Raw genomic sequence first — 210,221 nt, forward strand, 5'->3', positions numbered from 1 at the left:
CTTACTATAATATTCCACTACTATTTCTATAGGGATTTAAAGTGAATTTCTATAGGGATTTAAAGTGACCTAAATTGTACTAGGGTCTTTTAGATCTATAACATCACTAATCTTCCCATATCATTTCTTAATTCCTATTCTTTTATTTCATGGGTTTTACCTGGACGGCTACTCTCCACTTGTTCTGGATACTATAGATTTTATGGAAACTCACTGCAATTTTTCTCATGTGCCTTCAAATAGTGACTCATTTGGAATTGTATCTGAAAACACTCCGTGTAAATGATTATTATACCTGCCTGTCTGGAGACTCAATGTTAGTTGTCTCTTTATTGTAACTCTTTTATTAGTCATGCTGTGACCATGTGTTTTTGTCATGCGTGAGTTGAGAAAGCATGGAATGGCCAGACTAACACACCTATAGTCATATAGTCCTTGTTTACACACCACTGACTTACTGGCTGCTTCAGCAGGTATGAAGGTTGCTAAGGCAAGCCCCGACCTGTTGTGTAACCAGCTACATACTTCAGGGCATGTTTTTTCATTTGTGGAAAACACCCACTTCATAGGAAGTCTTACAAATGTGTCCAGTCAAGATGTCACCTCAAGAACATGCAAATGTGCATGTTTCTCTCTCTACCTCAGCCTTCTCCTCAATATTGAAGCCTGATTTAAAATAGTGCATAACAGTCCTCATTCCTTACTGGAAATCCATCCAGGCTTCCAGATGGATCTTTGCAGACAGAGCTGCTGCCAGTCAGGCAGCTGAAACAGAAATTTGGCTCTGCGTTTTAGGCTTGGGGAGAATACAGTGTAGGCTATTTCTCAGAAGGCAAGGTTCCAAATTCATGTCAGCACTCCTGCAGTGTGCTGTCTGGGCACGACCCAGAGAGACAGAGAGAGAGAGAGGAGGCGCTGGAGCATTCACATGGCCTCGTCTTATCACTCCAGTCTGCGGAGGAAGATTAAAGTGCTTGTGCAAACATGAAGCTAAGGATACGGTGCCTGAAGTTTGATATTAACTTTGCCCTCTGGTTAATAGGCCTGCCACATTCAGGATGAGGCAGTGAGGCTTCAACTCATCAGTGCCAAGTCACACTTTGCCAGTCAGTTACTAGTCAATAATAACTCAATTAGACTCACTAATGTAATGGGATTGTGAGTCAGAACTTGAATACCCAGAGGGATTTTCTGTCAGTGGAACACTATGGGCATTGTTTCTTGGCAATTCTAAAATAATAAAGTCAGCTTCATACACATCCCTTGTCCTGTGCCCCCTGTATTGTACAATACCACCAGTATTTTCCACAATATACTGTACATTATATTGAGTATCCTGGACTAGATGCAGATCTACATTTAGATTACACTTATGGGCCAAGAGGCAGTAAGAAATGAGATAGCACTGAAGCAAGCAGAGGTACAATGTGGTGAATGTGATGTTACAGCTTATCAGTTTGATTCTATGATCCCCTATTAGAAATTGCTGTTATTCCTATACCCTAGGTATTACTGTTTTATACCATGGATGCATATTTTCCTACAAATTTCTAATATTCATGGCTCCTACCTTCCTCACAATCCTAAAACTAACAATTATTTCCTCATGTCACCCCATCATTTTTGCCCAGAATTGAACCCCCCAATCTCAACTGCAAATCTCACTGTTTTATTACTCAGCCACTGTAAATAAATCTGTCATGCTGCATTTGTAGGAATACAACTGACCTTAAGGTGAACCACCATTGTTTTAAGAAAGTGAGAGTATTGAATAAAACAAATAAGTCTAACTTGATTTTCCTTGCTACAGTTAAATAGAAATTCCTTCCATTTGACTTGGTTCAATACGACTCTTAATGATCCAGTGTTTTTTTTGTGGTTGGCTGATCCCATGTCTTCTAGACCACAGATATCCTTGCCTAGATTCCAGCAGAGGACATGGGATTTTTAAAGTGGGCCCAGTGAAGCAGTATTATGCTTATTATGGTTTGTTATGCTTTCTCATTTTGACTCTATATACTTCTTTGTCTCTTTTAGAAGATTCACTGGAGGGGTATAAAGGAGTTTTAGGCCATTCTGTCCTACTGAAGAAGATGTTTGATTATCATTGATGTCCTTTCTGATCCCATCTTCCAGGACAGATGGCTCCTTAAGGAAGTCGTTAACTCTGTTGTCCTGTCACAGTGAGCCGTTTTATAACATAGATTACAATCCTGCAACATTGTAATCCTATGATAATTCTGTTGCAGTAGAGCCATTGATGTTATTCCACAGTAGGCCTACACTCTTTTTTGTGCTTGCGTTTTCAAAAAATCCCACTGTCAGCCCTTTGTACAATGGATTTAGGTTGTGCAACTGTTTGGGAAGCACAATTAATCCCTATGGAGGGGCGTTCCCATATTGCAATCTGAGTAGAAGCACTACACCCTCTTTGCATTGCCTCATGCACTTCAAAGAGGTGTCTGTTTATGTGCCACTATATATAGGCCAATATATAGGATATTGAGTCTGCACTAGGCAGAAACAATCTACTTTCTCTTTGTTTTGACCATCTCATACCCACATAAACATAACACAAATATGTAGCATATTATAAACTCTGTGCCCTTCTATTTATGCTTCCCCTCTAAGCTTTTAGACAGCAAATAGCTCAGGGCATGTAGGTCTGTACTGGGTTTACTCTGAGGACTGCTGCATCAGTATCTGACAATGAAGCTGATTGTCTTCTGTCTGCTAAGAAAGGAGCAGTGGGACTGTATGAATCAGTGGCTCTGTAGTCTGCTAGCCTACTGTTGCTGATCCTGAACTGAACCCTCTTAGTTTCCTCTACAGGCTTCAGCTCACTTCAGTATAAAAATACTTGCCTTGAGCAGCATGGTTCAGTTCATGATGGCTTAAAGATGATTATTGGAAAGTTGTTTGTTTGTTTGTTCTTGTTGTTTTGTGAAGTTATTGTACCACATCCATATAAACTACCCGTAAATCATTTTAATGGCTTATACTATGTTGCATCCTTCATAAGAAAAAACAGTATCTGAGTGATACAGCATGGTTGAGCCAATGCACTCAGCACCATTCCAATTTGAAAAGGTCCACTGGAAAGTATTTCCTTTGCCTTCTGTGGTTATACCCAAGTTACAGCCTTGTAAATTACCCATGAACCACTGTGAGGAAATTAATGCCAAGACATCATTGCCACTATAAACCAAACTGTGAGTATAAAAGACTATCTGAGAGGCTGAGGAACCAGAATACACCCAGGTTCCCACAGCCAGCAGGCCAGACACTTCAACCAACGGCTTGTGTTTTGTTAGTTCAGCTCATTGTAAACTACTGTAATTTCTTACTCTAGGTCAGTGAGTCTTAACCTTTTTCATATCAAGCATATGATAAAGGTTAATTTAGTACACATTAGGGCTACGGACCCCCATTTGATGATATTTTGTCTCTGGGATCCAACTCTGAGAATATTTTTATTGTTGGATATGATTTTGTCCAGAATTCCATGACTGTCTGTGTTATAGGTAGGCCTAGAGAGATAAGAGGGAAACTATGATAAGAAAAAATAGTCATTCTTCTACATTCTCTAATTGTGTTAACTTCTTGTAAATGAAATAATGGTGAAGTTTAATAATTTATCAATTTGCTGGGGACCCCTTGGAACTCCATCAAGGACCCCTGGTGGTCCCCGGACCCCACGTTGAGAATCACTGCTCTAGGTTACGATGATTCTTAGCCTCCGTTGTTTAGCTATGTTCCCCTACAATATTCTGCTCTCTGTCTTTTTGCACACTGGTCAGGTCAGGCCTGATAGTGGCTATCATGTGCTTAGAGTAAACCCGTCAGTGCATTGATCTTCAGTCACATGCTTGCTTCTCCTTCTTCAATGCTAACGTGTTGTACTTCTTTTTTTCAAAGATCAGAAGACTTTGTGTTACAAATCCTACAAGATCAATAAGCGTAATTGCGTAAGTGACTGTGCTTTATTATGCTGTAGCATGTGCCAACTGTGTTATGCTATGGGGAGGATTTATTGCACGCTCGGCTAGTTCTTGAAAGCCATCTTTTATCTGAAGGTGTTCGGAGCCAAAGGTCATAAACCTGCAATGCCAAGAATCCACTGTAACCGGGATTAGAGACAGTTTTTCAATTCTCTGGTCGAAGGTGTAGTCATATTAAGCAACTACATTTTGTAAGGAGGTCTCTCAGGAGTTTGTTAGCTTATTGTGCACCCATTGTGTTCATGTAATGTTTATTATTTGTTTGCTGGAGGAAAGGGAGAGTAAACACTTGAGAAAGGATTCAAAACCACCTTCTGATCTAGGGAAATGCATTACTGCAACATCTAATTTCATTAAATAATACAGGATTACTTCATTTCCTCATGTTCCTCATGTCCCCTGAGTGTCTTGCTGTCTGGCTGAGAGGTTTCAGACTGTATGTGGTTGTGTGTGTGGAGGCGTGGAGGTTGTGATAGGTATGCTCACACACACCCACCATCTGTATTCCCACTGGTCAGTCAGTCTGTAATCACCGTGGGTGTGGGCGGCGCTCCACAGGAAATATCTCTCAGTATTCAGAGGTAGATCTACAGTCTGCGTGCGTGCACACACACACACACACACACACACACACACACACACACACACACACACACACACACACACACACACACACACACACACACACACACACACACCCCCCCACACACACACACACACACACACACACACACACACACACATACCAATCTTTCAGAACCTCATTCAAACTATTAGTGAAAAACTTCAGTTTCCAAACGTTCCAGTAGGTGGAGGTAAATGCTAACAAATGTTTCACCCATGGAAATCCATTCAGTAACTGCTCAGTATTCACTGTTTGCTCAGTATGTGATGAGAACACACACAGAGTAATGGCATCACACTGTATGTTTGCTCCTATATTAGCCTATACAGTAGGGGCTGGTAGATGATGTAAAAAATGTGTAAGCTTGTCAGAGGAAGTAAACAGAAGTATTATGATGCTTTTGCTTGTTTGATTTTATTGAATTAAGTATGATTATTTCAGCTGTAATGGGAGGATATACTCTGTTGTGTAAATTGATCAGAAATTACTCCTTTCTTAGTCATTGCTGTTTGGTAGAGTTGTGATAGAGTTAAGACATGATGTTGTGTTGTTCTTGTATCTGAACCCCTGGACCCTACATCAGCTTTCTCTTTACTACACACAAACACACACAAGGGTTTGACCGATACAGGTTTTTTGAAAGCCAATAATGATACCAAGATCTTTGTATTGAAACCGCTGATAGCTGATATTTGGTGCTTATATTCAATATCTTGGAGACTAGACAGATAAGAGCTTACACTCACAAATAGGAAGAAATAACTCTTCAAGCCGAGCTGTCCAAATTAAATAAATAGCCTTTTTATTTTCCATCTGACAAAGTTGCAAACCGTTTTCGAGATGTCCCATCATCAGTGCAAAAGAATCAATCACTGTCTTATGTGCAGCCAGTGACAAAGGCGCAGATGCACTCTCCGTAGTTTTTACATATTCAGTATCTTTAATTTTTTTTTCATTTTAATGCCAAAAAATTTAAAGTATTCAGTGTTTCCCTCAGAATTTCATTCTTGGCAGGGTGGAAAAGCCTGGGACAAAGCCTCTTGGGACACTAAAACTCTCCATTGAAACTCGTACTAGTGAAATTCTTATAGGGTTAGCAGCTGTTTGAGGCAGGGTGACCCACTGCACCTATTCAATTGTAGATTAATTTAGGGATACATTACTATTGAGCTATTAAATGGATTAATAAAAGAATGAAAATAAAATTTAATTGCAGGTTTTACAGACTTTTTATGTAGCTGTGGTTAGAGAAGAACCTCTACTGACTGGCCGATATCTGACATTTAATAAAAGCCCAGTATCGGCAAACCAGTATATCAATCTAACCCTAACACACACACATACACAAACACACACACACACACACACACCATTCACCCCATTCTGGGAAGACGGAACATTTCTCACAAAGGCCTGGGGAAAACAATGAGGAGGCGGAGAGAGGGAAACAAACAGGGAGCTAATTTTGGACTGTTTGTATAGAAATGTGTAAAACTGCTGTAATGTGGGTGGAGGATAAGAGTAAGGCCTGGTGACACACTTCCTTAATCAGTACCCCTGTGTGTGTGCGTGTGTATGTGTGTGTGTTGGAGTGAGTGTGTGGCACATGTACATATCACATCACATTCAAGGCCAGCTTGTTTTCCAGTTAAATCCTCCTTAATTTACTGTAAATCTATTTGTTATTTCCCCCCCACACACACCTACCAGCTCCCTCTTTTGCTACATTGAGTTGTGGCAAACATTCTCGTTGCCAAGTCAAGAGAAACATTAAAAGCTGTAAGCCACAGGCCCGACGCTTCCTGCATCTGAACCTCTGGTAGTAAAGTGTATTTACATTCCCGGAGATCACTCTTCTAAAAACAATCAATGCTTACTGAATCCCAGTACACCCATGCCCAGTCTGTTCCAGCCAGGACATACTGGGCCTGTTTTTCTTTCCACACGCCGGCCAGTGTTTCCTGACTGCAGTGTGTCGTTTCCCCCCCTGACTGACATTGTTAGCCTGTGAGGTGCTTCTCCGAAAGTTATTACAGTCTGCGAGCTCAGTCTGAGCTCAGCAAAGGACAACACAGACCCGACGCATTGGCTTACGGGACGCTGAAGGACCCACGGGCACTTTGAGGACGCAACTGTACAGAGAGGAAGATGTGAAGCGCTTGTGTCACCCGTCCTTTCTCTCGCGCCTCTGCTAGGGCGTCCCAACTTGGTTTCGACTAGGACAAGACCCCCGAAGGATGTAAACGTGTTGGTGGTCTACATCGGTGTCCTCCTCAGTAGAGAGATGGTTTGAGGATAGTGATAGTGTCCACTGGCCCAGCCAAGGAGTCTCCTCGGCCTCTTGTTTCACTGGCTGAGGTGGAGAAGCAGGAAGGAGAGAAAGTAGGAGAGAGAGAGTGGTGTATTTTGGGCCGCCATTCCCATGCAGGAAGTGAGACTTTGGCCCCTGGTTGTTTTCTGATGCACTTTCCTTCTCCCTCTGCTTTTCATACACCTCATTCTCTCTCTATATCTGCCTTCATTATACTTCTTTCTATTGCGTTCTGCCCACCGGCTGGGACTCGGGATGGACTGCCTGGGCACCGGTTACCGGAGGTCCCGTCTGAGACGTGTCGCCTCGGGTAGGTGATCCTTACGGGCAGGGGATCATGGGAGCACGGGCTGGACAGTACAAGACAGCAGTGAGGATCAACATTGTCATGGGCGTATTAGTTGAATATATATGTTAGGAGGAGGGTAGTGGGGTTTTTTTGTTTTTGTTTTTTTTCTAAATTCAAGACTGGATTTTGACGATGAAACGACGTCGCAAGTACTGGTTTTGGAGAGGTAAAAACACAAAGATGTGTCTGCTCTGCTGTTATGGTAAGATCTGGAGACTCTGTGTTTGGCATTTCATTGAATAATCAAATCAAATATGATTACCAGGAATAAGTTGATACCAGAGCCTGTGTGTTAAAGTGTTGTTAGAAAGTGAAGCTCAATGAAGAATGAAAATGAAAGAATGCAAATGAGTCATGGTGTTAAAAGTTGGAAGACAGTTAATGATGTATAATCTTTCCTGTTGGACAAAGCTGACTACACACACACTACACATTTTTGAACAGATTTGGCAATCATATACTAATTTTGAAGATTGGAAAGAAAATTCTCACTGGCTTTCTTACTATAAAGGTGAAAATTTGGCTCACACAAGAATTGAATTGTTTCATTAGTTGAAATAAATCTTGCATTATAGAGTACATTCATCCTTACTCAGCACACCCATGAACCCAGAAATGGGTTTTCTGCTCATCCTTTCACAAACAATATATGAGCCAACTCTTATTAGAACATTCCCCAGTGTTTTGCCTTTCCTGTTGCTCTGTTTTGCCCATTTGACTGGCATTTAGCTAATCTCTATTTTCTACCAGCGAATGTTATCTTCTGGCAACTGTCCCAAATGTTGGCTGGACCTTTTATTTTCCACTTTGCTGATGTGCTGCTGCTCCCACTGACCATGTGGGTTTTAAAAGTGGCATAGTTGCACAACAGAAGAGCAAATTATCCTAAAAGGTTGCTGACATGAGAGACGGCTTGAGCAACAGGAGAAATAATGTCCTGCCCACTAACCCCTGCAGTATATAACTGTCTGTAAGTCTTATTTTGATTAAGTAGGCCTACTTAAAAATTACATGACATTTGACAGACAGCTATTGCATGCAGTACAGTTGCCTCACAGTATGCTGTGATGACATAATATCGTACACAACGGTTTACCAACAACAGTGTTTTGCCATTATATCCTCTTATGTACTGGTAAATGCATTCATTCATTTATCAGGGTCTCAGATAGGGTGACAGTTGTTGGAGTGAACACGTTGATTCATTGGCCCCAGCAGTAAGCAGGCATGTGTGTGTGAGCCTCAGCCCGGTGCTGTGGAGCCATACAGCAGAGCATGAGAGATCATTTAAATCCACCATCCTGGGAAAAAAGACAGTTTTGTTCTCAGAGGCCTGGGAACCATTCCCCCCTCTCAAGTCCCCGTTCCAACCACTCTGGCCTTTTGGCAACATCCCCATTACCCAACTATGTGTGTGTGTGTGTGGGTTTGTGTGCAAAGATAGTGGGGCAATAGAAGAGAGAGGAAGACATTAGAAATTAGTGTGTGTGAGTGTGTGTGTGTGAGTGTGTGTGTGTGTGTGTTGAAACTCTGTAACCGTGCACCTTTCTTAGGGTGGTGTGTGTTGCTGGTGAGCTTGGGCAACTCTCCCTCATTTCGGAGCGGAGGAGAGGAAACACTGTGAGGCATACATTCTCTGAGGCAGGAAGGAAAAGGCTGGGAACACCAGCAGGCCCGGCTCCTTTCACCACACTTATTGTTCCAACGTGGGAGAGGGTCTCGCCATTAACACAGCCTGTCAATATCAAAGTTATACACTCCACTGTTTAGATTAGATGGCTATCCACTATTTTATTTCTTTCCACCAGAGAGAGGACAAAATGTGTAAAACAACTTGCACATTAACCCCCAATGTACTGTATTAGACCACTATACAAAATGTCCATCATATTTCTCCAAACAGCTCATGCAGCATAATCCAAGTGTTTTGTAGACAAACGATTAGACTGGGGGTCCAAAGATCCAATATTTACTTCATTATATCCTATATTTTTCACAGTGTAACTGTTTGACGAGCTGTTTGGAGAAATTTGATTGACATTTTATGTTTTTTGGGGGCTGTAAAACATCAGTTAACATCAATAGTTTGGGAGTTGGCTGAGATGAAACTGCGGGTGTTTGGCGGTCCTATGAAGTTCAGTAGAGCTTTGAATAGCATGGGCGTGAGTAGATTGTGACTGAATTTTCATTTTGAGTAAAACCAAAAAAAAAACCCCAAAGTAAAACCACCAATGCTTTTGATTCGTAGCATATATTATATCTCTACAGGCTGGAGCCCATTCAGTTCTTTCCTGCTTATGGAGTGGACCTCTACAATATGAAGTACAATATCTGTAAAAGTAAAAAAGAGAGCAATTACAGCTAGGATAATATTGTTTCATTTATGGAGGAGAAGATAAATGTAATATATTAGTGGTGGGCCCCAGGGCTTTTTGTGTTGCTCTGTGTGTGTGTTTGTTCTCCTGAAGGCCAAGTCTCCATGACTGTCCAGCTGTGCTCAGTGTCAGCTGTCTGGCTGATAGTTTGATGAGGGATTTGAGTCATAATGACCAACAGCTGAGAGAGCAAAGCATCCTACAATGAACTGAATTGTAGAGTAGATCCTATTATTATTATTGGTATTAGTATTATCTCCATCAGACATTCTATAAAAGTCATACACTGCTGTTAACTCACATTCCCCCTGAAGTACTTTGTGGTTTTGGTCACATAATGAGTGTTCTTAGCAGGGTTATTTATTCATTTCCTCAGTGACTTCCCTGTGTTTGCTCTACAGCAGTCAACATTACAGTATAATTCATGTTCAGACTGGACAGGACTGGTGTGTGGATGCCTGAGCCTGGAGGCTAAACTAGAAAGTCAGGTAGTGTAGTGTGTAGTCAGGTGAAGATGCACTGCCTGCTAATGTGGAGCTAAATTTAGTGCTGTCGTCTGTTTCTCCTTCCTTCTCTGACTCTTTCTGTGCTTTCTCAAGGACAGTCTTTGTCTCACTATTGCTGTTTCTCCTCTTTTCTAGTCTCTTTCTCTTGCTTCATTATTGCCATTTATTCTTTCTTTCTCTGAAGCCTCTCAGTCTGTCTGTCTGTCTGTCTGTCTGTCTCTCTCTCTCTCTCTCTCTCTCTCTCTCTCTCTCTGTCCTTCCATTGATCAGCATTCCTCCCAGCATGCCTGAGTCCTGACATCATCTCCAGATCTTATTACAGACAAGAGATGCGTGCTCACACACATACTAATAAACACCTTGAGAAATATATCTGTCAGTGAGACAGACTTAAGGCATAATGCTCATGCATATATTTACATTCTCATACACAGGGCAAATGTTCACCTGTACTCACACACACACACACACACACACACATACACACACACACACACACACACACATTAAGATTTACAAGACCCATTTGCAGACTAGACAAATATACAAATGAAAAACAAACCTACTGTACCTACTTACATTCTTCGCACACCTGCAGTGAGAGGTTTAGTGTGTGTTCTGCGTCATTGTCTGATATGGTGCATTCAGACTACAAGCAACACCATCAGTCAAAAGAAGTCTATTTACTTCCTATAGAGCTGATCGGCCAGGGAAATTGGGGTTTGTGGAAGATCAAGTTTTTCGGCCAAGAAAATTCAGCCATGGCTTAACTTTTCATGGTCATTGGCTGTCAAACAGTCAATCCACGCTTCCTTGTTTCTCTACCAATGTGATTTCCTTCAATTAAAAAATGCAAAATGGGCAGTAAATTGATTATAGCCATAAGACTACAGGAATAAACATCTCAAAAACAATGCTTGGAGAATGGTTGCAGCCATCTTTGGGGTTTTCAAAGTTGAAAACAATTTTATCGAGGGTTTTTTTTTTTCTATTTATTTTCAACTTGGCACTTACCAGCTTGCTATGTTAACTCGTTACTCATAATATTATGACAGGCAATACCTGAGCTGCAAAAATACATGACTTGCCTGTGCAAACCTTTGTAGCTGCACAAGACCACTACATGGATGCAATTGGAGATCGCCCTGTTAGGGTGTTAAATGGTGTAAAGCGGAAGGAATTCATTTATCTTGGTCAAGGTGTAATTTATTGAGCCTGCCGTGGGCTGAAGCAATCGAGAGGATGATGCTCCCTGCAGAGTAGAAAAACGTTTCAAAGCTTTACTCCCCACCTCCTCCAGGAGGCAGCAATCTGAGGTCTGTGTTGAAGCCATACTTCCTTTTCCTAGATACAGGTAGACTTGCATGCCCAGACCTGGATAGTATCACCTCAGCAGCTGCATGTGTCTCCACAAGCTGTCAGTGTTTTTGTGACCAAGACAGGTGAGTCAATAACAGATAGATGATAACAGTCACAATCAATATGATTAACACGATAATTAAACTGTAACTGGCCTGCCATAAGGTCGGGAGGAGCAGCAGTAAAATAATAAACCTTTCACTCTACTTCATAAAAAGAACAGAGTATAAAAATCCCCCGTTTATACTGTGCACACACAAACACATGCATGCTCACACACACACACACACACACACACTTTCCCTGACACACTCACAGACTTGGAAACAATGAAGTACTTATCACTCTCAGTGATCAGTCTCACCTCTTATTGTTAACTGAGGGTGGATTATAATGGGATTTAGTTTGTGAGTGTTGTGGGTTCAAGGAAAGATGAGAAAGATACGGTGGATAATGAAAGCATCCAAGCGTCATCTCATCTGCGCTGCGGCGGTTTTCAAACACTCTCAGTAACCTAATTGTTTAATCAATTTGGTGTCTAGATAAATGCTGCTGCGAGGCGGCGTTATTATCTATCCAGCAGCGCTGCTCCCCCCAGTCAGTGGGAAAGTGCATCGATTTGAGTAGGGTGTGTGTGTGTGTGTGTGTGTGTTTTCGGGGGCAGATTGACCGCAGGGATGGCACAGCGGTGTGTGTGCCAGGCTGGTACCAGGCTGATTATGGGAACCAATCAATGTGGTTGCTGGCAGATGCCATCGTTGCCACCATGTCCTGGTGCCAGATGTGGCCTAGTGCTGTAGAAATGGAAAATCTTGTTTACTGCGTCCTTGTACATTTTGCTCCCTCTCTTTCTCTGTGTACACATTTGTGTATATCTGCTGGCAGTACTCATTCATCATTGACCTTCATAATGTGAAAGGCGTAGAAAGCAAGAGAAGGAGAAAGAGATGAGACAAAGACTCAAATGCAGTGTGTGTGTGTGTGTGTGTGTGTGTGTGTCTGTGCTCGCGAGCATGCACATGTGTGTGTACATTTGAAGTGATGTGGGTTTAATTAATGATGTGTGTGTGGGCGGCCCGCAATCCCTTGCTCATAGAAATGCGGTGGGTAATGGCCCAGAGCCATGCTCCTCTCCTCTCCTCTCCTTTCCTCTCCTCTCCTCTCCTCTCCTCTCCTCTCCTCTCCTCTCCTCTCCTCTCCTCTCCTCTATTCTCAGAGAGAGAGAGAGAGAGAGAATGAGGGGGAGAGAGAGAGAGAGATGGATGGGGGGAGGGAGGGAGACATAAACTAGTTATGAACGGAGTGGTTGCGATAGAGAGAAAGAGGAGATGGGATGAAAGACAGGAGGAGGGAGATTGTGTTCTTTCATCCATTGTAAGCATGTAGAGAGATTTTCAGTAAGCGCTAGCACAGTATTACTGTGTATAACTGTGTACAAAACTTTTCCATAGGTTAAGGCCATTGTAAAATTAAGTTTTACCAGGAATTGTAAAAGCACTTTGAGAGAGGGAGGTAAAAAAAAAAAAAGAGAAGGTGTGGGAATTATCCCCATTAAATCAACCTGCTATTAAACTGTCCCTCAAGCCTAATCCCCCCCACAATAAGAGAGACCCCTCACAGTTTATAGGAGTGTTTCATCGTGTAGTATGCTCCTGCCAACCTGCTGGAAGGTCTTTATCTCTGCCTAAGCACTGTCCACATAGCAGTTATATGGATGGCTTCCTGGACTCAAAAGCTTCAATAAGGATCTCTATAAAAATAGATTTACACTTGGAGGAGGCTTAATCCATGTCTAGGAAAGCCCCGCCCATCCAAAAAATGTCTTAAAGCAGAGGCAGTTATTCGCCCTAAGACTGTTCTTATGCAGATAATTCTCACTCCACACATTCTTCTGGAAGTGGGTTGCCAGAGCGGCCGGATCCATATTTTGCAAGCATATGAGAGATAAGACTTTACCTTCTGCTTCCAGCATGTCCACACCCCCGGAGGGTATGAGGACGTCTGCAAGGCGGGGCGTGTGAGAGCTCATGGGTCACCCAAGTGTGGAGTGTAGTGGGTGTTGCTGGTAGCAGCTGGCAGTAAGAGCGTGTGCAAAAATGTCACACATGGCAGTCTCTTTTTCATGGTGTGTTTCATTCACTGTGTGAATTTTAACTGGATACCAACAGAGGAAATTTAAATCCACAGCTCACTGAAAGTAGGCAGGAGTTTGTGCAGTGTGTGTGTGTGTGTGTGTCTGTGGTGAGATACAGCAAGGATTCTTTAAGCTGAGATTCACAGTGTGTGACAACGGATTGATCCCCGGTTGCAGAGCGACGAGGAAAGGGCTTATCTACCAGCAAGCAGCGTGTGCATTAAGTGTTTGATTGCATTTCTCATACTGGGCAGTGTGTGTGTGTGTGTGTGTGTGCGTGTGTGTCTGTCTCTCTGTCTGTCTTTGCATTTGTGTGCCTGCCTCTCTCAGTATATGTCTGTGTGTGTATTGTGCATGAACCTAGCGTGAATAAGTGTATGTGTACCTGCAGTATCCATTTATGCATGCACGTGCTCAACGCATATTGTACAGGGAATACTTAAAGAGTCACATTACTCACTGTCTGAAAGCCAATACTCCTGTTAAGTGTCACCATGGAAACAAGAGGTCATCCTACTGATAATAATCAATGAGTGCATTGGCTCAGAGGAAGGGGTTTGATTTGCTGACGTCATATTCAAATGTTCGCCCCACCACAGATGCTTGACATTCATCTGAAAGTCATTTCCTTGTGAAATTATGCTCACCGCTGCAGAAAAAGCCAGATGGGGATCCTTTTATTGTCACATCAATTCTATTATGTGTATCATAACATTATTTTGAGATAATTGACAAAATTGTTTCCCAAATTGCCTAAATGAGGCTGAACGTTGGCTGGGTCATATATGGCTGTCTCATTCATTCTCAGCCCCTGATGTGCAATCCCATTCACTCATGTTATACAAACCCTGCAAGAATCGTAAGATTTAGTACCAATTAGGCTGATTAGGGTTAGAACGTTGGGATAAACATAACATCGGTTTTCTTAGAGGCTTTCTCTGAATATCCTGACTTGGCTGTTTTGGTTGGGACAGCAACTGCGGTGCTTAATTAGGTCCAGAATCCCTGTGTCTAGCCTTGCTTGCAGACAGTATAATCACCCTGTCAGATTCATGGACTTCCCCCAGTTTAACAACAAAGTGCATGTTCGCTTTATTATCAAGTGTATGCAAATATATATAATGCAAGTGCCTGCATTAGACAACCATGTAGAAAGAGGAGAAGTATGATAACATACAATAAGACCAACATAATGAGAATGGAACTGAAGTGCAGTGTGTGTGTGGGTGTGTACCATGTCCCATAATATGTCTCCATATAAGTTCCTGTCCCGTACATTCATCAGCCTAATGTTTCAATCTCTCCTAATGCTTCTAATGGACTGCTTTTTAACTGTTGCTGTTTTATGGGTCATATAAGCTGGGCTAGGAGCATGGTCCATCCTGTCTCTATGTGTCTGTATGTACGTGTGTGTGTGTGTGTGTGTCTGAGTGACTGCAGGGCTGTGACCTTAGAGCAGCAGTTCTGACCTGTTGGCGGTAATGGCTCTCCAGTAAATAGTCACTGTGAGACTGAGGATACAGTTATTTCTCTAGCGCCCTGGTTACTACACGTGATACACACACACACAGTCCACAGAAACATTCTGCGTATCTGCCATAAGGTGCTGCTGATGGTGAGGTCTGGATGTAGTTATTGCTCTCTAGGCCTTCCGGTTAACTAATTACCATGTTCCTTAATGAGGCCTGCACAGACACACAGTGTGTGTCTAGGTGTGTGTGAGACCAGGAGTGTGTATATGTATGAATGTGAGTGCATGCATGTGTGTTTGTGTGTGTGTGTTCCTTGGTTTTTGCAGCCTGCGGGGGCCCTGAGGCTTCCTCCAGGGGACTAACTCTGCTGTATGGCTCATTGTGTTGCTAATAGTGTTTAATTATAAAGGATGACCACGTCCGTCACTGGTTACAAAGGGTTAACAATGAAGAGTCTATGTTGAATCATTATGTAGAGCCCCAGGCTGAAAACGCATCTGGGGGGGGTTGTTGGAACATTAGAAAAGGAGGGAAAAGGAGAGGAGATGAAGAAGGAGGTCAGCAAGGAGTAGAGGAGAGGAAAGAGGAGGAGATAGAAAAGGTTACAGGAGTGAAGATAAAAGGATGTGGTGATGGAAGAGTTCAAAAGGAGACAGAGAAAGATGTGAAAAGAGAGACAAGATGAAAGAGAGGGGGAGAGAGAAAGGAGGTCAAGGCTGCCAGTCTGAATTAGAACGGAGATGAACTGGGTGAAGCCCCTCGATGGCACATAGGTCTCTTTACCTCTGTGTGCCCGAGGTGTGTGTGTGTGTGTGTGTGTGTGTGTGTGTGTGTGTGTGTGTGTGCATCTAACTGAGACTTTCATTCAAAGTGTGTTATTTCACACAACTTGGAGGTACAGCACCTCTCTTTATGTGTGTATGTGCAGCTACAACACGTAGCGGCGGCTGCAGGTCATTTTCACAGGCAGTGTTGACAATTTGAGGACATGTGACAGCGCTTTCTCGCCATGCCGACTCCATGTGTTGCTCCAGCCGACCACAAAGACGATCTGTCTGTTCTGTACTCTACTGTACTGTACTGACGAGCAGGGTTTTGACATGGGACTACCGAAGAAGAAGAGACTAATCAACATCACAATATTCACTACTTCTCTTCGCACAAGGATGCAGTTGTGTAATATGAAAGGACTTCCGAAGGTTTTCTGGTGCTCCTCAGAATCCCTGATGCATATACATTGTTGTCATGTGAAAACCTTGTAACTTGGTTCATGAAGCTCTTTCAAAACCCGTTGGATAATGTCAGAATGCAATCGTCATCAAGCTAAAAATAAGGCTGTTTGTCTTAGTTCCTGAAAAGTTGACATTTTGGAAATTTTCAATATATGACGCAATATATCAAAGTTGAACAATGGAGAAGATTTTTTTTTTTTTCTATGTATTTGAAGAAAGCAAATCTGAAGCATTGGCATCACGTTTTTCCCAGATATTGTCACTTTCTTAAGTGCTGAGGAAGAAAGTATTTTAGTGATGCGGTGTCTACTTACGTATATCGTTATATATATTCCAATCACAATATTCACCAAAACCCACTGACTATTATGCACCTCTAATTGGGAAGGTGTTGCCATTGATTTGGTTGTCATGGGAAGCGAGTGGGTGGCTTTTATTTCCACTTCTCCCTCTATCTCCGACCTACATAGTAACACACACACGCTGGTCTGGGTGAACCCTGGAAAGAGGGAATTTTAACACATACCGCACAAAGACACACTGAAGATGATAAATGATAACTGAGATTCTATAAACCTCTACCTCGGGGCCTCTGCCTCTCTGACGGACTGATCAATTTTTCACCCGTCTCCCTCTCCGCGCCCCACGACTCCCCTCTGTCACCCCCTTTCTCTGTCTTACACACACTCTCAATCTGTCTCCCTCTGTCACTACCCCCTCTCCCTCTCTCTCTCTCTCTCTCTCTCTCTCTCTCTTCCTGGTGGGGGTTGTTTTGTGTGACGGTCAGCACCCATATCAGCTATGGCCACTAGCAGCAGGGACAGCAGATGAGCGGTGGCCATTGGCTTCTTCCCCTCTGGCTGGCCCTCCCCTCATCCCACACAATGGGACCGATTGTCCATACGACACACACACACACACACACACACACACACAATCACAGAGGGGGCTTTACTCTGCGGGCTGAGTGGCTCTCCCCCGCCATATGCCCCGTCTCCGCTGGAATGTGATTATCTTCACGCGCTGTAGACTGGAAACACACACGATTGAGAAAGGCAGAACGAGAGGGACGGAGAGAAAGAGAGGAAGGAGGAAGAGGTAGAAGAAGAAGCAAAGCATGAGAGAGAGCAGGCGAGCATGAGACGGGCGGTTGGGTGAAAGGGCGAGTCACTCTGTCACTGAGCGTGCGTGTGTGTGAGAGAGAGAGAGAGGGAGAGAGAGAAGGTAGGGAGGATGCAACCAATGCAGCGAGGCAGCAGTTTAACACAAGCCTGAACCTGCCAGTGTGTCTGTGTGAGCGACAGAGCGCAGGGGAGGGAGAGAGAGAGAGAGAGAGGAGGGAGAGGTGTTTTCACTTCATTCTAACATTGGATATTAATTTCTCCTTCTGGACTTCCACATTCATCACCACCTCACTGGACTGGACCCAGTCTTTTCTCAGGTTAGTGCTTCTCTCTTTTAGATAACGCAGGCTGGTTTACCAATCTGTGCCGGTAACGCTGTGGCCATCGAGGGCACAATGCAGGCGCGGCGTTTATATCAGATAACAGAGTGATAGACAGATAGAATGTGGGGTTTCGTGACCACAGAGGCGTGGAGGTGCAGCTTGGTATTCGACACACACAAACACCTACTGAGGCTGAGACGGTTAACAAAGGGAGGGGACACACATCACAAAAGACAAACCCTACATCTCACCACAGGATGTTCCTCTGACAGATACCGTAGCATGATAAGTGTGGCGGAAAGGAGGTGTGTGTGTGTGTGTGTGTGTGTGTGTGTGTTCATGTGTGTGTGTGTGTGTACAGTGCGGGTACTAAGCATTAGGAGCTGTACTAGCTAGAGGGGGCTATTAATTTGCTTTAAGGCGTTGTTGACTGAGCCTTTCAGCTGCAGGCTGTCTCAACATAATGCACTACAAATGTATGACACACACACACACACACGTAGGGTCTACTGCTGTTGATTTCAGTTAACTCTGTTTGCCATGATTGGTATAATCGCCCTCAGCTCTCTCCAGTATGTTGTGGGCAAATGTGCGAGTCTGTGTGTGTGTGTGTGTGTGTGTGTGTGTGTGTGAGAGTGTGTGTGTGCATATATATATGTAGTCCTTGTGTGTATACTGTGGCTTGCTGTTTGCACCTACAGTAATACATTCAAAACTATATTTTTCATTTTCAGTTTGGTTGATTTTAAGTAACATTTTCATTACAGTTGTAATACAACTTTTGAATGATAAATGTAATTCAGAAACCTAATTGCTTGTAGTTGCTGTGCCATATCCAAATCCCAAACCTCAGCAAAGCAAAAGGATTATTAAATATTACTTATCAAACAATAGATTAATGTTGGCACAGCGCAAATTACTTTTTCATTACTAGGCACACAGAAGAGAAACTCTGCTGCATGTTTCTCTCTGTATTTGCTTAGTCTGTGCCCACTCGTCCCCCCGCTGCGCGCACTCACTGTAACTCATTTGGATTGCTACTGCCAGCTATCTCTGCAGTTGAAACCATTAACTTTATCTGCAGCAATATATTTTCTGTAGAGCTTCCTGCGCTCTCTACAGCCCAGCTTCCAGTGCAGCCGGGCAGGGGCAGGCCTGTTATCTGATCCTGCTGTTTGTGTTGCGATGGAGATGGAGGCAGCTATTCAGCGGCTCTTCTACTAATGAGGCTTCTTGCCGGTCCTGTGTGTGTGATCCCACTGAGGGTGTTTCTCTGGGACCCAAAGAAGACCCCTTATACAAATTTGGGAGCTCAGTGGATTAAGCCAGGAGGCTGTAGTCTGAGTGGTACAAGACTGGGAACGTCTGAGGCTTTTCTGGCTTAGATATCGATCAATACAGGCTTTTAAATGGAGATTTGTTTATTTGGTAGCCGCTTGTTGTCACTGTGCAGGTTGTTGGCTGGAGGATAGTGGAGTACAGGGGTTTGGGGTCCGAAGGCTTTTGATGTTGAGGCTCACGGCACCGACGTGCCTCATCTAACATATCGCAGTATCACAGCCTTCATCAAGGAAGTGGAGTCTTTCAGATCATGAGAAATCAGACGGCAATCTGTGAGCCAGTAAAGCCTGGATCGCAGTCTGAGATGCTCAGTACATACAGACTCGGGGGCGGTCTGGTGGTTTAGTGGCTCAGTGCAAAGGCACATGCAGATTTGTGGGTTCCAGTCCATGTCATGACCTAAGGCATGGCCCGTCTTTCCTGTCACTTTCCACCTTATACTGTCTACTCAAGTGGAAATGGTTGGGGAAAAAATACCAGTTCTGAGTTATAAGGGGCTGCATGTGAGGAATACAGAGGCTGGGTCTTAGCTGGCTGTGTTTCTGGGTGGGGGCAGGGAGACTGTCACAAAGGCTGCAGGGGCAAGGGGGGCCCAGTGTGACCAAAAATGAGATTAAAACAGAGAGAGCATGTTTCTAAAGAGGAGCTAAGAGGAGGAGGGGGGTGATAAGACCCTCATCACAATGAATATTAATGCACGTAAAGACACACACACACACACACACACACACTGTCAAGTCTTATCGCTCTATCCTGCATGTGTGTGTGTGCATCTGTGTGTTTATCTGTGTGTGTGTGTGTGTGTGTGTGTGTGTGTGTGTGTGTGAGAGAGAATCTCTCCTCTGCCCAGTATCAGACACTCTGCCATGCTGTGTCAGCAGCTGCAACCTAAGCATTGTGGGATTCCTCCTCCTCACCTTGCCTCGACCCCCTCTCCTCCCTCCACTCGCTTGGCTTATTATGCATTCCTCTCCAAATACAAAAGTGAAAATGCTCAGTCACGGCAGCTACACTATTGACCCTCTAATCTCATTGTTTCATTTTTGGGAAAGGATTTTTTTTGTCTTCTCTGTGTATATCAGTGGTTTGTCTTTCTCCTGAGCCTCCCGTGACACAGACCAGATATGCTGATACCATGTTTGACATGTTTACCATGTTTGTATGTGTGTGTGTGTGTGTGTGTGTGTGTGTGTGTGTGGGCAGCAGACTGAGTGGACATGCTCAGTGGGTTTGAGGAGCATGCGGATGTGGTCTAAGAGAAATGAGGAAGAAAGCAAGTTATTTCAGTGTGAGTATCGAGGGTGAAAGAGGAACTTTTTGTGGTGTTAAATGTTAGACCTACTGCCTCTCTCTCTCTCTCTCTCTCTCTCTCTCTCTCTCTCCCCCTCCCTCTCTTTCTTTCTCTTTCTTTTTCTCTTTCTCTCTCATTAGCACCCCAGCCTTGGCTGCAGGCTTGCCTTCAGGCTTCCTTTCAGGATTCCTGGGCTCTCTGTGCATTCCAGCTCCGCAGTGAGAATACGGGTTTCAGTGCCTCCAGTCAGAAGGGCTCATTCATACCGAGCACAATGATCCTGCTTGACCCACAAGTTTTTACCCACGCCGTTTGATTGGCGTCGCATTCAGCATCAATTTAGTTCATCCATAATGCATCGAGCCAAATCCGACTAGCATTATGAATCTCTGTTGCTTACTGTTTTCCTCTATGCTCCGGGATCAATGGAAAGAGATAAATACAGAGAGGCATTCAGACAGACTGATAGAGGCAGCGATGGAGAATTCAACGGGGAGACATGAGCTGGGTTTCCGTCCAAGTATTTTTATGCAAATTGCGCTGTGTTGGATTAGCCGGGCTGAACCGAAACAGCAAATTTCCATAACATTTCCTCAACACCGCAAAAAGGTTTTATGCTCGCTTGAGGTGGCAAAGGTTTTTGTCAATAAAGAAATGATACAGCAATGGAGACATATTTCTCGGATAAATAACAACATCGGCCTGGCGTGAACGATTCAGTCTCCCTGCACAACAGTTTGAAAGTGGCCATTCTGAGCTGTTGTCTGCATCTGACCACCATGACCTTCCAGAAATGTCATGTGATGCCACTGCCATGTATAAGGCCCCTGTTGTGGTTGCATTACTTGGTGCATTAGAATATTGCCGAGGGCATTGCTTTGTTTTCGGCTTCAGACAGCGTTGAAATGTGGCCGGCATTAACTGGCATGAAAGAGCAATGACAGCATCCCCAATAGTTACCAGAACTCATTCCACTTTCTATATGTGTATTCTACTTTCAGGAAGCCTGTTGTATCACTTCAGCCTAGCTGATGGAAATAGTCCCTTGTTTTGTTTGCTTGTAGTTATATGGAAGTTGGATGGAAACTAGAAGCAATTAAGTGAGAAATACCCTTTGCGGCTTGGGAATAGACAGGGTTCAACTTCACTAAACTAAACAAAATATGAGAGCACAGCTGTGGTGCTGGTGTTTACTGCAGTTTGTTGCTTTTTATAGAGCCGGTCTGATTGCTAAAATACAATAAGGGTAGAGGGTCTGTTTTTGTATATAGGCCAGTTTCACATATCTACACCTTTTCTGTAAGATGTTTCATATCAGTTGGTTCGGTCTTATGGTGCTGGTGCACACTGTGGATAAGCAGCTCATTGTGTGGTTTAATCATGGACAGTGTAGCAGACCGGTCTGCTGGGGACCAGTCAGACGTGCTGATCGGACGGACAGGCTATTGATTGACACATTTGGGAGGCTCCTGCCCAGCAGCTGTGATCTGTTTTTCCAAGGTAGACGGGTCACTGGAGGATGGAGGGAGGGGAAAGAGGGAGGCGAGAGAGAGAGAGAGAGAGATGAGAAACTGGTCAAGAGAGAAAAGAGGCACAGTGAAAGGGAGGAAGTAAGAGCGATAGAGGAAGAGAGAATGAGTAGTTGCCTGTCGATGTCATCGCATGCTCTCATTCCACCAATCGATCCCGTCCACAGCGGTCAGTGTTCGCAGAGTTCACTATCTCCATACTGCTGTCGGGATCTCAATTACTGTACTCTCTCTCTCTCTCTCTCTCTCTCTCTCTCTCTCTCTCTCTCTCTCTCTCTCTCTATCTCTCTCTCTGTCTCTGTGTTTCTGCCTCTCTCTTTTTCATACAAATCCAGTATAAATCTCATGCCTGCTTAGACCAGCAGGTGTGAAACTTAATGTGTGCATCATGCAATATTCCCCCAACCACAAATTCAACTTAATGAGCTTTTAGTGGCATGGCATACGTGTGTACCTTGTACATAATGACAAAGCACACAACAACAAATACAACAAATGTAAAACCACGCATTTTTTCACTTTCTCTTTCTCTCTCCTGTCTTGACTTGTTGCACTCCCTTGTTCCAACCAAGCAACCAAGAAACACCTCTCTCTCTCTTTCTCTTTCTCTCTCTCTCTCTCTCTGTCTCTCCCCCCCTGCTGTCTCTCTCTATATGTCTTTTCCCGTCTCCTCTAATGATTTGACAGGAAGTGTTTAGGCAGTTGGGGGGGGGGGCGTTTAGGTTCAGGATCACAGCACACACACAGTCGGCCCGCCCTCATTAGACATGGGCCAGGGAGCGTGGTGGGATCATACTAAGAGCTTATTTTCACATGCTGGGGCCATGCAGGGAACATGTGGAGAACCGATGAGCATCATCCCGTTGATGATGCAGACAGCGCCGGCACGTAATGTACAAATTGTATGGGGAACAAGCTTAAGTTAGCGGTGTGTGAGAAAGAACAAAGAGGAAGAAAGCATACAGCATGCAAACCGTGTTGTAGATAAGAAAAAGGCATGGGGGATTTGGTGTGTGTGTGTGTGTGTGTTTACCATGTCATCAAGAGGCAAATACTGTCCAGTCAGCCAGGAGTGAGTCCTTTATACCTGTGTGCTTCATCATAGGTTACAGCACTTGACAAAATTTTCATTTAATACAAATCATTCCTTATTGAGTCATATCTAAATCAAAGTAAGCAAGCATTCTGTCAAAAACAGGAAGATAATTTTATGCTACTTCCATAATCCTCTTCTCAAAATCAGAAAGAACTGTCCCTCATCACAACTTACAAGCAATCATCACTCTGACGTGTTATAATGTACATCATATGACAATGTTTAACAGTGTTGTTGCTGTCATGTTGGAGACCGGGGGCTCATCTGGCTGCCTAGACCACATTTAAAGGCTTTACAAGGCCTTTTAATTTTCACTCTATTATGTTTGCGGCAGAAAACCATAACTCTTTGGTAATTGTCCATTATGGTGGAACAAGAGAGAAGGGAGAGGGCCTCATCTGGTCTGTTTCAACGGCCAATCTCCCCTGTATTGAGCATGTCAACCTTGAACATGCATGCACACACACACACGCACACACACACACACACACACACACACACACACACTCACGTTATTACCAGGGTGGACACCCAACATGATTAAAGGGGTGTGACTTGGCATATTAACATGTTCTTCCCTTTCCATTATTTATGAGTTATCGTCTATGGTAGTTATCACTATCTAGGGCAGCTATGCAAATGAAGCTTAGGCTAAGGTTACTTTGCATTCATATGTCCTTATGGTGGAAAGAGTCTTTTTGGAATCTAATGGTCTCTATTTCTCAATGTAATAGCGTGATGACTGCAGATTCCCCTCTGGATTGAGATTATGTTATATTTCAGATTCAGAGTATGTAACATTCACTTCTAACGCAATATATTAGGACTCAAATTAGATTACATTGGGCTTTGATTGAGCGTGTGAGAAAATAGGATACACTGGCACAAGTACAGAAAATAGGCAATAAAATGATTTATCATAGCAGAGGTTCTGTTTGATCATGGGTTCCCAGATGATTTGGCAGGACTTCAGATAGAGTTAAATATTAACCCTCCTCCTGCATTGTTCATTTTAATTTCCTTCTCTCCCACCACAATCCCCCACTCCCCTCATTCCCTCTCTCCTCCCAGCTTCCTCCACCTTCCCTTACCTTGGTGAAGCATTAACAGCCCTCCCCCAGCTTCCCCCCCTCTCCTCCCACTCCCACAATTTGTCCTTGAGTGCTGACTAGCCCCCTACACGTAACAACAGTAGAAATTGTAAAAACCGAGTGACCGCGAATCAACATCGCTAAGGGCAACTGCACCCTCCTCCTCCTCCTCCTCCCTTCCTCCTATTCTCTCCCACACCTGGTGACTCTGGTTTCCCGGGAACCGGTTTGTACAGTGAACAGGTAGGCTGAGGGATTGACGGGTAAATATGACACAGAAAATGCAGCAATCAGCAGATGAGGAAACTTGTGGCTGAAGAAAGGACTGTAACTTCCTTGTAGATGTTGTTAAAACTGAGCTGAAGCGGTTCCGAGATGGAGGATAGAGACCATGTGAGTGACGGGACGGGGAAAACCCAGCCTTACTGGAGAGGAGGTCACTCAGGTACTGTGGAGATGTGTGTGATTAATTTCCTCAGACACTGTTCATATGTGCCAGTGTTTCCTCTATCATTAGTCAGACAAAAGCAGTTGTGTTGGCTTCCGTGTAGAAGGAAGCACCGGTTTAAACAGATGCACACACACACACACACGCATGCACTTTTGTGCTAACTACAGTCACTTAGAAAACATTCTAAACATGCAGTGTGCCTATTGCAGTTTTACCAAATAAGAGTTTGTCAGTCATGAATAGGTAAATTGAACAAAACCTACATTGCAGCTAAATGAATTTGTCTTGCTCAAAATTACCATAAACATGTAAACATTAATGTAACTACAATACATGAGTGGCAGCATAAAATCAAGGAAAAAATCAAAAGTGAGTACTGCAGTAAAGTACAACCTGTATTGCAAAGCCACAGTCTTAGCTGGTTACAAACCCAAAATACATTAAATGTTTGAAGCATTTAATGTGTTTTGGGTTAGGAATAACAGCCTCGAATGGGTGTTGTCTGCACGCAATGCACCGGGAAGCCGAGTTGAACCCAGACGATGTGTGAACTGTTTTCGATTGCCTTTGGCAGAACAGTGTTTGTTTTTGTAAACCTTCAGACCCATTTCATATTTAAATATATTGAATGTATCTACACAGCAGCATCAGAGCACATTGAAGCAAACACTTTAAAAGGCTTGACTTCACTTTTTCTGATGTGAATTTCGAAAGGTCAGGTATGTGATGCATGATGTATAATGCAGACACTTTATACTAGTGAAACACTGCAGACACTGCTGGAGAAAAGCAAGACAAGTGGGGTTGAAGGAGGAGTGAAGAAGTGTAGCGAAGGGGAGATTGTTGATGATGAAGAAAAAGTCATTTTCTCTGTTGATTGATGCTGTGATATAGGTCAGAACCTATTTGGTGAGTCACAGCAAAGCCACTAAGAACCCAGTTGCTATAGAGCAGCTATATGTAAACAGAGACAGAGCTGCTGTCTCCACATGGCTGTCTGGGAGATGGACTGATGCGATAACAGGTTTGTTTACAACACACACATAGATAATGAGATATACACTATATACACACGAACACACACACAAGTTGTGATGAATGCCAGTCTATTAACTGTCCTACAGAAGCGGGTCACAGCAGCCAAGGAGGACATGTTGCTGTGGTTTTTTATGGTTTAATCCTTACAGTATCAAAACAAAACACAAACCACCGAGTCATGTGCGGTGGCAGGCACCATGGCCACCATAAGTGTCATACTGATGCCGCATTCATGTCATATCAAAAGTCACGAAGGAATGAGATGACATCTTGTTACGACGAGCGTTCAGGTGTGTAACTCGTTGGAACGCCCATATACAAAATCATTTTTATTTATGAATTTAAAATCAACCATAAACACATTGCAGCTGGCAGACATTACTCGCTTTTCATAGTACAGTTGGTTGCATTACTGTGAATATGACTGATAATTTAGATTTTTTTTGCTGACATTGGTGGATTTACTGCAGTGTTTCTCCCCTGTGTTGACACACTTCATAATTTGTGACACTGAGTGGGAGATATGAGTCAAACCATCAGCCATACATTGTAAAATGACAGAAATACATGGATGTTGGTGGGGGAAATCAAGCGTGCTTTCTCAGTTCCTGCAAAGTTAAGGTTGCGCTTTCTGCAGAATAATGATAATTTTTTATTAGACCAGAGAGTTTCAGAATTCCAACAGTATCAGTAATTTGTAGATCATCTGTCTGCCTATTCCTCCTTATTAAACCACAGAGTTTGAGTCACTGCTTTACTTTCACAACTTCACTCTCCATCCTCAGTGTGTCATTGCCATCATCATTTTTTTCAAGACTCACATTGAACTGAATGGCAGCTATGGATGTGCTTCTATCACTGTTTCAGTATTAGTAGGCCTCACCATGACCTGTGAGTCACATTCCCAAATCCTTTCTACTGTGTCTGTGTGCGTGTGTGCGCACGCACATGTGTTTTCAGGCAGCAGTGTACTTATGTGAGTCTGGTCAGAGTCTTGTTATGCTAAGAATCCAGATCTCAGGTTTACACAATTGGAAAAACAGGAAGTTGATAGACAGGAAGAGGAAGTTTGGGGTCAGACCAGTAGGTGGACCAACAGACTCTACCCCCACCAAGACAGCATCATGGGAGATGCTGGGTTCCCCTCTCCGTGTTCTTGCATCTGCAGTGCTATCTCAGAAACAGACAACCTGAACATCCCTGATGAAGCTGGTTTCATATCGGCTTGGCTTCTTTTTTAAGGTGTTGCCACGTATGAGTATGTGCCATTTTCTTCTTTGAGTGTGGGTGTGTTTTCACCGCTGCCATAGTGACACATCCCCCACTTGAGGAAACAATAGGCATATGATGATGTTGATCACATGGCCTGGAGTCTGTGAGGGTCACAGTTGAGTTACTGTGTTGCATCTGATATGTATGTAATGCTTTGGATAAGCTGCTTGTATATGTGCTATACAGCTATACTCACTAGGGAACCTAGACAACAGATTGGGGTTCAACGACTGCACCGTAAAGTAAGTAAGTGTGTGTGTGTGTGTGTGTGTGTGTGTGTGTGTGTGTGTGTGTGTGTGTGTGTGTGTGTGTGTGCGAACAGCAGGCAGGCCTGTCATGAGGAGTCCAGATGGTGGGTGGAGAAAGCCCTCCTTTAATCCCTGAGCCAGGATATTATACACTCCCACCACATACACACGCACACACACACACACACACACACACACAAAGTCATTTGTACCTCCCCTCAGCCGTGTGCATGGGCCCACACTGAGTTTGCCCACTTTTCCTCTACGTGGCATTGTTGTTCACACTCCATCATGGCAGTCTGAGTGTAACACTGGTCCAGTGTTGTCATGTTGTGTGTCACATACATCCTCTGCTGACTGGTATTGTTGTGACACACTGCTATGGGCTGCAGCAGGGCCTCCATGTTATTCAAGACAGTCATGTTACCTTCAGATTACCAGCAACAAAGCTACAAACCAGGCAAGTATAGCCAGACACAAAATGGACTTTGTCAATGTCTTCACGAGCTTGTGTATTTTTTATTGTAAGTGAAATAAAAAGTAACAGTAATAACAAGTGTTTCATGGAGATTACAATAAATGATGAACTGAATAACAAAGTATATGCAATAGAGTCAGCTCAACTTTGATTAGTAGACTTACACACCAGTCACACAGTGCTGTGTGTTGCGTGTGTGTAGCTCCCATTGACAATGACTCGGAGTGTGTGTGTGTTTGTGTATGGTGGGGTTTTGTGTGTGTGTCGTTTTAATTGTCTGAGTTATATGTGTGTGTGTGTGTGTGTGTGTGTGTGTGTGTGGAAGGGGGGCGAGTAATACACCATACTGTGTGGGCCCATCATTGTTTTTACTACCGTTGCTATTTTCTCTTTAATCTTTTATGTGCATATTAAATGGCTGTGTTGAGAGACTGTTAGCTCTCCCCATAGAGGATGCCCTACATATCACAGTCAGACTAATTAGACTTTCAATCTCCAAGGGGCGGAATATTCCTTTTTTATTTTCAAAACAAATACGAGACTACTACCAACACTGATCCCATTAAATGCAGCAAGCACTGGAGCGGGCCAAAATACCAGCGGCTTTTTCCCCCAAATTTGAATATCTCCCTCTCCATGCATGTCCAGCAGACTAGTCTTGGCTGTTGTTTATGCAAAATAATCTCGGACAGTATGTCACGCTTTTTCTCCCGCCCCTCTTCCCTCCATCCCCTGCGTTCTACCCCTCTCTCCCTCTCCGCCGTCGAGCCGGTGCCCCTCTTAAATAAATCATGCCGCTGCCTGGAACTACATCAGGCTCCTGCCCCTCTTCCCTCAGATGCAGGTTGAATCTTAAAATATCCTAATGTTCTCCGGTAACCGCACGGCCGTTTGCTCAGTGAACGTTGTGCTCTGTCGTTCGCAGAGAAGAAAGGCAAAGCCAGCTGTTTCCAGTCCAAGAGCGCTGACGAGGAGGCCTGCGTGGCGGTGAAAATCGAACACTCCAGAGGTAGGAAGCAATCGCCTTCACTTCACTCACCTCGCTGCCATCTGCCTCCTCCTTCCGCTGCTCTGCTTTCACTCACTTTGCTACATTCTCTTCTTTCAAGTTAGTTATTTAGTTTTTTTTTTTTTTTAAGCCCTTTCACCCTTTCTTGCATCTTTTGCAAAATGCAATTTTACAAGCCCGGTTCTGTTCCCAAATCTGCTTCTCATGTGATGCACTGTGGGGGAAAAAGCTAGTCTAGATGTGCCACCGATGGCTATAAACTATTCAGAGCTCAGTTGTGTGTAGATGAGGAGGATGTTCTGTTCTGTGGTTTGCATCTATCTATCTTGGTGACAACACTGTCCATTTTTACTGCTGCTTGACCTAAGCCAGTGTGTGTACGTGTGTGTGTGTGTGTGTGTGGGAGGTAGCGCTGCCACAAGCCATGCAACGCTTTTTTTTTGCCTGTCTGTCACCGCTTCTGAGTCACAGCAGGAGAGCTGTTCACATTTGCATTCGAAATCAATATTGCGACAGGAGTTTACAGCGTGCCCTTTCGCTCCTTTCTAAATTTAAACCCGATTGAGTGAGATCCTGGACTTGCAGGACTCTTTAAGTGAGGTAATGAATTCGGCCTCACTGAATTGAACTTTAAGAAGAGGCTGATATGCAGAGAGAGAGAGAGAGAGAGAGAGAGGAGACGATGCTGTGAAGGGCAGAAAGAACACTCTCCTCTGCAGCTCACAGCGATGCAGGGGTGTGAAGAGAGCTGCTGGTCTCTGCTCTATTTTTATATCAAGCTGTGTGTGTGTGTGTGTGTGTGTGTGTGTGTGTGCGCGCGCGCACTGCATTTCTGTGATGAATGAGCACTTCCCCTCGGCCCCCGGTTTCTGCCTCTTTCTCTCTTTCGCTCTCTCCATTCTCTCTCCTCCTTTCTTTATCCCATCTCGTTCTCTCCAGTTAATCCCTCTATCCATCCTCTCCCTCTCTTCCTGGGTACATCTGGCCACTCATCTGTTTGTCCTCTCTCCGCTTACCTCTCTTCATCACCCCCCCTCCCCCCCTTCCTCCCTCGCTGTTTCTCCCTCCTTTTCTTCAAGCTGTCTCGAAGCCGTCTCCCTCAGCGTTTCTCTTTGCTCTTCGCCCACTCCATTTTCCCCATCTTCACCTCTTTCTCTTTCTACCTCTCTCCGTTAATCGCCTCCCCGTCCAGTATTGTGTGTCTCCCCCTCTCCCCGCGGTGTCCCAGGCTGCCCCGTGCCTCATGGCGGAGCAGACTGGGGTTCTAATCTCACGCTGGCCCTCGGATTAGGGGATGAGGCGGGGTTAATCTGAAGAAAGTCTGGGGTGGTTCAACAGAAACGGCTAATCCCTGTGTCTTGCCATAATGGTTAGCTGTCGCCCTGTCTGTTACACTGGGTCACACACACACACACACACAGTGCCAGCATTATGGCCCTGATGAAGGCTTTGTGTACTACAGTAGACGTGAAGCCAGACGTGTAACTACACACTCTCTAATCTCGTCGACTGATGTAGGGCAGCAGAAACTGTCAGGTTGTGTGTGTGTGTGTGTGTGTGCGTGTGTGTGTATGTGTGTCTGTCGGCTTGTGTATGTGGTCTTTGTGTGTGGCAATGTAAGGTGAGAAGTAGCTGTTTATGTGTTAGGTTTGTCTCAGTAGTTTGCCTCAGTATTTTGCCCACTGCTACTGTGTCAGCAAAGCTTTTAACTGTCAGCATCCTACTGAAACCTTATTTTTTTTCTGCCTTAATCTATTTTGACTGCTGAAGTTGCCTCCGACATGTAGTAAACACTGATTGAATAACAAAGTATGTGCAATAGAATCAGCTCATCTTCGATTAGTAGACTCACACACCCGTCACACAGTGGTATGTGTCACCGACTCTGTCTTTCTGAATTCCTGAAAGGTTTTCCTTCTGGGGATACATACTTAGGAAACACTGATGCGTATGAGGAAGAGGTGAGAGCGCAGTTCTGTACGGCTGGTTGAGGTCAGAGGTCAAACGCCGCCGTCAGCCTCACTGACGACTCATGTGAACTCTGTCTTTATGTGTCAGCTTGAGTTTTGACTTTGCTGCGGCAACGAAATCGTCTGACATTGCATTTTTGGTCGTCGTTACACAATGTTGTTTTTTTGAGCAGTGGTTTCGCTTCAGGAGGATTAGACTTCAGCCTTCCATATAGCTGAAAACATGGAGTATGGAGTTCTGTGCTTTTAATTAAAGGCAATTGAGAGAGAATTTAGCGAGTGGAATCCCTACTGGTCAGACTGGTTTTACTGAAAGAGAAAAAATAATACCTGTCATTCCTTCTAATCCTGCGCTGTTCACAAAGGCCCGTGTGCACGCAGCGGTGCGGACGTGTGTATGTGTACATGCAGCCACACGTAGATGAGAACACACACACACACATGCCGTACACACACCCACAGAGTACAAATCAGGAGCTGACGCGAGCTACGCTTACCATTCATTTACCATTTATAGCCGACAGCGTGATTTAAATTAGAAATGGTTTCCTGTGTTTTTTGTTTTTTTTCTGTAATCGTCTGAGGGCTCAAAGCTGATATACAGCGTTATATAGCATTTACTCAGATGTGGGACTCTCTGCTTGACTGTCACACTCAGACGTAAGGGAGCAGCTCTGCAGCACAGAATAGATACAGAACATGGAGAAGCTCAAGTCACAGTTCCCCGTACAGACTTCTGCAAAAGGTACAACGTGTGCGTGGTCTTAAACACAGTCTGTTCTCAGGAACCTTGTTTCATTTTCATTTGAATTTTGGACTTTGTATTTTTCACTTGAGATCACAAGTTTTCAGTTAGTTTGTGGTTATTTACTGAGATCGTCAACTGGTTTGTCTTGGCCCTGGTGTTTATATGCCTTGAGTGTTTGGCCAAGAAATGTGCCTGAGGAGGGAGCGTTGATGGAATAGTGGTTTAGAATAATAGCTTGTAGGCTTTGGGCTTCATTCTGCATTTAGTATACAGACAAGAGAATGGGTGCATGGTGCCACAGGCTGTTTTAACATGGTGTTTGTTAATCATTGATCAGATGAACTGACGCCCCGGGTAGACAGAACAAGAGGTGCGCTTAGCTGGTAAACAAGAGTCTGTCCTCTTCTGGTGGCCTGTGTTTGCATCTATCTTGCTGTCTGTATACAGTATGTCTCAGTTCCTCTCTCTCTCTCTCTCTCTCTCTCTCTCTCTCGCTCTCTCTCTCTCGCTCTCCCATATTGCCTCTCTTTCTCACAATTTAATACTCGCGCCGCCTTTCTCTGCTTCGTGCTTCCTGTTTAATTCTTTAATGAACAGATTAAAACAAATCAGTTTAGCAGCAAGAGCGAGAGGAATCTGGTAAACACTTTTATCAAGTTGTATCTGGAAGGTAGAGTGTGTGTGTGTGTGTGTGTGTGTGTGTGTGTTTGGGTATTCTTATGAGAGTGTGTTTTCACTGAATATACTGTTATATATCGCATTTGCTGTAAATCCACAATTCATACCCGCTCGCTCTTCCTAACCAGTTTAACCTACTATGAGTATTCCTCATTCCTCAGAGTTGAACGTCATTCAGGGAAGGAGTGGCTGCACTTAAATTAGCTGTCACTGCTGCTATTTGTGTGTGAATCCAGGCAGCTTCACGATAAGTTCATTGACTCACACTCGTTCCTGTCTAGATTTGCGCATTTTGCCGGATTACAGCGCGAGCCTAGCCTGCATATCCTGTCACGGCCAAGTCAGGCCTGTCAGAGTAGAGCTACGGGCCTGTGTGTGTGTGTGTGTGTGAACATCTGTGTGTTTGTGTGTGTGTGTGTACTAGTGTGTGTGTCGCTATGTACTTTTTTAAAGCCATTTCTAGTACTTAAAGAGGGGGTGTGTGAGAGTGAGAGAGAGAGAGAGAGGGGGAGGGAGGAGTCTTCCGCTGGTCTGCGAGTCCCTTTGCTGCGCTCAGTCACTTCATCGCATTGCCTGGGAAGATCGCGTGGAACCACTAAAGTTTCCCCCCCCGGCCAGCGCTCCTCTGGGACACACACACACACACAAACACACACTGAGGATACACCCCGCAGCTGCTTTGCTCTCTATCTGAGGCCCTGGGTGAGTTAATTCACTGGGATTGTTAATTTTTGTTCTCTTTCTGTCTCTCTCTCTCTCTTTTTTTTTTTTCTTTGGCTTGTCTCTCTCGATTGTGGTTTTCTCTCACCTCTGGTCGCGAGACGGTCTTGTTGGGGTTTGTGTTGAGATGATCTGCAGTGCGATTCGGAGCAGACCGCCCCGCCACACTGTGGGAATGACCGGGACAAGCTTGCACGTTCCCACGTTGACTCTCTGCCTGATTTGTGAGAGCGTTAAAAATGTTTTTGCTGCAGAACCTGGCTGAGCCTTTGATATAACACTGTAGCACAATAAAAATGTATTTTATCAGCCTGCTTCCTTGTCAGGCGCTCCCATAAATTCTACCCTCTCGCACTTCAGCTATGATGTAACAGCAGTGGACTCATTTATGGCACGTCTGACAGATTTGGATTAGATATTCTGTTGTTTTTTTTTTTTCCTGTGTACTTCCCCTGTGACACCATTTCTTCCATCCACTGTCTTCGCTCCTGCACCTTGAAGCGACTGCATCTGCGCTCCCTCAACTAGAAGCCACCCAGAGGATCCTTAATACGCTCGCCCATTTATTTAAGAAGAAGCAGAACGTATTAAGAATTCTCTCAGACATTCTTTGTGATCGGAGTGTGTCGTCCCCTCGGGGCGGGGGCTCAGATCTTTTTTAGGCGAGAAATATGGAGCTTTCGTGTCGAGCGTGTGTGTCAGACACTCCTCTGCTGCTCCTCTCGGTCTTGGCGCTGGCAGGGAGGAGGCAAGCGCAGACAGACAGGTGTGCCATTGTGTTTTTTTTTTTTCACCGACGGCTCTCATGCTGGAGTATCGGCGCGCACGTTGCCTCGGGGGTTTAGTGGGAGGGCAGAAGGGAGAGGAGAAGAGTTGAGCGTTGAGTGTAGGCAGCGGCAGACAGGTCGGGTCGGACGGGCAGCCCCGCTATCAGGTGACGGTGCTCCGGGGGAGGCGGTGATGTCATGTGTGCAGCCGACACCTGTCTTCCAACATTCACTTAATTGTGTCTGACTGAGGAGCTGAGTGGAGCTTAGCTGGCCGAGCTGGCACACCTGCCCTCGTGCCAAGCGATGGCCGTTACAGTTCACTTTTATGCTTAGGGCAAAAGGTAAATAAGCGCATTGTTTGTCCCTTGAAAGCACCGTTAGATAAGATAAGAAAGAAAAAATAAAGATAAGAGAAAGACTTTTTTAAGCTCCTTCAGTTAGTAGGCACTGGGATGATTCATTCAGTTATTTTTACTGTGTTTTTTTGCAGAGAGAGACATTTTTGTCTGACTGGTACATTCCTTCAGCCTGTGCTGTGCTAGCCTGGCAGTAAACAGGGCATTCCTGTGTACTGCTGTCTGTGGCAGTAATGCTGTAGGCACCACTGACCACACACACACACACACACACACACACACACACACACGCTGCCCTCAGGTAAGCCTCTGAGAGTTGATTCTCAGGTCATTCTCTCTCAGCAAGAAAATGGAGTGGATGGATAGAGAATGTTTGGTCTAATTCCAACACTTTTGCTTTTGATACTTTAGATCCTTCTGTCTCACCGACAGACAAGGAAGGTGCTGTTCATATATTTTAGATAGGTGTAGGGGATATTTGGGAAATCACAAACCTTGAGGTGCTTAAATCACAAATAGTTGTTGTCTAAATAGCCAAAGCAACACTAAGCATCTAACGGTGCTGCAGATATCTGACCTTTACGGAAGCATTTCTCATCCACCCCCCCACCCCCCTCTCTGTGCTGTTTTGGATTTATTGGGATAGAAGCAAATGCCTTCGGGCTCAGTCTGCTCAGTAGTAAAATACGTTTTCGTCTCCAGAAGATAAAAGGCGAGTTGCCATGGCAGCACGTCTCGCCATCATAAAGCAAGGACAGAGCCAGAGGTTGAGTTTCACTTTGACTTATCAACTCCTCACTTCCTGAGCTGCCATAGGAAGCTTAAAGTGTTTCATTTGGTGCTCAGAGCAAACTTACCAGTATATCATGTACCTCCATGTCCTGTTGGGTTAAACACAGTACCTCAGGCTTATAATGTAAATGTGCAAGTTGTATGTGTCAAGTCCATTGATTTGAGCCAGATCTGTGAAGCTGTTTTTGGGAGATAAAATCCTGTCATATCATATGCTAGGATATAAAAATACTAACAGCTATTCCTTATGATATTTCTTTGGTGCTATAAAATGCACTGAATAAATGCTATCTTCAGTTTGGTCTGGTCATGTATCAGAGGGAGCATGCTCACAAACCCCAAGGCTGAATGGCAGAGTCCTTGCCTCCACTGTTCCCCAGAAGCTCCTGTGTCCATGTGTTTATATCATCCATATCAACAAGTCCCCCCCCCCCCCAGACACCAGGGGTTCTTCCCTATCGCACAGATGGAGGGAGAGAAGGAAAGCCTGCAGACTGGGGCCCTTTGTGCCACCTAACAACTTAATGTCCACGTGCTTTTGCTTCAGCAGGGCGATGGCTGCTAATTTGCATGGGGGTCGATTAGCTTTGCCAGGCCAGTTTTAACGAGAGGATGCGTGTGTGTGTGTGTGTGTGTGTGTGTACTGTGTGCTAACCAGGAGCAGCTGTCCCTGCCAGACATACTGGTTCAGAGAATGGAAGTAGTTTGTCTTATGTTCCCTGACACAGACCTGGCTATCTTTTGTTGCCCTAATGGTTCAGATAAAAGCTTTGAGCTGGGCAATCTGATCCTAGATCAGATCTCCACTTTGTCTACACAGACATTTGATAAAGAGCGATTGGTATACTGCAGATTTGGGCCAAATATGCTTGCATTTTTAAATACTTATCTCCCTATATACAGTACATCTCTATATTTCTATCTCGCACACTCTATCTTGCTTTGTCACACTTAACATACTTGCACAGCTTGCTCTGGTTCAGGCTGGGAAATCCTACAGTAAAGAAGTGATTTACAGCTAAGGGACCAGTGTTTGACACAGTTAATAACAACCCCAGGAGAGAGAGCCAGGCTGTGGAAAGCAGACCCTCTGCAATCTACCAAGACGAATGTCGTATGTGGGGTACGATGTGTAGGTGGAGACGCGAGTTTGAGCCAAATATGTATAATATGAGACGAAACTTGTTTCCTTGTGATCCTTAATGTGGCCGCGAGGGGAAGCCAAGCACGTAATCAAGAGGAATTCCTGAGGCCGCCGTTAGAATTGATCAGTAATTTCGGGGCCGTGTTTAGAAAGTTAGCTCCCGCCCCCCAAAGCGCAGCGTGGGACCGCTTCCAGTCAGACGGTCGCTGAAGCTGTTGTCTTTAATTACGGTCAGGTTGTAAAAATAGAAACTGTCACTATATGATTCTGTGGTATTCTTTCCTCTTCCTGTTTCAAGATCGGTAAGATAAAGATCACTGTAGAGAGGATAAATACAGGGCTCTGAGCAGCACACAGGCGCATAGTAACTCTGTCTCCGTACAACATTTTTGTACACAAATTACATCTACTCTATGTGCCTGCATACATGTTGTACCATTTATAAATAGAGGTGCACACCACACTCTACTCTGACACCAATCCTTCATATTTTTCAGTATTTCAACACAAGTTCAACACAAGTTACATGCATGCATGAAACAATTTTCTGAAAGAGAGTTAGCTTACTTTATAATGTAGGAGTCTGAAATTTCACATCCTTTCAGCGGATAGAGCTTGATCTATTTTTAAAAAAAGAAGAGATTGCGTGTATCAAGGAATTAAGGCCTCTTCTCAATGATTTATGTCGCTAAGATGGAAAATCTCCAGCGCCAAACCAAGGGAAGGATGACCAGGCTGTAGACTCTGTAGAATGAAAACTGGACACACTTGCTTAGAGACATAAACAATAGTAGTCACAGGTTTCAGTTGTGGCCAAAGTGTAAGTCTGTATGCTTTATGCTCCGCTCTCCAGCCTAGGAAATAGACCAGCACACACAGATCGTTTATCCATACAAGGCTGGTCAAGCACAAACAGGGTAGAACAAAGCTGCATCGATTCCTGCACATAACCTATGCATCAGTGCCACTTGTTAAATCACACACAGCCATTTAAGTGGCCGCTGTAAATGGAGACTAATGCACTAATAGAAAACCTCTTTGCTTTTAAAATAATGAGACCACCTACTTTCTCCCTGGCAAGATGGTACCATATATGGATGCTTACCATACTAGGCTACATGTCTGTGTAGGTTGGTGTGTGTGTGTGTGTGTGTGTGTGTGTGCATGGGGTCAGAGAGAGGTAGATTTAGGCTACTGTAAACATTGCCAGTCTGTTCTGCCTGTGTGTCTGTCGAGCCATTAAATTAGTGCCTGGTCTATCTAAACACCCTGCTCCACTGATGCTGTACCATCTGTGGCCAGCTGGTTGGGTAAAGCCTCACTAGTGCCGATCGTCAACTGGATCATTAGCTGGATAATCAACTGCACTGTCTGGGACTCAACTATTTAGCCTTAGTGCTGTTCATCACATGTGGACCCATGTGAATATATGCTGAACGTGCAAATATAGTTCCACTGTAAGTAAGGATGGGTTGTGGGTTTTATCACTGTATGGGACACAGTGATGCTTATGATGGTGTGTGTGTGTGTGTGTGTTTAGGGAAAGTCAGAGGGTTCCCACGGGAAAAACAAAATAAGGTCTTGATAGTGTTTGAAGGCGAACGCATGGCCTTGAAAGTACTTGATATTTTCGTAAAGTTTCACCCAAATTAATCTGGATTTCTTGACTTGACAAGATCATGAGTAAAAAATTAGGCCTCAATGAATTTTGAACAAAACAAGACCTTGAAAGTCATTGAAAAGTCCTTGAATTTGATGTCCAAGTGAGCGTGGGAAACCTGAAGGCAGACTAAGTGCATGTGACCATCACAGACCAAATAGTTTGTCTTCATCATCAACAGTACGATCCTGTCTCGCTCTGTATTAATGGACATGAATGGTCCCCCCCCCCCTCTCTCTCTCTCTCCAGCTCTAGGCAGCAGCCCATCGTGCGAGCACAGCAGCCCGCCCAGCGTGAGGGCTTGTCTCAGTCGGGCGGGCGGCGGGACAAGCGAGAAGAGCAGGGGGGCAGGGGTCAATGGAAGAGGCTCTGGCAGCAGGCCTCCGCTGCAGCCCAAACCACAAGGTACACAATGGCAACAGCCCACCACGACACAGCCAAACAATGTGTGTGGGGAGGGGACGGGGGGGGGGAGAAAATGACACAATTGTCACACGCTGCCGGACACAAGCGTATCAGAGTGTGAGTCATATGTGAGTCTTAGCAGTAGCTTTCTCACCTGCGCTCACTCACTGTTTAATGTCTCTCTAAGCGAATCTGCTGTCACTACAAATGCTGTATGTTGTATAATTCACAAGGCACCCATGAGTCAGTGCATGTATGACTAAGTGCACGTTCACGCCACCACAGGGGAGCAGTGAAAATCAGAAATAGTTACATAACATTGGTGAACCCTGAGCTTTGTTCCTCTTTTGTTTGACCGTCGTAAATCATTCTCAGCAGATAAGACACGAGAGAGACACCGGACCCTTCCGCAGCTCTAAATCAAACTTCAATTCCAATAATCTCTATGAAGTTTGTGCCAGAAAAGTAAAAAATTAACTCTTCCTATTCTCTAAGCTACACCAAAAACCTGTCTCTTTCATTTTGAATGTTGAATCCAAGGTCAGTGTCCTTGGTCTGGGGTCAGGATTTTAGCTGAGATAACTTGTGCTGCCCCCTTCAGTTCCAAATTGGCATTACAGTGAAATATTCCCTCATGGGCCACCGAATCATTAAGGCTCTTTCCACCAGCATCTTAAATGATTCCCCCTAATTACTGCAACTCGTGTCTGTCAGTTGCAATCATTCCTGCACTGCAAAATCAATATTTAACAAAGATACTGGTAGAACTCCCATCCATTTCTCCTTCCACCCCATACATGGATTGACTCTCGAACCTCTTCTGTCTTCTCTCCAGTGCCTCCGAAGCCAGCGCACCTCCAGAGCCCGGTGACGGAGCTCTCCTCCCCGCTGGGCCGCATCCAGAGACCGTCGTTTAAAACCAGCATGGAGGAGGGAGGAGGAGGAGGAGGAGTGGGGGGCCTGGCCAGGGAGAGAGCCAGGGAGAAACAATCCAAAGTCTCACACCTCATCAGCCGCTTTGAGGAGAACAGGTACGGCCCTTTTCACTTTTAAGGTAGCGTGCGATGTTATTCCCTCTATCTTTACTGGCACCCATCCCATCACTGCTTTGGATAAGTAGAGGTGTGTAAGGTGGCGAGGGAATGAGTGGAAAGTATATAAAGATGAATTGAGGGGTTAAGGGATTTGAGGCTAAGCAATTGCTCTATTCTATGCACAGTCTATTCTATTCTATTATTCAGCACCAGTGGCTCTTCAATACTGCTCTCGCTCCAGAAAGAATTTTGCTGACTCAAAACAGGTCCGCGTTATCTCACTCTGGCTATGTAATTTTACAACAATAGATCGGTTCGGGTCAAATAATTCCAATATACGTCACTTAATAGCTTTTGTAATAGGACGAGCCCATTCAGGCTGTTGTAATCAGCGTGTGACGTCTCGGCCGCGCAGAAAATGGAAAACTCTTGTCTTTCCCAACATTTCCTACCACACTATTTCGAGGATGAAAAGCAGAAGTCCTCGATTAAAGCCTCTCTCTCTCTCTCGTCGGCCTGACTCATTGATGCGAGTTCAGACGCGAGCCGTAGACAGAGCGAGGGGAGATTAGCCCGTGCTTCACGAGCCAAAGCGTTAGCGAGGGGATGAAAGGAGATTTGTACAGGCGGGGGGAAACACAGCTCCTCATTCAGTTGTGGGACAGACCTCACTGTTGTAAGATGAAACCCAGGAGAATGAGGTAGGATCTCTACAGCTAACTGTTCTCTCATCTTTAATGTCTGCTTTGTAGTTACATGCTGATTTAAAATACACAGTTGGCTGCGGTTGTGCAAGGATTTCCACTTGAATCTGGAATTCTGTTTCTCATGTATAAATAGACGTCGGTTTACTGTAAGGCTTACTTACATTTTGCAACCGATCAAAGTTGGCTTAGTGTATTTCCCTATTGTTGTTTCTTTTATTTCTTATTTTTTTCAGCTTCATGTCTTCTTTCATGGCAAGTCCAAGTGTTGATTGTAGCTGCAGTCTTCTCTATGTTAGGGAGACCCATGGGTGGTGGTGAGGGGCACAAACAATGGTGCCCTTGTCCCAGCCGCTCATACAGTAGAGTCAGAATCCAAAAGCATTCCGTCAGCAGCAGTAGTGCACCAAAGATTCACTCCAGTCTGTTGCCACTTATTCCTCAGCACTGAATCAACTGTGATATACCAGCTCTGTCTGGTATTATCATTTTAACAAAATGTCACTGCTGAATCTAACCTTGTATCCCAGGCTACCTCCTCACCTTTCAGTTTGGAGGTTCGCCACACGGAACCAGGTTGGGCATATCCTTTCCATTCAGACCCTGCGGGGGCTGCGAGGATTAGCCCTCTAGTGGCCCTGGAACAGAGGAGAAAGGCCCCCGCAGCCTCCAGGAACAGAATTAGCCTACTAATATACTAATCTGGTTCACATGGCGCTGGCTGCCTTAAAGGAGCCCAGACTGCCACATGGCGCGTGAAGCTGTTTTTAATGTGCCGCTTGTCTAGTTGAGCCTGCAGAGGCTGTTTTAAAACGCTGTCATGTACTGGAACACCTCCTGTGTCACCAAACGGTTTATTTATATGCAAAGAGGAACTGCTGCATGCTTCTATACAGAGTGAACTTGCAAACACTTCTGCGTGGAGTGTGTTCACGGTCTCTGCCAATAGTATTGAATATACTCTAATATGTCAGCCAATCATAGCAGATTTCTGTCTTCCTCTGAGAGGGAAAGAAGATATTGTTTCACACTGAAACACCTCCAGTGGCCTACAGCCCAGAAGTGATTCATCTGTAGAGTGTTTCACCAGCCTGTTGTTCCTCTATTTATACATACTTCCTGTTTCTACCGGACAGTGACACTCAATGCAACTCAAACAGTTCAAACATCACCTGCTTGCATGACGCCTGTTTGTCCCAGAACTGTTTTACAGTAAAGATTATATCACAGGTATCTCTTGTTTTTGTTGTTCTGCTGCATATTGCTAATGCAAAAGTGTTAAAAAATATTGCCCAGGCAAAAGAATTGAGGCTTCAGCGAAAAGAAATGTAGTGAGATGAGATAACTAGGTTACTGCCTGCTGTAACACCGGAAGCTGTAGTGGAGGAGGAGCCTCCAATGTACAGAACAAGTCCGGTGGGTCGCAGACAGGGAAACAGCTGGACAGACTGCCAGGGCAGGATGCAGTGCTACTGAATGGTCAGTGTGTGTGTGTGTGTGTGTGTGTGTGTGTTTGTGTGTGTGTGTATGAGAGAGAATCCAGCTTCCAACTCTTTACAGTATATCAACTTGTCTTGTGCAAATTGTTTTTCCATATCGTTCATGCTCAAGCAAAGGATGGAAGAGAAAGAAGGATCTTACAGCACAGCATACAATATGGATTTTGTGTGTGTGTGTGTGTGTGTGTGTAGAAGTAGGGCAGCAACAGGGTATCTCCAGGGAGTAGTGTTGTACCTCTCCTCCTTCTTCACTCCTCCGGTCCTCCTCCTCCTCCTCTCTCACACTTCCCCTGCATTATCCCAGCTCTCCGCAGCCCCACAAGACAGAGGGAAGTTTGTGCATCTCCACAGTTTTATTTTTAACTCTCTCACACACACGTGCAGAAGCTCGCTGCTCGCCGTCGCTCCCCACACTCCCTGTTCGCCGTGCCTGAGCAGACCTCCGCTCTCTTTCTCCTCAATCTTTCTGCCACAACCCCCCCCCCCTCCCCCCTGCTGTTTCCTCTACTCTGTTTTTTTCTGTTATTTAACTTTTTCTTTGCCGCGCTGACCGACTTCCTCCTCGTCTCTTCCTCTGTTCCTCCAGCAACACGGAGAACAAGAGAGACGGCTCGCCACTCAAACAGATCAGCAAGTCGGCCAACTGCAGCCCGGCTCACCGCGGCTACCAGAAGCCGTCGGAGAGCAACAGGATACAGGAAAACCACTCGGCGGCGGATTCGGCCTCGGCCTCGGCGCCGGGCACGCCGCGGGATGCCCACAAGCCGGCGGCTAACGGGGTGCTAGCCCAGATGGACCTGGAGCGGGACAAGGAGAAGGAGAAGGAGAAGGAGAAGGAGGAGAGGAGCAATGGAACTGTAAGGATAGAGACTGCTGGGCTAGTCAATGGAGATATGGGGGAGCAGAGCGGTGATCACTCACCTGCACACACAGACAGGACTGGTACAGAAACCCACACAGGGAATGAGGACAGTGGGTCTGCAGCAGAGACGGAGAGTGAGCACAGCAAAGAAGAAGGGAGTGCAGAACAGAAGGTATGTACATGTGTGTGGGTTGGTTTTGTACAGCTTTAAACTGTGTGTGTGTGTGTCTCTCTCTCTGTCTTGCAGCCTGTAGTGTATTTTTCTATCTGTGTATGCTGGGAAAAAAAACTGCTGGTATGTTTACTTACCAGTGCCATGTGTATTTATATCCCCTATGTCAGATATTTATGGCCTCTGCACAGAAGAGCTATGGTATCTGCTGTCTCAATTCTCTGACTTGGCAACATCTCATGATAGACAAACATAATTCCCTCAATAGAGACACAATGATGCCCCAGCCAACCAGCTTTCTTCTTTATCTCAGCTTTGTGTGTGCAAAAACTGTGCGTTACAGTTAAATGGAGATCTTCTCTGAGCTACTACTCCAACACTGTGAGGATAGAGTTACAAGCGAACTGTGTGTGTGTGTGTGTGTGTGTGTCACTCAGTGCTGGTGTGTGTGTGTGTGTGCTTCTCGATCTGTCAGCCGGAGCATGCCCTGTGATCCGATGTAGTACATACTAGAGGGGTTATTTTCCGTGAAGGCCGAACAGATGTCGAACGCTCCAGCAGCTGAGTTCGTGCCTCGGCGGACCCCCATGGGAGCCTGTGGTGCCTGCTGTTGTCTACTGATTATAAATATCCAGAGTTCAGATCACTCTCTGCTTTCTCAGGCCTGAAATCACTGCATATCTCTATGGCATGAGAGGTGGCCAAAATGGTACTAAGCTATGCCACCATTTGAGCTAGAGGCTCCACAGTCGAATGCTCATACTGAACACGTACTTTTACTTATACTTTTACTTTGTCAAGTCGAAACTTACCACTGGTTTTTTTGGACATGGAGCCATTGCGTATGCTAGACCAGTCACGTCTCTACTACCTTCAGTTAGATTTTAGCCAGTTTACCTCTATGCTTTGATCAAGATATTTGATGGACGGAGTTAAAATTCAGTTCATGTTACAGTTATTCCATTTTGAAAAATCAATTAATTTTTCAGTTTCTGATGATCTTCAGTTAATACATCACAACTGGACCTTAACAACTGCTTAAATCCTTCCAGTCAGGTTTGCAGCAATTCAATTGGTTTGCAGCAATTCAGTTGACTTTGTGGTGTGCCTCCACTCAGCAAGGACACAGCATTTAAATTAGCGGAGCTGTTACTGTCACCCAGCATTGTGACTGTTCTGCATGTGAACATTTGTCCTTCAAATTCATTCAAGAGAAATATCCCATTAAATGAAGCCTTAGTATTTGAAAACCATTATGAAGCACATTATTCTCATTGTGAGACACAGTATATTTGAAAACAGATTCAAGAAACATGAAGAAAATTGGACTTTTAACTTGAGAAAAAGTCTCAAATAGACTCACCAAACAAGCAATATTGTGTATTTTCTGAATAATGAATTATGTGGAAATGTGAAGCTCTTGGGATGAGCTAGTTGCCCTCAAGGCTTATAACCTGGCAACTGAGAGAGTGATACTGTTGCTTGTGGTTATGCAAAGTGTGATATATTCTGCTGCCATGTGACTAAAACCCAAACTTCATCACATGAGTATGCCTGTGTGAATTTATGTTTCAAAAAATTTCATACAGTTTGGAGACTTCCAAATGTTATTGCCTGATATGATGACTTGTTTTACTAATTGTCTCTCACACCAAGCCCAGTTATACAGAGTTGTGTCTTTTGTTTGATTTGGTCTCATTTCCCTTCTTCCACCTTTTCATTTCCTGTTCTGAGAGGCCCGTCTACACCGCAACACAGTCAGTGAAGTCACACAGCCCATCATCACCACACTGCTAATAACACACACCACAGTGTTAATATGCTGTGTAACAACACAATGCCATGCAAAGTCACTGAGGCACTGAACATGCAGAGGCCTGGAGCAGCATGAGTACAGTCATGATTTGTGATGAACATTTTCTCATTGAAATGCAGGAAATACAACATGATGTGACTCTAAAGAAGCAAGTTGCTCTCTGATGACTATTAGCTTAGAGAGTAGTGAGTTTTTACTGTTGACTTCTAAGGAGATCAGAGACTTGAAGCAAACAGGAACTTGCAGAAGCATGGAAAGAAACCTACAGTTGCAAATGACAACAATGTGGAAGTGAATATTGAATAGGACTGAATCCATGACCTTCAGACTTTGCCTCCAGTTTGTTCTGCACTCCTGCATTAAATGTTCCAGTCAGCGCTGTCTTAATTCTGTCCAGTGTGTTGAGTAACATACAAGGCCCTATTTTAAGAAAGATCTCTATAGAATATAATATCCATTATTCATCATTAGTGAAGTATTGGACTGAAACGGTCATCATGCGGACTATGGACCATGCTGCTGACTTTCTAGCACAATAAAATAAGATCACTTTCACACTTCACTAATTCATTAATGATTAGAAGTTGTTAAGAAATAAGATCGCCATGTTGTGGTACACATATATATCAAAATTCTCACCATTGTACCTCATGTGCCATTTTCCCAGGAGACAAACGAACAGAAGCTGTATAAGATTGCCAGCGAGCTCCTGCACACAGAGAAGGCCTACGTTTCACGGCTTAACCTGCTGGACCAGGTGAGGAACTCCTGTCTACTGTGAAGCTCCAGTTCACTTTTGCATTCTGATAATGTCACTCAGTTTACTAGGTGAATCAAATCTATTATTTATCACTTATCACTTCTATGTACCAGGTGTTCTGTGCCAAGCTAACGGAGGAGGCGGGTAAAGGAACATTCCCCATAGATGTGGTGAAGAACATCTTCTCCAACATCGTCTCCATCCACACCTTTCACAGCCAGTTCCTACTTCCAGACCTGGAGAAACGCATGGGAGAATGGTGAGCTTCAACTCACATTAAATGAATGGTGACTTCATTTGTGGTCATTATTATTATTTAAAGAGTGCTTTTAACCAATACAATTGTCACAAAGAGCTTTCGGGAAAACAAAGGACACAAGCATAAGGATAATAAAAAACAAGAGATAAACTAAGTACATTACAAACAAGCATACAAGAGATGGTGGAAGAAATGTGTTTTATTTCTGGTCAGTTTTCTCTATTAATTGAGTTCTGACAGATCGTGACAATACGGGGAACTTGTGGTCTCCCAAGTTATGGTTAAACTCCGCAAAGTCACATGGTCCACTTGTGAAGGATTCCCCCTGCTTCCCTCCCTGCAGGGCGTCCACACCTCGCATCGGGGACATCCTGCAGAAGCTCACGCCCTTCCTGAAGATGTACGCTGAGTACGTGAAGAACTTCGAGAAGGCCATGGAGCTGCTGAAACAGTGGACAGACCGCTCACCTCAGTTCAAAGCCATCATTCAGGAGATTCAGGTACTGTGAGCCAGGATCCAGTCCTGACAGACTGCAATTAGATCTTACAGAGTGGTCGAGATTCAGAAAGGACACGGGCATGGAATCATACTGAAGTCTTGTAATGTGCAATAATGTACTGCGACAAAGTTTTCACAGTACAGCAAAGCACTATAGTTCACATTTTTGTATGAGTAGTTGTTTTTGTCGGTAGCTAAATATGATGTAGGTTAACTATAAGTATGTTTCTGTGACCTTTGTCCCACTAAAATACGATGCAAAAGCATTATGCTATTGTATGAAATGTGTATTAAAAAATATCTGGGCTTTATGGTTATTGCTGGACAGAGCCAAGAAGCGTGTGGCTGCCTGACGCTGCAGCACCACATGTTGGAGCCGGTGCAGAGAATCCCTCGCTATGAGATGCTGCTTAAAGACTACCTGAAGAAGCTTCCTCAGGACGACTCCGACCGCAGAGATGCCGAGAGTAAGTAGAAAAACGGAAACCCAGGCAGGTTTTTCCGGTGAGATACTGTCTATTATGTTAAATTTAAAGGTTACCCATCACTTGTCCTTGTGTTTTTCCCCAGAGTCATTAGATATCATTGCCATGGCAGCCACTCACTCCAACAGCGCCATTCGAAAATCTGTAAGTAGAGACACCGATACAACCAGCTTCCTCAGCCTGACGCTTCTGAACCTCTGCAGCACAGTCAGATCCCACTAAAATAAAATGTCCCATCCTCATTTAGGAGAATCTGAAGAAACTGCTGGAGATCTACGAGATGCTGGGCGAGGAGGAGGACATCGTTAACGCCTCTAACGAGTTCATCAAGGAGGGCCACATCCTGAAGCTGGCTGCCAGGAACACCTCGGCCATGGAGAGATACCTCTTCCTGGTGAGACAAACTGCCGAGCATGGAAAACTTTTACTTGTCTGGTGGAACGCACTGCGGGGAAATAGATTGCTGTGAGACTCCATCTGCACAAGTCAATTGAATCAAGTGACTCATTTCGTGCCAGGAACACCTCTGTGTTAGGATACATTGGGGGCACATGAGCAAATCTCTCAATTACAGATATTGCCAGATGATGCAATTATCTTCTGGCTGTTTCGTATTAGCTAGAGGCCGAATGTGTCCATCTGCATGATTCAAGGTAGAGGCTCTGTTTAAGACTGCCACCTGTTGGAAGAAAATAATGGCACCAGCTTAAACTTAAACTACATCCAGTGTCAATTGATGAATCAGAATATTGCTTATCCATCCAGTCACATGTGAATCTATACCTACAGCTGCAGTGATTTAAAGTACTTTTTGCATTTTGCTACAATGCCACAACTTGCTGATCAGTGCCACAATCTACATGCACTATGCGACTTTTTGCAACTTTTTGCATCTTCTTTGGGTCATTCTGGTGCATACACATAATATATTTTTTTTTATTATTTTTGTTTCCTTCTCTGCCAGTTTAACAACATGCTGTTGTACTGCGTGCCCAAGTTCAGCCTGGGAGGGACCAAATACACGGTGAGGACGCGCATCGGCATCGAAGGCATGAAGGTCTTGGAGACTATCAACGAGGATTATCCTCACACCTTCCAGGTGTCTGGGAAGGAGCGGACACTAGAGCTCCAGGCCAGGTACGTTATCACACACATCCAAAAGCTACATCCAGTAGTTTGAGTGTAATTAAAGAATAGGTTTAATTAAAAGAAGGATCCATTCTATTCAATTTGATCCTATCCTATCAAGCTAGCCTTAATGTCACATCTGATCTGGCTGCTGGAACTAAAACCAGCACTTGATAAATATAAACATTCCTCTCCTGTTCTCATAAGTATAGAACTGTAATTGCTGTAAAAAGGTGCCAAAAAATTCAGTCCCAGACCATCCCATGTTGATGTATAATTTGCACCCTACATAATTTCACTTATATAGACCACTTTACCATTTTAACTCTTAGAATAACTACACCCAAGTTCCAGAACTATAGAAAACCATGAAGCTTTAAGTGTGTAAATACACTCTTTGACCACAGCTAACTGCTATGTTGGTATTCCGTAAAAAACGTTCCTCGGATGTATTTTGTAAGCTGGTTCAACACTAGGACTGTCACATAAACAACCAAACTTATAGATATACTGTTTCACTATTATGACATGTTTGTTTCTGGTTTTATTTTTCCTCAGCTCAGAACAGGACAAGGCAGACTGGATTAAGGTACAGACAATTTCTGTTTTATTACCTGCTTATTCTCTAGTTTGATGATATGCTGCTGTAGGCATATTCGGGTGCGTCTGGCTGATTTGATGTCTGTATGTCCTTCAGGCTTTCCAGGAGACCATCGGGATCTTTCAGCAAAAAAATGAGACCTTCAAGTCCGCATCGAAGGACGTGGAGGAAGTATCGGTTAGTGCTGCTTCCAAATAGTATAAAACGTCGCCCAAAATCATATTAATTGGGTCAAATGTCTCCTGTGTCTAACCCATTTCCACCAGCAAAATACGCTGCTGCGGTTGTACTGAATATATTTTGCGGATGTGTATGTGTGCTTTTCTGTAGACGGCAGAGCTGGGGAAGCGTGCCCCACGTTGGATCCGTGACAATGAGGTGACGATGTGTATGAAGTGCAAAGAGTCCTTCAACGCCCTGACAAGACGGAGACACCACTGTCGAGCCTGTGGCTATGTAAGTGATCAGCCTCTGTGCGATCATGTGCCTCTTCCTTCTCTATCGACCTTGATGTCACTTTATACTCTGGAGAGTTCTGTAGTGAGAGAAGAATCCACGCCATGTTAATTGACTGTTATCTTAAAATCAACATCCATTTGAATGTAACGTATTTTAATTTGCGTGAGAGATAACTGTAGAAGTGACAAGGATGTTCTCTACCTCTGCAGGTGGTGTGCTGGAAATGCTCAGACAATAAGGTGCGGCTCGAGTACGACGGCAACAAGGTGAACAAGGTCTGCAGAGACTGCTACTCCATCCTGACTGGAGAGGAGAGAGCCGAGGGCAAGAAGAAGGGCATCCTGGAGGTGAGAGGATGTTTGGACACACACACACAAGCCAAGATCTAGCATCGCTTCACTGACCTTGTTCTAATACGTGTTTGTCCTCCCTGTGCAGATCGAGGCGGCCCAGTTCACCGGCAGCAGCATCATGTGCGGCTTCCTGCAGTACTGTGAGAAGAACAAGCCCTGGCAGAAGGTGTGGTGTGTCATTCCTGAGAAGGAGTGTCTGGTGCTCTACCTCTACGGAGCTCCGCAGGTAACAGCCCGACCCTGGCCCTTCAGTTCATCATTGCTGAAAGATTATTGAAAGCTGGCATGTGTGCAAAGTTGCTTTGGAAAGTGACCACTGCAATAACTCCAATTTTGGTTATTTTCATGTTTTAACTTAAATTGAACATGCTCCTCTATAGGTTGAGATAATTCTACAACCCTTGGGTTCATGAAAACCTTTTCAGAACCAATTAGATGAACTGAAAAATGCCAGGTGATGTCACCACCTGTACTCTATAGAAGGTGACATCACCTGGCACCAAAGATCAGCCAATAGCAGATGCCAATTTCAGTAGCATGCTTTTTACCCTTAGATGTCGGGCTTTACTCAGATTTGGGTTTGGTGTTACATTACTCTTTAAGAGCCATCCATACAGACTGTTCTCTCTCCCTCACACCCTCCCTCTCCTCAGGATGTGAAGGCCCAGAGCACCATCCCTCTCCTGGGCTACTTGGTGGAGGACAGCCCTCGGCCCACCGACCCTCCGGCCAGCTTCCGCCTCTCCCAGTCCAAGTCCGTCCACAGCTTCGCCGCCGAAACCGAGGACCTCAAGCAGCGCTGGCTGAAAGTGATCCGGGTGGCGGTGACAGGAGAGGTGCCGGAGCCCAACGACAGCAGCGCCGGCATGATGGACAACATCAGCGCGCAGGAGGCTGCTACTGACAGCTCATAGATGTTTTGTACAAAGCAAGAGGCTGTCGGACTGCTCAAGAAAGACATGATGTGCAGATGTGTGCTGCACCAACACAACAGAGGAACTCCCTGAGCTGTCCTTGTGGGTTTGGATCTCGCATTCAAAGACAAAGTGGAAAATCAGTGCTGGATAAGCTGCCTTTCCCTGTTAATCTCTCTATTTCTTCCTGGAGTTTTTTAACAATCCCATGCAAGAACGCAAGAACTTCGATCCACTGCTAGAGCTGTGCTGGAATGCAAAAGGACATTTCTGGTGCAGTCAACACTAGAGCAGGGGGACCTCAGGATTGTTTCTGCTTCCCTCACACAGGCACTATTAAGGACAGCTTAAACTCAGTCTTCAAGGACCCTCGACTCCTCTTGAGCCAATGGACTAACCACAGACTTACACAGTGCCCTATACAGTATGTGAATCAAATCAAACTATCTAAGCTCCCACACACTGTCTGCCTGTGCTATAACTCAGCTCTGTGTTCCTGTACAGTATAAATGTTACTTTTCTTTTTTTTTTTTTGTCAAAAAGGAACAAATGTGTTTTTAATGTACAGAAATAATCAGTTCCAGACCTTGTTTTGATAATATAGAAAAACACCTAAGTATGATATAGAGTATCCTCAGTATTTCTCTCTTTTTCGTTGGTGGAGTAGATGCCTCCAGAACTGGGAAAATGATCAGCAATGAGTATTTAAATCAAATAGTTTCACATCACGATAGTCCCGTCTTGCCTCACTTCTCCCATCAGTGGAAATGCACAAACACGGCCTAATCAAACTATGGAGGCGCCATGGCTCATCTGCCTGCCTGCCTGCCTGCCTGCCTTGCAATTAGTAGCACCCACCCTAAGTTTTTCTTACGTTAAGCTAAAAGAAATAACATGCAAATCCTGTCAGTTTTGAATATAATACATAGACAGCTGACAGCAAAATACATGGAAGGTTGTAGAGTTGCTTCAACCTACAGGCTTCATAATGTCACCATACAAGGAAGGCAATGTGAATGCCCAATGTCCAATCAAACTGCTCCTTTGGTGTGTGTCATATTTTACTAGGACTGAGTAGTGCTGTTTGTAGTAAAAAAGCACGACAACCCTGTGTATTCTAATATCTAGTAGAGCATAAACAACGAGACACACTCAGTCATGTGCAGTACTGCGGATGAATGATAAATGGTTGTCTGACTACAGCAAATCAAGGATAAATGGGCTAGTAGGATTATTATCAGTCTTTGTGGCAGGGTCTTCTATGTAGGTGCATTGGGAGAGAGTCGAAGAAAGCCTGAGTGTCTTCCCACCATGCAGCACAATCAGAGACATAGACGTAACAAGGCGGTGTGAGCAATGTAAATGTGTTTTTAAATGCTGTAATTAATTTTTATTATTTAAAAGTAATTTATAGAATATTGATGAGCATGATCTTAAAAGAAAAGTAGCACAAGAAAGTTCTATCCCCCGATTTGTTCTGTTACTCTCAATTCACGTTAAACTAAGAAGTGCAGTAGCTAGGTTTTATTTCTTGCTAGACAGCAATGCAGCCAATCATTAGTACTGGAATGACTTGGGGGGGGGGTAAATGTGCCTATTATTATATCCACAGTGAGTATGTTCATTTACATGTTCCCATTTGCAGAATTTCCCCTTATGCTCGATGCTGGTGCTCACCTGAGTCTCACCCGTCTAACTCTTCTCCCCTCGCTCCTCTTCCTCAGTATTACATCCAAAGCAAGAGCACAAACTTCCCCGTCTATAAGATCTGAATGTACAGCCAGATTTTTTTTTTTTTTTTACGTACACTGTCCCCTCCTCTACTCCCTAAAGGTTTGAGAATCAACGCACTTTACAGTCCTATATAAAGTGTACCTTGTAAGAAAATAAAACAAGATGAAATATTATGGAAGTGGGTCTTGCCTGTTTTTATTGTTAGTTTTACAGGTTGCTGCTATGACTTTCCCTGATACATGTACAGTACCCGATACAAGTCTTTACTTTTGTTATCACCCCCTCTAAATATCAGATTAAACTTGATTTATCCAATAATTGGTCATTGTCCTCTAAGTTGAAGCTGGCTTGGATGAGAAATGTTAGAAAAGTTTACTCTCTCCTGCTGAAGTAGCTTTACTTTGATTTTATCAAGAGGATGGATCAATTTTGGGGGTGCAGCGGAAAAGTAATATTAATTTTGAAGCTAGTCAGTGAAATGAGTCATGACTAATACATTGCTTTTTTGAGTAACAAGCATGACACTGTCGATCACTTTTTCAGTCACTTGTGATTCAACTTCAAGTTTATCACTAACTTCACAGCTTGTGCGTTGCCTGTTTTGGTTCCTTGTTTTGCTTCTCCTGATCGTATTCAGAATGAGTCAGCCCAGACACCCCGCTTATAAAAAGGGTGCAGTTAGTCATTTTGTGGTGTTTCGTCAGAAGTGGTTGTGGCTGTAGTAAAGAGCTCCGAAGGCCTTGGATGCTTCTGAATTAGAGGCAAGCACATGGAGGCTGCTGGTTCATGGCAGAGAGCCCAGGATTTACTCCACACACAGTTCTTGCTTGCAAAAAGGGAGATAGGGTCTACCTAAGTCTCCTGTCCAGTGCTTTCTGGGTGGATGTACAGCATTGGCTATGAGACATTAAGGCTCTTTCTAATCTGTCCACTTCTGTGGTCACAGCTTCACAGGCTCATTTCACTTTTTGAGTTTTTCCATTTCCGTTTTCTAAGAAATCATCTCACATTTTCTGTGTTTTGGGATCACTGCCATACCAGGAAAATGTATTGATAAAATTAATGTATCACCAAAGTGAAATTTCTCTTTTAGTATAGCAGACAATTGGTCATCTTTATTGATTTGAATGGGAGGCCTTTTCTATCCACACACACTGTGTATACTGAGCTAAATGTTGAGTACACTCAACTACTAGAGATCTAGCACTTACCAACATTTTCTTTCACTTTGAAAATGCAATTTAAAGATCATACCTTTAATACATGCAAAAAATGACAAATGGTAAGATAATGTAATTGTGGTCTACACTTATTATTACACTCATATTTCCAAGTAGTAATTCTGCCTGTTTTCCATTATGGATACTGAGAGTACAGCTAATCCCCAAGGCAGTTTATGTTGGAGGTTGAATGCTCCCCAAACGTGTGATAAAAAGTGAGAGTATTACTAAAGTGAAACACCGTTTTTGATTATTCTGACTCCATACTCTTTTGATTTTTCCACTAGACTGTGTACTTCAAGTGGTTTGTTGTGTGTGAACCAGACAAGTATTTAATTGATTTAGAAAATCGTTTTTATTCTCACAATAGAAAAAAAAAAAAATCACAAAATATATCATACCAAATGAAATAATAATCAAATTCTCAAATCTTTTTCAGTACAAATTTCATGAGTGCCTTCTGCGAGTTACATTATCCCACTTCTCTGAGGAGCACTCATTGCACAGCGCTAGTCAATATAATCATCATTGGTCGCACAATTACACAATGTTGTAATGGCCTTAAGACCTTATAATACACAAGACAGGAGATTGAACAGGCCAGTAAAAAGGAGTGAGGTTGCTCAGAGTGAGAAAATCCATATTAGACAGAAAGTCTGAGTCCTTGTAGTAGTTTTCCTCCGTCCGTTTTGTTTGGCTGGTGTTGTTCCTCTAGATGCTGGGAAGAGCTTTTGAAAGTGTTTTAGAAGAAAAAGGGCCGTCTCAGCTTTTGGGCTGTCGGAGCAGGCCGCGGATCCTGCGGACCAGGGCCTGGATGAAGGTGTACCGGGAGCGGACCTGGCTGTACGACCCCTCCACCTCTAGCAGCTTCCTCTGCAGAGCCTCCCCGAATCCTGCAGCCATGTCGCTCTGCAGCTGCACACACACAAACAGGAGGCGAGTCAGAGGAATCAGGAAGAGTGTAGCAAGTGATGTATACATACAGTATGTGAACCAGCCCAAACAGACAGAGGTTGAGCACAGTCTGTCTGTGAACGTACAAACAAGTATTGTTATCATGCCCATATGTGCAACATGAACACACAGCTGGCTTCCAGTTTACAGCCATTTCTTACCAGGTCTAGGTCTTGCTGGCTGACCCGGGACAGACCCAGACCACGGCCTCCACTTCCCTGCAACCCACCAAACGAGTCTGAAGAAAAAAAAAAATTACTATCAGACTAAATTCTACTCCCAGGACAAAACATTAGCTGTGCAGGTGAACTTTCCTAACTAGGAGGTCAAAAAGAAGTTTAGGTTTACTCTTGTCAGCAAGTTAAGAATTAAGAGTTATTTCTTTATAGACTGAATACAAATGAAAGTCCTAAGCAATTTCTGAGCCTGGGTCAAATGAACAATCATCTTTTTCATCTTTCCTCACCGTCTGTTAGGCGTGATCTGTACGCACTGGCTCCAGGCAACAGGGAGTCCTTGGGGTCACTGGGGGTACAGTACAACAAGTAGTACTCCAGGTGGCGCCACAACACAAATAAACAGGTCTCAATCACATCTGACGGGGAGCCAGGTCAAGGCTTTTCACCGTACCTCATGACATTGTGGCTTTTCTAAAGCAAAACCCATTAAAGGCTTTTGGGTGCATTCCTAGTCAGTAGCGCCAATATGCTAAGTATAAAGTATTAAGCCGTTCAGAATGAAAACATGACAAGGACAAGACTAAGATCTATGCATAAATGCTTTTAAGTCATGAGAAACACCTGCTAAATTATTTAAGAGAGCTCAAAATATTCCCTAACCTAGTAAGGAGTTGCCAGTGGATAGCTGCGTTACACAAGGATGTTTCATTTTTTAGTTCATGATGAGGAACTCATAAAATGGTACTGCTTTGGTTGTGAGGGCATTTCGTTTTTTACTCAAAAGAGGCATAACATTAAGTACAATTTAACAATTTGGCACACATAATGACTTTTGCGTTTTCTGGCCACTGGTAAAATGCAACAGTACACAAGGGACAATTTGGCCATTAGTCAAACCATCATTGTGCTCACAACGCCCAGCACAGTCAGGCAATTAAATCATTTCTCCACAAATTCCAGGGTAATCTAAGGTGCTTCCATACAGACTGTGGGATTCCATCCCTCCATCTTAATCCAGGTTTATATCTCTTTTATCTTAAAAAATGTAGAAATTTGTGAGAAGAATATGTGCAATGCTGTTTATACTGTATATTGGACTCTCCTCTTTAATAGCTCACAGTAAGCCCAGGGAATCATTCATATTTAAGTTACGGACACAGTAGAGCATATCTGCAGCTTTCATAAGCATTGTAAATCCCTCTTGGAGCTACATCACGTAATTAAGTTTAATGTAATGTAAAAGTAATGGTTACTCTTTACTGAAAGCTAATCTGAGCATGCTAGTCCAAACACTTGGCCACTACATTTAGGTGTTGAGTGTTATTTTTACTCCTAAACCTACTTTTGAGACCAAAACATACATATATGCCCCGGGAAGCAGAAAAACTTCACTGGACTGAAACCTAGTTAGACAATATCGGGGAAACAAAGTCTGGGAAAGGTGTCCTTACATTCCAAAACATCAATCAAAGTCACTACACCTCCTGTGCCTGTTCTGGATTAATTCCCGATTCTAGTGTACAGTAAAGGGATCAAATAACTCTTTTGGTCTAGCACTTGTTATTCCTATGACTGCAAGTCTTTAGTTAAGGGGCAAAAGGATACAGGAGCAGAGGGCCAGCAGCTTGGCTCTGTTGTTGATGAACTGGACCAGTCGTCTCTTGGCCAGCAGGCTCCTCTGGACTGACGAGATTTTCTCCACCCCTCCTGGGCCTGACACCAGGCCTTGGCACAACTACAGACAAGACATCTGTGGTAAGACTTGAAGCAAATGCATACTGGAGCCAATAAGATGGCTAAAACAAAGCTTACTTACTTATGTTTGTTTAACTTAAAGTGTCAAAACTATAGATAGACAGAGGGTTAGGAAAAAAATCCAGCCTAAGGGAAGAGTTGGAATTTGATAAGGGATTCAGAGAGGCAACAGATTGAGTTTGATTGATGTGTGCTGCAGTGTGCTGTGAGTGCCATACGAGAGTGAGTGTGAGACAGAGTGAGTTGGTGTATTGGTCCATCCTTACCTCCTTGAGCTCCTCAGGCGGCAGCTGATCCAGGCTCTGCAGTTTGCCCAGACTCTGTCTGTGACTCTGGTGGAACCGGAAGAAATCCGCAGCGCTGTTCTTCAGCAGGTAGAGCACCAGGCCCAGGCTGGGGGCACGGGAGTACGCCACTGACGGCAGGGTGGAGGACAGGTCTAACGCAAAATAAGAAGAAAGGTTCAGTTGCATACTTGTGGATAAGTACTTTTAAACTGAGAAGCTAACGTGCATTAAAATTTGAGACACTGAAATAAGGTGTATTCACAAATGGAATAGAGGACTAATACTGTGAAAATGTATGGCCTGTTTACAGTGTATACACATTTTGAAACTCTAGGTAAGTGGGTACAGAAACATGCGAGTCAAATTCTCCTCCCTCTCCCTGAGTAGGAGCTGAGTATCACTGACCTGTGCGTCCTCCGTCCCTGCCAGCTGGTTCGTTGCCAGAGGGGCTGAAGAGGCAGATGCTGAACTGGGCCTGGGCTGAGCTCTGCAGCAGCAGGGTCTGGCAGTACTCCATGATGTTAGCACACACCTGGGAACAGAGGGCAGAACCAGTCAGGTCACCGACAATGGAGAACCGGTGAGTAATGATCACAGCAGAATGAGTACTGACTCCACATGCATTTTTTTCAGGAGGACATTTTTCTCCCCTTTCTCTCCTCTTTCTTTCTTCTGTCCATTGTGCTGTAGGAATACAGGCGAGTGGTTGATTCATTACTATTTAACGTGGAGCGAATCATGCAATATACAGCATACAGCGGGTAGAACAGCTCCCATAAATAACACCACTGTTGGAATTACAATTTTGCACGGAATTACAAAGTGGTTACCCAATAGCATTTGTGATTATGCCACATCCATCATCTCCCTCACCCATCCATCCCTCATTACTCCCTTTATCCAACTCTTTTTCTCGAACCTGTTGCATGGCCACCTCCATCTCCTCTCGTCGGTCTGCTGAGTCTCCGGGTGCGGCCATCTCAGCCTGCTTCAGCAGCCTCTCCCTCTCGCTCCCCGCCAGACGGCCGAGCAGGGACAGACACAGACGCTGCCACAGAAAATAAGGCATTTTAGAACGGTACATTTCACATATTGTAATGGATAAGCACCAGCGAGCATATAGAAACTGGCATAGGGAAGGATGAGCTATGTTGTGCATGATAAAAAAGGAATGTATGATGTCTAACCTGGAATCTGTTGATGTGCCCCTGGAACTCCATGAGAGCAGCACTGTTGACCTCCCCTCCCATCTCAAGGGCTCCTGATACAGACAGAAATCAAAGGTATATATTAGCAATATTACCATTCACCGGGTCACTGATATGTGTGAATACAAATAAAAAAGAGTATTCAGTCACTTTCTTGAAGTAAGAGGCATTTTGGCTCATGGTTTAGTACTCAATCCCCAAACCAAAAGCTCAGGAATGCTTAGCTATGTTTGACTGCGTACCTGGCAGAGCTGTCTTGCTGATGATGCCAGTAAGCAAAGAGAGCTCCTGTAAAGCTCCCATACTGAGCTCCTGACAGCGCAGCAGGGACTGGATGGTGTCTGCATGGACAATCAGCCACTGGAGAACCTACACACACACACACACACATCATAGAAAGGTTTTGTATTGCATTAAGATGCACAGCATTTAATTAGCGGTATTAAAGTAACACATTAATGTCTGATTCAAGATGCACTCATTTTCAAATCTTGCTTTCCTTTGGCTAGATGGCTAATCAAAGGAAACTCAAACCAAACCGTTAGCCCCAGCCAGGGTGAATAGAGACACAAGATAGCATTTCAAGAGGTAATGGGCTCATTATGAACACACAAACTTCTAGGATATTCAGAATATGATGCAGAAAATAATAAAAAAAGATACCTTTGTGATATGTTATACTGTATGTTATAGGTAGATGGTGTGCTTACCTGTGCCGCCCCCTGCTGGTAATGCGTGGTGGTGGAGGTCAGGATCACCTGGAAGAGCCTGAGGGTCGGCAGAAGGATCTGCCTGTAGCGGTCCAGAGGGCTGGGGATGAAGCCCGATGGGTCCCTCATCACCCTGTAGCACAGAGCGAACAGACACAGAAAAATATCCACATAAGCATGGTTGAGATACTGTAAAAACAGAGGTGTTTGAGTCAGTGAAATACATTGAAATTTAGCAAAATAGGATATATGAAATATGCATCAATGATGTGATGTGATGTGATATTTTATTGTAGGGAAATCCGATGACAATCACCCAACCCACAATGCCACCCTGTCGCACCATTAACATATATTCTAAAATCCTCTGTGCCTGCCTATTTGCAGCTAGGATGCTTTTAATTACATTGCATTAGCAAGGAAGTGTCATCGTGACAGATTTCGTTCATTACATCCGTTTGGTCAATCAGTCAGCTCAGAAGAGGTTTATATTTCTTCATGAGAGATTTTTTTATTTCAGAAATGACCAACTGAGGTTACTCCATCCCTCTCTCCCTCCATGCCCCCATCCTTACCTGTGTGCGTCGCTGTCGGGGACCATGTCAAACACCTGGCACTCTATCAGCTGGGACACCAGCCCACAGCGCAGCAGCTCCACGGCCCCCTGGCCTGTCTTAGCCACACGGGTCAGCAGGGCCTAAAAACACACACGGAAGAGTCAATACCTTTACCTTTATAATCCTGCAAAAGTAGAGTTTTTAGAAACAGGATAAAGAGACTTTGTAACTGTACCTTGAAAAATCCTTTAACAAATAAAGATTGGTGTGTGTGTGTGTGTGCACATGCGTGTATGTGTGCGTGTCAGTGGTGCAAATCTCCTCACCATCTTACTCTCGTAGATGTAGAGTGGTTTGAGGAGGGGAGGCTGGGGTGTGAGCAGGCTCTGCAGGGCGACGTCATCCTGCCTCAGACTCTCCACCAGCACCCGCAGGTAGCCGCTGTTGCACACATACACCAGCCACTGGCTCTGACGGTCTATGGACAGGATCCGGTCCAGCACTGCCAGGGCCAGCATCTGAGAGGCAGGGAGAAGAGAGGAGGATTACAAAGGAAGCACCTGGAGAGGTGGAGGGGGGCAGAAAGCGTCTGGCTGGATGCATGTTAAAATATACAGGGGTTTTATCGCAGCTATTTCGACTGAGCCATATCATTTTCCTGTAATATACAATTCAGCTCTGATTTTGATGTGACACATTACAAAGCCAAACAATTAAGTTTAATCTTCCATTTTACATTACTCATCCTCATGACTCACAAATTCTGTCCATTAAATATTTTGTTGCTTTACTCCTCATTTTGACTACCTGAATTAGAGATGACTTTAATGGGAATACATCATGTTACAGGGAATCTGCAAGTATCATTAAGGTAAATTTAAGACCTTTTTAATGCTAGTTACAATGAAAAATAAGACCAATTTCACAGCTGACAAAAGGTGAAAATGATAACTGTAGACCGAGCAGAATTTATTTTGGATGACTGGCTGACAAACAGTGTACCAAGAAACAACCTATAAACTGAATTGACTTAAATTGCATTTTTAACTGCATTCAAGATCATTTCAGGCCTTAAGTTTAGATAATATAATTTAAGACATTTTATAATATTTCAGTATCCTGCAGACACGCTGTTGAAATCATGTCAGTATGAGGCTAAAACAGGCAGATTGAGTACATGAGTCATATTGTTATAAGCACTGCATGTTTTGGCTCTTACCCTGCCAATCTCATGACCGTCGCAAGCGTCCCTACACACCACCTCCATGAGAGCCGTGCCATAGCTCTCAATGATAGCTAGGTTCTCTCTCTGCAGTTTGGAGAAACCATCTTCAGGGGCGGTCAGACGCTCCCACATGGATTTCCCTGCTGTAGGGACGGAGGGAGAGAATGGTTTAGATGAATAGACAAAATCCAGATATTGTCTCTTTGCTATGATGCAAAGGCCGACTTTCACCCAAGCTAAAGAACTGTAAAAATACAGCCGACATGATTCTTACACAGTCTACACAACTAAACAAAATCTGTAGTTCCATTTATACCCGAACAGAACAAAAATGTTTCCATATTTTTGGGAATTCTCAGTTTTCAAGACCTGAAACTGATCAAATTAACAATCCATACTTTTCCAGACTCCACATCACCATAGGAACCCTGAGCCTTATTTGCTGTAATACTTCTGTGTGTCTGTGTGATTGTGTTGTACCTGTCTGCAGAGTGTCTGGTTCTTCAGGTTTCTGGGCGATTTGTAGGTAGTAGAGCAGAGAGCCGTACAAGTGAGCACGCAGACGCTGGAATCCACCTCCTTGAAGTGAAGAAGACAATAATAAGTCTTAAACTCTCATTTCAAAGCCAAAGTGCTTATTTAAAGACTAAAATACAGTGCTCCCATCCTGGGTCTTTTCCATAACTGTTGCATGTCAGCTCCGAAAAGTTTGAAAGAAATAATAAGCCTGGTTTGCATTTTCTCCTAGAGGCACAAATTAATTTCTTCTATGTTTCATATTTTACATTTTAGCAGATGCTCTTACCTGGAGCGACAGTGAGTGCAACATTAGAATAATGATCAATTGTTAGCAACAAAATAGCAAGCAACTAATACAAAACAAAAACCTGCAGTGATTTATCAGCGGGAATATATATTCAAATAACTAATGTTGATTTTGATGTTTTCAATCCTTGCTCTGTTCAAGTTGCCATCAAATGTAAAATAAAGTTGCTAAACCACCATCTAATGCAATGAAACTGAAGTTGGATCTCTCATTTAGAGGCGTGGGACACTCATTGCTCACCAGTACAGAGGATGAAGTCGAGCAGCTTGCGGAGGATCAAGTGCAGGGCGGAGTTGGCGATGGAGGCAAAGCCAGAGGACGCCACTCCTTCTAGTCCCGCCCCCTGCTGCTGCTCAGACAGGACTGATTGGCTGAGGTGGGCTGTCAGGGTGAAGACCGCCCCGGCAACAATGGGCATCAGCTCTCCTGCTGCATCCTCAGATAACACCTGGAAAGTACATGGCAACATTTAAATGTATTTCTGCTGTATTAACTGACTGCATAAAACCCATAATCCACTTGAGAACGTTCCTTACTGTGATTATGTGGTGACTCCAATAGTATTTAGCTAAACCTACTGCATCACCGTTGTATCCATAATCACAGTAAAGAATGCCTTCTCAGATATTATTTCTGCAACAATTTCACCCTGCATATGACACAAATCTTCCCGGACCTTATCATGCAGGTCTAGCAGCAGGTCTCTGATGATGAGCTGCCTGTCGTCAGCAGGGATGAGATCGGCGGGGCAGGCGGTCAGCAGCGTCTCCACCAGGCTCCTCCAGGACTGCAGAGCGTGGCGCTTGGCACTCAGGCTCCGACGGACGCGGTTCCGCTCCACCACCTGCTGCAGGATCGAGTTCACCTCCTAGGAGAACATAACCAGGAACAGAGAGGAATGTAGGGAAACAGTTTCTACAGATGTCCTTCAGCTTTTTCCTCCAAGGGACTAATTAGCATTATTAGAATTACTTATGTCAAGATTGGTTTCCATCTGCCCATTTGTTTGTTTGTCACGTGCCATTTCAGACACCACTGATTGGATTTTGATGAAACTTGGAGGAAATGATGCATCTCACCACGTGTTCCTGCTACGTAACTGTAGCACTGCACTTCTCTTCTGACAGAGTAGGCACAGGAGCTGAATCCTACCAATTACAACTCACTCACCTCCATTAGCAGGGGCCTTTGTCCAATGGCTGCCATTCCTTGCAGTGCGTTCACCTCAGCAACCAGCACTCTATGGAGTAACTGTGAGGAACATTTCCAAAATTTAAGACAAAGGATCGCATCAATTGTAGATGAAACACTAACAAGCTACCTATACCTTGAAACAATACAATAAAGTAGAGGATAAAAATCATTTTCAAACTACAAACCTACCTTGACATTGCACACAGTGTGTCCTTGCTCGTTGACATGCTCACAGTTAGAGATCACCTGCTCTATCTGAGCGCGCTCAAAGAAGTCTAGCTGCAGCAGCTCAGGCACATCCTGGCTGAAATCGATGGTGTCCAGCACACTCAGCAACTTCCTGCGCACTGATGACACGAAACAGGAACAGGAGAAAAATAAGAGACAATGCTAATGTATTATAATCCTAAAGAAATTAGCAAAATCATTTGATTTATATGTGTACTAAGGTGCTACAAACCTTTAGAAACTGTGTCAAAATGCAGGAAACCACTGACTGATCTGGTCTCTTCCTCTATTCCTGATTCCCCATCAGCTGGGAAGAAAAATGGAGAGGCACTTATGTTCATGTGTTAATAATCTTTGTTGTATGATCATGGTGAAAGCGAGTTAGACTGGGCAATTTTTGCATGTTTGAGTGTGCATGTGTGGGTGTGTGATCATGATCATGGTGTTATGTGTCAGTGTATGTGCAGGCTTTGGCAAGCTCTTTTTTAATTCCATTAAGAATGGAATTAAAAATATAAACGTAAAATAATAATAATAATAATAATAATAATAAGTAAATCATTTTAAATCAAATTCAAAATTATACACTCCATCATCCACTGAAATTAACTGCTATTTAAGGCCTTAAATTTAAAAAACAAATAGGAACACTTTTTAAGGACCCGCGCACACCCTTGTATGTGTTTGACCGCACATCCAATACCTGTATGCCGAGTGTGTGGCTGGTCATCCAGCAGAAGGTTGACGAGGCGCTGTGTATGTGAGCGCTGGCGGTTCAGTGAAGTCACTCGCAGCTCGATGGCCGCCGTCTTCATGAGCCAAGACATCTGGGAGAGGGCAGCGATCTGGTTACCTGAGGAGAACAGAGGGCAGGGCACAGATCAGGGCGAGGAAACTGAAAGGACAATGTACATTCATAAACAATTAATGAATCACATTCAATCAGTGGCATTTACTGTTTTGTAAAAAGGTGTATACTATTACTACTACCTTTTGAAAGGAACTACTATCAAACAATTCCTTTCACATTTATATTATATATTCAGGGATGTGATTTTTGTTTTTACTCATGATTCATTTTTCATTAGGATACAAAACACCCACTAATTTCTATTGAAGGTTCTGGTTTTCGTATCATCCCCTTAGTGCAAGCTTTTGTATGCTCGCACGACATTTCTAATACTTATATTGTGTAAATTGTATGCAATGGGGCTGTGTCGAGCGGCGGGGAACCTGTACTCACTAGACAGGATGAAGGGAAGGTGCTGCAGGTGAGAGAACAGGAAGTCCTGGCTGGTCCTCAGGTAGCGCATGGTGGGACCGGACGTGTCGGCGCAGGCACACAGCTGGTAGATCACCTGAGAGTTGGAGACGAAGACAGAGACACGCAAACAGAAAAAACATTTAACCCAGGACTTCAAAAGACATACAGTATATACATTAATCCTCCTGAGCAGGGAACAAAAAGCAAAAGCCAACGTGGAATTTTGTTTTGTTTGTTTTTGTTCATACCGATCCCTATGTCATGGTGTCTAATCTCCTGGTGAGTAGAGGACGAAAGTACCTGGTAGCAGAGCTCAGCCAGGTGTGGAGCCAGGCGAGTGAGCGCAGGTCCAGATCTCTTCTCATTGCCTCTCTGCAGCAGACTCAGGATGGCGTGCAGGCAGCTCCGAGGACATCCCAGGACACCTGTAACACACAGCAAGCACTGCAGGGTCAATTTGTTGGGTCATCTAATTAAAAGGCGTGGTTCTGACAGCACTGCTGGTTTGAATTAAATGCTTGCATAGCAGAGCCATAATAAACTCAGATTACATCTTTTGAATGTTTAAGTCTCTAGACTCTCTGGAAATCTACTTTGTACAAATTTGTTAAAGGCTGTTCCACTATCGCCTATCTCTGAGCACATGTCATGGATATTCCTTTCAAGTAGGCAAGAAAGTCCCTATGGTCTGACAATTGATACTAAAATCATTATCATCGTCCCAATCATGTCAATAGCTGAAGCCCCGGTCTGACCTGGGTCCTGGAGGTTGGTGGAGGAAACAGGCTTCTTGACCTCGTAGCCCAGAAGATAGAGGGCCAGGTTGGGGGTCTTCAGCTCCAAGGAGGTGATCAGCAAGTTCAGGATATGGATCTGGGTTTCGTGTTGGATCCTTGCCACCTTCTTCAGTGGGTCTGAGTCTGGGAGTAAGGGTTGGGAGATGAGGATGGTGAGTTTTGGCATGACTATTGTAAAGGTTTAATACTTGAGACAGGATTGGCAGAATTTCAATCAAATACAGAAGATTAGGCTAATTAAAAGGTGATTAAAGACAACAATGAATGGATGAGGACCATCTTTCTCACCATCTCCTTTCTCGATGCCTTCCTCTGCCTCTTCATTGTCCAGGCACTCCACAAAACCTGCCATCAGCTTGTCACTCACAATCTGTAGGACAGAGATACAAAAGTGATGTGAAGTTTTAATACATCAATAAAGAGAAGGTTACTAAGGTTACTGAAGCTGAAATAAGACAATAGTTAAAATTCACGAAATCTACCTTGTATGGTTAAGATATGAATCCAGTCTCAGTGTAACATGTTAATAATTGTGTAATAATTACTAATCTGTACAATATTTTTGTTTACTTTTTTCTTTCTCTGTTGACTATTATTATTTTACAGTTTGTGCTTTTGAAATGCACTTTTCATGAGAAGTATCTTAAAAGTGATTAGACTTGCACATACCTGGTCGTGTGTGAAATCTCCTACCAGCCTAGTCTGAATGTTTGGGTAGCGGGCGATACGACGCAGGATCTTGGCACTCTGGAAGGCTGCCTCTGGGTTGGAGCTGCTGTGGTACAGATACCTGCAAGGGACAAATAAAACAAAACCAGGGAATGAATATGGATACTTCAGGGGTGTGGTGTGTGGCATTTTGGGCTAGGGCTGACACTCAGTTACACGCTTTCTGTGCCAACTAGCCTTTGAAAAATAATTTTTGCTGTTCCACTTGGCTGCCCTTACCTGGCAATATTGACGATGTGATCAGCCCTACGGGTCTGAGGACTGACGCCCTGGAGGAGCTGCTCCAAGGGAGAGGCCAGCAGGGAGGCCTGGCTCTCCCTCAGCAGGTCCATGAACAAAACCTCCTTCTGCAGAGCCAAGTCTACTAGGCACAGGCAGTGCAGCACTGCCGACTCCAAATGTTTCTTTCCTGGAGGGGAGAAATAATGAAGGATGCCATCAGAACACACACACACCAAAAAAACAAAAAACAAAACAGACAATCTCAATTACAAATGTATGGGAGTAGTGCGTCCAAAAATCCAAAAGAGAGATAGGACGAAAGAGAGATCAACAGAAAAGGGTGAACTGGGTTTGTCTGCACATGTATGTGTCCTGACTGAAGAGTAAGAGGGTTTTTGTATGCATATATGTATCAGGAAGACAGCGAGTTTTGGTGTGTGTTTGTGTGTGCTCCTGTCTTTCTTTAACACAAGCTGCATATGCTCTCTCACCAGGGAAGGGTGCGTAGGTGTCCAGCTGGCGTACGCCTTCCTCCAGCAGGCTGAGGCAGAGTGCCAGCATGGGCGAGTCGTTGAGCAGGTGGAACATGATGCTGTGGCCGGGGGGCTTGTGGGCCGGGACCTGCTCCCCCTGCAGCTCCACCATCTCCTGGACGAAGTCTGATGGCTGAGGCTCGTAGTCCCGCAGCAGCTTGTGGAACACCTCCAAGACGGCGTCGGCTACCTCCCACTGGAGGATGGAAAAGGAAAAAGAGGAGGAAAAGTGGAGAAACAGAAGGTAAAGAATAGCAGCAAGAGGGAAAAGAAAATAGGAAGTTTCCAAAATTACCCCGAATAGGTGGTTTCAAAAAATCAGTTTGTTATCCTTAAGAATATTTTATGTTTAAATGTAGTTTGGTACGTTATCTAAACAAAATCTCCATGCATCATTCATCTGCATTGGTATTTTATTACCAGGTGTATATGTAGTTCACTGGAGCCACACATCTTCAATAGACACAGAGAGCAAATTACACGACACTATACCTTCTCAGCTGGACGGCGATACGCTCTGGTGGGGAAGGGGAGGAACACGGCGTCACGCAGGAAGGTCAGGTAGGGTTGGAAACCCGGCACGCGTAGCCCCGCCCCCAGGTTGGCAGGCAGGCTGCTCTCCACCAATGTGCTGATCAGCTGACTGAAGGCGCGTGTCAGAGGGTATTCCTCACAGCTCGACTCGATCTCGTTCAGCTCCACCTAAGAGCCGGGAACACAGGTCAGAAACACAGGTTTGCCAGCCAAGTGCACACACTGCTTACAGACCACACAACTTTTAACAGACCACACAACTTTTAAAATCTCAGACTGAAAACTTACACGCACTCAGAAAACAAGGAATCCGGACAACAGACTCACCTCAATCCCAGCAGCCTGTCTCTGTCCTGGGACTCGCACTGTCTGAAGGATCTGCAGTAGAGGAGCATGGAATTATAGCACTTAAGCAGATCTGATGATACAAGACCAGCTCTAACAACACAAATTACAAAATTAGTTTCAATTGAGTTTCATTCCAACATAAGATATCTACCATTTGAAGATCTACCATTTGAAGAAAGTGACACTTGTGACACATTGGCATGCACACAAAATTAAAACCAAAAATTAAAACAATTCTAGTAACTTTTAAGGTATAGTGGAAGGACTTGGGTGAAGCACTTCAGTCTTCTTTTCAGTCTACTTTTACAGACTGGATCCTCTATATTGTAGAGATAATAAATAATGCACTTTGAGTAATGTTTCTTTTTTGCTATACAGCATTTAATAACAAAACATTTCATGTGAAAACTGTCCAGCATGTCCATCCTCTTATAACAGCATAAAGACTAAGGCAACTCTATTATAGTATTCTATGTATCCCAGGCTGACCTGAGTGTACTCCAGTGACTGCCAGAGTGAAGCAGCGATCTCTGGTGACTTCCCAAAGGCAGCCAGGCAGTGCAGGAGCTCAGCCTTGAGGACCGGTGGAATGCTGCACTGTAGTAACCCCAGCATCACGACCACTGGGGTCCACTGGGGGTGCTCGCACAACGCCAGCCGAGCGTTTTCACACTGAAAAAACATACAAAATTCCAACACAGTTAGATAATACATTACCTAAAACATCTCAGCCTACTGAAGGGAGCTTCCCTAGAAGCAAGGAGAACTTTCAGACTTTAGGATAGACCAATCACACTTGACACTTTCCTTAATGATGTACTAGGTTATAATAACTATTAATCAAAGTTTGGCAAACCAGTCAAAATTCCATGAGCTCCAATCATATTTTCATGATGTCATTTTACAGCCAAAGCAATAAGAGCACAAAACCAAATAGTCTTGGAGCTCCAACAGCATGTTGTAACATACCCAAGTAACGATGGTGGTGAGCAACTGCAAAAAGGAGGTGAGTCCGTCCAGCTCCCTCTGCGTGATGCCCCTCAGTGGCGGGTGGCGGTAGTGCGCTGCATCTGGATTGGGCAGGTCTCTTCGCAGGTTCTCGTGGTAGAGCATGAGGGAGTGAAAGAAATGTTCCCAAGAGACAGGGTTACCTGCCACTCCCTGGATGTTGTCGCCTGTATAAATGTACACACAGTTAGTTGGCTTTCATGCGCATCTGCATAAAACAATAATAGCAATATGCTGCTCAGTAATGCTACCAGTCTAAGTTAAACTAGAAGACACTCGGAGAGCACAAACCTCTGCCAACACAATTTTCCAACTTGCTGTTACACCCAAACACATCATTCCTATCAGTTAAATTTTAAGTTAAATTGATTTCTTGACCTTGCAAAAAATACCCTTAGGATTTGGAATCAATCTCTATCTCTGTTAATTGTAATTAATCTCATTAATCTTTTCTTCACTTGTGAAATACATATTGAAGAAACAAGCCGATCTTACCGTGTGGGGCTCCGTTGGTTTTTAGCAGGCTGAAGCAGTAGTGTGCACACTGTGGCCCATTGGCGAGGCCCTTTAGCATACGCAGATACGAGATGTAGAGGGTGGAGGGCAGAAGGTCTCCCATCTGACGCACAAACTTAGACAGAACCACCTGCAGCATAGCACAGGAAAAAAAAAAAATATTTTACCAGAATGAAGTAAAAGGTATACAAAAGGCATAAGTATATAACTTAAGCTGGATATGTTGGAAATTTTTTGATCCAGAGTAGTATCAATACTTTAATATATGCATCATTTCTGCATGCCATTTTTCTTTTCTCAACATAATCGGACCATGCTCAATTGCTTTCCTCCCGAGAAATTCCCATAGGCTATGATAACACCAAGATCCCATTGCAAGAAACTAACATTTTGAAGGTTTTTGCTATCTTTCAATACACTTCTGCCTCATCATCAACATAGTCAGAATTTTCAGTACTAATAAACACAGTTTTTCAATCCCCAATTCTTTAGCAAGGTGAGACTCATGTCCAGAAAAGCCAGCCCCTACCTGTTTGTGCGGAGGCCTCTGCAGGGCCATGCCCAGGTAGGATCCCTGCAGGGAGGTATGTTGGAGAGACTCTGTGGGACACCAGAACTCCAGACCCAGCTCCAGGCCAAACAGGTCCTTGCTGTAAAACTCTCCTATCTGGAGAGACAAAGCATAATAATCACTGTGACTAGCAAGTTAACTCAAGGGGACACACTTCTAATTTTTGGTGAACTGCTGATGAATGAAGAAGTTCCTCGCTGAAAATTAAAATGTAAAAAAATGTGTTTTGTGTGTGTGTGTGTGTGTGTGTGTGTGTGTGTGTGTTTAAGGAAGACTGACCAGGAACATGAGCTGGTCTAAGTCTTTGCGTAACGTCGGAGGCTCACTGCCCATCTGTAGGGACATATGCACCAGGCGGGCGTCCTCATCAGCACGGTTACGCAGCTGTTTCACCTACAAAGACAGTAAACCGTGTAAATGACACAATATTTAAATCAGTATACAAAATAACAGAAATAAAACCTGATGACGAAGAAAATGTCTAATTCTGACAAGTTCCATGACAAATCAACCTCTTACTCAAGTAAAAAAAACCCTGAAAGGAAACACAGCACTACTGGCACCTCTCACCTTCATTGGCATGAGAGCCAGGAAGTCTGTAATGAGTGAATGGAGGCGGCGGATGAAGAACTCTTCCTGGGCAAAGTTCTCACATCCCAGCATGCCCTCCTTCATGAACAGGAAGACGTCTCCCAGGAGCGCCTGGTCGGCCAGAGCCTCATCTGCCTCAGTGAACTCAACCAGGGCTGCACAGGACACACACATATGAACAGAAATTAGAAAATGTATGGCTATAACATCATGATCGGTATGCATTAACAATTAGAATAAGCTACACACTGGACCACAACATACACAATAACAATAGATTTAATACAATCATCAGTACTTAAAACAATCCACCAATATTCTTTTTTTCTGAGGGTTAGAGGCCTTACCGGAGCCCTGTGGCAGCTGGGACAGGGCCCTCAGAGCCAGGGCCCAGGCCAGCCGGCACACAGCCTGCAGGCCGGGAAGCTTCCATGGCTGGCCCTCCATCAGACGACTGTGCACTGCAGACACATACTGCCTCTCTGTCAGCAACGGCAGCGCTTGGAGCAGGTCTAGCAGAACGCAACGCATAGAGATTATACTTCATTCACTGTGAAATACTAGACCTGAAGGCATTCTTGTGCATGAATACAAGTAGTTCTTATTGGATTTAACCACTGACTTGAATCAAAGTTGAACTCGTGGAAAATCATAAGCGTCAGAGTTCGTAAGATGCTAACAAAACCATGAATGAGCAAACTTTCATTTCCTCTCACCTTCTCTATCTTCCGTGCCTTGCTCTAGGAAGCTGACGTCCAAGCAGTAGAGCAGTGACATGACCAGAGCCAGGTTCACGCCGTCCAACGAGCCATCGGCTTCAGCTGTCACCGTCTCCAGGTGGCCAATAAGAGCCAGGGTGTCGTCTTTAGTCAAAGGTGACTGGCAGGTCCATGAAAACAAGCTGTCTGCCAGTGCCTGTCTGCTTTCTTTGATGAGGTCAGATACCTGGTGACAAGAGAGGGAGGGTATAAAATTGAATGCTGTCCATATTCCCCTCTGCAATCTTCCACTACATGATGTTTCTACCTCAGTCACAGCCAGGAAAGCACTGGCTTCGGTTTGGTCAACAAGCATGATTTAAAATTAAGGCCCATTCGCTCTCACCTCTTTCCTGTGCTTCTCGTTGCCCAGGCCACGCTCCTTCTGCAGCCGTTCGAACTCCCGTGTCACGTTGATCTCTGACACCAAGCTTAGGATGCGTTTAGTCAGACCCTGGCTCATCAGCTCATCTGTAAAACGTGTCGTCAAAGCCACCAGCTCTCCACTGAGCGAGAAAACAAACAACACAACAATTCAATGAGTATATCTGGGTTTTGGGGGGAAAAATGTTTCAGTAGAGGACAATATGGTCATGATGAAAACCTTTTTAATCATCGCAACTTCGCAAGCGTGCCTGTCAATGTTAGAATGTGTAAGCTACTTGTATGTGATTGGCTCAGGCACTAAAGGGAGTGGTGTGGGAAGTGGAGACGGTGTCGATACCTCAGCTCCAGGGTGAAGGTCTTGCCGTGGCGTGACTGGATGAGCGAGCGCAGGGAGTTGGCCACACACAGCTTCCCGTCCCAGTAGAGCAGCACGGCCACTAGCCCTCGTGTCAGGCCTGGGAAATGGGGCTGCTGGTGCTCACCTGGAAAAACACAGAGATATTCAGAGAATCCACCTTGTGAAATGTCACGCGTCTGTAGTGGCGTTCATACAAGCCCTTATCCCGAGATCATAGATGCGATCAGGACAATACAGGAAGCGGGAAAACAAAAATCGCTATTAAAAATGAATAGGAGTGTTGTGTCCATAAGGCATGAAAATCCTGGGGGGAAAAATCTCAAGTATAATATCTCAAGATAGGGCTTTTTGTCCAAAGGAGGACCCATTGGATGACCACTGAATAAGAAAACAGATAGCTAGTGTTGACTGTGATGTGCACGTAATACCTGGTCACCAAATTCACAATATAACTTGATTGACAACTGTGAAATTAGATACTAGTGTGCTTATAAGTCTTGTATTTTCATTGTGTGCACATTACCTGCCAATAGCAGCTCCAAAGCAGCCAACTCTCCGATATCAAACAAATCACTGAGGATGAAAGCTTCTGTGAGGAGCTGCTCAGGAAGGAGGCGCGATCCCTGTTGACCCTGGATGGCAATGCCCTCTGTGCTGGCTTTACGCACCTTCTCTCTCTGCTCTGCACTCTTTGGCTGAAGAACATGAGAAAACCTGTTTGTTAGAAATAAGACTAGAGACATACTAATGAAATATTCAAATGCAAAGTGATAGTGGTTTGTGTATTCAAACATCTCACAGGGTTCTTGTAGAGCGACAGAAAGTGCGGCTTGTGTTTCTTCAGCTGCAGGTCGAGGAGGTGGACGCTCTCCGGCTGTCTCCTCAACACGGCACCCTCCACCGTCTCCCATAGCTCCTTCAGCGGCCCCCACAGACTGGCTCCTAGGAGGGTACATGAACTGTCAAGGGCCTTGTCTCATCACAAAAAAACACTTATACAGGTTTAGGTGGCAGAGGTGAGTATGTGGTGAATCATCTATTTTTTTTTTTCCTATTGAGGTTTTTGTGAGAGTTTTTCCTTGTCTTCAGTTGAGGGTCTCAGGTTGGTGGGGTCATTTTCATTTATTGTTTTCATAATGTTGTGAAGCCCTTTGAGACTGTGATGAGGGTTATACAAATAAACTTGACTGGACTGAGTGTTAACACCTGATCGAGGCTCATTGATAGATTGGTTAGCAGTGGGTAGTTAAAATTTTACACGAATTAAGCAGTAGGCATGGCACAAAGAAGTGAATTTGCGTTATGCCAGGCAGTAATGCCAAACACAACAACTTTGCTTGATCAATTCAATTTTGTTTCACTTTTGCTTCCGAATAACTCGTCTGCTGACAGCTGTGACTGTCACTGGGTCTGTTACACTGGGTCAGTTTTCAAATCCACATGGCCTTGGTTTTACTAGGAAAACATAAAGTACTAAGCGTACAGCGTGAGACTAGAATATTTCCTCACCACCTATCAGTTAAAGTAAACAAATTATTAGCTAGCTAGGTAACGTTAACTTGCAAGCTAGGCTAAGTTAGCCTAGCCGCTCATGCCTGAACTTGACACAGATCCACAACCATGTGGTCGAAACCTGCGACATGGGATGGAAGAGGCGCTTGAAAGCAAATATGTATGTGCTTGTTTGGGCAACAGCAACTAAAAGCTACTAGTAGTAATTCTCGTGATTTTGTTATAATAGAAAGAAATATAGTTCATACCCGAATTTACCGCCATCTGCGCCGCCATGATAAACACGGATTTGGAAAATTGGACAGAAGCTTCCGGCCTTGTGCCGGTATGAAATTTAAATTAATTCATCCTTTAAACATATTTTGTTCACATTTCCTGAATAAAAGTTTGCTAATCGAGCTTTTATATGTACACTGAGTACTCAAGCTGAATACATATTTTGAAAATTGATGAATTTGTGGACAATCTCTTCAGGCGGGGTCCTTGCACAGTTCAGCATAGATTTGCTACATGGGAACTGTAGTTCACAAATAGAAGACTGCAAGACGTCTTCATTTGACTTTCTGAGGTTTCTGTGTTAATTTGTTATTTTAAAATGTAATTTTTTTCAAATATTATTTTTCATTAAAGTTGTAAATTAAAAAAACAGTGCTTTTGCCGTGCTGAAACGCTTTCCTGTACCACAAGCGGAACCATCGTTTGTCCTGCTCTGTGTTGAGCGGTACTGTTTTGTCGTTACACCAACATGTCCATGCTAGTTTGACAGTGGTGGAGCCGTGACCGCTGGGATGAAAATGTGTCATTTATGACTTGAAAGATGCCGGTACCACCATAAGTCAAGTATTTAATTGAATAAGGGGTGTGGGGCATTTCGGACGACACCATGGCCCGGGTTGTGAAAGTGTTTCGGACTCTGCGGAACCACTGGAAGAAGTCCACATTCGCCGTGTGTGTTATGTCTTACGGGGGACACTGGCTGTATGGTAAACATTGGTGGGTACCTGCATTCTCCACACTATCATAAACATGAGAAATTAACTTCAACTAACTTGCTGTAGATGATCGATAGTTGGTCAGGATCAGCACATCCAACATGAAGGACCAGACGGATTAGATGGGGCGTGGGCCTGTCCATGTGTCTTATATGTGTTGTGTGTTGTGTCTTATCAGTGACAGTCTTCTGCGGAGGGAAGCTTGTCTAGAGGCCAGGGTAAGAAATCACTGCTGTTTGTGTACATAGTGTCTCCTGCCTCGGCTTGCACTAAATTAGCGCATTCTATAATACCCAAACCTTCCTATGGTGTTTATAATTGTCATTTATGTGATAGGAATTTGGGCGTCAACAGATAGCGCCACAGGAGCAGCTGAGGAAAGCAACCGTTATTTTGAACCCTGCAGCTTGCAGTGGGTAAGACACAAATCTCAAAACATCTCACAAAACTCCCAGAGACTCTTGTCTACACTTCTGCCACCTATTATTTCTCAGTGCAAGTGTTATATTATTATATTATTACAGTTTTTCTCTGCATTTTTCTAGTTTCCTGTCTCACTCTTCTCCCTACTCTCCTCAGAAAAGCCAACAACTTGTTTGAGAAGAATGCTGCTCCTATTTTACACCTGGCTGGTGTGGAGATTACAATCGTCAAGGTATCGTTTGGTGTTTTTCCTGTTTGAACACATCAGAGCTTTTACTGACACTGGCAGGGAACACCTAGTGTAATATCAAGATTAAATACAGTGTATTATTGGATTCCTCTACAGACAGACTATGAAGGCCAGGCTAAGAAGCTGATAGAGCTCATGGAGCAGACAGACATGCTGATCGTGGCCGGAGGGGACGGCACCTTGCAGGAAGTCGTCACTGGTTTACTGCGGAGGCCAGATCAAGTAGGTGTCACACAGCAAGTAGGCTACACTGATCTATTATTGCCTTACCATCTATTAATTGCTACTGTTTGTTTACCTAGGTTTAGTTTAGTTTGAGTTTGTTTGCGCATACAAATGATAAAGACTGAAAAATGAGACAAGGAGAAAATGAGAAATACAAACTTCTCTTCTCCTAATGATGTCACTCATAGATGTTTTCTTGACAATAGGAAACATTCAGTGAAACACCAATTGGATTCATTCCACTAGGCTCTCGCAATTCCCTGAGTCCAAGTCTTCACCTGCTTAGTGACAACAAGGTCAAGTAAGTATTTTATTAAAGTCACTCTTGAAGATACATTTTTATATCTTTAGATGGTAGCCCACAATGACTTAGATATGCCTCATCAACAGAAGCAAACACTTTTTCTTTCTTTCTCCTTCTCTATCCTCCACACTATATCTTTTTCCAGACACATCACATCAGCGACTCTGTCCATTCTGAAGGGAGACACGATCCCTCTGGATGTGCTCCAAATCAAAGTAAGGAAATATACTCTTTTACTCTGAAAACTCTTCAAGTAACAAACTTAGTGTTTGTCTTGCATGCAGACTCGTGCTTATTTCAGTATTTTAGGTAAAATTGTCTTGCTGCACCAGCAGATAATTGTGTTGCTTTGAAAAAAAAAAAAATCACTTGTCATAATATGGCTTGTTTCAAGAAGCGTAACAAGTTGAATTGTCATGAAAGTAAATGCATTGAAACATCAAATTCATCTGATAATTTGACTCAAGCATCTCAAAATAAGCTTGATGTTTAAATACTAGATAAATCAGTTGCTTTTATTATTTTATTTTTGCAATGCACTGAAAAATTATGTGTCATCAGTTTAGCCTTGACAGAAATTTGAATTTATTTATTTTTTGTTGTTTGTTTTGTACAGGGGGAGACAGAACAGCCAGTGTTTGCTCTGATGGGACTGCGTTGGGGAGCTTTTAGAGATGCGGCTGCAACAATCAGCAAGTGAGAATATAGTGTTTCATTCAAATTGTAACCTTGAGTAAACAGTGACATGATTCCTGTAACTACTACCTAATAGCTGATGTCAAAGAATAATTATCTACGCTCTTTCCCCCATAGATATTGGTACCTTGGACCACTGAAGACAAGAGCAGCACATTGGTTTAGCACTCTACGGGTAAGCCTGCATGTTTTCCCTAAACATAATAGAGTTAAAACGATGTTGGTCTTTTATTAAATATTGGATATCGTCCATTCATCTGTCAGCAATAGGATGGAGGTTCCACCCTGATCACAACTACATAAAAAACAGGCTGTAAAACCTTCAATAAAATTATGTTTTCTTTGGACATTTTATTTTTTTCGTCTAATTGTTCAATAATGTTTTTTGTAAATAAATTCTTCCTTTAAAGGCAGTAATATCTCCTAAAGTTTCCCGTACCATTGAATAGTTGCAGTGGGTCAACCAGCCTTACACAGCTGCTAACCCGAAAATAATTTGATAAGCCTGGGTTCAATGGAGAGTTTTAGTGTCCCATGAATGCTGTTTCAGAGGCTTTTCCATCCTGGCAAGAGTAGAAGTTCTGGGGGAAAACACTGAATTTTTGGGCATAAATTTGGATCAAATTTTTTAAATATTCAATATCACAAATTATTGGCTGTTGACAGCTTCAATAAAAAAATACATTGGAATATGCTTTCAAAACCCATTTGGGGCAAAACCCTAAAACATAGATGCCACCAATGTTTTGCTGCTTTTCAGATTTCTCCCACTCCCACATTTCTCACCCATGTCTGTGCTATAATCCTGAGCCTGATGATGCAGTTGGGTCCCGCACTGTGTTGAACTGTCCCTCACGCCCCTCAGGAGTGGCCCCTGGTTCGGGAAGCCTCTGTGTCCTACCTGGCCCCCAGCCTCCGGCCCCCCGACCTGCCACCTCAGAAGCCGCCCAGGCCCAACCTGCTGTACCGCATCGTCCGCAGACTGAAGAACTACTGGCACCCGCCTGTTGAAGGTAGCGTGTGTGACAGATGCGTTGATACTGCATCATATCAGTTAAATGTTCTGAGGTTTATGGTTTGTGTGTGTTGTTTACTCAGAGCCTCCAAAACCCGTGGAGCCAGAGAAGTGGGAGGAACAGCAGATGTCCACATTAGAGCTGTTGATTCAGACGCATAACAAAAACCCTGTGGAGAGGGTCAGTTCAAAAATAATTGTTCTTACAAAACCTCACGAGTACACGAATGCTGACGTCATCCGATTAAACCATCTGTCCTGTTTTTCTTCCCCTTAGAATTATAATTTCATATTTGTTTGTCCATTTCTCTTGCCTCTCAGCGCATAAATGATTCCCTGACGATCTGTGCGGAGCCAGACAATCTGACTGTGGGCGAGTTCATCACTGTTGGGTCAGTAGTTGTCTGCTACACATGCACCCACACTGTCGAGACAATAAAAATGAGGTGGGTTTATGCAATTTTAAGTAAAAGAATGTATATGTTCTTCATCCTAGGAATAAAAAAGAAGAGGACCCAACTTTGTTCACTAAAACATCCACAAAACTGGAAGCCGGCGCTTGTCGACTGCAGCTGCCAGAGGTCAGAGACTCCCTACCTGATTTGATCCCAATTCATTTTCTCACATCAAAGCAAATCAAACCTCTGTGAGAAAAGATTGTGCCAATATTAATGAATCTGCTTCTAAAGCTTAGTGTATTTTTGTGTCTTTACATTTTACTTTCTGGCCTGACCCTGCAGGGCGGAGGTGGCTTCTACAACATCGACAACGAGGAGTACGAGGCCATGCCCGTCGAGGTGAGGCTGTTGCCACGGAAACTACGCTTCTTCATCAGCACCGAGCGCAGAGAACAGCTCCTCGAACAGATATAGTGAAGAGAAAACTAAGAGCAGAAACCAGGAGACACAAACAGCAGGGGAAAAACTGATTTAAAGAGAAATACGAGAGCAGTGGGCCAGCTGCCTTGAACCTCTGAGTTCATATTGAGAACGGATGTCTGCAGTTTTAAATTGTCAGAAAGTGCTGTTGGTCTGAAATATAGGTCTGTTTTACTACATGTACATGTTCCCAAAATATTCATTTGGAGTTATTGTTAACAATTATGAATGAGGACTACATTACATGCTGAATAAAAGGACCAAGGTTTTTTTTTTTTTTTTGCTTTTTTCTAAGCCATTAACCTGTACAGTATGTCTCTCTAGTGGACTTTATGTTTACTGAATGGTTTACTAATGTCATCACATTGAAATTCAGTCAATAAAAACAATATATGTCCAATTCACAAAGTCCTCTACCAAGTTTTTTTTATACCAGTTAAAAAGAGACTTGCACTCTCAGCATATTTTAGTTACAAAGTGATCAAGTGATAGAAACATTTCCACTGAGATCTCAGCTGCATCGTTAACACTTATACAGTATCAATGTTTTATTGTTTTAGAATGGCAGTACTGTGGAATTAACAGTTGCTCATGCTATTAAATTCATGTGTACATTACTGACATCTCTTACAGTGTTTCACATTAGTAAAAGTATAGACTGGTTTTGTTAGTTATTGTGCGAGTACACTTGGTTTGCAGTTACAATCGAGGAGAAATGGTTACACTAATGTGCTGCTGCATGTGTGTAATACAGATTTGCGTTCTATTGACATTCAGTGGGGTGACACACTGTACAAATAAATTCTTATTAGCTAATGCTGGTACACATCTGTGAACAACTCCACAAAGAAGGCATTTTATACAGTGGTGTGTGTTGTGTACATTCCCTTTTCCATACTACATACACCTGTAAAACAAACACTGTCAGAGGTCAGAGAAAGCTTCTGTGTGCCGACAGCAACATGAACCGGTCAGGATCAACAGTTTCAACTGGAGACAGTAAGATCAGTCACAAGTGTTAAGAACAATACACTTAAATCTTTTAGCAAATACCTTAACGTACATAATAAGTCAGTCAATTTACAGTGGCACAAGTCTGAGAAACTTTTTCCTTAAGGCCCCATTTTAATACCAGCACTGAAACCAAAGTGCCCTTTCTCTTTCACATACACTCACTGCACTGTCTTTATTCTTTTTAAACCAGCAAGGAAAACAAATATGGAGTGAAGTGAAGTTACAGGCCATAGTCTATGCCTGCTCTCTAAATCAGTGGTTCTCAAGCTGGGGATAAATATATAAATTTGTAATATACAAATTTCTGATCAATGCCCTTTCCTTATGAAATAGCGAGTATTTGAAACCTCTCGTCTTCTTCCACTGAATTAATTAGGCAAAATAACCTGAAAAGAGAAAATAAAAGCCATAACTTGGTGTCAAAGTTCTTCATCCTGCAGATTTACACTTGCACCAGGGAGTTGTGAGTAGACTTGTTTTATTTTTCAAGGGGGGGGGGGGTGTCACAAGCTGAAAAGGTTGAGAACCACTGCTCTAAATGAAGCCAGCATCGGCTTCAGATGTTCCATTGATGTACACGGAACAAATGATCAATCTGGACGGCGACTGGATGCATTAACTTAATGAGGCGTCAGTCTGCCAGGAGTGTTCTAAAGACACTCATCTCCAAGTCGGCCCATCTCTAAAGCTGGATTCCCTGAATGGGACCTCGATGAAAAGAGTGAGAGGAACCCTCAGCCGGAACAGACGGGGCCTTTCTGTGGATCTTCCCAGAGAGGAGGGGTAAAAACCTTCTCCTCAGCCCCGGCCATGACATCACCGGATCTCCACGCACACACACACACACAAAGGGATCTTTGTCACGGACACAGACAAGCGAAGAGGATCTGTCTGAAGCTGATCAACAAGAAAACTGCAAACAGCTCTATCAAGATTCTCCAGTCAACCAGATCCATGAAATACATTAGCTCCCACTGATGAACCAGATGCTGGTCTGAGTTAAAAAGAAAATGAAAGCCGGTTTTGAGTGTCTCTACAGCACACACACAATCACACACACACATACACACACCCTCCACTCCAGAACCACTTGTTGGCTCAGACTGTACATCAGTAGACCTCGTGTTGGCAAAACATTGGGCCATAAACAGAACACACAAACACAAAAAAAACAACTTTACAGTTCAAGCATGAGCGTGTGTTCATCAGGAAATAGTCCAGTGGCGGACAATGGTGCAGCATTCATGATAAGTTAGTGTTACAGAATCACATTCATTGACGATTCCCAAATCAGCACCGCTCACAGCAAATCATGGTAAAAACATGTGACACTACACTGCAAAAAGAAAAGAAAAATCATTTAGAGAACTGTCACATGATGTGCAGTGTGACGAGGATCAAACACAGAAGCCACATTATCAGACAGCACTCTAACTCGTGTGTTGAAGGTGCAACTTTGAGTGAAATGTTGAACAACTTGTCCCTTCTATTTCAGTCAAGCTTCATCATAAGTAGCCATCCCCGTTGGAAGAGGATATCACACTCACTGGCAAACGTATTTCAATTTTATCTCACCTCTCTCACTTTCAAATATTGTTGTTTAATAAATTCACGCAGCCACACAAGGTCAAATACAGACGAAAAAAGGCTGATATTTCGACAAACACGCATACTCATATTGCTTCCTCTTTGAAAGGCAAACAGAGTGCATTCGTTTTGCAAATTCCAAAAAGTACATGAGGAGCGTTACCAGGGACGATATAACAGGAAACATCCAAGTGTGGTATTACAGCAGAAGTGTTGGATCCAGTCAGTCATTTTGAATGCGTTGCAATACACGAGCGGTAGAATGAAAAGGTATTTTGAAATGCAAAGATTCATTTCCAGGAGTGTGACGCTTCCCAAATAACAGGAATCTATTCTTCAGACAAACAGTAAGTGAACACTAGAGACTGTGTCAAAGCCAGTGACTTCCCCATAGTGATGAGTGCAGCAGAGGACGAGGCACGTACAGATCGACCCATCATCCTGCTGTGATTTTGGATCGGACCTGATCGAGAACTTCTATATTTTCATACGATGCTCCAGCCAGGATTCACACGTGACGAAGCGAACAGACAACACATGGTGGTGGGTGAAAAGATGTGAAAGGCGATAACAGCCAAGCCAACAGGCAAGCTAGTTCCTTAGCCGCTTTGGGCCAGTGCACCAAGTTAAGTGTCCTCATTATCCACACTGGTTAGAAACAGTTCCCAGAGGCCAGATGAGACACACATAGAAGGAGATAAGAGACCCGGGGGTGGCGGGACAGCAGGCAAGAGATGAGAGTCCCAGGGTAGAGGCAGTGTCTTCAGTGTGTTGGTCCGTGGGCCCGGAAAGGCGCAGATAATCCAGCGGCACCCCCGGGTGCCCCAGCCCAGGGGTCCAGACTAGGGGGGGTTCAGGGGCAGCAGGGGTTGTCTATGACCAGCATGGCGTCGATGCCGTACACCTCCAGCAGGTCCACCAGGAAGGAGCGGTCGCCCTGGGGATCCAGCCCCATGGCCCTCACGTGCTCAGCGGTCAGGGTGGGGTCGGCGCTCCCCGCTACCTCCGACAGCGTCTGGAAGATGCGGTTATTCAGCTCCATGAAGAACCTGGGGCAGCAGAGACGACTGCATCAGTATAGACATTACAATAACATCTTCATGCTGTGATCTGCATTACACTGAATGATGAAACCAAACTGCAATAAAGGAGATAATAGTACACTCCTTAAACGTACTGCCTTTGATTATGACTCTACAGACATTTTTGGAAATGAATAGACCCATCAAGGAAAGACTTTGTAAGGGACTCACAGAATGAAGAGATCCTCTTCGTTTGATGTGCAGTCTCCATCCACCTCCTGAGAGTAAAGTAGCATTTGCCTGGAGAAACCAAAAAGTCAACATCAATCATCATCATCAAAAACTGTAAAAGAGGTTCCTGTATATTTTTACTGATCACATTCAGTGATTCTCCAATAGCCAATACTGATCAGCATCCATGCTCATTTTTGTTGAATGTCTTGGTTGATATCTTCGAACAAATTTCAATTACATTTTCAAAACTGTATTGCATATATTATTCCATAACTTTTCCAGGCCAGGAAAACACAATTATCAACTTCCATGACTTCTAAAAGGTTTTCAATGACCATATATAAACCAACCAATCGCTAAAATAAAATAAAATACAATGTGTTGTCTTGAGTATCTTCATAATAATGCGAGTTATTTTCCAATAAAGATGATGCTACTTTGACAGTATTTCGCAGTGTGTCATGTACCTCTGCTCGCTCAGCTTCCTGTATTTCTCCTTGTCGGCTCCATTCAGCCGGAGCAGCGGCTGCAAACTGTCTCTGTGCGTTTTCACATTCTGGTTATCAATGTAGACGTCGTACAGATCCTTCTTCTCCTCAAAGATCTTCTCTGTGGTGCCTTAAAACACATGCAAACATGCTCATGCATAAGAAATCATTTTCCAGAGATGACAAGCCGGTTAATCACACCATTAGCTATCAAAGGTCACTCACAGGCCACGTACGACAACTCGGTTTCCAGGGCAGTGATGTCGGCTATGTTGATGTAGAAGAAAGGACGGAATTCAGGTACAGAAACACCGATTCCAGGTAAAGAGACATTGGCCAGGCAGCAACAGCAGTACACTGAGGGAGCAGCAGAACATACAGTATTAAATGAAACATCCCCATGGAAAGAGACAAAAAAGGATCAGGAACATATTTAGGTTGCGGATAAGATAACATGGCAGAAGCTAAACTAGAGACATAGCAAACATTCAAATAAAAGCAATTAAAAGGCTGTGTGTGTACGTATGTGTGTGTGTATAAGCTTCTCACCTCTGTAGCAGACCACGCCCACAGGTGGGGGGGAGAAGATGAGGATACGTTTCCTAAGAAGTGCAAACTTCCACAGCACCATTATCTGCTCCCCGAAAAACCGGATGAACTGGGACATGCAGCCAGCTGGGTGGGTGATCTGCAGGAGGCAAACAATGAAATATGATATAAAAATGTTGTTGCTGTTGTTGAGCGGAATCACAAGCAATATGATGTTGAAATCCTAACAAAGTGAGCATTTGTAACTCTCCATTTAGATCCACGCTTGAGCAAACAAATTCTTTGGGCAAACAAATTCCACCTTGAGCGCACAATGAAGTCAAGCTTCAGAGCTTTAGCAGCAGATAGCAGTGGACAATGGCTAGCTACACCAAAAATAACATGAATGATCACAGAGCATGCGTTTGGATTGTGTGTGTTCTGGTGCTTCCTGACCTTCATCTCCGGGTGCATGCAGCGGTTGATAGTGGTGACGCTCCAGGTTGGGCAGGAGGTGACTAGGCCGTTTCCTGCTGGGGGAAGCACAGCCTTCTTATCCTCATAGAAGGCCTCCAGAGGAGAGTACTGACCAGGGCACTGCAGCTGGTGTCTACAAGAGGAGGAGAAGAAGCAGAAGAAGAAGAAGAAGAAGAAGAAGAAGAAGAATTCAAGTATGAGTGGGCTGAGACTCTTCAGGTTTGTATAATTAAGCAGAGCAGGCAAAAGGAATTATGCTTAGTGTACTTAGTGAACAAATCATGAGCTTGGAATTCTAAGGTTCTATCTGACTTTTTTCTTGATCCTCAATATCTCAGAACTGCAGATAGGACTCCATAATTCCAAGGTCAGGAAAAAAGGCACATTACAAGACTGCTACTGGAACCGAGGAAAGGAGATGTGCTTTGCTCAAAGACATATTAGTGGTGGTTGGCACCTTGTGTTATCAATGCCACCAACTGCCCGATACTTTGATGAGGCACACTTACCCCTACAGTATTTTCTATTCTTTACACTGAAGTCAGTAGGTGTGGTATGGCAAGTGTAAATGTGATGAGAAAGACACAGTCCAGTCTATCATCCAAGATAAGTCCCAGACTGAATCCATTTGCCTTGAATACAGATTTCTGCCACACTAAGGCCGTGGTGACCCTGCAGAAACTGCAGCCTAGATTACCACACTACACACAGATTAAGCGAGATCCAATAGTGTTCGTCAGTAACCTGAGCCCTCCGTACTTCTAACTTGAAACAGTAGCTGTGTCATATATTTATGCATAGTCGATGAGGAGATAAGCTTTCGTGAGAGGAGTGAAGCAGAAGGCACAGAGCGACTGAAGAGAAGAGAGGCTGTCAAGGTTTCTTCCATTTCAGCGCTTAGACTTCATACAAAAAAAGAAAAACTGCATATAAATGGGCTCTTGTGACGATGGCAGTAGCTGGGACTCGGGGTTCATGTTTAATAGATGAGAACATTTAAAAACACAGACAGAAGAACAGGAGGAGGCAAATAAAAGAGAAATCTGCGAATGTGGAAGGGTGAGAAATAAAGAGAATGGAAATAAGTTGAAAAAAAGAGAATGGGGGGGGCCATACAAAAAAAGACAGAAAGAGAGAGAAACAACATACACACACACACACACTCAGCATGTCTCACCTGACTTGGTTCTCCAGGAAGTGCATGTAGCGGTAGAGGAGAGTATAGGAAGGGGACAGGATGCCCACAGACTTCATCCTGGCTCCCCGCTCCAGCTCGCTCTCCACAGGCATGTTAGCAAAGCAGGCCAGCCCGAAGTAACAGCCTTTACGGAAATATCTACGAAAGAAAGATCAGGGGTAAACATGTTGTGACATGGATACAAAGATCCGGATACAACAGACGGATCAGTAGTCAGTTGTATCCGTAGCCAGTAGTCCTCTAATCAAAAGGTCTGTACTGTTCCACTGAGCGGGGAATACTTACATGAAGTCATTGGCGATCCGGTGGGAACCGCTGGCCATCGACTTGAATTCAACTCCATCTAGATTCATGTCGTGAGGCAAGCACCACTCGACCATATTGCCTACCATTCACACACACACACACACACACACACACACACAAAATAAACCATGTGATTACTTTATTCCTCATATGTGTCAGTACTTTCCCTCATCCTGGCCACTTCCCCTAATGTTTTATATCAGTCATATAGAATCCGGAAGTCAGGGAAAATAAGAAAGCACCGACTCATCAAATGTTAATATCCTAACACTGACATATCCCATATGAACTGGAAGCTCTGCTATGTTGCCCCGTTTAATTATGTATTGATTATATCTTGTCTGAACAACAAAGTTCAATTTCTATTCTATTCTCAATCCCACAGGATGGCTGCTCCTTTCTAGCAGCTTGGGGCTTCAGTCACTCGCCAGCAAGCGTTCTGGCATGAGCTTCTGTTTGAATTTTGATAGATAACGAGACTGAAAGGCTGGACTAGGCGAAGGCCTACTGAAAGGGGCCAGGAAAAGAAGGGGTGGTATAATTTCACCATTATTTCATTGCTTTTAAGATAGATCAATGAGAGAATGTTATAGGAAGACTGTTCTGATTAGAGGTGTCACTCTCCCCACTGTCGCTACCTCCCCATCCACAGTATCAACAGCACCAAATCATATCCAACAACATAATCTTCCCAGATGGGGGTCCCTCGCACCATATGGTATCAACTGGGGTGTGTCGCCTTTTTGCTGAGGCCTTCAAAATGTGTGAGGACCCCTGGACTGGGCTGATAACAACATGCATCCTTCATCCCGTGACTCGGTTCCCATGCAGCTTTCTTCCCCCTCTCCTCACTATAACAGTCAAAGTATATACTTCATATTTTATTAGGATCCCCATCAGCTCCCCAGGTTCCCCCCCAAAAAGACTTTGCAGCACAGCTAACCTCACAAGACAGACAGACAGTGAATCATGATAAACATTACTAGACAGATATAAAACTGAGAAATATTAGACAATAAAGATGAAAGATTCGATGAACTTGCTGCTGTCTGCTTGCTTACCTGATCTCGTATCAAAGGTAACGACAAACACAGCCACGATCTGGTCCTTTTCCTCCCACTGGTCTCTCACCGAGAGGCCGGGGAAGGTCCGATCAACACCGCGGGGATCCGGGAGATCCCACCCGGGCCCAGGGTGCTCCGTTCGCGGGCGGGCCGGGCTGGCGTCCCCGCTGGCAACAACAACAGCTGTTACACTTGGACTGCTGCTGGTGCTGGTGGCCGTGCTGCTGCTGCTCCTCCCAGCACCGGGCGCAGTGCCAGTCGGTGCGCGACCGTCTGGCGGTGAACTTTTCCCCGCCGGTGCGTCTTCCTTCCCGGGCGGCGGCGGCGGAGGGGCCGCCTGGGTCGGGTCGGCCGGCGGGATCTCCTCCCAGTCCAGCAGCGGGGCTCGGTCCGACTGCTCCACCATGGTGCCGCTGCTGCTGCCTCCGAGGACAGGGAAAGGGAGGAAAGGGAGGAAAATAACACACAAGTCGGAATATCCAGCCGAATCGAGCTCCCTAAACACACTCCTCGGGATATAGCATGCTTTCCTGCTGCGCTCCGGGTTGTTTTCTATCTATTTGTAAGCGTGTCACATCCACTGAGGGGCTGCTCTTCCTCCTCCTGCCTCACTGTTTTGATGACGTTGCCGACTTCCGCCCACGTGGGTATATTAATATTTCATAGTGGCCTACTTTTTTGTAGCATATCGCTTTTTCCAACGGCAAATAATCATTACAATATCCCCATAGTATTCATATAAGGATGTAGAGTGCGTATCTTGTAAACAATAATGAGTTTATAGTGACCTTATAGTCCTTTATGGTATTTTTTATTATCTTAATAGTCCTATGAAGTTATATTTTTGCTGTGATATTCTTATAGTATCTTTTTCAAATTTTCACATACACTTTCACAAACAATCACAATGACTATAAGAGAAGTTGTTTTTGTTATCAGCTGCACATTTAAGGTCAGGTGTGTCGCTTATGTCATTCAACCAATCAGAGAGCTGGCTGTGTCAAACCGGATGCATAATTAGTTTAAGCAGGAAGTCATTTACATACGCGGCGCGAGATTCAAGCGTGGTGGTGCAAGAGGTGATTTGGTCGTGAGTACATGATTTGAACTTACACTAAAATGAGGCTACTCCTACGTTAAAATTAGACTAAATTCAATGTTATGTTATGTGTGGCTTTGCTATGGAGCGCCTTTAGAAATTATATCTATGAACACAAAATGACAGGACTGGAGTGCTGCATTTCACATGCCACCACATGATATGTTTAGCAGAGGGTCCCTAACAATATATATAATATAATATATATAATATAATATAGTGTGTTTTAGGTACTCTATAGTGAGTTCATAATGAACTTGTACATGTAGAGAGAAAGCGAGAGAGGTAACTTAGCTCATACTACATCTCTTTTTATCTCCTATGGTATCATCATAATATCCCTAAAGGGAATTGGTGTATTTGAATAATATCATTCTAAAATAAAAAATAAAAAATAGTGTAGGATCACAATACTGCCTACAAAACCAAAGAGCAGTAACTACAGTAATGAAACTGAGAAAAAAGACTTCAGAATGACTTGATGACTGGTGACTGTTAGTACAGAAGTGGACTGTGTATTGTTATTGAGCAATAAGGGACAGAATTTTTGTTGACATGAAATCTAAACTCTGGTCATGACCTTTGACCTTTTTTAAAATGCATAAAAAGTAGGTACCGCTGTGTGCCCATGTAGGGCAGTATAGCTCTTCTTTATTAGGGACAGTCAGGTGTGGGATTAAATGTTTGTTTTTGTACCTGGTCATATTGCACTAACAGTTTTTATCCCTGAGCCCAGTCAGGCCCCAGGCATGGCGATGCTGTTTGATGAGATCACCCAGCAGCTGGACTTCTCTAGCTGCGGAGAAGAGGGCTGCAGCAGCGACAACAGCTCCGACGACTGCGCCTCTGGGATCTCCGCCGTCCGAAGCCCCAGCTCCGCCTGTAGGACGCCCCGGGTGCAACGCCACCGCAGCAGAAGCATCACCTTATCCCCCTCCTTGCACCCCACCAACCCCATCCCCTATGCCGCCTGGAGGAAACTGAGGCTCTGCGACTCCCCCAGCACGCCCAAGGTGGAGTATGGATCAAACCCTATACATCCACCGTTCAGCAGTTTGATTAAGGTCATTACCAGGGTCGGGGCCATTCATGAATTCAAATGAGAATGCATGGTGAATTCCTATTGGAATGTCACCCAGCTGTAAGGAGGCAGAATTGGAATTGAATTGAATTGGAATGACAGGAAACAGAATTGAATTCCATTAAAGTCCATGAAATTCCACTTCTAAGAGAGTTTGTCTTGACTTGCTAAATATTATAAATCAGACCTTATGAATCAAATAACAGACAGTTAAACAAATCAAATACATACACTGATAGGTCAAACCATTTCTACTTTAATGGCATGAATTGCATGCCTCTTCCTCCCCTGCAGAGTCTGCTGTCTAAGTCGACCCAGCCTTGCTCCAGCACTAAGGTCAGTCGCAGTCAGAGGACGCTCCGCTTCGCCTCGGCCGCCACTAACCTCACCCAGTTTCGCAGCCAGGCGCCTTCTGTCAATGTGAACCCCTTCACCCCCGACACCGTGCGCAGGAGCAGTGAGCGCCATGAGAGGAAGAACTGTAGGAGTGATGATGATGATGATTATGGGCACAGGTAAGGTTAAACCTCTTTGTGTAGTAGAGTAGTTCTCAGGTAGGAATTGTAAACCCCAGTGTTTCCTCAACATTATTCAGCAACAGTGGTTGCTGAATAATGTATATTGTATATTTTATAACATTTCATATGACATAGGGAAATTACAGTACTATTAGTCCGCTTGTATCGTGATACACTACCAGTCAAAAGTTTGGACACACAAATTTTTCTTGATTTTCACTATTTTCCACATTTTAGAATAATAGTAAAGACATCAAAACTATGAAATATCACAAATGGAATTATGCAGTGACAAAAAAAAGTGTTAAACAAATCAAAACTATCTTATATTTTAGATTCTTTGAAGTAGCCAACCTTTGCCTTGATGCAAAGGCTTTGGAAAGAAATTCACACATAGGCATCAACTTCACTATTTATATTTGTCTAAGAAACAAATTTCAAGCATTTAAGCATAAGCCTTTAGATCAAAATGGCTTTAAGATCATGAAAAACATAGTAGATTGAGTCAGGTGTGTCCAAACCTTTGGCTGGAAGTGTAGGACTAGGGTTGAAATTGTTTTTATTACATGAAATGTTTGGAGTGCTGGACAGTTTTCTGTTTTTAGTTTTTTTTTTTTATGCATAGTCTTGACCTGTGTGAGTACAAACAGGTTGTGCTGCCTGTGAGATTCACGGTCCGTTTCTCCTCTCAGATTGAAACACAGCCTGACGTCATCGGAGGAGGATGATGAAGCATTTCTCCCACCAAAGGTACAGCTATTTTTATCCATGCTTTCTGGTGAGTAATTCCCCTCTCAGATGCTTAGATCTGATTTCATCATCAGGCTTTGTCATGTTCGACTGCCTCCACACTTCCTGCCTTGTCCAAAATTACCGTGTTGCCACTCAGTCACGCTTCCGGGTTTTCTCCAAGGAATCTCCAGAGAAAAGAGCTGTCACATGCCTCTCACAAAGCACTCGACGCCTGTGGAAGCGCTACCATATTTGGTGCCGCGTCACACAGAAATCCACTGCTTCTGCAATAGAAACTCAAAAGACTGAATTGTGTGACGTCTGCTCCTTCTTTAGAAATTCTTTGATTTCACCACAAGGCCCTCCGTCTGTTTATTTGGCAGAGGCGGGCTGTCCAGGCCTTCATGCTGTCGCGCTACGAGAGCGAGTTCCTGGAGCTGGAGCGCATCGGCACGGGGGAGTTCGGGGCGGTCTTCAAGTGCGTGAAGAGGCTGGACGGCTGCTTGTACGCCATCAAGCGCTCTCGCCGGCCCCTTGCAGGCTCTGCCAACGAGTGAGTCGACGCGCATTGGCTCTCCCTGCCAAGTTATAGACGGTGCCCCTCTAACTTGGAACAGATCGATCCCAGTTTTTGATTTAAGTAATGACGAGTATTCATGATGTGACGCTCAAAACAGGCACTCACTGGAGAATGATGCAGGGCCTGAGGAGAAGATTTAACAGTGAATATGCTTTGTGCCCTCTCAGGCAGCTGGCTCTGAAGGAAGTGTATGCGCATGCTGTTCTCGGGCATCATCCACACGTTGTGCGCTATTATTCAGCATGGGCAGAGGACGATCACATGATCATTCAGAATGAGTACTGCGATGGTAAGCTGCAGGGCAGTGAGGGAAGATTTAAATTAGCTGAGATTATAAATGTCTCTTGGTGAGCTAGACTGAATGGTGTAGTTTGGATATTGGATATCAACGTGTGTGTGTGTGTGTGACCCAGGTGGGAGTCTGTATGATGCCATTGTGAAGAAGGAGGTGCAGGGTGAGCTGTTTTCAGAGGCTGAGTTGAAAGACCTGCTCCTGCAAGTCTCTATGGGTCTAAAATTCATCCACAGCTCAGGCCTCGTACATCTGGACATCAAACCCAGTAAGTCTCTTCATCCTTTTTTTTTTTTTTTTTTGATACTTAACATGCCAATCACGCTAGTATTTGCTTTGTTTCAACTCTCCCTAGGCAATATATTCATCTGCCAGCGGCCCAGCACAAGTGCAGCGGCTGAGGGGGAGAGCGAGGAGGAGGAAGGTGGCGGCTCTTCAGCGGGAGTCCTTTACAAAATCGGTAAATCGTGTTCCATGTGGTGTAAAGTTTCATTAGCTGGTTGATCTGTCTCTGGCATGCTGCTGATGCTTGGTGTTTTTTGTTTTTTTTCCGCAGGGGATCTGGGTCATGTGACGTCTATCAACAGTCCTCAAGTGGAGGAAGGGGACAGCCGCTTCCTGGCCAGTGAAGTCCTGCATGAGGTAGAGTGCCACTTGAAAGTCCTTGTGAAGTGTTATATCACCGGTAGGGTTGAAGTAAACAAAAACAAACACCATCTCTCTGTTTCCCCAGGATTACAGCAATCTCCCCAAGGCGGACATCTTTGCTCTGGGCCTCACTGTGCTGCTGGCGGCCGGCGCTCCTCCTCTGCCTCAGAACGGGGACGAGTGGCACAGCCTTAGAGAGGGTCAGCTGCCCAACCTGCTGCAGGAGCTCTCACCTCCCTTCAGAGGCCTCCTTCAGGTACTCCTATTTCAGGACCGGTGTCTCTGCTGTCATATGAATGAATGTTTCATCGTAGAATAATTTAAGAGATTTGATTTTATGCCGCCAGCAGTATGACTAACCAGTTGAAATGCATTCTTGTCCCTGGTGTAGCCTGTTGAAAATGCTCTCTGTCTTTGTGTCAGTTGTTGCTGGATCCGGAGCCGACCAAACGGCCCTCTGCCAGGGAGCTGTGCAAACACACGGCCCTGCGGGAGGAGAGGACCGGCAGGCTGGCTGCTCAGCTACGCAGAGAGCTCAACGTGGAGAAGTTCAGGACAGCCATGCTTGAGAAGTGACTATCAAATTTTGTGACATGATTAGACTAAGTAACTGGCCTTTTATATAGGTGGTGGAATGTTGTAATTATGAGAGAAAGATGTTTTTGTATTTTTTTTTTTTTTTTTTTTTATTGAATGAGCTCACATGGCATCAATATGGCCCATGGTTTGTGAGATGGCTTCATTCCTGTGGCAGTATGAAGCCATTCATTGATATTGCATCCATTGTACAAAAACCAAAAAGGCAAATATGAGATGCTAAAACACAATCTGGAGCTCTACCCCTAGATTGAATGGCATAGATTTGACCAACAGGTGGTGCAGTTCTACATTTAATTTAAAACAAATGACATGATGGCTATTCTGCAACCTGCTTTTCTGCAACCTGGCATATTAATTCTCATATGTAAATGCTAATGAAACAAATTTAACTCTTATTCCATCCATTTCCTTTTCCACAGGGAGCTGAAGGAGGCTCGTCTGGCAGCTGTGTCCCCCCAGCAGAGCCTTCCCCCTGGGCTGCAGCCGCCTACTAACGCAGGCTCTCTCCCCAGAACGGGAAGGAGGCTTGTGGGTAGGAGCACAGCCCGATCCATGAGCTTTGGCTGCCCAGGATATGGAGTCTGATGTGTCTCTGTCAGACCTGTATGCCAACCCCCTTTGCTCTCACCTGATGTGACGGCTCCCCCCTGTGACTAGGTTTTGGCGGACATTTTCCAGCCCTCATGATAGGCATACAATTTAATTTAGAGGGGCAAGTAACACCAACCCAAACTTCTGTATGGTGGCCATATGAAGAGGCACTATAACCAGATTCCCCTTTGAGTGGATTGATGCAACTGAAAGACTGGAGAGACCTGGACGGACCTGCTCTTTGTTTTTGTTTTTTTAAAGATTTTAAAGACTGATCTGATTCAAACGCTTTTGCCGGGTGATTATTATAACTGGTAACTGCTGCAGACAACTGTATGTAACATCATATGAACAATGACTTGTTTGATTTTTTTAAGACTGTGTAAATAAACATTTTAAGGATTTTATCAGATGGATTTCCTGTTCCTAACTTGATTTTAGCTATGCCAGTCTGGTTCACACTTAGCTCAAAGGCACACTAATCCATCCAAACCAGCACATACACAAAAAAGAAGTACAGTTGGAGAAAACCACAGTGAGGGACTTTCCAGGGAACAGTTCTTCAGGTTATCTGTAGCTGCAGAACAACTGCATGACTGATTACAGAAAATGCAGTCTGGACATGCTGTGGGAAAGTATTAGTCATCATGAATAGCAGATTTGTTGTTTTAGGTAACTTGATACACAAGTTTACTTTTTGTTAACCTTGTTTGTATATCCTATTGCCCCTTTTCATGTCATGTTGCCATTTAGTCCGTAGGCTATATCAGTACTTCTCCACTAACCCTTGTTTTAGGCCGTTCTTGTTTCCCATGTGATGTAAAACTGTCAGTCGCATGCATCAGCTTTTTGTCATCCATTTGGCAACGAAGTACGTTTGTTGAAACTACGTTAGTTGCATATGCTTTCCGCCCCCAAAACACCACATCTGAGAAACTCGGGTAGCACAAAAAAAGCCCCACTTTTCAGGCGTATTTAACATGGAAGTTGTAAGAAATTCTATGGAAAGCACATTTCCGACAGCTCTTGAAGGCAGCATCATTTGCTTACTTGAAAGACCAAGACCCACCCCCACTCCAGACTGAAGACACACACTCGACCAAAGCTCTTGTTATGTTGTGTCCAGATTGGACTTCCTCATTTACTGTCTGTGGCGTCCCAGTTGAAGAGGCAGTAATAGACATTTGCAATTGTCATTTGCTTGAAGCTGCAATCTAACGTTAAGAGCCAACGAGTCAAAAGTGAGTGAAAAGAGCGAACTTTTGTTAGCGTTAGCTGTTGTATTCAGCTTAGCGCTAACTGTTTGTGTGCTAACTATGCTGGAGAGCTAACTTATTGTTAGCAACAGCTAGCTAACTGTTATTAATAACAGTTAACAAATACGCTATTAGCTTATTTGTTTTGGTTCACATGTTGGGCAAGTGTTGGATGATTGATTCACCAAAGACCCTTTTTTAAAATATATATATATTTTTTGTGTGAATGAGTAACTACCTATTAGGGAGTTGTGTGGTGCCAAGCTAACGTTACTATTCGTCGTTCTTGCTTTAATTGAACTTCAGCAAAGGCGCCAGTGATCATCGATGGATTACTTCGGGAAAATGATTGGTGGGCCAAACGCTAATCTGGTCATCTTGAGCTTCCTCTATCAAACGGACTGTGGAATTCGAGAGTTCCAGAAGGAGCTTCACTCCCTGGGCGAAGAACTGAACATCACCCGGATAGACACCTGTGAAGATGGGCAGCTTGAATCTGATGGTCACTGTCCCAGCAACATCATAGGCTCTCTTGGAGATATTCTGCCTCAAGTGGAACTGGACTGGCCTGGTGAGTTACTGTCTTATTAACTGTAACAATTTAGGCTGGATTATCAATCGCACAAGCACGACAAACAGTGGCCATATAATAGATTAGTTGTTTCACTTTCCTTGCCAAAACTCACATTTGTAGATAACCCTAAATCAAAGTTTCAGTCCATTGCAATATATCCAAACAAATGAAGGTTTCACTTTCCTTGTAAACAATGGCAGTCTAATAAGCATAGCATAAAACCTACACTTTAAACACACTAGTGACTTTCCATGTCATTGTGGTGTCTCATAGGGAAAGTAAACTGTATCAGACAGTCCAGAGGTCTTGGTGTTTGCTTTCAGTTTAACAAATGCTTGCCTTGTGAAACCAGCAGATTCACGCAGAAGAATAGGATGTTCCACCAGGATAAACAAACTCAACAGTGACTCAAAGTGAAAGGAGGAAGTGACGATAAACAATTCGATGAACCGAAACCATAGTTGTTTTTTCTCACACGATAAAGAAAAATACCCACAGACAGACTGCATTCTTACTTGCATCCAACGTTTCTGCATTTCTCTCTAACGTTTTTCTTTTTTGAAACCTGCACACTCAAATGATATTTGTTACAGAGGTTGAATTGGTTGTCATATGAGTCATATCTAAATTCATGCTTGATTGAAATATTGTGTGATGATGCAACAGGCTCATTAGTGTATGTTCATCATGCGTGAGTACATTTCTCTCCTCTATTCTCCTTCCTGTTGAATCCAGAATCTGGATTAAACTTTGAAACCTAAAACTTTAGGATGACTAAAGCTTACTGATGTTCAGCCTGTCTGTTTCCCTCCAGTGAATCCTGGAGAAGCAGAGGCCATTAGGCAGGTCGCAGTGGAGCTGAAGGAGATTGCAGACCAGCTTGAACACAGCGTTGTGGCTCAAGCTACCCAGAACCTGTCCAGGAGCCTGTCAGACTCCCCCATGGTAAGTCTGCCCTGAGCTCACAAAGTTCGGTATTGTTGCTGCCATGATGGTCATTGTGTACTGTAGATATGGCATACAGTCATTCATTAGTTTCATCTGAATAATACTAACACTGAGTAGTTGTCTCAGCGAGGATTTGCAGTATCGTATTCTCATTTCTCATATGTACAGTTGATTTCACTGTTGCTATTGATGTCTTGGTTTATGATCTGAGTGATAGATGATTCATGCTCAACCACAGTCTTCGTTGGAAGAAAAACATCAGGGCTTTTTCTCAAACACAATCGGGTGCTAGTAGTTCTACAAGGTGTTTAAACTAGTTAATCACAGGTGTGCAATCACTGGAAAAATAGACCTAGGTACAGAGTGACGCTTCCTCCACGACTACTGAATAGACAGGTTTGAATAGAGGTGAATGTTAAGTATGAAGTGGTCAATCACCAAATGCATGGCTGAACACTGGTTTGAAAAACAAATGTGCCCAGTACACCGTGAAACCAACACATGAATACTGCCCATTTTAAACTAGTAAACATTTTTTTTCCTTCTCAGAAACACATGTTTTTCGGGTACAGATCCCCCTTAACCTGTCTGTCTGTTTCTGTTTTTTTGCTCCCCAGCAGTGGAAGGAGCTCCTGACCCGGGAGGTGGAGCGGGCTGTGAGACAGGGCCCGTATGTCGGGCTGGAGCACCTGCCTCAGGAGCGGATCATCGTGGCCCTCACACTCACCCTGGTGAAGGGGGTGTGCGAGCGGGCCCCGGGGCTGCTGAGACACCTCTTCACAGCAGCATTGCAGTACATCAACCCCGCCATGGCCAGGTGACTGTTTGAGCTACAGGCTGGGAGGAAACAAACTGAGAATCTGTGGTTTACAGAACCTGAAACCAGCATCTGCTCTTCATGACCAGTCAACTGTGAGAGGAGCTGCATCAACTTGCAATTGCCAGAAACACTCGCCAGCTGTCTTAAGGAGGCTGTTCAAGACAGAAGATGGGCACAAGGTATTAGATAGAGAATTTACCGTTATGCTTTGTGAATGGCAACTTGAACTTTGAATTTTTGACACTTGAAAATGATGTGCTTGGAATCTTTTGAATGATGACAGAAATGTTAAGTCTCAGTTTTTCTTTGCTTCAATTTACCTTTGCTTAAAAATGCATTCTTTCAGTTTATTTTTATACTTGAAATATTTTAGTTTATTGTTCCATTGTTTCGCTTTTGGCAGATGCATCGAAAATTGAATATTTTGTAATTGTTTCTTTGAGTTGTTCTGGGAAAAAAACAGTAATTTCAGTTTTTTGAGTTGCCTTGTTAAATTGTAATATGTCTGCAAACAATATTAAACATACCTCATTCATTCATTGTATTCTGTGGTGATGTTTGGCAGTACATTGTAATGTGCCCTCTGAAATTAAACTGAAATTTACACATTAAGCATGTTGACAAACCACCACAGACACGTTCTCTTCAGTTGTTTTCTTTATTTAATATTCTGGTCTCAAACTGTGTATTATAGGAAACTGAAAAGGTACAAAGTGCCAAGTTGGGGCAATTAATATTCAAACTCCTCTAAACTTTTCTAACCACACAGTTTCCCTTTGTATGCACACATGTAGTTTCAGAGTCTGGGCATTACTATGCATAACACTGACTGACATAACATGAAAGCATCCTTTCACTTTCTACAGTGTGGAAGATAGTATCTACCCAAATCCATAATGTTCTTAGAGCCATTCATGAATTTGCATAGTCATACCAGTCATAGTAATTTCCACCCCAAAGCCTGAAAGACAAGTTATTTTGAATTGGCCAAGCGGCAGCGGTGAGGGATGTGTGGCACCTTTGCAATGTCATTTCATATTGACATGACTCATAATTCAGTGATTAAGCTTTCTATTAGTGGCTGAGTTTGTAAGAGGATGGGATGACAGATTTTCCAGCTAAATTGATTACTTTTGTGTAGGGACATCCGGTCAAGAACTCCCATACAGTGTTAAATATTCCTGTAAAAAAGTAACTCATACCGTTTGACACATGAGGCCTTGTGTGTATATTTACTTCTGGATTCACATTTCCATCCAAAAAGAAATCTGCTATACTTCATTCCCCGTAAGTGTAAAACAGTACAAACAGGTTTTATTGATTGTCACAGAACAGATGAAAACTCATTTTGTTTCTATTACGGGAGTGTGGAAACCCGACTTCCTGATAGTAGAGAAACAGCAATTGGGGCGGGTGCACTTATTGGCGAGTTGTGGTACAAGGTAGGCACATGATGGGCTAACAGTGGAATAGCAAGGCAGTGTTGGAAGGGCAACAGGGGCCAGTACTGAGGACAAACGACACCTGGCTGAAACAGTAAGCGGTCGAAGGAGACCGCAGTGGAAAGGAGGTTGGCCCCTTGGGAGGCTTTTGACCCATAAGAAGACTTTGGAGGTGGGAAATACAGCATAGGTTAATTTCAGAAAAGAGTCATTTCAAGTCTGGCGATGTGCCGGTGCACTAAATGTCCATCTATATTAAAGGGAAGGTTAAATTCACACCACACATACATGCTGCAGTCACATTACTGCCTATTCTTTCCTTAGTGAGTGTACCTGGATTAGTTTTGCTCACTTGACTCACATGGTAAAGCTGGCATCTTTTAAGCAGTGGCTGACATTTTTCTTTTTTAACTCATGCAAACAAAGTGTAGTGTAGCTTACACAAGGACTGTTGAGCATAGCCAATTACTGACAGTTCTACATCAGATATTCTTACTGTCCAAGGATGAAACTTGACATATTGAATGACTGTCGACCCACCTATGGGAATATCCCATTCTACAATCCCAAAAATATAAAAATATAGTTTGGTTTAGAGTCCTTCAGCCAACTTAATGGGAGCTTGCAGTATGCTTGATGCATGCATCAGTTCTACCAAATGTAGAAATTGATGCTCTGCCACTTATATTTTTCCACCCGTACTATTTTAGCACCAATAGTAGTAATTTGGAACACATTTGCAAAGTAAAAATAATTTTTCATCCATCTTTGGGCAAAATCTTTAATGTCTTTCAATATGCAAAAAAGGTGAACTAAAACATCTGCTGCACATTTATCAAGTGATGCAAATCATATGTGCCATATGGAAAAGAAATATTTTGTCCACAGTGGGAGTCAAATAGAAACAATGGTAGAAAGTAATTTCACCTGAAATGCTTAGGGTCTCAAGTACATAAATTAGTGTTTCAATTTGTCAGTTAAAAACTCAAATCGATAGTTTCATTTCCACATCATATCAGGATTGCATATCAGAGATAATATCAGAAGCATAACAGTTACAGGTCAAGGAATATGCAAATAGTTACCTTTTATTTGCAAAGTAACTGATGTGCAGGAAATTGCAAGCTCTAAAGTCACACTGGGACAGCCGCTGTGGGTTTTGAGGTTTACCTCAGCCACAGCCCAGCCAAGAGAGAACTGTCAATACACTTTCCATTTGTGTGCACTGACGGCACAGATGGCACAAAACAACTGAAATAAGCCACAGAGACACAACGGAAAGCGAAACAGGCAGACAGGAAAATACACAGTCCAAAACACTTTCCAGTTTGAGAGGTGAAGGGTTGGAGTCACAAATAAGTGTAGGCTCAAAATCTCAAATGAACATGAGAAGATTGGAGGGGAAGAAAAATACAACAACAAAAAAGTAGTACAAAGGAGTACATTATTTCCCCTTTTCTGTGCTTGCACCTGGTGGATTGTCGTGAAGGTAGGTCTGCAGGGAGCGAAGCAGCCCAGGATCCCAGCAGTAAGCCTGGGGGTGAGGTGAGGTCTCGGGGTCTTGGGTAGGGGGGGGGGGGGTTGTTTTCACAGATTCTAAACCTTCAAACGCATTGCAAATAGAAATGCAGCCTAATCATGATACAAACACAATTTGTCAGGAGAGACCCACCATGGCTGATCTAATGAGCTTCTTTCTGCCTCAGCGTCCTGTAATGTTGCATTCTGTTGAGAAGGCCCTCCCCTGAGAAAGATACTGCCGCCACTATTCTACTTCCTCCTGTAGGTCAGCGCACCGTATGCCACGACAGCAGCTAGGGCGGCCAGGGCAGCACCTCCGTACAGCAGCACCGGGAGCTCCGACGCTGGGTCAGGCTCTGTCTGCACTGGGGGCTCATCAGCCAGGGCCTGTACAGGGGCCTTTACAGGGGCCTCTGGGGCCTCTGGGGCCAGGGGTGCAGCCAGCGGGGCCTCCGGCTCTGCCACAGTCTCTGCTTCAGGCTGGGGCTCCTCTGGCTGGGGAGGCACTGCGACTGGCTCCAGCTCTTGTTCTGGTTCGGAAGCTGGTTCGGGCTCCGCTGGTGCTGTGGGAGTCGGGGTCAGGGCGTCCTTGGCTGGGGATGGGGGTGCCACCTCGACCGGCGCCGGCTCTGGCTCAGGGTCTGGTTCTATTGCAGGAACAGGTAAAGGTGCTGCTGGTTCCGGCTCAGTAGGTGGAGCAGCAGCTTCCGGGACCGGAGGAGGCGGCGGCTCTGGTTCCGATGAGGTGAGAGACGGCTCTGCCGACAAGCTTACGGGCGTCTCTATTACAACTGCCTCCTCTAATGAAACTAGGGAGGCCGGGGCTGTAGAATCGGCCTCGGAGGACGCTGGAAGAGGCGGAGTCTGGTCCCTACATGCCGCCCGGAGCTCAGCCAGCTCGCTCTCTGTACCTAGAACGCTCATCATGCTTTCCTGAAGCTCCGGCTCCTCTATTGCTCCGACTTCGCCGCCCTCCTCAAGCAGCTCAGCCTCCTCGCGCTCGACGTGAACGATGTCCGAGTTCGAGGAGTTATTTTCGCTGCGCTCCTCGGCCAGGGCCGCGCCCTCGTTGCTGTCCAGGCTCTTGACGTCTTCGGGGTCCATCATGCCGACCTGCGCCCAAGACTCGTGGCCGGCCAGAGACACGGGTAAGCTTTCTGTCTGCCAGGAGCTCTGCCCACTGCCGTTGTCTCCGGTGCAGAGCAGCGAGGAGGGGGGGCTGAGCTGGTCGGAGTGCTGCTCTCCTGACAGGATGTAGATATCGTTGCTGTCCTCAGCGATGATAACGCCTCGCTCCTCCTCTTCCTCAAGGTTAAATACTGCACCCTGAGGAAGACAGACAGGGACAGAGAACTCATTTACCTTATGTTGTTTTACACAGGATTGTTGTACTACGAATGATTATGCAGTTTGAATAGTAATGAAGACATTCAGCAGGGATTGCGTGTAGATGTACTGAAAAGTTATGAAAAAAGACAGAAAAGAATAGAAGATAAAATCAAATTGTGTTGGCTATGCATCGGCTTGGCATTGACAGACTCCGCCACTTGGGTTACAAAGCTCACTAAGGAGTTACAGGTTACGAATTCTAGTTATTAAGACAAAATAGTAATGACGTGCAATGTATGATGACTTCAGCTTGGAAGCTACTATAGCACAACACATGCAAAGCATAGAAATTGAATCATAAAGCAAATTCAGTCACAGAGGCAATTTTTATTATGCAGGAGCATAAAATCCACTTATGCCATCTGAACTAGCTAAAATGAATCAATTTTGGGGTTTAGGTTATGAAAATGCTGCAAAACACTGAATGAAACGGTTTAAACTGAAAAAAAAGGTTCTTTTTTGGAGAAGTCTTACAATGGAAATTTGGATGAATTACAGGAATCAAGCCACAGCACACAGTAAATTACTTTATACCTTTGGCTTGCCTTGCATGCCACCTAGTGGTATGCAACTACCACCCATAGCTGGCTGAGAGACAATCTGTATAAGGCTCTCCTATTATGCAACAGACATATCTGATGATCATGTGGGTATATCAAGTGACAGAGTTTAACTTGTTGTAGCGAAATACAGTTAAATCAATTCACTCAAATGGTACTGTTTGCGCTGTCCTGTATGAATATTTTGACCTCCATCTATTAAAAGTCAAACTATCCCCTAAGCCAGTTTGCCATTCCGACATCTGATATAACCGCAAGGGAAAAAAAATTCTGTAGATAGCGTTAACATCCCATTCTTAGTGTGAGTGAGTGACCATTAGCCCTACCGTTTTCCTCCACTGAGGGTATAATGTGATGCAGTACTTGGACTCTAAGTGGATCAAAAATAGGCCAGTGAGTGAGTGTGCACAATAAACACACAAGAATAAGAGTCAAGCTGACATGCTTACTGCCTCGGGGGCACACAGCTTCTGTTACATGCTTTCAAAACATTGGATAAACGGACAGGTTTGAGGATGAAGATGTTGTTGTGGATGGCTGTTTGCTACACTTGCTGGAATGTATCCCCCCCAGTGGTCAAGCAGTAAATTCTAACACCCTAACAGCCCCCTGCGTTCAGATTTAACCAGGCCTCAACTTTGGCCTTGTGCACATTCCCATCTCTCCTCATATATCACAAAAGGATGCTCCCCATCCCACACTGCTCCCGGTGGTCAGAGCACAGAGAAAGACAGCCACATTAGTTAAAGTCGGTGCTTCTTGTTCAAGATGCAGCATTGCTCATGTCAGAGAATGGAGAAATCTATCATAGTTTTTGCTATTCTAAAAACAGTCACATCTGTTTGAGCAGAGACAGCTAGCAGGTGATCTGGACACAAACGCAAAAAATCGTATCGTGACCAGGCTGGGTGAGCAAGATGAACAATTGTGTGGCCTAACGCTGGTGTGCCAGATAATGAACTGAGCTTGGTTGGGTTGAAATAAAATTTGAGTCCGTCATGGGCGGACTTCCCCCGTTGCACCATAGTGTGTGTCGCACAGTTAAATCATGTCCTGAACAGACCAGATTGAAACAGACAGGGGCAGAGAGGTCTGTCTGAAACGTTGGGTGCATGTGTGGGGGTGCGGGTGGGGGCAGACAGACAGGATCTGACAGCAGAGAGCAGCTCCCAAGGCAACACTGTCTGACCCAGCCGCAACACAGTCAAGCCTCATTTTAACACATAACTATGCGTCATCGTGTTCTTCAGTGTGGCCCAATCTACCCCTATACTACACTTAATTTAGGCATAGCCTACAGCTGACCATCCATTTGCATCTGATCCACAGACCATTTAACTACCATTGAGGCACATGTAAACTAGAATTAATCTATTTAAACTAGTATTTACTCAGTGCCTTGGTTATGCTCTGAAGGTTATTTTCCTTACAAGGACACTCTCTCAGTGTGGTGCATCCTGGGAGCCACGCAAAGGGATTACATCGAACGGCATCCATCTCTACCCAGCGTTCGCTTCCTCCATAAGCTGATTTGCATGTGGGAGAGAGAGAGTGTTTTACATCATATTTGTATTAAAAACCCTCACTCTCAGGGTACCGCCTCCCCAGTGGTTGGACAGAACGGGACAGGTCTGCCATGTGGTGCAAAATCCAGAGGAATTGGTTTCTGATCCCGTTTGGAAACACCAAAAAGAATCCTAATCCTGCATTTATCCTTCCATGTCTCTATTACCTTTAAGTCATTACTGATTTAAAAATAAAGAAAATACCCCCAAAATGACACAAAAACTCAAGAAAGAAGCGGATTTAAGATGGGATTTTAATGAGATGAATGTAAAGGTTTGCTTTACCAAACAAATTATTCGGTGATGTCATTCAAGGAAGGCTGGTGAAGAGAGTCTGAGATATGAAAATGATGCCTGGCTATAGAGAAGGCCAGCTGGGTGTCCTTAGCTTAGTTGCAGTGTAGTGTAAAAACTATGATCAACTATAGACCATTTCCCACCCAAAACAGCTTAAAGTACCTGAACTGCACAGGAACACGTATACCGAATGTTGCTAAAATGATAAGACGAAGTGAAAGTGTAAGCAAAGTTATTTGAGCCCCTGCCTACTACTGATCTGTATCGCCATCTAACCAGGTACAGTACAACATCAATAACCGCAACAATAATTCCACTTAAAGGAAATAATAATGAAAAGAGAACGCACCTGAGAAGAAAATCCACCCTGAAGTTACAACTTTTGTTCGCTCAATACTTTCCTTTCTTTAACTTTCCATGTCGTCCTCTAGCACGGTTAAAATGAGGAAACACACTTCGGGACTAGCATAGTTTTTAAAGGTGTTGTCTGTTGTCAGGCGTGTTCCACAATTCTCCACCTTCGCCCCAAGACAAACACACACTGAGAACACAAGCACACATTCCTGTCATAGGGCCAAGGGTGTACAGTGCTGCACCCATCACTGCATTGCTTTTTCCCCTCACTGGGTAGCTGGTACTCTCTAACACAATATTAAGCTGCTCCGATAGACAATACTGCACCAGAGAGCCACCACTGATGTTGGAGGACTGAGTAGAAACAGCAAATCTCTCTAAACAGAGGTTTTGGGAGAGGAGAAGAGCTGCCAAACCTGTGTGACTGTCACAAGTACTTGTTACTTTGGCACTATCCAAATATGAATGCCACACATGGTCACCATGTTGCATCCCTTTGCAAATCCAAACATTAGATGTTGGATCTTAAAAACGCACGCTATGCATGTCAACAACATTTCAGTATTAAAACTCACAAGTATCCAAAAACAGGATATGAAGTTTTGTGAACCAATGGCATACGGTATCTAGATCATTTCGGTCTATGTAATGTGAGATAAGCACTCTTTACATTTATGAGGATTATGTCATCACTGTTCCCAGTTAACACTAGCATCAGGCTCAGTGAGGCCTCAGCAGCTGACTGAGTTGATTAAGCCCCAATGATGAGAGAGAACTGCTAGACTGTTCATCAGCATCTCCATCTTCGTTGTGCATTATTAAATGAAAATGTCATTAGACTGCAGTGATTTACAGATAGCTAATCCATTTGGCAGAGGGTGTGTGTGTGTGTGTGTGTGTGTGTGTGTGTGGACAAGAGGGGTTTAACTAGTATGCTTCTTGCTCTTGAGATTGCGAGAGGCTGACCTACAATGAATCGGTTTCACCTTCAGGGCCTCTTCCCCACAGTAATTCTCAATTAGCACAGAGCGAGGACGTAGGTGCCGACTAACAGCGCACTTGATTACATCAACCTTGCCATTATTAGCAGTTTATTATTTCGAATATTTACTTGAGACTATTCCAATTTGCTCCCACAGAAAATGGAGCTAAGATCAATCCAACAGAACTCAAACAGAGGTTGAATTAGTTGGAGTAGGAACACAGTTGAATTCAGGGTAAATTAAATGGATTAGGAATACAATTGGGCCCAGGTCTGGTCACTAAACTAACTAAAAATGTCTATGGAGGCTATGTTCAGTGCTCTTACACAGTCAGTAAGGTCCTGTCAAAAGAGAGAGACTTACATGATGAAAAAAAACTCACAGGAGGAATGTCCATCACCACAACCACTGATCTTATTTCTCCCTACTTCATTAGAAAGTCTGCACTCCCACTCGTCTGCACCAGTCCAGTACACAACAATGAAACCTTATTATGGGAGAAGCCTTAATCTAAAACAACCTCACCGTTAAATCAACAAATAAAAGCTATAAATCACACTATCAAACTCTCTGATTCCCACAGTCTCTCTGTGTTCATGATAGAAACGCAAATACATTGTTAGGATGCGAGACAAATGATTGTGACTGGGCGCTCTGTATCAACCAGTTTAGTACAGGAGGGTTAATGTAAAGCAGGTGGCTAGGTGACAAGAAACATTTGGTTAGACAAACAAATTCAAAACTCAGTCCCTCCTTGTAATATACAGTAGACAACACCACAAATTGGAATTCACATCACAGATAATATTGCATACATTATGACACTGAACAGCACAAAATGTGGTGTTTTGACAACTAAGGATTGTTTAATAGCTAAACAGACAGACTCTGATCTGACAACTTTGGCAGGGCCTTGGGCCAGCTGCTTTAGACCTGAGGTAATGTGTGCGTGCTACACAATTTGCATCAGAAAATATTGATTTCTGGCCAGTCATCATTAATAGTGTTGTGGCAGGAGCCAGACTGATGGATAGAGAGGCTAGAGAAATGAAAGGATAGATAGATGGATGGGTGCCCTGTTTAACCTTGGCAGTGGTCCAATGTGTTTCTGCCGTGGCAAGTTTTTAGCAGGCTACAAGTGGGCCAGTCAAGCCCCTGGTGATGATGTTTTTAGAGGATTATGAGGTTTATTTCTGGGTTTCTTCAGCCTGAACAAGCACTCTACTCTAGTCCAGTCTCTTTTCACTGCAGTGGCGCAGTGATGCACATACTGTATTTCACCCTGGTGCTGGCGAGGTGCTTACATAACATGGGGGAGCACTGTTTCTCTGAGCAGGGTGCAGTGTGACGTGCCCTGACATAGCCCAGGCTAGAAACGTTGCAGCACCTTACCCCTAAAATGGCGACCGCCTCTTTTGTTTCTAGGAAACAGAAGCTGTTGCCAATATAAAAACTGTAGACCTTTATAGTTTAGTTCACAGCCTTCACGGCACATGACATGCAGCTTTGACTATCAATTTCCTATCAATTCACCACAATAAAAGGTATGCATGCCTATTCATTATCCCTACAGTATCCCTATGGTATCTCTATGGTATTTTATTTCAGAAGAGGCTGAAGGCAGCAAGACAAAAGACTGCTCTCTGGTTGCTCAAAGGCAACACAAGAGGGTAAGCTAACCTGGTAGCTAACATTAGCATATATGTCCCGTGTCGTGCAATAATGACGATTCTCTCTGACCAATCCGTAGTCTGCAGTGTTTTCACGTCACCTTTTGGTATCGCCTCAGCTCGCTTGGCACCTCGACGGAGGTGCTACCAAAAAAAGTAGCAGGTACCAGGTAATATGGTACCTGGTACTTGCCCAATGGAAAACCAAAAAAGGTGAGTCGAGTAGAGTTGAGCCGGTACCATGCGGTGGAAAAGCGGTGACCTTTGCCAAGAGGTCAGGTGGCAGTTGCAATTGTTGGTGTGCCATTTCCTGGCCTCTGGAGTCGCGTTACATCACGTACAACAAGGTCTGTAATACAAAATGGCTGATGTGCCCGGTCAGTCCTCACGCAGCAGTTTTCACTGTCACACTTTGGAGGTTAGCCTTCTGGTCCCTCGAGAGGAAGGGCCAGGAACAGCACACAGGTGTACAGAGAGACAGGAGACGGGCCGGGGACAAAACAGAGGAGACAGCCGAGGCCAGAGTTGGGTTGGTAGAGGCACGGAGCTACAACTGTCCCTATTCACCATAAGTTCTATTCTGCCAAGTCCATTTTGTGTTTGTCGCACACCTCTGATATTTTACAATATCTTTTCTGTGTACGCCATTTGCTTGCTCATCACCCTCTCCCCTCCCCCTCCATCATGGCCCCCTCTCACCCCTCTTTCTCCCCCCTCCCCCCCCGGCTGTGCTCGGTTTATAAGCTGCGGTTTTGTTGCTGCCAAATGAAGTGTACACCACATTAGGGTCATAATCCTTATTGTATTCTGATGTAACTAACAAAGGCATTATGAGAGCCACCCATCCCCAACACTTTGTGTGTGTGTGTGTGTGCTTGTCAGTTGCACTACAGCCACAAGTATAGGAAGACAGGACACAATGTCCTAGGAGAGGAGAGGACAGAATATCTGCACTTCAACAGTCAATACTGAAAAATAACTGATCGCTCTATAAACAATCTTTGAATAAAGAACTACTCTTTGTCGTCATTTCAACAAAGGTTTGTGATAAGGAATGAATCAATAAAAGAGATATACATATAAAAAAGAAATATGTCTTGTCCATTTTCTTTGTTTTCTGTATGGACGAGCTGCAGTTTTTTGCTCCATATATGCAGCGATAGGCTTTGTATTGTCGGCTCTGTGCTCGATAAGTTCACACATCTTGGGTTGAGGTCGCTGTGCTAAAAAAGTCAAGTCGTATATTCACATGCTTCACTTAACAATGAAAGCGGTTGAAACCAGAACCAGAAAGGTGACCCCTTCCCTGCTGACGAGAGTTCATCCTCTACTATCCCTCTGTCTCTCTTACAGTGTACACACACACACAGATCGATGTTCTCACTCTGTCTCTGCTTTAACACTATAAAAACACAAGTTAAACATCCTACCTGAATGCAAAGTCTTGAACGCCCCGGGTCTACACTGGAGAAGACGGACAAAGCTCAAAAGAGTCCAAAAGACAGAGATAGGGGTAGAAACGGAGTAGAGGTAGTGAGCCAGCTGGAGAGAAGTGTGCATGCAGGCAGCTGTCAAACTAATGGAGATTTCACTTTGCTCTCACTGGCTCACCGTGCCCTCCCCTTTTCTCCCTCATCTCTCACCCCTCCCTCCTTCCTTCCCTCATACGCCCTCCCTTCTTCTGTCCTTCCTATTCATGTGCTATCTCTCTCTCTCTCCTCCTCCTTTCTCTCCCATCCCTCCCATTGCCCATCCTGCCCCAGCCTCTCATCCGCTCATCCCCTGTGACATAACGCAGAGTAAGAATGTGGCCTTGTTCGGAGCCGGGGGAACCGTGTTCACGTTATACGGCACGAAAGAGCGGGAGAGAGCATCATGGCCATGAGGTAATGGCGACCGAACCAGCGGTTAACGCATCTAGTCACATGACCGGTGTCAGCGTGACCTGGTTCATGGGGAGCCATCTGTGACGCAGTGCTCTACTTATGACAGCGGGAAAGCACTAAAGTCTCGCAAGCATCGTGACAGTCTAGAAAAAGAAGGCGAGTCGTCTACCGTCTCTGTGATGTGACAACAGTAAGTTTGTGGACCAGCATCCCAACTAGTAGAACTATTATTAAAACATAAGAGGAACAAGAGGACAACGTGAGCGTCGAGAAAAGAGAATTCATGATGTGGCTCAAATATCAGGACATGTTCCTGTTTTTCCTGTCTAGGCGATACTCCAATGTGATTCAGAGTTAACATGTTTAATTGTCACCATGGTATGTTGTGATGTTAGGGAGCCGATAGCTGCACCAGCACAGACATTTGCATAATGAATTTATTGAGTGAAGGACGGAAAGGAGGGGAGAGATGAACTAACAAACTCTTTCACTTGTTAAAAAGCAGTGAAGTGTAGAGCTATGTCTATAGATTAATTGACAATTCATTGCTTACAAATGATCAACTCAGCATTAGGTTTTGTCCAGGCTTTAACCCTGCAGACAGACATGTAAAACCTGAAGTTAGCACCAGAGAACAAACTCCCTGACAGCCTGCTGCTGTAACAATGTTGAATGATAATGGCCTTCATTTGCTAGAGTAAATGCTGTACTGGAGTTGAACTATATCAGGGTGTTCTTACCAGAGGACATATCAGTCCCAACATGCACAGCTGAACCAGGCTGGCTTTACATGGTGCAACTTCCATGCGAGTTGCAAATAAAACTTTTACTGTTGCCATGTCCCCAAACCAACCCTGAACATTCCAAATAATGATATAAACCCAATTTGTGATTGCTGTTACGTTGCACTCAAGTTGCATCATGTAAAGCCAGCCAAACTGCCAACATGACTTCTGTACTCCAATAATAAAGATCCCATGAGCAGAGTCGATTTCTAGATATATTTAAACAAGCAAATGTGCAAATAATGCCATTTTTCAACTACACAACCTGAACAACAGATTGCTGTAGGTGTAGGAGTCAGCATTCTAAGTGGAGGTGTTTTTTTGTTCATAAAATCTAAAAACTTTAAGTAATTTAATAGTCACTCTGGGGTAAGCAACATGTCTCCAGGTGGCTCTCTGATGCCCTCAACTGGCCTGTTTGAGTACTGTGCATCATCCTTTTTTTGTTGATTATTTTTTGGCCATTTTTTCCTTTATTAGACAAATGTCCCACTGAGCATCATCCTTAACCATGTAGGGGATTTTCCTGTCCAGTCCACATTGCCTCTCCCTGTTCCATCAGTTCCCCTGCCCCCTCCAACAATCTTACATAAAGTTTAGTCATTGATGCATCTAAGCCAAGTTTGTAGTTGTTAAAGTAACTGCAGCACAGACTTAAAATTATTTGAACGTCTTTTCAAATTGATTTTTACCTAGGCGTCTACCGAGGAATCAGGATTACTGTTGCCTTTGTCATTTGTAAGAATGATGAAAATTTCTGAACACAAAGTTCCAAAAAACTAAAACTCTTGCTTAATTTGCCAAAACATTCTTAGTATAAATCAGGAGGTTACAAATAATTATTTCTGACAGATATCTGGGTAACTCAGTATACCTGCTCCCCCCCCCCCTACCAAGAACAAACTAAACCCCATACATCCCTAAAATTTGTTTTTCACGCTCCACACCAAGTGAACTCACCCATCCCCCTTGGTGGATGATGTAGTCGGCCTCAGCCTCCTCTAGGAAGCGCACCCCCAGAGGCAGCAGGGCCGTCAGGGACTGGCCTTCGCTCTGTAGCGCCTGTAGCAGCACCAATGGCACTAGCACCTGGGGGAGAGGGGAGGAGAGCAGAGGAGAAGAAGAGAGCAGAAGTTATGAGGGAGTCAAGAAAGGACAGAAGAAAGAAAGGAGTGCAGAGAGCAGGAACAGGCAAATTCGAAAAAGCAGCAGTGGGCAGATTTCTAGCACCTTTTGCATGTCTTGGGCTGACTGTCAATTTTTAACTGGAGTTTGTAGATAGAAGATAAGAGAGACTCCTGGTTGCCTCACCTTGCTCCAGCCTCCCTGTGTGTGTGCCGAGGCATCCAGCGTTGTGTCCCTGAAACTCTGGTAGTCCAGAGGGCTGAAACACAAACAACAATGTCATGGTATAAAACACCAGAGCAAAGTACAGGCTGCAAACATTGAAACCCACACACAGCTGTATGCACCCATCTTCAATAATATGAGAAACCATGCCTAATGCAAGAACCATGCAACAAAGTGTGCTTAGGACTTGTGCTGGTTACAGCTAGGTGGCAATCATATGAGTTTTAACTCCCGCAATCAAATTATTATTATTAATCCTCAAGTGACGTTAGGCTAGTTAACCATCCAGGCAGTGGAGAAACAGAAGGAAAAGTCAATTTGTGAAGAGCTAGTTTACCAGGCAGCCAATCAGGAGCCTGTTTGATACAGAGCCATCGTTTAGCTTTGATTTGATTGGCCCAGAGTGTACAATTCGCCCTCTCCAACACAACTTGGAATAATGCTCTCCACAAGGACACAAGTATTGACTTGGCGTTCTGGGATTTGATCTCTCAAATCCTAAACCCTGGTAGAGTTAGTGCCATGTTCTACTCATTGAGCTACACTAGATCTGTGTCACTGGGTGTAAGCATGTGTGTATCATATACGTTAGTGGGCATGTGTTGGTGTGTGTGTGCATATCTGATTGGGTTTATGAGAGAAGGCCTGTGAGAGGATAAATGGGGTATGTGGATGGGCAATTAAATGAATATGTGCCAGTATGCACTACAGTATGCAAGTAAGCATGACATTTTTTCTTGCAAATTATGTCATCCCTTAACATTTCTTTTGATTTATATAATATTTGAGTTCATATAATGATGTTTTGTCAATCATTTTGTTTTTACTGATCTCAAAAATAGCTAAAATTTAACACACAAAGGCTGAATTAATTTCATGCCACACATTTTCACACTTAACTGCTAGACTGGAAGAATTCCCCGAGGTTAAAATGAGCCACACCATTTAACAAAAAAGAAAAAGAAAATCAACACTGACTTTGACATTCCTTACAGGTGAATGAGATTGCAACACTCACCTAGCTGGTACACACATTTTCCTCATATTTCCCCCATGTATTCTGAGCGCAGTGTGGTGTGGTACTTGCTGCACTGCAGTCCAACTATGTGTGTGTGTGTGTGTGTGTGTGTGTGTGTGTGTGTGTGTGTGTGTGTGTGAGAAATATAAATGGTGGGAATCAGTGAAAGGTATCGATCACTTCTAAGCAATCAAGTATCTTAAAGTAGTGAGTGTTGATGGTGATCCTGTATGTGATTCTACACCAGCATTACCATGAGAAGCATGATCTACTAAAAAGAGGCTTTTTAAACAGAGATCCAGAGCAGAGGACTGACCCAGTGAGGAGTGTGTGTACCGCTGCGGCCAGGTGTGTGTCCAGGTCTCTGGCCACCCGGTCTCCCAGGGCAGCGAGGCAGTCTTCAATGGAGCTGTCCGGGTTGGCTGGACTGAACACCAGCGACGTATGGCGGTCGAAGCCTGTGCTGGAGAAGGCTGCAAACATAGAGACCATAGAACAGAACATTAAGAGTTTGATGATAATTAAGAGGCCAGTTTGTAAGACTGGATATGACTGAGGGGATGTGGAGGCTTGACGATACTCAGGAACCGTTGAGTCGTGTGTTTGCGTGTGCCCACTTACAGGCGGAGATCTCGTCTTCCAGTTGTCTCAGCTCATCCTCTATCTGCCCCTTTATCGCTCTGTTCCTCTCTCTCTCGTTCTGGGCATCTCCTGAAAGAGATAAACACATGACTCATCAGCCAACTGTCTCACACACACACACAATGACATGGTTTAAACACCATTCACACTAGTATACGAGGCACAGCAGTTCATTTTAGAAACTAAGCTAACTGATAAGCAGCTTATTCAGTGCACTGTCCCGCACCTTTGGCTGCATTTATTTGAGTGCAGAATATGAACTCACATAGCACACGTATAGTGGGACGGGCATAAGGTAGAAAATGAAACGTATAAATGAATCTGGTTGTTCTTCAGAAAGATTTGTCTTTTGTTTAGTCACTTTATCTTATTTCAGACACAGTTCAACTGTCACTTCAAAATAATGTAACAGACATCCATATCAGAGATTTTAAGAAACATTACTTTACAGGCCAATTATCAATTGGCCTTTAAAGTAATGTAAAGTATGTAAAAGTAAATTAACAGCTTTGTGATGATGATGGGTCTAGCGCTAAAAATTGATGAATGATGGTGGCGTGACGTCAAACAAGACTAGGTGCATTAAGACTAACTGCATTATTGTACTATGTAATAAGTATGGGTCACACACACATGCCCAGAGCCTTCTGTATGTGATGTAATGTATGTGCGGTATGTTGTTTACAGGCAGCTTGTTAAAGGGTATGGGCGAATTGTATGGAAAAGACTTTTGGAATAGAGTGAGGAGCACACATCAAGCGTCTGTGCTTCCTTTCATCACTAGGTCACCAAGTATCGACTTGGCATTCTTGGATTTGATAATCAACCCAGGTTTTCAATTCAACCACACACTACAGCAGGTGATTTCACTGATTAGCACACCTTCAACCAGAGAGGGGAAACTAATCAGTGAAATCACCTGCTGCAGTCTGTGGTTGGAATGAAAACCTGCAGACTCGTTGCCCTCCATAGCACATGACTGTCCAGCCCTGCATTACAGGCTTCATCTCAGCTAACACCTCACTTATTTTCAACTCATTAACCTACTCCTCCTCCTCAGCTTGCTTTTTGCTCATCTCCAAAAGAAAAAAAAAATAGAAACGGTGCTCTCTCTCTCCCTCTCTCATTGCGTGCATACAGGCAACAATGCACAGCTCATGCTGTAGTAAAATATTCACAACAAGGTTCAGTCTACACCGCTGGGGGCATGGAGAACCACGCAAGGGGCGCCACAGACACAAAGGCGACAGTGTGCATGAACATGAATGCATGAACATTAGTGTATAAATACACAGTCACACACACAGAAACATTCTGAATGCAGCCATTCAGCTAGGAAAGATCCAGTGTTCACTGAAATAAGGAAGGGTAACACATCTGTTCACACCCTCAACCTAAATGTATTAGTTATTTCCACTATGCTGAAATCAAATAGTCAAATCCCCCATTACTTCCCTTAGTTTGAAATAGCACAGCTGAACTGAGGACTAACAGCCAATAGAAATGAAACACAAACGACCCATAAGAATCATTCTTCACCATTGATTTAAGGGTCAATTGGATTTGATTTTTCCTATTCATGAGGGAAGCTTTTTTTGGCCAAATCAAATAGTGATAATATTCATTATAGGGAGGAGGATTCAGTCCTCTCACTGCCTCAGCCTCGTCCCCTCTCCCTCTCTCTCTCCCTCTGGCCCTGCAGCTCACACATCAGCTCTCGCTCAATGTGGGTCCGTGTTGGTTTTTCCCGGGCCGGGTGCTGTTTCAGCACTCAGTCCGGACAGACAGCCAGCTAGCCAGCCAACTATTTTGCTCCGGCCCATCGGCGTGTGAGTAATCCTATGGTGATTACACATGACAGGCTGTCAGAACTCGGACCGGGTCAAGCGGAAAGCAGGGATCAGGAACTCATCTCCCTTTCTCCGCCCATTCCTAGCACACACACAGAATGACAATAAAGGGGGACAGGAAATATAGGGGAATCTCCCTCTCTTTTTTCCCTCTATCTCTCCCTCTGTTTCTCTTGCTCAAAGTGCCTCAGGATCTTTTCGGATGGGCCAGTCAGCTCTGTTCATATCCTGTGAATGGAACGCACGGCCTAAAATGGTCCTCCTGTAACTGCCTTGCCTTCCATGGTTCTCTCCCTGGAATCAATAAGATTTATTTCACCACAGAAATGCTGTGGCTATGGCTTCACTGCACAAGGTTATAAACATGACATGTTGGTGGCTAGTGTAACAGACACATGCAGCTCTCTTTATCAGCTGGATTTCTAGGGGAAGTGTTTAAGTAAGGAGATTTGAGGAAGCATTTATAATAAGAGTGACATCATTGTGGCGAATGGGGTCAAAGAAGCATTAAAAAAAACAACATTGCCAGATACATGCTTTTTGTCTGCTGCACGCATAGGCAAAAAGATTAAGTTCAGTCTCAACATAACTAAAGAACAGGCGTACTACGTGCCTGGGGGTCATTGCACAAGGCTGCCATAAAAGCCTCTCTAAAGACAGGCCAATAGTCAGCTAGTCTGGACACATGTTAGGCTAGCATGCATTAACTGTCATGGAAGGACTCTAGGTGTGTTTATAGGTAGCTTGACTTAACAAATGCTGTTTATAAGCACTGGCTGTTCCACTCACTGTCATGTCTGAACGGGCATACTAGTCTCTGGATATGTTTTCATGCCAATGTCAGAGACTGCTAAATCCAGCTGGTAAACATGTGACAACCTGCCTACCTAATCTGAATATTTTTTTGTCATTGCATGCATGTGAATGCACGTCTATTTGTGTGCTGTGTGAATGCATGTGTATGAGATTAGCCCTTAGATACAAGTCTGACTACCTCCAGATGAACAGGATTGTAGAAATGACAACTGCACATAAAAATAAGAGTGTGTAAGAGTGTGGCCACTAGTTGCAGTTCACTAACAAGCGGTGCTTCCCCTCTGGACAACTGGCAGTTTCATTTCTTCATTTCAGTTTCAGATCCACACTAGACCTCAATCCAAATTAGAAGTAGCAACATTAAGTGCAAAAAAGAAAGATGACACAAAGAAGTCTTTCCTCTCACCTGGAGCTGCAGTGGGGGCCTGTGACCTGGAAGCAGGTGGCAGTCCCAGGTAGTTGAGCACAATGTACTTGGTTTCATAATGGAACCCCTCAGGCACAGTGGTGGTGGAGGTCGAAGAGGTGGAGCCCGAGGCAGCCATTGAACAGACGTCTGTCAGACTCTCAGGCACATAGGTACATACAGTCAAAACTGGACAAGTGTAGCCTGAGGAAAATAAGAGCCAGAGAAAAAAACTGTCATTAAGGCACTCCTTAAAAAAAAGCTGTTACATGCACAATGTAAAACAGATGTCACACTCATTGTCACATGCATGATAGCACATGGTCCTGTTATGCTCGCTAGTCCACCTGGCAAAGGAGTCAGGAAGGGTGAGGCTAAAGTGGTCACTGCATCACTCGACCACATGCCTATTGATTCATCTTCATTCAACAGAAGCCACAGAGGGGGATCCAGACGCACAGGGAGAGATGGATTTCACATGCATGTCATGACATTATGCTTGTACTTTACTGAGCCTCAATCATAAAACAATTAACTTCACAAAACACGTGGCAAACTCTGGAAGGTGAAAAAAGTTATCATAAGAGTTTTTTTTCTAAACAAATGTTCTGGAAACTATTCTGAAACACTGTTGTGCTATATATTGTCTGTTTAGTTTCCAACCCCGCTGACTTCAGGTAACTCTGAACTGATTAAGTTGGAAACGGAAGGTTTACATACGCTGAGCCTATTGGTGGTGGGTAACTCATCAGCTCACATCGTCCTCCAAAGAAGCTGTTGCAGAACATAGGTCATACACGTGTCAAGCCCACCAATTTTTTTTAGAAAATAAAACTTCCGGAGGCACCTTTCAAAATAAAACTCGAAGGCGTTGCAACGATTTTCGAGTAATACCAAAGTTCTTAAGTTAAAATAAAAAAGTATATTGAATGAGGAATCTGTAGTGAATTAAAATTGTAATAAATACAATTACTGGTCCTTTTCCCAAAATGACCCTTTAACAGCATGTCTATTCATAGCTCTAAGCCTATGCGAGATGCCAAGAATACCTACAGACTCAAAAATAAAACATTTAAGTTAGCGTTATCAGATAACTTGGAAGGATGTCTCCTACCATAAAAAGTCAATTTTAACCATTTTAATCCACCGAGTCACTGGCTACTACAAAACTTCAAGTATGTCTGCAAGCTAGCTAGCATGGTTTGACACGTTATGAGGCGCTATTGCCGGGACACAAAAAACTTCAATTTGACTTCAGTTGAGCACAACTGGAGCCAGTTCTTACCCTCCTTGTCCAAAGGCAACTCGGTGCTGACAAAGGATAGTTCGAGGGGGAAATGTGCGACACGCTCCCCGGCTGCAGTAGCTGGAGAGAGCAACCCCACGCAGTCAGTAAAGGAAGCACTGATAGTACACAGTGTGCTTTGGGAACACACAGCGCGTGTGTCAAGTTAGCTAAAATAAAACACCACTACGTCCGGTCATAACTTTCAAAATAACACCCACCGAATTTGAATTTGATAGAACGGTCATTCCCGTTAAAACCTACACTCTCGAATGCTAAGTTGCCCATTTGACTGATACACTTACAATGGCTGCCATAGAAAGTTTGATAATGCCGATTTGGTGCATGAGACTCAGCTAATGTGTTACCATGGCAACTGCATCACATGGATGAACATTTCAGTGGCAGATGTGACGAACATTCGAACTTTCTGAGTCCCATTGTGTTGGGGGGGGGGCGATACAAAGTACCAAATGAGAGAATAGAGAATACTTAAGGATCAGTAATTTGTAAGTACAATTAAGTAAAGCTATAGGCTCGTCGAGATGCCATGTATGGCTGTTAAAACTACGCAAAGAAAAACTCAATGACAAAATACACTAGACCACTTGGACGGATCTCTGCTACCTCCTACCTATAGTCAACGTCAATTAATCCCTAAAAGCTATGGGAGCTCAAGTTTATAGAGTCAAGGCACCCTTAATAAATCACAACAGACATGACCTATGCTTTACATAGGGTTGTCAGAATACACTAAAAAATACAGACAAAAAGGCAACTGCACAAATGTATGCTTTTAATTTGAAGGCAAAATCGCCTGAATTCCGGTGTTATTGTTGCTATTTATGGTTAGCTTGACACGAAGAGAACCTTGACGGAATACAACTTGTTCCACCAAAGTAACGTTTCCCATCTCTTCAACCAGCGCAAACTGTTCTCTTTTGGGGATTTTTTTTTTTAATCTCTTATGTATCATTATAACATAATATTCCTATCGGCAGTGATGTGGTAAATAAAAAGGTTGATAAATTATGATCTCCTTGTCTCTGGTCATCATAAGTAGCAAAACGCCATTATTAACAAAAATCAACTATAGGCTACTTTTCAGAAATAAATATACACCCTTTTCCTTGAAAGACCCTATCCAAGATAACAGATATGCAATACAATTAGAAAGCTATATTTTGCTTGAGGTGCTGTGGCTGACAAAATCATCTTGTAAATCACCTTTAGCACAAGCATAATGTAATCATTTTCACTGCTGGAATGTGTCTTATTATGCCCATATTATGTCCATAGGCTACAGCAGAATTCAGTTAAAAAATCCACAATCGCATCACTTCGAAAGATTCACAACACAAATTGAAATCGCATTTTTATTAACAGGTTGTTAATAGGCTAATTATGGGTTGAATGTTCAATGAATCTAAATCCTCACGGTGATGTGAAATTAACTAATCTGATAGCATTACAAGTTGATGATATATTTAGATGTTCATGTCAAGCAAAGACACTATTGCTGGTTCAATGTCGCTGATTCGAGATACAGTAGCCTACATGTAATTTGGCGAACGAGCCAAATTATAACACTAGATTCCTTCCATGGCTGAACATCAGTAATTGTGTCAAGCCAGTGTCAAGAATTATACCGGACGTAGCCTAAGGTTAGTTGAAGTTTCAAAATGGAGGCGTAAAATTCATGCCCACTTTAGTGTAGCCTATTTGTTTGAGTATTCTTTGTGTATTTTATGTCAAGCACCATTTCAGCGGTGGCTCCTTCTGGCTGACTTGACTCATATACTGGTAGTAGAGATGTGTTTAACTGTGTGTATTTTTGCCAGCCCTATGGCATAAACGCATATGGCTATTACTATGCTGTGAAAATGTTTTTTGGAGAACATAGCAATTGTATCTCCATTTACTACAGAGTTCTCCCTGAATATATTATTTGTTTTTAGTTTGTCACGCCATTTTACTATGACTAAATGAACATCGCAAAACGTTTGTCAATAACGGTTTTATTTTGAAAGTCATGACAGGAAGTCCTGTTTCACATCCTGTCTGACTGACTTGAGAGCTTGACAGGAGAGAGAGAAAAGTTTTTGCTCCTAACTACTTTGTCAAACCGGAACAGCTGTCGGGGAGAGGGATTTGAATTAACCTTTTAAATAAACAGGCTGCAAATAAAGAAAACATATTTAAAAACAGCCATGGCGCTCAGCGATGCGGACGTACAGAAACAGGTAAGGACATATTAGGCACGTAAGCCTGCTAGCTAACACTAATTTACCCCGCTAACGTCAGGCAAACATAGCTAGCTACTGTTAACTAGCTGGGGTTAAAAACAGCTGTTTACGTGAAAATCATTGTTTGTTGTTTTAACCTGGATCGGTGATTTAGTCATTTTAATAGCATTGTGTGTCAAGGATGGAAAAGTTGAAACAACTAGCAAACTATTGGTAATAATAAAGTAAACTTAACTACGTTGTTCCCTGTCAACGGGAGTGGAAGAGGATCTAACTAGTGCTAGTGGTAACACTTGCTGGACGTGCCAAGCCAGGTTATTTGTTTATTCAGGAAATCAGTGCACTGTTCAAAAAAGACGCAATTTTTGACTGTTTATTTGACTTTTTCATCCATCACCTAGTCGTTTCCACAATTCTCCCGGCCACTATCATCACAACACCAACACCTGTGTTGATATAGAAATAGAATATCAACATCCTCGAAATATGTAAAAGATGGTTAATGTTAGTGAACTACCAGTCAGAACCAACATTTACCAGCACTGATTACTGTTTATTTCCCACCCTGGTCCACTTTAGTAAGCTCGTGAATATGCTCAGATAAGTTTCACATGTGAAAGAAATCACTCATCCTCTCCTTTATTTTGCATTTAATGATCTTTAATACTTAGTGCAATTAGAGAATATCTAACTTGATAAGACTAATGAGGATGAGCTAACCATTGCTCATCTTTCCCTCTGTTGTCTTGTTGTGGAAGATCAAGCACATGATGGCCTTCATTGAGCAGGAAGCCAGTGAGAAAGCTGAGGAAATTGATGCCAAGGTAATTGAATGCTATTTATCTCTTTTATCTACAAGTCATATCAAGAGTACTGTTTGTGATTTCTACTGCAGTGACACATGCCTCATCTAACCCACCTGTTTACAGGCGGAGGAAGAGTTCAACATTGAGAAGGGTCGTCTGGTGCAGACACAGCGGGTGAAGATCATGGAATACTTCGAGAAGAAGGACAAGCAGATTGAACAGCATAAGAAGATGTGAGTTGTTGGTGAAATGGAAGGGTGGTTTGGGCAGGTTTTACACAGACTCCCTGAACTGTGAAAGTGGCATTTGGTCCACAATGACTTATTCCTGTTCATTTCTGTGCATTTATGCTGCCCACATACAAGCTGTCTTTGTGTCGATCTTTCACCGCAGCCTTTGTAGTTTTACTCTGAGTTTTTGTCCCCGCTATCTCCAGTTTCCCTAGATCATGGCTGCCTCTTTCAAATCAAGCTAAAGGTTTTGTAATGAGAACCAAGCGTTACACAGGAAAGGCATTTCACAAGCTTATACTCGATTGCAATTTAATATGTGCAGTGCAGCTACTAATTTACTCGTTCGCTTTTCCTTCCGCTCTCCGCAGCCAGATGTCCAACCTGATGAACCAAGCGAGGCTGAAGGTGCTGAAGGCTCGTGATGACATGATCACGGTTAGAGACCACGCTCACTTCCTCAGCACATATTCAGTTTGTGATGATACATGACTGACACACAGATTCCTCACATCTAGATATGCAGTTTTAATATTTATGCTTGTCTGTGCATGCATACAATGTGTACTGGATGTTAGCTTAACATATTCAAGTGTGAGCAGGTTGCATTCGTGCTCAGGTTATGTACACATGCATGTTATGTGTAACATGGTGGATACTGCACAACATAGCCCGTTGGTGAAGACTGACTCCTAAGTTGAAATCCCACCATTTCAGTTGGATCCTTTTGAAGTCGCACACTGGATAAGACTGTGCTTGTATAACTTTTCTGAGATCATTAGGGCTGCAAGATATTGACCAGAAATCCTGTTGCGATTCGTTGATTCTTTCTTCAATGAATATTGCGATTGCATTGTAAATTGCACTACATGTTGACACAGCTTTTTGAACATAGGTTTGTTTTTCTGAACTTGAAAACTTCAGATCATTTTCTCAGATTAGATCAGCTTTAATATTAAATTGAGTTGAGTGGACCAGGGAATCTACATGAGAAAACACTGTTTTGTGCTCTATCTGAAACTTGCCTTCCACTAAAAAGAAATGCAGCTTCTTGTGATTTGAAAAATGCAGTTGTCAGTACTGCAGCTTTGATTGTATTATGGTTAATGGTAAGTGCCTGCCAGTGACCATCGGTTACAGTGGCGCTTGCTGACCTGGATAATGTGTGTAAGCCCGGTTTCCCAGCCGTGGTTGCTGTGGTGTGAAGAGTGAGTTTTAATGGGTTAGGGTAACTTGACTGATTCCCTGTGATGGAACAGTTGAACCAGTTGAATTGGATCCTTTTTGAGTGGTAAATTGGAGTAGTCAGCGCATATTAAACTTTTGCGGTGATGTGCTGCTGCTGTGTGCTTCAAGCAAGGCACTGGGTGATTGCTGAATGTGAATTGTTACAGCCTGTCAGTCACCACTGACAACCACTTACACATTACTGCCTATGTATTTCATGTATGTGACTGATCCTTCAGTACCTGAATAAGAGTCTTGGATGTACATATGGATTGAGCAACCGCAGATGCATGACATTTAAGTCAGTCAAATTACAGCATTTTGTGTCTCTTACTCCCAGGCTTTTTCTCTCCCTGTGTGTCTCAGGATTTGTTGAATGAGGCCCGTATTCAACTTGCAGATATTGCCAAGGACCCAGCGAGGTACTCCACCCTGTTGGAGGGCCTGTTGCTTCAGGTAAAATCTCCAACTGCTCTCAGGAGTGATCAAATATAAATTCAATATTTGATCAAAACTAGTTCATAACTAACTACTGGTTTGAACTAGTTTTGATTTCATGAGTTTATGCTTCTCTGTTCTCAGGGATTCTACCAACTGCTGGAACCTAAAGTGACCATTCGCTGCCGGCAGCAGGATGTGGAAATGGTTCAGGTGAGATTGAGCTAAAAACAATTTTGTATGTTGTGGTTACTGTGACAACTTATTATGAAAAGCACAGGTCACCCTAAGAGTCTTTGTATCATTCATGATGGCTAGTGGTATTTTATTTTTATTACCTTTGTTTTATTGCCTGACAGGCTGCAGTTAATAAAAACATCCCTATCTACAAAGACGCTGTGAAGAGCAACATCGTTGTCAAAATCGACCAGGAACGTTTTCTTCCATCAGACATGTAAGATGATTATTATTCATTTCAACATGTTACATGTCTAAAGAAACCCTATATCGTTGATATTTTAACTATACTGACAAATTCCTGATTTTCATTTATTTTTGTGATTGTGATGATGATTGAAGACGGTGAACAAGATGAATGCTTAAGCTGAATTTGTTCATCTCTCTCACATATTGAAATAAGTGTGTTTGTCATTATTTCAACAGCTGCGGAGGAGTTGAAGTGTACAACGACAATGGGAAGATCAAGGTTTCCAACACCTTGGAGAGCAGGCTAGAGCTTATGGCCCAACAGGTGGGGAGGGCTTTTTTATTGAATAGAAGGGTATTTTATTTCTATGTATTTACAACAAGCCTATTATGTATGTGTTATGTTATGTGATCAAAACATTTTTTTCAGCAAGCAAAAAGCCTGTACTGACAAAGCTAAAGAATTAGAAGGAGAATAGTGTGAGCAGTGAAACAAAGAAAAATTACTTATACCTTTATAGCTCCCGTTCTGCCAAATATATTGTTATAGAAGTGGATCGCATATTGTTTAATAGAATTTATGGGTACAACTTCACTTGACATTAAGTCTAAAACCCAAGTCATTATTTTTGCCTTTAACACACACACACACAAAAAGTAGTATCTGCTGTTTGCCTTTGGAGGGCAGTATAGCCCAGTAGGTAACATTTGGTTGTGAATGTGAGAAGTTGTTGGGTGGGCAGAAATCCAGATTTGTTGAAGTTTTATAGACAAACACCTTTGTCAGGTGCTCTAGTGAGCCTAAGCAGAGGAAAGTATAGGTTCTCATTTTTCATCAGAGAAAACTCTTAGTGGGTTTCTTTTTGTGTCTAAAATAGTGACAGATGTTCAACAGACAACAGCCTTGTCTCATAAGATGCAAAGCCTTGCATAGACGAAACGACAGCAAAGTAATTGCAATGTGAGAAAATCTTGGATGTATGAAATAGGCAAAGGGCAGCTGCTGCAGTGTGCTTTCCTATTTGAATGAGAGCCATATATATCCAGTGTACAACTGCAATAGATCCAACCATTTACGCACTGTTACATGCCAGATGCTTCCCATTTTACTTTGGATAAGCAAGTCTTAAAGTATAAAATGGATACATGAAAAAGCAATTCTAGGTTTTGTTTTCTTCATTTTTTTTTTTTTGGAACAGTGATATTGAGAAACGGCAACTGTCACTTCACTTGTTGCTATAAACTAGTCACATAACCTTTTGGTGTGAAGAGCAATAATTGATAATGGAGATTACCAAACTGCAAACGCTTCATGTGCATGTATCCTATCATTTCTTTATGAGCATTTCACCATTTACATCCTACATCTACATCTCAACCTGACAGATGATGCCTGAAATCAGAGTGGCCTTGTTTGGTGCCAACCCCAACCGCAAGTTCACAGACTAACGCTGGATTTGGACGAAGCGGTACAGACGCAGGTGGAATACACCAGGTGACCACAGACTGTTCGAGGGACCCATGACTGTATCACTGTACTGAGCAAGAGTGAACAGTCGCCTGCTCTTCATCAGGGTCAAAGAACACCCAGTTTTAATGTGATGCTATGGATGTTCAGATATTTGTTTACGTGTTTTCGTTCAGATGGATTGAATGATACCCAACAAGTGCACTTTCACATACATATAAGTGCCTGCCCTCTTCTCTTTTTTTTTACCTTTTTACCTCTTCAGGCTCTGTCCCAAGGCAAGAGACTGCCTTATATTACAATGTAATTGCAAATATGTGTTTTTCAGCTGTTTGGGGTAACTTGGCGTATTTTAAACCTGGAACCTACTGTCCCTTTCCATTTGATTTACCTCATAAAAGATACATATTTAATCTACACATGTGTTGTCTACATCTTTTGTAGACTATACTGCCCCTCACCAGATTGAGTTTCTGGTGCGTTTGCCAACCAAATTGTTTACCTTGTAGGAGAAAATAAGTGTGTGTGTGGGTATGAGATGGTGAATGGACAGAGAATGGATGTTTATCATTGCTCTGAAGCACTTAACATGCAAAACCAAAGTAATAAAAGAGTGTGAGACGGAGAAATCTGCATGTTTGAGATATCTTTTATTTACAGCTTGTAAACAAACCATTTATTCTTTTCACGCTATGTTCGCTCTACAATGAGGAAAAAATGTAGTCGCCTAGGTACTCTAGCTTCACCAAAATGAGTCTGGCATTAAAAATGTAAAAAATGCTTTTAGTGCCACCCAGTGGACTTAAGTAATGGCAAACGGTTGGCAAGACAAGGTGCCATACTTCTTCCATGGGTCTTATCAATTATCATTGTCCTCGCTAAATTGGAGCGAAGTACCAGAAAAGAACATTTCAACACCTTGAATTCCACCAAACGGATTGAAGACTTAACACACAAGTTGTGATGTTTTATGGGCTAGAGACTATCGGCAAAGATAAGGCTTTAATTGCATTTTTCTTAATTATTGTGCGCACGTCATTCAAAGCAACAGTTTAAAAAAAGTTAAACTAAGCAGTAAATGCAGCCCTAGGCTTCTCAAGGGTTTGGTTTAAGCTCTTCCGAGCCGCGGAGGAGAGGAAGTCAAGGCCACGAGAGAGTGGCCCGGCAGTCTAACCTGTGGCCTATACGCAGGAAGAGAGCTGTTTGTTAGGTTATACAGCACACAGAGACTAGGATTAAAGCATTACCAGCAGATTAGCAAAATACCTTTAGAGTTACTGGCAGGCAGCACCTCGCACTCCAGTGAAGGAATCCAAGATTACAACTCAGAACTCGTGGATGGAGGAGGCGGAAGGAGGTTAAGCCCCTTTTTCCAGAGAAAGAACTCAAGCGTTGAAATCTAAATGATTGGCATCTGAATTCAAGCCAAATTCTCAGTTCATGCTCAGACATGCCATTAAGTCAAGATTAAACAACATTATAATTATCTTTTGATTAAGATTGAAAGGGGAATTTGTCACTTGCAATGGATGATGCACAGTTCCTTTGTCACACGACCATACATACATACATACATGGTGTGATTGCTTGGCAATTTTTGTCAGTGGTCTCAATCGACTTGCAGCAGCTCTCGCCTTAACCAGACAGAATAATCTCTCAGGTCAAAAAAACAGCCCCAGACATACTGAAACAAGCAACCTGGGATAACCCAGACAACTTGGGACACATACCCTCAGATTAGTCACACACACACACACACACACATACACAGGACCCTGATTAACCTATAGAACCCTGTTGACAGCATGTATAAATCTAGAGAAACATGATTAGTGTGAACCGTTGGTCCACATATTAGTCATTAGAGCCTCCTCATATCTCCCACCATTCTTTTTTCCTCATTTGGTTCGCTGATTGTGACCTCTCTTTCCCTTTCTCTCTCTCTCTGTATTCACCGCTCACTCAGTTGGGGTCTCTGATCTGTTCATTCGCTGCCGAGTAACGCAACAAATTATCAGAATAGGGACAACAGCACCACCGCAACCGCCAGTGCCAAGTGCCGCTATCCCAGAAACCCTAGCACCGTCTCCCCTATCCCGAGGAAGTAGACGCCCTGCGCGATGCCAAAGAGGGGAGCGATGACTAGAGCGCGACACGTTGCCCCCTTCAGGAATGCTGATGGGCCCTCCCGCCTCATGATGCGCCTGTAAAAGCATGAGGAGAGGACAAAAGGAGGGGAGAAAGAAAGACAGGAAAGAAATTGTGAGGAAGGCTCTATACACTTCCAGTGAATATCAAGGGAGGAAATGTTATTTTATCATAGGTCATTGTCTTACCGTGTGCAGTCAACAATTCCTCTGTATGAGTCCTCCCCCTCCCCCTTCTGCAAGGTCTGCAGGCGAGTCTTTATCACTGTATAGGCATTTCACACACACACACACACACACACACACAGGAATACATAGTCATTACATAAACTCAAGGATGACTGAATGCTTGTCAGGTAAAATATATCATCAAAGGAAAGCTAGACTTTAAATATTTACGTGGACATGCAACCCCACACCCCATCTCTCTCTCTCTCCCTCTCTCTCTCTCTCTCTCCCTCCCTCCCCCCTGCTCTCACCATCCAATGGTGTAACAGCCACAGCTGCCACTGAACCAGCGGTGCAGCCTGCCGTGAAGGACTGCAAGAACGGGGCCCGGTCCTGCGCGTCGCCCTGGCAACCCGGACCCGCCCCTCTCCGGCCCAGCGCGTTCAGGTTGGCAAACAGGGGGAAGTAGATCATAGAGAAAGGGACGTCCCTGGAAAAGCGAGAGTTAGGTTGAGTGAACTAGAAAAGAGAGACGCTCAGAGAGAGAGAGAGAGAGAGAGAGAGAGAGAGAGAGAGAGCATGTATTACAGGTGGGGCAAGGAGAGAGAAACTGGAAGGGACTGAGGCAGAAGTGGGACAAAAAATGAGCAGGAGAGGGTGAAGACAGGAGAGAAGCAGAGAGAGAGAGAGAGACATGCCCTCATTCAACTGCAGGATTGCAGCCAGACATCGCTGCAGGGTTGTATTGATCAGTATTGATTAGCAGAGGTACCAGGACATACAGCAAGCACAGTATGAGTTATGCAATCCAAAATCAACTTATTAACACAGTGACAACAGAGTTCAATGGAAGGAGAGAGAGAGAGAGAGAGAGATAGACATAATTGTGCACGATCATGTACTTTTCAACAAGAGGTGTTCAACAATACAAGGAGAGTATAGTGTACTGGGGGAATGCTGAACTGTGTGAAGCAGAGGATGAACTGAAATATGGTGGCCAAGTTCAACTTGGGTCAGTTAAAGGTTATTTCAATCAGATTTATAACAGTATACTTTTCTTGTGCTGCTGTGTATGACTGTATATATGTGTGTTATCAGGATGTCTCTCTTTCTGAGTATCTTTATATATAGTGCTATATGTATAGTAAATGTTTACATGCATTAGTCCTTTATTATGAGCTTATTCTCAAAAAAGAAAGGGAATGCAAAGAAAGCCATAAAAGAGCTAATAAGAAACAAAATCAGTAAGTAAGTGGGTGAATATGTGTGTATGTGTGTCTGACCTCATCAGAGTGGCTCCTGCCCCCCTGTAGAGGCCAGCCAGGCCGCGGGTCTTCAACAGCTCCATGGTGATGCCAGTGGCCGAGGGCCGGGGCGGAGGCTGGGCAGGCCGGGGGGCCACCAATGATGGAGCTGGATCAGGAGCAGCAGCCTGAGCTGGAGATGGGACAGACCTCTGGGCAGCTGGGGGACAAAGACAGACAGCTCCAGTACAGAAGACAGAGAGGCTGCTGGGCCCACATCCCGGTGAGTGATTTTTTTTGTAATTCTGTAATCAGGTGGGTAGCTAACCTTTGGATTTCCCTAACTAACCTGAAAGGTCTATGGGGACAAGAAGAGACATGAGGGATGCATTTCATAAGCTGCACAAAAAAGGATGGGTGCCATGCCTTCCATCTAATTTCATCTTTATGTTTCACTTCCTCAATAAGGTTTTTCCAGACATTTCCAGGCAACCTTTTACACTCATTCAAATTGATAAATTAAGCCTAATATTGCTGCCAAAAAAAATTATTGACAAGAATATTCAATACAATGACCAGCTCACCCAGCCTTCCTGCGTCCTGCAGCTGGATCTTCAGCATCTCCATGGGAGTGGTGACCACCACCTGACAGGTCCCAGCCCCGCACCCTGCCAGCACCTCCCCCCACAGCGGCAGGTGCCTGGGGACACAAAAGGGTGTCAATGACAGATGCACACCATCATCACCAGTAGGCCTCATAACTAGGCCTATATCAGTATAAGACATTATAAGAGCAACCAAACAAGTGTCAGTGATGCAGTGATAGCAGTTCTAAAGGTGAGTGGCCTGCCCACTCCAGGGTTATTATAGTTTTGGACTTTTCATCAGCTTTTATTTGTATATCATTTTCAATTTCAGTTTAGTTTTCTTCGATGGCGTATTAGAGCCGTTGTCAGTGAATTTTTTTTTACTGCAGCTGGAGGGAGGGGGGTAATATTCTGAGAAAAAGAATCTGAGATTAAAGTCAGAAATTTACGAGAAAAAATAAGACTCTGAAATTTGTGAGAAAAAAAACCCCCTCAGAAATTAGCGAGAAAAAACTCAGAATTTCTGAGATTAAAATCAGAAATTTATGAGAAAACAAAAAACTCAAAGTTGGTCTGCAGGATAGCGGCATCTTGTGGCATAGATAGTAAGTAAAACTAGCCAAAAATTATATTTTTTTACCCTGCACTTCAACGAAAGGTTGAAGATAGTTTTAGTTTTTCCACAAAGTCTAGTTTTTATTTTCATTTCAGTTTACACCTGTTTTTTAACACCTCGTATTCACCTTAGTTTTAGTTTACTATAATAACCTTGGCCTAATAAATGATTAACATTAACATTAAATAGCTATCTCATCTGTGTGCAGTGTAAATTAAAATGTATATCTAATGTCATGAATTTGAGGGTATATTTCAGTATTTTCCATCATAGCTTCAGATAGTGTGTATGTGTTATATGACATGTCATTGAAGGATAAAAACCCAGTTACCCGTCCTTGGAGAGCTTCTGTCTGAAGACATCATTAGCAGCCAGTTTGATGGCTTTTTCTGGTGTGACAAGAGTGAGATTCACTGCTGCGCCTGGAAAGGGCAAATAGGGTGAGGGATTGAAGTGACACACACTACAGCTTCCACTAAGCCACACAAACACAACACGAATCTACACAGCGGCTTATGGCCCTTCACCCTGGGCTAATGGCAGTAGACAGTGGCGATGATAAAAAGATTGAGGGCTCACAGTAGAAACAACAGCGTAGGTGGTCAGATTAAGCTCATAGTAAAGAATAGCTGTAGAGTGGTTTGTTACAGGGATTAGAAATGCAAAGTATACCTCTGTAGCATCCAAAATAGCCTTCTGAGCGCACCGTCTTTGCCAAGCAATCCAGCCTTTCAAGACAAAAAGAAAGGGGTGAGATTTTCAGGTAAGAAACCCTTCTGAATCAGGGAAATATGTCCCCAATTGTCTGAATCAGGGAAATATGTCCCCAATTGTCTGAAACAGGGAAATATGTCCCCAATTGTCTGAATCAGGGAAATATGTCCCCAATTGTCTGAATCAGGGAAATATTTCCCACAATATCACTACACCAGAACAATCGTCATGTTAAAACAACTTATTTTTCAACATTATACTATACTGACAGGCACGCATGGCTACCTCACCTATAGGGATACAGTAGTATTACTGTTTAACATGCTCTGTTGTACAAAGTGTTGTGAATTATCTATGGCAAGTGACCTATAATAACAAATTATAATATTTTAGAGACATTTCCTCTTGGTTAAATAGTATGCAGTGAAGAGTGGCAGGAAAGATGGAGAGACCTAACAAAGGTCATGAACCTATGATGCCACAAGAACATGATGCATGGCGCTGTAGCACACTGAGCCACCATGACACTCAGAAATGTATTATTATTATCAGTGCTAAGTTGGCTATTATCAGGAATGGGGCAATTCATGAATAGAATTGAGAATGCATGGTGAATTCCAATTCAGTTCCTAGAGTTGGAATTTCAACCAGCTCTAAAGAAACAGAATTGGAATTCAATTGGAATGACATGAAACAGAACTGAATTCCATTAAATTCCACTTCTAAGATAAGATTGTCTTGACTTGCTAAGCTTTATATTGGCTATTATATATTTTATTTTATTATAACCTAGTCATACTTATTATGTTGAGAACCACAGTCTGACCACATGATTGCCATACTCTACCAACCAGCCATGTTTGATGCTTTCTATTACACATATTACTGAGTTATTGACAGTTCAGACAGAATCAGTCACCATACTGCGCCACCTTGCACAGAAGAGGGGGAACCCATGTCCACTTTTCAGACTTTTTTCTGTTATGTGTCATCCAAAAGCATCATCACCAGCTAGGCTTTGACCTAAATACACCATGAGTTGATCAGATGTCAAGGGATCACCCTGCAGCCAAACACCAGGTTGACCCAACGCCCTGTCCCAGCAACAAACAAACACCAAGCCTGGATAGAGATTGTGTGAGCAGACATGTAGAAAAACTCTGTCTCTCCTTGCAAAGAGCAACATATTCAGCCTCATAAGTGGGCCTAAAAAGATCAGAGTGACCAAAGCTATTTTTTCCATCTCTGACTCATAGTGGAAAACCATAGTCTGGAAATGTTTGTGCTGCTGAACACATGACTGCCACACCCCATCAACCAGCAATATTGATGCCCACCAGATGTGCGCAATAAAAACACTCAGGGTCTTTTAAGGACACTGAGTCTCTTTGCTGCTCTTTGCTTCTTTTAATTCTGTTTCTACTTATCCAAAGCTAATTACAAGATGAGTTAATGGAGTATAAAAGACTATAAGAAAACTACTTTTTAGTCCATTCATATGAACATTTGTCAGATGTTAAATAATTTAGCGAAGGCAATGCACAGATATCAAAACATTTCAAAGTTATTGTGCTAGTTCAGCAAAATATACTGTACTGTCCAAGATACAGCCACTCCATGAACAATACACACTGAAATCCCATGACTGTGTTTTGTACAAACTTAGACCAAATATGGGAAGAGCGTGTTTAGCTGTGCTCCACCCTTTGAGATTCATCGGACAAGTATGTGAGACATGGTAATCTGAACAATTTTGACTTGTTTATAGTTCAAATTAGAGTGCAGTTAACCCTAGAGCCCATATTTAAAACCATTTCTAATCAGGATGCTGAGATTTTGTGCTGTCTTCAATTTTTTGATGTCTGTTTTGCATACTTTTCTGTATGCTGCCTTTTTGAACAGGACTTGAAAAAGGATAGGCTTATCTCAATACCTCTTCCCTGATCAGATCAATGTTTAACTAAAACAAAAAAGTGAAGACAAAGACAGAGTCCTTTTCTCATAATTGATAAATAATTATCAGAAAGTCCAGAGATGCTGAGACTAAGGAAATGACAAATCAAATCAGAGTGAAAAGTGAAAGTTCTCATCTCTGTCTCTGTGTATCTGGCACATCATTGACATTAGCTGGTTAACTTGGGCCAGGGGGGAGCGCTACTCACATTCCTTTGTAGACTTGGGCGCCCTGCTGGTTCTGTAGGCGGGTCTTGGCTAGGTCAATAGGAAATACACATGTCACACCGACCAGGCCTGCCACGCCCCCATTAATCAGCTTAGCGGGGAGGCTGCAGGAGGATCAAAATACAGACACACAAACACACGCACACATGCATGCATGCACAGACCCATGCACACAGTCACCCACGCAAGCCATGCAAATGACACATACATCCATGGACAAACACACAAATAAGGCACAGGTTTCCCAAGGACACACACACACACACACACACACACAAAGAGTATGTTAGTATATAAAGACACCAACATGTATTCCCACACTCTGACCCCTCTGTATTAAGCTAAACAAATAAGGCAAAGGTAGTTACCTAACTTTCCACTCTGCCATCCTGCGTCTGGCTGGCCTCCAGGCCCAGGCCCACTACTCTCCTCCTCCTCCTCCTCCTCCTCCTCTTCCTCTTCCCTCCCACACGTTGGCAGGCAGCCCAAGTCGTCACCACAGCCCAGCCCTCACCTGCCCACCCGTCTCCAGCACGGCGCCGACGCAGCTCACCACTTCTCTACCGTGGCAGCAATGGACTGCCTGCTTCTCCCTCGCACGGCACGGGTGGAGGCCCCCCCCCCTTTTTCTTTCCTTGTGGCAACAACCACTAATGTTGGATCTGTGTCTTCTGGCCAGCCTTTCTGCTGTGCTGTACCTCACACCGAGACCTGGTCTCTCTCCCGCTGTCTGGAACAACAGAACACATGCGGTTAATATGGATAAGATACTTCAGTTTGAATACAAACGAGGCCAGTGTTTCTCTACTCTATATGCCACAGAGGTATTTTCTCCCTGAAAGCCCTGTTGAATAGACATTTGCAATGGCTCTATATGATGGTAGGAGGGCATGTCATGGTGGAGAACTGACATACCTCATATTGAATCTCAGGGCCTATAAAATCCAGACTTGGTAATTCATACTTGTGAATAGTAGCATATTCTGGGACTACCACACTGAGACAGAGCATCTTAAGTCTCCCTAATCTGTCAGTTAAAATGGATAAGACTATTTGATCTAGCAAGGAGGGCAGAACTGAAAGATGAGGGGCTTACCGGTATTCTTTTTTCTGCATTTGAAATCCAGCATTTACAAAGGACTGAAAAAGAGATTTGAGGGGAACTTGGAAAAATCGTTTGACAAGTTTTTTTTTCCTCTTTTTGTTGGAACTACAATAGTCTGTGGTCTATCCTAAGAGGCATGTTGTAAAGATAATACAAATACCGTTGAAACCCTATCTGCAGTTAACAGTCCTTCCCCCTGCTTTTACTTATTATGTTCTCAATTTCTTCCATTCTGTTTCTTCCTTTCCCCCTCCTGACTTCCTCCCTTCCCTCAGCTCTCTAATTAATCTCTCTCTTAATCTCTCCACCTCCATTCCCCCTCTGTCTATTTTTACCACTGTAAACCTTCGCTCTATCCTTGCCTGTCTCCTCCTTTGAAAGCAAAGGAAACAATCAATTTGGCCCTCTCAACTTGATTTTTTTCTTTTACCTCTTATCTTTTGATGCCATCTTCCATCATCTCTCAGTGAGTTTCTCTTTTTCTATCCCTTTCTTCTTCTGCAAACTCTGCCTTTTGCAGTGCTGGATATCCTCGTCACATTCTACACATGCCTTTCACTGAGCCTCTTTCTGTGAAACTTTCTTTCAGCTCGGCTCCTTTCACGCGCACTAGCACCCCTGCCAAAACGCAGACAAGGGTGTCTCACTCCAAGGCAACCCCCAGCTCCCGGACCTCTATTTCCCCAAACTGCACTGGAACACCCCAACTCACACCAAACTCACACAAGCTCAGCCCCATGAGACAGCTTTCGAAAAAACTTAATTTTCTTCCATCACAGAGCAGATAGCAGTGGGGCACGGGGACTTACCTCTGTCAGTGCATCCCACAGGCAGGATCAAGCTGTCCACTTTCCTTTCACTTCAACAATGTGTGCAGCAATGGTAGTCAAGCGAGAGCGATCTGAGAGAGCCAGCCGCCGCTCAGGGGCCGTTGCACAAACACCAGCATTGTCCTCCTGCCTAAGTCCCTCCCTCTCGTGGTGACTCCCTGTGTGACACAGCCCCAGCAACACAGCTCTGCACTAACACAACTCGACATAAACTCATGCCTGTGTAGCCACAGCACATGCAAACAGACACAGCAGACACATTCAATTCCCTATAATTGTAATTCAGTGTAAGTTTCTTTTTAAGAGTATATACACAGCATGAACAGCAACAGAAAAGGCTTCCCATCTATAATGAGCCCTCTATTCAGCAGCCCTGCTATTACATAATACCTCAAGGCACATTATATGCCACGAATGAACAGAGACTCACAATTACTACCAAGTTGAACAATGATATACCACTATGAATACCACTGTTTCAAATGATTTATTGCTGGAAAATATGTAAAAGATGGTAATTAAAGGAGTAAAACATTATACAAGAACATCAAGTAAAAGAGCATGTGGCCACATCAGCAACTTCTCTGTTGCCCTTAAACTATTTATTCATGAGCATTGATTGATGTATTGATTCCTGATAATGGAAAAACAACTACTATCAGTGATAATTTGTCACACTGGCGGGGGAATTCTCGCATTAAACATGCTTTATAAATTGGTTTTCGCATGTAATATGCGGTTATATTATACATTGTTTAAAAAAACAAAGAAGATTATTTGAGGTGAAAACATAAAACTATTTGCACCTAATGATCTATCACTATGTGTCTCTCTCCCAACCCCGTTGTAACATCAGCTCATCGGCCCCGTAGACATGGCACTCTTTTCAGGTGTAGGAATCCATCTAACCTTATTTACCCAACTCGCTCCAGCAGTCCTTTGGACGCTGGAACTGCCAGTCAGCAGTTAAGAAAACTGAGACCATCTCAGCCCACACTCGGTCTCAATCCCTCCACTTTCTGGCCCTCACTGAGACCTGGACCATACTTGAAAATGCTGCCACTCCAGCAGCCCTCTCTGCTGCTTATTCTTTTTCTCTGTGGTCGTCGGGGAGGCACTGGACTCCTTATACTTATACTGTCCTTCCTCTTTCACATCCTATTTTTAATTCCATGCAGTTTCTGTACCTACCAAGCTCAACGTTGTGGTGATCTATCACCCCCCTGGTCAGCTCTCTCCCCAGAAGATGTCCTCACACTTGTCAGGTCCAACCGAGCCACCACCTGCCCCCTTAATCCTATCCCTTCCACTCCTCTCCAAACCATTTGTAGTGACATCATTCCCTTCCTCACTGCCCTTATCAATTCCTCCCTGTCCGCAGGCCTTGTTCCAGTTGCTGTAAAGACTGCCAGGGTCAAGTCTCTACTTAAGAAACCTTCCCTCAACCCTGCTGCTATCCATAACAACAGACCTGTATCTCTTCTCTCCTTTCTATCCAAAACCCTTGAGCGAGCAGTTTCCAATCAACTCTCCCTCTATCTCTCCCAGAATGACCTCCTGGGCCCACTTCAATCCGGTTTCAAGGCTTCTCACTCTACCGAGACTGCTCTCCTTGCTGTCACAGAGGCCCTGCACACTGCCAGGGCTTCATCCCTCTCCTCTGTCCTTGTCCTCCTTGACTTGTCTGCTGCTTTTGATGCAGTTGACCACCAAATCCTTCTCTCCATCTTATCTGAACTGGGCATTACTGGATCTGCACACTCCTGGTTTGCATCCAGCACTTGCATACTTAACACTGGTGTCCCTAAGGGCTCAGTCCTGGGGCCCATGCTATTCTCTCTGTATACTAAATCCCTCGGCTGTGCTTCTCCTATCACTGTTACGCTGATGACACTCAACTCTACCTCTCCTTCCCCCCCTCAGAAACACAAATTGATGGCCGCATCATTGCTTGGATGTCTTTGCACCACCTCAATCTCAATGACAAACTAATGGTGGAACACAATTCCACAATGGTGGAACAAGCTCCCCCCTTCTGTCAGAACGGCTGAATCATTACCCATCACGTAACGATCTTCTTCCCCTTCAACTCTTAAAAAAAACAAAAAAACAAACCAAAAAAAACCTCTGATTCTACAAATGCTACTTATTCCTATTAAAAGGCTTAGCTGATGAAAACTGTGATTTAAAGTTGGTTTCACTACTGTTAACAAAATGCACGTATTGTAAGTCGCTTTGGGCAAAAGCGTCTGCTAAATGATGTAATCTAGGGGAAATAACAGGTGTGTGAACAGCATGTCGATGTGCACTGTCGTACAACACTGATTGCTTATGTTTCATGCACACTCTTAACAAGAGCTTCTTTATCCTGAATGGAAATGTGATGGATCTGGTCTTCTGTCGCAAAAGAGGCGTGAACATTTCTGAGCTGGCTGCTGACCCTCTCAGCTGAAACCAATTAGAGACAGGCTCTCTTGTAGTTATTGCAGTTGGTAAAATGTGACCCCCAGACTGCCTGGTGTTGGACTGCAAAGCCCTCACCCTCTTTAACTATTTGTTGAGGGGGATTTCATTTTCTGTGGATTGTTGAAGTTTGACGATACTTGAAGTTTACGTATAATTAAAAGCAGAGTTGGCAGAGAGATAGACTAAATTGCACACTTGCATTATGTCATTTGGGAATTGAAAACGCCCCCTAAATGCGGGCAGTGTTGGTGCCACACCTTATCCATTGAGCTACAAAACCACAAAGAAGACCTTTTTGGTGGCTCCCTGTATCAATAGATAGACAGTCATTCACACCCACATTCATACATGAATCGAGGCCGGGACCTTCCTGCTGAGAGGCGACAGTGCTAACCACTGCCTTATGTAATAATGAGCAAACCAAAAGGTCCTGTCTCCATGTACCACATCAAGAACTGTATTGCACTACACAACCACACTGGACAATGGCACCAAAAATGGACCAAGTAGCACCAAATGGACAATAGCACTCTACTGCTGGTATTAAGCATCTGCACCTACTGTCACACAGTTCTTAAATATTGGCTGTATAGTTATATATTTATACCTAAAATACTCTGGATCCCAGTGCAATGTTCTAGACCTAGACCTGTATAGATTCCTGCTTACTATAATTAACATATTATTATTTCTCTACCACTGACTTCAGTAGCTTCCCACCAGTGCAATATGCATAGTGTGTAGATAAGTTTCTTAAATAAGACACCCTTAGTTGGAACCTTTAGCTTTCCCAAGCCACTTAGCTCAGGTTTTACACTGGATGGCCACTGGATTGCTCTGTCTCCTAGCAACATGTCCCACAGCCTAAAGTGGGACTGAGGTTCCCAAGGGAGAGGGCCATCACTGCACTGACAGCACTGTGACGGCTGAGCATCACTGCCCTGCCCCACTACTGACAATCACTGTCACCTTATAGCAGGGATGGGCAATCCTGTGCCATCAAGGGCCAAGAGTCTGCAGGATTTCATTCCAACCAAAGAGTACACACCAGATTCCAACCAAAGACTACACACCAGATTTCACTGATTATCACACCCTCAACCAGACAGGAGGGACCAGTCAGTGAAATCACCTGTATTCTTCAGTTGGAATGAAAATTTGCATACTCTCAGCCCTCCATGGCACATGGTTGCCTATCCCTGCCTTATAGGGTAGTCAAATCCAAAGGCAAGGTCCTTGTCAGAGAAGGTGGCCATAGTGATAAACAGGGATGTAGTGTAGGATTAACCCATCTAAAGTCTCAGTTTACCCACCTTTTTATTTGCCGAACAGAGTTTACCCACCTTTTTAGAATGTATCTTTTGATGAGGTAAATTCAAAGTATACATCATTCTAAGTAGTATCAAACTGATGTGATATTGGTGGTTGTTTGTCTTATGATGATTACCTACCTTTTTATTTACTACTATACCACTGGTGATTTATCTTATCTTTGTGGCAGTCGCTTTTGCTCATTTACCTGAACTAGAATGGACGAAGCAGTGTTAGGTCTAATATAGTATGGTCTTTAAACACAGCAATGACCTTTAATAGGATAACGGGGAAACAGACATCTAACTCTAGAAACGCGATGTAGCAATTAACCTTGCCACTCATTGAGCATCATTGTACCTCATCGCATGCACTTTTCGCCTTTTGCGATGGGGGGAGCCCCCGCGTAATATATTGCACAAACCTTACACGGTGGTGTTGTTTACAAAAAACAATTATACCTCGCAGTTCACTGCACTCGACCATGATCAGCTGCTCGAACGCAGTTGGAACTATTCAAAACTTGCGCTGCTGCAATAGTAGTATTGCAAATAATAACGAATATATAATGGGGGTGACTTCTACGATTGTCACCTTCAGATGACTCAGACACAAAAGAAAAATAACCAATTCAGCCTAAACCATAACGACTGGAACCTTATCTTCACACACCAACAGCGTGCAGATGATGCTAAATGAAAGTTAATACCTAGCTCATCCAAAACTTTCAGGACTGTAGTTCATTCACCATTCATAAGTATTCCCTTTAAACGGCGACCGCACTATCAAGTCGAAGGGGGACTACTGACTATAGACATATACGATAACAGCAAACAGCTAACGATAATTGCAAATGTTCTTAATTTTGAATCATACAAGTTAAAATACTATCAAGTCGTATACTATGAGAACAAATTTTATTCACGTACACTTTTACATCCAGCGCAATGTAACTGTCCACCCCTCCGTGTCGTGCGGTGGTATCGCCCTCCCCCATCTGTTCAGCTCTGGAGATACTCTGATTGAAACAGATTGTAGCGCTCCCCGGGTCGCAATGGCAACTGTCCGGACTGGACGTCAACGGCAACTTTTGTCATATTTTTAAAGGGAGTTTGACGTTACGGAGACCTTATAAGTCATTGAAGAAACTACTTTCTAATGTGAGAAACAAACGTCACACCATTTCTCCAGTCCGAAAATGTCCCAGGGATGTATAATTTCTGTGGAAGAGATCCAGTCTTGGTGGGAAGTCCCCGCCATAGCCCACTTCTGTTCGCTGTTCAGGACAGCGTTCAACCTTCCAGACTTTGAAATAGAGGTAAATGAATAATGGGGTTACGTGCAGTAACATTAACGTCTTTTATCACGTAAATTAAAAGTTGTTTTATGTCAGCTTTTTTCACTACATGGTCTGTCAAGTGCAGTTTGTATAACGAGCTAACTGGTTAGCCAGCCTAGCTGTGTGTTCTGTGAACTTCTCGTATGTTAACGTTACTAAGGCAATCCTGTTAGGTAACGCGCTAGCCAGCTAGTTAGCGCTGCTAAAAGCTAGCTTTACTGGCTAATTGCTGATTCTTGCAGTTGAAAAATATGTCACCAGACCAGTCAATTGAACATAAATACTTAGTTTTTTGGTCCGACATTCGTAGGACAGTTTAGTCTGCCCAAGGATGCTCGAGTGATATTCACTACGATAAGATTAGATAGAGAGGTGTTCTTGTAACAGAACCATGTGCCACCCATTTGTTTTCATTTGGTGAAAGACTTACATCGCGCTCGTGTTTATGTTGTGGAGCGGTTAGTTCAGGTCGTCTTTGGACAAAAAGTAAATGCCCAGAATGTTGCTGGTGATTGGAATAAATTCACAAAGCAATACCAAACTTGTGAACAGTCAAGTGATAGTTGAACTCTTATAATAATTTAATTGCTACGGCTTACGATCTGATGTAAATTTCAGTCATAGTGCAATAAGTCGCACTAACTTGAATAGCAAACTGGTTGTTGTCCTGATGTGTGAGTGGTCTACGTTGTGTTTTTATATCAAATAAAGTTAAGTTCATGGCGTGAGGTTCGAGTTTATTGTCTTGCAGTTTCAAGCCATCTGGCTTGGGTAGCCATAGGGACGCAGATGCCTTTCAGGCATTGTTTCCTCGCCCTATTCTCGTTTTACCCCAAGAAGCGATGGTTTAAACGCTTATTTTCTATATCAACTGGGTCCTAAAAGGTGTGAAGGTGACACCATCCGCTCATATCTGTGCTGTATCACAGAATAAACGAGATTTATTACACCACGATTACATAATTTAACTTTATCACTCGATTCTTCTCCTTTGACACTAAATTCAATTGCAATTCATAGAGCACTTTTTTTTTCCAACATGCATCTTGTCTGGTATCACGTTACAGTTAATATAGATTGTTTAATCCATCGAGGAATGATTGCACTTAAAAGAAATTGGTAAGGTCAACATCACGCATCAACAGTCTCCATCACTCATTCACCCCCACCCCCTTCGGGAGAGAAACACACGCAGGCACCGCTTTGTTATTAGATGAGGGGCAAAGCAGATGGGGATCGCATTGCGCCTAGTTTACATGAAAGTTGAGGGTCTCATGTGCTGTTGAATTTCGCTTCACAAAGGTTTTTGGTTAATGAAAAATACATCGCACTGTAGTATTTTAAGTACACAAATCAACTATTTATAGGTTTGTTGCAACCGACCGATCGGTCGAGTTTCCTTGATTTTAATTTTACAAACATCACGTTTCTGTGACGCAAAGATGGTTTTGCACCGTTTGGTTTGACGCCAGGAGCGTCCCGCAGCAACCGAGTGAGAATGATTTATCCGTCTTTAACTGCATCAGTAAGCACAGATCACATGTGCCGCTTCCACCCACTACAGCTGGATTTCGAGGAAATATTGAGATGGATGGAGTAGTCTTATACTTTGACATCTTAATCAGACACTCTCTTGGTGTTCAAGGTCATAACTCCTTTAGTTCTCAGTGCAATTATTTGCAGTTGCAGTCATAATAATAGCCTAATAGTTTCTCATAGTAATAAGTAGACACCTAGTGCCTGTGGAAAGTAGCCTACATCTCAATCTTTTAAGTAATTTGAGCAACATTGTGTTTGTGGAAAGGAGTACCATTGTAGAAACTGTAGACATTTCATCTTGTGAAGAAGTAACAGTCACTTTACATCAAACTGTCTTTGGTGGAATACTTGAATAGGAGTACATGGTAATGGATTTGTCTCTTAACCTGTTGCAGTAAGGTCTATCAGACCAGTGGTTTGTGTGAAACAACCCAGTTCAACTCACTGAATGATGTAACAATTAGTAACTACAGTTTGGCATCCCTATTATTAGTACCGGATCATGAAATGATCCTGGAAGCTATCAACATGGCTACGTGTCATTCTTGAATCCTATTTTTGCTACTCATTTGCTCTTGCAGCTCTTGACTGAGTCATTATTGGTATTTATCAATACCAAAGTGTCAGTTTAGCTGAACCAGTGTTGTGCATCTCTAATCCATCAGATTTGAACCTACAGTGACTTTGTATGTGTAATGAATGGCTCATTGGTGGTGGTGGGAGGGGGAGCTTAGGTGACTAATGTTGTTCCTGCTCAGTTTCCTCTCTGTTTTTAGTTCCTAGTGGGGCACTTCTAAATGGCTGTTCTGAATAAAGCGGTGGCTTTTTTAGTAAATGGTGCACAAATCCAGGTCTAAGAGGATCTAATGTCTTTGATGTGACCTTGCCTTACCTTGGTGAGTGGATGACTAGGGTTAGGGTTAGGGTGTCTCAGTAAATGATCAACAGGGATGGGTAGAGAGCCTGAGTCTGACTCTGGCCTATAGGCTTATCCCCTGTGCTCCACATGAAGTCATCTCTTGCTGAATTGGTGAAACTACTGACTGTGTCGAAATTGTGCCCTTAATCCAAAGTCATTTTAGCGAGGAGTCGTTATCTGTAAGAAAAACTGTATTGAATCCATGTTGCCATTGTGATTTGAGAGTGGGAAGATCAGGCCATAATGGTCCAAAGGCTGCACTTTCAAGACATTTGAGCTGTACTGCTAACCTCAGAAATTCTTACTCTGGAGGTGGATGCTGAATCCAAAAGTCCAGATTTATTTTATTTATATATTTGCAGAGTTTGCGGTACGCTCCTGTGAAGTCCAGAAGGGGTTAGAGCGGTCCCTTGCCCAAACTAGCAGGTCCATGAGGGCTGATGCAGACATTTGGGGGTCCCTGGACTTCCGGACTTCCAGAGTTCCAGACTTAACTAGTGACATTTCCCACAGTTAATTACACTTCAGATATGATGATATAAATGACGTCAGGTTACATAGGCCCATCCCTTTTGAACTCATATATTCGCAGTGAACACTTGAGTCAGTGTCAGACTATGTAATACCAGTCTTTGATTTTGGAGTCATTTGGATTCAGTATGTGTTTACTTTCTGAGGACCTTGTGCTTCGACAGAAAAGGAAACTGTCAGGGAGACATGCTTGTTTTGCCTAATGCTGCATACCGTGAGGTACAAGACAAACTGGCCGGGCACTGTCAGTAGTGTAGCATTCTGGACTGGCTATACCTTTGCCTTTGTCTTGACGCGTTCAGTCTTGGAGGATGATGAGAATTGATGAACCACTTGTGTTTGATTGTCAATCAATATGAATTTGACAACTTGACTGATTGTTTCAAACTGCAGTTCATCTTATTTTGTATCCATCTCTGACTTGCCTTTGCTCTTGACTGTGCCTGTGTTGGAATGCTTGGATGATGACAGTCAGCTCCCTTTCGCAACCCTATCTCTTGAATGTGTAGGTTGGGTTACCTTAGATTCAGGGGTGGAAAGGGGGAGGAGGTGGGGGCAGGAAGTGGCTGTCATTGGTCATGACAGAGTGGGGGCGTCGAGTGATTTCAGTCCAGTCTGGTTCTCAGTGTCAACATTCCCTGACATTCCATCAGTCCTTCCTTGTGGACACAGGCTCTTATATTGGCTGCTGCTTTCCTGTGTTGTGTTGCAGCCTCTGTCACCCTGTCCCTATGGACAGCAGGGGTCAATGCTGTGGCTGCTGAGTGCCTCAGTCAACTGTGCATGTCACATTTGTATCCCCTTGTTAATCTTCTATTCTGGTTTTGTCCTCTGGTGTCAGCATTGGCAGATGAGTCAGAAGGGCCTGGGGATGCATACCTCCACAACATTAGTTTCAGTTGTAGTCTGACATCTAGTTATCTGTATTATTACAGAGAAAACAATGAGACCTAGTTAATAGCAGTAAAGTTTTCACTTACGGTATGTTTTACCAGTTAACAGTTTTTTTCTTTTACTGTGCAAGCTAAGAGTCCCTACATGGGTCATATGTCCTGCCCTGCATGTAGGCCACAAAGATCAGTGGGTAAGGAGAACTCCGGATGGAGGAGACGGCTCACTAACTACTGTGACAGTTGCTGACTGGACAAAAACCTGATCCCTTTTCTCATAATGGACTTTTGTAGTGAATGCCACTTTTGAGAACAGAACTTTTGTACCTTGTGAAACTGCTACCAGGCTAGATATTAACAAACTCAGTGATCCAGTCTGAAGGTGCTGCTGTGGCGTTGTTGGAGCAGCTCTCTTCTTTCTACGGTTCTGGTCAGTGATAATGGAGGGTTTTTTCCCCCCATCTCATTGGCAAGTCTTACAAAACAGCTCCTTGCACATTGTTCCTGTGTTGATACACTTCACTGTCGCTGGTTTCCACTTTCCCCAGGCAGCAGGCAGGGAGCTGGGAAAGGAGTGTGTGTGTGTGTGTGTGTGTGTCTAGAATGGAGGGATGGACAAAAAAGAAAGAATGAGTGGGAGGGAAGGGGAGAGAAGTGTCCCAGAGATGGAGAGTGAATGAGGAAGGGAGAGCACATGCGAGTACAAGAGAGACTGGCTGTGATCTGCAGGAAGGAGGCCCAGGGTCAGCATGGCTGTCCGGTTGTCCAACCCCCCACCCGAGCCCGGCTTTTTGTCTCCATGGAGTATGCTTGATTTCCTGGCTATGTGGCTGTGAAATGATCCCTGAAATCCCACAGCCTCCAGACGCTCCAGGACTCTGTTGCTGGATCCTCATGATGTGTCCTTCATTGCCAGGCACGGCCCTTCTAGCCAAGGACTGCCAGCCCCCCCCAGGTGCTACATTGGTGCCAGCCAAAGTTCCTGTCACCCTCCCACACTGTTCTCTGCTGGTAGCCTATTTGGTGCGTTGTCATGCCTTTATTCCATATATCTTCATCATCTGTCCAATGCCATCTATTTTGGGAGTTCTTGGGGACGTTTATTGTGAAACTCGCGATGGGCAAAGAGGGATGGGAAATGGGTACTAATTGAACTAATTTTGTTTTGAGGTTGAATCGATTAAAGTTGGGAGTGTACTTGCTGCAGAAATGAAATTAGTCTGGTTTGCACAGATATACACATGTCCGCAGTGTGAACTGAAATTCTTTGCACACCAACCCCCAGTGTGTGATCATCTGCACAGGCCTGAAATAGGGAGTCAGAAACTGCCACTGTCTGCTCTATTGCAGGTTTGCCTGACCTCCCACAAGTCATGGGTTCCCATTGTTTTCAATTTTAATTCCTTTATAAGGCTACAATCATTGCAGTTGTAATTGTATCAAAAGTTGTTCCATTCTGCCAGAATTTAATGTGAAGGTATCACTCAGCGTGTTTGTCTCGTACTCTGCCATAATGTCACAGTGAAATGAAAAATGAGTTTTCACCTTGTTAGCAGGGGTGGTCTTACCATTAGGCAAAGGCAGGTGACTGCCTTAGGCCCCAGCAGCCAGAGCACTGCACAAAAGACAAGAATAGAACAAACAGAAACTTATTTTTCATTAAAGAAGTTTAGTCATTGAAAAACACCAGCTTTTTGTTGCAATAAAAATTATTTCAACCTTGAGTAACGGCCCCTACTCAGGCAGGCTATAGTGGGCTATTCCACTTAACTTCTAGCTTCTTTCTTCTTCTTCTTCTTCTTCTAGCATCTTTGCCTCTTGACCGTAAGCGTATTTTTCTAGCTACTGCGCCACTTGCTGCAAGAGATGTAAAAAATACTGAAGCAGAGCTACCCAAGTGGCACAGTAGCACATGGGAAAAAAGTTATTATATATAAAGTATTATGTTAGTCAAGGCAGCAGTATGTCTCTGCAAGCTGTTTTTAATATATCCTTCAAAACGATGGGAGCCTGTGACCTCCACGAGGTACAGCAAACCTGCAGTGGAACAGACAGTATTAGCTTCTGACTGTGGCAAATACATAAATGTTTTAGACTCCCCATGGGCAATAATGGTGACAGGAAAATTACATCGGGGTTATCCTCTAACAGTGGGCTGATAAAGCCAGCCAGCGCTCATGTGGGATGCAGGGGAAGAGGGGAAGTTGGCTGCTGCTGTTGCTGCTGCTGGGGAAGCTTGTGTCTATATTGGTATTGTCACAATACCAGACTTTTTACTTCGATACCAATATTAAGTTTAGTATCTAAAAATTCAATACCTCTAACATACCACAGCAAACAAGAAAAACTATCAAGCAATGTCACAGATCAACCACTGTGGTTTATTTTAACCAAAAGCACCAATTGGATAGCACAATAACTTAACATCAATATGAATAACTCGAACTTTAACTAGTGTGGACTTGGATTCAGTTCAACATGTGGTGGACTGCTTGACACTTTTGCGATGTATTCAGCTGTTTGACTCCATTGAGTTGATTTGCGTTCCACCGTCAAGAGCCAGACTGCGGCTCTGTCCCTTCTGATCCTCCTTATTCTTTAAACTATTGCAGTCTACGTACCATCTGCACGTGCTCTGGAGGTAATGTTGAAATGTCACTTAAGTTTAGTATCAAAGTATTATCAAAATATTGGTTAAAGTGACAACGCTAGTCTATGCTGACAGGGCTAGATCCCTCATCTTTTTCTTATATTAGCCTTATTCTCTCGAGACATTTCTAATCGCCAGCCTACATGGATTTTACTGTACAGTCTATTACAGTGGTGGATAGGCTGCCACCTATTCATTCCTCCATTAACTTCTCTGCAACTCTAGCACTCTGTTCCTCTGCCTCAATCTGAACTTTTAAGATCACAGCAAACTTTTATTCTTGCATCTCATTCATTACCTGCCAAACTCCTGCAACACATCTGCTACCCCAGCTCCATCTACATCACCTTCTCTCTCCTCCATTCTTATGCCTGGCACCTCTCTCTAAGGACTAGCCTCTCTGTCTACCTCTCCCCCGGTCTCCCAGCCCCATCCCCATTGCTGTCAGTCGTCCCTCTACCCCATCCCCAAGACCAGCCCCAGCTCCAGGCTTGGCCCTCTACCCCATCCCCTTCCCAAGCTCCAGCAGTCTCCCTCTCCCCGAGCCCCAGCCCTGGCATCACCATGACTAAACCCCAGATGGTGGCTCTTTCTTTCCCTTCCCCCTGGAGGGTGGAGGCGCTCCGCTCTGACTGGGTGCTGGCTGCTGCTGCTGCAGCCCGTCTGGGAGGGGGGCTCCTATTCTTCCCAAAGCCCCCCGTGTGATTGTAAAAGAAGATTTAGTCCTATTAGATCTGGTAAATAAGCGAGAGCAAGCTGCCTGTGAGCACGTCCTTGTTTCTGTTGTCTAGAAAGCAAATGGATTAAAGGGGGGGAAAGGGATCTAGCTTTTAAGTGTTGCTCCATGATGGCCCAACTTCAGACAGACAGACTCTTGCTGATTCCCAGTTTCTGTGGATTATAACTGCAGATAGCTGTCACTTAAAAGTGTACTGCCAGTCTGGCCTCAATTAGAGGGCTTTGAAGTGAGATCTCTGGGGGTGGTTGTGGTGCTGATGTGTGGGAGGGTATCCCACACATCAGCCAGAAAAGCAGGCAGAGGCAGGAATTTAGGGATTTTAGTAGGAAGTGAGTGTTGGCTGTGGGATCTGGATCTGTGCTATCAATGAGAGATGGATCAGCAGGCCATGTTTCGGCCAGTGAGAGCTGCGAGCCTTGAAAGGGATCAGTGCTCAGCGACTTTCGTTGAGAACATCTTTACTTTTTAACCCTGCCCTGCTTGGCTCCTTTGTCAAGCCTGGGGAGGAGAATAGAGCCCCCCCACACAGCAACAATGATCCTTTCATCAGATAGCATTGGTTTTATCTTATGTCAGCTCAATACTCCCTGCCAGAGTTTTCTCATCTCAGATCTGCACTGTTCTCTCATCCCTCGCATTCCCCTTTCCCTTCCCTTCCTTCTCTCCCACCCACTGACACATCCCCAGCTCATCTCTTCTTACTGCCTCACAGACAGCAACCTCTGACACTTTCTTTTCCATGTCGGCCTTCACATAAAGCCTTGAACCCTTTTTTTCACACTCTGTGATTACCCCTCGAGGATCAAGAACCCTGCCTTTATTAATACACACACACACACACATTCTTACCCCCCTCGCATGTGCTGTCTGTCTTTAACAAGCGTACTGCATTGTAAGAGGCGGCTCCCCCTCCCCCAGTTGTGATTGACAAGTGAGAGCAGCAGTACATGCATCAGATGGTTTCACATGGGGAGTGTGTGCGCAGAGGGGGAGGTAGAGGGGCACGTACACTGGGGTTTGTTTCAGCCAGCTCCATTGTTGCAGCTCCCCATGGCTCCCTCTCTCTGTCTCCAGTCTGGGGCGGCCTCCCTCCAGTGTTGCTCTCTCCATCTCTCCTCCCTCGCTCACTCTGTTCCCCCAAGGACAGTGAGGCCTGCCTCTCAAATGTGTTATTGGGGCTGGTTGTGAAGTAGGGAGGAGTAGAGGGAGAAAGAGCAAGTGAGACAAGTGAGAACTTCACCAAATCAGGTCTCATCCAGTGGGAGACCTCGAAAGCTCAAGAGTTGCTGGTTGATATGTGTGTTTAGCCTGCCTGGAAACAGTGTTTTCTGTTGTGTGTGTGTGTGTGTGTGTGTGTGTGTGTGTATATGTGTGTGTGTGTTTGTTTGTGTGAGTGTGTGTGTATGTGTGATGCAACATCACAGTGAGAGGAGGTAATAAGGAGGGAGATTTATTCTGGAGCTTGTTGCTGTTTGCCCCTGTAGAAAACAGATAGGGAGGAGAGAAAGAAGGATGGAGGGAGGAGGGAGGGAGTGTCGTTACCAACGGGAATGTCACCCCCAGAGTTTCAAACTTTAAGTTGTGTGTGCGTGTGTATGTGTGTGGGTGGGTGGGTGGGGGGGATGCTGGTTGTTGGAGAGACACAGGCTAGTGAGACGTGTGGGACCTGGGGCAAGGGGACGTAGAGGAGGTGGGTGTGTGGGTCTGTGAGGCTTTAGGGGGGTGTAGACTGGCACACACTTGGCTGACTAGACGGATTGTAGTCGGCCACAGGCTGAAACAAAGACTCCTGGCTGGCACGCAAATGGCTCTGTTCTCATTTCTTGACGCCAGTCATTTTGTTAGATCAACTTTTGAGTTGATGGAACAGCTGTCAGGAGGAAGAGGACACTTGATTTGTCGCTGAGTATGCCGGTGCGGTGCCTTCAGCGATGAATCGCCTAAGTTTACACAAGTATCCATTTTCACTTTTTTTATATTCAAAATATTCACCAGTGCTACTGTATATAGGCTATATACAAAGCTCACCTGTTGCTTTTTGGACCTATGACACTGTAATTTGGGAATATAAAGTGATCTAGCTACACCTGCGTCTTTTGAAGACATTCTAGAGACACACACCACCATCACTCAAGGTGTGTGGGGTGCCAACCAAAACTAAAATTCTCTTTTTCCATATTTCTTGTTTGTGAAATGAGTCAATGATAAATAAGAATCCAAGAATGGGATTAGTAAAAGACAGCCTAAAATGCATTTGTATCTTCTTTAGAATGTTATGTATTAAGTTCTTATTTATTTTGAAATTTCTTGATTTCTCCTCAGTGCCAGTGATGAATTTCCATATTATTTGATGCTTGGCATACAGTAGATTATAAATAAGTATTGTATGATTTAGACAAATGTGTTTTAACTAAGAAATAAAAGTCTTATTAGATTATGTCATATTTGGGCTTTTCTATAGATAGCAACTCAATAATCTAAGCATGACAATGAAATAAATCCAAAAAGGTTTTAACCAAAAGATGGAAAATGTTTAAAACTGCTTTCCATTGAAGGGGATTCTTCAATGGAGATTTGTTTTATGCTCAGCTCAAGAAAACCAAATCTACTGGAAAAATCCTGCCTGACTGGAGCGTGGTTACTTTGAATTACACTATATGGGATTATGTCTGAAGATAAAAATACTTGAAACACTCCATACACTTTACACTCTAAGCTGTAAAAGAGAGAGGCACTGGAAGCTTGTTGGGCTTTTTAAATATTTTTAAAATAGTAGTGAGTAGCTAGATGTTTCAATTCATTCAGTTCAATTGCAATCAGCTCTAGGCATACCGCAGTAAACAATATTAATTTAACATTTAATTCAGAACCTTGCTTTGTCAGCACATAAACCATTTTATTGGCTACACATTAAACATATTTGGTATATATCTTGTGAAAAGTAATGCTGAGGTCATTGGCATCCTCTTTTTAGATTTCAGTTACTCATAATAAAATTGAATCAAATAATAGTTTTAATTATTATGCACATTCAATTTCATCAATATGCACCGGATACCAAAACAAGCATGTCACCTCATTTATCCAAAAACAGGGTAATAGAAAAATATTTCTGTTTTTGCCCAAATATTTCTGTTGTGATGGTATTGGAAAGCAAACTCATTCTCCCGTTTTAAATCATGATTCTAACATTTTTCTTCCAAGGTCAAAAACGACTCCTATGCATTGATTGTAACAGAAACAGAGGCTTGCTTTTGAACCCAAAATATTTTGTAGTGCGTTATCTGCTTGTACCAAGCGTCTCAGTGTAATTTCTGTGGGGATTTGCTACTAGCATGACAAATTCCACAAGTTGCTCTTCTGCTTTACCTGCTCACTTTTCAATAAGTGACTGTCACAAAGTTGCTAACACAATATTGAGGATGTCTTCAGCACTGAGGAGTGTCTCTGAAGTTTTGTTTACATTTTGCAAAGTGTGCTTGTGTTTTAAATGTGCCACTTTTCATGTCACAATTCTAATTCATTCATCTAACTCATTCTAAACTATATATTCCACTTTTGCTACTACTACTACCTACTTTATACCTACTTTACTACCTACTATCTTGTCTAGTTCAAGTTGCTCCTCATGTTTGTCTTCCTCCAAGGCTGCACGCCATCTGCCTCATGTTGTTTTCCCCATCTCAAGGCTCCCTCCCTCTGCCGTCTCCAACCACATTGGTCAGGGACTATTTTTCTCTGCTCAGGGCCAGCAGGCTAAATGTTAACGATCCATTTGTGTGTGTGTGTGTGGGCGTGTATACAATGTGAGAAATGAGAGACCACTGGGATGTCAGCTGAAGCAGGAAACTCCAGTTTCTATGAGGAAGTTGATGATGTGTTTACCTCTTGCCGCCTGTGCGGGTCCGGGAGTGGAGGTATGAGAGGCGCTGCTGCACTGGGTGGCCTCCCATCTCCTGTGCTTAATGATCCTCAGCCACACATTCGGCTAGCTAGGCCATGGCAAAGGGTCTCTCAGTCTGTCTTGAGAGATCTTGGCTCAGGAAGGATCTGTCCAGCGTCCATACTTACCTCCCCCACAGTTTCCCCTCCTCTACCCATTCCCACGGCCCAGCCACCTGTCCCACCTGGCCCTGACATTGAGACTATAATAAAACTCAGCTGGAAGTTGAAACTCAGTTTACAGTTTAATCAGCATAGGGGCTATTTTTAGTGTGATGCTTTTGTTTTTCCTCTCTCACATGATAGTGCAGCTGATTTTTACGAGATTTGTGGTTGTTCTTCCTGTTCACACGTTTTCATGAGCAAATGGTGACCGTGCCTGCCAGTTAGCATGGAGGACATAACTATTTGAGTGTGTCAAAATGCTACCTAAGGCAGTAAGGTGTTGAGGACAGATCTTTTCATCCTGGCTAGAATAGGCAGGCTATAAAGGAGGAGTGAGTAGTCAGGCAAATCTGGGGCTTTTTCATCTGATGGCCAACAAGTTCTTGTTTTGGTGCTTCAGTAAGGTCTGGCTGGCAGCAACTCAAAGGCGTTGATGCTTTCCTCCGATGATCAGATGAATGGTACATCCTGAGGATGCGAGGGCGTTTTCCTGTGGTGTTACGGCTGTGTGTGCATGTTTGTCATGTGGCAGGAGGTGGTTATGTGTGGGGGTGGGGGGTGTTGTCAGATGATGGCTCCTGGAGGAGCCATGTGTGAGCTGAGAGTGGGGGAGGAAGAAAAAAAGAAAGAAGCAAAGGAGAGGAAGAGAGGAGCCTTCACACAACAAACAGGCCTCCCCTCCCCCCCTCCAGCCAGCCTTCCACACGTCCTCCAACTGCTGGTGAAATAGACCCCGGAGGAGCTGTTAACGGCAGTGGCATGGAAAGTGTCTGCTGTGAGGCTAGGCAGAGAGGCCAACCCCCTGATACCACTGGCTCTCTGGGTCTACCACAGCTGTGGAGCTGCTGATACAAACCCTGCTGCATTTCTTATCACAACCTCTCTCTCTGTCTCTCTGTCTCATACCCACTGCAAGCATCTGCCAGACACACACACACTATCTGTTTTTCTCTCTCTCCGCAGATATGGATTAGGACACATGCTGGGGCCACAAGTGTCCACTGAAAAAAGCTAGGGCGCATTTCATTTTTATCTTCAAATGCACATGCTCTGTTGTGCCCTGAAATCTGTTGGCTGTGTTGCTGTGTTGAGAATCAGGCTTGCCTTGATGTCTCTTTTTTTTAATTCCTCACGTCTTGATACCTCCTCAAAGACAAAAGGTTTCTTCCTCTTGACACCTCCCACCCTTGATGCGTTTCAGGTCAAGATGAGAGGATACGAGGCATCAAAGACAGACATCAAAGATGTCCCTTGTTTTACCTGTTCATTGTGCAGATGTACTGTAGGTTACTATAACCTACGTGCTTTGTGCTTGCTTACATCTGCTGATTGAGCACATGCAGCAGGGAAGCTGTCTTTGTTGAATTAGCCAATTTTGTTATGCGTGTTTTTCACTTGACGCATGAATCCTGTGACTTTGTCGCTGTGAAAACCAGAGTTGGCGAGGCCTACCTCCATGCTCTTTCTGGTGCCCTGATTTTCATGGTCTGTGTAGAGAGAGAGAGAGAGAGAGAGAGAGAGAGAGAGAGACATAGAGAGAGAGAGAGAGAGAGAGAGACACACACAGAGAGAGAGAGAGAGACACAATATGCTCATGTCCCAGATTAAGGTTCTGGTCAAGTGAGTCAGAACGCCAGGAATCTGCTTATGACCTCCAGTTCTAAAGCCACAGTGTCTCCTGAGGCACCTGCTCGAACATGCTCCTCTCACACAGCTGGCCTGCCCTATCCTCTACATACTGCAGCATAGTGTTTGGCTGCTGGTGTGAGCGAGTGGAGAGGAGGAGGTGGGGAAAGAAGCCACAATGATACCTTGGGAGGTATCAGTGCGTACATTCTCCTCTCCAGTTAGCCTGCCCTTTCCTCAGCCTCTCCTACCCTCTGCATACTACATAATAGATGGTTGGCAGGAGTAAGTGAGAAAGAGAAGGGGACAAGTGGCAAGCCAAATTTACACCTCAGGTGTTACCTCTCACCGTGGTTTTCTCTGCCATTGAATAAATGGGCTGGACGGGGGCACCCTTCCTTCAAACAATTCAAGTATTGTTTTCACTGGAGATTTTCAAATATGTGCAGTCTAAATGCAGTTTCTGTGATCTTTCCACCTTGCCACAAAATAATTCTGTGAGAAATGCTGCCACTCACATTTTCCCCTACTGACGAAGCGTTTGCGCTGTCCTCAGCTACGGCCTAGCAACAACGGGCTGGCAGAAGTGGGGAGAATGCGTAGGGGGAGAGGAGAGATAAGGAAGAGAGAGGGGAAAAGAGTGGTGGTGGGTAACGGAGCGGGGGTGTTGTCAAGGGAATAATAGAATGCCTCAGAGGCCTTCGACTCTCAGCTTGTGGTGCCACATCATAGCCACTGGGCAGGATAGGGGGAGAAAAATGGTGTGGAGGGGAGGAATAAGAAGAGAAAGACTGAGAGAGAGAAACGGCAGGGGAGTGAAGGTGAGAGAAGTGGCAAAATGCCTTTAGGGTGAATTGCTGGTTGCAAGGCAGGCAAGCCTACAGAGGGGCTGTGGTGATGACACACCTTTTGACTAATCCTTGACTCACCCTCCAATCTTTGTCCCTCTGAGTGTGAGTGCGAAATAGCCTGCTTTGTTCACTGTAGTACCTTGGTGATAAATCTAACAGCCTTGCTCTATGATTTGTACTCTTGACAGCTTATCGCTTATCCAGCTCTTATCTAGGGCCTTGTGAGTCCCATTGATCATTAATGTGAAGCAGCCGAAGTACTAAGCTATAGATTCTTCATTCTGTTGAGTCACGTGTATGTATGTTGGAGAATGAATGTGGGTAACGCATGAATGTGGGTGTGTTTTTGTCTCTTGTAGAGTGTTTGCCAAAGGTTGTGGGTTGTGTCCTTGCTGTGTAGTAGTTTGATCTCTCCTATTTGTCTATGTGTGAGAGTGTGTGTGTGTGTGTGTAAGCGTAAGGGGGACAGGTTGCTGTAGGAGATTTCCAGCTGCAGCGGAGCGTCCCTCACAGCCCCCAATCAAGCCGAGTGTTTGTTAGCGCCAGGCCACAGAGGGATTGGCCGGCTGGATGGATGGCTGAAGAAAGGGCACGCACACCACATTAATTCCCCTTCCCTCTGCCATCTGAGCTGCCGAGTGGCACTTCAAAGGTGGAGCAGGGTGGTGTTAATCCAGGGGCTGCTCTACTCGGCTTGGCTGTGGCAAGCTCTCCACTCTGCTGTGCTGCGCTCAGCTCTCAGTTCTTCCCCCGGCCCTGGCCCCCAGGTTTTTCAAAGTGTGATCAAAGTGCAGTTCGTCTCTGATGGATGGGCTCTCTCCGGCCCAAAGGCTGCCTGACAGGGGACCAGGAAGTGGAAGGGAGCGTGACACAGGATCTCTCGGGATCCCTCGCGCACATGCGTTTACACACATACACACACTGTCCTTCTGTCCTCTACTGATAGTGCTCATGGGTAAGGCAGAGCTCTCCAGCTGGATGACCTACGCATTGTGAACAAGCCCTGACACAGGTGCTGCTAGCTTGAGCAACCTTTTAAACCTTCACTCAGTCTCTTTGTTGTTTAAGCTTTGCTTCCATCTTCACGTATCTCTGACTCATACACACCGATCCACTAACCCCAGCACTTATTGCGGTCCTGCTGTTAAAGTGAGCTTCCCCCTCCAAGTCTCCTCTTATTGAATTATTCTTAAGATCCATTAGAATCGGTCTCATTTGCCACTGTGAGCAGATTGATCAATAGCCTTTTAAATTGGTCATTAAAATGTGCTCATGAAGCTTAATGAACCGTGCTCTCTTTGAGTAATAGGACTTAACTGATTCTTATCTCCTATCTCTAAACTAGCTCCTCTGGTATGTTTCTCTTGCAGCTTGACAAAGCAGGAGTGAGCTATCTTGAGGTTTTTTCCCCCACTCTCTCCTCTTTTCTTTTCCAACCCCAAGCAGAAACATTCATCTTATCCTGTTTTTCAACTTCTTTCTCTACCTCCTTTTCCTCCCTCCCTCCCTCCCCTCCTGTTTTTCATCGTGCTGACTTGTTGGCTCCTGGCTTCCGTCCTTCTCCATGGCCGGGAGGTGTGTACGCTAACCTTTGGTGACCCCTGAGCTCACCCAGGTTCCTCTAGAGAGAGGCAGACTGAGGGGAGACGAGTGAGTGCACAATAAAAACGGGCCTCCTCGTCCTTGAGTTAACTTTGGACTGTCAGACAGTTTTTTTTCTTCTAGAAGTGGGGAGGAGGGGATTTCATAAGACTAGTGCGTCTGTGTGTGAAAGAGAGAGCCAGACGGAGAGAGAGGTCAGTTCTGTTGTTAGAGAGAGGACCAGGAGGGGTAGGGAGTGGTCAGCTGCAGGCAGGCATGTTCTTTCTCTCAAGAGGGTCTGGTTGGTCTTCAGCCTGAAGGGCTGCTTTGCATTCTGGGAAAGGGGGCTTTAAGTGAAATGGACACTTGGCTGATGGAGCACTTTGCATTTGCATTTCTGCCCTCTCAGCGTCCTGCTCCCTCTCTTCTCTCCTCCCCTCCTATTCTACCCCAGAGCCTTTGGGTATCTTTGGGGAGAGTAGTGCATGCTGGGAAGCGGTGTGGGGTGCTGTGGCTTGGTTGGTCAGCGGAGGAGAGGAGGGGGCACGGCTGTGTTGTGGCTCTAGGCCCCTGCTGCCTGTCGTCTTTCCTTGGTGCTTTCAGGCCTTTAGAGTTTGCTCTGCCGGTTACTGCCGCTTCATAAAACCTCAATGGCAAACACACAATGCCAGGCAGGAGAGGGGTCAGGGCTGAACTTGAACCTCAGCTCCAGCCAAACAACCACGGGCAAACCAAGGAGCCCTCGTCAGACAACTTGCAAATTCCATTCATCCCTCCTGCTGGCTACCTTTGCCAGTCTACCTCACACTGACACCAACCTCAAGCCTTACAAGCCCTCTTATAGCCCATTTGTGTTAATCTTAACTCACTGCTACGATGTCTGTTTCGCTTCATGCATCACTTTAGAGCTGAGATATCGCCATTGTTTTCTTTCACAATGGCCCTGACAATAGTTTAATAGTCCAGACATCCTCACATAAACTGTGTTTGCTTGTAGAGCTGCTGTCTCATTGAAAGTGTCATCCTGAGTTTTGAAACCCTTTAACTCTCATAGCTCCCAGCTGTTTTATTCCCAGTCACCAGTACATATCATTGTGTGAATCAACTGGATGCTGAGCTGTGATGAAGTTCCATAAAATGTTGTATGCAGCTCTTTAAATCTGATCCACTGTAGGCAAAACTACCTGCAGAGCTCTCCACCTGAGTATTGTCTGACCTTTTCCTCTGCTGTCTCCCTCTGTGTGTGTGTGTGTGTGTGGTGTGTGAGCAGGAGCTGGAGAAAGCCCTGTCGGAGCAGGACTTCGACTTCCTGGGTGACCTCATCGCCTGTCTGCTGCAGGGATGCTACCAGCGCAATGACATCACGTAAGTAGTCAAAGCTACAAAGCCCAATCCATTTGAGTCTCAGCATTCTGCAGGTTAAATCTAGTCATTCTGGTGTCCCAAAGTGCCTGTAGCCTTACATAGTTCCCTTGCCCCTCTTGCTTTACATATGCTCACCTCTATCAAAGAACTACTGGAAAAAATAATATGGCAGTGTCATGGCTTGGTTAGAGTGCCATGTAAAAAAGAACTAATAATTTGGCTAGGATTTTTTTGGGCTACCATGCATCGCGAAGGAGAATGAATAGCGGAATATGTGCAAGGAGGCCCACATTCTACTGTTACATGACTTAAATCCAGCTGTAATATTGCACTGACCAGTGTGGGTCAACTAGGTTACACAGGCCTAGATCTAGTTCTTAACCTTTCCAAAAATAGAACAATGAAAGGAGGAGGCTTAGGTGAGGTGCTGGCTAACTGAACTGTCACTGGCAAGTCTTGAAGGCACACTGAAGGCACAGATTGTATGATTGCCCTTTTTCATTTAGATCTTTCCCAAGATAGGACCTGTCTTTCCATTTACTTCAACCTAGTCATAGCACCCAGGAGCCTTCATAGGCCTGCACACGCTCTGTTCAGGAAGTCTTGAGTCATGTGGGTTAATGACTCATTGAGGAGTCACATTTTGCTCAGCATGTGGTGATTAAGGTTGCATGGTGAAATCATGCATTACTACTATCAGGAAATGTAAAAAAAAAAAAAAACAGCACAGCCACTGAAACTTTTCTCCCCTGTGTGATAAAATGATTGGAGAAAGTGAGTGGGGAGCAGAGGTTGTTATTCAGATCCAAAGAGGTGTTTCATCTCTCATGGGGCCTCCCCTTCTCTGCTCTTCTTACTCCTGTCCATCATGAGCAAGCAGCATAGTGGCACCAGTGAACTGGTAAGCAGAGAGACAGGAATGATCCAGTTTCTCAACCCAGGCAGCCGGTAACAGGAGGACAACCTGCTTTATTGGACTGGACAGGCGCTGGCATCCTGGGGGTGGCTGCTCGGCACTGGCCTTTCACAGAGCTGCCCTTTTCATCCGCACGCGTTAAACGCTCTGCCGGAGCGGGGGAAGGGAGGGAGGGAGGATGTTGGAGAGAACGAGGGACAGAAAGGAGGAGAGAGATGGGGTAGTGAGGAGGGGGGAGCCTGCAGCTGTGTGAAAAGTGCACACTGCTCTTTCAAGATAAGCCATTTTTTTCCCTCTCCCTCTTTTCTCTGTGCTGTTGCGCAGATCCTAACCCCTGCCCCAAGCCCTTGTGTCTGTTCATCTAAGCAGGAACTGAAAGGTGCAGATTAATCGGCCAGATCTGAACCAGAACCAACATTTATTTGCCAGCTCCCACTCGTAGCAATGATACAAACCCAGCAGAAACATCTCACATTCAAAGAAACTATTCTTTTTCAACCCCACCCCCTCTGTCTCTACAGCCACTGTGGTGGTTTGAATTGTTTCTCTCCTAAGCTATGTATTACTACAGCGAGCCAGTTGATATTGAGACATGGTGTGTTGGCTTTACAAAGTGCGCTTTTTCAGAATGGCATTTGCAAGTGAATGAGTTGCATTTATCCATATTGACAGATCTCAGTGGACCGAAAATAAAATGGATTGTATCAGGATGGTTTTCTGTGTTGTTGGTTGTTTGTCAAATCGGCGTCTAATCAGGGGTTTTAACTATCTTAATTTGCATTCAATACAGAACCTATGTTCCTTTTGACATTTTGACTCAGTGGAAAGAGGAAGTAAATGGAAAGCAATGGAAAAATATAGTGCTACAGTAATGAATGTAAGATAAAGGATTCAACAGTTACAGCTTTAACTAATCACTAAACTTTCTTTGGATTGTCTGTGTCACAAGTATGACCAAATACCCAGTCAACATTTTTATTGAACATATTTTATTGACATCTCATCTGGTTTTGAAGATGTAATTATCTGACAGTTTAACAATGAACATTTACAGGGTCTTGAATGACATATGGAACTAATAAATCTCCCTCGCTCTGCTCTCTCCCCTGTAGCCCCCAGGCGTTTAGCAGTTACCTGGACGACATCATCAACTACCGCTGGGAATTGGAGGAAGGGAAGCCCAACCCTCTCCGACAGGGCCCCTTCGAGGAGCTCCCTCCTCGCACTCAGGTGGAGCTGCTGCACCGGCTCTGTGACTACCGTCTGGATGCTGCTGATGTCTTTGATCTGCTCAAGGTACACATACCCAGTTTTGAGTTTTTGTATTTTTTGTCATAACTGAATTAGAATAACACCAGTGCAGATATGGATGTGATTAAGAGAGACGTGACTGCTTACAGTAGCATGAGTTGGTCCTGAGCAAAGACGCTACTTCTTTCATTCATTATTACTTTTACAGTAGTTATAATGGATAGTGTGCATACACTGCAGACGAGAGGCTCCTGATTTGAAATCATGACTTTTTTAAATACCAGTTCCTTAGTGTAAAGTGAGAGTGTTATTAAATTGGCACTAAGAGCACCAGAACGCACTCTGGCATCAAACTGGTCAGTTCGTAAATTTTAGAGCACTGTCAGAATTTCCATTAATATAATCAGAGTAACCATCTTGGAGTGTTTTACTCTAGGCTGAGGAGGAGGTGTAGCCGAGTTCTCAAATGCTTACAGTGGTAATCAAATTCTAGCAATCTAACCAGCCAGCTACCGTTACACATGACAAAAATAACTTCTTGGGCTAAGTAAGTTTGCTAATGAACAAAGGTGTGACTGACAGTAATTTGACAGTTTTACCTTCCCTTCCTCATATTAGCCGTGTGAATCAGTTCATAAATCCCCCTGAGAACATGAGATTAGTGTGTTGTTTTTTTCTAATGGCGCATCAAGTTGAATTTATAAATGCACTCAACAAGACACTGGAAATGCTTCATGCCAGTGCATGATACACTGGGGGCTAGGTTCAAAGGACTGAATGACATCACCCAATGAGGCTGACATGATTTAGGAACATAGTCCAATATGTGACTACAGCTATGTAATGTTTGCTTCCATGAGCTCTTGTGGCTCCCGCTATCTAAGTTGGTAATTAATGTTAATTGATATATATGGTGATTGATGTCATCTGGACTTATTAAAACGTCCCCCCCCCCCCCCCACCAGGGCCTGGATGCAGACAGCCTGCGGGTGGAACCCCTGGGGCAGGATGGGAATGGAGCCCTCTACTGGTATTTTTATGGCACTCGCATGTACAAAGAGGAGCCTGTCAAGAGAAAAGCAGAGAGGCTCAGGTAAATAACACTGCACCATGTATCGTGTTTCTCAATCCACTGTATCATGCATGTATGTTTGTTACTGGTTATGTTTTCTAAGGTAAATCAGTATGCGTGGTAAGTGTGTAATTGACACTTGTTTACAGCCCTGTTAAAGGTTAATTACAGAGGTCTACCCATGGGTAGTTAACCTTGTTAAAGGCCTGTAATTTTAACGTTTTTTTTTCTTTTCTATCATTGTCTTTCCTACAGTGAAACCCTTGAGGTCAAACCGCCAGAGAAAAGGAAAAGGGGAAGACCACCAAAGAAGAAAAAATTAGAGGACATTCAGCTAAGGTGAAAAAGACAGCTGCTCTTTGAGTTTTTCAGAGCCCACAGCTTATCAACACAGCCTCATCCAGAGAGATGCAGGCATGTGGTAGTTGCACATATGGTGCACAGACATGCTGGTTGCATCATAAGAATATACAGTATGCTTAAATTGTCACAGCAACTGCACTGCCATTTGTTCTCATTTGGTCTGCAAGTGCCTAGATTTCAGTCAGGGTTTGTGCAGTCATGGATAATAAAGAAAAGTAATGGAAGTTGAAAATATTGTTTCCCAGGCTTGGAAAAGATCTGGAAATGATAAATGTGCAAGTTTTGGAAAACTCTTCAGTCATCATTTCTTTTGCAGTCAGTCAAGTGTCCAATGACTTCTAGCTTACTGGTAGACCTAGTGATAGCTGGTTAATTATCTTTTTTTTTTTATTATCTTGTCCGCATATTCCTCAGCCATATACTGACAACATGTATAGACCCATTACATTTAAATCAGCTCTTCAGGGGAAAAAAGTAGCTAAAATAGAGACTTAGATGAATATTGGTCCTGGTAAATGTCATGGATGTGATGGCGTGGTCATGTATGTGGTTTTCCTATCCAAAATGACACACTGTTAGGAAATCAGTGCTATCACCTTAATATCCAAGATAAAGCAGACATCTTAGCCAGTTTGTACTGTACACTGAGTGAGAACGAAGGTCACGGTCATCTATTTTCACAGTAGCAATAAATTGTACATTCACAAAGGTCTAATCTTCTATTGCCACATCCAACAGTCATGAAAAGTCATTTTAATTTTAATTGTACAGGAATACTATTTCTTAGATCAGAACTGTTGCATCTTCAGCTTGTTTTCATCAGTTTTGGTCTTTGTAGTGATGTTTTGGAAAGCTTAAAGGTCTGACTCTTTTTGTCTTTCAGTGAGGTGGAAAGTGAAGTGAAGACAAAGAATGGACTGGATGGCTTGCACTCTCCCTCTGGCACAGGTGAAAGGAGCTCCTGAACCTCATGAACCACTTCTCAGCAATTAAATCTTTCCTAAAGCGTATATTTTTAAGCGAGCTCCATATAGTGAGTGACGTCTATGTGTTGGGTTTGGTGTAGGACAGCCTTTTTTGGGGGGGGGGGCAGAAAAAACAAAACAGAGAAATAACTGAGCCTACTTTCAAGACGTCCGGTCTTCAGCAGCCCCAGTTTGAACACAGTTTATTCCTTGTCTTAACGTCCATCCAATTAATTTAACTTTAGCAGCTTAGACCAAGTGGAGAGGTTGGCTGATTGCTGCTTTGCCTCTGACTAGAGCTTTTTGGTACAAGCGAGTGGCTGTTTTCAGCTCAATGTAAGTGTGTTGCCGCGAGAAACGGGTTTATGTGCTTACTCAAATTTGCTATAAATTAATTCATGTCACTTATCTTTCTCCCATAACGTACAGCGGTAATACTTTACAATAAGGGTACATTAATTAAGGGTTAGTTAATGCATAATAAGCATTAACTAATCCTTAATCAACAGTTAACTAATGTGTCTGGTAATAATTTACTAATGGTGTTCATGTTAACTAAGGTATTAATTTATACATTATTTATTAGTTTATATGACTATTAAATAATGTATAAATTAATACCTTAGTTAACATGAACACCATTAGTAAATGATTACCAGACACATTAGTTAACTGTTAATCAAGGGTTAGTTAATGCTTATTAAGCATTAACATAATAAGCATACATAATAAGCATTAATGCTTATTAAGCATTAACTAATGCTTATTAAGCATTAACTAACACTTAATCAATGTACCCTTATTTTAAAGTGTTACCCGTACGGCCATGTTATATTGTGGTCATCTTCCTATTTTAAGTTAGGCTTGAAATAACTGTGGAGAGACATTCAGTGGGAGCTGTGTGTGTGTGTCTCAGTGTGTGCAAGAGAGAGACAGAGTGAGATTGTTGATCCTTTTTTTGGGGGGAGGGTGTGCAATGTGGATGTCAAGCACTTTAAAATTCACCCCCTCTGAGACTAAAATCATTTAGAGGCCTAAGCAGGTTGCCTTGGGGCTTCTTGATTTTTGTCATTTGTGTGATGTCATCAGCTTACCCTAGATGTTGGGGACAAAATTTGAATGTACAATTGATATACATGGGTTAGATACTTTATGCTGTTATAGTGGTCAGCTTCACAGACAAAAAAGGTGGCAAGCTTGAAACTAGCACTAAGCTATTTTTCACTTGTTTATTTTTATGTTAATTAGGATGATGAAACAATGTATCGGTGCTTCATTTAATTTCCTGCCAGGAATTTAACCTTTTTAAGATGAGCAGTTTAACCAAGCATACACATCATCCTCAGAATCAATAAACTGATGTCTTGAATGTTCCTGTCTCTCCCCTTTCGCTTCTACCAGACCGTGAGCGAGGCAGCTGGTCCATCGTGTGTGATACAGAGGAACAGTGGGTCAGTCTGGCAGAGAGCATCAAGGACAAAACCTCCCCACAGGACCGCCACCTCTACCGCATCATCAGCCAGAACTTCCTGCCCGAGATCAGCAGCATGATTGAGCACAAGGTCAGATACCAAAGAGACAGTACCATTAGTTCTCATTACAGCAGCTCATAACTCTGAAGTTCCCTCTTCTCTGCCTCCAGAAAAAATCTCCCTTTTGTCTTTTCTTCTTGCCTGATTCTCAAAGGGTATTGCAGAGTAATAAGTTAGGTGAAGACCTGGGGCCTGACATACAGGTGGATTTACCACTGGCCCCTGGCCCCTTTTATATTTTTAGATTTTTTATTACAGTCTGCACTCAGTATTAGGCAGTATATAGTGGAGACTGGCAGGAGAGCGCAGGTATGCGACATGGGACGCAAGTCATGAACTTGTAATTTCTCATTCTTTCCCTTCCATGCATTGCTCTTACTCACCTCTTACTCAAAAGGCAGTGGAGGAGAATTCAAAGTCTACAGGGAGGGACCCTCATACCTTTTCATGTAAAGCGGAAGTCAGTGTAGAAAGGAGGGGCGGATGTGAAGCAAAAAAATTAAGGACAGACTTTTAAGATTCAGCCCAACATCCATTCTGCTGCTTTCATGTTCTGGCATAGATCAGTAGCTTCCTCCAGGAGTTGTTTTGGTGGTCCTGGAGGCCCTCGCTGGGCCAGCTGCAGGACAGGTGGAGTGAAGGGAAGCTGGTCTGTGCTTGCCCTCAATGCTGAACACCAGCTTGGTAATGAAGCTGGCCCCAGGCCTTGAACCTGAACCTGACTGTCTGTAAACTGGAGCAGAGAACTGTGCTCTCACGCTAGCTTGGTAGTAACCCGCTATAACCAGCTGCTCAGACTTGGGGCTTAGCCATGCCTTGGGCCATGCTCATTTGTCCATCATTATCCTCTTGGAAATTACTCTCAAGTAGCTCTGGGGGAGATTTTAGACACCCTGTTAGACCTGTTCAAAGCAAGTCACCTGTCAAAGCCAACACTGCCCACTCAGTTTTCCTTAAGGATTATTCTAACTTTTAGAATGGAATTTTGTTTTAAACTAACCATCTTTAGTGTTACAATGCTACAGCTAGCCAAGCCTAGCGTAGTTCCCCATCCCTAGCCTACCTGCTTATATAAAGTGGGCTACTTTCCCCTCTGGTCCTATGTAACCAACACTGACTGTGTTGCTATAGAAACCCTCTCAGCCCATTTCCATCATCAGCGGTGAAAGGAAGAATCCTGCTGGCAGTCGGGTGTCAGCACAGGGGTCACTCACTAATGGTCAGCGGATGAATGTGGTCTTGTCCTTCATTGACTCTACGCTCAGCTGTAACTACTCATACTCAGAGATTTCCATACCGCGTCCAAACAGGCCAACTGTGTATAGTTACTTTCAGTACAGAATATCAGTATAGGACTCTTCTCTGTAATGCAAGTAGCCCCCCATGTCCAGCTGGATGCATCCTAGAGTCTTTTTTTTTTTTTTAAATCACTGTGCAGTAGCTGCAGTGCGGTGGTCTTTGAGAGACAAATTCATGTTAGACTGACTGTTCTTTTAGCAGTATCTAATTAATAAAAGGAAGGCTTTTCACACACACTCTCCCATAATCCTCTCTTTGTATGCAAATACATTTCAGTGATGTCACACAACAGGTGATCACATTCGAAATAAAGTATCTGTCTGTGTGTCATCGCCATAAATGCACTATGAGACTGTACAATGAATGCTTAATTTCCACTGGATATACTTCCAGCCCGGTAGCTTTATTTCCCCTTTAGCATCTCAAAACATTAGCATCTCAGAATAGCTTTATAAACCTTATGAGTATCTTATATGTACACGTGTTTATGTGGAGCTTGCATGTAAGTATGTCATACACACATATGTGCAGCCTCTCAAGTCCTTCACTCCATGCGTCCTAGGCTGCTGTCACCAGCCATTTCATTGGCCGCTGACAGCAGGCGGGAGCTCACCTTGAGGCAGGATGGAGTCTCTTGATTGACAGCCATGCTGCACGGCAGGATTCTCTCGATCTCTCTAAGTGGTGACACCAGAGGCACTCCATCTTGTGTGTGTGTGTGTGTGTGTGTGGGGTGGGGGGTGTAAGTGCTGTTGGTAATGCAGGGAGGAGTAGTGGATCCCCAGGATACGCTGGTGCTTTGCATTGAGACTAGGCAGAGATGGAGTGGGGGTAGAGGAGGTGTGGAGGGTTACTGTAGCTCATTCAGCACTTTGGCTGTGACAGGCCACGAGCATCTTTCTTTCTTTCTCTCTTTCCTTTTGTCTTACTCTTTCACTCTTTATCATCTCTCTCTCTCTCCCCACCTACCTCTTCCTTCTTCTTCTTACCTCCTCACCTGCATGTCAACACACACTTCATACATTTTTTTTGGGCTCCCATAGTTGTTTTGTAGCTAGCCAGAAGCCTGGCTGAGACACCTCCCAGTGCTGTTGGCAGCACTGGACAGTTATTCACAGTCCTGCTCCACTGATGGGCTCTGACATGAGCTGCAGAGGCCAGTCCCTGATATAGACAGGCTTTTAAGGGATCTGCTTAGAGCTTTCTGTTGGCTGCGGTGTCTCTCTCTTACTGTGTGCTATCTCTAGATCACTATTATACTACTGATGTGGATTCAAACAAAGGAAAGAGATCCTGCTTAAAAGGTCCAGGTTTAGGCATCCATATCACTCTGTAGTGCAATGGTCAAAAAGGACAGTACACCCTTACACCCCCACCTCCACTTCCTTTCTAGTGCTAATCATTACTTATGATTAGTGGAGCCATGGGGAGCACAGTGGGTTTGATTTGTTTGACTAGTTTAGCTTGGCTGCCTAGGGAAAGGCGGGGGGATGGAGGCAGGAGAGGCAGAGGAGAGAGGGTGACGTGGGGGATGGGAGAGCAGAGCCTGTGACCTCTCAATCCTCACTGCTCCTCCATAAGAGCACAGGACTCCCCAGGGCCTGTCTATGTGTTGGCTTGTGTGCGTGTGTGTGTGTGTGTGTGTGTGTGTGTGTGTGTGTGTATCTTTTTAAAGTGTGAATATGAGAGCTGAACGTTGTGTGTCTTTGTCTCCTCTACAGGAGAAGGAGCAGAAACAGAAGTTGCTGGACCCTACCCCAGTCCGTATCTCAGAACGGCTCTCTGAGAAACATGTGAATCAAGAGGAGGAGGAGGTGTGTGTGTATGTGTGTGTATATGCGTGTGTGCGCATGCACATGTATTTGTGTTAGTGTCACAGAGTACAGGTATAGCACTGAAGTAACTACATTTGTGAAAAGGGTCTATGCTAAATGTTTCTCCTATCATGGATTATACTGGTGTTTTTCTTTGGGTTTTTTTTAAGTTTGTACCAATCATCTAGGTCATCTCTCCTTTACTTCCCGGTGGTACACAGTCAGCATAGTTGGAGATATCAGGGCTCATTTTCCTCCATTCAGAAGAAGCCATTTACTGCCATTCATTTTTGTACAGTATGAGAAACAACTTCCACAGACTTGAAAATTACCCGAGTTAGATAACTCATTATTGTAAACATGAAGCCTTAATTTGGTTTTGTCAGAGTTTTTTTTTTTTTTTCGTTGTTTCATTGTGCCCGCATTGTGTTTTCATATCAGTGCACATATTATATTATGCTCTGCTTACTGTCAATCACCTGACACCAACAGGGAGAAAATGGAAATGGAGTCTCCGGCAGGAAATAATCCCTTAGAAACATGATGCCTGGCAAACTTTATTGTCTCATCCATGTCTTTATATTTCGGCCGCCTTTGTTTGCTAGAACAGCAGTTAATTTCAAGCTATGTTTGACACTGTAAAGTTTTTATTTTAAAAACCATGAAAAAACTAATGATTGCTAAGAAATCTGATTACATACAGCATGCATTGCTAAACGACTGGGGGAAATGTAAACTACATGAAACAGAAATGGGTTATAACTATACCTTTTAAACCCGAAATTTTTGTATTGTTACAACACTAGTGTGTGTGTACATTCTGCATGTTGTGTATTGATGGGATTATTCATAGGATAAGCTATCTGTCCCTTGTTATATTCATGAGAGACCTTCCTTCCATGAGACCCAGTAGACTGACGGGCTTGTGTGTATATATCCAGGACAATCTGAAGGCCATATCTGAGGTGGAGAAGAAGAAAGATGAAGAGCTGGATAGGCAGGTCCTGCTGGCTGAGCAGCGACGAGAAGAGGAGAGGCTTCTGCAGGAGGAACGAGAGAGAGAAGAGATGGAGAGGATCAAGGCTGTGGAGGGTAAGATGGATTGATGGACAGATAGATGGAGTACACATAGACAGCTGGTAGCAGCCTACTCCATGCCGAAGGGGACCCACATTTTCAGACCTCATTAATATCCCTGGGGTCGGCACTGCAGCAAGCTCACACACTTATTAGCCTGCTACATTACTATACACGGAAAAGTGATAAAGTAAAATGGAGCATAGTGCCAAAAGTCAAACGGCAATGAAAGGAGTTGCAACCATTTCACACTCTTTCATCAGCGCTCTGTCAGCAGCAGGTAGGGGGCCTTAGTACACTTCTTCCAGCTCAGGCATCAAGGGCAGAATGGATTTTGAAGGGCACCCCATATACACAGACTTTCACATCTCCAGTGCTGTGGTATGGCTCTTCACCGCTGAAAAATCTGCAGTAGCGTAGCAGCACTCGCTGCCTTGTGATTTATGTATAGTACATGGGGGCTGTGAGAGGGAATGTTCAGGGCCTTTAATCACAGGATCCCTTCTCCTTTTCTCCCTCCCTCTGATGTCATCTGTCAGGGGTTAATGAACTGCTGATTGTGCTTCAGTGGAGGAGCCTCATTAATGTATTATAGATGAACAGCAGGACCTGGCCTGCTCTCTGGGAGGATTGCATATGTGGAATCCTCCCTCAAACATCTTTAATCCACATGGCAGGGGGCTGGCAGGCCTCTCTGCCTTTCATGTTAAAAGATAAAGCAGCGATATATATGCACTCTCTCTCTGTTCTGTTCTCAGTCTTTTGATCAACTGTGCCTAAGAAAAGATGGCTGATGAATCGTTCTCTTTCTACTGATCTGAGGTGCCGCTGTCTCTGATGGCGAAGGCCTAGTTTCTATTGACTCTGCTAACAGTGCATGGCCAGAATGGGCAGTGAGTGCGCTTTAAACTGTAACTCAAGAGCCTGTAATGGCAATTAGAACACTTGTTTGCCTCCAGCCACTTGAGATTGATGTTTTTTGTATTGTTTGTGTATCTAATTGCCCCCTCTGTTCATCCTGTAACAGTGAGAGTAGATACCAGCTACTCATCTACCATAGTTCTCAACACAGGAGCACCGCAGGGTTGTTGCCTTAGTCCCTTACTCTACAGTCTGTTCACATATGACTGTGTTGCCAAATATCATAATAACAGCATTGTGAAATTCGCAGACGACACCACGGTGATTGGACTGATAAATGACAACAATGAGGACGCCTATAGGAAAGCGGTGAGGGACCTATCCATACGGTGTCAAGACAACAACCTCTCCCTAAATGTTGAGAAAACAAAGGAGATAATTGTTGATTTTAGGAAGTCCAAAACTGTGCAGCCACCAGTTTACGTCAATGATGTCCCTGTTGAAATTGTGAATAATTTCAGATTCTTAGGCATTCAGATCTCAGACTCCCTCTCCTGGTCTCTAAACACCAGTTGAGTCTTTAAGAAGGCACAACAGAGACTATACTTTCTGCGATGCCTTAAAAAATATGGAATGTCCACAAAGACCTTTGTAAATTTCTACCGGGCTACAATAGAGAGCATCCTTACTGGAGGCATACTGGTGTGGTTTGGCAACCTGACTGAACAAGACCATAAACAACTGAGGAGGACAGTAAAAACGGCTTCAAAAATCATAGAAACACCACTGCCACAGATTCAGGACATTTACACCTCCCGCTGTAGAAGGAAGGCCCTAAGTATTATGGAGGATACCAGCCGCCCAGCACATGGTCTGTTCTCATTCCTTCCCTCAGGAAAACGCCTACAGAGCATCAGAGCTCGGACCAGCCGCCTCAAAGACAGTTTTTACCCCCAGGCGGTTAGATTACTGAACAGTAGCACTTTACATAACTCATAGTGATTATTATTTGTGGGATCTCTTATTTATTGTTTTTGTTTTTTTATTTATTCTTATTTATATATAGTTTTTAAGGGCTGAAATAGAGCCAGGGCAGATGCATTTCATTGCATTTGAATGTACATTCTACTTTTTAATGTATGTGACAATAAACTTGAACTTGAACTCCTTTTCTCTCAGAGCGAGCGAAGAGGCGGAAGCTGCGGGAGGAGAGGGCCTGGTTGCTGTCTCAGGGAAAAGACCTGCCACCCGAACTCCTGAATCTAGAGCCTCATTCACCCATCCGCAGAGCACGCAGGACTAAAGAATTGTAAGAGGCCCTACCTATTCTCCGTTATTGACTTGCAGATATTGCTTTCTACTTGACTGTCTCTCCCCCAATGGTTGATTAGTTTTTAACATATCTTTTTGTTTCACTTTGCAGCTATGAAATTGATGACGACTATACTGCTTTGTACAAAGGTATGGTGTTCTGTCACTTGTGTATATACAGTTTATTAAATGATTACTGAAAGCTGTTGTGTGCTTTATCTCAAGCTGTATGACTTTCTCAATTCTTAACTGAATCTGATCTCTGTTCTCCAGTGTTGGAGGCCCTGAAAGCCCATAAAGATTCTTGGCCTTTCATGGAGCCTGTGGATGACTCCTATGCCCCCAATTACCATGAAATAATTAAGGTACAAATACCCTCGGAGAAAAGAATGGCCCACACATAATAGCAGTTAAGATTGTTTACACTAATGGTGTTTCCGAGATAATGCATCTTGGTTTGTGAGTGTGTGGTTTATATCCTACTCAGTCTGTTCAACTAGTGGTTTCTTTCCTTTGTTTTCACACATGATTTATTGCTTGACCTTTTTAATTGTTTGACATTTTGCTATTTTGTCGCTCCACTCAGACTCCCATGGACCTGTCCACCATTGAGAAGAAGCTCAACGATGGGGAGTACATTGCCAAGGAGGAGTTTGTTGCCGACGTGAAGCTCATGTTTGAAAACTGCGTTGAGTACAATGGAGAAGACAGTGGTAAATGAACATAGTCACCCCACCACCAACCAACTCCACCCCCCAAAATACCAAAAATCATTTTAGGATGCATTTGGCCTCAATGTACGATGCATTTGGCCTCAATGTACGAGCAAGAGATCAAAATTAATTTCAGTAAGTGCATGTGGTGAGACTTTTTTGGGCAGGGAGTGAGAGAGGGAGAGAGCAAAAGAAAGAGGGCCGGACCTAGTGCTGTGCTGGGGCCGGGGCCAGGGCAGCCTTGACAGTGATTAATGGGGAGTGATTGAGCTGTGCTTCAGTGCTCAGGGGGCTCTGGGCCCTGCAGTGCCAGAGAAACATTCCAGCCCCTAAGCCCCCTGTCTGGAGCCATCCATCCAACTGAATGCTCTCCCCAGGGACGGGGGGAGGAGAGCGGTAAGGGGTCCCGGGGTGGAGCAGAAGGAGGAGGAAGGGGTTGGAGGAGCAGGGGTCAACTGACGCCCTCTGACCTGGTCAGCCGGCCAGCGCTGGCCTGAGAACAGAGTAGTGAGTGTGTGTCTAAGGGTGCGTGGCATCAGATTGGGCTGCAGTGTTTGAGTGTGAGGGAGTGACTGAGAGATGGAAAGGTGGAGTGAGGGAGTGTGTGTGTGTGGGAGGGAATGATTTGTGTGTGTGTGGCATGAAGTTATTTGAATGCATATGTGAGGGTGTGCCATGCCTGTTTTTGTGTGTGTTTATTCATGGGGGTGTGGAGGACATGGTTGTGTGGTGGTGTGTAAGCATTTTGTGTGTTTTGAACTATGGTGGCTGGGTGCTACAGCGATGGGCGGCGGTGAACTAACATATGAACTTAGCCTGAATGTTTGTGTGTGTGTTTCCCCAGAGTACACCATCATGGCGGAGTCTCTGGAACGGTGTTTTAGCCGGGCTCTACTGAAGCACTTCCCCACGGAGGATGGCGACACGGACGAGGAGTTCCACATCAGCAATGAAGACAAGGAGCGCAAGGAAAAGAAGCGCAACCGTGGCAGCAAACAGGCAGGCCCCGAGAGCTTGATCAAGGCCACTGAGCAGGCCCAACGCAAACGAAACTCCCAGGGGGGCAAGGGTAGCACCCCCACTGAGGAGGAGGGCAGCAAGCCTGCCCGACCACTCCCTCCCCCTCACTGGGCCAATGGCCCCCCTCACCCCCACAGCCTGCCTCCAAGCCAGCAGCACATCCATGAAGGAGACATGAGAGGCATGTACCACCCAGGACAACAGGTAACTACAGGATTGTTGTCAAAAATTCCTCATAATTTATTTCACCTATGCACATTATTTGCCAGTTATCAGTCATGATATGTTAACTAGTATGTGAAAATTCCTTTTTCTTTTCCATAATTGTTGTCTTTGCCTCCTGATATCCATCTCAAATTTAGGATAAAAACTGCAATAATGACTTCTCTCTGTTCTCTTGCCAGCTCCATCGCCCCCCTGGTCCCCATGGTCCACCCATGTATGCCCAGAGAATGGCCATGGATCCGCGCTTCGCCTACCCTGGTCACATACCCAGGCATGGAGACCCCAACTTGAACCGCATGCCCCACAACTTTAACATGCAGGTATGCTGGCACAATGGCACCTTCATGGTATCTTTATAGAAAATGCCTGCACCAAACATTATACATTATACCAATGCTTGAGTTCATTTTTTATTGAAAGACCGCATGTGATGAAAACTGTACTACTACTTTGAGCATTCCCTGTCATGATAAGTATACTGATTTAAAAAATATTTTATTCCAGCATCGGATGGGTGATGGACACCACATGGGTCCTAGGTATCCAATGGGTCCAGACCCTCACCAACTGCAGCCCCAACACCAGCAGCAGCACCCGTACATGGGACCCACCCATGGCCCCTCTCTGGGCCCACGTCCTGTGGCCCTTCAGCCTGGACCCCCTCCTGAAGCCAGCATGTACCCATCCCGTCAGCGTCCAGAGGGCCACACCATGCACCCCATGGGCAACCGATTCTCAGGCCCCGAGGGGCCGCCCCAGCACAACTACCCAGGTTTTGGGGCTCCCGGCATGAGCCTATCCAACATGTGGACTGGTATGAATCCCCAGGGCCAGGAGAGACCCAGTGGGCCACGCATGCAGGACCCCAGTATGGTGAACCAGCGCAACTACAATTACGGTGGGGTCCCACCTCCAATGGGGCATAAACCGTGGCCGGAACCAGCTGCCGGATACCCCCACCCTCCTCCCAATGCCCAATACCGAATGCCCGCAGCGGTCAGCTCCCCAGGGCCCATGTCCTCACGTCCCCCTGTGCCTCACCCAGACTCCTCTGGCAGGCCGCGGTTGGCCTCCATGCTGGAGAGCCCAGAGATGCTGGCCCTGCAGCAGCTGTCAGCCTCCTCTGGACCCCCTGCCGGCGCCCCTCGTCAGCACATGGGCAACTTTCAGCAGCCTGGGCCCCCGTCAGGAATTGGCAGCGCCCCAGCTCACCCCTCTCAGCAGCCCCCTCCTACCCCCGAGGTTCAGCTGCTGCGTCCTGCCAGAGACAATGGACCAGACAGTCAGCCTTCCCAACAGACAGACACGCAGCCCAAAGGTAGACCTGACCTTCTCTCCTCGCTTTCCAACAGCCGTCTGCATTGCTCATGAAGGAACCCAAGCGCAATCTAATGTTTTACCACAGAGAATTCCTTTCCAGAACGTAGTGTGTTATTTTGTTAATCAACACAGCCCCAGTCCTTGCCCCTCCTCTGTATCCTCTGCTTCTCGCAATTTGATTTTAATTATTTTTCACAGTAAGTGGTAAATTGAATATTCATTAGTTTGGTGAAATGTCTTGCTGGTTGCTTTGAGGGTAGAACAGACATGACATGTCATCAGTTTAGCTGCTCTAGTGAGTCCATGAATGTGTTCACATATTTTGTGTAAAATAATAGGAACAGGACGTTGTTGATCAGGATTTTCATTTGCTACAGTTTTGTGTTTTTCATTTCATTAGTTTGGACAAGTATTACTTGGGCAGACTTTATAAATATACCGTTCCAGCCCTTTGCATATTCAGTTGTTGCTTTTCTTGTCCCCTTGATCTGAATCATATTCTTTTCAGTACCTTTTCTATAATGTTAACATGGTACATTGCATTCAATGTACTCAGTGCTAACTACACTTCCATAATTCTGTGTGTCAACAGGTTCAACATCAAAGCCCAAAATGGCTGCCAAAAACAACACAGACCAAGCTTCATCACACAAAAACTCCATTTCATGCAACCAAGAGCGCCCTTCCATCCCCAGCCCTGCAGAGCAGCACAGTGGGCCAGCAGAGGGATTGCAGAGCGCACCAACTCCTAACTGGGGCAGATCACAGGAGCATCCGTCTGGACCAGGGCTCCCACAGAGTTCAACAGAGGGCCACAAGCAGGAGGTGGGTGGCCGGGGACAATCTGCCTGCCCCCCTCAACCCAGTAATCCCTCTACTGTTTCATCACATCTCAACAACAGCAATAACAACAGTCCTGCTGGTCCCTCTACACCCGCGGCCCCTCAACATTCACAGAACAGCCCTCAGCAAAAAGTTCAGAGCCCTGCATTTCCTCCACAGAATGTACCGCCACCGCATGTTGCAGCATCCCAGAATCCCCCTCGGCAAATGCCGGAGAACAACCCACCTCACACGCAGAATGCACATCAGCAAAGTGAACACCAACAGAACATACACAAACAGCAGCAGCAACCTCAGACACGTCAGAGTCCCCCTCCTCAACATCACCCTCACAACTCTTCCCAGCAGTTCACCCAGAACACGCAGCAACAGAATTCTCAAAGTCTTCCCCCTCCTCATCATGTCCCTCATGACCCCCCACAGCGTGGTCCTCCACAGGCCAGCCCCATGCATGGGATGCCGCAGGGCGCCCCACAAGGAGCCCAGCCCGGTCATCCTCAGCCAGCCCCTCTCACCTCTCTGCCCCCCAGCCACCCCACCCCCCAACTACCCCCCCAGCCTAGTCCAGCAGACCGCGGAGATCAGAGACCTAGTGAGCCTACAAGTCGACCAGACTCTGTAGGCACCGCTGGTCCTCCGCAGCACAACATGATGAAATCTGGGCCTCCCAATGGTATTTATAAGCAGCAGGCCTTCAGCCCCAATCCCCATCAGACACAGCTGGTGGGTGGTAACCAGGGCAGGCAGGCTCCGAGGGGGCCAATGCCTGGCCACAATCCAGCCATGCCTCCTCACTCACAAGGCCAGGAGAATGGAGCCATGGTTCAGTATGGCATGGGAAGCCCTCCGCATCCACACTACAGCCAACAAACCATGACCAGGCCCATGCCTCAATCGGCTCACCACCCTTATCCCAACCAGGCCATTAACCCCCACCACAACCCTGCTCACTACCCCACCTACCACCAGCAAGGAGGGGCTGCCTACCCCTACCACATGACAGGCCAACAGCACCCTCAGGCCCACCCCAGCATGTACCCACCTGCTCAGTACCAGCAGCAACACTACTACCCCCAGCCCCATCCCCAAGCCCAGGCTCATGGACAGGCCAACAGTAGAGGGGGTTACCCCTCAGAGGACTGGCATCGGTCTCAGTACCAGCCTCGCCACCCGATGCCCCCTAACGCCTACCTACCTGTAGCCAGTGCCAATGTGAACGGGCGGCTGAAAGAGAGCAGTCTGTCACCACTGGGCTCAGAGGGCTCCAGCGGTGCTAGTCTGGTGTCTCCTGGCCCTGTATCTGATGCAGGGCTGCACCCTGGAGGCCCAGGAGAGGGGAGGGGTGACGGCAAGGAGCAGGCCGGCAGTGGCAGCCCAGCAAAGCAAGCCCGTATGGAGGAGAGCTCAGAGCAGCCTGAAAGCCCTAAAGAAATCTTGGACCTCGACAGCCATAATGCCGCCGCCCGTCGCCGTAGCACCCAGCCACCTCAACACCCGGCTGCCTCTGCTGCACACATGGCGTCTGGCTTCATGTATGACCCTCGCGCTGTGCACCCCGGGATGCAGCACGGTGGGGTCCCTCCACCCCACATGATGGCTCGGGCTGGCGGAGTTGGTAGACCCCCTTACCCTGGCCAGCCTTACCCGGATCCGGGACACTACGCTGCCCAAAGACCCCACCCGCACCTGATGGAAGCGCTGCAGAGGCCCCAGCAGCTGCCCTACTCCCCGGGCCAGACACGCATGACCATGTACCGACACCCCCGGGCTGGGGGACACTTCCAGGGCATGATGATCCAGCAGAGAGGCCTCGCACCAGAACACTTCCTACACCCGGGGTAAAATGGCTCATCAGTGGCTCATGTTGCTTGTGCTCTCATGTAGTTTATAGTTTTTTGTAGTCTGATATTATGCTTTCTGTTTGTGTAGCCTTGTGTCAATATGATTTATTTTTTTATTTGAGCTACTATAGACTTCTTAATTTTGTGTTTCACAGTCAAAATAACTGTAAATCAAGTGCATATTCATTCACAACTAGTATTTGTGTCCATGAAGGCGGAGGAGGTCAGATGATGTGATGGTTACAGTGAGAAGCTGACCCTAACAGTGGTTTATTCATTGTTGTCTGTCTATCTGTCTGATGATTGTCTCACAGGCAGCAGATGATGGCTGCTCCCGGCGGTCCTAGCAGTAAACAAGGAGTGTGACAAGCACCATATGAGCAGAGTGAGTGAGAATGCCTTTGCAGATCAGGAAGTGTGTACAGTGGCACAGACCTAACCCATTAAATTTGAACAAATCACCTGCTACTTATCATGAAGGTGTCAGTAGGCCTGTAGAGTCCATGTTGTGTGCCAATCCTAAATGTCCTGATATTTATGGATGTGAAACTAATTGTTTTTCTTTTTCTTTCAGGGTGAAGATTATCAAGGAACATCTGGACAAAGCAGTGTCTACCTGTCAGCAACCTACGACAGCCTCAGAATAGGACTGTGCTGTGCAGCCTTGATCTGGATTGTGCAGTGGGACAAAATGAAGTCTCTGTGATGTCCCTCTGTCTGTTTGAATTGTCATGATGCACCAGGAAATATTACTCACACTAGAATGGACAGTGACAGCACCGGAGCCAAAAGGATGACAGTGTGGGCATGCTGACTGGGCTGACAGAGACAGTAGAGGGCGATAAAATACTTTTTCTAGAACCTCTGTAGGGTTTTACTCAACGTAAATCTCTTATTGATTTGTGTACGCTGGACAAACTCTATTTTCCCACCACTGGACTTTAAGATCCAACCGGGCAGCTGGTATTATTATAATAATAACAGTGGTAGTAATAATGTGATAGTTTATTGACCCCTGGAGAGAAATTCTCTTTTCGCTTGCCCCCCCTACACAGGGAGGTCAGAGCACAGGGGCGTCTACAGAACAGCCTCCTGGAGCTGAAAGGGATCCAGTGTCTTGCTCAAGGACACTTCAGAAGAGCAGTTGCTTGCCAACATGGGCGCTTGAACCTGGGTCCTCCAGTCGAAAGGCAGTCTCTAACCACTAGGCCACCCTGCCACAAATGGGGGCCCCGGCCTTCAAGAACACTGGACAGCCTTCTCCTCTCCTGTCAATCAAAACATGGATGAACTCAAATCAGAGTTCAGTTTTAGTCACTGAGCACGGCTTGTGTATCTTCTTTATTGACGATGGACCTGAAGCCAGCTCTCACTGGAAATCTACTGACGGGACTGAGGAGAAAGAGGACTGGTGATTAAGAGGAGAGGGACTATTGTTTTAACTGCTATCTTCTGTTCCAAACATATTTTTAAACTCAGGTGTAGAAAAGGAGGTACTATGAGACTGTCACCCTAACCCTGTCGACTCACAGGCCCCTTGCAGTTGCCTTGGTTTCCTTGTTGAATGTATGTGTGAATGAGTAGACAATAATGCGAGTACAGCACAGTAGCCGTGTGTGAAAGGACAAGACACTGATCATCTGTCTGAAGCAAAAACCGTCCTGAAAAAAGGCCCAGTTACTGTCCATTTCCACCCCAACCGAAACACAGTCTTGGCTCTAGTTCTGGGGTAAACATATATGCATCTTTCAAAGCTGCCTTCATCGTTTAAGAATGTCTTTGACTAGCAGAGAGGGACTGGCAAAGAGGGCGCTGTTTGTATCTGACTCTGCAATGCACTAGGGATTTTATTAATCTAGACATCCTGGAATTGAGTGGCCTTGGATCGTCTCATTTTAAGTTGGTACTTGTTACCATATATATATGAATATATATTAAGTAAAACTCTTCACTGTAGCTGACGTACCTCTTGTCCCAGAAGAGGGAATTCTGAAATTCTCCCAAGGCGACACGTCCTGCTAGCTGGTATATGCACATACACAGAATGAACATGAACTAGAATCAACTATTTGTATACTACACTCTGCTCCTCCAGTGTTGTCATGGCCACCTTCAAATCCTGCTGTTTTATTTTTAATATGTCATTTTTCCATTCCACCTACAATTGTTGTCCCACTGTAGCTCCTTATGAGATTGTTTTGAGCATCTTTGTTCATTCACAGCCCAGGTCTTTGCATGGTTGCTTCTTCGAGTGCTTCTTCTTCCCCAATTCAGTGTACTAAATGTATCCTCAGGGTGTACAGTTTCTATATACGGGTATTTTTTCAGAATTATTTGAAGGAGGAGCAACACAAGGAAGAATAGGACTGGAATTGTGGCAAATTATTCCACCTCAGTTTTATGTGAAGAACCTGTTGAATTTTCTGTATCATCAGTCCTGTGACAATGTTTGGCCTAGCTCACTGCCAACCTGTTTGACAGCTTTTTTTTTTTTATCAAGAAGCAAAGCCTGCCCTGCAATTTGGGAGTGCTTTTCCTTTTCATCAGTTTATTGGATGTGAGATGGATCTAATTTGAGTTAATCTACATTCCTGTTTCATTTGATGTCATAGCTTTTGTCATCACAAGTAATTGTGGCTTCTGATGATTTCTCTCAGAAACTGATATGTTTCTGATATCTCATAACCGGTGTGGATTGTGGAAGTTTTTTCCCCCACTTTATCATATCAATGTTGCACCTGTGAGCCCCACTGGTGCAGTTTAGTGATGGCAGCAAATGAATCTACCTCATATAGCCAGTCAGTGGCAACCACTAAGTCCCTCCACTTTTTCTCTTGCTCTGCCAGACTCCTGTAAGTCAACAATTTAGGACCAACTGGTCGTTTTAGCACCACTTCCAGTTTTAGGCTTCCAGAATTTGTAATGAAATGGCCTTACAATACCTTACCATCTTGGGAGAAAAACCTTGTGTGTCAGGTTGCTGTGCCAAATCATGGTACTGACTGACCTTCTCAATGAGATGCTTTCATGCGATTACTCATCTGTCCATTCGTCATTGAGTGACTGTGTGTGTTCTGTAAAAGAAGCAACCCTTGAAAGTGTAGATTGTCCTTTTCATGGGTCTGTCCTTTGATTCTAAGGTTATTTCTGTACGTTCTGTTGCTTAATCTTTTCATTATTGGAGTGTGATGAATGGGCATATTATTACATCATATGTCTGACATGGGACTCGGTGTATTGGTGTCTTTAGTTGTACAGATTGCATGCCTTCCTGCCCACCGAGTTTGTTGAAACTAGACAAACTGTAGGCAGTGTTCCTGTTGTTATACAGTGTAGGTTTGTAATAGGCAGCATAGAGTTTGGCAGCATTATAATGCCCTTAGTAATAGATACCTAAGGCATTGTAAGGAAACATTTAAGGAAGGATGATGGAATAGGAAAATGCTAGAAGCTGTGAGACAATGTTATAAATGTGTCACACAATACTTGTACAAGGATGTATTGCTATTTTGCTAAAATAGGGAATTGTGTCATTGTTTAGTGGGCCTGATAGGTGAGGCCATCTTGGAGGTAGTGAGTTCACTTGCGCTGTCCAGTGTATGAAGGACAGTGTTGTTTTTAAAGGTCTGTGAGGTTGTGATGCTGTCTTATGGTGTACAGATGTTGTGTGTGTATTTCTGGTGTGTAGATTCTGCACCAGATGATTTGGAAGTGTGTATATCACTCTCACTTCACTCTCACTTTTACTCTGCTGTCATCTCTCTGCACTAGTGAAAACCATCTAGTTGTGATTAAATGTGAATCATATTTATTTGCTCTTTTAAGAATTTTTTGTACATTTTTTGGACTTGTTTTTAATATAAATGTACTGTCTGGTTTTTTTTTTGGTTTTTTTTTGATGTTTTTGTTTTCATTTTTAAGCAGTTGACTTTTACCTCAGTAGCATGGTGGCATTGAAAAAGACCCTGTATGTTTCATTTTTATGTGACGTTTACAAGTTCTTATCTGACTGACATAGATTATTTTGGAAATGGACCGAAGTATTTTCTATACTGTACATTTCTTAGAAATAAATAACTTTTCCTGAACAAGAGTATGTTCTGCTCTCTTTTAGGGTGGTCTCTTCATTTTCAGTGAAGAAATTACAGTATCTCAATTTGAAAAAAAACAGAGAAGTTAAAGAGTGGTTAGGTTTTAGAAAAGGTGTGTTTGGTATTTCTATTATCATAGGAATATTATGTTTTATCAGCAAATAGGGAAATATTTGTCCATTATTCCATATTTTTCCTTTCCCCCCCCCATATATTTCGTTTTCCCCGCTTTGTTTTGACCAGGAGTTTGTAGCTAGTTACAGTTATATTCCCTTTTCTAATTAACACTTTTGTGAATGAAGAGACATAAGACAAGGGCGCACTATTCCGTGATAATGGGGCATGTGTCTATAATCCGTTAAAGAAACTGAAAGGCTGCATCTAATGAAATGCAAACAGACAAAACAAGTGGGCCGCTTCTACACAATGCATTAATCTCTTGTAGCGCCTCGCAGCGTCGGCTTCAATTAGGTTTTTATCTTCTTGACGCGCACCCCTCCACAGATTGTCTGTTTTCGTTTGCGCTCCTTCTCCGACTCTTCTCCGCTGACCTATAATATCTCACGTCTGCAGCAGAGTCATGACGTCACGTGACGTAGTGCAGTGTTTGAGGAAGCAGCCGTGCTCCTTATGCTGCGTTCAACGACTCCTCTTAAACTCGTATTGTAAATATCAGATTGAAGTTGAATCAACCACAAACTATTTCCCACCTTCATTCTCTGATTTGTGTTTCTCATAATTAGTCATTATCCTAACACACTAAAGTAGCTGTGAAATGGCAAAAAGGTATTTCACCGTGCGGACGTCTAATACACACTAACATAGGCCTCCTTCTTTGCCCCATAAACGTCACATCTTGGAAACTTGAGTATTACAAAGTTGTCACTTCATAGGAAAATTTCATATCCATAAGTCAATTTTTGCAGTTACACCCATGTCTTAAATTATTTATTCAAATTGAAAACTACGTTGAGTCTCTTAAACTTATTTAAAAAAAAATGCCTACTCTAAAAATGTATTATGAAATGTTTTGCTTATTAAGTCTTCCATTTCTTTTTTTATTTCTTTTTTATATTGCTTGGAACTGAACTGTTGTGTCTGAGTATTTGTACGTACATTTATTTTTGAATTAAAAAGTAAAAAAAAAAACAAAACCCTGAAAGTATCATTTCCCAGCACTTTGTTGGGTCGTTAATGCACGTACAACCCGAAATCACAATATTTCGTACAGCACTTGAAGGCAGCACAAGTGCTCAACGTTTGTCGTTGGAGCTGTTTTTAACCAAGGCAGCAAGTAACGTTATATTTATCCGATTCGCAGGACAGGTAACGTTATGTTCAATGGCGAGGTGACAGATTTCTAGACACACAAATTCATCAAAATCAAACTGCAACAGACATTAATATAAATAGTTTCGCTTAACAACCGGAAAAAATGTTCGTTCACAGCCACAACGATATCATATTAGTCGCAAACCGGCGATTATAGCTAATCTTACACTGTAACTTACAGTATAACGCTGTTCTTTGTTTGTATTTCGTGACTCTGCAGTGAGAAACTAATTTATTTGATTTAAAAAAAACAGTCCCATATCCGTTTTGTCGTGTGTCGCTGTTGTTGTGGCTCTCAGCTGTACTGTTGTTTACTAAATCGTCTCGAACAGCTGTCGAGGCACCAGTAAGTGAATCCCATTGTGCGATAACGTTTTTTCACATTCATTAGATGATAAGTTAGATGCAAGTATGTGAATATAGCCTATTTTAAAGAAAAATAAGACAAAAATGCTCTCAATTCTATGAAGAATTCATTGACCAGCGTTCAGGCTCCTATTCTGGCTGTTTTGTTGGTTATTGTCCTCTGTTTTCTAGGCTAAATGAGTAGGCCTCAGTCATACACTCAAAGTCCTAAGCCTGCATTTTTCTGTTCCGTGTAGAATAACAGTAAGTATTAACGTATGCTAAAACCAACTGCTGAGGAACTGAAAGCACTTGGTTGGCTTTTTCCATTTCATTTTCTTTGTGTAGCAAAGCAGTCACCTGCGACTCTCGAAACTGAGCTCTTCTTCTGACCTTTCTTTCAGACCTTCTGTTCCCCATTTCTGTTTTCTCTCATCAGGCTTATCAGCCGTACCCAACCACAGTGAAAGACTGGCGAAGCCGATCCTTGACTATATGGCAGTCCGGCGACAGCGCCACCATGTGGCCGTGGTGTGTTTGCTGCTGTGCTGTGTGACCCCGGCCGTGCCCATCCCTGACCCCAGGCACAGGGAGGCTCTCATGCAGCTGGAGGCCTCCATGCAGACTGGGGGGCAGGTGGTGCCGTCTGAGGCCGAGCAGCGGCTGGACGCCCGGCTACGCAAACTGAAGGAGGAGGAGATGGCAAGAGCGGACTTCCCTCCCGCCATGCACTTCTTCAAGGCCAGGCACCTCATCAGGAACAGTCCCATCTACAGCCTGCTGCAGAAGATGCCTAAAGGTAGCTGTGATGCACACACACAGTCAGTTGAGTCCAGGTTGTCTGTTTCTGCTCAGGTACTGACAGACAGCAGGCTTAGAGATAAAATTTCAAAGGACTGAAATCACTCATTGTTAAAAAGTGTAATGCCAGTGGGTATGGTGGCATTTCTCAATTGATTAGTCCTTGCTTTTGTTTGTGAAACATTATTCTGCTTCCAAATGAACTGTCCAGTCCTTTTCCCTTGACTAGTCTGACAGTGGCCTGCTGTCCCAGTGTCTTTCCAATGTGGAGGTTGTGCATTAGCTGGAAAACCCCAAAATTTGGACTTGTCCACCCAGGGAGTAGTTATGAAGATTTTTCTAGTGACAGATTCGCAGTCAGATTTGTACCAACTTACAAGCATGTTGACCTATTCCTGTAGTTTCATGGCTTCCATTATTATAAAATTTCATTATGTCATTTAGCAGACGCTTTCGTCCAAAGCGACTTACAATAAGTACATTTTTCTATATCATAGACATTTTCAATGTCAGACAGCTTTACGGCCCTGGACAGTCCAATGTAATTAGAATAGCCTATGAATAGCCAAAATGAACATATACAGCAGGAACTGATAGGGTGACACAACATCAGGCCCAATGCAACGTCCTTTCATGTGTTGAATGTGCCATCTGCTACAGCTCTCTCTCTCTTCTCCAAGCTCTATAATAATGAGACACTGTTTTATCTCTATAGCATGAACCTCCTTGAACACAAACCTCTCCTGGACCTAGACAAGATGTTAAGGAAATCAGTCCCCAATCCCCTATCATGCTGTGGTTAGAGACTGTTGGGACAGGACAGATGTTTGCGGTCTTCCAGTTAGGCACAGGACACAGTGAAGAGGTGCAGTTCATCAGGTTGTGTGAGCACAGGGACCAGATCAATGGCATATTCCTTCAGGAGACGGGGAACAATACAATCTGGGCCATAATGGGTTGTTTTAGGATTCAACCTCATCTCTCTAGTGCTGCATAATTCTTCCATTCTGACAAGCTTAGCAACAGGAAAGACTGTGTAAGTGGTGTTACCTGTCCTTGCTTCAGACAAAAAGCTGTTAAAGACCTCTGCCACACTGCCGGCCCAAGCTCTCTCAGGATGGATTCCCTCCACTTTTTGAGCAGGTGGATGCCTAGTCAAGTCAAACTTGATGATGTCTTTAATGTTGTAGGTCTTTGCCCAACAGACCAGTCTCTGGACAGTGTTTTAACTGTAAGATATCTAATCATAGGTTTGTTTCAGGGGGAGTCCTCCATGTCCACGACTTTTCCATGGTGGAGGTGGAGTGGCTGGTGAGGAACGTGACCTACCGACCCCACTGCTACATGTGCCTCACTGACGACCAGTCCATCAGGTTCCTCTTCTCGTCCAGCTGTCCCAAACCTCTACCGCACTGCTCTCCCTGGACGCTGCTGGAAAACCTCAGGGCCAAGATGGTCAATACCACAGACCTAGACAACAGGTAGCGTATTCTAGTAGTAGTAATTGGTTCATTCAAAGAATAGAATATAATAGAATGGAATAGAATAGAAAACAGGCCACAAAACAATTAATCTCCCAAAGCAATAGATCTGCCCATAATCTCACTCTTACATTTGTTTTTTTGAAGCACATTTTTTGTCTGCATTCTTTTGTTTGTGTGTGTCCATGTCCAAAGGAAAAGACACAACCAGCACATGCTACTTTATTGCATTGCCAATCATCTAGGTTGCCTCTCTCCTTTACATTATTCCTGGGGGTGTCTGAACACAGTCAGCATAGTTGGAGAAGTCAGGGCTTGTTTTGCTCCCTTCAGAAGAAGCTGTTTGCCATTAATTTTTGTACAGTATGAAAAACAACTTCCACAGACTTGAAAATCCACATCCATAATTACAGCAATCATCAATTTGGTTTAGTCAAAGTTTCTGTTTTATTGTTATTTCATTGTTCCCAGAGAGAGTGTTTTCATATCAGTGTGTGCACTATATCACTGTCAATCACATGACACCCACAAGAAGAAAGGGAAGACTCCTCCAGGAAATAATCCCACAAAAACATGTCATCTTACAAACTTTACTGTCATATCCATGTCTTTATATTTAGGAAGTCTGTTACCTGGGACAGCGATTAACTTCAAGATAGGTTTGACACCATAAAGTTTGTATTTAAAATGATTGGCGGAGTTGGCGGAGCTTAGAGTTTACAACGAGGCCCTGAAACGCCACTTACACAATCTTTCCTGTTCCTAAGCTTGTCAGAGTGGAAGAGTTATTCTCCATTGATCTATATTCATGGTCACACCCATGTCTTTCCGTCCATGTACACAGCATCATGGGCAACCTGACACTCTTCACTGAGCAGGACCCAGAGGCAGCCTATCCCAGCCAGGATGTGGTGTGGAAGAAGTTTGAGCGGGCCTTCCTCGTAATGTGGGGTCTGGTCACACACGCTCCTGTGTTCAGAGACTATTACTACCAAGGCCTCGCCCAGTTCTACATGGACAACGTCATGTATCTGGAGCTGCGGGCTTTACTCCCAGAGGTATAAACATACGTACATACAGTACATATATGTGTTTACACGTGTGTGAAAATGCCACACACATACTTTTTCGCTCTTGTTTGATGAGCTCAGTGCAATCACGTGTCTGCTAATTCATCATCATTTGTGATCAATATTACGTCATGTGTTTTGGTGCTCAGACATACGAGTTGGATGGCAGCACCCATGACAGAGCCTGGACTCTGAAGACCTACCAGGAGATCACCAGACAGTTTGTAGCAGAGCACCCAGACTTCTTCGGGGCAAGGATTATCGTCACAGCCCACAGGTAAGTGCAATGAATGAAACCAACATCCTCTAACCTTTAATATTTTGAAAGACCATTTCCAACATGCAGGCTGGGGTTGGTCTGAATTTTACCTAGTCTGAATTGCACCCTCCATAATGGCACTACAACAGTCTACACCATGCTGACAGTCATATATTGGGTCTGTGTCCTTCAGGGGGTTGAATGCATCCATGGTGACTGCGGCTGTGGAGGAGGCGATGAAGCTGCAGAGAGACTTCCCAGAGATCATGGCTGGTTTTGACCTGGTGAGAGGCAGCTGCAGTTATGGCTGTAATAGCTGTAATGGCTGTAATAGCAGTAGTATTTGTACTCATCAAACAAGAGCGAAAAAGTATGTGTGTGGCATTTTAACAGCGGCAAGAGTAGAGGTAGCAGTGGCAATGATTTATATTGACAGATACAAAAATCTAGATGCTTTTAAATTTCACTTGCCATGGTGCTAATCAAACTTTCTTGAAGTTTCATCCGACTTTATCACAACTGCATCGGAATTAATGAAAACAAAACGTACATAACGTTATTTAAAATGGCTGTAGCAATTGCATGGCTTCTCCATTTGTTGAAAAAGTGTTGACTTTCCCTCTGTATGTGTAGGTGGGCCGTGAGGACAACGGCAGATCCCTGTGGTACTTCAGAGAGGCCTTGTCGCTGCCAGCAGAGAGAGGGGTCACTCTCCCTTTCTTCTTCCATGCTGGAGAGACTGGTGAGCTCATCAACTCCTGATGTATAATGTTGTTGCATTCAGTTTTATATCCATTTCACATATAGCCTCATTTATGTGGCTCTATAGTTAACACAGACATGTTGTAAAGCGTTTCAGTGGGTAGTGATGATGAACTTTGCCCAGATAAAACCGTAAACCATGTCCTAAATGAGTATTGATCTCTGGATTGAATGATATACTAGCCTGGTGTCCAGCCCCTATGAATCGCAGTTTTCGAATTTACACAGGGCTGCCAGGTGCAGCCCTGTTTCAGGTGGGTTGCCACATGACCAAAGTAATAAATTCTTCAGTGAGCCTGGGTCCAGGGACGAGAAACTAAATTTCTCTTTTGGGTCCTGAGCCCTGAAATCATTGGAGAACCATCAGTCTATGTGTTACAGTAACAATCCAATTATATGAATTTACTGTTTCTCTGCTACATGTAGATCTTCAGGGCACAGAGGTGGACCAGAACCTGTTGGATGCGCTGTTGTTCAACACTTCGCGCATTGGTCATGGATTTGCTCTACTTCGCCACCCGGTGGCTAAGGATCTGTCCAGGAAGGGAGGGGTTGCTGTGGAGGTGTGTCCCATCTCCAACCAGGTACACCGTCATCTTTTGAACCATACTGTGTGTTAATAATACTTTAAATGTTCAGTTCAGATGATATCGCTATATAGGTTTAGTTTGATTTTTAACATCCCAAACCAACTTCATATTAGGGCTTCAAGGCTGTAATGGAAGTAACGGCTTGTAAACAAGTAAAAATCTTTCTTGTCACCATTCAGGTGCTGAAGCTGGTAACAGATTTGCGAAACCACCCTGCAGCTGTGCTGATGTCAGAGGGCCACCCGCTGGTGATCAGTTCTGATGACCCTGCCATGTTCGGTGCCTCCGGCCTCTCCTACGACTTCTACGAGGCGTTCGTGGGCTTTGGGGGGATGAGCTCCAATATAGGCTCTCTCAAACAGCTGGCCATGAACTCTATTAGGTGAGGCTCAGCTGAGACATCAAGAGATGGGATTTACAATTGACAATTTAGTTGTGTATTTGAGTGCTCACACATGCATTTGGCTGTGTGTGTGTGTGCGTGTGTCTGAAATGGCTGCTCTGACATTTCCCGTTCTGTTTTCCAGGTACAGTTCTTTGTCTCCAGAGCAGCAAGAGAAAGCCATGGTTATGTGGCAGAGAAAATGGGATAAGTTTGTCTCTGAAAACTCCTTTTAAATCGAGCGCTGGATCTTTTTTATAACGTTGTCTGTAGGGCAAACTTCAGACTTCATTATCATGCCTTCATGTTCCTTTGAGAAAGGAAAGACTTTTGGCATAGCCTTAATTATGAATGTAAATGGGAATTGTAAATACTGCTGCATAGGCAAGCAAGTCTATGGCAAGCACTCTTTTATATAAAAAGGTACAACAAAGCCGGTTTTAGATGATATGAAATTGGCCCATATCGCCCCCCAGTGGAATTGGCTGTATACAGCCAGAGGTGCAATCAGAGCAGAACACTCCTGCGTCTGGGCTTGCTCCCACTGAACGGAGGGCCATTACTTTAACCACACAAGGACTTGTGAAAGGAAACTGTTTCAATCAAAAGCATTTCATTATACATAGCTTTTATCATTTGCAAAGGATTTTATTTGCACTTTAATTGAGGAATCAGGTTTACCTATATTATTGTGGAAACAGTACGGAACAGCATTGTTTACTGGTTTAAATGCTTAAGTGGAGAGTGATTTATCTTTGGGGAATGATTGTTGTTTGCATTTGTGATGTGAGAACAGATAGCTGACTGGGTATGAAAACCTCTGGGCTTTGAAAAAGTGTTTGTGGAGGGATATAAACAAGATTAGGATTTTTTACTTGAATTCATACATTGTAGACTGTATCGTTTTGCTACTACATTACAGCACACCTGAACACTGATCATGTCATAAACTCTATAAAACAATATTTTTTCAATGGAAAACATAAGGTGAAACAGAGTAGCGTTCTTGTTACCTGCATGACCATGGGTGATTCAGTGTAGATTTGTGCACATGAACAACTTTGACAAAGATAGAGCCAAGACGTGCTTTATGAGCATTATCAGCAGACAGTGTCTTTGACTCTTAGTGAGAATGATTCTGTGAACAGAAGGTGATTTAAAAAGGTATGTGGGCCCAACGATCAGTCATGAAGTCTGCAAAACCTATTTACTAATCACTGTCAAGGGAGCAGTGCCAGATTTAACAATTCCTGGTTACACAGATATTGGAACAAAGGAGGGAATTATTTATATTCATATAAATTAAATGAACTCTTATTGTAAAAAAGTATGTCATCTCTGCCTCTGATTTCTTTAAGCAATAGCCAAGTTTCATAAGCACAAATATCAACATAATCCACTACTACATACTGCAGTCCATACTACACATCGTCATTTTGTCACAAACAAAATGTGAGATCATGTAAAATAACATTAGAATTGACTGACAACAACCGACATTAACTGATAACATAATATTTTACTGCTGTGGTTCAATTTATTTTGTTTTTCCCATGTAACAAAATGATCCATACTTATCCCTGGTAATGATCCAGTATTCAGTGTGACACAGTGTGTCACCCATCATCGGCTGCTGGTATTGAATTTGGTGAAGAAGTCGTCGTCGGGGCTGTTGATGCAGCTCTTTCCAAGGACCCGTTCCCTTGAATAACAAAATGACACCCGTTCAGAAAGTGTGTGTGAGACAATACTTTGAGTGAGGTAGTATATATATGATTGCATGTGTGCATAAGTGAATGAGACAGTGTGCGTATATACTGAGTTACTGACTGTTGTTTCTGTGCTTCGGCCAGTTTGGCGTTGGTGCTGTCCAGGTCTCGTCTCAGCTGCTTGTTGAGTCTCGCCTGCTGCCTCTCTAGTAGCAGAGCGGTACGGGCCGAGTCCACGCGGAAACGGTCCTGTCTCTCCTCTTCCTGCCTCTTCTCCAACTCGATCCTCTACAGATAACACAGACACACACACTAACAGCTGATGCCTTGACACACACTCCCTTTTTAGTGAGGCAGAAGAGTGTATGTGTATGTGTGAGCGTGATATATTCCTGCTCTACCTTCTTCTCCTCCGTTTGATACTTCTGGAACTGGATGACCTGCTCCAGGCTCTGAGGGGGGGCCCTCTTGTCAACGCTGGGCCAAAGACAAGGCACTCCCAGCACGCCCAGGACGGGTGCTGCGTCTTCACCGATCAGCTCTCCCTGCAGGTGGTTCAGGATGTCCGCTTGGTTGTCCTCGTCATCACGTTCCCGCTCCTGACGCCGCCACTCCTCAGTCTTTCCCCACTGGGACCGCACCCCATCCAGACCCAATAAAAAGGGTACAGTCATAAAAGGTATTGTTAGGCAAGAATATGTCACTTTCCATGGTGATGTGTATAATTTTACAATGGACACGTGTAAGCAGAAACATTTCATTTTGGACAACCAAGCGGTTGATCTTAAAACAATATTCCACTTAGTTTTAACATGGGGGTTATTTGGCACTTGACTGCCATGAAAACCAGAATACAAACTAATCGGCAAGATCTGATGCAGCTGGGACGAGTTTGTAGTGTTTGGATTTTTGCTTACTTATTTTTACTTTACTGTTGGTCCACCGTTTTAGAACATAATTTAGCCAAATAGCATTTTTATTGATACAATATGAAAATGAAAGATTGCCAGGCAGTAGAGTGACTGACCTTGGCCAGATTGTAGTCTTTAGTAGCGAGAGCTGCGGCTTTCCTCCTCTCCTGTTCAATTTTCTCAAGCTGGAGAGCTTTGTTGTCCAAGTTGACTCTGCTTTGGTCATACTGCTGCTCTGAGGAGAGAATATGAAGTGAATTTAGGGGGGGGGGTGCAGGCGTGCGTATGTGGACCAACCCTAAACTCCAGCAGCCAATGTCTTATCTGCTGCCTGTTGAGGCTAACCTACCTTCCAGCCTCTGCTGGTGCCTGGCCGCTGCTCGCTCATACTGCTGTTGGACCAGCCAGTCTCTGAGCTGCTCCTTCTGTCTCTTCAGCCTGTCCTTGCTGCCCGGGTCCTCGCCCACCAGGCCCGGGGGCATCATCTGTGCACTGTCTCTGTCTGTGTTTCTACAGCGCTCGGGGTCGTTCAGGTCATGCTCCCGCTGGGACCAGGGCTGCTGGAAGTGCTGTCGGTACTGGGCAACGGCCTTCTCCATCACATGCTCCTCCTTCACCTGCCGGCTGTTGAGGAGGCAAGCTGCTTTGCTATTATGCAGCATATCTGCAGCTATATGGAGAACATATCACACACACACAGACGTCAAAATACAATTCATTACAGATTACGAATGCCCTGTCAATAAAAGGCATCAGAATACACAAAATACTGGCATTAATGGGTGTGTTTAATTAAATAGCCAACTGGCCCAAGTAGAGGCCACATGATTAATCCTGGTGTTAGCAGCCTGTTTTTACTTTGAGAATAGTCTCATCTAGGGATGTGCGCGACTAGTCGTTTAAACGTTTCTACCCTCGCTAATCGGCACCAGAAATACTAGTCGGTTAAACTAATAATTAATAATGTACAACGCCGGTTAGCTGTTGCGTCTAAGATGTTACGCAGCCAGCCGCCACTAGCCGGGGCTGCAGCCCCAGCAGGCGGTTACGTCCGGATGTAAAGGTGGAAAGTGGGACCGGACAGACATGACATCTCGTAAAACCAGCACGGTTTGGCAATATTTTGATCTAGAAAAGGAAAATAAGGTTGTAAACCTGTATCCCACCTAACGAAGATCTACTTGTGTGGTGGTGCGGGAAGACGCGACGCTTTCCAAAAATATGTCGGCTTGCAAGTCACTATCTCTGTGTGCCTGCAACATCTGTGTCAGCTGAGATAGTTTTTTCAGCTGCTGGACTTATTGTTAACAGACTGAGGTCTCGCGTTTCACCCAAACATGCTGACATGTTGATTTCGCTGAACAAAAATGTTTCGTCAGTCGAGTAAGTAGGCCTACCACGTTGTGTGTGTGTGTGTGTGTGTGTGTGTGTGTGTGTGTGTGTGTGTGTGTACACCTGCTGTTTGAAGGTGATTGCCAACGGCACGCCGTTGTTGAATAGCCTAATAATCTAATGTCACGTCGATCATTAACGGTTTCAAATGGCTCTTAAATACATGCAATATTTTTTCGGACAACATTTTAACTTTATAGATTAAATTGTACAAATTTTTGACTGTTTTCTGAGTGTTTCCTTACTTTTAGACTAGTCGACTAGTCTGAATTAAAATTTTCGTTTAATCGTTAGGAACATCCCTAGTCTCATCAGGAAACTATCACAGCATCATTCTGTTTAAGTAGCTTTAAAAAGGTTTTTTTGTTTTACATGCTATTTTTTTTGTCTTATCTTTGTCAAGTATTTGGGTATTAAAATACAAAATGACTGTCCTCAGAAGTAGGCTACCTTGTGATAATTTGCAAACCCTTTCCTCACTAGCTATCGTTACAAGTAGGCTAGTGAGTGTAGCCTATTCATGATGCATGTTCATTACATAACATCACCTAAGGTTTTCTGCGGTCAGGTAAGAAAACACCTCGACTGTTCACACTTACCATACGCGTTGAGTGACTCCTCCTCGGCCTCGGCTTGTTTCTCCGTTTCTTTCACTTGACAGTCAAGGGCTTCCTTGTCAATCTACAGAACAGACCACGGTCATGGCAACACAATGCAGGTGCGGGTCCTGCCTTATACACGTTTAAGCGGCTACAGACAGTCTGTTAGCAGAAACACTTACCCCAGTTGTTCTAACTTTGGCGTTAAAAATCCTCTCCTGCCGTTGCAACTCTCTGTTGCGACGCTTCTCCAGACTTGCCGCACCAACGCGGTCTGAGAGCAATTCAACGTTAAACATTTTGCCAAATTGTAGCTAACGTTACTTATTTAACGAAAAAAAAGTCCCCACTCCTTCAGTGAGAAAAATGGACACACTCAAATCCCAAACACATCGGTTGCTAAGAAACCAGTGTTTCGTCAACGTCCGCCTGTCCTCGGCGCTGATTGGCTGAGTCACGTTGGAGGCGACTGAAAACGTTTAAAGGTGCTACTTGCAGCATTTTACCAATATAATATAATGATAGTATAATTTCTGTAAACAAATGGCACAATAGTCGAGACAATTGGTAGCCTCTATCTCAAGCCAGTGGTGCTGGTGTTTCTCAAAATGAAGACCACTTTTCCCAGAAAACCTGCTGCTTCCTGTGTTAAACAGGATCTTTGCTTCTTAAACATGTTGTAAGTGATTTTCCCATAAGTTTTTCATTTGTTGCAACATCTGCCACTGTGAGTAACTGTGAAAGCTCTGTTCGCGCTGCCCTCCTGTTTAATGCCATAGACAAATATCACTTTGTGCCGTAAAGCCACCCAGCAGATTTCCCCAAGTAGTCCCCGCAAAATCTATGGTGGCACACAATGTAAAATAGAGTGTAGGTCTCGTTTGTTTATGGTAATTATACTAGTGGCTCAAAATGTATGTGGTAATGATTTATTGATGATAAAATTGTACACGTAGCACCTTTAATTCTTATTGCACCAACCGAAACTCACCACTTATACCAGTCATTATATGTTGCTTAGCAACCACATTCTCTGGCTACTGTTCAAGAACTTTATTTCTTGGTAGAAGAAAAACATAAAATTATTTAATTATTGATTAAAATAAATGTATTGGACATTTCGTTCTTTCATTCTGTGGCATTTTAGATGTTTCGTAAAAGCTTCATTGTGCCCAACAATGCTCCTTAGCAGTTCTAAAATCACTAAAGAATGGCTTCTTGCGGCGTATAGCTTAAATCTACACTACCAGTCAAAAGTTTGGAGACACCTGATTGAATGAACTCTGTTTTCATTAAAAAGCCATTTTGATCTAAAGGCTTATACTTAAATACTTGAAATATGTTTCTTAGACAAATACAAATAGTGAAGTTGATGCCCATGTATGAATTTCTTTCCAAAGCCTTTGCCTTTCCATGAAGGCAAAGGGCGGCTACTTTGAAGAATCTAAAATATAAGATTGCCAACTATGTGTCCAAGAGATATTACAGATTAGTCATTTCTGGTTAACACTCCCTGGGTGCAGTCTGGTTGAACTGTACATGAAAACCACTCTTGGCCCTTCATGGCACATGGTCGCCCATCCTTGCTGTACACTTTGCCACACAGGTTTGATCCTTAGTTCTCTGGTTTCCGATCAGACTGTCCGACTACATGGGAATAACAAATACGAGTACATTGAGCGGTATTCCCTTTTACATTTCTATTCAAATCAACTCATGGAGAGAAAGAGAAAAATACTACTAAACAGTATAGGATTTATTGTACAATGAAGCCCACACATAAGAGGCTGTGCAAATGTCTGTGTGTTTGATTCAAGATTTACAAAAACCCAGAGTCACGTTGCTTTTCCATCCCATTAAAATTAATTACATTTTAGGCATTTAGTCGATGCTATTGTTCAGTGATTTATGAGCATAACAATACACCAGTAACCCCACCCCCACCACCACACCACTACCCCACACACCCACCTTAGAAGGCTTTGATTATGTTTTGGGCTTCCCATCTTTGGCCAGTGCATTCCTGCACTACAAGTTTGCTCTTTATAATTTCCAAACATCTTTTTGTCTGTCTGTTCTTCATTTCTTTGCCCTAGAAAAAGAGAGTAAGAGCAGAACACAGGTGTATCTCATCACATCATCATATTCAGACAACCATGGGAAATATTTCCAGTCATACTAGTCAATGTAAACTCATACAACATGCATTTCCAAAGGGGAAATACAACAGCTTCTTTAAAAAGGTGCATTTACTGACCATTTTATTGAAAAGGTGAATATTCCCCATGCCCCATCTCAGTCATGACTATAAAAACTTGTTTTTATGTCTGTCAAAACAAGTGGGAGTAGTTTATCCTGATGTACCTGAGTGAAGTCCCAGTAAATCCCCATCCCTTTCTGCATAGCCTCTTTGCAGTTGTGAAGGCCAGGCTCACTGGCTTTGTTGCCGTCGTCAGTCAAACACCGGTTGTCATTGTACTTGTGGGACTTGATGCCACCGATGTAAAGCTCACCACTTGTACGGTAATATGTGTGCTGAAGAAACAAGAGTAGCAGATTGGGCAATGAAAAAATAGGCCAACTGCAACAGGCACAAGGTTTCTTCTTAGTACTCGTACATTTCCAGGAAGCCACATTCCTTTTGATAATAGAACTGTTAGCTGCTTGACTTACTTGAGGTCCATAGTAGTAGCACTGGTAGGCAATGGGTGTGTGACCTGGCACAGGACCTTGGTCTATGCACATGTCAGCATTAATGTTCTTTATCTATAAGTTGGAGAGTCAATTGTTTTAATAAATCAAGTGAAACTTTATCACCAAGCACTATTAAGACAGGTAGTGGTGACTCATGAAAAGTACATGCGTATACTGTATGTGGACATGTGCATCCATACCATCTCCACCACACAAACTCTACAGTAGATAAACTCCAAACTTACTCCTCCATAGGCCACTATATTTTCCCAGGAATCCAACATGGGATAGACATTTTCCAGGTACCACTTGAAAGGTTTACATTTCAACTTCTCTCTGTTTTTTCCTCTCGGTCACATCCCCTATATCAATCCCATGATCCTGCAGAGGTGGAGAATTGCGCATGATTAGTTTGTGGTTGTAATACTGTGATTGTAGAATTTCAAAATCTCACATTAAAGTACCAAGACATGTATTCATAAGATACTGTTGTCAGAATCTTGCAAGCTGATGAATGTTTGTCTTGTGAAACATTCATCAGCTTGCAAGATTCTGACAACAGGAGTATCTTATGAATACATCTCTTGCAACCAACACCAGTGCGTGGGAAAAACACACAGTAGTTGAGAAGTAGAACCCGCACACCGAAGTAATCTTTAACTCACAAAACGCACAGTAGGCCATAATGAGGAAATAACGTGGAAATAAAGACAGTTTCTCTGCAGTGTGTTTCTTGGCAATATGTCAGTACCTTAAAGGGCACGTTCCAGGCCAAATTAACATTGTGTTTGTATTCATCCATCCAGATCTCAGCTACTCTCAGAGCATTCCTCTTCATGGCCTGGCTCAGGTCCGGCATGTAAGGCTTGTGGTTCCTCTCGATGTGGGCAATCTTGGAGCACGGAACTACTTCAACAGTCCCTCCACATGTCCACACCTATAGCAGTGGTAAGAGACACCATTAACTTTATAAAATTCAATAAAATGCAATCATCACTAATGGGATAGGGGTGTGTTCAACTCACACGAATTCCTAGCTCAACATTTTCCCCGCCGTATACTTTCATTCCTTCATCAAGCACTCCAATTTCTCCGAGAAACTTCCTGTCTGCGACTAGGATCCCCATGACAGATGGACTCCTTAAGTAAAAGATGAAAATGGTTACTATGCCGTTCATAACATCTTGTAAAGAGTAGATTGTAACTGCCACACAACCAAGACCACTGGACCACAAGGAATCCCTCGCCGTCCAAGGCCTTTTTACGTGATAGAGGTTCACTAATTGGACTCTTTCAGTATGTAAATCAAAACAAGACGGATCGATCTCACTTTAACTTACTTCCCGGGCATGGAGCTGTCTTTGAGCTTGTACCACTCGGGCATAAATTTCTCGTACATGCACCACAAGGCCCAATCGAAGGCATGTGCTGCTGCAAGGTACTGCACCACCTTGAGGTCGAAGAAGTTCACTCTGTCAAACACGGGCGACACCACCGTCGTTCGGTTGGCTTTGATCTGGGTCAGCAGGGGCTCGGCCCTGGAGGGGGAGAGGGGTGGGACACTGAGTATTACATATATGCAAGAGCTTCCATTTTCCTTCATTACAGTGTAGACAGCAGCAAAATGTGACAACACTTCACACAGTGGGGTTTTTGCTTCCTAGGGGTCTATAATTCGCTTGCCCTTTACTGAATATTTACCTGCCAGATTGCTGGATTTGCTCACACCTAGACAAAGAATCTATTGCCAACAGAGGAAAAAAACAAAAAGAGGGGGGGGATAACTGGCCTAGTGTTTGGACCCTGTGTCTTTCTGATAACATTCATTACCATTACAGATTCTGTTTCTTCCTCCAATTTTTTGGTTCCCAACTTTTCAATCTGCATCTACAGAAGTCAATGACACGTAGATGATCACCAAGAATACAAAAAGCATTGATTTTTTTTGCCACACTCTTACCACATCTCATGGACTTCGATGTGCGCGTCCAGGATGGCCACCACGTCGGCGGTAGCGGCCCTCCACCCAGACACCCTGGCATGGGCGAGCCCTCGCTGCTCATTATGCCTCACTCTAGTAATGCGAAGGCCCGGATTCTGCTTCTCAATCGACTTGACATACAAGTCAAGGTCGCCCTTCAGGTTTTCTGGTATGACAGATAACATTCTTTTTGTTGGCAGGTTGACACTTTTTTTCTGATCTTTTTGATCTACAGTGGCATCTGAATTTGGGAATCATTTTATTCATTATTATTTATTATTATTGACGTTATTATTCGTTTTTATCATTTTTCATCAGCAAGTCGTTCCTCCCAAACATCTAGTAGCAGAGTATTTACCCGTTCTAAATACACTACAAAACCGCTTTAAAAAGGCCACAAGTTTGTGTGCACAGTCCTTGTGATAAAGAAACAAACCAACCATTAGAGCTATTGTCATCCACCATAATGATCTCCCTCAGCAGGTGTTTAGGGGTGCGGTCTATGATGCTGCGGAGCGCTCTTTTGATGATGGACAGGGCCTCGTTAAGGTAGATCAACACCACTCCGATGCTCGGCAGGTCCTTTGGGTAAGTCTTTTTCAAGCACCTATTCAGAAAAGACACAGAGCATTGTTTGTCATAGTCTCACATTAAAACTAGAGGATATTTGAACCCCTTGCAAACAAAAACGCTTGTCTCTTGCATCAGTGTTTTCCGCAACCTATTCAAACTTGTTTGAATAGGTTGCGCAGCAGTACAGAAATATAAAGGACGTCAGATCAGCAAACAATGGAAAGGTTGGGGAAACAATTTCTCCTTCCTCTAGCTTATTTATCATCACGGGGTAGTTGTGTAAGGTGACAATGATGAATTCTGTCAAATCCAAAGAACATTCAATTCGGCATGCTGTACCTTGGATCCCGGGTATCTGGAAGAACTCGATCTAGAGGAAGGCGATCGCTGAGAAAAACATTGTAGCCGTACTGCTGAAACAAAGCCTGGGCCTCTTTCTGATCCTCCTCAGACAGATTCTCCCCCCATTCCTTGAACAGGGCCGAGTTGGGGAACAGTATCTGGGGCTTTTTCTCCTTCGGGGCCTCTTGGCTCTGGTTCTTCTGCTCTCCCTGCTCTGGCTGCTTTCTGACCGCTGACGCTTCCATCTCTACTGCTTGCCTACGTCTGCCTCTGTCCTCTTCAAGCATTTTATGCATGGTTTCCTGCTTTTGTTCGAAAGCTTTGAACAAATTGTCTTGACAAATGAGAAATGAGAGATTAACAAAGGATGAGAGAGAGAGAGAGAGAGAGAGAGCAGAATGAGCCAGGAGAGTAATCACTTTTTATGGAAAATAAAGATAGAACAGACAATAAAAAATTCTATATAAAATACTTATCCTTTAAAGCATTTCCTTCACTGTAGAAACATGTAGGCCTAATTTGCCAGTTTTTACAAATTACAAAAGCTCCTCTCTGTGTGTATATATATATATATATATATATATGTACACATACACATATATATTATTATTATTATTATTTTTTTTTTTTAACATTCCAATTTCAATAATAAAACAGAGACTTAAAATAATTTAAACCTCAGTCTTTCCTCATACATTTTTGGAAGCAAAATGCCCACCTAGGCTACGTTTCTAATACTTTTTTTTTAACAGAATTATTAGTATTATTTATTTCATTTTTCCACACGTTTGTTAGTGATGCGTGGATTTATAAACAAACATAAATGAAACAAATAAATAAATAAATTACCCTAACTTGTACATGTGAGTATTCTCTCTTCTAAGAGAAGGATCAATTATTGCCCCAACTCACAGAGATTGCCGACGCTCGACTCCAAATCAGAAAAACTCCTGATCATCCGAGATGAGTCCAGTCTTTCAGTCGCCACTACATGCTCATGTCCACTCTTTAAAAACATAGCCATGTAGATGAGGAGTCCAATCCCCCCCAGCATCAGGGCTGGCCGCTTCACCCACACTGCTTTCATATTGAGGAGATAACTGGAAATGACAATGTAGAAAAAAACAAACCGTTTTGTCCCATGTAGACGCCAAGATGGAGGAAGATCTGTCTGTCTGATTACAGTAGAGTTTTTTCTTTAACTCCTAACACTGTGCACCACCACCACCCCCCCGTTGGCTAATGGCTGGTTACCTACACTGCTAAAGAGTCACTTCTACTTTAACTCGCTATGCCAGTTGTTACCATAGCTCCACACCCAGTTAATGTAAACACACCCGCCAACAGCCATCAGTGAACAAAGAGCATTCTGATTGCCACAGAAACAACTCCGGGGAATTTTCCAGGATTCCTGCACCTGTGGCAGGGCCCTTTTACAAGGACCTAGAACCCCCCCTACCTCTGACGTCATTTTAATCCAGTTCAGACCGTCCTCTGTTTCACACACTGAAGTGCCTCGACGCAGGCTAACCGGTGGCAGGGCTTTGCAAAACCGTTGTGGGTGACGTGTGGCGTGTCCTGGGTTATTTTACTGCCGATGACTGACTGAAATTATGCTCACGGGTTATAGCCCATAGGCCTGCCAAAAAAAAATTTAATAAAAAATCCCTAGGCTACTGCAGCTCCTTACCCAGTTATTTTCCCCTAATTTATTAGAAAATGTTTTAATGTAAAATAGTTGATGCAAATAAGTCTAAATCGATTCCTGCAAGAAAACATTTCTATAAAGTTAAGGGAGAGAAAAAAAACAAACATTTCTGTTAATTCACAGCTGGTTTTGCATGATTAAGGTGTCTGTGCCACAATCCAACAATAACATCATATCTAATGATAAAAACGTACAATCTGCAAATAATAAATAATGAATGCTCACATCAACAAGTAGGCTAATGGTTATTCACGTCACAAGCCAACCATCAAATAACTAATACATACAATAATAAGTCTATGGTGCTTGACAGCTTGGCGGGCGACATGAAAAACAGACATGCTGTGCGACTAGCAGCCTGCTCCCACAGCCTGCAGTGAAATCAGTGTGAGTGATCATTTCCTGTTTCAGCCTGCACTCCTTCTAATAAATTGACCTATCCACTTCGAATTCTCATATCTTGCAGGTTACCAAAACCTGTCCAGTGTTGAAACTTCAGCTCTCCATCTCTCTCATATTTGATATACTATGTGTAGATCTCCTCCATCTGTGTAGAAACATTGAGAGAGCAGGAATAGTGATTTAAAGACGCGGCATGATCACCTGTTCACTGAGGAAGAGGAATCTTTTTGGGTCTATATGTTAAAAAGAGAAGGCAGTGGCAGGGTGGAAATGGCATAGAGTTTAAGAAAAATACTTGGAAAGCACTAAGCACTATAGGCGCTGTGCTGACACCCGGCCATAGCTACTCTCCAGCACCTGGACTTCCCCGGAGCATATGCCTCAATTAACCTGAATACATGTTTAGCTCCAACTGAAATGCCGCTATTGCCTAAAACATGTCTAAATCAGTACAACTTTTTATACTGGACCAATTCACCTCTGGACGCTCTTTCACTTCCCATGCTACTGTACATATTGGTAAACAATGTAAATAATGTACACAGTGTTTAATGTTATATGTAGGCTGCCATGCATGTTAGTTTGCGTGCGTGCATGTGACAGCTGGTTTTGAAGTCACCGCGTGTCCAAATTGGTTTGATATTGATTATCGGCCTATTGATATTTGCTTTCATATTGCCGCAAAAACAGGTTCAATTTCGGGCGTTGTCTGCCATTGTTGCTACTGGTAACCTGGAAACAGTCAGCAACAATGGCACAGAAGGCATAGCCTATCTATCACAGCAGACAGTTGCAATATAATGTAACAGCCCAGCGAGCCACTGCGCTGCCCCTCACATCGCACACAGTCACCGCCGCTCAGCACCATGGACAGCAGCCCGACCTCTAGTCAAACAAACTTCCCGCATATAGCCTACAGCTACAAAGTGCTTCACAGAGAAAAGAATAATACAAAAAAAAAAAACCTGACGCTTACTGTTGATGATTTAGATGTTTTTTTTCTCCTCTCCCTTTTTTCTTTTCTAAAAAGGGCAGAAAGCCATTCCCTCACTGCCAATGAATGTGGTGGCTTCCAACGGCATGCAATCATTCTTGAAGGTGATTAAAAGGTACCTATAAGATAAAGAGATGTTGTTCCAAATTGTTTGCTGATTTAAATTAGTGTGTGGACTTCAGTGTACAGAGCTGAAGCAATGCCTGTAGCAGCAGATTTGGGATCTAAAATAAAATGAAGACAAAGGACGAGGCAGGGAGATCATACTTGCTCTGAATATCCTGAAAAGCATCCTGAAAGGCCTCTGTAACGTTCAAATTGCATTTTAAATCCCAGTTTAAACCACATTTATTACTGGGAGCCACTGAATACGTATTAATTCACACATTCATAAATCCACCAATGTGTATCTAAAATGTTTATTTAATGAAAAATGAGCAATCCAGTTATCTTGAGTTATTTTATCTCTTAAGATAGTCTGAAGGACGAGAGGAAAATAAAACAGCAGTCTGAATTCAAAATTGTGATTTTTGTCAACAATCTATAGAAAATGCCCTGTAAGAAATATCTCATTTAAATAAAAAACAAAACAACCTCCTGAGGTAACACTTTGTTGATTTTGGGACTTTCTCCCATTCTTCTTTGTTGTTCTACATGTTGTTCTTTCTTTCTATATCCTACTATAAAATGAGGAAAACTCTGTCCTTCTGTGTGTCTGTCTGCAACCATTTTGCTCCTCAATCAATCTGGCCAATCTGGCCAATCAATCTGAAACTGCACATGGGCATTGAGCATTGGCATAGGCAGGGACTGACGAAGCTGATCCATTTTCCCAAATTTACGAAGATTTTAGTGTCTAGATCGATGACAAAAATCCATTTTGAATTCAGTTGTACCATACAGGTGTGAGCTAAAACTTTGTGATGACATGCTGAAACGTCCAACGCTGTCCGCTGCAGCGCTGAATGATGAGCTCATAGTAAGAGTTTCCTCCCTGGGCGATCTCAAGGCATCTCTTAGTGACTCTGTTTCTTATCGCTTGGCCCTGCAAAATTATAAGAGACGGAAATTATGAGAGGGCAACGGGAAGATTTTGAGCGAGCAATATTCAGTACAAAAGATATGAATAGAGAAGTTTTAACTACCAAAATCATTTGGCCAACCATAACCTGGATGCCCATTGCCTTTACAATGAAGTTTGCATTTTGTGTGCTCCAAAATGCATGATACCAAAATGTCAAAATGATGATCTACTCATTTTTTGTTCCTCTAGCCACAAAAGTATTCAAGTAAGTAGTTCAAATAAGATAATCTTTTCGCTTCTAACTAAATTATGATAGCTCTACAATACTCATGTTTGCTTGTCATAAATGAAAAAAAATTGTAGGATGGCATGACCTTTGCTTCAGGATAAAATGTCTCATGTTGAAATTACTTGAAAAAGTCACTGCACAGTCTGAACAAAATGCTCCTGCAGCTGTTGTTTACTAGGGTCTTACTTGTTGGAAGTCCCAGTGCAGGTGTAATCCACCTTGCTTTGCCGGCTGACACTGCTGCAGAGTGGGAGTGCTGCCGGTGCCAGGATCAACTAGGCAGCGGTTGTCGTTATATTTGTGAGATTTAATCAACCCAACGATGATCTCGCCGTCTGTGTTGTAGTAACAATGCTGGTGAAAAGGATAAATTATGATATGCTGTTATGATATATTGTTATTTGTCACGGCCGGCTCAAAAACCATGACAAATAACGGGAGGTCACACAAGAAGTTAAAGCAATCAACTAATAATTTATTGGGAACAACCAAGAATATCAAAATGCTATGGGGTGTGATAGTCAGTGAGTCAGTGGTGTTGGCGTGTTTGCATGAATGATAAAATCGTGAGTGAAGTGTTGTATGCTAAAGGAAAACAAAGACAGGAATGGGGAGCGTGGAGAGTAGGGAACAGAGTTCCCCCTCTCTCTCCCATCATGGAACCAGTGAGGTGCGCTCTTATAGGACTGGGAACACCGGGCCCAGGTGTTCCCACTCCACGACGACCCGACCACACCTACTGGGCGTCTGCAACACAAAACACAAAGACAAGACAAGCAGCCAGCCCAACAGCCAAAAGAGGCGGGGTCGTCACAATCATATCAGTAACATCAGACACACATGCATACACACACAAACCCACACACTACCTGTGGATTATGGAAGTGGCAGCCATACAGGATGGGGATGTTTCCAGGAAGCGCTCCCTGGTCCACACAGTAACTCATAAGAAGGCTGTTCTGCAGCTGTACAAGCCAGTGTGATGTTAGGGGATTTATTGAAGTATTTAGTGGATCTTGAGCACTATGTGATCACTAACTGACTGTGTTTATATTATTTTATCCAATCACAGTTTCAGGATTGTCACATTTTCAGGGCTCAGCCACATTTCTGCCTAGATAAAATTAAGGTAGAACTTTAACACCAGATTTCTGAGCTTGGTATATTAGTCAGCTGTAATTCAAGCTCATTAATATTTTACTCAAGTTCACATTAAATATGAATTGTTACATCATCAGACTTCATAATGAAAAATGATCCTTACCACACCATAAGCCAAGAGATTATCCCATGTTTGTAGACTAGTATATACATTGTCCAGATACCACTTGAAAGGTTTACATTTCAGCTTTTCTCTGAGCTTCTTCATCTGGGAGATGTCTCCCACATCAATTCCGTGATCCTGTGTGTCATATGTCAGGTCAAGTTCAGAAAGCTACTTAAGGTAGATGAACACTGCAACACTTTGACAAAATGTATTATCAGCTAAAATCTCCATCACATGTAGAATATTGAGGGAAATATCCCACAAAATTGGCTTGAATGGCAGCTTTGTATGTAATTCTTGCAAAAGTGCAGAGCAATCAGCACTCCTCCCATGTATTGAGGATATTGAGTGATATTAAATATCACTGCGGACTCACCGTTTGACCAATCTGAACACCCTTTGAAAAACTTGATATCTACCATCTAGAGAATGTCTGTGAAAATTTTGGTAGCATATGAATGAAGACTTGTGGAGATATAGATGTTAATTGATTTTGCATATTTTGAAAAATATAGAGTGACGGACTTCTGAATTGACCATAGGTTGCAGTGAGGCAAACTTTTACCAAATTTTATGCATCGACTGAGTCATGACCCTAGATCGTGCAAACCGAATTTCGTAGGAATCCATGGAGCCAATTACGAGATATAAACTTTTTGCATTTGTGGCTGTTCAAGATTAAAACAGCTGTGCACACATGGTCATTGATGATATCTGAACAGCTGCTCCTTCTGTCTCTTCAGCCTGTCCTTGCTGCCCGGGTCTTCGCCCACCAGGCCCGGGGGCATCATCTGTGCACCGTCTCTGTCTGTGTTTCTACAGTGCTCGGGGTCGTTCAGGTTGTGGAGGAAATTACACTATTATACTATTCTATGTCTTTTATTTCTTTAATATCTGTGTTATTTGTGTTATTATGAGAACTCATCTCTGTGTGGAAATTTACAAACTGCTGTTAAATCTTTTATCTCCGGAACCTGGCCATTCTGTTCATCATGTATCAAGCATGATACATTTCTCAGTTGAATGCTGTCTTTGTCTTCAGTAATTTTCCATTCTCCACCGGTTTGAGATAAACAAAGGTTCTGACCAGAGATGGCCTTGAGTGTCCGGTTGGAACTGGATTTTGTTATGCACAGATGCACCCTGATCGCATAATATTTCAAGTATAAGAATGTGTCAGACTTCTCATGACTCAGATATTTCTACTTCTTGATTATAAGACGGGTGGACAAATCAGAGGTGGGGCCCTATGCTGATCACACCTGTTGCATCGTGTCTTGCTTGCAAGCAATAAAGACGACAGAAAGACAACTTCTCTTCTCCAAGTCTCTTTTATTACAGAAAACTTCCACCACAATTTGGCGTCACAAACAGGATTTCCACGTGGACGGCGGCGGCTCAGCGTTAAGGGTCAGGAGTCTGTAGCTACAGCCGGAGACAAAATCTCTGCGGATCCCATACCTCCCCACCAAGGGTGGGTGGAGAAGGGGAACCTCCCGATGCGCTGAACCCGGTGCTGATTCACTGCGAGAGTCCGAAAAGAACTAGGCTGACTGGAACGTGAGACTTGTCTTTCTGGTGAGTAAAACTGTACAGTCTTTCTGCAATTTCTAGAATAATTTTGTGTTGATTCTGGAAGATTGGCAGGAAGGTAAAGAAGTAGGGACTCTTTGTAAGTATCGACGGATCGCTAGGGCTGAGATCCAGCAAAAAGGCTGAGACCGCTAGTGAAGTTGCCTAAAAAGCATAGTACTATGAGATGAATGTATTCTGTAATTTCTAGAGTCACAAATAATTGTAATTGAATTGTTGTGTGAATTCTGAGAAGATTGACAGATAAATAGGGATCCTTAAACTACCGAAGGGTCACTAGTGTAACCGCTAGTGGGATCGCCTAAATAGGCCTAGTACTATAATGGTAAATGTTTGCCCCTCGGGCTGGGGTCAACTAAGGTTGCAACACAGGTAAAAGGATCCTAATTGGAGAAAAGAACATGAAATTTTAAATGTAAAATATCCACAAGATATTCATCGTAAAACTGATTTTAAAGAAGAAAGTTGACAAAATGGGACATGTCTACTTGGGATCCGGACAAAAAATAAATAAATAATATGATAGAAGAAGTCGACAGTAGTGATACAGAATATTAACAAGCAGAAGTTGTTGGGTTGTATTGACAGACCTGATCAGTCTGAAAATAATTAATTTCAAATTGGTTTAAAGAAATTAATTTAAATAAAAAAAGCATAAATAATATAAAAGAATACATTTAAATTAATAAGAATTAATTTAAAGAAAATAATTTTGAATATTTCTCCAAGATAAGCAGAGGCTCCGGGCAACCAAATCCTCCTGAATAAAACCTCCCCAAATGTGTTGTTTATGATGACAAATTAGAAAATAGTTGTGGCCAGTTTGATGAGTATATTACAGAATGTGGATTTCCTCCAAAGGGAAGTTTTAGTATGAGACAGCTACAGGCATTAAAGGGCAAGTTGTAAAAAAGAAAAAGTAAAAAAAAAAAAAAAAAGGGGTTTTAAAGCAGACTGGAAAGCATATAGTGAGTGGTTAGAAGAAGCCTAACGTAGGGACAGACGGAATAGGCAGGGTGAGTCCACTGACGCAAATGTGCAGTGTGTAAAGTCTAGGTACGACCCAGACCTGGATTTCGGCTCCCCTGCGCCGCCGTCAGCAACCAGACGAAGATGCAGGAGTCCAAGGGGCGAGGCAGGAACAACGACAAGAATGGACTTAAAGAGGTGGCCGATCACGCCGCTGACTACGAGACCCCAGTGTTTGAGATAAACAACGGCCTCACCAGACCCGTCCCAGAGAATGGCAACGGCCCACTGACCCCCTGGGAAAGCCATCTGAAAGACCACTTCGTGCAAGGGCTGCTCCCAGAAATACAAGACCTCGTCAGAAAGAACTGCGTTGCCTGTGAACAGGAAGACTGGCAGTGGTGGAAAGATATGCCATCCACACAGAAAAGCAGGTGTGTGAGAGACAGAGAAAACAAGAAAGCAAGAGAGATGCTACACGCGACCGCCTGCAGACGGCCCAGCTGACAGCCTTCCAGAGCCAAAGCAGAGACGGTAGCGGTGGAGGGCGTGGTCCGGGTCGTGGCAGAGGAAGAGGCCGAGGCACTGGCAGAGGCAGAAGGCGCTCAGATGGATGCTTCAACTGTAGTATGGCAGGCCACTGGGCTAGAGACTGTCAGTCCTACCACATGCGGACTGATGGTGCGGGGAGCTGGAAACAGGCGGGGTCTAAGATGTACAAAGTAACAGTAAGAACACCCAAACACAAACTCAAACATGTGAAGATTCAGACTTAGATACAATTAGCACAGAGTTGCAATTAGTTCAACACGCTGTAAAATGTTTAGAACAAAGACGAGCGGATAAAGAGAGGCCAAGCTACACCTTGCTATCGCATTCAGTGTATAAGGAAATACCAAAACACACATTACAGGTCTCAGGCCAACAAGTAACATTTTTAGTTGATTCAGGTGCGGGAGAATCTGTGATTAAGACTACAGACCTGACACCTAATCCTAAATTATGTGGCAGATATTTGAGAACAATTGGTGCAACTGGAAATTCAGTTAAAGAAAACTACACCGTACCACTCAAAGTGTGCAATGAAGTTACTGGTAATTTCAATCATTCATTTTTGTTCTCAAGCTGCTGTCCAGTGAACCTGTTGGGAAGAGACCTTATGTGTGCATTGGGCATAACCTTGGTGTGTACAGTGGAGGGAATACAGATTGTGAGGCAGGAAAAGACAGAAAAAAACGGAACAGTCAACCTCACAAATGGTGAAATTTGATCCACACACACACCGTTGTATGTGAATGGCAGCAGAATCACACAGACCTAGAGCTATACATAGCCACCTGCTAGAATGCACACACACCAATGTCTCTGTGTCAGATAGATGGAGTGAGAAACACTCAGACTGCTGACCAAAGACAGCTGCTGAAATGATAGTTCACTCTGGACAGGAGCGCGCGCACACACACACACACACACACACACACACACACACACACACACACACACACACACACACACACAGCACATGTTAATTTAGGACCAGATAAGGACTTTGAAAATAAATGGTACAAAGAAGGTCAGAAAAGTGACATGTTGAGGACAGATTGGTTGTATTGGTGTAAGGATAAAATGTGCAGCAGGAGTGCAGCGGAAACCAGATGTCTGAAAAAGGTTTATGAATAGATGGACAGAGAAAACCACTATCTTATTGGCAAAAACACAAAAATGGAGATGGAAGGATTTGGGCCCGTGGGTTACATGCTGTGTAGAAAATGAGTATTGGCAAGAAACTGAAACACCACTAGTGTATTACAACAAAGTACTAAAGGCCTATAAAAAACCATGTGCACTAACCTTCTATGCAGAAAGAAGTGTTGAATTGGTACCAGAGAAAAATTCACCCATGCGTGGTTAAACTATGGTACAAATAGGGTTAACAGCAGAATCTCCCAAGCTGTCACACAAGTCCCACCTACCTTGTGGGCGAGCAGCAAATATGACGTAGGGCTAATGAGGGGAGTGGCCCCAGTGGAGATAACACAATTTGTTCAAGACCTGCAGGCAGTAAATATAATAGTGTTGCTCGAGCTCCTTAAATGTGTCTAACCCCATACTATTTTGTTACAAGTGCCGGCTGAGAGTAAATGGTTTTCTGTGGTCGACCTTGCAAATGCATTTTTTCAGTATTCCTGTGCACAAAGACTCCCAATACTGGTTTGCATTTTCATTCAAAAGTAAAACATATACGTGGAACCGATTGGCTCAGGGTTACACAGAATCGCCGGCCATATTTGCAGCTGCTTTAAAGGAGAACTTGGGCTCCACCTACTTGGTGGCAGCGCCTTACTGCAGTATGATGATGATTTAATGATTTGTTCTCCATCAAAGGAAGCATGGTTGTTGGAGTTGGATACAAATAAACTGTTGCAACATTTGGCAACAACACTATGTCACAAGGCTAATTTAAGCAAATTACAATGGGTTCAGCCAGAAGTGACCTTCCTGGGACATGTGATCACTGCAGAGGGCAAATCCCTCTCTCCCAAACGAGTAACAGCCATCCAAAACATTCCAAAACCACTAACTAAGAAACAGGTTATGTCTTTTTTAGGAATGACTTCCTATTGTAGACAGTGGATACCAAACTATGCAAAATATTGAAGCTCCTCTGTCAGCAATAGTACATGGAAAGGGACTGCTTATCAAAAGGTGACTTGGACTGACGACGCAGAAAAAGCATTTGTGGATCTGAAAAAAGCATTACAATCAACGCCCACGTTGGGCTTACCAAACATGAACAGACCATTCACTCAGACAGTGGATGAGAAAAATGGCTACATGACATCAGTTTTTCTACAAGAACACGGGGGTAAAATGAGGCCAGTAGCTTTCTTTTCAACTAAACTTGATTCTGTTGCAGCAGGACTGCCAAGGTGTCTGAGAGCAGTCGCTGCAGGTGAAAAGACAGTCTTAGCCTCTAGGGACCTAGTAGGTTATCAGGATTTAACACTGTTAGTACCACATGCTGTTTCTATCATTTTGCTTGAACAAAAGACAGCTCATCTGTCAGCAGCAAGATGGCTGAGATATCACACTGTATTACTAGACATGCCGAACATCACTGTAAAAAGATGCACTGTTCTAAATCCTGCTACACTTCTCCCCACAGCAGATGAAGGAGAGCCACATGACTGTGTTGCAGCAATAACAGAAGTTTGCTCCCCCAGGTCTGACTTAAAGGAGGTTCCGCTAACGAATCCGGAACTGGAATTATTTGTGGATGGCTCCGCTTTCCAAAACCAGCTGACACACAAAAATCAAGCAGGTTTTGCTGTGGTTACTCAACATGATACTATCATAGCAGAACCACTTCCAGCCCATTTCTCAGCACAAGCTGCAGAATTAAAGGCACTCACAGAAGCATGCAAATATGCAAAAGGCAAAACAGTAATATCTACACAGACAGTAGATATGCATTTGGTGTAGTACATGATTTTGGTGCAATCTGGAGACATAGAAAATTCTTAACATCTGCAGGGACTGGTATCAAACACCACACCCTGGTAGCTGGTTTGCTGGAAGCGGTGCTAGTCCCAAAAGCAATTGCTGTTGTCAAATGTGAAGCTCACACGAAGAGAACAGACCCCATTTCACAGGGAAATGCTAGAGCAGATGCAGCTGCAAAATATGCAGCTTCAGTGCCATTACTGTGCAGGCAGCCAGTATTCCACAGGAGGTGACGCCAGAGGCAGACCTGAAGGATCTGCAAAGCAGAGCAACACCGGCTGAAAAGAAAATATGGAAAGCTGCATGTGCTTCCACAGAGGATGGGGTTTGGTACGGCCCTGATGGTAAACTGTGTTTGCCTAGATGTCTGTTTCCTTTCTATGCAAAATTGACACATGGAGTGGATCATGTGTCAAAAGGATGGCGGAAGTAAACAGACATTGGTTCACAAAGGGGTTCTCAAAACATTTTTGTGAACGATGCTTAGTTTGTGCAAAACACTCTGGGAGAGGTCGGCAGATGACACCCAGTGCCCATCCAGCACCATCAGAACCATTTGAACACCTACAAATGGATTTCATTCAGCTGTCACTGACAGTGACAGTTGAATGGAATGAATGAATGAAAAATGTTCTCTAAATGGATTGAAGCTTTCCCCACATCAAAGCAAGACGCTGTTGCTGTGGCTAAAGCTCTGGTAAGAGAAATCATTCCCAGATGGGGAATACCACATAAAATCAGTAGTGATAATGGCCCACAATTTGTAAATGAAGCTCTACAGGCAGTGAGCAAATTCTTGGGAATTGACTGCTGTTGAAAGAGAAAATGGCACGCCAATAAATTGGCTAAATGTTGTGCTGAAACGTGAATAAGCTGGACAAAGGCACTACCTTTAGTCCTGACACAAATGAGGGCCAGAATCAGGAAGAGAAATGGCCTGAGTCCATTTGAGATTCTTTTTGGCAGACCTATGAACACGGGGATTGGGCCCCAGAAAAGACAGCTCCCCACAACAGAGGAATGTGATGATGAAATGTTGCGTTATTGTGCAGACTTGTCCTCTGTGTTGACTGACATCCACAGACAGGTGAAAGACACCCTGCCCAGAGAGGTCGAGGGAGAGCTGCACAACCTGAATCCCGGAGAGTGGATTGTGGTGAAAGACTCCAGGAGGAAAGGCTGGAAGGCGCCCAGGTGGACCGGACCATTCCAGATCCTCCTGACTACCGCCTCAGCAGTGAAGGTCGCAGAGAGAGCCACTTGGATCCACGCCAGTCACTGCAAGAAGGCTCCGGGACCAGACGGTGTGGGTGTGACTAAAGCCAGCTCTCCCTGAGGTTTAAAAACCTACTGAGGGCCTCCAAGGAATGTTTGAGATGCAGCCAACGCCGAGGCCCCGCCCGTGGCACCCCGTGGCACCCCTTCAGGAACACGCGCATGTGGCATGCGGGGCACACTCTGCTGTTTTCTGATCATAGCAGTTGTGGTTCTTGTGCCCATCATACTGACGACTGCACTGTCACATGAGGACGCTCTCCCTCTGGACAGTTGTCCGGCTAGCAGAGATGTAACCAACTGCGTACTGACCATTTCAAGGAACGCCGTAGAAGCTGACACGCACCACAATTTCACCACAGCAGCATGTCTGAACATAGTGAACCAATATAACCAGATTGACTTGAAAAACTTCAATCAAACTGCCTGGAAAGACCCTTGTGCTACCAACAATGGACTTTCCTGGACAATTCAACAGACGATAGACTGCGTAACAAGGGTCTGACAGTGAGAGCAAATACCTCATTTCCGTCATATTGTGTGTGCCGTGGAACAAACCAGACCTGCTGGAATGGTGCAAAAAATCCAGATTTCTACACTTATGACAAACGCCAGTTCCTGGGATACTCAAATTGTGCCCAAGCACAGGCATGTGAGGGGGTTATCAAGGGTTCAACATCATGTATGACTGTGAATTTGACCATTCCATGTTCAGTAAAAGCTTGTGTTTTGACTAAAGTTCCTGTTGTCAGCACCACACCAGGGTTAGGAGGGCTATTAGATCATCATTGGGTCTGTGGTAAGCAAGCATACAGTTTCCTCTCACCGAAATTTGCAGGTTGCTGTTATCTAGCTAGATTGACTACCCCAATGTCATTCATACCAATGTCTAATATCACTCGCACACTCACACACTCCCGTCTCAGGAAAAGAGAGATGGCTCAGTTTGACACATTAGAGTCTTACCACTGGCGAATTAGTTTGGGTGAGAAGTGGGGCATTGGCTTATTCCCTTGGTATGGTGTTACATTTCTGGCAGATCACATTGATAACATCACCTATGCCATGTACTATTACATGAAAAACAACACAGCTACCCTTGAGGCCTTGAACAACGCTGCCTAAAACCATAGGGAGGTAATTTTGAAGCATGAAATGGCGCTAAACTACATTTTTGCAATCGAGGGGGGGATGTGTGCAGCTTTAAATCTAACTGGTTCAGCATGTTGTGTGCTTCTTCCAGACCCACATGACAATATCACACAGTTAACTGAGGTCCTAAATAACCTTGCAGACCACTTTGCACCTTCTCCTTCTGCAGGATTCAGTGCTACACAATGGCTGTATGACCATTTGGGTCCCTGGGGTGCAGTGGTGGTTCAATTGCTGATACCTGTGTTGATAGTGCTGGGATTGATGATATGTTTTTGCACTGTACTTTGACTTGCGTGAGGGCCATGCTCCTATGATGGGTAGGAAATGTGATGGGCCCTACTATCCAGCAATACATTAAAATACCCAGTGGTGAGCAAGATGAAAATCCTGATCTGTTTCCACTCCCAGGTTGGATTCCTACATATGAGGTCCGATGATTCAGATGATGATGTTTTTGATCCTAACTTTTAATTCTCATTAGAAGTGTGTTATGCTTGCTGAAACCATATGTTAGCACAATAACGGCATATTCTGCAATATGAAGTAACGGCAACATTTGAATTACGATTGTGAAGGAATTTTTGCCTAATAAACTGCCAGAGAGGGGTTTATTAAGTTGATTATTAAGTTGATTAATGATGATTTAAAATTTGTATGGGTTAATTTTTAAATGTGTATAATTTCATTGATCTTACATGCATTACTATTTTTTACATTTTACTTTTATATCCTACTGTTTTGATGATTTATAGATTATAGATTTATAGTTAGTGTGACTATTTTTCTATTTTTAACTTTTTATAATATCATAGCTGCATCTTGAGTTGCAGCCATGGACGTTTTTATCTACAGTGTTTTGCTTCATGGGTACAGTTTGATTCTATTGCTTACTTTTGATGCATAACCTATTGACTCACATATAATTATCAGTGCAGATGGGTACATGAGAGTCATAACTGCATTTTTACTGTTTTATAACTGTACTACAGGATGTGTATAGAGTTTTGATGTTGAAAGCGTGAAGTGCTTCAGCGGATTATCAGCTTCATTGAAGGTTTAAGATGAGAGTCAGAATCAAACAAGGTATCATCCTTTTTTAGAATTATGTTTGGTGTTTTATCATGTTATTGTCATACAATGTTGATGAGGGTTTTTTTTTTGAGGTGAGCAGTGAATCTTTTTCTCTTCCATGGTCAGTCAAACAATAAAGCACCCGGAAGAGTTTTTGGTTCATTTCTCATTAGGAGCCTAAGCACAACTTCTTACAACTACGGCTCTGAGCATAGAATGCTCAAGGGGAGGAATTGTGGAGTTTTATTATTTTACATTACACTATTATACTATTCTGTCTTTTATTTCTTTAATATCTGTGTTATTATGAGAACTCATCTCTGTGTGGAAATTTACAAACTGCTGTTAAATCTTTTATCTCCGGAACCTGGCCATTCTGTTCATCATGTATCAAGCATGATACATTTCTCAGTTGAATGCTGTCTTTGTCTTCAGTAATTTTCCATTCTCCACCGGTTTGAGATAAACAAAGGTTCTGACCAGAGATGGCCTTGAGTGTCCGGTTGGAACTGGATTTTGTTATGCACAGATGCACCCTGATCGCATAATATTTCAAGTATAAGAATGTGTCAGACTTCTCATGACTCAGATATTTCTACTTCTTGATTATAAGATGGGTGGACAAATCAGAGGTGGGGCCCTTTGCTGATCACACCTGTTGTGAATGCATCGTGCCTTGCTTGCAAGCAATAAAGAGGACAGAAAGACAACTTCTCTTCTCCAAGTCTCTTTTATTACAGAAAACTTCCAACGGGTCATGCTCCCGCTGGGACCAGGGCTGCTGGAAGTGCTGTCGGTACTGGGCAACGGCCTTCTCCATCACACACTCCTCCTTCACCTGCCGGCTGTTGAGGAGGCAAGCTGCTTTGCTATTATGCAGCATATCTGCATCAGAATACACAAAATACTGGCATTAATGGGTGTGTTTAATTAAATAGCCAACTGGCCCAAGTAGAGGCCACATGATTAATCCTGGTGTTAGCAGCCTGTTTTTAATTTGAGAATAGTCTCATCAGGAAACTATCACAGCATCATTCTGTTTAAGTAGCTTTAAAAAGGCTTTTTTGTTTTACATGCTATTTTTTTTGTCTTATCTTTGTCAAGTATTTGGGTATTAAAATACAAAATGACTGTCCTCAGAAGTAGGCTACCTTGTGATCATTTGCAAGCCACCTGAAACCCTTTCCTCACTAGCTATCGTTACAAGTAGTGAGTGTAGCCTATAAAAAATGTGACCAAATGGTTACTTAAAAGAATTACGGCAACAAATTGACACGTAATATAATTGACTAGATTTTAAGTAGTACAACTTTGATTAAAAAGTATTGAATACATTAACTAAATTTAAACCAAAAAAAATAAGTACATGGTAATAAAAGCAACAGTTAAAATGTGTTGGATTTAGTAATAGCATGCCAAATTATGAGTTATATAGCCAAAAAATATTTAGTAAATCCAAATTAATGAATGAATGAATCAAGGAAAATTGATTTATATTTACTAAGTATCTAAGCAAAAGTAATTTAGATTTACTAAATATCTGGGGGAAACTGATTTATATTTACTGATAATCGAGGTGAAATTGATTTATGTTTATTCATTATCTGGGTGAAATTTATTTATATTTACTAATTATCTGGGTGAAATTGATTTTAAGCTTACTAAATATCTGGATAAAAATTATTTGGATTCCCTAAATAAAATAAATTATATCAACTCATATTTTAGCACATTTAACACATTTTATTCTTATTTATCTGTACCTAAATTAATTGTTTAAATTTAAGTTTAATTGGTATCACAGGACTTTAAATCTATTCAATAATATTGAATGTCACTTTGTTGCCATCATTTTTCTATGTCTAATTTACCCAATATCATGCCTTCTTGGTGCCACAGTTTACTTAAGTTGGGTCAACAGATCACCATGCATAAAAAGAACAGCAGGTAAACATTTATTTGTGCAACTTTGTCTTAACATGTTTATCCAACATTTTTCAAGTGCAAAATGCCAAAATACAACAATAAAATAGAGAGAGGGGCTATAAGAAAACAAAGACAGAAACCATGTATATGTACAATAGGGATACAATGTATACTGGCAATTAATCTGTGCTACACCAGTGGCTTAAATTGTCCACAGTTATTTTTTACCTGACAAATTTAGCTATATCAGACTACTTATGAAGTAGTCTCATGTTCACTTGGAATGATGAAAAGGCCCAGTACAAATTTACCAAAACTGCACGATGACCTATGACCTCTGCCGATCACGTGTGGGCATTACAGGCACAGATGACTTTTTTGGATGTGATTCAAGGTCTAGTCCTGTTAGTGCGTTTAAATTACGACAATGTTTTCAGACTGAAATTTTTTTTTTTTCTATTTTCATATGAAATATTTTATTTATTACATGCGCAAATTGAAATCGTCAGGGCCAATATGTTTTTCAAACGGCTTAAAGTAAGATTAAAATATCACATGTTGATTGACTTGGAGTCTGGAATAAGGTCACCGGGTCCGTCGGGCTAAACAGGTTAAAAGAGTATGATGTAAGTTGAAGTACATGTTAAAATATAAAGAAGGTGATCTCTCTCTCTCATCTCTCCCACCTGGTATGTCTTGGGAAGGTCAAATCACAAAATACAGTCATAACTATATTTCTCCCAGTAATTCTTGGCAAGCTACTGAGTTTTGTAGTTTTGTTGAGTCATGTAAGTAATCATTGTCCTCTGTGTAAGTGTGTAAAGTTTTTGTTTTCCCATTAAGGAATTTTTAAGTACTACTGCAAAAATAGGAGGTGTCACTAAATGCTCGCCATCTCAATCTGATTTCACCAACTGGCAGAATTCAAAAGTTATCAGTGGTTTACTTATTCTCTTTCTCCCAAGAAATGCTTTACTAACAATTATATTTTGTAGGTATTATATTTTTTAAGTCTTTATAATTTGGCCCTAAAAGTTCCTAGCTAAGAGTTTC

General features: G+C 43.7%; 12 protein-coding genes and 1 pseudogene across 24 annotated transcripts; 7 read left to right on the plus strand and 6 right to left on the minus strand.

Annotated features, from left to right (window-relative positions):
* Nucleotides 1-7,418: 7,418 nt before the first annotated feature.
* Nucleotides 7,419-51,345, plus strand: fgd4a (FYVE, RhoGEF and PH domain containing 4a). Of its 5 annotated transcripts, none has more exons than XM_071515458.1 (18): nucleotides 7,419-7,488; nucleotides 28,572-28,655; nucleotides 37,743-37,898; nucleotides 38,734-38,929; nucleotides 41,722-42,169; nucleotides 44,653-44,742; nucleotides 44,859-45,004; nucleotides 45,348-45,504; nucleotides 45,832-45,970; nucleotides 46,074-46,132; nucleotides 46,236-46,382; nucleotides 46,953-47,125; nucleotides 47,675-47,705; nucleotides 47,814-47,894; nucleotides 48,048-48,173; nucleotides 48,386-48,523; nucleotides 48,615-48,755; nucleotides 49,183-51,345. In XM_071515458.1, exons 1-18 carry the CDS (start codon nucleotides 7,419-7,421, stop codon nucleotides 49,441-49,443), a joined length of 2,643 nt encoding a protein of 880 aa, XP_071371559.1. In that variant the 3' UTR covers nucleotides 49,444-51,345. The 5 variants fall into 5 exon arrangements, with proteins under 5 accessions (XP_071371559.1, XP_071371558.1, XP_071371560.1 ...); XM_071515457.1 differs by lacking the exon at nucleotides 7,419-7,488 and adding an exon at nucleotides 24,504-24,604; XM_071515459.1 differs by lacking the exons at nucleotides 7,419-7,488; nucleotides 28,572-28,655 and adding an exon at nucleotides 32,454-32,753.
* A 1,058-nt stretch (nucleotides 51,346-52,403) lies between these two features.
* nup205 (nucleoporin 205) lies at nucleotides 52,404-71,927 on the minus strand. 3 transcript variants are annotated; one of them, XM_071515464.1, is made up of 42 exons: nucleotides 71,897-71,927; nucleotides 70,936-71,078; nucleotides 70,660-70,831; nucleotides 70,116-70,260; nucleotides 69,738-69,897; nucleotides 69,350-69,578; nucleotides 68,981-69,145; nucleotides 68,613-68,788; nucleotides 68,322-68,435; nucleotides 68,001-68,138; nucleotides 67,451-67,601; nucleotides 66,917-67,122; nucleotides 66,437-66,619; nucleotides 65,927-65,977; nucleotides 65,558-65,767; nucleotides 65,024-65,261; nucleotides 64,530-64,719; nucleotides 64,251-64,371; nucleotides 63,870-63,951; nucleotides 63,540-63,704; nucleotides 63,085-63,209; nucleotides 62,764-62,878; nucleotides 62,224-62,373; nucleotides 61,753-61,827; nucleotides 61,482-61,639; nucleotides 61,269-61,349; nucleotides 60,775-60,966; nucleotides 60,339-60,546; nucleotides 59,753-59,851; nucleotides 59,267-59,412; nucleotides 58,374-58,565; nucleotides 58,066-58,187; nucleotides 57,491-57,623; nucleotides 57,023-57,149; nucleotides 56,760-56,833; nucleotides 56,492-56,620; nucleotides 55,999-56,104; nucleotides 55,552-55,724; nucleotides 55,136-55,265; nucleotides 53,841-53,946; nucleotides 53,513-53,564; nucleotides 52,404-53,312 (listed from the first exon to the last, which is right to left on the minus strand). In XM_071515464.1, exons 1-42 carry the CDS (start codon nucleotides 71,922-71,924, stop codon nucleotides 53,160-53,162), a joined length of 5,913 nt encoding a protein of 1,970 aa, XP_071371565.1. In that variant the 5' UTR covers nucleotides 71,925-71,927; the 3' UTR covers nucleotides 52,404-53,159. The 3 variants fall into 3 exon arrangements, with proteins under 3 accessions (XP_071371565.1, XP_071371564.1, XP_071371563.1); XM_071515463.1 differs by having other exon boundaries at nucleotides 53,513-53,559; nucleotides 53,818-53,946; nucleotides 55,978-56,104; nucleotides 59,267-59,415; XM_071515462.1 differs by having other exon boundaries at nucleotides 53,513-53,589; nucleotides 53,818-53,946; nucleotides 55,978-56,104; nucleotides 59,267-59,415.
* Nucleotides 71,928-72,392: 465 nt separating this feature from the next.
* On the plus strand, nucleotides 72,393-76,812 carry agk (acylglycerol kinase). Its single transcript, XM_071515480.1, has 14 exons — nucleotides 72,393-72,641; nucleotides 72,819-72,858; nucleotides 72,977-73,056; nucleotides 73,220-73,295; nucleotides 73,410-73,535; nucleotides 73,745-73,839; nucleotides 73,988-74,057; nucleotides 74,459-74,538; nucleotides 74,656-74,713; nucleotides 75,404-75,551; nucleotides 75,637-75,734; nucleotides 75,875-75,945; nucleotides 76,050-76,134; nucleotides 76,294-76,812. The coding sequence occupies exons 1-14, from the start codon at nucleotides 72,532-72,534 to the stop codon at nucleotides 76,423-76,425; spliced, it is 1,269 nt and encodes a 422-aa protein (XP_071371581.1). The 5' UTR covers nucleotides 72,393-72,531; the 3' UTR covers nucleotides 76,426-76,812.
* Nucleotides 76,813-79,746: 2,934 nt separating this feature from the next.
* On the minus strand, nucleotides 79,747-84,851 carry dennd11 (DENN domain containing 11). 2 transcript variants are annotated; one of them, XM_071515478.1, is made up of 10 exons: nucleotides 84,628-84,851; nucleotides 84,347-84,570; nucleotides 83,265-83,364; nucleotides 82,959-83,117; nucleotides 81,761-81,914; nucleotides 81,326-81,464; nucleotides 81,002-81,133; nucleotides 80,756-80,906; nucleotides 80,286-80,354; nucleotides 79,747-80,081 (listed from the first exon to the last, which is right to left on the minus strand). In XM_071515478.1, the coding sequence occupies exons 1-10, from the start codon at nucleotides 84,753-84,755 to the stop codon at nucleotides 79,886-79,888; spliced, it is 1,452 nt and encodes a 483-aa protein (XP_071371579.1). In that variant the 5' UTR covers nucleotides 84,756-84,851; the 3' UTR covers nucleotides 79,747-79,885. The 2 variants fall into 2 exon arrangements, with proteins under 2 accessions (XP_071371579.1, XP_071371578.1); XM_071515477.1 differs by having other exon boundaries at nucleotides 84,347-84,851.
* A 1,346-nt stretch (nucleotides 84,852-86,197) lies between these two features.
* wee2 (WEE2 oocyte meiosis inhibiting kinase) lies at nucleotides 86,198-90,801 on the plus strand. Its single transcript, XM_071515476.1, has 11 exons — nucleotides 86,198-86,461; nucleotides 86,824-87,044; nucleotides 87,740-87,797; nucleotides 88,163-88,332; nucleotides 88,527-88,648; nucleotides 88,773-88,919; nucleotides 89,007-89,111; nucleotides 89,208-89,293; nucleotides 89,385-89,555; nucleotides 89,723-89,871; nucleotides 90,319-90,801. Exons 1-11 carry the CDS (start codon nucleotides 86,198-86,200, stop codon nucleotides 90,482-90,484), a joined length of 1,659 nt encoding a protein of 552 aa, XP_071371577.1. The 3' UTR covers nucleotides 90,485-90,801.
* A 753-nt stretch (nucleotides 90,802-91,554) lies between these two features.
* Nucleotides 91,555-94,660, plus strand: bida (BH3 interacting domain death agonist). The gene is made up of 4 exons (XM_071515482.1): nucleotides 91,555-91,731; nucleotides 92,053-92,317; nucleotides 93,135-93,265; nucleotides 93,886-94,660. Exons 2-4 carry the CDS (start codon nucleotides 92,074-92,076, stop codon nucleotides 94,087-94,089), a joined length of 579 nt encoding a protein of 192 aa, XP_071371583.1. The 5' UTR covers nucleotides 91,555-91,731; nucleotides 92,053-92,073; the 3' UTR covers nucleotides 94,090-94,660.
* Nucleotides 94,661-94,745: 85 nt separating this feature from the next.
* bcl2l13 (BCL2 like 13) lies at nucleotides 94,746-114,014 on the minus strand. Its single transcript, XM_071515475.1, has 7 exons — nucleotides 113,908-114,014; nucleotides 112,623-112,826; nucleotides 109,530-109,619; nucleotides 109,225-109,381; nucleotides 107,852-107,924; nucleotides 107,501-107,629; nucleotides 94,746-98,377 (listed from the first exon to the last, which is right to left on the minus strand). The coding sequence occupies exons 2-7, from the start codon at nucleotides 112,759-112,761 to the stop codon at nucleotides 97,301-97,303; spliced, it is 1,665 nt and encodes a 554-aa protein (XP_071371576.1). The 5' UTR covers nucleotides 112,762-112,826; nucleotides 113,908-114,014; the 3' UTR covers nucleotides 94,746-97,300.
* Nucleotides 114,015-115,986: 1,972 nt separating this feature from the next.
* atp6v1e1a (ATPase H+ transporting V1 subunit E1a) lies at nucleotides 115,987-121,368 on the plus strand. Of its 3 annotated transcripts, XM_071515465.1 has the most exons (9): nucleotides 115,987-116,150; nucleotides 116,912-116,977; nucleotides 117,083-117,192; nucleotides 117,561-117,627; nucleotides 118,783-118,872; nucleotides 118,999-119,067; nucleotides 119,214-119,308; nucleotides 119,518-119,605; nucleotides 120,667-121,368. In XM_071515465.1, the coding sequence occupies exons 1-9, from the start codon at nucleotides 116,118-116,120 to the stop codon at nucleotides 120,727-120,729; spliced, it is 681 nt and encodes a 226-aa protein (XP_071371566.1). In that variant the 5' UTR covers nucleotides 115,987-116,117; the 3' UTR covers nucleotides 120,730-121,368. The 3 variants fall into 3 exon arrangements, with proteins under 3 accessions (XP_071371566.1, XP_071371569.1, XP_071371567.1); XM_071515468.1 differs by lacking the exon at nucleotides 118,783-118,872; XM_071515466.1 differs by lacking the exon at nucleotides 116,912-116,977.
* Nucleotides 121,369-121,389: 21 nt separating this feature from the next.
* Nucleotides 121,390-129,960, minus strand: slc25a18 (solute carrier family 25 member 18). 3 transcript variants are annotated; one of them, XM_071515471.1, is made up of 9 exons: nucleotides 129,941-129,960; nucleotides 128,387-128,509; nucleotides 126,183-126,238; nucleotides 125,842-125,932; nucleotides 124,892-125,007; nucleotides 124,347-124,527; nucleotides 123,375-123,553; nucleotides 123,085-123,160; nucleotides 121,390-122,952 (listed from the first exon to the last, which is right to left on the minus strand). In XM_071515471.1, exons 1-9 carry the CDS (start codon nucleotides 129,958-129,960, stop codon nucleotides 122,811-122,813), a joined length of 984 nt encoding a protein of 327 aa, XP_071371572.1. In that variant the 3' UTR covers nucleotides 121,390-122,810. The 3 variants fall into 3 exon arrangements, with proteins under 3 accessions (XP_071371572.1, XP_071371571.1, XP_071371570.1); XM_071515470.1 differs by lacking the exon at nucleotides 129,941-129,960 and adding an exon at nucleotides 128,774-128,866; XM_071515469.1 differs by lacking the exon at nucleotides 129,941-129,960 and adding an exon at nucleotides 128,774-128,866 and having other exon boundaries at nucleotides 124,347-124,548.
* A 5,250-nt stretch (nucleotides 129,961-135,210) lies between these two features.
* On the plus strand, nucleotides 135,211-174,759 carry cecr2 (CECR2 histone acetyl-lysine reader). The gene is made up of 19 exons (XM_071515481.1): nucleotides 135,211-135,435; nucleotides 152,160-152,254; nucleotides 154,283-154,466; nucleotides 155,387-155,514; nucleotides 155,749-155,832; nucleotides 156,740-156,804; nucleotides 158,223-158,383; nucleotides 161,374-161,466; nucleotides 162,408-162,558; nucleotides 164,584-164,713; nucleotides 164,828-164,865; nucleotides 164,989-165,080; nucleotides 165,302-165,428; nucleotides 166,273-166,652; nucleotides 166,853-166,993; nucleotides 167,178-167,991; nucleotides 168,586-170,674; nucleotides 170,992-171,062; nucleotides 171,252-174,759. Exons 1-18 carry the CDS (start codon nucleotides 135,316-135,318, stop codon nucleotides 171,041-171,043), a joined length of 4,944 nt encoding a protein of 1,647 aa, XP_071371582.1. The 5' UTR covers nucleotides 135,211-135,315; the 3' UTR covers nucleotides 171,044-171,062; nucleotides 171,252-174,759.
* A 1,261-nt stretch (nucleotides 174,760-176,020) lies between these two features.
* On the plus strand, nucleotides 176,021-183,117 carry ada2a (adenosine deaminase 2a). Of its 2 annotated transcripts, none has more exons than XM_071515472.1 (9): nucleotides 176,021-177,270; nucleotides 178,468-178,727; nucleotides 179,572-179,785; nucleotides 179,947-180,074; nucleotides 180,250-180,340; nucleotides 180,690-180,798; nucleotides 181,245-181,402; nucleotides 181,588-181,790; nucleotides 181,936-183,117. In XM_071515472.1, exons 1-9 carry the CDS (start codon nucleotides 176,941-176,943, stop codon nucleotides 182,024-182,026), a joined length of 1,584 nt encoding a protein of 527 aa, XP_071371573.1. In that variant the 5' UTR covers nucleotides 176,021-176,940; the 3' UTR covers nucleotides 182,027-183,117. The 2 variants fall into 2 exon arrangements, with proteins under 2 accessions (XP_071371573.1, XP_071371574.1); XM_071515473.1 differs by having other exon boundaries at nucleotides 176,021-177,244; nucleotides 178,508-178,727.
* Nucleotides 183,118-183,245: 128 nt separating this feature from the next.
* On the minus strand, nucleotides 183,246-186,709 carry ribc2 (RIB43A domain with coiled-coils 2). The gene is made up of 7 exons (XM_071515474.1): nucleotides 186,584-186,709; nucleotides 186,402-186,483; nucleotides 184,760-185,080; nucleotides 184,527-184,645; nucleotides 183,901-184,128; nucleotides 183,621-183,787; nucleotides 183,246-183,492 (listed from the first exon to the last, which is right to left on the minus strand). Exons 1-7 carry the CDS (start codon nucleotides 186,698-186,700, stop codon nucleotides 183,414-183,416), a joined length of 1,113 nt encoding a protein of 370 aa, XP_071371575.1. The 5' UTR covers nucleotides 186,701-186,709; the 3' UTR covers nucleotides 183,246-183,413.
* Nucleotides 186,710-187,325: 616 nt separating this feature from the next.
* On the minus strand, nucleotides 187,326-193,110 carry LOC139641189 (probable polypeptide N-acetylgalactosaminyltransferase 8; annotated as a pseudogene).
* Nucleotides 193,111-210,221: the final 17,111 nt, after the last annotated feature.

The sequence above is a fragment of the Centroberyx affinis genome, unplaced genomic scaffold (genome assembly GCF_046629955.1).
Source record: "Centroberyx affinis isolate AG114_WGS23_722 - 3 ecotype Tasmania unplaced genomic scaffold, CSIRO-AGI_Caff_v1 ptg000354l_1, whole genome shotgun sequence".
Lineage (NCBI taxonomy): Eukaryota > Metazoa > Chordata > Actinopteri > Beryciformes > Berycidae > Centroberyx > Centroberyx affinis.

Coding starts and splice junctions, on each gene's coding strand:
- cecr2 (XM_071515481.1), top strand. CDS start 135,316: ATGTCCCAGGGATGTATAATTTCTGTGGAAGAGATCCAGTCTTGGTGG. Junction 135,436..152,159: donor TTCCAGACTTTGAAATAGAG/GTAAATGAATAA, acceptor GTGTGTGAGCAG/GAGCTGGAGAAAGCCCTGTC. Junction 167,992..168,585: donor GACAGACACGCAGCCCAAAG/GTAGACCTGACC, acceptor GTGTGTCAACAG/GTTCAACATCAAAGCCCAAA.
- ribc2 (XM_071515474.1), bottom strand. CDS start 186,700: ATGTTTAACGTTGAATTGCTCTCAGACCGCGTTGGTGCGGCAAGTCTG. Junction 184,646..184,759: donor GCACCAGCAGAGGCTGGAAG/GTAGGTTAGCCT, acceptor TTCTCTCCTCAG/AGCAGCAGTATGACCAAAGC. Junction 183,788..183,900: donor ATCAAACGGAGGAGAAGAAG/GTAGAGCAGGAA, acceptor TGTTATCTGTAG/AGGATCGAGTTGGAGAAGAG.
- bida (XM_071515482.1), top strand. CDS start 92,074: ATGGATTACTTCGGGAAAATGATTGGTGGGCCAAACGCTAATCTGGTC. Junction 92,318..93,134: donor AGTGGAACTGGACTGGCCTG/GTGAGTTACTGT, acceptor GTTTCCCTCCAG/TGAATCCTGGAGAAGCAGAG. Junction 93,266..93,885: donor GCCTGTCAGACTCCCCCATG/GTAAGTCTGCCC, acceptor TTTGCTCCCCAG/CAGTGGAAGGAGCTCCTGAC.
- bcl2l13 (XM_071515475.1), bottom strand. CDS start 112,761: ATGGCTGCCTCGGGCTCCACCTCTTCGACCTCCACCACCACTGTGCCT. Junction 109,620..112,622: donor GGCCCCCACTGCAGCTCCAG/GTGAGAGGAAAG, acceptor TATCTCTTTCAG/GAGATGCCCAGAACGAGAGA. Junction 107,630..107,851: donor CACAGGGAGGCTGGAGCAAG/GTGAGGCAACCA, acceptor CCTCTCCCCCAG/GTGCTAGTGCCATTGGTGCT.
- agk (XM_071515480.1), top strand. CDS start 72,532: ATGGCCCGGGTTGTGAAAGTGTTTCGGACTCTGCGGAACCACTGGAAG. Junction 73,536..73,744: donor TACTGCGGAGGCCAGATCAA/GTAGGTGTCACA, acceptor TCTTGACAATAG/GAAACATTCAGTGAAACACC. Junction 74,714..75,403: donor ATTGGTTTAGCACTCTACGG/GTAAGCCTGCAT, acceptor CACGCCCCTCAG/GAGTGGCCCCTGGTTCGGGA.
- nup205 (XM_071515462.1), bottom strand. CDS start 71,924: ATGGCGGCGCAGATGGCGGTAAATTCGG. Junction 69,898..70,115: donor ACCTTCACCCTGGAGCTGAG/GTATCGACACCG, acceptor TTTCTCGCTCAG/TGGAGAGCTGGTGGCTTTGA. Junction 53,947..55,135: donor GCTGCTGGCCCTCTGCTCCT/GTATCCTTTTGC, acceptor GCTCCCCGTCAG/ATGTGATTGAGACCTGTTTA.
- ada2a (XM_071515472.1), top strand. CDS start 176,941: ATGGCAGTCCGGCGACAGCGCCACCATGTGGCCGTGGTGTGTTTGCTG. Junction 177,271..178,467: donor GTGATGCACACACACAGTCA/GTTGAGTCCAGG, acceptor GTCTCTGGACAG/TGTTTTAACTGTAAGATATC. Junction 181,791..181,935: donor CTGGCCATGAACTCTATTAG/GTGAGGCTCAGC, acceptor TCTGTTTTCCAG/GTACAGTTCTTTGTCTCCAG.
- dennd11 (XM_071515477.1), bottom strand. CDS start 84,755: ATGGTGGAGCAGTCGGACCGAGCCCCGCTGCTGGACTGGGAGGAGATC. Junction 83,118..83,264: donor CGGATCGCCAATGACTTCAT/GTAAGTATTCCC, acceptor TTTCTTTCGTAG/ATATTTCCGTAAAGGCTGTT. Junction 81,134..81,325: donor GGGCGTGGTCTGCTACAGAG/GTGAGAAGCTTA, acceptor CTGCTCCCTCAG/TGTACTGCTGTTGCTGCCTG.
- slc25a18 (XM_071515469.1), bottom strand. CDS start 128,793: ATGGCAGAGTGGAAAGTTAG. Junction 123,554..124,346: donor GCAGGAGCCACTCTGATGAG/GTCAGACACACA, acceptor TCGCTTTTCCAG/GGACGTCCCTTTCTCTATGA. Junction 122,953..123,084: donor GGAATTGTTGACTGCACACG/GTAAGACAATGA, acceptor ATGCTTTTACAG/GCGCATCATGAGGCGGGAGG.
- atp6v1e1a (XM_071515465.1), top strand. CDS start 116,118: ATGGCGCTCAGCGATGCGGACGTACAGAAACAG. Junction 116,151..116,911: donor ATGCGGACGTACAGAAACAG/GTAAGGACATAT, acceptor TTGTTGTGGAAG/ATCAAGCACATGATGGCCTT. Junction 119,606..120,666: donor TAGAGCTTATGGCCCAACAG/GTGGGGAGGGCT, acceptor TCAACCTGACAG/ATGATGCCTGAAATCAGAGT.
- fgd4a (XM_071515458.1), top strand. CDS start 7,419: ATGAAACGACGTCGCAAGTACTGGTTTTGGAGAGGTAAAAACACAAAG. Junction 42,170..44,652: donor AAGGGAGTGCAGAACAGAAG/GTATGTACATGT, acceptor CCATTTTCCCAG/GAGACAAACGAACAGAAGCT. Junction 48,756..49,182: donor ACCTCTACGGAGCTCCGCAG/GTAACAGCCCGA, acceptor CCCTCTCCTCAG/GATGTGAAGGCCCAGAGCAC.
- wee2 (XM_071515476.1), top strand. CDS start 86,198: ATGGCGATGCTGTTTGATGAGATCACCCAGCAGCTGGACTTCTCTAGC. Junction 87,798..88,162: donor AAGCATTTCTCCCACCAAAG/GTACAGCTATTT, acceptor TTTATTTGGCAG/AGGCGGGCTGTCCAGGCCTT. Junction 89,112..89,207: donor GGGAGTCCTTTACAAAATCG/GTAAATCGTGTT, acceptor TTTTTTCCGCAG/GGGATCTGGGTCATGTGACG.